Source organism: Gorilla gorilla, chromosome 20 (assembly GCF_029281585.2).
Source record: "Gorilla gorilla gorilla isolate KB3781 chromosome 20, NHGRI_mGorGor1-v2.1_pri, whole genome shotgun sequence".
NCBI lineage: Eukaryota > Metazoa > Chordata > Mammalia > Primates > Hominidae > Gorilla > Gorilla gorilla.
Genome location: NC_073244.2, coordinates 13199734 through 13447556, shown reverse-complemented (window position 1 = coordinate 13447556; position 247823 = coordinate 13199734). Strand labels below are relative to the sequence as shown.

At 51.7% G+C, this 247823-nt stretch overlaps 7 protein-coding genes across 32 annotated transcripts; 1 reads left to right on the top strand and 6 right to left on the bottom strand.

Moving 5' to 3' along the window:
- Window positions 1-21947: 21947 nt before the first annotated feature.
- On the bottom strand, window positions 21948-49553 carry PNPLA6 (patatin like domain 6, lysophospholipase). 18 transcript variants are annotated; one of them, XM_019015964.4, is made up of 36 exons: window positions 49399-49469; window positions 49192-49259; window positions 48737-48889; window positions 48061-48129; window positions 47618-47705; window positions 47365-47447; window positions 47092-47189; window positions 43601-43741; window positions 43351-43510; window positions 42949-43029; window positions 42608-42736; window positions 42225-42305; window positions 41975-42137; window positions 41592-41675; window positions 40987-41096; window positions 40729-40896; window positions 40573-40650; window positions 33570-33775; window positions 33253-33384; window positions 33042-33165; window positions 32576-32689; window positions 32241-32316; window positions 29675-29818; window positions 29418-29481; window positions 28967-29135; window positions 28615-28797; window positions 28323-28441; window positions 27927-28083; window positions 27135-27251; window positions 26980-27049; window positions 26420-26536; window positions 24551-24852; window positions 22947-23063; window positions 22601-22697; window positions 22395-22504; window positions 21948-22224 (listed from the first exon to the last, which is right to left on the bottom strand). In XM_019015964.4, the coding sequence occupies exons 4-36, from the start codon at window positions 48085-48087 to the stop codon at window positions 22150-22152; spliced, it is 3984 nt and encodes a 1327-aa protein (XP_018871509.1). In that variant the 5' UTR covers window positions 48088-48129; window positions 48737-48889; window positions 49192-49259; window positions 49399-49469; the 3' UTR covers window positions 21948-22149. The 18 variants fall into 18 exon arrangements, with proteins under 18 accessions (XP_018871509.1, XP_055227444.1, XP_055227442.1 ...); XM_055371469.2 differs by having other exon boundaries at window positions 29675-29815; XM_055371467.2 differs by having other exon boundaries at window positions 29675-29815; window positions 48737-49259; window positions 49399-49553.
- Window positions 49554-49647: 94 nt separating this feature from the next.
- Window positions 49648-61414, bottom strand: MCOLN1 (mucolipin TRP cation channel 1). The gene is made up of 14 exons (XM_055371477.2): window positions 60853-61414; window positions 58473-58678; window positions 57032-57199; window positions 56730-56895; window positions 56033-56141; window positions 55701-55797; window positions 55404-55503; window positions 54958-55064; window positions 54691-54840; window positions 54460-54561; window positions 53950-54072; window positions 53150-53365; window positions 49985-50115; window positions 49648-49879 (listed from the first exon to the last, which is right to left on the bottom strand). The coding sequence occupies exons 1-14, from the start codon at window positions 60881-60883 to the stop codon at window positions 49843-49845; spliced, it is 1743 nt and encodes a 580-aa protein (XP_055227452.1). The 5' UTR covers window positions 60884-61414; the 3' UTR covers window positions 49648-49842.
- Window positions 61415-62609: 1195 nt separating this feature from the next.
- On the bottom strand, window positions 62610-67551 carry ZNF358 (zinc finger protein 358). The gene is made up of 2 exons (XM_031004209.3): window positions 67374-67551; window positions 62610-64430 (listed from the first exon to the last, which is right to left on the bottom strand). The coding sequence occupies exon 2, from the start codon at window positions 64390-64392 to the stop codon at window positions 62686-62688; it is 1707 nt and encodes a 568-aa protein (XP_030860069.3). The 5' UTR covers window positions 64393-64430; window positions 67374-67551; the 3' UTR covers window positions 62610-62685.
- A 7607-nt stretch (window positions 67552-75158) lies between these two features.
- SAXO5 (stabilizer of axonemal microtubules 5) lies at window positions 75159-83016 on the bottom strand. Of its 2 annotated transcripts, XM_019015681.3 has the most exons (8): window positions 82302-83016; window positions 79439-79542; window positions 79252-79352; window positions 78218-78330; window positions 78028-78137; window positions 77489-77690; window positions 76501-76586; window positions 75159-75403 (listed from the first exon to the last, which is right to left on the bottom strand). In XM_019015681.3, exons 1-8 carry the CDS (start codon window positions 82933-82935, stop codon window positions 75179-75181), a joined length of 1575 nt encoding a protein of 524 aa, XP_018871226.1. In that variant the 5' UTR covers window positions 82936-83016; the 3' UTR covers window positions 75159-75178. The 2 variants fall into 2 exon arrangements, with proteins under 2 accessions (XP_018871226.1, XP_063556982.1); XM_063700912.1 differs by lacking the exons at window positions 75159-75403; window positions 76501-76586 and adding an exon at window positions 76594-76692.
- Window positions 83017-89964: 6948 nt separating this feature from the next.
- On the top strand, window positions 89965-106861 carry PEX11G (peroxisomal biogenesis factor 11 gamma). Of its 3 annotated transcripts, XM_019015687.4 has the most exons (6): window positions 89965-92760; window positions 94226-94390; window positions 97718-97906; window positions 101530-101708; window positions 105364-105426; window positions 106300-106861. In XM_019015687.4, exons 3-6 carry the CDS (start codon window positions 97868-97870, stop codon window positions 106532-106534), a joined length of 516 nt encoding a protein of 171 aa, XP_018871232.1. In that variant the 5' UTR covers window positions 89965-92760; window positions 94226-94390; window positions 97718-97867; the 3' UTR covers window positions 106535-106861. The 3 variants fall into 3 exon arrangements, with proteins under 3 accessions (XP_018871232.1, XP_004059919.1, XP_018871233.1); XM_004059871.3 differs by lacking the exons at window positions 89965-92760; window positions 94226-94390 and adding an exon at window positions 94702-94786; XM_019015688.3 differs by lacking the exons at window positions 89965-92760; window positions 94226-94390 and adding an exon at window positions 95138-95992.
- A 4410-nt stretch (window positions 106862-111271) lies between these two features.
- ARHGEF18 (Rho/Rac guanine nucleotide exchange factor 18) lies at window positions 111272-208256 on the bottom strand. 6 transcript variants are annotated; one of them, XM_019015678.4, is made up of 21 exons: window positions 208072-208256; window positions 162443-162581; window positions 161158-161270; window positions 160871-161011; window positions 158498-158748; window positions 155791-155916; window positions 132575-132692; window positions 130130-130378; window positions 127380-127456; window positions 125090-125268; window positions 123787-123878; window positions 121444-121626; window positions 119840-119977; window positions 119105-119235; window positions 116810-116866; window positions 116666-116713; window positions 116100-116570; window positions 114700-115006; window positions 113802-113927; window positions 113459-113648; window positions 111272-113232 (listed from the first exon to the last, which is right to left on the bottom strand). In XM_019015678.4, the coding sequence occupies exons 2-20, from the start codon at window positions 162508-162510 to the stop codon at window positions 113476-113478; spliced, it is 3048 nt and encodes a 1015-aa protein (XP_018871223.1). In that variant the 5' UTR covers window positions 162511-162581; window positions 208072-208256; the 3' UTR covers window positions 111272-113232; window positions 113459-113475. The 6 variants fall into 6 exon arrangements, with proteins under 6 accessions (XP_018871223.1, XP_063556980.1, XP_063556981.1 ...); XM_063700910.1 differs by having other exon boundaries at window positions 162443-162736; window positions 208072-208210; XM_063700911.1 differs by having other exon boundaries at window positions 111272-113648.
- Window positions 208257-219884: 11628 nt separating this feature from the next.
- Window positions 219885-247229, bottom strand: LOC109024058 (rho guanine nucleotide exchange factor 18-like). Its single transcript, XM_063701869.1, has 12 exons — window positions 247145-247229; window positions 246907-247046; window positions 246016-246247; window positions 239977-240101; window positions 230087-230346; window positions 227351-227501; window positions 226470-226584; window positions 224787-224844; window positions 224076-224120; window positions 222252-222329; window positions 220376-220478; window positions 219885-220208 (listed from the first exon to the last, which is right to left on the bottom strand). The coding sequence occupies exons 1-12, from the start codon at window positions 247227-247229 to the stop codon at window positions 219885-219887; spliced, it is 1716 nt and encodes a 571-aa protein (XP_063557939.1).
- Between the last annotated feature and the right edge of the window lie 594 nt (window positions 247230-247823).

Sequence of the window (247823 nt, the reverse complement as noted above, 5' to 3'; positions counted from 1 at the left end):
CACCTGAGGTCAGGAGTTTGAAACCAGCCTGGGCAACATGGTGAAACCCTGTCTCTACTAAAAATACAAAAATTAGCCAGGCATGGTGGTGCAAGCTATTCCAGAGATTGAGGCAGGAGAATCGCTTGAACCTGGGAGGCGGAGGTTGCAGTGAGCCAAGATTATGCCACAGCACTCCAGCCTGGGCGGCAGAGTGAGACTCCGTCTCAAAAAACATAAATAAAAATAAAGATTCTGAAAGCTTTTTTTTTCTGGACTCTCTCATCTAAATGGGAAATCAACAGCTTGGGGACCAGCTGCAGGCTGCAGCTCACACTTCAGGTAGTACCAGTACAGGGTTTCTTGATCACGGCACTATTGAGATGTAGAATATTTGGATAACTCTTTGCTGTGGGGACCATCCTGTGCATTGCATGAAGTTTAGCAGCACCCTTGGTCTCTACCTACCAGATGCCAGTAGCAGGCCCCTCCAGTTGTGACAACCCAAAATGTCTCCAGACATTGCCAAATGTCCCCCAGCAGGAGGAATCATTGTCCCCTTAAAAACCATGAACAGGCTGGGCCCAGTGGCTTACTCCTGTAATCCCAGCCCCTTGGGGGGCCGAGGCAGGCGGATCACTTGAGGTCAAGAGTTCGAGACCAGCCTGGCCAACATGGTGAAACCCCATCTCTACCAAGAATATAGAAAAAAGTAAGCCGGGCATGGTGGTGCACACCTGTAATCCCAGTTACTCAGGAGGCTGAGGCAGGAGAATCGCTTGAACCCGGGAGGCGGAGGCTGCAGCGAGCTGTGATCGTGCCACTACATTGCAGCCTGGGTGACAGAGCAAGACTCTGTCTCAAAAAAAAAAGAAAGAAAAGAAAGAAAACTGCATACATACGGATGACAAAATCAAACCTGAAAGCTTGGTCCAGAAAAACCCATGCACATCTGTGAGCTTCAGGTTGCCCTTAGGGGACCCGGTGTTGCCAAGACAATTTCAGGTAGACCACAGAGGCTTCAGTAACGAGGTCAGCCCCAGGGTGTGGCTTTGGGGCCGGAGAGCACGCACGGGTGCAGAATGTGTTGGGAGATGGAATTGGCAGGGCTTGCTGGTGGATGGGAACAGGCGGCCAGGAGAGGGAGGGCGGAGTCTTGGAAGATGCCCAGATCTCTGCCTTTCGCAAGCAGGTAGATGGTGGTGCTGCATGCTGAGATGGGGACAGGAGATGAGGGGCCAGGCTGGGTGGGGAGGATGAGTTTCGTCTTGGACAGGTTGAGTTTCACATCCCGGAGGGCCACCAAGGAGGCCAGAAATTTGTCATCTTTACCACGTGATGATGAGAGCGGGCCCAGGCGCCTCCACCAATACACAAGATCCCCCAAAGGAGTGAGAGGAGTGAGCTATGATCACACCACCGCGTTCCAGCCTGGGTGACACAGCAAGACCCTATCGCTCTTTGAAACAAAAAACAAAAAAGGCCGGCGCGGTGGCTCATATGTGTAATCCCAGGACTTTGGGAGGCCAAGGCGGGTGGATCACTTGAGGCCTGGAGTTCAAGACCACCCTGGCCAACATGGTAAAACCCCATCTCTATTAAAAATACAAAAAATACAAAAAAATACAGGCGGGCGCCTGTAGTCCCAGCTACTCGGGAAGCTGAGGCAGGAGAATGGCGTGAATCGGGGAGGTGGAGCTTGCAGTGAGCAGAGATCGCGCCACTGCACTCCAGCCTGGGCGACAGAGCGAGACTCCGCCTCAAAAACAAAAACAAACAAAAATTAGCTGGGCGTGGTGGCGCTTACCTGTAATCTCAGCTACTCAGGAGGCTGAGGCACGAGAATCACTTGAACCTGGGAGGTGGAAGTTGCAGTGAGCCAAGATCATGTCACTGCACTCCAGCCTGGGTGACAGAGCAAGACTCCTTCTCGAAAAAAAAAAAAAAAGCTCTGAAGCTGTGAAACGACATCAAAGAAACTTAGGTGCATATGGCTAAGTGAAAAACACAGTCTGAAAGGGCCACTTCGTGTGTACTTCTCCAACTCCACGACATTCTGGAAAAGGCAAAACTATGAAGATAGTAAAACCTCAGTGGTTACTAAGGGTTAAGAGGGAGGACAGATGAGTAGGTGGAACGCAGAGGATGTTTAGGGCAACGAAACTACTCTGTATGACACTATAATGGTGGGCCGGGCGCAGTGGCTCACGCCTGTAATCCCAGCACTTTGGGAGACCAAGGTGGGCGGATCACCTGAGGTCAGGAGCTTGAGACCAGCCTGCCCAACATGGTGAAATCCCATCTCTACTAAAAATACAAAAAATTAGCCCAGCATGGTGGCGCGCGCCAGTAATCCCAGCTACTTGGAAGGCTGAGGCAGGAGAATCGCTTGAACCCAGGAGGTGGAGGTTGCAGTGAGCTGAGATTTCGCCATTCCACTCCAGCCTGGGTGACAGAGCGAGACTCTGTGTCAAAATAAATAAAATAAAATAAAATATAGATAATCTCCACAAATACATACTCAAATATTTACAAAGGTACCCAGTAATACCCACGGAATTGCATGCATTAACACGAACATCTGCGCACGTGCACACACACATAAATACATTCATGAATATGCTCACTACTGATGTAGGTCAAGGGAGAGACATTATTTCAAGTGTGCTCTCCGTCATTTATATGTCCTTGATAGGAAGAAACTTCCCTTCCCTCCCTCTGGTAGGAGGAGGTGTTTGGGCAGACAGAAGTGAGAAAGTGACTTTGGTAGATTAAAAAAAAAAAAAAAAGACCAAGGTGATTGAGAGTGGGGGAGATGTGCAGAAATAAGGGGGCTCCAGCTGCTCTTTTCTTTTCTTTTTGAGACAGGGTTTCTGTTTCCCAGGCTGGAGTGCAGTGGCACGATCATAGCTCACTGCAGCCTCGACCTTACAAGCTCAAGCGATCCTCCCACCTTAGCCTCCCAAGTTGCTGAGACCACAGGTGGGTGCCACCATGCCCGGCTAAGTTGTTTTTTAAAGATAGGATCTCGGCCGGGTGCGGTGGCTCAAGCCTGTAATCCCAGCACTTTGGGAGGCCGGGGCGGGCACATCACGAGGTCAGGAGATCAAGACCATCCAGGCTAACATGGTGAAACCCCGTCTCTACTAAAAATACAAAAAATTAGCCGGGCATGGTGGCAGGCACCTGTAGTCCCAGCTACTCAGGAGGCTGAGGCAGGAAAATCGCTTGAATCTGGGAGGCAGAGTTTGCAGTGAGCTGAGATTGTGCCACTGCACTCCAGCCTGGGTGACAGAGCGAGACTCTGTCTCAAAAAAAAAAAAAAAAAAAAGATGGGGTCTCATTATGTTGTCCAGGCTGGTCTCAAACTCCTGGGCTCAAGCTAGCAGTCTGCCATGGCCTCCCAAAATGCTGGCATTACAGGCATGAGCCACCATGCCCAGCTGGAAGCTTTTTTGATATTGGTGAAGCCAACAGGAGCCCAACACAAATGAATGTCTGTATCATCCTCTGAAACTGTGGTATCTTCTTGTCCTTATCAACCATGCAGATACACAGGAAAAAGCAAATCACATACAAACTTTGGGGTTTCACGATACCTCCGTGTACCAAGACTACACGGCGCAGGAGTTTCTGGGCTCTGCAGATCCGGACCCTCCAAGTCATGGTCAAGACTAGGAATACAAGGCTGGGTGTGGTGGCTCACACCTGTAATCCCAGCACTTTGGGAGGCCAAGGCGGGTGGATCACTTGAGGCCAGGAGTTCAAGACTGGCCTGGCCAACATGGTGAGATCCTGTCTCTACTAAAATACAAACATTAGCTGGGCATAGTGGTGCATGCCTGTAATCCCAGCTACTCAGGAGGCTGAGACAGGAAAATCACTTGAACCTGGGAGGTGGAGGTTGCAGTGAGGCAAGATCATGCCATTGCACCCGAGCCTGGGAGACAGAGTGAGACCCTGTCTCGAAAAAATAAAATAAAATAAAATAAAATACAAAAAAGTGGTACACACCTATAATCCCAGCTACTCAGGAGGCTGAGGCAGGAGACTCGCTTGAACCCAGGAGGCAGAGGTTGCAGTGAGCCGAGATTGTGCCATTGCACTCCAGCCTGGGGGACAGAGCAAGACTCTGACTCAAAACAAACCAACAAACATAGACTGGGAATACAGGTGTGCCAGTGATATAAATGAAGCTCCATGGAATGTGAGACATGGGTTGAGGATGTGGCCCTGGGAGGGGATGGAGGAGAAAGAGGAGGCTCTGAGCCTCCAGGGAGGGAGGAAATCAAACTAACAAGGGAACAAAGGCTTTGGGAAGGTGGGAGTAGTCTCCAGTGTCCTGGACTGGCCTGGAGGCTGTGTGAGATAAGAAGTGGGTGGTTGCATTGGATCTCGGGACACGGCGTCCTATAGTGACCTCGGGGAAGACGGTCTCAGCGGTATGTGTGTGGGAAGGCAGGAAAGAGGGTGTCCGATGAAGAAGTCAGTGAGAGGAGTCAGTGAGGGGGTTTCACCTAAAGCCTCCCCTCCTAAACCTCTCTGCATCATCACCCACCATCCACTCTTTTTTTTTAATTGTTTTATTTTTTGAGACAGAATCTTGCTCTGTCATCTAGGCTGGAGTGCAGTGGTGCGATCTCGGCTCACTACAACCTCTGCCTCCTGGATTCAAGTGATTCTCGTGCCTCAGTCTCCAAAGTAGCTGCGATTACAGACACCCGCCACCACGCCCAGCTAATTTTTGTATTTTTAGTAGCGATAGGGTTTCACCATGTTGGCCAGGCTGGTCTCAAACTCCTGACCTCTGATGATCCACTTGCCTCAGCCTCCCAAAGTGCTGAGATTACAGGTGTGAGCCACCGCACCTGGTGGCCACATCACTCCTTTTGAGGTAGGAGGCAGGACTGGACTCCCCAGATGGGGCTAAGAGCCTGGACCAGACTGAAGGCTAGCTGAAACAGCCTGGGCACAGTGGCTCATGCCTGTAATCCCCGCACTTTGGGAGGCTGAGGCTGGTGGATCCCCTGAGGCCAGGAGTTCAAAACCAGCCTCGCCAAGATGAGGTAACTCCACCTCTACTGAAAATATGAAAATTAGCTGGGCGTGGTGGTGGGCACCTGTAATCCCAGCTACTTGGGAGGCTGAGGCAGGAGAATATTGAACCTGGGAGGCAGAGGTTGCAGTGAGCCAAGATCACACCACTGCACTCCAGCCTGGGCAGCAGAGTGAGCCTCCGTCCCCCCAAAAGCAAACAAACAAAAAACACTAGCTGAAACGGGGAACAGGTGAAAGCACCTCTCCCTAAGACACGCCCTCCAGTGTGCCATGTCAGTTTACCATTGCCATAGCAACACGCAGAACTTACCACCCGTTTCCATGGCAGTCACTCAGAAGTTACCACCCTTTTCTAGAAATTTCTGCATAATCTGCCCCTTCATTTGCATGCAATTAAAAGTAGGTATAAGTCTCACTGCAGCACTGCCTCTCAGCTGCTATTCTGGGCTCCCTGCCTATGGGGCAGCCCTGCTCTGCCAGGAGCAGAACCTCTGCTGCTGCTGTCACTTCAGTAAAACTTACACCACCAGCTCACCCTTGAATTCTTTCCTCGGTGAAGCCAAGAACCCTCCCGGGCTAAGCGCAAACTTTGGGGCCTGCCTATCCAGCATCCCTTTCCTCTCTCCTCTCCCAAGCGGTTCTCTCCTGCACTCCCACCCTTCCTCCTTCGGTGTCCTCTTTTTTGTTGGTTTTTTGTCTTGTTTTGTTGAGTCAGAGTTTTCCTCAGTCACCCAGGCTGGAGTACAGTGGCACGATCTCGGCTCACTGCAACCTCTGCCTCCCAGGTTCAAGCCATTCTCCTGCCTCTGCCTCCCAAGTAGCTGGGACTACAAGTGTTAGCCACTACCATGCCCGGGTAACTTAATTTTTTTAATTTTTTTAGTAAAAATAGGGTTTCACCATGTTGGCCAGGCTGGTATGAAACTCCTGGCTTCAAGTGATCCACCCACCTTGGCCTCCCAAACTGCTGGAGTTACAGGCGTGAGCCACCACACCTGGCCTATTGGCCTGCCTTTCTTTTCTTTTCTTTCTTTCTTTCTTTCCTTCTTTCTTTCTCTTTCTTCCTTCCTTCCTTCCTTTCTTCCCTTCCCTTCCCTTCTCCTTCCTTCCCCTTCCTTCCTTCCTTCCTTCCTTCCTTCTTTCTTTCTCCTCTCTTTTTTTCCTTCTTTCCTTCTTTCTTTCTGACAGAGTCTCACTCTGTCACCCAGGCTGGAGTGCAGTGGCGTGATCTCAGCTCACTGAAACCTCCACCTCCCGGGTTTAAGCGATTCTCCTGCCTTAGCCTCCCAAGTAGCTGGGATTATAGGCACCCACCACCATGCCCAGCTAATTCTTGTATTTTTAGTAGAGATGGGGTTTCACCACGTTGGCCACCATGTTGGCCAGGCTGGTCTCGAACTCCCGACCTCAGGTGATCCACCCGCCTCGGCCTCCCAAAGTGCTGGGATTACAGGCGTGAGCCACTGCGCCCAGCCAGTGTCCTCATTTTCTGTTTCTTGTCCACCTCCTATCTTTCCCCCAAACACTATCCCTGTTGTGGAATTATAGACTATTCCAGAAGAACAGAGCCTTAAACATCTGCTAGTTCAAACCTTTCCCCGGCGCTCACAAAATTCAGCCTATCCTTGATTCTTTCCGTGAACAGGGAGCTCATTATTGAGAAAAGCCGTATTTTCTAGCTCTGTTGACCACACAGTTATTCCTTTAGCAGAATCATGCCTACAGTAAGTACTCAATTGATGTTTGTGGAATCTGTTTCCTGGCCCTTCTGGTACTTTCTAAGCCCCCATCACCCTGACTTACCTTTCAGTATGCTCTCCTCACTTCTCAACTTCTCTACTAAGTTATGTATCCTAAGGCTGGGTGCAGTGGCTTATGCCTGTAATCCCAGCACTTTGGGAGGCCAAAGCGGGAGGATCGCTTGAGCCCAGGAATTGGAGACCAACCTGGGCAACAAAGGGAGACCCACATCTCTACAAAAGATTTAAAAAATTAGCAGGGTGTGGTGGAGCACCTCTGTAGCTACTTAGGAGGCTGAGGCAGGAGGATGTTTTGAGCCCAAGAGTTTGAGGCTCCAGTGAGCCGTGATCACTCCACTGCACACCAGCCTGGAAAACAGAGTCAGACCTTGTCTATATATATATCCTAGATGTAAACATCATTTTCAAGGTGTGAAGTGACTTGCAGTCATCACAGAGTTTATTATTTTATTACTTATTTTATTTTATTTCATTTTGAGACAGAGTCTCGCTGTGTCACCCAGGCTGGAGTGCAGTGGTGCAATCTTGGCTCACCGCAACCTCTGCTTCCCAGGTTCAAGCAATTCTCCTGGCTGAGCCTCCCAAGTAGCTGGGATTACAGGTGCCCACTGCCATGCCCGGCTAATTTTTTTTTTTGAGACGGAGTTTCGCTCTTGTTGCCCAGGCTGGAGTGCAATGGCGCAATCTTGGCTCACTGCAACCTCCGCCTCCCGGGTTCAGGCTATTCTCGTGCCTCAGCCTCCCGAGTACCTGAGATTACAGGCATGCAACACCACGCCTGACTACTTTTGTATTTTTAGTAGGGACGGGCTTTCTCCATGTTGGTCAGGCTGGTCTCGAACTCCTAACCTCAACTGATCTACCCACCTCGGCCTCCCAACGTGCTGGGATTACAAGTGTGAGTTACTGCGCCTGGCCTGGCCATATATATATATTTCTATAAACTTATTTATAATAAATATATTAACATATATTTATTAATGTATTTGTTAAATATATATTAACAAATATATAAATATATATATATTAATAAATCACCAGGCAACTAATGTGAACAAATCTGTCCCTTAGGGGCAGAAACTTACCACAGGGAGGGACTTCGTGTGGTGGATTGTAGAAGTAATAATTCCCGGTTTGTTCACATCTGCTCGTATCCACGCCCTTGCGGAGTCCCCTCCCACGCTGACTCAGGGTTTGGCCATATGACTTATTTTGGCCAATGGGACAATAGAAAATGTGAGAGAAGCAGAGGCTTGAAAAGCATTTGCACACTGAGGTAAAAGAGGGGATATCACTACAGTCCCTATGGACATTAAAAGGATAATAAGGAAATTTTATGAACAACTCATTGTTCATAACAACTCATTTTATGAACAACTCATTGAAAACAAATTTATGGCAATAAATTTGACAATTTACCTGACATAGAACAAGTTCCTCAAAATGCAAAACCACTATGCCTTTATTTTATTTTGAGATGGAGTCTTGCTCTTGTCACCCAGGCTGGAGTGCAATGGCACAACCTTGGCTCACTGCAAACCTCCACCTCCCTGGTTCAAGCGATTCTCCTGCCTCAGCCTCCTGAGTAGGTGGGATTGCAGGCACCTGCCACCATGCCCGGAAAGAAAAGTACAGACCAATATTCTTCAGGAACATCGATACAATCCATCACAAAATATTAGCAAATTGAGTCCAGGAGTATATAAAAAGGAAAACATGTCCTGATCAAGTGGAATTTGTCCGAGGGATACAAGGTGGGTTCGGCATTTGAAAACCAATCAATGGGACTGGGCAAGGTGGCTCAGAGAGAGACTCTGTTTAAAAAAAAAAAAAGTGGCTGGGCGTGATGGCTCATGCCTGTAATCCCAGCACTTTAGGAGGCTGAGGCAGGTGGATCACCTGAGGTCAGGAGTTCGAGACCAGCCTGGCCAACATGGTGAAACCCCGTCTCAACTAAAAATAAAAAAATTAGCCGCGTGTGGTGGCAGGCACCTGTAATCCCAGCTACTCGGGGGACCAAGGCAGGAGAATCGCTTGAACCCGGGAGGCGGAGGTTTCAGTGAGCTGAGATCGCGCCATTGCACTCCAGCCTGGGGGACAAGAGGGAGACCTTGTCTCAAAAAAATAAATAAAATAAAATAAAATCAATCAATGGAATTGCCAAATTAAGAGATTAAACAAAGAAATACATGAAACACGGCTAATATCATACTTAATAGTAAGACTCAATGTTTTATCCTAAGATTGGAAACAAGGTAAGGATGTCCAGTTTTTTTTTGTTTTTTTTTTTTTTGAGATGGAGTCTCACTCTGTCGCCATGCTGGAGTGCAGTGGTGCAATCTCAGCTCACTGCAACCTCCACCTCCCAGGTTCAAGCAATTCCCCTGCCTCAGCCTCCTGAGTAGCTGGGATTACAGGCGCGTGCCACCATGCCTGGCTTTTTTTTTTTTTTTTTTTTTTTTGTATTTTAGTTGAGACAGGGTTTCACCATGTTGGCCAGGATGATCTCGATCTCCTGACCTCGTGATCTGCCCACCTCGGCCTCCCAAAGTGCTGGGATTACAGGCAAGAGCCACCGCGCCCAGCCTGGTTTTTGTTTTGTTTTGTTTTTTGAGACAGGGTGTTGTTGCTTTGTCCCTCAGGCTGGAGTGCAGTGGCACGATCTCATCTCACTGCAGCCTCTGCCTTCCAGGTTCAAACGATTCTCCCAACTCAGCCTGCCAAGTAGCTGGGATTACAGGCACATGCCACCACACCCAGCTAATTTTTGTATTTTTAGTAGAGACGGGGTTCCACATTGTTGGCCAGGCTGGTCTCGATCTCCTGACCTCAGGTGATCCGCCCACCTTGGCCTCCCAAAGTGCTGAGATTACAGGCGTGAGCCACCATGCCTGGCCAAGGATGTCTGTTCTTAATACCTCTATTCAGTATTGTATTGGAAGTCCCAGACAGTGCAATAAGGTAGGAAATGAAATAAAAAGCACACAGACTTGGAAAGAAGATAAAGATGATAGCGAACATATATGAAAAGAAAGAAAAATAAAACATCATCTACACAAAAAATCAGAATGAATGTACAAAAAACCTACTAGATCCAGTAAGTGATTTAGCAAAGTTGTAGAATACAAGGTCTATATATAAAACTAAACTGTATTTCTACACGATAACAATGAATAATTGGAAATTGAAAAATTTAAAAATCAATATCTTTTTTTTTTTTTTGAGATGGAGTTTGGCTCTTGTTGACCAGGCTGGAGTTCAGTGGCGCCATCTCAGCTTATCACAACCTCCACCTCCTGGGTTCAAGCGATTCTCCTGCCTCAGCCTCCTGAGTAAAGGGGATTACAGGCATGCGCCACCATGCCCGTCTAATTTTTGTATTTTTAGTACAGACAGGGTTTCTCCATGTTGGCCAGGCTGGTCCCGAACTCCCAACCTCAGGTGATCCACCCACCTCGGCCTCCCAAAGGGCTAGGATTATAGGCGTGAGTCACCACGCCTGGCCTTTTTTTTTTTTTTTTTTTTTTTAGGACTAAGTCTCACTCTGTTGCCCCCGGCTGGAGTGCAGTGGCGTGATCTCAGCTCACTGCAACCGCTGCCTCCCGAGTTCAAGTGATTCTCCTGCCTCAGCATTCCTGAGTAGCTGGAATTACAGGCACCTGCCACCGCTCCTGGCTAATTTTTGAATTTTTAGTAGAGACGGGGTTTCACTATGTTGGCCAGGCTGGTCTCGAACTCCTGACCTCGTGATCTGCTGGTTTCAGCCTCCCAAAGTGCTGGGATTAGAGACATGAGCTGCTGTGCCCAGCTGTGACTCCGTCTTTATAAAAAAAAAATTAAAAATGAGCTAGGCATGGTGTCGCATGCCTCTAGTCCCACCTACTTGGGAGGCAGAGGTGGGAGGATCGATTGAGCCTAGGAGGTGGAGACTGCACTGAGCTATGATCATGCCTGTGCACTCCCTCCCAGCTGGGCGACAGAGAGAGACCCTGTCTCTAAAAAAAAACAAGAAACAAACAAAAGAACGGGGACTTGAACGTGCACAGAGTGGCAAGTTCTGCCACTTGCCAGCTAGATGGCCTCTCCCAGACTGTTTTACCATCTTTGTATTCTACCTGATTTCAGTCCCTGACACAAAAGGTTGCTTTGTAATGTAAAGAAAACTAAGCAGGACTGGGGCAGTGGCTTGTCAGTAATCCCAGCGCTTTGAGAGACTGAGGCCAGAGAATCGTCCAGTTTAAGACCAGCCTGGGCACCATAGTGAGAGCCCAACTCTGAAATGAACCAAACACAGAAATTAGAGATAACATAAGGATATCCTCACAGATGCACGTGAAGATTCGTACATATTCATCCCCTGGCCGGGCGCAGTGGCTCATGCCTGTAATCCCAGCACTTTGGGAGGCCGAGGCGGGTGGATCACCTGAGGTTGGGAGTTCGAGCCAGCCTGGCCAACATGGAGAAACCCTGTCTCTACTAAAAATACAAAATTTACCAGGCGTGGTGGCGCATGCCTGTAATCCCAGCTACTCAGGAGGCTGAGGCAGGAGAATTGCTTGAACCCGGGAGATGGAGGTTGCAGTGAGCTGAGATCGTGCCATTACACTCCAGCAATAAGAGCGAAACTCCATCTCAAAAAAAAAAAAAAAAAAAGATATTCATCCCGGTTTCATTCATAACACTGAAATGTCAGAAACAACCATGATCACAGGATTAAGTTACTTGATAAATATAACCATAACCCCCCCGCCTCAAAACAGTGGCTGGTATACAATAAGTGTTCAATAAACATGAACAATGCTTGATATTCTGCCTAATTGATGTGACAAATATTTCCTCCCAGACTGTTGCTCTGCCTGTCTTCTGTTGTGTTTTATTTTCTGTTTTGTTTTTGTTATTGTTTTTTGAGACAGAGTCTTGCTCTGTCGCCCAGGCTGGAGTGCAGTAGTGTGATCTCGACTCACTGCAACCTCCACCTCCCGGGTTCAAGCGATTCTCCTGCCTCAGCCTCCCAAGTAGCTGGGACTAATTTTTGTATTTTTAGTAGAGACGGGGTTTTGCCATGTTGACCAGGTTGGTCTTGAACTCCTGACCTCAGGTAATCCGCCTGCCTCGGCCTCCCAGAGTGCTGGGATTACAGGAGTGAGCCACCATGCCTGGCTTTCTGTCATTTTAAAGAAATATTTAGGCCAGGTGCGATGGCTCAAGCCCGTGATCCCAACACTCTGGGAGGTGGAGGTGGGCCAGCCACTTGAGCCCAGGAGTTCAACACCAGCCTGGGCAGAATAGTGAGACCCTGTCTCTACTTTTGTAAAATAAAAAATAATAAAATTTAAAAAGAGCCAGGCAAGGTGGCTCATGCCCGTAATTCCAGCACTTCGAAAGGCCAAGGCAGGCAGATTGCTTGAGCCAAGGAGTTTGAGACCAGCCTGGGCAACACAGGGAGACCTCACCTCTACTAAAAATAAAAAAATTAGCTAGGCATGGTGGTACATGCCCTGTAGTCCCAGCTACTTGGGAGGCTGAGGTGGGAGGATCACTTGAGCCCGGGAGGCAGAGGCTGCAGTGAGCTGAGACAGTGCCACTGCACTACAGCCTGGGTGATGGGATGAGACCCTGTCTCGAAAATAAATAAATAAATAAATAAATAAATAAATAAATAAATAAAACAAAAAGAAATATTTAACAATTTCAAAACAGGATCATTTCTGGGGGCTTTAAAAATTATCAAAATAAATTTAAAAATTATCACAATAATGCAATCTCATTGTTAAAGTGTCAAACAGTAGAAAAGTAAAAATATTGAAATTCTCCCCTTTAAATTCCCACCCTGATATTTCTTCCCAAGGAACTATCCTCCCAGGGCATCCCATGCATGTACAAACCTGTGTGTCATTGACGGTCTTGGACATAAATGTGATCATACTGTACACAATGTTCTATGACTCTTTTTATCCATGGAGCAGAGTACCTAGGAATTTTTTTTATGTCAATAGCTATAAGTCTGTTTCATTCTTGTTAATGGCTTCAGAGCATTCCCATAAGGTACTGTGCCCTAATTTATTAAACTATACCTCTATTGTCAGTCACTGAGACTGTTTTCCAGTTTTCACTTTTATAAGCAACGGCATCATTGCAGAAAAATGCTGTGATGAACACACATCTTTAGACACATACATTTATAGAGGATTGATTGTTGGATGAAACCCGGCTAGGTCAAAAGTTATGCGCTTTACATTTGTTGTTTATTGAGAGGCCAAGGCGGGCGGATCACAAGGTCAGGAGATCGAGACCATCCTGGTTAACATAGTGAAACCCCGTCTCTACTCAAAATACAAAAAATTAGCCGGGCGTGGCGGCGGGCGCCTGTAGTCCCAGCTACTTGGGAGGCTGAGGCAGGAGAAGGGCATGAACCCAGGAGGCGGAGCTTGCAGTGAGCCGAGATCACGCCACTGCACTCCAGCCTGGGCGACAGAGCGAGACTCCGTCTCAAAAAAAAAAAAAATTTTGTTGCATGATGACAGTCAAATTCCCTTCCCCCTAAAATCTCCATAATTGACAGTTTCCCAGCCTAACACTGTGAAGATGTTTCTTATTCACCCAACTTTCAGTGTGACTGGATGTGTTAATATTTTTAGCATTTGCCAAATTAAGAAGTGAAAACTGGCCGGGCTTGGTGGCTCACACCTGTAATCCCAGCACTTTGGGAAGCTGAGGCAGGAGGATCGCTGGAGCCCAGGAGTTCGAGGCCAGCCTGGGCAACAAAGTGAGACCCCCCACCCCCCGCCCCGCCGCCTCCGCCATCTCACTTTGAAAAAATAAAACAAATTAGTCAGGTGTGGTGACAGGGGCCTGTAGTCTCAGCTACTGGGGAGGCTGAGGTGGGAGGATTGCTTGAGCCCAGGAGGTCGAGGCTGCTGTGAGATATGATTGCCCAATAGCACTCCAGCCTGGGCAACAGAGCGGTTCCCATTCTCAAAAACAGCAACAACACCAACAAAAACACCAAAAAGATAAAAAAGGAAATAATAATACTACCTATATCAAAGGGCTAAAAATTAAGTTATTTGATAAATACAAACCCCCCCAAACAATGGCTGGTATATATAATAGTAAGTGTTCAATAAACATGAACAAAGCTCAATCATCTGCCTAATTTATGTGACAAATATTTCCTTCCAGGCTATTGGCTTTGTTTGTCTTCTGTCTTTGTTAAGCATGTTTTCATGTCATCAAACGTGCTCATCTTTTCTTTCAAGGCACTGACTTGCAATAAAAGCAAATCTAGGACATTTAAATTGATTGCAGAATTAAAAACTGACTCTGGGCCGGGCACTGGGGCTCACGCCTGTAATCCCATTGCTTTGGGAGGCCAAGGTGGGCAGATCACCTGAGGTCAGGAGTTCAAGACCAGCTGGCCAACATGGTGAAACCCCATCTCTACTAAAAATACAAAAATTAGCTGGGCATGGTGGCTTATGCCTGTAATCCCAGCTACTCAGGAGACTGAGACAGGAGAATCGCTTGAACCCAGGAGGCGGAGGTTGCAGTGAGCCGAGATCAAACCACTGCACACCAGCCTGGGCGACAGAGTGAGACTTCGTCTCAAAAAACAAAACAGAACAAAACAAAACAAAAGGAAGGAAATTGGGAAAAAAGAAGAGAGTATTAGCAGTGTTCACATCCAGGCGGTGGAACTCCTGTGACCTTTTCTTTTTTTACACTCTGCTTTCCATGAACATATATTTCCAAATGAACACATATTACCTTTATGTTTGTGTTGCATTTGTTTTATAAATTTGTTCTAAGCACACAAGTAATAATTTGTTTGTGGGTCTGTTTGTTTGAGATGGAGTCTCGCTCTGTTGCCCAGGCTGGAGTGCAGTGGTGTGATCTCAGATCACTGCAACCTCCACCTCCTGGGTTCAAGCGATTCTCCTGCCTCAGCCTCCCGAGTAGCTGGGATTACCGGCGCCCACGACCATGCCCGGCTAAATTTTTTGTATTTTTAGTAGATACGGGGTTTCATCTTCTTGTCCAGGCTGGTCTCGAACTCCTGACCTCAAGTGATCCACCTGCCTCAGCCTCCCAAAGTGCTGGGATTACAGGCATGAGCCACTGCACCTGGCTGAAGCACACAGGTAATGATTTTATAATGAGAACAGTACTCCCTCCCCTCCCCTCCTTTCCAATAAATGTTAATTCTAAAGGGCAAAAAAAAAAAAAAAAAAAAAAAAAAGCAGTAAGTCAGCCCACAGCTACTCGGTGCTTAATCCTCCCCTAGTCAGCAAAGCTCCACCCCGGAGCCAGACGCCTGAACGCCATAGCAGGACCGCCCCCTGGTGGCAGAAAAGTAAGAATCTGGTCCAGGTAGGTGTGTGCGTCAGTTTCCTCCTGCAAGGAGCTCTGTTTTGTTTTATCTTAGTTATATTTTATTTTATTTTATTTTATTATTAATTTTTTTGAGATGGTGTCCTGCTCTGCCGCCCAGGCTGGAGCGCAGTGGCACGATCTTAGCTCACTGCAACCTCTGCCTCCTGGGTTCAAGCGATTCTCCTGCCTCAGCCTCCCGAGTAGCTGGGATTACAGGCGTGCGTCTCCATGCCCGGCTAATTTTTGTATTTTTAGTAGAGATGGGGTTTCACCATGTTGGCCAGGCTGGTCTCGAACTCCTGACCTCAGGTGATCCCACCCGCCTTGGCCTCCCAAAGTGCTGGGATTACAGGCGTGAGCCACCGTGCCCGGCCTATTTTATTTTATTATTAATGTATTATTCTTTATTAGAGATGGCGGGGGGGTCTCACTATGTTACCCAGGCTGGTTTCGAACTCCTGACGTCAAGCGATCCTCCCACTTTGGCCTCCCAAAGTGCTGGGATTACAGGTGTTAGCCACCGCACCCAGCCTGTTTCCTTTTATTTAGATCACAGGTCGGGCATGGTGGCTCACGCCTGTAATCCCAGCAGTTTGGGAGGCCAAAGTGGGAGGACCGTCTGAGGTCGGGAGTTCAAGACCAGCTTCACCAACATGTAGAAACCCTGTCTCTACTAAAAATACAAAATTAGCCAAGTGTGGTGGCACATGCCTGCAATCCCCGCTACTCGGGAGGCTGAGGCAGGAGAATCGCTTTAACTCCGGAGGCAGAGGTTGCGGTGAGCTGAGACGGAGGTTGCGGTGAGCTGAGATCATGCCATTGCACTCAAGCCTGGGCAACAAGAACAAAACTCCATCTCAAAAAAATAAAAATAAAAATAAATTACAAAGCAACCCATTGGGACTAAAATTAGGCAGAATACACAGGTGACAAATTTGAGAATGGGGGAAGGGAAGCCCAAGGTCAGCTGGCTAGCAATGGGCAGAACCTGCCAATCTGTGCAAATCAAGGACCCTGATTTTTCTTTCCTTTCTGGCAATAAAGAAGGAAAGGAAAATTCCCTGTTTTTTGCTTTTTTTGTTTTTATTTTTGTTTCAGAGATAGGGTCTTGCTCTGTCACCCAGGCTGGAGTGTAGTGGTGTGATAATAGATCACTGCAGCCTCAAACTCCTGGGCTCAAGCGATCCTCCTGCCTTAGCCTCCCAAAGTGCTGGGATTACAGGTGTGAGCTGCCATGCCCAGCCTCTTATTTTTTTTAATTTGTTTATTTATTTTTTGAGATAGAGGCTTATTCTGTCACCCAGGCTGGAGCGTAGTGGCATGATCTCGGCTCATTGTAATCTCTGCCTTCCAGGTTCAAGCAATTCTCGTGCCTCAGCCTTGCAAGAAGCTGGGATTACAGGTGCACACCACCACACCCAGCTATTTTTCGTATTTTTAGTAGAGAAGGGGTTTCACCATGTTGGCCAGGCTGGTCTCCAACTCCTGGCCTCAAGTGACCTACCTGCCTTGGCCTCCAAAAGTACTGAGATTACAGGCATGAGCCACTGTGCCTGGCCTAAACTTATTATTAATATTATTTTTATAAAAGGTTTTACTCTGTTGCCCAGGCTGGAGTGCAGTGGTGCAATTATAGCTCACTGCAGACTCTAATTCCTGGGCTCAAGCGATCTTCTAACTTCAGCTTCCCAAGTAGCTGGGACTACAGAAGCCCACCATCACACTCAGCTACTTTTAATATTTTTCATAGAGTCAGAGTCTCGCTATGTCACCCAGGCTGGTCTTGAACCCCTGGCCTCAAGCGATCCTCCTGCTTTGGCCTCCCAAAGTGTTGGGATTACAAGTATGAGCCACTGCACTGGGCCTGGGTGGCCAAAAGATGTCCTACAGCCTGACCAGGTTGGTTCTCCCCTGTCCAACCTCTACATGGCTATTTCCAGACACTGGGCAACAAACACACCAAGAGGCTGGGTGTGGTGGCTCATGCCTGTAATCCCAGCATTTTGGGAGGCCAAGGCAGCCAGATTTCTTGAGGTCAGGAGTTCAAGATCAGCTTGGCCAACATGGCAAAACCCCATCTCTACAAAGAATTAAAAAGAAAATTAGCTGGGCATGGTGGCATGCACCTATAATCTCAGCTATTCAGGAGGCTGAGGTGGGAGAATCACTTGAGCCCAGGAGGTGGAAGTTGCAGTAAGGCGAGATCACACCACTGCACTCCAGCCTGGGTGACAGAGAGAGACTCTGTCAAAGAAAGAAAGAAAAAGGAGAGAGGGAGAGGGAAAGGGAGAGGGGGAGAGAGAGAGAGACAGAGACAGAGAGAGACAGAGAGAGAGAGAGAGAGAGAACAAGAAAACACTCTTGTGAATTTGACTTTATCAGTCTCTTGGGTCCACACCTCGTGGCCAGCTCCTGTGGATTGCAGGACAGGGCCCCTGACCCTGAACCCAGGTCCTCACTGTAACCTCAAAATTTCTTGGCACTAGCTGAGTCTCAAGCTCTGGAACCAGAGAGGGGTAGCCTAGAGAGTCCAGGAAGGTCCAGTTGAGGCTCAGTTCCAACTCTGTTATTCAATAGTTTGTTTTTTGTTTTTATTTTAATTTTTTGAGACAGGGTCTCCCCCTATTGCCCAGGCTGGAGTGCAGTGGCATGATCATGGCTCACTGCAGCCTAGACCTCCCTTGGCTCAAGTGATCCTCCTACCTCAGCCTCCCTAGGATCTGGGATTTCAGGCTCACACCACCATGCCTGGCTAATTTTTTGTATTTCTGATAGAGATGGGGTTTTGCCATGTTGCCCAGGCTGATGTCGAACTACTGAGCTCAAGGAATCTGCCCGCCTCGGCCTCTCAAAGTGCTTGGATTACAGGCGTGAGCTACTGCAGCCCAGCCTGTTGATCATTAGTGATGATCACCAAATATTTCCAATGCTCTCTCTTCTGGGCACATGGTAGGGCTGTTTTTTCCTGGCCACTTACAGTTGGGTGGGACCATATGACTTTTTCTGGCCAATGAGCAGTGAGATAAAAGTATTGCATCATTTCTGGACCAGAGTATTTAATGATGGGTATGAGGCCTTCCAGAGATGTCTTTCCTCAGTCACAGTGACCCAAAACATTCCAGATAATGACTACTTTTGTTTTAGAGACAGTCTCACTCTGTCGTCCAGGCTGGAGTGCAGTGGTGAAATCATAGCTCACTGCAGCCTCGAATTCTTGGGCTCAAGTGATTCTCCTGCTTTGACCTCGCAAATAGCTGAGACTACAGGTGCATGCCACTATGCTCAGCTGATTTTAAAAAGTTTTTTAGAGATGAGGTCTTGCTATGTTTCCCAGGCTGGTCTCAAACTCCTGGGCTCAAGCAATCCTCCTGCCTCAGCCTCCCAAGTAGCTGGGACTATAGGCGTGAGCCACTGCACCCAGCTCAGAAATTACTTTTGTATTGTTTTTGCCCCCCAAGACTTTGGTGTTATTTGTTACAGCGGCATAACCTGACTTGTCCTGACTGATCCATTACACCATCCACATCATGGCAGCTGAGTCTAGCCAAGGGCTTCTATGTTAATTTGCTAGGATTCACTGTCACAAAGTTCCACAGATGGGATGACTTCAGCAACAAAAACATATTGTCGGCTGGGTGAGGTGGCTCATGCCTGTAATCCCAGCACTTTGGGAGGCTGAGGCAGTTGGATTGCTTGAGCCCAAGAGTTCAAGACCAGCCTGGGCAATACGGCAAAACCTTGTCTCTATCAAAAATACAAAAATTAAGCCAGGTGTGGTGGCATGTGTCTGTGGTCCCAACTACTGGGGAGGCTGAGGTGGGAGGATGGTTTAAGTCTGGGAGTGGTTGCAGTGAGCTGAGATGGCACCACTGCACTCCAGGGTGGGCAACAGAGCCAGACCCTATCTCAAAACAAAACAAAACGAGAGAGAAAGAGAGAGAGTGGGAGTTATCTCAGGGATCTTTGCTTCGTCTTTGGAGCTTGATGTCATTCAACATTTACTGAGCACCTACCATGAGCCAGGTGCTGTTCTATGCAAGGTTCTTCCAGTGATGGAATTTATATTTAAGTGTGTCTTGCAGAGACAGATGAGAAACAAGTAAGCAAGTGAGGCCTGATGTGATGGCTCATGCCTGTAATCCCAGCACTTTGGGTGGCCAAGGCAGAAGGATCAATTGAACCCTGGAATTTGAGAACAGCCTGGACAACCGAGCGAGACCCTTGTCTCTACCAAAAATTTTTTTAAAAAATTAGCCAGGTGTGGTGGTGCTTGCCTGTAGTCCCAGCTACTTGGCAGGCTGAGGTGGGAGCATCACTTGAGCCTGGGAGGTTGAAGCTGCAGTGAGCTATGACTTCACTACTGCACTCCAGCCTAGGCAACAGAGTGAGATCCTGTCTCTAAAAAAAAAAAAGTTAATTAAAAACTTTAGGCCGGGTGTGGTGGCTCACACCTGTAATCCCAGCACTTTGGGAGGCTGAGGCAGGCAGATTACCTGAGGTCAGGAGTTAGAGACCAACCTGGCCAACATGGTGAAACCCCGTCTCTATTAAAAATACAAAAATTAGCCAGGTGTGGTGGCGGGTGCCTGTAATCTCAGCTACTTGGGAGGCTGAGGCAGGAGAATAGCTTGAACCTGGGAGGCAGAGGTTGCAGTGAGCCGAGATGACACCACTGCACTCCAGCCTGGGCAACAGAGTGAAACTCTGTCTCAAAAACAAACAAACAAACAAACAAAACAACAACACCAACAACACTTTATACCTGTAATCCCATCACTTTGGGAGGCCAAGACAGGTAGATCGCTTGAGCCCAGAAGTTTGAGACCAGCCTGGACAATATGGTGAGACCCCCCATATCTACAAAAACAAAACAAAACAAAAAAAAAACTAGCTGCATGTGGTGACTCGCGCCTGTAGTCCCAGTTACTCGGGAGGTTGAGGTGGGAGGCTCACTTGAGCTCAGGAGGTCAAAGCTGCAGTGAGCCGTGATCACACCACCGCACTCCAGCCTGGGTGACAGAGTGGGATCTTGTCTCAAAATAATAATAATAATAATAATAATAATAATAATAATAATAATAATAATAATAATAACAACAATAATAATAGTAATAATAAACAACGAAAACAATAAAAACAAGTGAAGCAACTGTGACTAATGAAGTGCTTTAAAGGCAAGCAGACAGGGGCCAACGGGAACAGGGAAGTTACTGTACACAGTCCGAAGAGGTGACAATTGAGGACAGGCTTAATCAGCTACACAGGGAGTAAAAAGCCCAATTCTGTGCTTTGAGCCAGGAATCGATGGAGAATTTGAGGAATAGAATGAAGGCTGGTACAACTGGAGCCTCGTGAGCCAGGATGGAAGGGGAGCCAGTTAAGATACAGACACCAGTAGGTGCCAAACTATGGACTGAACTTTTCCCTAAATGTCCCCCTCCACCCTCAAAACTCAGAGATCTGGAGGGCGCAGGGATATCGGCGGGGGTGGGGGGGCTTGGAGGGAAAGACACAGAGGGGGCGTCAGTAGCACCTCGGACAGCACCATCCCTGTCCATGGTGCTGACAGCTCGAGGCACTGACAGTCGGTGGGAATTTAAAATGGTGCAGCCGCTATGGAAAAGCTTGGCATTTCTTCAATTCAACACAGAATCTCCATGTAACCCAACAATTCCACTCCCGGGCATCTAGCCAAGGAAGTTGAAAGCAGAGATCCAGATAGTTGTACACCGGTGTTCACAGCAGCATGACTCACCATAGCCAAAAGGTGGAAGCAACTCAAGCGTCCAACAGATGAACCGATAAACACCATGTGGTCCATCCACACAATGGAATATTATTCAGTCATGAAAAAGATAAACCGTTCTGGCCGGTCAAGGAGGCTCATGCCTGTAATCCCAACACTTTGGGAGGCCAAGGCGGGCAGATCACTTCAGGTCAGAAGTTTGAGACCAGCCTGGGCAACGCGATGAAACGCTGTCTCGACTAAAAATACAAAAATTAAGGCCAGGTGTGGTGGCACATGCCTGTATTCCCAGCACTTTGGAAGGCTGAGGCAGGTGGATGGCTTGAGGCCAGGAGTTTGAGACCAGCCTGGCCAACATGGTGAAACCCCTTCTCTACAAAAAATACAAAAATTAGCCAGGCATAGTAGTGCTCGCCTGTGGCCCCAGCTACTTGTAAGGCTGAGGCATGAGAATCACTTGAATCCAAGAGCTGGAGGCTGCAATAAGCTGAGATCGCATCACCGCACTCCAGCCTAGGTGACAGAGAGAGACACTGTCTCAAAAATTAAAACAAAAAACAAAACAAAACCAAAAAACCCCCCCACAAAATTTAGCTGGGTGTGGTGGCGGGCGCCTGTAATCCCAGCTACTCAGGAGGCTGAGGCAGGAGAATCACTTGAACCCGGGAGGTGGAGGTCGCAGTGAGCAGAGACCATGCCACTGCACTCCAGCCTGGGTGACAGAGTGAGACTCCATCTCAAAAAAAAAAAAAAAAACCAGAAAGAAATTGAGGGGTGCCATATCAGGCCCCCAAGAGCACCTGTGAGCCCGGGAGGGTGGCACGGAATGTCTGGCCCTGTGGTCTGGAGTCAGCACTGGCTTCTGAGGAGCCAGAGAAGGGGCAGAGTGGGGACAAGCACCTAGTGAGGCTCCGTGTGGATTCTAGAAAGGCATTCCCTGTGGGGGGCAAGCACCAGGTGGTGTCAGACCCCAGCCCCAGCCATCCTGAGCACAGAAGGTGGGTCCCCAGTCCGAAAACGACAGGAAGCCATTTCCAAGAGGCGAGTTTATTGGGTGAGGGGCTGGTCAAGTCATCAGTGCAACACTGCATCCCCGCTCAGGGCAGGTCAGTCCAGTGTGTGGGCCCCGGGGGTCACAGGCACAGCAGCAGGAGGGGGAGTGAGCTACCCCCACGGGGCCACCCCCAGCCCAGTCCAGGGGTGGGAGGGAGGGGGTGACCCCTGTCGAGGTCCTCAGGCATCTGTGGCTGAGCCGGGCGGCTCCTGGGGCAGACAGCGTCGTTGCCGGAGAATCGACTTCTCCTCCTCCTGCGAGGGAAGGTCACACACACGTCACCCAGCACGGGACACTGATGCGTCACATGTCAGCCAGCACCCAGCACACACAGGATCTCAAATACACCCCCCGCTCCCCTGCCCGACACTGTACTCATGACCCTCTGGGGGATGTGAGGTGACCCTGGGCCACCCACTCTCACCATCTCGGAGGCAGTGCTGGGGCTTGCGCCCTCGGGGGACCCCCCTTCATCCCTCGAGCAGTCGGGTCCGGCGTCCTCCTCATACTCTGTCAGACAATCTGACTCCTCTCCTGGAATCGGGGAGCAGGGCACGGGTGAGGGGATTGGGGCTGGCCTGCCATCTCCAGCCACTCCCCTCCCTCTTGGGGGTCCCCTGGGCCCCTCACCGTCAGCACAGCCATCAGAGACATAGCTCGTGGGGGGCTCAATCCGGGACACAATCTCTGCCAAGTCAGTGAAGCCAGAGCTTGGGAAGGCAAGCACCTGTGGGGTGACACTGGTGAGGCTCTTAGGGGGGGCCCACAGAGTCTTGGGGCCCCTGGGGGGCCCAGTGGTGCATTGGGGGCTCAGAGGAGATCCTAGGGTGGGAACTCTCTGAAGTCAGCAGAGGTCTGAGAGCTCAGCAAAACCCAGGGATATGTGGGGTCATCTGAGGTTTTGGGGAGACTTTAAGGGGGCTTGGGTTCTGTAATCAGTGGAGTCAGAGTGGCCCTGGGGGCATCACAAGCTTACGTCTGCACGGCGGCTCTCATTAAGGTCTGTAGACCGCCGGTCTGTGAGCATTTTCTCAATGACGTTGCCACGGCTCCAGCCTCCAAACACCGCCTTCCCGTACTGGTAGCCCACATCCTGTGGGAAGTGAGGGGCTGGGTCCATGTCTGCAACCCTGCTTTGCTTGTCCCTACTCTGTCTGCCCATTCTCTGGCCCCTCAAAAGCCTGATTCTCTGGGGGAGTTGCATTTGAGACTAAACCTATTTCAGAGTCAGCTGCACATAGCACACTGGCCTACACATCCCCTGTCCTGCCCTTGACAGACATTACCAATCAATCTCTCCATGTTCTTTCCCACACAGCCCCATGCAGGGTGCTGGGTAGCAAATAACACAAGGTGGTGATGTGTGAGCTTATTTTGAAGTCTGCAAACAGGCAGTACATCTGTGGATGTCGCCATCTCCCAAGCCCACAGCAAACATCTTGAATTTCTCATGGCATGCTATCCCAGTGAGCCCACAAGGGACATCACACATCTCTTCTCAGACTCAGGGCTTCTGGGCTGCAGCTACTGATCAATTTCTTTCTTTTTTAAAAAATTTTTATTATTTTTATCTTTAATTTTTAAAATTAATATTATTTTTTGAGACAGAGTCTCACTCTGTCACCCAGGCTGGAGTGCAGTGGCACAATCTTGGCTCACTGCAACCACTGCCTCCTAGGTTCAAGCGATTTCTCCTGCTGCAGCCTCTCAAGTAGCTGGGACTATAGGCATGTGCCACCACACCCAGCTAATTTTTGTATATTTAGTAGAGATGAGGTTTCACCATGTTGACCAGGCTGGTCTTGAACTCCTGACTTCAAGTGATCTGCCCACCTCGGCCTCCCAAAATGCTGGGATTAAATGCATGAGCCACCATGCCTGGCCCTTTCTTTTTCTTAGAGACAGAGTTTTGCTCTGTCACCCAGGCTGGAGTGCAGTGACGCAATCATAGCTCACTGCAGCTTCAAACTCCTGGGCTCAAGCGGTCCTCCCACCTCAGCCCCCTAAGTAGCTGGGGTGACAGGCATGCACAACCACATCCAGCTAATTTTTTATTTTTAATCTTTGTAGAGATGGGGTTTTGCTATGTTGCCCAGGCTGGTCTTGAACTCCTGGTTTCAAGCAATCCTCCCACCTCAGCTTCCCAAGGTGCTGGGATTACAGGCATGAGCCACCATGCCTGGCCCCCTGATCAATTTCAATTGGCTTGGGCTATGGCACATTTTTCAGGGTCAGTGGCACATAACACACGCACTGCTACCTCCCTCTCCTGGAACTGTGGCAGACATTTCTACTTCATCACTATTCTCATTCCCACCAATGCAGAAATGGCACTAGAAATCACTATACAGTGCACTTCCAGGGTGCAGCTGGCCTATAAGGAGAAAGTTCTTACACAGCACATGCACAGCCACACCCCTACTACATCCCCTGCAGACATCACCAATCGATCACTGATCTGTTTTCCAGAGATTCCAGATGGGATTCCTGGATTCCTCCCCCTCATACCACTATGGGCTTTAAGTAGCAAAGCTTAGCCGGACCACCTATGCAGGCACCATGCCACTCCTGCCCACTCACATAGATCTGGTCGAACTTCCCAAAGTCCATGGTCTTGAAGCAGTCGATGGGCGGGCGCAGGTACTCGCAGTAGGAGCTGGACTTGACAACCTCTAGCTGCCGCACGCAGGACACGTAGGCCAGGCGGGACTGGATTTCAGCCATGTCTGGAACCTTTACCTTGTCTGCCCAGGGATTCAGCCGCTTCCACAGCAGCCACCAGCCGGACAGGCTGTCCCCGTAGGTGCTGAGGTCCGTCTCATCCTGGCTCCCCACGTCAATGGCGATGACCGTTTTGGCACCCATGCTGCGGGCGATGTCCGCTGTGGGGCCAGGGGGGTCAGCGGGCTGCTCCCCTTGGGGGCCCAGGGCAGAGATGTTCAACCCAGTCCCACAGATGCCATCATGCAAATGATCACGAAAAAAAAAAAAAAAGAGAGAATACCCACACGTGCAAACACCATGCTGTCATGCACAGGCATGCAAATGATGCAACTGAAGTTGAGGAGGGGGGTCAGGTGTTGGGAGGTTTTGTTTTATTTTCTGAGACAGAGTCTCACTCTGTCGCCCAGGCTGGAATGCAATGGCGCGATCTGCGCTCAATGCAACCTCCACCTCCCGGGTTCAAGCAACTCTCTTGCCTTAGCCTCTCGAGTAGCTGGGATTAGAGGCATACACCACCACGCCCAGCTAATTTTTGTATTTTTAGTAGAAACCAGGTTTCACCATGTTGGCCAGTGTGGCCTCGAATTCCTGACCTTAAGTGATCCACCCGCCTCAGCCTCCCAAAGTGCTGGGATTACAGGCATGAGCCACTGTGCCCGGCTCAATAAAGCTTTATTTATACAATCAAACAGAGGGCAGGACTCAGCCTGTGGGCCATAGTTTGCCCACCCCTGGCCTACAAGATTGTGAGCATGCGTGCAGCTAGCGTACATGTCTGTTCGTATATGCACACTTCTGGGGTGTGAGATTTTAAGTTGTGTACCTGCCCACTTCTCACCTGCACCCATAAAGGTGGTAGGCATGGCTTAACTCGGTCAGAGGTGCCGCATCCTATCTATGTGTGTGCACATACCTGCATGTTTGAGGGAACGTGCAGGACAAACGGGACAGACTGGCATGCATTGGCAAATGCCCTATTTCACTGACACACGTGTTCATCTGTGCACATGTGCCTGTGTGTACACGTGTGTGTAAGCCCTACCTGCCCCTGAGAGAAAGCATGTGCGTATATAGCTGGTGTGCACACGAGTGTTGCATTCCACCTGCATGTCCCCTGATGTGTGTGTGGACGTGTGCACCTGTCCCTCTTGTGTGTACATCCACTTGTGCTTAACACAGCACGCCAGCAGGTAGATGTAGATTTCTTTCTTTCTTTTTTTTTTTTTGAGACTGAGTCTTGCTCTGTCGCGCAGGCTGGAGTGCAGTAGCATGACCTCAGCTCACTGCAACCTCCACCTCCCAGGTTCAAGTGATTTATCTGCCTCAGCCTCCTGAGTAGCTGGGATTACAGGCACACCCCACCAGCCCGGTTAATTTTTTGTATTTTTAGTAGAGACGGGGTTTCACCATGTTGGCCAGGCGGGTCTCAAACTCCTGACCTCAGGTGATCCGCCCACCTCAGGCCTCCCAAAGTGCTGGGATTCCAGGCTGAGCCACCGCGCCTGGCCAGAATGTAGATCTCAACTGCACATGTCGCTGTCCACAGGCACATTCATGCATCATTTTGTGCAAGTGACCGTATGTGTGCGCATGTGTGTCTGCACCCCTGCATGGGCAGCTTGGGCATGTGTCCCGTCATTGAGCCTGTCTGTGTGTGCCCATGTGTGTGCGTGTGTGTGGTGCGGGAGGTGCTTGCGTGTGCGGGTGGTGCGGGCAGCCACTTGCCTGGCAGATTGTTGATGTAGCCGCCATCCATGAGTAGGTGCCCGTCCTTGGGGTCGCACAGCGGGGGCAGGTAGCCCGACAGCGTCATGCTGGCGCGCACATACCGCCACAGGGAGCCTGCGCGGTGGGACACACAGACACAAACACGCACAGACACGCTCAGACACGCCGGAGGCCCAGTCAGCCCGGCGGGCTCGCTGACCTGGGACGTTGTTAACGTAGCACCCATCCACCAGCAGGTGCCCGTCCTTGGGGTCGCACAGTGGGGGCAGGTAGGGGCAGTAGGAGGCGCTGGCCCGGACGTAACGCCACACACAGCCTGTGGGGATGGCGTGAGGGGGGTAAGGCGTCCGACGAGTCTCCCTGCTCCCCTCCCCCAAGGACGGACGTACCTGGGGTCTCCGGGGCATTAGTGGGTGGCGGTTAGTGGTCGGCGATCGGGCCAGGGTGGACGGTCACTCATGTTAACAACGTCCCAGAAGCTCAGCGGCCCTCCCGGAAGCATCCCCCCAACCCCACGTGGTGTCAGCGGTTGCTGCAGGCTGGGCAGGGACACCCACCATCTTTGTGGACTCGCATGGCTGAGGCGGTGATATCTGTGGTCACGTTGAAGTAAGGCAGCCACAGGTCCTGCGGGGACAGGGATCGAGGTGGGGGAGGAGCAGGGGGCTCCTCCGGGGAGGGGTAGGCAGGGCAGGGGATGAGGTGGGCCTACCTCAATCTGCTTATCCTGGAAGACCCGATGGATGCTGCGGTTAAAGGCAGACCCAGTGAACATGGAGGTGACTGGGTACGTGAGGTCCAACACAGGTTCCAGCACCGAAGTCATGCTCTAGGGACAAGGGGGCCAGACAGGGTCAAATAGGAGTTACATGGGGTCACAGATAAGGTTCATCAATAGGGGGTGAGCAAGCAGCACTTAGGGGCCAGGTGCAGCGGCTCACACTGGTAATCCCAGCACTTTGGAGGCCAAGGCGGGCAGATCACTTGAGGCCAGGAGTTCAAAAGCAGCCTAGCCAACATGGTGAAACCCCATCTCTACTAAAATACAAAAAAATTGGCCGGGCTGGTGGGGCGTGCCTGTAATCCCAGCTACTCAGGAGGCTGAGGCGGATAAATCACTTGAACCTGGGAGGTGGAGGTTGCAGTGAGCCGAGATTGTGCCACTCCAGCCTGGGCGACAGAGCAAGACTCAGTCTCAAAAAAAAAAAAAAAAAGGAGCACTTAGGGATGATGCGGTCACCCAAGGCCATTCACAAGGTGGTCACCAAGGGCCCTGGGTGCTCTCGTTGGGGGTTATGGGTTAAGGTCAGTAGACAGGAGGTCCCAAAGTGGTAACCCAGAGTCCTAGAAGCATATCTATAAAAGTCCGGACAGCTGGGGATCACAGATTCAATCAGGAAGGGTCACCCTGACCCCGGAGGCTCCCCCGTGGGATCAGGTTAGGTTGGAGCCACGGGTTTTATGGCACTCCTGGGGTGCAGCAATCCCTCCTCGCAACACACACCTTGGCCCACTCCCGGGCCCGCTGCTTCGTGCGGCTGGCGCTGCGCTCCTCCGCGTACAGCGCTCCGATGAAAGAGCCAATGGACGTGCCGCCCACCAGGTCCACGGGGACCCCCGCCTCCTCTAATGCCTTTAGTACTCCGATGTGCGAGCAGCCCCTGCCGGGAAAATGGGCCCCAGTGACCCGCTAGGCCCCACCTGCAGGAACTTCCCTGCCCCTACCTCCTCCCACCTCCCGCACTGCTAAGGAACAAAGGACCCGCCCCTACCCACGGGGTCTCTCCCGGAGAGGAAGCTCCACCCTCGAACACCCAGGCCCCGCCCCCACGGTTTCTCCCAGGAAGCTCCACCCTCGGACATCCAGGCCCCGCCCCCAGAGAGCAAGCCCCGCCCTCACCTGGCCCCGCCCCCGCCTAGCACAAGGGCAATGGTGTTCCCTGTGAGCACCCTCGCCAAGCGGGAGAAGTCGCTGTGCCGGTCCGCGCGCCTGGAGAAAACCTTCTCGTAGAGCTCATGCTGGGATGGGGGAGATAGCCGCGACCCAGGAGCATGAGGGCGGGGTCCGGCGGATCCCCCAGGGGTACCCTGACCTTCGAGCCTGTCCTCAGCCCTCCCAGGCCCCGCCCCAGTCTCCCAAGCCACGCCCACCAGCCACGCCCCTAGAGGGTGGCGGCCGGCCCGCTCCTCACCAGCTTGGCAGGGCTGCGGCGCGAAAAGAGGCGGCGCGGACAGCGCAGGTGCAGGTGCCCCGAGCACCAGCTGCGCATATTTAGCCACTCCACGGTGCGCGTGGGGCCCGCGCCCTCCTCTCGGTGGAGCAGGACTAGCTGCTTAAGGGCGCGCACAGCCGTGTTCTCCAGCATCTGCTCCAGCTGCGGAATACGGACGGCGGAGGTCACCAGCCGCCCCACCACCACCTGGCCACACCTGGGTCCCTGATCGCCTACCCCCATGGCGAGGGTGCACGTGGCCTGGTGCAGGCACGGGAGGGCAAAGGACGGGGCCCGAGGTGGGTGAGATCATGGGGCACGGGCTTCCGACCTGGCCGAGGGTAGGCTCCTGGTCCCCCAGGCCCACAATGAGGATGCAGTCGGCCTGTCGCAGGCAGCGCACGGTCCAGGGCGTCAGCGAGGCGTCCGTCTGGTAGAGTACGATACGGTGTGCATCCTCCTGCTGGGCCAGCCACCCTGACAGCCGGAACTCTTGGATGCTAGGGTGGGAAGGGGGCAGCGTCATCCTGGGGTTGACCTGGGGTCAGTGTGCTCCCCGAGACCACATAGCTCCGTTGCTGGGAGAAACTTAGACACCCAAACCCCCACCATGGAAGTCCGTGCTCCGGTGGGCAGATTCACACCACTGTGAATCTCCCCATTGACCTATGGGTAGGACGCAGGCTCCGTGGTTGGAAGCCGAGAACTTGAACTCAGGTCTGAAAGAATTTGAGGCTCCAGGCCCACCCACCACCCTCCCCACTCCCTTCTGCAACACACACCTATCCAGTGCGGAGGCCCCCAGGCGTGCCCGGATGATGTCACTGTTAAGGAGTAGCGTCGGACCTAGGGGTAGGTGGGGAAGGGAGGCTGGGAACCATGGTCCACAGGGCTGGGGCCTAACTCAGAAAAGAATACCCATTACCCCGCCCCTGTGGCCCTGTTCCCCTGCACCCCCCAAATGACCTACCCTAACATCTCTCACTCACTGATGTCCCACCTACCGCCAGCCCCCACCCATGACCCTCACCCCACTGACCGATGGCCTGCAGGGCGTGCTGCAGCTCCAGCGTGAAGGCCACCATGGGGACCTCAGCACACACAGGCAGGATTGCCACAGTTGCCAGGTTGCTGGCTGGGTTGGTGAGTTCCGAGTGTGGGGGCACACCCAGCCCAGAGCCTGCTAAGAACCCAATGGATGAGATTTGTGGTGCGAACCTGTGTCCAGAGAGATGAACCCTCCTCCTCCTCTTCTTCCTCTTCCTCCTTATCTGAAATTCCTGCTCCTGTGCTCCCAGACTGCAGCCCCCAGTTGCCCAAAGTCTTGACTCTACCATGCTGAAAGCCATGGCTCTGGTCCCGGACCCTCAGCCTCAACTACTATTCCCTCTTTTGTTAAAACCTGGCCATCTACCCTCCACTTTGGGCCCTGATCACCTCAGTGGGATCCATTACACAACTCTACAACCATTCAGATTCACTGTGCTTGGGAGATCAATTGGCCAGTGCCCCTGCCCCATTCTGGCCTTGGTTCCTCTGTCTAATGGGGGACCTGAACATAAAACGAGGCAGAAATAAAGCTATTTTTAGCCTAGCCAACATGGAGAAACACTGCTCTACTAAAAATACACAACAATTAGCCAGGCATGGTGGCATACACCTGTAATCCCAGCTACTTGGGAGGCTGAGGCAGGAGAATCACTTGAACCCGGGAGGCAGAGGTTGCAGTGAGCCGAAATCGTGCCACTGCACTCCAGCCTGGGCTACAGAGTGAGACCCTGTCTTAAAAAGAAAATAAAAGAAAAGACAAAGACAAGAAAAGAAAAGCTACTTTTGACCCAGCTGTTGCTTCCCAGTTTCTCCACTAACAGCCTAGACCAGCTGTCAACTCCCATATCTTGCCTAGACCTCTTGTTGCCTCCTTACTGGTGGAATCCTTCCTCCCCAATCTAATAACAATCTAAATAAGCTCAAGTGCCTGTCCACAGCCCCTAGCCCCTATGTGACTTACCCCCCAACCCCCACCACCTCTCCCCTTGATTGCTTTCCTCCTCAGTGCTTCAAAACCACCAGCCTCCTGTGCAGCACCCCTGGTTTCTCTTTCATGTCTGGCCCCATCTTAGTTGTCAAGTCTCAGCTCACTGTCCTTAGAAAAGCCTCTTTCTCCCTCCCTTCCTCCCTCCCTCTGTCAGCCACACGCCATCACGACCCTCTTTTGTCTTCTAGATATTGTATTCTCCATCTGTAATTTTTTTCCTTCTTTTTCTTTTCTTTTTTTTTTTTTTGAGATGGAGTTTTGCTCTGGTTGCCCAGGCTGGAGTGCAATGGTGTAGGCTCGGCTCACTGCAACCTCTGCCTCCCCGGTTCAAGCGATTCTCCTGCCTCAGCCGTCCAAGTAGCTGGGATTACACGCACCCACCACCACACCCGACTAATTTTTGTACTTTTAGTAGAGATGAGTTTCACCACGTTGGCCAGGCTGGTCTCGAACCCCTGACCTCAAATGATTCACCTGCCTCGGCCTCACAAAGTGCTGAGATTACAGGCGTGAGCCACCGCCCCAGGCGTCTGTAATTTCTTAATGATGTCTTTTCTGCCACTACCGCCCTGCCCCCGCCTTGGGGGATCTAGGGCTCAGGGCCAATTGGGTAGAGCCCCTGGAGGGAAAAGGGGTATCTAGGTTGCTGGGCTGGCCCAGAATCTGGCCGCCACAATGTAGAAACTCAGGCCCGCATTTCAGCAGGCCTCCAACCCCACCGCACGCCCCATTGTGTTCTAGCTCACTGAAGCCACAGGCTGAAACAGGGGGCTACCTCTCCCAGCATGCTGTAACTTCAGAAGGCAAGGTGCCCAGAGTCCTAAACAACAATCCACAGACTATTTTCCATCATGGTATGGGGAGTTTTGTTTGTTTGCTGTTTTATTTTTTCTGAAACAGGCTCTAGCTCTGTCGTCCCGGCTGGAGTACAGTGGCACGATCACGGCTCACTGCAGCCTCGACCTCCGGGCTCAAGCAATCAATCCTCCCGCCTCAGCCTCCCGAGTGGCTGAGACTACAGGCATGTGTCACCAAGCCCAGCTAATGTTTGAAATTTTTGTAGAGACGGGGGTCCTACTATATTGCCCAGGCTGGTTTCAAACTCAATCTCCTGGGCTCAAGCGATCCTCCTGCCTCAGCCTCCCAAAGTGCTGAGATTACAGGCATGAGCCACCATGCCCGGCCCTGACATCATATTCTGATCTAGGACTCCCTTTCTCTCAACGTCCAGGCCGTGGACTTCCCCAGCAAGCCCTGACTCCCGGGCAGACTACGCCAACTCCACCGCCTAAGACTCCCTCCCCGGCACCACTGATTTACTTTCGAGCCCATTAACTAGCACGCCGGGGGGTCGAGGACTTCGTTTCCCAGCATGCTCAGGAACACGAACTCCATTCCCCAGAATGCTCTGCACCTCGGTCCTACTTAGGGTTTGAAACCCTCAGACGCACGATTTCTTCGCGGAACTTCATTTCCCAGCATCCCTCAGGAAAGAAAGCTTCCCTCCCAGCATGCTCTGGACGCCGGACTACATCTCCCAGCACGCTCTGGGCCGGCCGGCTCTCACCTGGGAAGGGTCCTTGCAGCTGCTGCAAATTCCCTAGAATTTTCTGGCTCAGTAGGTGGATAAGGCGTGTCACGACCTGGGGGCGTTGGAGGCCGGCATTTCAGTGAGACCTGGGAAGCGGCTGTCCAGGTCCCACCTCTCCCTCCTATGCCGGGGCTCCTGGGTGCCCGTTACCTGGGTCCCACCCCCGAGAGCCCCCCGCCCTCACTCTCTGGCTTCGGCCCCTCCCTCGACCCCGCCCCTCTGGAAGCCCCGCCCACACACTAGGCCCGGCCCCCAGCCCCACCCCTGGGGTCCCGCCTCCGCCTCTCTGCCCCGCCCACAACAGGCCGCACCTGCGGGTACCGGCGTTTGATGTGACCCAAGGTGCCCTCGGGAAGCTTGGCCAGCTCCGTGTCGCGCACCGCGTGCACCGTCGTGGCTCGCGGCTGCCGGGTCAGTGCCTCCACCTGGGGGGCCGCGTGCATGATTGGGGCTGCTTGGGTGGGGAATGAGGAGGCCGAAGATGGGTGGAAAGGGGGCTGTACTGCCCCATCTAGGGCTCCCCTGCAATGGGGGTGTAGGGAAGCAAGCCTCGCTCGCTACCCATTAGAGCTCTGGGGAGAGGGAGAGGGCAGGGATCCACGACAGGCGGAATCCCCTTTTCCGACGAAATGAGGTCTGGGCGGGGAGTGGACTGGGTGACATCAGAGGTCAGGAGCTGCATTCACCACTCCCTGGATTACCCGGGATGATGTGTGTGCGTTGTCGAGGGACTGGCCTGGAAAAGGCCAGAGGTCAGTGGGTGGGGGTCGCGCTCACCACGCCGATGAGGTCGCCGCGGCCGTACTCGCCCACCAGCTCCTTCTTGCCACTGCCTCGCTGGATCACGCTACGCAGCCGCCCATTGAGCACGATGTAAGTGCAGTCGGAGCGGTCGCCCTGCCTGAGTGGGCGTGGAGGTCAGCAAGGTCTGACCACCCCCAGGTCCCCACCCCTAGGCCGGGCCTGAGCAGCGCGGTGGGAGCTGCACCTGTACAGCGCGCGTCCCGCCTCCACTGCAGTCCAGTCGATGGCGAAGTCCATCTGGCGCACGAAGGGCGACATCCTGGCTGCCACCGTGTGCGCCGCACTCAGCACCACACTGGGTTGTGCGCGCATGATCCTGCAGGAACAGACTTGGGATGAAAGAGGAAGGCCCCAACACCGTCCTACACCGGCGCTGGGAGGCCAGATCTGGGGGCTCCCTTCTGCTCTTCCAGGAGTGAGGTTGAGGGATGGGGTTCTGGCCACTCCCACGGGTTGGGGTCCTCCGAGTGCCACCCACACTCCAACTTCGGGCTGTCATACTCATAGAAGTCGGACTTGGAAATCCGCAGGAAGGTGCAGTCGCGTTGGGCTCGCAGTGTGAAGATGAGAGGTTCGCCAGTGAGCACCGCCAGCTGCCCCACCAGTTCCCCGGGCTGCGCTACGAACAGGCACACGTCCTCCGCCTTGTCGATCATGCGCTGGTACACGTGCAGGCAGCCCCAGAGCACGAAGTGCAGGCTCACGTCCTGTGCGGGCAGGGGATGTGATGAACACAGAACCCGGACAGCGTGGACCCCAGCTCAGGTCAACATGCCCCCACAAGAAAAAATTAAAGAAGAAAGGAAGGGTTAAGAAAAATATGAAGGCGCAGGGCGCGGTGGCTCACGGCTGTAATCCCAGCGCTTTGGGAGGCCAGGCAGGGGGGATCACTTGAGGCCAGGAGTTCGGCACCAGCCTGGCCAACGTGGCGAAACCTGTCTCTACTAAAATAAAAAAATTAGTTGGGCGTCGTGGCACATGTCTGTAATTCCAGCTACTCAGGAAGCTGAGGCAAGAGAATTGCCTGAACCTGGAAGGCTGAGATTGCAGTGAGCTGAGATCATGCCATTGCACTCCAGCCTGGGCGACAGAGTGAGACACTGTCTTAAAAAAAAAAAAAAAGAAGAAGAAGAAGAAGGCCAGGCGCTGTGGCTCACGCCTGTAATCCCAGAACTTTGGGAGGCCGAGGCAGGTGGATCAAGAGGTCAGGAGATCGAGACCATCCTGGCTAATACGGTGAAACCCCGTCTCTACTGAAAATACAAAAAACTAGAAGGGCGCGGTGGCGGGTGCCTGTAGTCCCAGCTACTTGGGAGGCTGAGGCAGGAGAATGGCGTGAACCCGGGAGGCGGAGCTTGCAGTGAGCCGAGATCACGCCACTGCACTCCAGCGTGGGCGACAGAGCGAGACTCTGTCTCAAAAAAAAAAAAAAGAAAAAAGAAAAACATGAAGGAGAGAATAAAGACTTTGGATATAAGCACCATCTCTATATAAATATAAATACATATAAAAATATTTTTTAGCCGGGCGCGGTGGCTCACGCCTGTAATCCCAACACTTTGGGAGGCCTGAGGCAGGCGGATCACGAGGTCAGGAGATTGAGACCATCCTGGATAACACGGTGAAACCACGTCTCTACTAAAAGTACAAAAAATCAGCCGGGCGTGGTGGCGGGCGCCTGTAGTCCCAGCTACTTGGGAGTCTGAGGCAGGAGAATGGCGTGAACCCGGGAGGAGGAGCTTGCAGTGGGCCGAGATCGCGCCACTACACTCCAGCCTGGGCGACTGAGCGAGACTCCGTCTCAAAAAAAAAAAAAAAAAAGAAAAATTTTTTTACATAGATTATATATAGATAAGCAGCATCTCTCTCTCTATATATATATGTGTGTGTATATATATATGTTCCATATACCCAGGATTCAACCAACCTTGGATCTAAAATATTCAGGAAAAAAAAATTACACCTGCGCAGACCATTTACAGACTATTTTCCCCATTATTCCCTAAATAATACAGTATAATGACTATTTACATAGCATTTACATTGTATTAGGTATTATAAGTAATCTCGAGATGATTTAAAGCAAGCTTGTCCACCCTGCTGCCCACGGGCTGCATGTGGCCCAGGATGGCTTCGAATTTGGCCCAACACAAATTCATAAACTTTGTTAAAACATTATGAGATTTTTTTTTTTTTTTGCGATTTTTTTTTCTTTTAGCTCATCAGCTATCTTTAGTGGGTTTTTTTGGTTTGTTGGTTTTGAGACGGTGTCTTGCTCTGTCGCCCAGGCTGGAGTGCAGTGGTACAAACTCGGCTCACTGCAACCTCTGCCTCCAGAGTTCAAGTGATTCTCCTGCCTCAGCCTCCCAAGTAGCTGAGATTAAAGGTGCCTGCCACACGCCCGGCTAATTTTTGTATTTTTAGTAGAGACGGGGTTTCACCATGTTGGCCAGGCTGGTCTTGAACTCCTGACCTCAGTGATCCAACCGCCTCAGCCTCTCAAAGTGCTGGGATTACAGGTGTGTGCCACTATGCCCAGCTATAACTGTTAGTGTATTTTATGTGTGGCCCAAGACAATTCTTCCAATGTGGCCCAGGGAAGCCAAAAGATTGGACACCCCTGATTTAAAGTATACTGAAGGGGCTGGGTGTGGTGGCCCACAATTGTAATCCCAGAACTTTGAGAGGCCTAGGTGTGAAGATCGCTTGAGCCCAGGAGTTCGAGACCAGCGTGGGCAACATAGTGAAACCCTGTCTCTACAAAAAAAAAAAAAAAAATTTTTTTTAAATTAGCCAGGCATGGTAGCATGTGTCTATAGTCCTGGCTACTCTGGAGGCTGAGGCAGGAGGATTGCTTGAGCCTAGATGTTTGAGGTTGCAGTGAGCTATGATAGCGTCACTACACTCCAGCCTAGGCTACGGTGCAAGACCCCGTCTCTAAAATAAATTAAAAGCCAAGTGCGGTGGCTCACGCCTGCAATCCCAGAAGTTTGGGAGGCCAAGGCAGAAGGATCGCTTGATAGTTTCAGCCCAGGAGTTGGAGACCAGCCTGGGCAACATAGTGAGACCCCCGTCTCTAAAAAAAATAAGAGTAAAATGGGCAAAAGATCTGAATAAAAACTTCTCCAAAGAAGATATACAAATGGCCAATAGGCACATAAAAAGCTGTTCAACGTCAAGTCATTAGAGAAATGCAAAGCAAAACCACAATGAGATACTACACTTCACACCCACAAAGATGGCTAGAATTACAAAGGGTTAGAGAGAATGTAGAGAGACTGGAATTCACATACACTGCCAGTGGAAATGTAAAGTGGTGCCGCTGCTTTGGAAAACAGTCTAGCAAAGAAACAAACAAACAAACAAACACACAGTGCTTAAAAAAATTAAAAATAGAGGCTGGCCATGGTGGCTCACATCTGTAATCCCAGCCCTTTGGGAAGCTGAGGCGGATGGATCACTTGAGGTCAGGAGTTCAAGACCAGCCTGACCAATATGGTGAAACCGTGTTTCTACTAAAAATACAAAAATTAGCTGGGCGTGGCAGCATGTGCCTATAATCCCAGCTACTTGGGAGGCTGAGACAGGATAATTGCTTGAACCTAGGAGGCAGAGGTTGCAGTGAGCTGAGATCGCGCCACTGCACTCCAGCCTGGGCGACATAGCGAAGACTCCCTCTTAAAAAAAAAAAAAAAAATTGAATTGGCTTATAACCCAGCAATTCAACTCCTAGGTATATACCCAAGAGAAATGAAAACATATGTCCAAGCACTTTGGGAGGCCAAGGTGGGAGGATCACTTGAGCCCAGGAGTTTAAGACCAGCCTGGGAAACATAGTGAGACCCCACCTTTAAAAAGATAAATAAAATATATGTCTACACAGAAGCCCTTACATAAGGCCGGGTGCAGTGGCTCATGCCTGTAATTCCAGCACTTTAGGAGGGTGAGGCAGGCGTATCATCTCAGGTCAGGAGTTCAAGACCATCCTGGCCAACATGGCGAAACCCTGTCTCTACTACCAATACAAAAATTAGATGGGCATGGCCAGGTGCAGTGGCTTATGCCTGCCTCAGCTTCCCGTGTAGCTGGGACTACAGGCATACGCCACCACGCCTGGCTAATTTTTTTTGTTTGTTTTTTGTAGAGACTGGGTTTTGCCATGTTCCCCAGGCTGGTCTCGAACTCCTGGACTCAAGAGATCCTCCCGCCGCGGCCTTCCAAAGTGCTGGGATTACAGGCGTGAGCCACTGTGCCCAGCCTAAAGTATATACTTTAAATGGGTAAATTGTATAGTACATGAATTATAGCTCAATAAAACCATTACACCCCCCCCGAAAATATTGTTTCACTTGAGGCCCACTGACTTCCTTTTTTATTTTTTAGAGATCAACCTATTTCTTCCCACCACACAACATTTGCACAAGCTCTTCTTTCTGCCTAGAATGACCTTTCCTCCCACCTGCACCCAGTTTGTTCCTCCCCCTCCTTCCTTCTTAGGTCATGCCCTTAAGAGGTGCCACCTTGTCTGAGCCAGACTTTGTAGTGCCAAGATCATCTCCTTTGTGACACTAAGCACTTAGGATTTTACAAGAATTTGTGTAATCCTTTGAGTCATGTCTCTCAGAATACGGTGGGCTGCCCAAGGGCAGGGACCACTAAGGGTTTTCCCTGCCCACTTTTTTTTTTTTTTTTTTGAGACAGGGTCTCACTCTGTTGCACAGGCTGGAGTGCAGGGGTGCGATCTCAGCTCACTGCAACCTGTCTCCTGGGTTCAAGTGATTCTCCTGCCTCAGGCTCCCGAGTAGCTGGGACTACAGGCGCCCGCCATCGTGCCTGACTAATTTTTGAATTTTTAGTAGAGATGGGGTTTCACCATGTTGGCCAGGATGGTCTCGAACTCCTGACCTCAGGTGATCCTCTCACCTCGGCCTCCCAAGGTGCTGGGATTACAGGCGTGAGCCACCACACCCGGCCCTTTTCCTGCCTCTTGTCCAGCCAGCAGCACACAGTTCGAGATGGGGCAAATGCTGGGTAAACACGTTTCTTTCTTCTTTGGGTAGCCTGACCAGCTAGAAACCTTCCTGTTCCATCCCTTTATAAATAAGGAACTGAAACTGCCCAGAAATGGAGAGATTCCTTCTTTATCCACCACACCAACCTGTCTGGTACCCAGTGAAGCTCCACCTGCCAAAACACTGCAGGGACCCCTGGGTGAGGCACAGTCCCAGGAGATATAAACACATGCTGGAACCTTCTAAGACAGAATTTCCAGACTGTGGCCAGGTGCCGTGGATCACGCCTGTAATCCCATCACTTTGGGAGGCTGAGGCGAGTGGATCACTTGAGGCCAGGAGTTTGAGACCAGCCTGGCCGACATGGTGAAACCCCATCTCTACTGAAACTACAAAAATTAGCCAGGCGTGGTGGCACGTGACTGTAGTCCCAGCTTCGAGGGAGGCTGAGGTGGGAGAATCACTTGAATCCGGGAGGCAGAGGTTGCAGTGAGCCAAGATCGCACCGCTGCGCTCTAGCCTGGGCGACAGAGCAAGACTCCGTCTCAAAAAAAAAAAAAAAAAAGGTTTCAAGGAGAAGCACAGGAGAGCACCAGGTCCCTAACAAAAGTCCTGCCAACACAGAGAAGCTCTGAGGGGCTGCAGACCAGTGTGGTACACTGACAGGCCAGGGCTGGGTTGTGGCCAGCAGTCTCCCAGATAAGCAGGGCCCAGGGGCCCCCAAAGAAGCCACAAGGTAACCTTACTTCCTCAGCTATTCTAAGAACAGCTGGCAAAAGCCTTGACTTCCTCTCCAGAAAAGAGCCCATCCCTGCCATGGGTGGTTCAAGGGGACAGCAGAGTCACTGGGTCAAGTGACACAGCAACACCCCAGCCGGCTAACAGTGGGACCACAGCTCCCACCCCACCCCAACCCTGCCCCAGGCTTCTCTCCCCCAAGCCTGGGGCAGAGCTGGGGTCCCAGTGCCTATGACAGCTCACTGTCACCTCAAGCCCCCGCTCCCTATAAGCTGCTGCTAAACCCCCTCCCTGACCGCTTGTCACTCTTGCAAACCCCACACTGTGGATAATGGACTGTATGGTTCCGGCCTGCTGCTCTGTACATTTGAGCATCCCTGATCTCTACCCATCAGGTGTCAGGAACAGCACCCTGTGAAATCCTAACAATCAAAAATGTCTCAGTAGGCTGGGCACAGTGGTTCATGCCTGTAATCCCAGCTCTTTGGGAGGCCGAGGCAGGCGGATCACCTGAGGTCAGGAGTTTGAGACCAGGCTGGCCAACATGGCAAAACCCCATCTCTACTAAAAATATAAAAATTAGCCAGGCGTGGTGGCACAACCCTGTAATCCCAGCTACTCGGGAGGCTGAGGCAGGAGAATTGCTTGAACCCAGGAGGCGGAGGTTGCAGTGAGCTGAGATTGTGCCACTGCACTCCAGCCTGGGTGACAACAGCAAGACTCTGTCTCAAAACAAAACAAAAAAAAGGCCGGGCACGGTGCCTCACGCCTGTAATCCCAGCACTTTGGAAGGCCGAGGCAGGCGGATCATGAGGTCAGGAGATCGAGACCACCCTGGCTAACACAGTGAAACCCCCTCTCTAGTAAAAATACAAAAAATTAGCCGGGCATGGTGGCGGGCGCCTGTAGTCCCAGCTACTCGGGAGGCTGAGGCAGGAGAATGGCGTGAACCCAGGAGGCAGAGCTTGCAGTGAGCGGAGATCGTGCCACTGCAGCACTCCAGCCTGGGTGACAGAGCGAGACTCCGTCTCAAAAAGAAAAAGTCTTACTGGGGTTCTGCGAACTAGGCATCTCTTCTTTATTACCTCATTCCACTGATGAGGAAGCAGAGAACTTTCTAGATCATTTGCCACACTCTGGGGGCAGAGTGTGGGTTTCAACTTTCCTCTTCTTCCTCCTCCTCCTCCTACCGAGGCCTCCTGACTTTCAGCTGGTAGTCGGGTCACTAACCCTTGATGGGCCTCAGTTTCCCCATATGGACAGTGGACAGAATGGTGGGATACATTTTCCTACACATCCTGGGTGCCGCCACAAGGCCCTGAAACCCCGCCCCAGGGCTGGTTCATGGCCTTCCGGGGCCAGATGGCGATTTGTAGCCATTTATTGAGCCCCTATCCTGGCAGCGGTCAGCACGAGAAGCAGACATGTTAGTGAATACTGCAGGATCAGAAGTTCAGAAAACAGAATTACAGGAAGAGCCAGGGCAGGCAGGAGAGATCTAGGAGTTGGGGTCCTAGGGCAAAAGGTTCAGGGGTCACAGGTGAAGGGTTGACAGGTCCAGAGGACATAGGGTGGGGTTAGGGGGTGGGGGTCACAGGACCCAAGGGTTAGAGGTTGGAAATGATAGGATGAGAGAGGTCTGCTTCTATGGGAGAAGGTGCTGGTCTTACAGTCAAAGGGCAGGGATCAGAGGTCACAGAAGTCATAGGGAATGATCTCAGGTGGCATGGTTACAGGTCAGGGGTCAGCCTCACCTGGTCTCCCTGGCGGGCAATGATGGTGCCGGCTTTGGCGTGGTGCAGCAAGACTCGGCTGTTCAGGAGGGAGGGGTCCTGGGGAGGTAGGGGGGTTGAGATGGGCGCAGCCAGGCCTCCCTTGCGCCCTGTGCCCAGCTCCCCTCGGCTGCCCACCTCAATCCGCATCAGCTTGGCCAGCTCCTGCTTTGCTGCCTCGAAGATGCTGCTGGTCTGGCGGCCCTGGTAGGGCCCGAAAGGGCAGCCACCAGTGGCCGACTCATCCTCACAGTAGCTGTATTCACAGGCACCTGCCGGCTGCTCACGAGGCTCCTGAGTGGGGGTCTGAGTGGGGCAGGCTTGTGACCTTCTGATGCTCCCTCCCAGCCACCTTCCCCTGCGGGCTCCACCACCGGCCAGGGTCCCAGGCCTTACCCGAGCGGGGGCTGCCAGGGACCCCCCGGAGGCCTCTTCCTGCAGGGACACGGAGATCCGGCCACGCTCATAGGCCATGTCGAAGTCGGAGCGGGGGCCACCCTGCAAGCCTGCAGGCGGGCAGGGGGGCAACAAAAACCATAAAGATGAGAGTAAGATTTTTAAAAAATGAGCCAGGTGTAGTGGTGCAGGCCTGTAGTTCCAGCTATTTGGGAGGCTGGGGCTGGAGGATCACTTGAGCATAGGAGTTCAAGGCTGCAGTGAGCTATGACGGCACCACTGCACTCTAGCCTGGGAGACAGGTCTCGAAAGAAAAGAAAAAGATGAGAGTAACCACAGTTGCAGTCTGAGACCAATGGATACCAATGTGCCATGGGCCACTGCTGTAGCAGACATGACTAATCAACGCCTGCACTCTCCCTCTGAATCCTTCTCAACACAGGTGGGAGAAGCACTACCTCAATGAGTATCTACAAAACAGTGCCTGGGGAAGTACTGGCAGTGTTCCCATTTCGCAGATTAAAACAATCAAGACAGGCAGGCGGTGGACCTGGATTCAAACCTGGAAGCTCCATGGCCCTCCCCGCAGACCCAGTGCTCCAAACCTGAGATGTCCCCTGGCATGGAGACGCAGCGGCTCAGCAGAGGGGCCGAGGGGGTTTCCAGGGATGTGGGCTTCACAGGGTCCCCTGGGGGAGACACATGTTCAGGCTCCTGCCCCTCAGAGCCACTAGGAGGATTAGCAGGTTGGGAGATAAGGAGATGCTGGGGACTGATGAACTAGTTAAAGCAGTTCCAATGGGCCCCTGGGGACGAGGCCAGAGCTTCCTCGGTACCAGATAGGAGTCAGACCTGGGTACCCTGCTATGGAGTCCCTGTGGGGCTGGACAAGGTCAGGTTGACTCTATGCAGAACTGAAAAAGGGGCTGGGGGCTGAGACGGGGCTTCCTGGGAGATTGGGCTCGGCTGGCCTCGGGTCCCTGGGTACCTGTAGGTCCAGGCAGCGGGGCCCCGGTGGGATCGGGTGGCCGGCCTGGGGTCTCCCTGGGCTCGTCTGTAGCTGAGGTGCTGACCATTCTCTTGGAACCCCGCACAGGGCTGGTGCGAGTTGGGAGGCCGGGGCTGGGGAACAGACGCAGGGGCTGGATCTCCTGGGGGCAGAGAACAGCTTGTGGCCTGTCCTGGGAGAGAGACCTCGCCCCCATCCCCCCTGTGCTCGCTCCCCGCCACCCACTCACGTGGCTGAAGAGCTCATTGGTCAGACCCAGGTAGTTGTGCAGTGCCAGGAAGGTGACTCGCTGCAGCCGCACCATGATGATCTGCAGGGCTCGAGGGGCGTGGCCATAAGATGGGGCGGGGTAAGGGGCAGGGCCAGATGGTGGGCCGGGCTAGTTCGCAGCGTAAGGGGTCGGGCGGGAACCAGGGAGAGACCCACAATCTGGGGAAATGGGGCGAGGCAGCTAAGGGAGGAGTCCGCGGCTGCGGACGTCTGGCTGCTCCAGGCCGATAACCACAGCTCCAGCAGCTGCTGGCTGCTGGGCCTCGGTCCCTTGGAGCCTGGAATGGGTGGGGGCCAGGGTGGGGTCCCTCAGGGGGTGACAGGAGGCGAAGGCCCACTGACCTGCACGACCCGCACCAAGCTCTCCGGGTACTTGGTGAAGACCGCGGAGAATGCTTCCACCGGCAGGCGCAGCACCGTGGAGTCCCGGGCCGCCCGGGCAGACACGGTCCGCTGGGGATGCTGGTGACCCTGGGGGAGGGGAGGGCGTGAAGAGAGACAAGGGCAGAGGCTGTGAGTCCCCCTCGCTACTCCCCTAATCCTTCCTGGCGCCAGTCCCGTGAGGGGCCATCGGCAGCATAAGGGATGAATCAGAGATTGGGGACCCAGTGATTTCCTTCAACCTAGTCCCTTGGGTGGGACCTTGCACCCCAGCCCCCCTGCCTCAGAAACTGGTCACTCACGGTGATGACATCCAGGATGCTGAGAAGGCTGTTGACGCTGTCCCCAGGAACCACTTCCTTCACCACACACTCCTTCCCGTCCTGAGACACAGGAGACCGTGGACCCTCAGTGGCCTCGCCCTGGTGACTGGCATGTCGCCCCCTCACCCATCCCAATGATCACTGACACTTCTCATCCCTTCTCAGGGGAACCCACCAACCCTTCCAACGAGCAGGCATCTCCCATCGTTCAATACTTGTAACTACTGAGCAACTACGCAGACCACCCCAAATGTCCTTGGTCTCCCGTTCCCCTGACTCCCGATGACGCATCTCCAAAGACCACCAGCTCTACAGACCAATGCCTGCTGCCCATCCCCACCACCCATCCTCCTGCAGCAGCCCCTGGGGAGGCCCACTCACAGGCCCTGGCAGACAGAGCTCCAGCAGCCCGTCCTGCACCACGTAGATGCTGGCATCTGGCTGGCCCGGCCGGAAGACGTAGTCACCCTGGCCCAGCCGCTGGAAGACCATGTGGCGGCACAGCTCCAGGAAGAGTGGCTTCTCGAAGTGGCCCAGCACCCTGTTGGACAGGCGGTGGGCGACAGAGGCTGGAGGTCAGGGTGGCCCCACGTCTGCAGCCCTCCACCCCCACCTGCACCCCAACACTGACCGGACATTCTTGAGCATATAAAGCACTTCGGAGGGCAGATGGGAGTTAGCCAGGTCGCCCTCGGTCAGGTCAGCTTCTAGCACTGCGGGTGGGGGCTCCTTCCGCTGCAGTGTGGGCGTCTCTTTCTGGATGCGCAGGATCCTGGTGGGAGGGGAGGGGTGCCGGGGGTGAGGGGGGCACGGAGAAGGCTCAGGCAAACCTAAGACCCCCACATACCCCTTTCCCCAGGGCTCATGTACAGCAAACTCTGGCCCGCTGGCCAAATCAGGCCAGCCACCTTTTTTTTTTTTTTTTTTTGAGACGGAGTTTTGCTCTTGTTTCCCAGGCTGGAGTGCAATGGTGCGATCTCGGCTCACTGCAACCCCCACCTCCTGGGTTCAAGCGATTCTCCTGCCTCAGCCTCCCTAGTAGCTGGGATTACAGGCATGTGCCACCACGCCCAGCTAATTTTGCATTTTTAGTAGAGACGGGGTTTCTCCATGTTGGTCAGGCTGGTCTCGAACTCCTGACCTCAGGTGATCCGCCCGACTCGGCCTCCCAAAGGCTGGGATTACAGGTATGAGCCACTGTGCCCTGCCTCAGGAGTCTCGCTCTTTTACCCAGGCTGGAGTGCAGTGGCGAAATCTCGGCCCACTGCAACCTCCACCTCCCAGGCTGAAGCGATTCTCCTGCCTCAGCCTCCCAAGTAGTTGGGACTACAGGTGGGTGCCACCACGCCCAGCTAATTTTTTGTGTTTTTAGTAGAGATGAGGTTTCCCCATGTTGGCCAGGCTGGTCTCAAACTCCTGAACTCAAGTGATCCTCCTGCCTCAGCCTCCCAAAGTGCTAGGATTACAGGCGTGAGCCACTGCACCCGGCTGGCCACATTTATTTTTGTAAATAAAGTTTTATTGGTACAAAGCCACATTCATGTATTTGCATATCATTATGGCTGCTCCCATGCAGCAGAGTTGAAGAGTTGCAATGGGGACCATATGTGGCCAGCAAAGCCTGAAACATTTACTATCTGGCCCTTTATGGAAAAACCCTATGACCCCAGACCTAAAGTTCTCTGAGATGGCCCCTCCACTAGGCATAGGCCCCTGAGCTGAACCCTTTAGGAAGGCAGACCCCTGACATAGCTTCCAAGATAAGGGTAGGCCCAGAAATGGTACCTGTGTTTATCATGGGGGTCCTGAAACGGTCCTTCCAGTAGTCACAGAGTAGATTCCTGAGATAGTCCCCTTAACGTGAGTATGCCTTTGACATAGCTTCCAATATATGAGAAGACCACAGATACAGCCTCTCTGCTCTACGTAAACATTCCTGAGATACACCTTCCTCCCAGTCTCAGAGAACCTTGAGACAGCTCCTCTGGCAGCCACAGAGGTCCCTGAAGTAGCCCTCATTATAAGTGGAGAATCCAGAGATAGCCCCTCTGCTAATCGTGGACCTGGGAGAGCCCTTCCCCACAAGTCACAGTGATTGCTGAGAAAGACCCTCCGCTGGCAAAAGATCCCTGAGATAGACCTTGGAGGATGGGACCCTGAGTTAAACTCAGTGAAATCAAGAAATTCAGATATAATTCCTTTTTTGGCTGGGCGTGGTGGCTCATGCCTGTAATACCAGCACTTTGGGAGGCCAAGGCGGGAGGATTGCTTGAGGCCAGGAGTTCAAGACTAGCCCAGGCAACACAGTGAGACTCCCATCTCTACAAAAAAATTTAAAAATTAGCCAGGCATGGTGGTGCATGCCCATGGTCTCAGCTACTTAAGAGGCTTAGGCAGGAGAGATCTCTTGAGCCCAGGAGGTAAAGGCTGCAGTGAGCTGTGATTGTGCCACTGCACTCTAGCCTCAACAACAAAGTGTGATCCTGTCTCCAAAATAATAATAATAATTATAATTGTTATTATTACTCCTTTTTTGATCAGGGAGATCTTGGGCTAACTCTTCCCTAGGTCACAGAAAGCTCAGACAGCCCTCTGACAATCATGAAGATATCAGGGTAGTCCCTTAAGAGTGTGCAAACACTACAGACAGCTCCTGTGATATGGAGAAACCTGAGGTATAGACCCTCAACTGATCATGGGGAACTTTGAGATAGTCCTTCTACTCAACTCACAGAAAGCCCTGCCATTGGCCGGGCTCAGTCGCTCATGCCTGTAATCCCAGCACTTTAGGAGGCCGAGGCAGACGGATCACAAGGTCAAGAGATCGAGACCATCCTGGCCAACATGGTGAAACCCCGTCTCTACTAAAAATGCAAAAATTAGCTGGGCATGGTGGTGTGAGCCTGTAGTCCCAGCTACTCGGGAGGCTGAGGCAGGAGAATCTTTTGAACCGAGGAGGTGGAGGTTGCAGCGAGCCGAGATCGTGCCAGTGCACTCTAGCCTAGCGACAGAGCAAGACTCCATCTCAAAAACAAACAAACAAACAAAAAAGAAAGGCCTGCTATTGCAGGACTATTGATCATGGAGAGCCCTGCCCTGGTGTGAAGAAACCCTTGAGGCAGACCTCCAGGTAGACTCCATGATGCACGGGGATCCCAGAGCCAGCACCCAACTTGCAAAGAGAGTTGGAGAGCCTTTCTTGCAGACCTTGCTGCCAACAGGGATCTCTGATGCATCCTTCCTATATTTCTAGTGCAAGAAAATTCATAAGATAGCCCCTAGGGAACAGAAACTCCTGAGACAGCCTCCTTAGTGTGGGAAGAACTCCAAGGTCCATAACATAGGAAAGATGCCTTCTGATGTACAGAGATGCCTGAGATAACCCCTGGAGAAGAGAGGCTGGAGGCTGGAGATAGCCCTTTTAGGAGATCATAGAAACACAATTACCTCAGTGAGGTACCCTGGAAGAAAACCACTCATGTGAGGAGACTCATGAAATAACCTACATGGAGACCCCTGACGTAGACCCCCCCACTAAATATATGGCAAGACCTCTGAGATATTGACTTGGGAACAAATAGCTCAGATACTCCAGTGGAAGGAGAAGGTCACTGAGGTAGCCCTCAGGGAGGAGATACCCTAGAGACAGCATGTCTGGTGTGGAAGAGCTCTGAGAGGAGAGTCCAGAGATGTGTCTCTGAAACAGGAAGACTTTCTTCTTCTTTTTTTTTTTTTTTTTTTGAGACAGAGTCTCACTCTATTGCCCAGGCTGGAGTGCAGTGGCATGATCTCAGCTCACTGCAACCTCCACCTCCCAGATTCAAGTGATTCTCCTGTCTCATCCTTCTGAGTAGCTGGGATTACAGGCCCATGCCACCACGCCCAGCTAATTTTTGTATTTTTAGTACAGATGAGGTTTTGCCATGTTGGCCAGGCTGGTCTCAAACTCCTGACCTCAGGTGATCTGCCCGCCTCAGTCTCCCAAAGTGCTGGGAATTACAGGCATGAGCCACAGCGCCCAGCCAATATGGGAAGACTTGCACAACACTTTGGTGTAGGTTGATTACTCAAAAGGCCCCTGAGATAACCCCTAATACCAGGTCACACCCAGCACAGCCTTACTTCTTGGCAATGTTGAGCATCTTCAGTTTCTTCTTCATGCGTGGCCGCGAAGTGGTGGAGACAGAGGTATCCACGAGGGAGGATGTGGATTGTGACACCTGGGAGAATGAAGGCGGAGATGGGTCAATTGCTAATTCAGACCTTGGAGAAGAGGCAGACGGATCCAGGGGGTCTCCATCAAGGAAGAAGCGGTGGCGGACACTAAGAAGTGTAAATAGGGAAGGGGCGCGGCCTCTGTGTGGTCAGGGCGGACCCCAGGGGTCCCGGACTCACCTTCCGCATAATCTTCCGGCCATAGAAGAGCACTTTGTCCCTCTTCCGGAACCGATACCGGGGGCCATCCGGGGCTGGGGTTTCTGGGGATAGGTGGGGACAGGGGCACTCCGAGCTCTGTGCAGACTCCACCCTGCCAGAGCTGGGGTACCGCGAACAGACGCCAGCAAATCCCCATCTCTGCCGCCTCGGGACCCGGGCATTTGGGCCCCCCACCATACAGCCTCCCAAGAGGGGCCCCTCGGGTGCTCACTTGGCACTCGCAGCCTCCGCACCACCAGGAGGATGAGCACGGCCGTGACCACCACCGCCACTCCGGCCCCGATCATCACGCCCAGCACCTGAGGGACGAACGGCACTGGCTGCGCACCGCAAATCCGTCCCGCCGAGTCTTCCCCGGGCGCCAGGACGTCCTGGAAACCATCCCTCTCCGCCACCTTCGCCCCCGAGGAGTTCGTAGCCAGCCCGTGACTCGATGTCCCCATCTGCAGAATGGGCCAGTGCTGCTCCCTCCCCGGGGGCGCGACTCTTCCCTGAGGCCCGGCGGCCTGCAGTGCATGCCGGGAAACGTAGTTCCGCCCGAGCGGACGCAGCGTGTTATCGCCAGACCACGTAATGCGCGCTGAGCACGCCGGGAGTTGTAGTCCTCGTGGCGCCCCATGCCGGCACCTATCCGGTCCCCGCCCCACCCCTTACCATTCCAGTTTGCAGCGGAGCCTCCATCGGTTGATTCCAGCTGGACGGCTGATCTGGTAGCCCGGAGTCCTGGGAAATCAAGGAGTCGAAGGAACCCGTGCAAGTCGTCAATCTGGGCCCACCTCTCCCCTGCCTCAAGCCCTGCCCCCAGCTCAAGCCCCGCCCTCTGGGGTGGCGGGGGAAGCGTCTCCAGCTGCCAGGGGCGCGGCTAGAGGGGCGCTGCGGGACTAAGGGATGGAGCAAACCGACCTCCCGGCCCTGGCCAGGAGGTGAGGCGGGTCCCCGGCTTCCTGCTCCCTTCGCCTACGCGTAGGGCCTACCAGACGCCCAGCCTGTCCAACCCCACCCCGGGGCCAAAGGCCGACCTGGCACCCACTGTCAGCAGCCTGCAGGCAGGTCCCCACAGGGCACGGTCCCCTGCACCTGGTGACTTCCTCCCGGGTCACTGCCCTCTGCGGGGTTGATCAAGCCTGACCACCCCACCCCCCAGGCCGCACCCCCTACTCCGTCGAAGACTGGATGCCCCACCCCAGGAAAACGGGCCCGCAAACCGTGGGGTCCGGGAGTGGGCACCTAGATACTCGGCTCCCGACCCAAGCCTGCCCCGGGGAAGACCCAGGAGCTGGGAGGCACGGGAGTACTGCCGGGGCATCCGCGGAAGGCGTCTGATACCCACGTTTCAGAAGAGTCCTGGGATGCTTGGGGTGGCGTGGGCTTGCAAGGCGCTGCTGGTTTTTGCCGGGGATTTACTATCACGTAGTAGTGAAGTTATGGGGGCTGTGTGGTACAGAGCATCACTGGGACTCCGGGACCGATGGTGGCGCCATTGCTGGGAGGCGTAACCAGAGACGCTGGGATTAGTGGGTGGGGATGCGGGGTCACTGGAAAGTTACTGAGATTCTGAGGATTACAATACTACTGCTGGGAAAACCAGGAGGTGGGTGGGCACATTCCTGGGGTGCTTATGAGAGCGGGCCTGGGGAGGGCGTCCGGGCTCCTTGGAAGATACTGACAGATGCTGGAATATTACTGGAATTTTTCTGCGAAGCTGAGGATGTTTCTGACATCGCTAGAGTATTAATGGAAATTCGGGAGCCGGGAGATAGGATCCCGGAGACTGCGAGTCGTTACTTGGAAAATTCCTGGGTGGCCGGTCCTCTTCCACCTCAGGGCACAGCTGGCTACCGGTGTGGAAACACCTGCCGAGACGTGGGGGGTATGGGAACATCAGAAAGTCTAGAGTTAACAGGAATCGGAGGACAGATCGTGGGAAAGCGGAGGCTCGCTAACGACCCTCGAAGGGACACCCCTGCGAGGCTAACGGAAACCCAGACTCACCCAGGGGCCGCAGCCGGGGTCCACTCCGCGCCAACACCGCTAGCGTTCCGCCCGGCTCCGCAGGCGCGGCCCCTTTAAATTATTCACTCCTAGTCGCACCGCAGTCCCTCCCGACCCTCCCACCCCCGCTCCCCGCGCCATGCTTGGAAGGCCGACTGAGGCCGCCATGCTGAGTGTGGCCGCGCCTTAAAGGGCCTCACACCGCTTAACGCAAGGACTGCTCCTCGCGCTAAAAATGAAAACGACACATTTATTTTCCCTTTTATTCAACACCCTCCCCACCCTGTCTCCCCGCCCCCAAGGGTCCGACACGAAAGGTCCAGGCCCTCCTCGGGCGCGACAGGGAGCCGATCCTTAAAAGCAAACCCTAAAAATAAATAAGCGGGGTCGGGGACGGGGGTCTCTGCAGTCCAGGGCCTACGGTCCAACGGCAGTCAGGTCGAATCAATTCACCAGCAGCGAATGCTCCTCCGAGGGGTCCCTGGAGGAAGGAAGCAGGGAAGAGGGGCGTCAGTTTTCTCTGGCTCGCTCCCCTTTCCCCATTCCCTAACCTCCAATCTGAATGTGCCAGACCCGGGACTCGAACCTTCCGCAGCAGCAGAGAAGGCTGCAGGCCGAGCCGCTCCCGCGGCGGAACTTGCCGGAGGTGGGGCTGTCCTGGCACTGTGCGATATAGGCCTGCAGCTCGCTCTCCTCTGCGCCTGCGCCGCCGGGATGCTGGGGAGAGAAGCCGGGAGGCTCAGCCTGAAAGTGGCTCCCAACCTCCAAGGCCCTTGAAGTCCGCCCTCCCCTCCAGCCATATGTGCATCGCTTCCCACCTCCGGGCCTTTGCACTTGCTGGGCCTGCTCCACCCGTTGTTCCATAGTTTGCTTGCACAGAGGGACCTACCCTGACCCCTGAACGTGGATACAAGCTGTGTCTTTGCCAGTCTGTGTCTTTGCCTTCTGCTGTAGGTCCAGCACCTACAGACCTAGAGCCAGGGCTGACATGACCTCGATGCTCAGAAACCATCTATTGAGTGAGCTGGATGCACGCTGAGCACAGCAGTGGGAGCAGGGCCTGAGTCTGCCCACCTGAGTGGATGCATGTGTGTGATGTCTACGTGCTAAGGCAAGACAGGAAGTAGTTCCAAGGGCCTGAGTCAATGTGTCTGTGGGACAGCTGAATCCATGCATGGGGAAAAGGGGGTGTACCCATCTGCCGGTGACATTGGATGTGGCAGAGTCCCAGCCAAGGCTTCCTTCCTCTCACTCGGCCTCATGGAGGGGCCATCTTTTCTCCAAGTTTTTTCAGGCTACTAGACCTTTGTTTTAACTATTCCTTCCCCTCGGTGCACTGCCCCTGGGCTCCCATCTCTTCAGTCTAGAGGCGATGGAAGTATTCAATATCTATGCTGTCTAATATGGCAGCCACCAGCCACACTGGCTTTTGAGCACTGGATACAGGATGGTGCAAGTCAGGGGCTAAATTTGCAATTGTACTTCATTTGAATTAAAATTTTTAAAAAATTGTTGTTTTGTCTTTGAAGCAGAGTCTCGTTCTGTCGCCCACGTTGGAGTGCAGTGGCTTGATCTCGGCTCACTGCAACCTCTACTTCCCAGGTTCAAGCAATTCTACTGCCTCAGCCTCCGGAGTAGCTGGGATTACAGGTGCCTGCGACCACGTCCGGCTAATTTTTTGTATTTTTAGTAGAGATGGGGTTTTGCCATGTTGGCCAGGCTGGTCTCGAACTCCTAACCTCAGGTGATCCACCCCCCCCCCACCCCGGGCCGCCCACCGGCCTCCCAAAGGGCTGGGATTACAGGTGTGAGTCACCGTGCCCAGCCGGAATTAAAATCAAAATTTAAATAGCTGCATAGGGCTAGAGACTAGGGATGGATAGAACATTCTAGAAGCTCTCCTGGATCTACTGTCACACCAATCTAAAGCAGGGGTCCCTCTGCAACCTTCCACTCTTCCTTCATACCTGTTACAAGTAGGTCATTGGTCATGGGATGTCTGTTCCTGTGCCATCCTTGCCCACAGGCCTTGGACGGATCATGCACACCTGATTTTCCTCCATGCCCAGAACCCAGCACAGATCTTGGCCCTTAGATATATCTGCTGAAAGAATCCTATCTACCTGCCACTTCCGCATCCTGCTGTGTCCCCTGACCCTTGCAGCTTGCAGGGAAACTACTGTTCCCAGCCACCCTACTAAACTGAGGACAGAGGGGTTAGGAGCATGGCTTCTGGAATCAGACAGCCCTGGGTTGAGCCCAGTTTTACTGCTCAGAAGCTAACCTGGGCCGGGAACAGTGGCTCACGCCCGTAATCCCAGCACTTTGGGAGGCTGAGGTGGGCGGATCACAAGGTCACGAGTTTGAGACCAGCCTGGTCAACATGGTGAAACCCCATCTCTACTAAAAATACAAAAATTAGCCAGGCATGGTGGCGTGTGCCTATAATCCCAGCTACTCAGGAGGCTGAGGCAGGAGAATCGCTTGAACCCGGGAGGCAGAGGTTGCAGTGAGCTGAGATTGCACCACTGCACTCCAGCCTGGGTGACACAGCGAGACTCCGTCTCAAAAAATAAATAAATAAATAAAGAAGCTAACCTTGGGCAGGGTCAGAGGGAGTCGGGGGCATGTCTGGGGGCTGGGGTCAGGGTGGGGTTTTTAGGGGTCCGCCATAGGAATGGGGCCAGCTGAGGGTCACCATGTTAATGGCAACGTCCCAGGGTCAGTGACAAGGTCATTGAAACTGTATGACTTAGCTGGGTTCAGTGGCTCATGCCTGTAATCCCAGCACCTTGGGAGGCCAAGGCGGGTGGATCACCTGAGGTCGGGAGTTCGAGACCAGCCTGGCCAACGTGGTGAAACCCCATCTCTAGTAAAAATACAAAAATTAGCCAGGTGTGGTGGCACGTGCAAGTAATCCCAGCTACTCAGGAGGCTGAGGCACAAGAATCGCTTCAACTCAGAAGGTGGAGGTTGCAGTGAGCCGAGATCATGCCATTGCACTCCAGCCTGGGCCACAGGGTAAGATTCCATTTCAAAAAATAATAATAATAATAGGCTGGGTGTGGTGGCTTACGCCTGTAATCCCAGCACTTTGGGAGGCCAAAGTGGGAGGATCACTTGACCTCAGGAGTTTGAAACCAGCCTGGGTAACACAGTGAGACCCTTATCTCTAATAAAATAAAGAATAATACTTTAATAATAAAATAAAATAGGCCGGGCGTGGTGGCTCACGCCTGTAATCCCAGCACTTTGGGAGGCCAAGGCAGTAGATCTCCTGAGGTCAGGAGTTTGAGACCAGCCTGACCAATGCGGTGAAATGCCATCTCTACTAAAAATACAAAAATTAGCTGGACGTGGTGGCGTGTGCCTGTAGTCCCAGCTACTCAGGAGGCTGAGACAGAATTGCTTGAACCCGGGAGGTGGAGGTTGCGGTGAGTCAAGATCGCACCACTGCACTCCACCCTGGGTGACAGAGCAAGACTCCATCTCAAATAAACAAATAAATAAATAAACTCTATGACTCGGTTGCCCTGTTGGCAAAGACCGACTCAGGCCCCCTCCTGGCCCAAACCCACCTTGACATCCCCCTGCGCCCCCCAATTCCGAACCACCCTCTTTTTGGTTTCAGAGTCTCCCATATTCTCTCCTGGGGTCTTCTCTGTTCACCCTGCGGTGTCCCCAAGACCCCCTCATGGCAGACTCCAGGGCACCCAGAGCCCGAGCTCGGGGCTGGGTGCATGCGGCTGACCTTGATGGTGTCGTAGGCGCCCGTGATGAGCGCGATGAAGAGGCTGAGCACCATGTAGATGAAGAGGCTGATGAAGGAGTACAGGTAGAGCTGGGAGAAGAGCCACACCAGGCTGCTGCGGCCCTGCTGCGCCTGCATGGCGGCGAACGTCACGAACATGTCGTCCCCGTTGATGAGCGAGAACAGGCACTCAGACACCATGGAGAGCGAGCGGAACTGCCAGAGGGGCGGCGGGGTCAGAGGGAGCCAAGGCATGGCCAGGAACCGGGGGCTGGGGTCAGGCTGGGGTCCCATGTAAATGGCTAGGAGCTGGCGGCTGGGGTCAGGCTGGGGTCCCACATGAATGGCCGGGTCCTGGGCTGGGGTCACCATGTGAATGGTCGGGTTCCAGGCTGGGGCCCCTGTGAATGGCCGGGTCCCAGGCTGGGGTCCCACATGAATGGCCGGGACCCAGGCTGGGGTCCCACGTGAATGGCCGGGTCCCAGGCTGGGGTCACTATGTGAATGGTCAGGTCCCAGGCTGGGGTCCCATGTGAATGGCCGGGACCACGGGTCAGTGACAGGGTCACAGGGCCGACCTAGGGTCTGGGTAGATAGAGCAGGAGGGGAGTAATCCAGGTCGAAATAGGGTCATCAACAACTGTGACAACAATAACGGCACAGGGTCAGTGTCAGGGTCACCAGGGACCACAGGGGACAGTGGACAGACTCCCAGCAGTCACCAAGGGGTCACCTGGGGGTCACAGTGTCAATGACAAGGTCACAGGGTCAATGTCAGGGACATCAGGGGTTAGATGTACCTTCACATGATAGGGCCCCAGCACGATCCAGCCACAGAAGCAGTAGCCCAGGTAGATGACAGCCACGCAGCAGCAGAAGCGCATGACGCTGGGCAGGGCCACCCGCAGTGTGGCGATGAGGATCTGGGTTGGGGCAGAGGGAGCCTCGTTGAGGGTGTGGCCACAACTCAGGTCAGCTGTGGGCACCCAGATGGGGGTGGGAGGGGCGGGGCCTTGCCGAGGGCACAGCCGGTGTGGCCATGGGAGCCAGTGGGTGCCTAGAGGGGGCGTGGCCATGTCTGAGGGGGTCCGAGGGCAACGCACGACTAGACTCAGCTGGGAGGGCACAAAGGAGCAGGCTCCCGGGGCCCCGCGCAGGTGCAGTGACAGATGTATCTGGTGTGGGCAGGTAGGAGGAGGAGGCTTGCAAGGGGCCGTTGGCCGGGGCTGGTGAGGGCTGAGTGTGTAGGGATTTATTTGGAGGGTGTGGAGTAACCATGCGGAAGGCCCAGCCGCGTGCGCAAAACTCACATTGTAGTTGTGGAAGAAGGTCAGGTAGCGGATCACGCCCACCCACACCAGCAGCGTCGAGGTGCCCAGGAGGATGCTGCAGACGTCGTAGCTCGCCAAGTTCTGCGGGTGGGAGCTGCGTCAACCTATCTGGCCCAGCCCTTCCTTTGGGGGCCTGGGGGAGGATATGGCACCGGATAGGCACTGACAGCAGGGATGGGACCTGGGGCCCAGGGTGTTGGCAGGACGCACCTTGGCCTCGATGCCGATCTTCATGATGGTGCCCGAGATGGTGAGCACATCGCTGGTGACGAGCAGGATGTACCAGCCATTGACAAATTCCAGCCGCTCCCACAGGCTGATGACCCGTCCCCGCTGCCGCCACATGAACCCCACAAACTCCTGCAGAAGGCAGGCGGGGTGAGGGCCTGACCAGGCACAGGACCCTCAAAGCCCTGGCTTTTATCGCCCCAGGGCCAGGCGGGGAGGACACCGGCAAACATGACGCAGAAGCCTCACGTTCTGCAGCAGGAAGCCTCGAAGGAGTGAGCGGGCGCAGAGGAGGAAGGACAGGGAGCAGGTGAGGATGACCACCACGTCAAACAGGAGCCGGAAGCTGTTGTCTCCTGCGAGGAGGGCAGAGCGGGTAGGGCCAAGGATGGCATAGAGCCTTGAGAGGCTAGCGTTGGTGCCAGGCCAGGGTGGAGACCTAGGGGGCTGCACGGCTGGTTTTGGTTGGTCAGTGGGCTCAGGGCTTGCTTGGGGTGAGTCAAGAACCCCGGTCAGTGCTGGTCTGGGGCTTGGGGGATCTCAGCACAGGACGGGGTCCCTGGTCTGTGCTGATCTGAGGCTCAGCGGATTCCTGGGGAGGTCACGGCCCTTAGGCAGCGCTGATCTGGGGCTTGGGGAATCCCAGGACAGGCCAGGGCCCCTGGTCAGCGCTGGTCTGGGGCTCAGGGGCTCACCGTGCCGGAAGACACTGGGGTGCTTACACTCCTGGATGCGGGCCTGGGTCTCCAGGCTGATGGGGATCCGCCCACTGTGTGCTTTGTTGTCAAACGTGATCTGTGGGGGCCAGTTGGGGGCAGAGTAAACCTTGGCAGCCCCAAGCCCCAAGGTCCACATGACAGGTGGCCTGACAGACCCCGGGCTCCCTCCCTCATCACCCGCACGCTTGCCCTTGGCCAGTGCTCCCAAGACACTCCCTGACCAGGTCCCTGCCCTGGAACTCAGGAGCCCTGTGGGTTCCCGGGGGGCCTCACCAGGATGCTGAAGGTATAGCAGTCCGGGATCTCATTATTGATGAGGCTCTGGAGGTTAATGGTCTTCAGCCGGAAGTGGATGGTGACATTGACCAGCCTAGGCAGGAGGCTCGGGTGAGGGTCAGGGGCGTCTTCGGGTCCCTTCCGGCCCCAAGTGCCAGCGTCCCCTGCCACGTGCTGACTCTGCAGCTGGCAGGGGAAGTGCTCACCCAGCAGGCACCAGTGCGGGCGGGGGGGCCCTGTCCCCACCTTAGGGAAGTAGTTGCTGGGGTGAGAGTGCCTAGTGTGCTGCCTCCCCCACCCTGGGCCCCCCTCGAGTGAGCAGGCAGTACTTGTGGAATTTGAGCGTGAGGTTCTTATAACTGGAGCTGCTTTCCAAGAGGGTGAGATCGTCGCTGGGGGGCGGAGAGGGCCGCTCGGGGGGATCCACCTGGATGCAGTCTAAGGACAGGGAGTCAGGGAAGGGCCTCAGGGGGCCGGGGAGGCCAGGCTGGTCTCCCCAGAGTCCCCAGTGGCCATCTTCCCTGTGCTTCCCCAGGGTTGGGTCATTCCTACAGGCCTGGCACTCTGTGGGCCTGCGGATGTTTTACTGAATGAGCCATATTAAAATATAACATCTGGTGCTTTCTACGTGGCAAGAGTCACACTCATACTTGTTTTTTTTTTTTTTCTTTTTTTTTTTTTGAGACAGGGTCTCACTCTGTCACCCAGGGTGGAGTGCAGCGGCGTGGTCATAGCTTACTGCAGCCTCAACCTCCCGGACTCAAGCCATCCTCCTGCCTCAGCCTCCTGAGTAGCTGGGACCACAGGGGCACGCCACCACGCCCAGCTAATTTGTTTGTGCGTAGAGACAAGGTCTTCCTACGTGGCCCAGGCTGGTCTCAAACTTCTGGCCTCAAGCAATCCTCCCTCCTCAGCCTCCCAAAATGCTGGTACTATAGGCGTGAGCCACTGTGCCCAGCCACAGCTGTTGATTTTAATCCCAGCAGCTCAGGCTCCCAACAGCGAAGCCTCGTCCTGCCCACTCACCAGTAACCACCATCGGATCAATGTCAAATGTGTCATTGGCCGGGTCCACGTGGCCTCGGTGGTAGTACCGCTGGCAGAGAGCAAGCCCTGAGCCATTGGTCCAAGGGTCACCCCCACCACGGACATACGCATACCGGCCCAGTGACACGTCAGGCAACGCCAGGTACTGTGGGCAGAGAAGGGGAGGGCCTGTGAGTCCGGCCCGCTCTCTGCAGCCCACCCACCTGCACCTGCCCGCCCACCAGCACCTGCCCGCCCAACTGCACCTGCCCGCCCAACTGCACCTGCCCGCCCACCAGCACCTGGTCCACAGCATGGAAGATGGCCTGGTACAGCTGCTCCCGCGTGTAGGCTGCGAAGGTGTCATCCGCTCCGTCCGAGTAGCCCAGCAGGAAGAGGTGTCGGAAGGCGATGGTGTTCTCTTCCCGGAATGTCACAGCCAGCTGATTACTGAGCCCAAACAGGATGAGCTGGGGAGAGGGTAGTAGAGGTTGGCATGGCTAGGATGGGGGTTGGGGTGTATCTCCCTCAGGGCCCAAGCCCTGGAAGAGGACAGGGAGGGCCCTGCAGATGTCCACTGGGGTGGGGCAGGGCCCTGCTAACTTGGGCCACAAACACGGATTTCACTTGTGCATTTCTTTGCTTTAATTTCACCCCACCTCCTGGCGTAAGCTCCATGCCACGCCCACCACTGTGTCCTCCCCCATACAACACAAGGTGGGGACTCATCTATCTCACTGCAGGGACTAATGTTCATTAAATGTTTACTGGATGTCCGATTCTGTGTTAAACCCAAACTTTCAGGGTAAGTACCATGACTGGGTCCCTTTTCTTTTCTTTTTTGTTTGAGACAGAGTCTCACTCTGTTGCCCAAGTTGGAGTGCCATGGTATGATCTCAGCTCACTACAACCTCCACCTCCTGGGTTCAAGCAATTCTCCTGTCTCAGCCTCCTGAGTAGCTGAGTTACAGGCACCTGCCACCACACCCAGCTAATTTTTGTATTTTTAGTAGAGACGGGGTTTTGCAATGTTGGCCAGGCTGGTCTCAAACTCCTGGCCTCAAATGATCCACCCAACTCAGCCTCCCAAAGTGCTGGCATTACAGGCTGGAGCCACCATGCCTGGACAATTGGGTCCCTTTTCAGAGGGAAAATTAGAGGCATGGTGACATGCTAAAGTCAGCCCAAAACATGAAGTAAGTACTTAGGGCAGTGGCTGGGTCTGATTCATCTTGGGGTTCCCAGAGCCCAGCACAGGGTCTGGCATAGGGGAGGGAGAGCTAACTGTGCAGCCATTGGGTCAACATGGTGTCAGACTGCCTGGGTTCAAATCCCAGCTCCCAATGTTCTATTGCTGTGTGACTTTGGGCAAGTCTCCTAACCTCTCAGAGCCTCAGAGTCAGCTTTTTTTTTTTTTTTTTTTTTTTGAGACAGTCTTGCTCTGTTGCCCAGGCTGGAGTGCAGTGGCATGATTTCAGCTCACGGCAACCTCTGCCTCCCAATTCAAGCGATTCTCCTGCCTTAGCCTCCCAAGTAGCTGGGATTACAGGCACCCGCACGGCTAATTTTTTTGTATTTTTAGTAGAGATGGGGTTTCACCATGCTGGCCAGACTGGTCTTGAACTCCCAGCCTCAAGGGATCCATCGGCCTCGGCCTCCCAAAGTGCTGCTTTAAGACTCTCTTCAAGGAGCACAGCAGCCACAGGTGGCCTTCGGCTGGGGCCCCTGCTTGGCTGGCCTCACCTGCACCGTGACCACCAGGATCTTGACCACTTGCAGCATCAGCTTGCAGGGCTTGCGGCCCTTGGCTCGAAACTTGTCGCAGGGACTCATGAAAAAGTATTTGAGACGACGGCGAAGGTCTTCCTCTTCTGGGGGTGTCGGAGGGGCTGGCGAAGGCCCCGCCTGGGTCCCATACCTGGGGTTGGGGGTCAGAAGCCGCTCGGTCTCTGTGGGAACAGGAGAGGGCACTGGGGTGAGGCCTGGGCAACTCCCCTTTTCCCCTTTCTCCAACCAGGAAGGCAGCACACGCCCTATCTTCATGTCCCCATGCTCCTGCCAAGGAAGAGCTCTGAGAGGTCCAAAGAAAACAGGAAAATGTGACATTGTAGGTATCTATGCACCCGTCCTGCTCAGAGGTTATGAGTTCGGGTTCGGGAGGTGCAGGGCCTGGGCTGATTCCTGCCCCTCCTGCTCACCAGCTCTCTGAGCCTCAGTTTCCTCATCTGCAAAATGGGGCAATAATATGTCTCATGGGAACGCTAAGGACTGGATGTTTATGAAGGATTGATCACAGGGGCTGGTCCATGGTGAATGTCAGAACATTTCATCAATGTTCCCGTTATTGATCTGTGGGGAGAGAATGAACTGCTCCCACTGGCTTTTCACTGGGCGTTCAAGGCTGCTGGGCTCATCCCAACTCCAGCTTCCAGACATGAGCATAGAACTCAGCCTGTATTCTAGGTTTGTCTGAACAAATACCCAAAAGATGACCTCTGGGTTCATTATAACCTGGCCCATCAGCTGACACTCTCAGAAGCCAAGGACCTGGAGAAGAGGTAATTGACAATATAAGTAATCATAATGGAACACATTCGCTAAAGACTCATTTTATCTCCCTGAAAAGCACCAGCTCCTGGAAATCATGCAGCCCTAGCATCAAATCCCAGACCTGCCACTTTACAGTAGGTTGACTCCAGGTACCTCCCTGAGCCTCCATCTCCTCATCTGAAGAGTGGAAATTTTGAAAAGGCTACCCCTTGGCTGGGCTCAGTGGCTCATGCCTGTTATCCCAACGGCTTTGGGAGGCCAAGGTGGGAGGATCCAGCCTAGGTAATACAGCGAGACCTCCCTGTCTACAAAAAAAACCATTTTTTTTAAATACTCAGGTGTGACGGCTCATGCCTGTAGTTAGTAGCTGGGACCCCATCTACCCGGGAGGCTGAGTTGGGAGGATCACTTGAGCCCAGGAGTTCGATGTTACAATGAGCTAGGATTATGCCACTGCACTACAGCCTGGGCAACAAAAAAAAGTTTATTAAAAAAAAAAAGTCCACCCTCTCCCTGAGCCTTGAGGTTGAGATCCCGAAGCTGCTCTGAGAATTCAGTGAGACACAGCAGATAAAGACCTCTTCAGCAAACACAAGCTGTTCTAATCACTGTTTATTTTTTTCCAGCCTAATGGTTAGATCTAAGCTTTCAGCAACTGCTGGAGTCAAAACCAGTCACAGTAGCCCAGAACTGTCCCTGTCACACCCCCATGGGGATGTGCTTTCTAGGGCCTGGCCCCGTGTTGCTTTCTAGGGCCTGGCCCCCTGCCTAGCAAAGCAGTCAGGATAAATGTGTGCACTGTCAGAACCTCCCTTGCAGAGAGGGACAAGTTCCCGGCCCCTCCCTTTGCAATGAGATGCTGCTGTGGCTGTTTACGACAAAGCCAGAGGGCAGGGCCCGCTTACAGAGCTGAGATTACAGCTAACCCACCCCAGACCCTACTAGCTGGGACACCGGGACATCTATCAGGTAGGGGTCCCCAGCTAGCTCCAGAAGGGGAAGCTAACACAAGGGGTCTTCCTCCAGCCTCCCCGAGGAGGGGTGGCATCAGAATTGGCTGGAAGCCCGAATTTAAGAAGGCTGCGCTTCCAGCGGTTTGGAAAGCTAAAACTCAGTTAATCGCCTGGGGGCAATCCCTCCAGCTCTCCAGGCTTGAGCTTAGGGAAGCTGAGCATTTGTCCCCTGGAATCAGGAGGGGAAGCCTGGGAGTCTCACGTGCGGGTTGGAGAAGCTGGTGCCCGCTGTCTGAGTTCCAGACGAAGTTGAGCAATCGGAACCTAGGCTCCCAGTGGGAATCCCAGGAACCTCGCCGCCCCAAAAGGAGAAGCTGGCGGCACGGCGCGATCCCTGCCTGAGTTTGGGAACCCAGCAGAGCCTGGGTTCAGGAGGAAGAATTGGAGAGGCTGGTGCCCACCCGCCGCCCAAGTTCTAGGAGCCGTCTGCCCATTTCTCCACCGTGAAAAGTCAGCGCTGGAGCTTAGAAAAAAAGAGACTAGGAGCTCCGCTGCCCCAGGTCGGAGAAACAGTCCGCCCGCCTGAGTTCGGGGCCCCACGGTGCCGCCCGCGCCCTCACCTGAGCCGCGCGGACCCGCCGGGGCTGTCATGCTGGGGCGGGAGCGCGGGACGCAGGCGCGTACGGCGGGGCAGCCTGGGTCCGATCGCCCGCCGCTGTCACTGCGACCTCGCTCCCTCGCCGCGCGGCTTCAAACCCTCCGGCATCAGCTGATCTGTGCCTCGGTCACGTGACCCGGCAGCCCAGAGCCCCTCACGTGACCGCCTCTGGTCCCGCCCCCTGCGCCACGACAACCCCTGCCGGAACAGCGCGCATGCGTGCCTCTGCCGGCGTCCTCAGGGTCGAAGGCAGTCGCGAGGTCCTAGCGCCGACGCGCTCTGGGTGGCGGGGGATGGGCTGACTCTGAGTTTGCCAACGACGAGCTCTGCCCTGGCTCCCGGCCATGCCCCGAATCCGGTGCCAGGCTCGTGACTTCCATGTCCAGAGCTTGACCCCTTATCCTCCTTGGTGCCTGGTGATGACCCTGCCTACTATCTCAACGCTTTCCTCTTTCTCCCAGAAACTCCTTTTACCCTTCTCCTGCGCATCTTCAGCAAACACGATTTCCTAATTATGTATCAAATAGAACCACTTATCCCCACCCCATGGCCCCCAGCCCAGAGTCTTCCAACATTCCTGGCCTGGATCTTTGCAGCAACCTCCTCCCCGATCTCAGCCTCCCTCCACTCCACTCTCTACCCAGCAGCCACAAGCATCTTCAAAGAATAATTCCTATCCTTCCTGCGAGAACCTGCCCTCGGCTTCCCATTGCTCTGTAATTACAGGCAGAGTCCCCACTCTCGTCCATCAGGGCCCTCTGATTTGGCTCCTACCTCCATCCAAAGCTCATCTTTCTATAGCCCCAGAGCCTTTGCATACTTTTGCCCTGGAGCGTAATGGTTAAGAATTTGGACCCTGGAGGGCAATTGGGATTTAAATCTAGGCACTGACAAATGCCACTTCTACATCTTCCAGAGTCCCTTCAACTCCAAGCTGACCGCAGTGGGCGGTGGCATGCACCGACAATCCCAGCTACTCAGGAGGCTAAGGTGGGAGGATCGCTTGAGCCCAGGAGGTCGAGGCTGCAGTGAGCTATGATCACACCACTGCACTCCAGCCTGGGCAACAGAGCAAGACTGTCTAAAAAAAAAAAAAAAAAACATGTGCCTCAATTTTCTCATTTGCAAAATGGGGATATTCAAAGTCATCTACCTACTGGGGCTGTTGAGAGGATTAAATGAGAGAATGCAAAAACTATCGCATAAGGCTGGGCAAACAGTACTGATTATTAAATTAGTGATTATTGGGATTACAAAATCCTTCATTGAGAAAGCTGCCTGCCATTTATATCAGAAGTCTTGTGATGCTTCTCCTAGAATGTACTATACCCTGTAATTATTTTTTAAGTATTCTGAATTTAGTATCTGTGAGCTCCATGCAGGTCGAGGCCATATTTATCTTGTTCCCTGCTGAGACCCCAGCAATCCAGAGATGTTTGTTGATTGCATAAATGAGCAACTTTTTTTGTCCACTTGTGTACCTACTGTGTGGGCTTTGAAGAGCAAGGGGTAAGTGAGAGGAACAGAGAGTGGTGACTAGTAGGATGGACCAGGATGAGACACTGTGGGTTAAGCTGGAAAGTCTAGCTGATGGGCCCAAGAAGGAAGCCAGGACACTGGAGCTCCAGATTGTGACTGGCCCTGGCCACACTGTCCCATCTCCGGAGCAAGGGGCTGTGCTCAGAAAGAAAGCACAAAAGGCAAGCCACGACACAGAGCCCGGAGGCAGTGGGAGGATTTTACTGACTGCACAACACACAACTTCCCCAGGCCCCCGAGGATGCCGGCGTCTCCTTCAGCCATCAGGCCCCAGCAGTGCCCCTTGCTCCTGTACCCACTCTGGACTCTCGCCGGTAGGGAGGGCTGCGCTGACAGTGCCACAAGTGGGAGAACAGGGGTCAGGGCAGGACACAGGGTTGGGATCAGGGCTGGGCACAGGATCAGGGTCTGGGCTGGGCACAGGATCAAGGTCTGGGCTGGGCACAAGGTCGGGACCAGCGTCGTGCCCAGCCTTCGGGTCAGAAGATTCCACAGGAGTAGGGCTGGGGGTGGATCTGGAGCCGGGGAGGGGTTTGGAGCTGGGATCCGGCAGAGTGCCCGGCCCAGAGCCAGGGTCAGGGTTGCGGCCACAGCTGGTGCCAGGGCTGAGGCCCAAGCCAGAGCCGAGCACAGAAACAGCATCAGGACCCAGGAGGGAGACCTGCCCCGGCCTCATCATAGATGCAGGGCTTAGGCCAGGCCCGAGGCCCAGGCCGGCGGCCGCTGCTGCAGCTGCAGCGGCCGCGGCAGCTGCAGCAGCGGCTGCACCCTCATGCACCCGTTTGTGCTTGGTGAGGCTGGAGGCCTGGCCGAAGGCCTTCCCGCAGAGCTGACAGCGATAGGGACGCTCGCCCGAATGCACGTGCAGGTGCTGGAGCAGCGCTGAGCTCTGCCCGAAGGCTTTGGAGCAGTGCGGGCAGGCGTAGGGCCGCTCGCCCGTGTGGATGCGCAGGTGGTGTTGCAAGTTGGAGCTCTGCCCGAAGGCTTTGCCGCAGTGGGGGCAGCGGTAGGGGCGCTCGGCCGTGTGTGTGCGCTGGTGCTGCAGCAGCGCCGAGCTCTGCCCGAAGGCCTTGCCGCACTGCGGACACGGGTAGGGCCGCTCGCCCGTGTGCGTGCGCAGGTGTTTCAGCAGCGCAGAGCCCTGGCCGAAGCCCTTGGCGCACACCGGGCACTTGTGGGGCCGCGGGCCGCCGTGCGTGCGCAGGTGCTGTGCCAGGAGCGAGCCGTGCCCGAAGGCCTTGCCACACACCGGGCAGTGGTGCGGCTTCTCCCCGCTGTGGCTGCTGCGATGTTTCAGCAGCGTGGAGCGCCAGCCGAAGGCCTTGCCGCAGGCCGCGCACTGGTACGGCCGCGCCCCAGTGTGGATGCCACGGTGCTGCGCCAGGGTGGCACCGTGGCTGAAGGACTTCCCGCAGTCGGGGCAGCGGTACGGCTTCTCGCCGCTGTGCGTGCGGCGATGCTGGCTCAGCCCGGAGCTGCGGCGGAAGGCTCGCCCGCAATCCGGGCAGGAGAAGGGCCGGGGCGGGCTGGCGGGGGCGGGGAGCACCGCGGGGCTGGTGGCCAAGACCTGGGGGGTGGCAGTGAGGCCAGAGGAGATGGGGTCCACGTTTGGATCGCCGGGGCTGAGGGTGTCGCTGTTAGGATCGAGAATCAGGGGTACGGGGCCAATCACATCTGGATCGAGGTCGAAACTCGAAGACATGGGGTCGGGATCTTGGGGTTCCGAGCCCGGAGCTTCGGCGTCGGGGTCCAGATCCTCCGAGACGGGCTCCAGATCTTCATAGCTGGGGTCCACGTCTTCCGGGACAGTGTTGAGGTCTTCAGGATCAGGCTCTGGGTCTTCAGAAACCGGGTCCAGATCTTCAGGATTGGGGTCTAGGTCCTCGGAGTCAGAGTCGAGCTCTTCATAAACGGGTCTCAGGCCTTTGTGGCCTGGGTTCCTGACCAGGACTGAGCGCCGCATTTCAGGCGTGGATGTGCCGGCAGCTTCTGGGGCAAGACCTGCAAGGGCAAGGATAGAGGGTAGAGGGTAGGTGGGTTCTGTGGGAGCGGGGGTGTCTTTTGGAGTCTGGTTAGGGATGAGAGAGGGGAACCGATTGTGCCGCCAGAACCCACTTTTTTTTTTTTTTTGAGATGGTCTCGTTCTGTTGCCAAGGCTGGAGTGCAAAGGTACCATCTCGGTTCACTGCAACCTCCGCCTCCCAGGTTCAAACAACTCTCCTGCCTCAGCCTCCTGAGTAGCTGGGATTACAGGTGTCCACCACCATGCCTGGCTAATTTTTGTATTTTTAGTAGAGATGGGATTTCAGCATGTTAGACAGGCTGGTCTCAAACTCCTGACCTCAGGTGATCTGCATGCCTCAGCCTCCTAAAGTGCTGGGATTACAGGCGTGAGCCACCGCGCCAGCCCCACTTGTTTATTTTTATTTTTTTGAGATGGGGTCTCACTCTGTCACCCAGGCTAGAGTGCAGTGATATGATCATAGCTCACTGCAGACTGGAACTCCCGGGCTCAAGCGATCCTCCCACCTCGGCCTCCCAAGTAGCTGGAATTACAGATGCACCATCACACTCAGCTAACTTCAATTCTTTCTTTCTTTCTTTTTCTTTCTTTCTTTCTTTTCTTCTTTCTTTCTTTCTCTTTTCTTTCTTTTTCTTTCTTTCCTTTCCTTCTTTCTTTTCCTTCCTTCCTTCTCTCTCTTCTTCCTTCTTTCCTTCCTTTCTTCCTTCCTTCCTTTCTCTCTCCCTCTGTCTCTCTTTTTTGAGATGGGGTGTCGCTATGTTGCCCAGGCTGGTCTCAAACTCCTGGACTCAAGCAAACCTCTGGCCTTGGCCTCAGAAAGTGCTGGGATTACAGGCATGAGCCACTGTGCCTGGCCAAACCCCACTCACTTCTGAGCATACACGTGGATCTTTCCCTTGTCTCTGACTGCAAGGAGATTTCTGACTTACCCCAGCCAGGGCAGGGAGTTGAGGGACCCAGGTGGGACATGGTAGGACCCTCCCCTCTCAGCCCCAAACCTGGACGGAGGTCATGAGACCCAGCACTAGAGGTTTCTAGTCCCCAATTCCATGGCTCTGCCCCTCTCTCCAACCTGGGCTCCTCTTGTGGGAAGCTGGGGTCCTGTGGAGGAGACAGTCCTAGCTTCCTACCCCCTTGCTGGGCGTCCCCACATGGGGAACAGTGTGGGTGTCAGCGTTCCTGTGCTCCTGAGTACATGGCCTGAATTCTTGTCCCATACTTGGGGGCGGCAGATTAATTTAGGGGGCGAGTTCTGGTAGGGAGGCCCCCCTCCAGCAGCAGCATTCTGAGCTCTAGAACCCATGTCTGGGGGATAAGAATATGGAACAAATAACATCAGGTATCCCTCCCGTCACTGGGGAAAGACAAGACTCTGGCTTGCCCTCTGGGGAAAAGAAAACCTGAATTCCAGAGCTCACAGCTCCAGGTGGGAGTCAGTGTCAAATCCTCTCTCTTAGACAGATCGGAAATGCCCTTTCCTACAGCCAGATAGTGAGCATGGTAGAGTGATATTTGGGACCCCTCCTGGTGAGAAGGGATGGGCAGGGAGACTCATGAACCCCATAGGCAGGAGGGTGGGGACAGTTGTTAGTATACCTGTTTATTTATGTTTGAGATGGGGTCTTGGTATGTTGCCCAGGCTGGACTCAAACTCCTGGGCTCAAATGATCCTCCCACCTCAGCCTCCCAAAGTATGGTGATTACAGGCATGAGCCACCATGCCCGGCCAGTATACCTGTTTTCCCTATTGGCTAGAAGGTCCTGCATTTTAACTTCTAGCTGGAGGATAGGCAAAAATAATACCTGGGGACCCTCTGAAGTTAATGGGGGAACGCCTGAGTCATCTCCTCCCATGGCTGGGACATGGCGGGTAGTGTCAGCACACTTGTGGCCCTTCCTGCAGGAAGGATCCTGAACTGAATTGCCACCTTGTGGCTAGGGGCAGACTGGGAGGTAGAGGAACAAAAGCTGGAACCACTTCTGGGGAGCAATGGGAGCCCAGGATGACCTGCCGGGAGGATGCCTTGAGCTCCCCACCCCATGGCTGGGTGTTGAGGTGTCAACAATGAATGATCTGCTCCTGGGAGAAGCTGTGGGGGGACCTGTGGCTCCCCTTCTGGGGAAAGGAATATGCTGAGCCACAACCCCATAGCTGGGAGTGTGCAGGCAAACAGAGCCGAGTTCCTGGACGGGGGTCCTCAACCCAGACCCCATAGTTGGAGAGTGGGGGAAACAAAACCTGGGACCCTTCCTGCATGAGGGGCAGAGGAACCCTTAGATCGCCTCCAGGGGAAGGGGCCCCCTGAATTCCCATCTCTTAACTGGAAGGTGGGAGGAGAAATCACTTAAGTCTTTCCTGAGTTCCCAGGGGTGAGGGCAGGTGGACCCCTGGATCACCTCCAGGGGAAGGAGCTTCCAGAACTACAGACCCCAAGACTGGAGGGGCAAGGGAACAATCGCTGGGACCCTTCCTAGGGTCCTGGGGGAAGAGGGAACCCCTAGGTCCCCCTTTTGAGGACAGGGCCTCCTGAACTCCAGACCCCAGGCGGGAGGTGGGAACAATACCTCGAATCAGGAGGGGAGGGGGTCCTGGATCGCCTCCTAGGGAGGGGGCGTCCTGAGCTCCAGACCCCAGAGCTGGCGGGCGCCCCCCACCCCGCCCGATTGAAGGCTCCCAACCTCCTGGCCCTTTCCCCCCGGGCCCCAGCGGCGGGATGGGCGCGCTAGGCCGGGGCTGGCCGCAGAGTCCCCTCCCCATCGCTCCCGCGACCCCCGCTCGCCTGGGCCAGGGCCGGCGGCGCGCAGGGCGGGGGACGATTAGAGGTCGCCCCGGGCTGCGCCCCGCGCCTGGAGCTCCCCCGCCCGCCCGCCCCCCACCCAGCCCCCCGCCCCGGCCCCAGCCCGCTCGCAGGGACACTCACCCGGCGCCCCTCGCCCCTGCCCGGCCCGCCGCGCCCGCGCCGGCCGCCGGCTCCCCCCGGGCCCGCAGGAAGCCCCCCGCCCGCCAGCCCCGCCGGCGGCCCCCTCGGCCCAGCGGCCCCGCCAGGCGCTCCCGGGGAGCGAGAGGGGCCGGCCGAGGGCCGCAGCGGGAGCTGCTGGGACTTGTAGTTCGCCCGCGCCCGCCGCGGCCGTCGCCATCGCTGCCCCCGCCCCCCGGGCAGGCCTTTGTCCCCGGCCAGGCCACCCCGACCGCGCGGCCGCGCCTTTGTCTGCACCGTGCCCCGCCCGCACGCAGCCCTGGCCCCATCCCTAGTCTCCTCCTGGGCCTGTCTCAGCCCCTCTGTGGCCCTGGCCCTATCTCTTTCTCTCCATCCCTGTCCCTCTCTCTGTCTCTCTCCGTCCCTATCTCTCTATCTCTGTTCATTCTGTCTGTCTCTGTCCCTGTCTTCCCATCTCTGTTCCTTTCTCTGTGTCTCTGTCCCCATCTCTTTCTCTGTGTTCCAATCTCTTTGCCTCTGTTGCTTTCTCTGCCTCTATCTCTCTCTGTGTCTGTCTCTCTCTGTCTCTGCCTCCTGCCCATGTCTCTGACTCTATCTTTGTTCGTAAAACTCTACACATGTTGTTCTTGGAGACTTGCAGTGCACATAGGCACAGCCAAGCCTCTCAGCTCTGCAATCTAAAAACATGTCTATTTTTGCTTAACCTGGCCTTCCTCCAATTTTTCCTTTTTGCATGGTGAAACCCGTCACCCTTTCTGGGTAACACCCGCCAAGGCACAGATTTGGGATATTCCTCCTCTAGTGTTTTCAGCCTCCTACCCAGATGGTGGGTCACCGCTGTCCCTGGAGGCCTCCAAGTGCTAGATGTGAGTGATGGTTTCCGGAGAACCTTACGCCGGACCGGGAAGGGCTCGGGGCAAACTTTCCTTGGAGACACAGATCCCCGCTGCCAGCCAGGAGAGAGAGTGGAAATCAGCTCCTGATGGCTGGGCCGCGATGTTCTCCACTAAATATAAACAGTGGTCACAGAATATAAACAATGATGGGGCAAGGCCACTCTGTGACCATGTCTGAACCAAGATAGAGACGTGGGCCCTGTGCAACCACAAAAATGAGTTCTCATCCCCCTCTCCAAGTGAACATAAATGACTGCCACTTCTTACCGACGACGATTCCAACCCAACTGCCATCCTCCCACCTCTGAGATAAAAATCACTGAAATACCTAGTCAGCAAAGCGCTCCCAGGTTCCCGACAATACCACCCTAGTAATTCTCTGTAAAACCACCCAGTATAGGCTGGGTGCGGTAGCTCATGCCTGTAATCCCAGCACTTTGGGAGGCCAAGGCGGGTGGATCTTGAGGTCAGGAGTTTGAGACCAGCCTGGCCAGCATGGTGAAATCCTGTCTCTACTAAAAATACAAAGATTAGCCGGGCGTGGTGGCAGGCACCTGTAATCCCAGCTACTTGGGAGGCTGAGGCAGGAGAATTGCTTGAACCCAGAAGGTGGAGGTTGCAGTGAGCCGAGATTGCACCACTGCACTCCAGCCTGGGCAACAGAGCGAGACTCCATCTCAAAAACAAACAAAACAAAAAACCCAAACCACCAAGTACAAGCCCAAATTCTATAAGATACTCCTCTGTCCCCATGTCCTCCTTATAGAGACACCCTATGGTTCCTTCTTCCTTCCTGAACCTTCTAGATGTGTGTTGGACTCAGCCTGAGACCTGCTTTCCATCTTTCCGCAGAGCCCACAGCAGATCTGAGAGATTGGAGATAACTTCAATTGGATTATGCCCCTGGTTCCTTATCCTGACACTTCCTGGATGATCCCATTACAAATACATGTGATGACATCTGTTGTTTCTTTGGCTCAGAATCTAACAGTACTTTCTTTTCCTTTGTGGGGTCCCCTCCACTACTCCAGATGCACATGTGTCTAATACCCCTTCCCAGTTCCATGTGATCTGGACTCTAATCAAAGGGCCGCTATCCCCTGGCCACAATAATTAGGTATCGGTTGAGAAGGTGACATTGGAGGTTCTCACTCTACTTCTGGGGTTATGAGCCACAGCGGGCTCATTCTGCCTGCAGCCACTTTCCCCAGTTGTTCAAAAGAACGGTCTGCAGACTGAGGCCAATATGCACCAAGATGTACAAGTAAGAGTCAGAGAGATAGCTCTGGCTATATTTGTTGAGCTCCTGGATATAGCCGTACCTGAAGCCACAGAACTCATTCTTTCCTGTACCACAAACTAACAAATGTTCTGGGTGTTTGAGCTAGTTTTAGTGGATGTCTGTTCTTTGCATCCGTGACAGTCTTGACTAATTTAGGAATTATTACCTGGAAAGGAAAGAGTAATAAAAAAAAATCTTAAAAAAAAAAAACCTTAAAATGTGGAACCAACTAAAGAAAGATGGGATAGAGAGCCAGGGTTGCCACATACATGGACTATAAATTGAATAGGGCACCTTAGGTTATGCAATGCACAACCTGTCTAGATGTATACGGGGCTTTGTAAAAGAGCTTTCCCCCAGAAAACTAGAGTTAGGTGGAAGAAAACCAGTGGATTAAATTGTTGCCTGGCCAGGCGTGGTGGCTGACACTTGTAATCCCAGCACTTTGGGAGGCTGAGATGGGAAGATCACTGAGGTCAGGAGTTTGAGACCATCCTGGCCAACATGGTGAAACCCCATTTCTACTAAAAATACAAAAAGTAGCCGGGCATGGTGGTGGGCACCTGTAATCCTAGCCACTTGGGAGGCTGAGGCAGGAGAATCACTTGAACCCGGGAGGTGGAGATTGCAGTGAGCCGAGATCGTGCCACACTATACTCCAGCCCGGGCGACAGAGCGAGACTCCATCTCAAAAATAAATGAATAATAAATAAATAAATAGTTACCAATTTTTTTCACGGAACTCTAACCATGTGTCTCCTAAGGACCAGAATATTGGAATATGGGGAAGCTTTCTTTCTCTTTTAGAGACAGGGTCTCATTGTGTCACCCAGGCTGGAGTGCAGTGGCACAATCATAGCTCACTGCAGCCTTGAACTCCTGGGTTCAAGCCAACCTCCCACCTCAACCTCTTGAGTAGCTGGGACTACAGACGAGTACCTGGGGACTCAGCCTCCTGAGTAGGTGGGACTGCAGCCACCATGCCTGGCTATTATTACTATTTTATTTTGTAGAGATGGAACCTCACTATGTTGCCCTGGCTGGTCTCAAACTCCTGACTTCAGCGATCCTCCCAACTTGCTGGGACTACAGGTGTGAGCTACCATGCCTGGCCTGGGGCAGCTTTCATGCAATCTTCAGCAAAGTCTTGCAAGAAAGACACAAGTTTCTGGAATGTGTTTCTTCTCAAAGCAGTGAATCATCTGCTTCATCTTGTGAGATCGTCAGAGCTGAATTTTCCGCCCCAGGCTAAAAGACGAGGCAGATGATGAGGTAGAAGATAAGACTGGGATGATGGGAGGACATCTGACACCCTAAACTACTCCCAAACGCTGAACATTCCTTGTCTGCAAAGCTGACAATCACTCTCACTGGGAAGAGCCTATTAGCTGAGCTAATCCACCCTCCAGATTGCAACCTGAGGCAGGACACAGATTTGTCCTTAGGAGACACAGTCAATTAAGGTCGGGCTCCAGCGCCGTGATCCTGGCTGGTTTTGGGGAGTTAAATAACCTAGGGGTGGGTTCCTGAGCTGGGCAAACCAATCACCATATTGTTTTCCTCTGGGCACAGTGATTGGTCCACAACTCGGTGAGTGATTCAAATGGGCCAATCAGCCTGCTCCTTAAATCCCAATATGGGGCCCGGTGCGGTGGCTCATGCTTGTAATCCCGGCACTTTGGGAGGCTGAGGCGGGCGGATCACTTGAGGTCAGGAGTTCAAGACCAGCCTGGCCAACATGGTGAAATCCCTTCTGTAATAAAAAATACAAAAATTAGCCGGGCATGGTGGTGCACACCTGTAGTCCCAGCTACTTGGGAGGCTGATGCAGGAGAATTGCTTGAACCCAGGAGGCGGAGGTTGCAGTGAGCCGAGATTGCATCACTGCACTCCAGCTTGGGTGACAGATGTCTCAAAACAAAAACCAAAATTCAATAGAGGGAGCGTGGTGGAAAGACCCCGCCCTTCTCTGGGGGGATCTAATCATAATGATTGGAAAATACTACCAGCATCTTCCTTTGCTGTTGCTTGGAGGGACACAGGACTGAGAGATGGCCAGGGGGACAGAGTCCTGATGCAAAATGCCTGATATTAGACCCAATTCCAGACTCAGACCTTCTTGTTTCTGTGTGTGCGTGTGTGTGTGTGTGTGTGTGTGTGTGTGTGTTATTGTTGAGACAGGAACTTGCTTAGTTGCCAAGGCTGGAGTGGAATGATAATAGCTCACTGCAGACTCAATCTTCTTGGCTCAAACAATCCTCCCACCTCAGCCTCCCAAGTAGCTGAGATTACAGGTGCACACCACCATGCCCAGCTAATTTTCTAAATTATTTTTAGTGGAGATGAGATCTCGCTATGTTGCCCAGGCTGGTCTTGAACTTCTGAGTTCAAGTGATCTTCCCGCCCCAGCCTCCCAAAGTGTTGGGAGTGCAGGCATGAGCCACCACGTCTGGCCTGTCTTTTTCTAAATCAATAAAATTCCTTTTTTTCCTTGAGCCAGATGGAGCTTGGTTTCTGTCACTTGCAACAAAATGACATAAGACATTAACACATTTAGTCACCGTTCATTGAGCTGCAGCCAAGTGCCAGGCCCTCTTCTGAGCATGGTACATGCACCTTTTATTTAATTCCTGTAACCACTCTATGAAACAGGAACTATTGGCATTCCCATTTTACAGATAAGGAAAGTGAGGGTCAGGGTGTATTTTTGCCTAAGGACAGAAAGGCAGGTCTGAATTCTGCTGCTGGGTGATGCTTACCACTGAGAAAGTTGTTTTCCTTTAAAAATTAATCTTGGTGGCTGGGCACGGTGGCTCATGCCTGTAATCCCAGCACTTTGGGAGGCCAAGGCGGGCAGATCACGAGGTCAGGAGTTCAAGACCAGCCGAGCAACATGGTGAAACTCCGTCTCTACTAAAAATACAAAGATTAGCCAGGCGCAGTGGTGGGCACCTGTAATCCCAGTTATTTGGGAGGCTGAGGCAGGAGAATTGCTTGAACCCAGGAGGCGGAGGTTGCAGTGAGCTGAGATTGCACCATTGCTTTCCAGGCTGGGTGACAAGAGCAAGACTCTGTTTCGAAAAAAAAAAAAAATCTTGGTTTCTCACATTCAATTCTATATTTTTTGTCTTAATCCCTAGGCTTTTGGGGGAAGGAAGGGAGTGAGTGGAATATAGGAGGGTTAGTCATAAAATACATCCAGAATAATCCTGATGTAGTGTCTTTCCCCAAGGATTAAACATTTCCAGTACAGTTTCTGTTCTTCCCTGGCAAGCCATCCTAGGGCTGGCCATTTTCATTGTTAGAAAATACTCCAAGTTGTGCTGAATTCCAGCTCTTTTTTAATTGCTATGGACTGTTTTCATCTAATGCCTAAGGCTGTTTTAAACCATTCCTGGGATGAGGCAGGAAGATAATCCTGCAGCTACAGCTACTTGGAACTTAAGACCAAATAAACATTCTGAGCTTCCCAGAAGGCAAGGCAAAAAGGGAAAGCCTTTCTGTTCTAGTAGTGTGGTCACTAGGCAGACCAGCTTCATCAGAAGAGGATAAGCTTATCGAAGTGGTTTCCAACCAGGGCAATTCTCTCCCATCTGGAAGGTATATGGCAATATTTGGGACATTTTGTTACAAATGGGAGGGAGAGGTTCTACTGGCATTTAGTGGGTAGAGGACAAGGATGGCACTAAATATCCTACAATGCACAGGAGAGCCTCCAATAAAGAATGATCTGATCTAAGACACCCATAAATGACAAGCCCTGGTTTATCCTGAAGTAACTCAGAAGGGCATGATGCCAAATATCTTTAGAGGACATATTCACAGCTGGCAGATTCTTGCATGGTCGATGTGGATACCATGTGTGGCCAAGAGGGTCATCTTGTCCCTACAGGATGCAAAGCTGGATTCCCTCCTGCCTTTCCTGCAGAAATGACAACCTGGCCTAGAGGAACTGATGCCAACCAGGAAAGGGCTCCTGGGCAGGGTCGAGATTGGCTCAACCTTATGGTTCATTGGATTGGGGTCCTTGGTCTTTGGAGGTTTGATTCTTGGTTCAGGAAAGCCATGTTCACTCCTTGAGACTGGATGTTCAACAGCCCACAGAGGCAGGCCCCGGCATGGTCACTAAAGCCTACCTTACCCGAGACAGACCTTACCCCAGACAGACCTTTCTCCTCACCCTTAAAGGTCAGGCGCTGTCCAAGGTACTGGTCCTTGCTAAGCCCTGTCACTCACTTGCTGCAGAGCCCCATCACATCCTCCTCCTTTTGACCCTTTACATTTTGTCCCTGGCTGAACACTTACCCCCTTGGACCTCATAATATCTTGATGGCTTTTGTCAATTTGCCCCTGGACTCTGCTCTGACCTGGGGACCAGTTGCCCAGACAACCAGTGCCCCATTCGGTCTCTAGTCTCTGTCCATGATGGAAAAAACTGCTGGGTTATTCTCAGCTGTGTCCATTCTTCCATGTCCTCTATGGGCCACATCCAGTGTCCCCACCATTGAAAGCTTTTTCCCCACACCCTGGCCTTCCCCACACCCTGGCCTTCCCCACTTTCATCCTCAGAAGGGAAGCTTCCCCTCCACGACCCCAGCCCCATGCACTGAAAAGTGTGTACATTTCTCATGTATAACAGTCTCATGGGAGAATTGCTACTTATCCCCATTTCATAGATGAGCAAATTGAGGCTCATAGGGGTTAAGTGACTTGCCCAAACTACCATCCAGGACGTGGAGGAGTCCGGGTTTGGACTATGCCCGTCCAGCACCCCCGCCCTTCCCCGGCCCCAGGGATCTGTGTTCTGAAGTACACACGCCAGTATCTCTGTTCAGCACTATAACTTTATTCTTTTTTTGAGACAGAGTTTTTGCTCTGTTGCCCTGATTGGAGTGCAGTGGTGCAATCATATAGCTCACTGCAGCATTAAATTTCTGGGCTTAAGTGATCCTCCCACCTCAGCCTCCTGAGTAACTTGGACTACAAGCACGTACCACTATGCCTGGCTTTCTAAAATTTTTATTTATTTATTTATTTATTATTTATTTTTTAAGACGTAGTCTCACTCTGCTGCCCAGGCTGGAGCTCAGTGGTGTGATCTCGGCTCACTGCAACCTCCGCCTCCCAGGTTCAAGTGATTCCCGTGCTTCAGCCTCCCGAGTAGCTAGGATTACAGACATGTGCCACCACGTCTGGCTAATTTTTGTATTTTAGTAGAGATAGGGTTTCACCATGTCGGCCAGGTTGGTCTCGAACTCCTGATCTCAGGTGATCCGCTCTCCTCGGCCTCCCAAAGTGCTGGGATTACAGGTGTGAGCCACTGCACCTGGCCGATTATCTTTTTTTTTTGTAGAAACAGGATCTCCCTATGTTGCCCAGGCTGATCTCAAACTCCTGGGCTCAAGCAATCCTCCCATCTCAGCCTCCCAAAGTGCTGGGGTTACAGGTGTGAGCCACCGCGCCCAGCCTTGACTCCATACTCTTCATGGCAACGCAGCAACAATGGAGTCATCCTTTCCCGTGCAGTCCCTTCCTCCAGCCCCCACCCACCCAGCATCCTCTGGACGGGCTGACTGATGGGAAGGAGTGGAATGTTGCCAAGATGGCATTTATTGCTGACTGGGGCACGGGTACATAGGGGGCTGGGGGACAAGAGGGTCTATCTTCTCCCTGCAGCCGCGCTGGTGAGGCGTGCCCAGGGGCACGAAGCCCTCCTGAGGATTTTTCAGTCTCAGGGCTGCTGGGCCCTGGTACTTGAAAGGAAACTCGTCCTTGTATTGTGTTGAGAAGAAGCGCAGTCCACCCAGAGGGGGCTCCATGTGGCTGTACTTGCACTGTGGAGACAGGGTGGACAGCCTGGCAGGGCAGCCTGGGAGGTGGCCGATCCACCCTGTCCACCCCAGGATCTCCAGGCCTGATGAGTCAGGGGGCGGGGCCAGGCAGGGCCGGCTAGCTGGTCGGGGCGGAGCCAGTGTCTGACCAAGGAGGATGGTTAAGACTGAGTAAGAAAGGATAGGGAAAGGGGCGAGGCTATGGCCAGAAGGGTGGAGTTATGCAGGGGCGGGGCTTGGCCACGAAGGGGCGGGGCTTGGCCACGAAGGGGCGGGGCTTGGCCACGAAGGGGCGGGATTGTCCAGGGGCGGAGTCGGGGTTCTGGTCAATTTGGGGTGGGATTTAGCCCTTCAGAAGGTAAAGCCTGGGGTAAGGTGGGGCCGCCAAGGGACAGAGCCAGAGCATCAAAGGCTGGGGAGGTTGAACCCTGGGGACAGGTGGGCAAAAACGGCCCCAGGCTGGGCTGAATGAGGAGCTGGATAAGAGGATGGAGAGAAACCAGGGGTGTCCCTGGAAGGACTCCAGGGCTGGGGTTATCCTGGGTGGCTCTGAATTAACCCTCGTCTTGGGTATAACAGTGGTGGTGGTGCAAAGATGCCCCTGAGCTGATCTTGACACGACCCTGGGGGGTGAGCTAGAGATGACCTCTATTTTTTTTTCCCTTTTTTTGAGGCAGAGTCTTGCTCTGTTGCCCAGCCCAGAGTGCAATGGTGCGATCTTGGCTCACTGAAACCTCTGCCTCCCTGGTTCAAGCAATTCTGTCTCAGCCTCCCCAGTAGCTGTGATTACAGGCATGCGCCACCATGCCTGGCTAATTTTTGTATTTTCAGTAGAGTCGGGGTTTCACCATGTTGGCCAGGCTGGTCTCGAACTCCTGACTTCAGGTGATCCGCCTGCTTCGGCCTCCCAAAGCGCTGGGATTACAGGCGTGAACCACTGCACCCAGCCAAGCTAGGGATGATCTTGAGGCTGAAGGGATATTAAGATGCCCCCAAGCCTGGGTGATCACTAACTCTGAGACAGCATAGTCGTCCTGAGATAACTCTACACCAATGTGGGGGTTGCCTAATGATGGGTGGCTCCCCTCCGCCTCCCTTACCCGCTGTAGCATCTCTTCAGTCATCGCGGCCGGAGCTGCTCTGTGTGGCTTCAGCATCTTCTGGTTCATGGTTAAAAAATCGAATTCTGGAGATTCAGGTTGGGGAGGCTGAGTGAGGGCTGTGGGCCGAGGCGGGGCTGAGGGTGTGGTGAAGTTCAAGGGAAGGGTTCAAGAGCCAAGCCCAGGCCAGCGCTGAAGTTGACCAGGGGAGAAAAACGGATTAGGAGAGGGGGGAGGGAGGAGCCAAAGAAGGATGGAGGAGCCAGAGGAAGGGGGAGGAGCTGGGAAAGAGGGAGGAGCTGGGAAAGAGGTAGGCGCTGGGGAAGAGGTAGGAGGTGGGGGAGGAGGGAGGAGCCAGGGGAGGAGGGAGGAGCTGGAGAAGAGGGAGGAACTGGGGAACTGGGAAAGAGGGAGGAGCTGGGACAAAGGAAGGAGCCGGAGGAGGGGGGAGGAGCCAGAGAAAGGGGGAGGAGCTTGGGAAGAGGGAGGAGCTGGAGGAGGACGGAGGAGCTAGGGGAGGAACCCAGAGCTAGGGCATAGGGCTAAGAAGGTCAGGGGCGGGGCCAGGCCAGATGAATCTGTGGGCAGGGCCAGGCAGGGCAGGCTAGCGGGTCAGGGGCGGAGCCAGAGTCTGACAATGGAAGAGGAGTTAAGACTGGATAAGAGAGGATGGAGAAGGGGCAGGGCCGTGTCCAGAAGGATGGAGTTATGAAGGGGAGAGGCATGGCCATGAAGGGGCGGGATTATCCAGGAGCACAGTTGGTGTTCTGGTCAATTGGGGGTGGGATTTAGCCTTTCAGGGGATGAAGCCACGGGGAGGGGAGGGCTGGTTAGGGGCGGGGCCAGAGCAGTGGCAGAGGCGAGGCTTCCAGGGCTGGGCTTCCCGGGACGGGGCTCCATGGGGCGGGGCTCCATGGGGGCGGGGCTTTCGGGGGTGGGGCTTCCCGGGGCGGGGCTCCATGGGGCGGGGCTTTCCGGGAGCGCTCACCGCCCGTGCCCCGCGGCAGGTTGCTCTGCTGCAAGTGGAGGTTGGGCGCTTTCTGCACCTGCCTCCACTCTGAGGGGCAGTAGTCCGAGCCCATGGTGGTCTTGAAGAAGCGTTTGAATAGCTTTGGCTCCCCTAGGGTCACATGACTCTGCAATTTCTCATGAGGCACGTGGCGGCTGGGTGGCTGGGTCGGGGGTGGCGGCTGTAGGACCACATGGCATTTGAAAGCTCCGGCGTCCGAGAGGTCACCAGGCCCGGGGGGGAGGGAGGAGGTGGGCTCTGTGTGACCTTGGACAGCTCCCTCACCCCTTCTGGGCCCCACTTGGTAGCACTGGGAGTTGGTACTCTTATCTCATTTTACAGAAGGAGCCACCGAGGAGGATCGGAGTGGTTAAGTGACTCGCCCTAGTTCACTCAAGTACATCCAGGAGATTCCTGCATACATATCAAGCTCACTCCCACTTTGGGACTTCTGCACCTGCTATTTGCTCTGTCTGGGAAGCCCTTTTCCCTGCCACCTTTTCGCTCTTCCTGCTCACCTGGCCGTAGAAGTACTGCATGAAGGTGTCCAGACTGCTGGGGCCGGGGCACCAATTTCCTTTCAGGATGTGCGACTCCGGAGTCTGATCGTGGTGAAGAACAAAAGGCTCTGCCAGAAGCGGAATAGGTGCAGAGCTGCCCTGGGAGGCTGCGGTGGGAGGTGGGACGGGGCGGGCCTCAGGCTCTCACCTGGCTCCCTGGCATAGAAGTGCTCGGCCTTGGTGGTCCTGTCGCGGAAGAGGCCGTCACCAGGACGGATATTTACACAGTGGATGTGGGCTGCGGCCTGGGCCTTGTCATACCTGTACGTAGTGTATTATTCCATCAAGAATAAGGTAAAGTGGGCTGGGCATGGTGGCCCACCCCTGTAATCTCAGCACTTTGGGAAGCTGAGGTGGGTGGATCACCTGAGGTCAGGCTTTTGAGAACAGCCTGGCAAAAATGGTGAAACCCCATCTCTACTAAAAATACAAAATTAGCTGGGCATGGTGGCACATGCCTGTAATTCCAGCTACTCGGTAGGCTGAGGCAGGAGAATTGCTTGAACCTGGGAGGCGGAGGTTGCAGTGAGCTGAGATTGTGCCACTGCACTCAAGCCTGGGCAACAGAGCGAGACTACGTCTCAAAAAAAAAAAAAAAAAAGAAGAAGAAGAAGAAGCTAAAGTGGATCCATCTGGGGCCTTGCAACCCCCAGAAAGAGGGAGGGGAGCAGGGTTTCCTAATGACCAAGCTGCGGGGCTCTGATAATGAGAGATCTGGCACAATAGTGCACCTTGGCTACCAGTGACAGAGACCTCAGAGGAGAGTATGGGCCCTAAAGCCCTAAGGGGCAAATACCACATGCTACTGAAAGCCAATTGTCCCATCTGGGTGGGAAGGCAGTGCCCCCTCATCCCCCACTTTTTTTTTTTTTTTTTTTTTTTTTTTTTGAGATGGAGTCTTGCTCTGTGGAACAGGCTGGAGTGCAGTGGTGCAATCTTGGCTCACTGCAGCCTCCGCCTCCCGGGTTCAGGCGATTCTCCTGCCTCAGCCTCCGGAGTAACTGGGATTACAGGCGCCCACCACCACACCCGGCTAATTGTTGTATTTTTAGTAGAGACAGGGTTTCACCATATTGGCCAGGCTGGTCTCGAGCTCCTGACCTCATGATCTGCCTGCCTCAGCCTCCCAAAGTGCTGGGATTACAGGCATGAGCCACCATGCCCGCAGCGGCCCCTTTATACCTATCTTCAGGCAGACCCTGGGGCCTGTAGGCCTGTTTCTGCTCCGAACACGTTGATCCATAGCTGATCTTGCAGTCTCCCAGCTCCACTCTGGAGGAGGCCTGTGGGCAGACAGGGATAGGAAGGCCCAAACCACCCAGTCCCCAATTCTGCCCCCACCTGCAGCCCCAACACAGCCTCAATTTACCCTCTTACACATCAAGGCAGGTGGGCCTGGCAGGGCCTGGAACTGTCTTTGGTAGGAAGTCCCATCTTGTCTCGTGTAGTCCCACTTGAGGGTGTTGGGGCCCCCTTAGGGTAGGCAAGGGGGGTGGGGGGAGAGAGAGAGAGAGAGAGAGAGAGAGAGAGAGAGAGAGAGAGAGAGAGAGAGAGGTTGAGATTCCCTGCCATCTCAAGCCCTCTGGAAGGAATTCTATTTCTTGCCTGGGAAGGGGAGCTGGGCCATTCTGAACAGTGTAGACTGAGAGCTGTCTGGCAAACACCAAAAGATAAAAATAAAAATAAAATAAATTATACTAAAAGCCAGGTGCAATGGCCCATGCCTGTAATCCCAGCTATTCAGGTGGCTGAAGTGCGAAGATGGGCTTGAGCCCATCTTGAGCTGGAGACCAGCCTGGGCAACATAGTAAGACCCTCATCTCTAAAAAATAATGATAAATTTAAAAATACAGCCAGGTGTGGTGGCTCATGCCTGTAATCCCAGCACTTTGAGAGGCCAAGGCAGGTGGATCACCTGAGGTCAGGAGTTCAAGACCAGCCTGATCAATACGGTGAAACCCCATCCCTACCAAAAATATAAAAATTAGCCGGGTGTGTTGGCATGTGCCTGTAGTCCCAGCTACTCAGGAGACTGAGACAGGAGAATAATTTGAACTTGGGAGGTGGAGGTTGCAGTGAGCCGAGATCATGCCACTGCACTCCAGCCTGGGCCACAGAGTGAGATTCTGTCTCAAAAACACACAAACACAATAAAACAAAAAAAACCCAATAATATCTACCAAGGACTATATTGAGCCACGCATAGGTTAAGTGCATTGCATCTTCTTCCAGGACTGAGTATCTCTCTCTCCGTCTCTCTTTTATTTTGGAGATGGAGTCTCGCTCTGTGGCCCATGCTGGAGTGCAGTGGCACAATCTTGACTCACTGCAACCTGCTCCTCCCAGGTTCAAGTGATTCTCCTGCCTCAGCCTCCCAAGTAGCTAGCTGGGATTACAGGAACGCACCACCAGGTCAGGCTGAATTTTGTATTTTTAGTAGAGATGGGGTTTCCCCACATTGGCCAGGCTGGTCTCCAACTCCTGGCCGCAAGTGATCCGCCTGCCTCAGCCTCCCAAAGTGCTGGGATCACAGGCATGAGCCATTGCACCCGGCCACACCTTCTTCTTGGACCTGGTATCATTTCTCTTATGTTACAGCCTCCTTGAGGCTCAGAGAGGTTAAGCAACTTGCCAGAAATCACAGAAACTAGGAATCACAACTAAATGTCAAATCAGGGTTTGACAATCCCTGAGCCCATCTTAGGGGCCTCTGACCAGTAATGTTCACCCAAAGGGTCCCTGGAGTCACAGAATTGGAAAATTACACGAATGCTGGCTACTCTTTGTTAAGTGCTCTCTGCACCAGACACACCATACACATTCAGCTTTACCAGCTCCTGTGCATTGGGCCCTGTGATTGCACCCATTTTGTAGATGGGGAAACTGAGGCTTGGAGAGGTTAACTCCCTCAGACTCACACAGCTACTAAGGTGGTAAGGCTGGGGGGGTGTGGGGAGGAGGGTGTACAGCTGGGGAACTTAGCTGATTTGTCTGACCCCAAACTGGCATTCATGACTTCTGCCAACCACGTACCACTCTGGACAGATTCAGAGGATATGTCCACCCTCCTGATGCTGAAACTGATGCTCAAGGTGGTTCCAGGGTTTCTGAGGCTTGGTGTAACTGACATTTGGGGCTGGCTGGGAGGATACTTGGCAGCATCTCTGGCTTCTACCCGCTGTCTGCTGGTAGCACCTCTGCCCATCTTTTTAAATTTTTATTTTGTAAGGGCTGGGCTCAGTGGTTCATGCCTATAATCCCAGCACTTTGGGAGGTCGAGGCAGATGGATTGCTTGAGCCCAGGAGTTCAAGACCCGCCAGGGCAACATAGTAAGGCTTCATCTCTACAAATAAGTACAAAAAATTAGCTGGGCCTGGTGACATGCGTGTCTGCAGTCCCAGCTGCCTGGGAGGCTGAGGTGGGAGGATCACTTGAGCTGGGCAGATTTAGTCTGTGTGAGCCGAGATCATGCCACTGCACTCCAGCCTGGGTGACAGAGAGAGACACTTTCTCAAAAAAATATATATACATATATATATAATTAAAAAATAAAATTTTTATTTTGTAGAGATGGGTCTCGCTATGTTGCCCAGGCTGGTCTCCAATTCTGGCCTCAAGAGATCCTCCTGCCTAGGCCTCCCAACGCACTGGGATTACAGGCGTGAGCCACCGCGGGTGGCCTCGCCACCCCCCAAGTCTTCCTCCCTCCCTCCCTTCCTCTGTCTTGTTTTCCTTCCTTCCTTCTCCTTCCTTCCTTCCTTCCTCTCTCTCTTTCTTCTTTCTCTTCTTCCTTTCTTTCTTTCCTTTTTTTGAGACGGAGCCTTGCTCTGTCTCCCAGGTTGGAATGCGGCGGCACAATCTCAGCTCACCACAACCTCTGCCCCCTGGGTTCAAGCGATTCTCCTGCCTCAGCCTCTCAAGTAGCTGGGATTACAGGCACCCTTCACCGCGCCCTACTAATTTTTGTATTTTAGTAGAGACGGGGTTCTCCATATTGGCCAGGCTGGTCTCGAACTCTTGACCTCAAGCGATCCCCCCGCCTCCAACTCCCAAAGTGCTGAGGTTACAGCCTTGAGCCACCGCGCCCGGCCACCCCCCAAGTCCTGACCACCAAAAGCGTTTCCAGACATTGCCAAATGTTCCCTGGGGGAAGGGGAATGAAGAGCCCTTGCCCCTGTTTGAGAACCACAAGGTGAAGCAAATCGCCCACTCAGCCCGGGCGCGCGCTCACCGAGGTGGCAACTGGGCGCGCGAGGCTGCGGGCGCGCGTCGTGGGGTGGAAAGAGCGCCTGGTGCGTGGTGGGCGGGATGCGCAACTTGTCGCGGTCGCCAGGAGGCAGGGAGTCGCGGTCGAAGATGAGGCGCGCGCCGCGGATCCGCTCTCGGGTGCGCGCCGGCAGCTCGGGCCAGCCGTAGGCGGCGTGCGCGTTGGAGAGGCCGATCCCGGCGTGCGCGTCCTCGTGCAGGTGCAGGTTGCTGGCCTGCATGGCGAGCGTGCGTTCCCGCGCCTGCGCTTGCAGCAGCTCCCACGGCGGCGTGGATGGCGGCGGGAACGCGCGGTGCGCCTCCGACACGCGCTCTTCCCGGTCCCAGCGCGGGTCCATTGGGAAAAGCAGCGCGGGCGGCGGCTGCAGGCTCGGCGGCTCCCGGGTGGCAGCCGGGTAGGCAAAGTCCCGGTGCGACGTGGTGCGCGTGGTGCCCTCGTGCAGCCGCAGGTCAGGCCCCAGCGAGAAGTGCGAGGCCTTGAGGAAGTCCAGCCGGGACATCGGGCACGGGCGCGGGCACGGCAGGAGGGCGCCTGTGGCCATCGCGGGACACCAGCCACCTGCGAGAGGGTGGAGATGAGGGACTGAGCAAGTGCCCATTGGGGCACTTGCCTTTGACTCCTGCTTTTGACTCCTTTCTGCTGCCTTTGACTCCTTTCTGTTCGCCAAGCACTGAGCTGGAGGCTGGGGACATCACGGGAAACTGGTACAGCTTCTGTGCCTTTCCCCGGCGAGAGCAGAGACAGAAATAATCATGGCCGTGCGCGGAGGCTCACGCTTGTAATCTCAGCACTTTGGGAGGCCGAGGCCGGAGGATCACCTGAGGTCAGGAGTTCGAGACCAGCCTGGCCAACGTGGTGAAACCCTGTCTCTACTAAAAATAACTAAAAAAAAAAAAAAAAAAAAAAAAAAAATTAGCCTGGAGTGGTGGTGGGCGCCCATAGTCCCAGCTACTCGGGAGGCTGAGGCAGGAGAATCGCTTGAACCTGGGAGGCAGAGGTTGCAGTGAGCCGAGATTGTGCCATTGCACTCCAGCCTGGACGACAGAGCGAGACTCCATCTCAAAACATAAAAAAAAATCTTTCATGTGGTGCCTACTGTAGGCCTGGCACACAGTAGGCACCACATAAATGATTTCTGTCCCTACTCTAGGCCTGGAGGCCAGCAGGGGTGGGGAACTAACATTAGGTCACAAAATAGACCTAGATCCCTGCCTTTGTGGAATTGATAATGGGGCGGGAGATGACAGACAATAATAAAAAATATAACAACAAAAATTGAAGAGTAGGTTAGAAGGTAATAGCTGGGTACTGTGACTCATACCTGTATCCAGGCACAGTGAGAGGTCAGAGCAAGAGGACTGCTTGAGCCCGGGAGTTCAAGACCAGCCTGGGCAATATAGTGGGACCCCGTCTCCACACACACACACACACACACACACACACACACACACACACAAAATTAGACAAGTGTGGTGGGCTCAACCTCTTGGGCTCAAGCGGTCCTCTCACCTCAGTCTTCTGAGCATCTGGGACTATAGGTGTGCACCACCATGCATGGCTAATTCTTTCTATTTTTTTTTAGAGACAGGGGTCTGGCTATGTTGCTCAGGCCGGTCTCAAACTCCTGGGCTCAAGCAATCCTTCTGCCTCAGCCTCCCAAAGTGCTGGGATTACAGGCGTTAGCCACCGTGCCTGGCCAAGGGTAGGTTTTAACCACTGCTTCACAAAAGACATTGAGGCTCGGGGAGGTGGTCATATGCTTGAGATTTGAACCCAGGGCGACTCTGATTCTAGAACTTGGAGAATTAACCACTGCATTCTACTGTATGTCTGATACGAGAACCCCGTCTTCTCACCCAGTCAGTTATCAAGGCCACGGTTTTCTCCTTCTTCCCCTCTGGGGGACCCATTTTTGTTCCTCTGCCTAACTCCAGCCCTGCACCCCAGCCACTGGCCATCTCTGTTTCTGCCACACTTTTTCTCCCTTCTCTCCCCCTCCCCCTCCCCTCTCCCCTCTGCTCCCTTCCCTTCCTTCTCTCTCTTTCTTTCTTTCCTTTTCTTTTTGAGACAGAGTCTCACTCTGTCCCCCAGGCTGGAGTACAGTGGCACGATCTCAGCTCACTGCAACCTCCACCTCCTGGATTCAACTGACTCTCCTGCCTCAGCCTCCCAAGTAGCTGGGATAACAGGTACCTGCTACCACGCCCGTCTAAGTTTTGTATTTTTGGTAGAGACGGGGTTTCACCACATTGGTCAGGCTGGTCTCGAACTCCTGACCTCATGTGATCTGTCTGCCTTGGCCTCCCAAAGTGCTGGGATGACAGGTGTGAGCCACTGTGCCCGGCCTGCCACGCACTTTCTTACTGGTTTTCCCCTGCTCTGCAGTTGTCCTAGGTCCTGCCTATTCTCAATCTCTTCCTGTCTTCACACTTTCTGAGAGTTAGCTCTCTCCTCTGACCTTCAGCTTCAGACTCCAAGCCTCCCCTGACCCTCCGCCTCTGCTCAGTCACCTGGGACTTTCTTGCCTTTGCTTAGATCACAAGTGGCTCCCATGCTCTCCTCTCTGTCTCCCTTGGAGACCAGCATTCCAAGTTCTCAGGCTCACCTCTTGCAGGAAGACCTCCCAGATCACTTCAACCCACAAAACCTGCTTACCTCTACCTATTTAGAAAACATGGATCAGATGGGTGCAGTGGCTCAGGCCTGTAATCCCAGCACTTTGGGAGGCCGAGGTGGGCGGATCTCCTGAGGTCGGAGTTCAAGGCCAGCCTGACCAACATGGAGAAACTCCATCTCTACTAAAAATACAAAATTAGTCAGGCGTGGTGGCGCATGCCTGTAATCCCAGCTACTCCAGAGGCTGAGGCAGGAGAATAGCTTGAACCCAGGAGGCAGAAGTCGTGGTGAGCCGAGATTGCGCCATTGCACTCCAGCCTGGGCAACAAGAGCGAAACTCTGTCTCAAAAAAAAAAAAAAAAAGAAAAAAATACAAAAATTAGCTGGGCATGGCGGTATGCGCCTGTCATCCCAGCTACTCAGAAGGCTGAGGCGGGAGAACCGCTTGAACCTGGGTGGCAGAGGTTGCAGTGATCCGAGACCACGCCGCTGCACTCCAGCCTGGGTGACAGAGCGAAACCCCATCACAAAAATAGAAAGAAAACATGGATGAAGGGTGTGTGTGTGTGTATGTGTGTGTGTGTGTGTGTGTGTGTGTGTGTGTGTGTTTTAATGAAACCACAGTTTTTCAGTGTGTAAGTTTGTTGCTTTTTTTTTTTTTCTCAGCTCACTGCAACCTCTTCCTCCTGGATTCAAGCGATTCTCCCACCTCAGCCTCCAGAGTAGCTGGGACTATAGGTGTCCGCCACCACGCCCGGCCAATTTTTGTATTTTTAGTAGAGACGGGGTTTCGCCATGTTGGCCAACCTGGTCTCGAACTCCTAGCCTCAGGTGATCCACCCACCTCGGCCTCCCAAAATGCTGGGATTACAGGCATGAGCCACCACGCCTGGCTGAGTTTGCTGCTTTTTGAATCATTTGCCCCCTGCAATAGTTGAGAGCTGAGTATGACCTCCAAAATCGGTCATCAGAGACTACTAGCCAGGTAATCTTGGAATAAGTCATTAAGCCCCCATGAGCCTCAGTTTTCACCTCCGTACATCAGGGACAAGGACAGTGTACCTACCTCAAGGGATGGCGTGTGAATCAGTGAGTTTTAGAAAATGGACTTAGCTACAGACTAGATCTTTGGGTCTCCCTCTGTCCCTGGTCTCTCAGAGGACCCTCATGTTCCTTCCCAGGCTGCATCCAAGGGTGGTCCAGCCCTGCCCATTGTGACCCCAAGAGCTTCCTTTGTGTAATGATACTGTCACAGTGACCACTCAGCACCTCTAGGGGCAGCCAGGAGGAAAATTACCAGGCAGACTTGGTGCGAATACTGCCTCCTTAGAGCTCCAGGAACCCAGGCAAGTAATTGACTTTTTGGAGCCTCTGGGGTTTTGTTCGGTTGGTTTTGTTTTTGAGGTAAGCTCTCGCTATGTTGCCCAGGCTGGACTTGAACTCCTGGGCTCAAGCGATCCTCTCGCCTCAGCCTCCCAAGTAGGTGGGTCCACAGGTGTGTGCCACCGTGCCTGGCTAGGACTTAGGTTTTGTCATCTGCAAAAGGGGACTAATGATGGTAGCCAGTTCAGAAAGCAGTGTCAGTATTGAGGATTTGATGAAATAGGCTGCTGGTGTCCATTATTATTATCATCCTCTAAAGTTTTTCTGTCGCTCTACCTTCTACACACCCCACACAGAATGGACCCACTTCCCTGAATCACTGCACCTCTTGATATTATTCTAGGGCTCACAGATCTCCCTTTAAAGGGGCCGGTCACCACTCCTTCCCCAGCCAAAGACCACCAGGAATGTACCTGTGATTGAACACATTCAAGCTTATTATTCATCAGAGAGAGAGAGAGAAAGAGAGAGGGAGAGAGAGCTCATACATGTCATAGGGCTCTATGGGGGTCTCAGTAGGGAGGTGTTAGAAAGAACTTTTTTCCTTATTTATTTATTTATTTATTTATTTATTTATTTATTTATTTGAGATGGAGTTTCGCTCTTGTTGCCCAGGCTGGAGTGCAGTGGCACGATCTCAGCTCACCGCAACCTCCGCCTCCCGGGTTCAAGTGATTCTCCTGCCTCAGGCTCCCGAGTAGCTGGGATTATAGGCATGTGCCACCACGCCCGGCTAATTTTGTATTTTTAGTAGAGATGGGGTTTTTTCCATGTTGGTCAGGCTGGTTTCGAATTGCCGACCTCAGGTGATCCGCTCGCCTCGGTCTCCCGAAGTGCTGGGATTATAGGTGTGAGCCACCGCGCCCGGCCAGAAAGCACTTATTATGGGATTTGCAATTCTGCTCGGTGTTTTGGGGGCACAGCTTAAGGAAGTAGGGGATTTGGGTGGGATGAATTTATTGGTTGGAAATTTTACTTTCTTTTTTGAGATGAACAGATAAAAACAAATAAAAACAACACACAGGTGAGGCATGGTGGCTCACATTTGTAATCTCAGCCTCCCAAAGTACCGTCCAGAAAAGGGCTGTTGTGGCTTGGTGTGGTGGCTCACACCTGTAATCCCAGCACTTTGGGAGGCCAAGGTGGGTGGATCACTTGAGGTCAGGAGTTTGAGACCAGCCTGGCGAACACGGTGAAACCCTGTCTCTACTGAAAATACAAAAATTAGCCAGGCATGGTGGCTCACGCCTGTAATCCCCACTACTCAGGAGGCTGAGGCAGGCGGATCTCCTTTGGTCAGGAGTTCGAGGCCAGCCTGGCCAACATGGTGAAACCCTGTCTCTACTAAAAATATAAAAAATAGCTGGGTGTGGTGGCGGGCACCTGTATTCCCAGCTACTCAGGAGGCTGAGGCAGGAGAATTGCTTGAACCCAGGAGGCGGAGGTTGCAGTGAGCCGAGATCACGCCATTGCACTCCAGCCTGGGCGACAAGAGCAAAACTCTGTCTCAAAGAAAAAAAAAAAACTAGCTGGGCATGGTGGCGAGCACCTGTAATCCCAGCTACTCAGGAGGCTGAGGCAGGAGAATCGCTTGAACCCAGGTGGTGGAGCTTGCAGTGAACTGAGATCGTGCCACTGCACTCCAGCTTGGGCCACAGAGCAAAACTCTGTCTCAAAAAAAAAAAAAACAGAAGCAAGGGAGGCTGGGTGCAGTGGCTCAGGCCTGTAATCCCATCACTTTGAGAGGCTGAATCGGGAGGACTGCTTGAGCCCAGGTGTTTGAGACCAGCCTGGGCAACACAGTGAGACCCTATCTCTATAAAAAATTAAAAAGCCAGATGCGGTGGCACGTGCCTATAGTCCCAGCTACTTGGGAGGCTAAGGTGGGAGGATTTCTTGAACCCAGGACATTGAGGTTGCAGTGAGGGTGCAGTGAGCTATGATTCCGCCACTGCACTCCAGCCTGGGCGACAGAGTGAGACTCTGTCTCGGAAAGAACACAAAACAAAAGAGCAGCTAGGGAGAGAAGTAACTATTATTCAGCATCTTAATCATCTGTATGAAGAAGTCAGAAGGAAGGAAGGAAGGAGAGAGGGAGGGAAGGAAGGAAGGAAGGAAGGGAGGGAGGGAGGGATGGATTTGGGATCTGCAGTTCTGTTAGGTGTTTTGGGGGCACGGTTTTGTTTTTTGTGCAAATCCTGCCTCCTTAGAGCTCCAGGGAAGCTGGGAGCTGGAAGGAAGGAAGGAAGGAAGGACGAAGGGAAGGAAGGCGGGAGGGAGGGAGGGAAAGGAAGGAAGAAGGAAAGGAGGAAGGAAGGAGGGAAGGAGGGAGGGAGAGAAGGAGGCAAGGAAGCAGGGAGGGAGGGAAAGGAAGGAAGAAGGAAAGAAGGAAGGAGGGAAGGAGGGAGGGAGGGGAAGGAGGGAAGGAAGGAAGGAAAGAAAGAAAGAAAGAAGTCAGAAGACTAAAGCTGTGCTTGGTAAGGAGCAGCCGTTGCTGGTATTAGCTAGTAGCAGAGGAGGGCCAGTTACTCTGATAGTGTGGGCAGTGTTCGTGTTTTGCCTGTGTTCAGACATGATTACGGAGCAGGCTTGTTTTGTCTTGCTCTGCTGCTGTCACAGAGTGGCCTTGTCTGATGTCGGCGTCATGTGAGATTGTTTATGTCCAGCAGGAGGACACCAGGGCCCTGCTTTGACTGCCAGGCCAGCTCCTGGCAACACCAAGGCCAGCTGTGAACACCAGGCCAGCTCCTGTGTCTTTTTCAAAGGTCGAGCTCAGACCTAGCCAGATGGGGGACGCTGGGAGGGCTGGGCTGTGTCTGCAAAGCTCACTGCTGTATCTCTGTTGCCTAGAGCAGGACCCGGCACACAGGAAGCATTCCGGCAAATGCATTGCGCTGTTCCAAGGCTGTTGGGCCTGAGAGGAGGGATCTGCTTATTCATGCAGCAGCGGGCTTTGCAGCCAGTGGCCTCTTTCCTCTGCATGTCTGGACCTTGGCTTTGGATTTTTTTTTTTTTTTTTTTTTTACTTTTTTAGAGATGGGTCTTGCTGACACCCAGGCTGGAGTGCAGTGGCGTGATCTCGGTTCACTGCAACCTCCACCTCCTGGATTCAATTGATTCTCGTGCCTCAGCCTCCTGAGTAGCTGGGACCACAGGCACAGGCCACTGCAGCTGGCTTGGCTTGAATTTTTCTGCTGTGAAAACAGTGACCCCGTGGCTGGGCGCAGTGGCTCATGCCTGTAATCCCAGCACTTTAGGAGGCTGATATGGGAGGATTCCCCAAGGTCAGGAGTTCGAGACCAGCCTGGCCAACAGGGCGAAACCCCATCTCTACTAAAAATACAAAAATTAGCTGGGCGTGGTGGTGGGTGCCTGTAATCCCAGCTACTTGGGAGGCTGAGGCAGGAGAATCGCTTGAACCCAGAAGCAGAGGTTGCAGTGAGCTAAGATCATACCACTGTATTCCAGCCTGGGTGACAGAGCGAGACTCTGACTCAAAAAAAAAAAAAAAAGAGTGACCCCCCCCACTGGGGGAGAGGGGAGTGCACAAAGACCCATGAACCCAAGTCTTTTTTTTTTTTTTGAGACGGGGTTTCACCATATTGGCCAGGCTGGTCTCCAACTCCTGACCTCAAGTGATCCACCTGCCTTGGCCTCCCAAAGTACTGGGATTACAGGTGTGAGTCACTGAGCTCAGCTAGTGGACCCAAGTCTTAACAGGAGCTGGATGTGGAAGTTAAAGAGTCTCTTGGGGCCAGGTGTGGTGGCACACACCTGTAATCCCAGTGCTACGGGAGGCTGAGGATGGAGGATCACTTGAACCCAGGAGTTCAATGCAGCAGTGGTGCTATGATCACGCCACTGCACTCCAGCCTGGGCAACAGAGCGAGACCCTGTCTCAAAAACAAACAAGAAGAAAAAAAAAAGAGGCTGGGCATGGTGGCTCATGCCTGTAATCCCAGCAGTTTGGGAGGCCGAAGTGGGTGGATCACTTGAGCCCAGGAGTTTGAGACCAGCCTGGCCAACATGGTGAGACCCTATTTCTATTAAAAACTCCAAAAATTAGTGGGGGCGTGGTGGCAGGTGCCTGTAATCCCAGCTGGTTGGGAGGCTGAGGCAGGAGAATTGCTTGAACCCGGGAGGTGGAGATGGCAGTGAGCCGAAATCACGCCACTGCACTCCAGCCTGGGCAACAGAGTGAGACTCTGTTTAAAAAAAAAAGAAAGAGAGACAGACAGAGAGGAAGAAAATCACAGGAGTGGACAAGGTCTTTCTTGTGCCCCCTTGTGTTCCATGCTCCCTTGGAGCACAAGAAGAGACCTTTGGACAGGGCAGTGAAATTTACAAAACAGATTCTCTGTTTTCTGCCAGGCTGTGTGGATATAGCCGTGAACAAGACAGGTCACCAGCAGGTAACATGGGTAGGAAGTGTCCAGGAGGGTGTGATCGGGTGGGTCCCGTGAGAGGATGACATTCGAGTAAAGGAAGTTAGGGAAAGAGGGAGCCACGTTGGTATCTGGCTCAAGAACATTTCTGCAGAGGAAACAGAACATGCAAAGTTCCTGAGGCAGGAATCTGCTGTAACTTTAAACAACAGGAGGAAAGCAATGCAGGAGAAGAGTAACAAGAGTTGAAATCAAGAGGAAATATTCTGTGAAAGAAAACTGGTTAACATCAAGGCCAGACGCGGTGACTCACGCCTATAATCCCAGCACTTTGGGAGGCCGAGGTGGGCAGATCTCTTGAGATCAGGAGTTCGAGACCAGCCTGGCCAACATGGCGAAACCCCGTCTCTACTAAAAGTATAAAATTAGCCGGGCACAGTGGTGGGTGTGCTGTAATCCCAGCTATTTGGGAGGCTGAGGCATGAGAATCGCTTGAACCTGGGAGGTGGAGGTTGCAGTGAGCTGAGATCGCCACTGCACTCCAGCCTGGGCAATAGAGTGAGACTCCGTCTCAAAAAAAAAAATTCAAACAAACAAACAGACTGGTAACATCATTAGTCATCAGGAAAAGGCAAAACAAAACCACAATGGGCTAGCACGTCACACCTACTACGATGGCTATCATAATCAAAAAAGGATGTTGCAAGGAAGTGGCGAAATTGGAACCTTTGTGTAATGCCGGTGGGGATGGAAAATGGTACTGTTACTGTGGGAAACAGTTGGGCAATTACTCAAAAAGTTCAACATAGAGTTACAAAATGACCCAGCAATGACCCACTTCTAGGTATAGACCCAAAGGAATGGAATCCAGGGACTCCAACTACATATTCACAAATGTTTATAGCTGTACTTATTCACTATCGCTAAAAGGCAGAAACAGCCCAAATGACCATCAGCTGATACGTGGATAAACAAAATGTGGTCCATCCATATGGCGCAATGCTATATAGCTGCAAGTGGAATGCACTTCTGATACATGCTGCAACTTAGATGAACCTCAACACCCTTATGCTCAGCTGCACGCAGTGGCTCACACCTGTAATCCCAGCACTTTTGGAGGCCAAGGCAGGAGGATCCCTTGAGTCCAGGAGGTCGAAACCAGCCTGGTGAACATAGCGAGACCCCATCTCTGCAAAAGAAAATTTTAAAAAATTGGCCATATGTGGTGGCGTGCACCTGTAGTCCCAGGCAATGTGGAGGCTGAGGCAGGAGGATCTCTCAAGCCCAGGAGTTCAAGGCTGCAGTGAGCTATGATCGCACCACTGCACTCCAGCCTGGTGACAGAGCAAGACCCTGTCTCAAAAACAAAAAGCAAAAACCAAAACAACCTATTATGCTTGGTGGAAGAGGCCAACACAAATGGTCACATATTGTATGATTCCATTTGTATGAAATATCAAGGAGGTCGGGCATGGTGGCTCATGCCTGTAATCCCAGCACTTTGGGAGGTCGAGGCAGATCCCTTGAGGTCAAGAGTTCAAGACCAGCCTGGCCAACATGGTAAAATCCATCTCTACTACAAATACAAAAATTAGCCGGGTGTGGTGGTGCGCACCTGTACTCTCAGCCACTTGGGAGGCCGAGGCAGGAGAATTGCTTGAACTTGGGAGGCAGAGGCTGCTGTGAGCTGAGATCATGCCACTGCACTCCAGTCTGGGTGACAGAGTGAGACTCTGTCTCAAAAAAAAAAAAAAAAATCAAGAAGTGGTAAAAATATAGAGAGACAGCAGAGAATGCAGATTAGTGGTTGCCAGGGGCTGGGAGGAGGGAGGAATTGAGTGATTGCTTTATGGGAACAGGGTGTAGGGGAGGAAACATACTTTTTCCTTTATTCTTAGTTCTTAGCTGTGATGGATCCTTGCAATGAAAGAATTAAGAAGGGCGGGTGGAGTGGTTCACGCCTGTAATTCCAGCACTTTGGAAGGTCGACGTGGGACGATTGCTTAAGCCCAGGGCTCAAGGCCAGCCTGGGTAAGATGGTAAGACTCCATTTCTACAAAAAATAAAAAATAAAAAGAAATTAGCCAATTGTGGTGGTAGGCACCTGTGGTCCCACCTACTCAGGATGCTGAGGTGGCAGGATCGCTTGATCCCAGGAGTTCAAGGCTGCAGTGAGTTAAGATCGTGCCGCTGCACTCTACCCCTTTTTTGTGGGTAGTTGGTCAAGCTACCATGGGGCAGAATGTAGCAAGCTCTGGGCATCATCCTGGGTCCTCAGGCCCAGAGAGCACACATGTGCTTCACATCTACAAATTTGGTTCCTCCCAGAGCGAGGCCCTGTCTCAAAAAAAAAAAAAAAAAAAAAAAAAGAGGCCAGGCGCGGTGGCTCACGCCTGTAATCCTAGCACTTTGGGAGGCAGAGACGGGCGGATCACGAGGTCAGGAGATCAAGACCATCCTGGCTAACACGGTGAAACCCCGTCTCTACTAAAAATACAAAAAAAAAAAAAAAAAAAAAAAAATACCCAGGCGTGGTGGCGGGTGCCTGTAGTAGTCCCAGCTACTCGGGAGGCTGAGGCAGGAGAATGGCGTGAACCCGCAAGGCGCAGCTTGCAGTGAGCCGAGATAGTGCCACTGCACTCCAGCCTGGGCGACAGAGCGAGGCTCCGTCTAAAAAAAGAAAAAGAATTAACAAGGGAAAAACAAATTTATTAACATGTGTACCTTATGTGTACCTGGGAGATGCCAAGAGAAATGAGGTGGCTTATATAACTCCTGCTTATATAGCACCTTCAACATACAGCAGCAAATTTTTGGACAAGTGACAAGACGAAGGAAAAGGACATTGAGGCCGGGTGCGGTGGCTCACGCTTGTAATCCCAGCACTTTGGGAGGCCGAGGCGGGCGGATCACTTGAGGCCAGGAATTTGAGAACAGCCTGGCCAACGTGGTGAAACCCCGACTCTACCAAAAATACAAAAATTAGCCCGGCACGGTGGTGCACAGCTGTGATCCCAGATACTTGGGAAGCTGAGGCACGAGAATCGCTTGAACCAGGGAAGCGGAGGACGCAGTGAGCAGAGATGGCGCTACTGCACTCTAGCTTTGGTGACAGAGCAAGACTCCGTCTCAAAAAAAAAAAAAAGAAAGAAAGAAAAAAAAAAGACGTCTCCAGACAAGAGTCTAAACGTGTCCCTGGTGATCAACCTTTGTCCTTCCTGGTAGAGAGGGGAGGAGGGCACCTTTGTACCTTTAGGTCCTGTTTTGAGGCAAATCAGGGAAGAACAGAGAGCTTTTCCGGTATCAGCTTCATTGATCTCAGCTCAAAATAATCCTACACCAAGGTCGCATATTTCAGAGGGGCATATGCTGGTATCCTACGGGGGTCTCTCTTGGGGGTGATAAAAATACCCCGAAACTAGCAAGGGGTGATGGTTGTCCAACATGTGCATGTACTAAATGTCACTGAATTGTGCATTTTTATTTTTTATTTATGTATTCGAGAACAATTCTTAACGTCCAAAGATAACGTCTTTCCTTAACGTCGAAAGATGCCTTGTTGTGATATTACAGCAGTCATTCCTGCTCACTACGGGCAAGCAGACAGTGCAGAAAAGGTGAAGCACAAAAACTAAAAAGGAAAATCTCTCCTTGAACCACTGCGAACAGGTTGGTGGTTTTGCTTGGAATATTTTTGGAGCGTGTGGGTAGTTGGTTAAACTTAGAAATATATTTTTTTGTGTGTGGGTAGTTGGCCAAACCGCCGTGGGGCAGAATGCAGCAAACTCCGAGGATCATCCAGGGTCTGCAGGCCTGGAGAGCACACACGTGTCGGCCCCACCTCTGCAAACTCTGTCCCTCCCCTACAGCGGACAAAAAGCCGGTCAGGGGACAAAGGCCTGCGGCCGCGCCTGCGCGCAAGCCTTTGGGGCGCTCCCGGTACCCCGGCCTGGCCCCGCCCCCTGGCGCGGCGCGCCGGCGTCGCGGTGACGTCACGGAGTTGCCATGGCGTCGCTGAGCGGCCTGGCGTCGGCGCTGGAGTCGTACAGGGGCCGGGACCGCCTGGTGAGGCAGGGGCGGACCGGGGCCGGAGGTCCTAGAGTTTGGCCCAAGCTCAGAGACTGGGAAACAGGCCAGAGAGGGGACGGGGTCGCCCAGGATACTCCGTCGCAGAGGCCCCGTCCGAGCTAGGCTCAAATGCGGTGCCCTAGCAGTGGACATTTATGTATTTATTTATTTTGGCTGGAGTGCAGTGGTGCGATCTCTGCTCACTGCAGCCTCCGCTTCCCGGGTTCAAGCGATTCTCCTGCCTCAGCACCCCCGAGTAGCTGGGACTACAGGCGCCCGCCACCACTCCCTGCTATTTTTTTGTATTTTTAGTAGAGACGGAGTTTCATCGTGTTAGCCAGGATGGTCTCGATCTCCTGGCCTCAAGCGATCCACCTGCCTCGGCCTCCCAACGTGCTGGGATTACAGGCGTGAGCCACCGCGTCTGGCCAGCGTTGGACATTTAGATCGTTTCTGCCAACCCAACCTGTCTGGACATTGACACACTGGCCAGATTCCCGTGTTTGGACGTTTTGGATCCGACCAGGCCACTGAAGTTGTCCTGAACAATCTCGTGTTGGGATTTGGGATGTTGCAGGGCTCCCCTGTGGCTGGACATTCACTTCCAACCAGATTCCCTATAGTTGGGCATTTAGGTTGTTTCAGCCAACCTAGACCAAAGAACACGCCATGGCCTGGGCCCTGCCATGTCTAAGCAGCGATGGGTTCCAACAAAACCCCAGTTGGTCATTTAGATCATCTCTGCCAACCCAGCCTGGCTGGACGTTTACATACCAAACGGATTCCCATGTTTGGACATTTAGGATCTGACCAGGCCACTGTAGTTGGTCCCTGGATTGTCCCAAACAATCTCGTGGGGATTTAGGATATTGCAAGACTCTCCCTATGGCTGGACAGTTTTTAGTTCCAATCAAGTCCCATATGGTTGAACATTTAGGTTATGCCATCCATGCCCCTGAGTCTGGACTCTTAGCTTGTCCCCACCAGTCTCTTATAGGTAGACATTTAGGTTGTACCAGGCGGTGTACTGGTGGCTAGGCATTTAGATTCCATTCAAATATCTTATGATTGGGGGGGTGGGTTAACAAATCTCCCCCGAGTTGAACATTCGGATTGCAGTGTTTTGCCATTATAATGGGGCTGGAAAGGAATTACAAGTAAAAATAAACAAAACAACAGGAACAAGCAATTTCTGAAAAGCAGGTAAAATAAAGATATAAGGGAGGCCAGGCGTGGTGGCTCACGCCTGTAATCCTAGCACTTTGGGAGGCTGAGCTGGGTGGATTGTCTGAGCTCAGGAGTTTGAGACCAGCCTGGGCAACGTGATGAAACCTCGTCTCTACCAAAATACAAAAATTAGCCGTGTGTGGTGGTGCGTGCCTGTAGTCCCAGCTACTTGGGAGGCTGAGGCGGGAGAATTGCTTGAACCTGGGAGGCAGAGGTTGCAGTGAGCTCACACCTTTGCACTCGAGCCTGGGGAGCAGAGCGAGACTCTGTCTCCAAAAGAAAAAAGATATAAGAGTAGTGAAGATGACCTATTTCACAAGGCTCCACATCACCTACTGAGTAGGTTCTTTCTCTCTAAAGTAATTCTACCAAATTATCCTGTTGTTCACTGGGTTGAGGCCTGATCACCTGCGCCCACCATTCAGCACATCCAAAGGCTTTGGTCCAGGCAGGTAGATGTAAATATACACTTTAGCCATGGCTTCCTGCCACCTGGGAAAAGAAGGACCTGGGAGGTGGGAAGTAAGGAGCTTTGTTTTCTTTGTTCCTGTCACATCTGTTCCCAAAGGCTGTGCCCTTCAGTTACATCAATGATGTCATGTTTCTTCATTTGTCCCACCTCCAAGTATGTTTTTAAACTTTCAGCTTTTTTTTTTTCTTTTTCTTTTTTTTTTTTTTTAGACAGAGTCTCGCCCTGTTGCCCAGGCTGGAGTGTAGTAGCACGATTACAGCTCACTACAGTCTGGAACTCCTGGGCTCAAGTGATCCTCCAGCATCAGCCTCCCAAGTAACCACCATGCCCTGTTAACTTAAAAAAAATTTTGGTAGCCAGGCGCGGTGGCTTACACCTGTAATCCCAGCATTTAGGGAGGCTGAGGCGAGTGGATCATGAGGTCAGGAGATCAAGACCAACCTGGCTAAAATGGTGAAACCCTGTCTCTACTAAAAATACAAAAAATTAGGTGGGCTTGGTGGCGGGTGCCTGTAGTCCCAGCTACTCGGGAGGCTGAGGCAGGAGAATGGCGTGAACCCGGGAGGTGGAGCTTGCAGTGAGCCGAGATCGCGCCACTGCACTCCAGCCTAGGTGACAGAGCAAGACTCCATCTCAAAAAAAAAAAAAAAAAATTTTGGTAGAGGCAGGGTCTTGCTATGTTGCCCAGGCTGGTCTCAAACTTCTGGTCTGAAGGCATCCTCTCACCTTGGTTTCTCAAAGTGCTGGGGTTACAGGTGTGAGCCACTGTGCCCCACCTAAACGTTCAGCTTTTACTGTCACTTTGTAGATTTAGAATCTTCCAAACCCTTGGGTCAGGCATGGTGGCTCATGCCTGTAATCCCAGCACTTTGGGAGGCTAAGGCAGGTGGATCACTGAGGTTATGAGTTTGAGACCAGCCTAGCCAACCTGGTGAAACCCTGTCTCTACAAAAAATATAAAAATTAGCGGGGTGTGGTGGTGGGCGCCTGTAATCCCAGCTACTGGGGAGGCTGAGGCACAAGAATTGCTTGAACATGGGAGATGGAGGCTGCGGTGAGCCGAGATCGTGCCACTGCACTCCAGTCTGGATGACAGAGTGAGACTCTTTCAAAAAAAAAAAGAATCTTCCACACTCTCAATCTAGCGGGGCCCGGGGCCAGGTATGGGGGGATGCAGCTCAGTTCTGCAGAACAGGAGGGCCACACTGACTGCTTCTGGTTTCCCACAGATCCGAGTGCTGGGGTACTGCTGCCAGCTGGTTGGTGGAGTTCTGGTTGAACAGTGTCCTGCCAGGTCCGAAGTGGGGACGCGTCTGTTGGTGGTGTCCACCCAACTCAGCCACTGCAGGACCATCTTGCGACTCTTTGATGACCTGGCCATGTTTGTCTACACTAAGCAATATGGCCTGGGGGCACAGGTAACAGGGTTTGTGGGGCTCTAGGGAGTTGGGTGCGGACCTGAGTGGACATTTTTAAAAAAATTTTTTGGCCCCTCACGGTGGCTCATGCTTGTAATCCCAGCACTTTGTGAGGCCAAGGCGGGCGGATCATGAGGTCAGGAGTTCGAGACCAGCCAGGCCAACATGGTAAAACCCTGTCTCGGCTGGGTGCAGTGGCTCATGCCTGTAATCCCAGCACTTTGGGAGGCTGAGGCGGGCGGATCACGAGGTCAGGAGATCGAGACCGTCCTGGCTAACACAGTGAAACCCCATCTCTACTAAAAATGCAAAAAATTAGCCAGGTGTGGTTGCAGGCGCCTGCAGTCCCAGCTACTCAGGAGGCTGAGGCAGGAGAATGGCCTGAACCCGGGAGGTGGAGCTTGCAGTGAGCCGAGATCGCACCACTGCACTCCAGCCTGGGCGACAGAGCGAGACTCCGTCTAAAAAAAAAAACCCTGTCTCTACTGATAATACAAAAATTAGCTGGGCATGGTGGCGCGTGCCTGTAGTTCCAGCTACTTGGGAGGCTGAGGCAGGAATGTCACTTGACCCTGGGAGGCGGGGAGGTTGCCATGAGCCGAGAATTGTGCCACTGCACTGGCAGCCTGGGCAATGGAGCGAGACTCCATCTCAAATAAAACAAAAAAAAATTTTTTTTATAGACAGGGTCTTGCTTTGTCATACAGGCTGGAGTGCAGTGGAGTGATCATAGCTCACTGCAGCCTTGAACTCCTAGGCTCAAGTGGTCCTCCCGCCTTAGCCTCCCTGAGTGCTGGGATGACAGGCGTGAGCCACCATGAGCGTTTTATAGTCTTGTCCCAAAGTGCTCCCTGCGTGGGTAGTTTATTACTTTTAAAAATTTCACTTTCTTCTTTGAGAGGATCAGATGTTCTCATTTTGATTTAAATTTTTAAAAATAGCAAACGTTCACACATTCCAAAGGAGGATATAATTTTAAAAAACCTCCCTCCTTCCTGATCTTCGAGGCCTCCAATTTTTCCCCAGAGAGGCAGCCACTGTGGTCAGCTTCTTTTTTTTTTTTTTGAGACAAGGTCTCACTCTGTCACTCAGGCTGGAGTGCAGTGGCGTGATCTCGGCTCACTGCAACCTCTACCTCCGGGATTCAAATGATTTTTCTGCCTCAGCCCCTCACGTAGCTAGGATTACAGGCACCCCCCACCAAGCCTGGCTAATTTTTGTATTTTTAGTAGAGACGGGGTTTTGTCATGTTGGCCAGGCTAGTCTCGAACTCCTGACCTCAAGTGATCCACCTGCCTCAGCCCAAACTGCTGGGATTACAGGTGTGCGCCACCGTGCCCGGCCGTGTGGTCAGCTTCTTGTGTCTCCTTTGTGAGATTTCCTGTACTCGCATAGGCAAATACATATGGTTTACATAAACAGTGCTTTTTTCACTTAACAGTACAGCTTTGGCATCATTTCTTTATCTTTCTTTTTTTTGGAGACAGAGTCTTACTCTGTCACTCAGCCTGGAGTACAGTGGCGTCATCATGGCTCACTGCAGCCTTGACTTCCCGGGCTGAGGTGATCCTCCTACCTCAGCCTCCAGAATAGCTGGGACTACAGGTGCACCACCACACCTGGTTAATTTTTTGTATCTTTTGTAGAGACAGGGTTTTGCCATGTTACCCAGGCTGGCCTTGAACTCCTGGGCTCAAGTGATCCACCTGCCCCGCCTCCCAAAGTGCTAGGATGACAGGCGTGAGCCACCGCGCCTGGCCACAGATCATTTCTTATCAGTCTAGAAAGAGCTGCGTTCTCAGGACCACATAGTGCTCTGCTACGCAGCTTCGGATTTATTTAATCGACCTCTGGTTGACGCACAGGGCAATGATTTCTAAGGTTTTGCTATTGCGACAGTGCTGCAGAGAGTAGCCTTGTCCCACAGGCGTCCCACAGGCGTGCCAGCCTATCTAGAGAGCCATCTTGCCCCCCACGGGATGATCTCAGAGGCTGCGTGGGCCAGCCTCTCAGCGTCATGCCCCTCCCTGGGCTGCCCTGTCTGTTCTCTCTGTCCTCCCAGGGATCACCTCTCTGAGCCACTTGCTACTCAGATGCTCCCCGCCCCGAAATCCCAACCCCACCGTGTTCAGCACCACGTGTCCTTGGCCTGATCATCCTATATCATGAGTGTTGCTGTGGGCCGCCTTCCTGTTTTGACACCTATAGCATCCTCCTCCTCCGTGTCTGATTAGGACAACGCTCTGGTGCATCCCTGAGACCCCTCCTTTCTCTATGCCCTCTGTGGAAGAGCCCTCAGGCAAGGGGTGGAGGCCCTTGCACCTCGAGTGTCCCTTGGCCAGAACAAGAGCCCCGTTTGTTGGGTTCCCGGTTTATATGTCTGCGTTCCTCCCTGCCCTGGTGAGCCTCTGCCCCTCCCCAGAGTCTAGCCTGGAGCCTGCCGCTTCTCAGGAAATCCGGGCGGAATGAGCACATTGGGGCGGGGTCCGCCATCCTCAGGGAGGTGGGCAATGTGCCAGGACGCGCCAGGCAGATGAGGGAAGCTGGAGTGAGGTTCAGACCCCGGAGGGAGGTAGGATCATGACTGGCCAGAAAGAAGGAGAGCAGCACCTGGAATCAGCGGTGGGGGCGGGAAGGAGCTTCCTGGGAAGTCAGAGAGGAGGGGAAGGGTGTGGCAGGTAACAAGGAGGATAAAGGTAGAGGGGGCGGGGCTCCGATGGGGCGGGGTCACGATGGGCGGGGTCCCAAGGGGGGTGGGGTCCAAAGGGGGCGGGTCCCCGGTTGGCTGCGGGGCTCCAGTCCCAGAAACCAGGCTTCAGCGCTGGTTTCTACAGCCTCAACTGGTCCTTCGTCGCTGGCTCTAGGCGGTGTGATTAAGAACTTGGGGCAGAGGGTATGGGCACTGTGCAGGACCGAGAGCCCGCGTGTGCATTGCAATTCGAGGGCCTGGAGGACCATCCCTGCCGGAACTGGGGGTCAGCGGCTTTCCCTGAGAGCCTCAGCGTGGCCGTCTGTAACTTGCTCGGGGTTGAGGGGGTGGCCATGAGCCTTGCTGCACTGTGCCTGGCGCGTGGTCAGCAGTGGGCGTGCGGTGGCCCAAGGGTTGGCACACCATCTCAGCCTGGTCAGGGTTCCCTGCGGGCCACCTCATGCTCCCTGCATAGAGTCTGGCAACAGAGGTCCTCGCCTGTGCAGGAACTGGAAGCCTTTGGGAAGGAAGGCTCTGACACAGGGCTCCCAACTTGGCCTGGGAATCCCCTGGGAATGTGAAAATTCCCTGTGAAAATTCCCGGTACTGGGGCCTGCCCCAGGCTGAGTGAGGCAGAATCCTCACGGCTGGCATTGGGCATGGGGTTTTTGAAGCTCCGCAGAGGATTGCACTGCACAGCTGCGTTGAGAGCCTCCCTCCAAGGGGCACTGAGCACCGTGCTGCCGAGACACGGAAATCAGGCCTGTGCGGGGACCCCAGCCCCAGAGCCTTTCTCCCGCAGGGCCTGCCGGGCCTGGACACGGCCCAGGGACTGGGGTCAGGAAATAGCTCTCTGCCACCTGGCATGGCTACGGTGCTAAAATGGGCAGTGGGTAAGTCTGACCCTAGGCCCCCTCTGCTCCTGGTCCTGCAGGAGGAGGACGCCTTTGTCCGCTGGGTCTCCGTCCTAGGGAACCTGGCCGACCAGCTCTACTACCCCTGTGAGCACGTCGCCTGGGCAGCTGATGCCCGGGTCCTCCACGTGGACTCTTCTCGGTGGTGGACGCTGAGTACAACCTTGTGGGCCCTCTCTCTGCTCCTGGGGGTTGCCAGGTAAGTGGCATGGGCCAGAAGGGAGCACCCAAGGTCCCTGGGCGGTGCCTCCTTAGCAAAGTGGCAGCGGCCCCAGCAACAGCACAGGCTTCAGACTGAGGTGGGTCTTTGCCTCTTAGAGTCTTCCTTGGAGGTTTTGTTGTTTCTTCCTTTTGTGGGTGTATTTGTTTAGAATAACTGTCGGAACAAATTAGCACAACTCTGTAGTGGTGGGCAACAGAAACTTCTTATCTTAGGATTCTGAAGGCTGAAAGTCAGAACACTCCCTGGGCTAGTGTCAGCAGGCGCTGATGCCTTCTGGAGGTCCCAGGGGGAGGTCCGTTTCCTTGGATTTTCCAGCTTCTGGAGGCCACCCACATTCCTTGGCTCATGGCCCCTTCCTTCATCTTCCAAGCATGACCTCTGCTTTCAGGGTCACACCTCCTTCCCTGACCCTCATCCTCCTTCCTCCCTCCTATAAGGACCCCTGTGATGACATGGGGACCACCTGGATGATCCAGGGTAATACCCCATCTCAAGATCCTTAGCTTAGGTTGGGCGTGGTGGCTCATGCCTGTAATCCCAGCACTTTGGGAGGCCAAGGCAGGTGGATCACTTGAGCCCAGGAGTTCTAGACCAGCCTGGCCAACATGGTGAAACCCTGTCTCTACTGAAAATACAAAAAATTAGCTGGGCTTGGTGGTGCACACTTGTAATCCCAGCTACTTGGGAGGCTGAGGCAGGAGGATTGCTTGAATTTGGGGAGGTGGAGGTTGCAGTGAGCCGAGATCACACCCCTGCACTCCAGCCTGGCGACAGAGCAAGATTCCGTGTCAAAAAAAGAAAAAATCCTTAGCTTAATCCCATCGGCAAAGTCTCCTTTGCCTTGGAGGTGAACATGTTGACAGGTTCAGGACATGGACATTTTAGGAGGGGCCATGACTCTGCTGACCACACTCAGAAAGAAGAAGTAACTCCAGGGCCTGTGAGAAGCAGCCAGCGGAGTGGCCTTTACCCGGGTCCCTGAGTCTTGCTGGCGTTGCTGTCAGCCGACACCCCAGAGAAAACAGTCAGCAGTTTCCTGACTAGCTCTGTGCCTCCAAAAAACCATATAGTTTCTAGAACTTTCCAGTAATGGTTTCCTCCCAAACATTTTCCTCTTTGCAAATGTGCTGAGTCAGAATCCCCTGCCCCTGAAAACACCAGCAGGAGCTGGGCCCCCTGGTCTCCATGTTTCAGTGGCCGTGAAGGGCTCTTAGATCGCTGGGGTGAGGTGCAGCTGCCCCCAGCCTCGGGGCAGGCTGTGTCCTTTTTCTGGGGGAAGCTTTGCTTGTCCCTGGTCGAGGCTCTGACTCTCAGTAGTTCTTGTTTTCCCCCCGACACAGATGTCCTAATTACATGCTTACCGTAGACAACCTGGAAAATAGATAAACCTCAGAGTAGAAGATTCGAATTACCCACAATCCAACCCAGAGACTCCCACTGTTCAAGCTTTGGTGGTTCTTTTCCAGCCTTTGACCTAATACCCTGCCTGTGCATTTTGGCTGTCTCAAAAGGGTCATGTTTCATGGCCATGGCCCCTGGAGGCAGTGGTGTCTGTGGTGCTGGCCTTCCCTGTGTGCTGGGAGACCCAGGGGAGGGTGCCTGGGCCCAGCCTGGATGTTCCTGGGGCTCCGGTCAGAGGGGGGCCTTGGCTCACAGCCTCTCTTCCTCCACCTTCCCCTGGGTGCCTCGTGACCTCTGGTTTGTATTTTAGGGGCAGCCTTGGTTCCTTTCTTTTTTGCTTAAATAAATTTTTTTTTTTGAGACAGGCTGAAAAGCAGTGGCTCAATCTTGACCCACTGCAACCTCCGCCCCTTGGGCTCAAACAATGCTCCCACCTCAGCCTTCTGAGTGGCTGGGACCACAGGCTGTGCCACCATATCTGGCTAATTTTTGTAATGTTTTTTCTGTAGAGACACGGTTTTGCCATGTTGCCCAGACTGGTCTCCAACTCCTGGGCTCAGGTGATCCACTTGCCTTGGCCTCCCTAAGTGCTGGGATTATAGGCGTGAGTCACCACGCCCGGCCCAGACTTAATTTTTTTAGAGCAGTTTTAGGCTCATGGCAAAATTGAGCATAACGTTCAGAGAGCTCCCATATACCCACACACACAGCCTCCCCGACTACTGGCAGCATCCGCATGGTGCATTTGTTACAACTGATGCCCCTCCATGGATCCGTCATCACCCCAAGTGAGTAGCTCACGTTAGGGTTCACGCTAGGTTTTGGGCATCCGATAGGTTTGGACACTGACACGTGTCCCCCCTTGCAGAATCAAATGGAACTGTTTCACGGCCATCAAAGTCCTGTGTGCCCCGCCTGCTGCGGCATTCTTGTTTCGGGCATGTGGTTTTTCATCATTTCTCTGGGTTTGTGGTGAGCAGGGGGAGTGGGTGGAGAGCATTCCATGTGTGCTCATCACGACCAGACATCTGCCCTAAGGCCCAGGGCTGCCGGAGCATCAGTCAGGAGGTTGCTAAATGGAGATGCCTGGGTCCGGCGCCCAGGGCTTCTGATTCTTTTCTTGAGACACAGTCTTCCTCTGTCGCCCAGGCTGGAGTGCAGTGGTGCGATCTTGGCTCACTGCAACCTCCACCTCCCGGGGTCAAGTGATTCTCCTGCCTCAGCCTCCCGAGTAGCTGGGATTACAGGCGCCTGCCACCACCCCCAGCTAATTTTTGTATTTTTAGTAGAGACAGGGGTTCACCATGTTGGCCGGGCTAGTCTTGAACTCCTGACCTCAGGTGATCCACCTGCCTTGGCCTCCCAAAGTGCTGGGATTACAGGTGTGAGCCACCGCGCTTGGCCTAGAGCTTCTGATTCTGTGGGTCTGGGGAGCCCAGGAATCAGTGTTTTGCCCTAGCCCCCCAGGAGGCTCCCACCTGCTGTGCCACTGGCGCTATCCTGCATCCTGCACCCTGGGTACCCAGTGGCCAGAGGAGTTGTGACCAGGCCCTGCCCATTCTGTCACAGTCACAACCCGGCACACCCCACGGCCGAGGCTGGAGAGTGCAGGTGCCTGGTGGACCGGCCCGGGTGGGTGCCATGCACGGCTGCAGAGCCTGCTGGGAGCACAGAGGCTGCCCACTGGGTAGCCCCTTCCTCAGCCTGCAGATGCCAGCCCTGGGGGCCCAAGGGATCATCCAGACAGGTCCAGCCAATGTCCAGGGTGTGTGTGCAGGGGGTGCTGGCATGGCACTGATTTGGACCTTTCCACACAGAGCAGGCAAGGCAGCCGAGGCCCGGAGGGGAAACGGCGTCCCCACGCTTTTCCAACTGCAGGCCTCTTGGCATCCTTTTCTGTCTAGGACTCCCTGCCAGGCTGTGAACACCTCACGGGGCTTGATGTTCCTTTGAGCACTTGCCAGTGGTTTGCAGAGGCTGGGCCAGGCCCTGGATGGCCACGTCAGAAGTGCAGGACGATGTCCCGGGTGGGACGGGGCCGTGTTAGAGATGAGTCCCTGAGAGCTTGAGGCACAGCCAGGAGGGTGTGGGACTGTGGGGGGCAGGGAGAGGGCAGGCCGCTTATCCGAGATGCAGCACCTGTCCCAGACTGTATGTCCGGGGCCAGCGTTGTGGAGCTAACCCTCCTGCTCCCCCCCGGGGCATCCTCCCTCGGGCTCTGGTGCCGCAGGTCCCTGTGGATGCTGCTGAAACTGAGACAGAGGCTGCGGAGCCCCACGGCGCCCTTCACCAGGTAGGAGCCCGTGATCACCCAGCAGGGAGGCCCACTCCCTCCAGCAGGCGTGGGATCCCGGCTCACAGCCACCCCTGTGCAGGCCCGTGCTGGGGGTCTGTTGTGCTCAGGTCATGGGGGTGTCATCACAGCCTCTGGTGGGTGGCAGTACCTTTTACAGATGGAGAAACTGAGGCTTGCTTGAGCGGGGACTCCAGGGCTGAGCCTTCATGGCTGCGCCCCCAGCAGGAATGATCAATTTCCCGAAGGCCATTGCCATTGTTACTGTTGCTTTTTCTTTTTGTTTTTTGAGACAGGGTCTTGCTCTGTTGCCCAGGCTGGAGCGCAGTGGTGCCATCTCGGCTCACGGCAGCCTCCGCCTCCCGGGCTCAACTGATCCTCCTGTTTCAGCTTCCCGAGTAGCTGGGACTACAGGCACAGGCCAGCACGCCTGGCTAATTTTGTTATTTATTTTTTGGTGGAGATGGGGTCTCGCCATATTGGCCAGGCTTATCGTCACTGTGTCATCCTGATAAAGAAAGGCCGGGCAGGCACAGGCCACGCTCATGGGGTTCCCCCTTCCCTCCACACCTCCCAAAGTGCATTTGTGCTTTCTGTTTTTCACAAGGAATCCCCATCTCTGGGTGTTCAGGACGAGGAGTGAGGTGTGGATTTGAGGACTTGGACCCGGGTCCCTGCCCTGTTCGTGCTTGGGTCGGGGGGGTGATGGGGACTCAGTCTCTGTGGATGGTCAGGGAGGCCACCTCAGTCCTGCCAGCTCCTCCCACTCACAGGCAGGGGCTCAGGGCTGCCAGGCCACACAGGGCATTCAGGGGCTTGGGAAGGGCAGGCAGGTGTGAGCGTGAGTGTAAGTGGCCCCTCTCTGCCCCACAGCCCACTGCCCCGGGGCAAGCGGAGGGCCATGGAGGCGCAGATGCGGTCGGAGGCGCTGTCACTTCTCAGCAACCTGGCCGACCTGGCCAACGCCGTGCACTGGCTGCCCCGGGGCGTGCTGTGGGCCGGCCGCTTCCCGCCGTGGCTAGTGGGCCTCATGGGCACCATCTCCTCGATCCTCAGCATGTACCAGGCGGCCTGGGCCGGCGGCCAGGCCGAGGCCACTACCCCCTGACACTGCCGGAAGAGCACAGGGACACAGCCAGAGCCCACGGAGGGCCCTTCCCGCAAAGCAGAAGCCGCCAGGGCAGGGGCCAGGGCTCTCATGGAGCTGCCTGTGGTGAAACCCATGGGCAGGGTGGGTGGAGGGACTGATGCGAGGTGCCCCAGGCCTCAGCCTGGAGCTCCTGAGCCGTGACAGTTTTCAAGGGCCGTGCAGGGCTTCAGCAGCACCTCCTGCCTGCCAGCTGGCGTCTTGTATCCAAATCAAGATGAGGAAGAGGGGGCCTGTCGTGCCTTGAGAAAGCTGGAACGGGAATCAATTAAACATTGTGGTGCTGGCGCCTGGCTCAGGGGTGAAGGTTATTACACTGGTGGCTCCTGGCCCCTTACCCTCCGCAGGACGGACCCAAAGTTGGAAACCACACTACCCCAGCCCACCTTCAGGAATGCTCTCAGCCCGGTGGGTCTTCTCCATCTTTGAGCAAGCGTTGCCCACGGACCCCAAGTGGCCTCCAGCCATTGAGGGCTGTTCTCTACTCCCCAGAGTCCTGGGCACACAGGCCAGAGGTGCCACCTCTCGTCAGGCCACCCGAGGGCGTGGCCTCATGCCACTGTGCTGCCGACGCAGGGCCACTGTGAGCATTTTAAGGGCTCCAGGCTGAGACTGGGCAACACACACTGGCATCGCTGAAGACACTTGGGGCTCCCACCTCAGCCAGTGTGTGGTGGGATGGGATGAGGGCACTGCTTAGTCTGCTGGCTGAGAACGACCCTTCAGAGTCCGAGCACATGTGGCCTCTGGCAGACATTGTTGCACAGCCTGGCCCAGGAACACACAACAGCCAGTGTGTGTGTGCCCTTGGGCCTCATGTGATATCAATTGCACTGCCTTGATTTTTATCTTTTTGACCCAGGATCTCTGTCACCCAGGCTGGAGTGCAGTGGTACGATCATAGCCTCACCGCAGCCTCGAACTCCTGGACTCAAGGGATCCTCCTACCTCAGCCTCCCGAATAGCAGGAACTACAGGCGTTTATCACCAAATCCAGCTAATTTTTAAACTTTTTGTAGAGACAGCGTCTCACCACATTGCCCAGGCTGGTCTTGAACTCCTGGCTTCAAGTGAGCTGCCTGCCTCGGCCTCCCAGAGTACATTTGTGATTTGTTTTGTTTTTTACAAGGAAGATACCAGGTGGCTCTGAGCAGCTGGGAGGCCGGGGACTGCTCAGGATCACACGGGTGCGGGAGAACCCATCTGTGGGGGCTCCTTCTGCCCAGGACTCACGAGTGGGCCAGGCTTGGTGGGTTTCCCCCTTCTTTCCCATGTCGGGGGTGCAGGCCTGTCCTGGCCCTCAGCAGAGGCCTCCTTCCCAGCCCCTAGCAGCACCTGCATGATTAGGGCATCTCATTGTCTACCTGGAGACCCAACTACTTACCAGCTCATACCTGTGGGGCCCTTGGAGCAGCGCCTCTGTGTGGGGAAGCCACATGACCACCTGGTCACAGGTGCCAGGAGGAAAAGCAAGCCACCTTCAGGGATACCGCCTGGGCTGGGAAGGCCTTGGACACTGACCATGTGGAGCCCAGGTACAAAGCAGACAGGTTGGATGCTTCCAGAAAGGGAGGCCGCTCTCCCACTCTCTCAGCTGGTCACAGTGGTTGTGTGTGTGTGTGTGTGTGTGTTTAAACAGTTTTATTGAAATATAATTCACATATAAAATTTATCCACAGAAGGGGGACAGTTCAGTGGCTTTTAGTACATTCACAGTCGTGCAAGCAGAGCCACAATCAACCTTAGAACATTCCATCACCCCAGAGAGAAACCTCACACCCCTCAGCTGTTACCCACCCGCAGCCCCCAGGCTTGGTGACCACTACTTTGTCCCTGGGTTGCCCATTCTGGTCCAGTGGTTCTCAACCTTTTAGGGGCTGGGAACAGACCCCTTTGTGAACCTTAAAGACTACGGGCCCTCTTTTTTGAGACAGAGTCACTCTGTTGCCCAGGCTGGAGTGCAGTGGCGCGATCTCGGCTCACTGCAACCTCCGCCTCTTGGGTTCAAGCAATTCTCTGCCTCAGCCTCCCGAGTAGCTGGGACTACAGGCACGCCCAAGCATGCCTGGCTAATTTTGTATTTTTAGTAGAAACGGGGTTTCACCATGTTGCCCAGGCTGGTCTTGAACTCCTGTGCTCAAGTGATTCACCCACTTCGGCCTCCCAAAGTGCTGGGATTACAGGCGTGGGCCACCGTGCCCAGCCACTACAGGCCCTCTTTGCAGAACATCTCATTTTAGGGTGCCTCCAAGCCACCCAGGGCCCATAAGGAGTGCTGAGGAAGGCTGGGGGCATCCCAGTGGAGGGGTCAGCTAGGCAGAGGTCAGAGGACAGCTGGGGTTGGGGTGGAGCAAATCAGAGGGTGCGGGGGGAGACACACACACACACACACACGAGACACACACACACACACACACACAGAAACTCCAATGCCCACCATCAGGAGAATAGCTACTGGCCAGTTTTATGTTGTGTGCATTTGACCACAATGAAGAAAAAAATAGACCAGGCGCGGTGGCTCACGCCTGTAATCCCAGCACTTTGGGAGGCCGAGACAGGCAGATCACCTGAGGTCAGGAGTTCAAGACGAGCCTGGTCAACATGGTGAAACCCCATCTCTACAAAAATGCAAAAATTAGCCGGGCATGATGGTGGGCGCCTGTAATCCCAGCTACTCGGGAGGCTGAGGCAGGACAATCACTTGAACCCGGGAGGCGGCGGTTGCAGTGAGTCAAGATAGCGTGCCACTGCACTCCAGCCTGGGTGACAGAGCAAGACTCCATGTCAAAAAAATAAATAAAAATGTAATAAATTAATTACATCCTTTTGTTTTTTTCTTTTTTTTTTGAGACGAAGTCTCACTGTTGTCCCCCAGGCTGGAGTGCAATGGTGCAATCTCGGCTCACTGCAACCTCCACCTCCGGGTTCAACCGATTCTCTTGCCTCAGCCCCCAGAGTAGCTGGAATTACAGGCGTTTGCCACCACGCCCGGCTGATTTTTGTGTTTTTAGTAGAGATGGGGTTTCAACATGTTGGCTAGGCTGGTCTCAAACTCCTGACCTCAGGTGATCCGCCTGCCTCGGCCTCCCAAAGTGCTGGGATTACAGGCGTGAGCCACCGTGCCCAGCCCTTTTTCTTTTTTTTTAAATTTCATTTCTTTTTTCTATCCCCCAAATTTCCTTTTTTTTTTTTTTTAAGCTCTTAGAGACAGGGTCTCACCATGTTGCCCAGGCTGGAGTGCAGTGGCACGATCACAGCTCACTGCAACTTTGAACCCCTAGGCTTAAGCAATCCTCCTGCCTTGGCCTCCTGTGTAGCTGGCATTACAGGTGCACGCCACCATACCTGGCTAATTTTTTTTTTTTTTTTTTGAGATGGAGTCTCGCTCTATTGCCTAGGCTGAGTGCAGTGGCGCAATCTCGGCTCACCGCAAGCTCCGCCTCCTGGGTTCACGCCATTCTCCTGCTTCAGCCTCCCAAGTAGCTGGGACTACAGGCGCCCGCCACCACACCCAGCTAATTTTTGTATTTTTAGTTGAGACGGGGTTTCACCTTGTTAGCCAGGATGGTCTCGATCTCCTGACCTTGTGATCTGCCCACCTTGGCTTCCCAAAGTGCTGGGATTACAGGCATGAGCCACCGCGCCCGGCCAACCTGGCTAATTTTTTAATTTTTTTGTGAAGGGGTTTCACTATGTTGCCCAGGCTGGTCTTGAACTCCTGGGCTCAAGCGATCCTCCTGCCTCAGCCCCCGCCTCCCCAAAATGCTGGGATTACAGGGATGAGCCACTGTGCCCGGCCCTCCTTTTACTTTTTTAATATGGCTACTACAAATGAAAAATTCCACACGTGGCCTGCGTCATCTTCCTGGTGGACAGTGCTGCCTGAGAGTTCCCTTTTTGCGCTTCCTAGTGACCTAGTGATCGACTTTACACCTAGTCCCCTCGTGATGGGAAACCCTCTGTTGAAACAGCAGGGTCCTCGCCTCAGTGGACTGGGACTCAGACCAGGTGGAAATGATGATTTCACACTCACGGCCAAGCTGCCTCTCACCCCAGATGGAGGAAGTGAAAGTTACAGCCTTTGCGGTTATTTTGGATTAAAAGCAAAAAGATTTTTCTGGAGGCGCCACAAAAGCCTGAAGTGTACCCGGTGGGCAGGACCCTCCACAGGCACCTCCACGCCCCACTCCTGCCCTGTGCCCGTAATCCCAGCACTTTGGGAGGCTGAGGCGGGCAGATCACTTGAGGTCAGGAGTTCGAGACCAGCCTCGCCAACATGGTGAAACCCCGTGTCTACTAAAAAAATACAAAAATTAGCTGGGCGTGGTGGTGGACACCTGTAATCCCAGCTACACAGGAGGCTGAGGCAGGAGAAGTGCCTGAACCCGGGAGGCAGAGGTTGCAGTGAGCTGAGATCCTGCCACTGGTCTCCGGCCGGGGCGACAGAGCAAGACTCTGTCTCAAACAAACAAACCAAAAAAACAGAAACAAAAACAAAAACAAAAAACCCCAACAACTCCTGGGGACTGGACCTGAAGGGGTCTTCAGAGCGTTAAGCAGGACACGGAGAGCAGGGGGGTGAGCTGAGGGGCAGGAGCCATGGGGAGCCCCCACCAGAACCTGCTACTCCTGCAGCAACGTTTGGGCAGAAGAAATTCCTCAAACAAAACCTCCAAGAACGTGCACGCCAGTCACCGCTCATCTCGGACACGTTTATTGCTAGAATCAGGTCTTAAGTTCTAAAGCGGGTCAGAACTACCCCGCGGTGAGGAAATGTTGTAATCATTGTAAAAATAATTAGCAGGCGACTAAGATCATGACCACAACTGACAAAGACGTGTGCAGATCCCACGAAAATACGGACATATGCTCGACTGTCAACTTTACAAATAAAATCGGGCTCCAACCCAGGAGTGGCCGAGGGGCACTGGCGAGGGAAGGGCTGTCGGCGCTGCCGCCCGATGCCTAGCACGACTGAGACCCCTCTGCCACATGGCGGGGACGCGGGGTTCCCACCGCGTGGCCGAGCAGAAATTCCTTGAACTTCTCCCCCATCCAAGGAATTGTGGCATCTTGGAGGGCTGGACCGGCACACGCCGGCTCAGGAGGGTGCCAGGGTCTGGGAATGTTCTCGTCACAACAGAACAGGAACGTACAGTCAGCTTTTGTAAAGTGCTCCGATACTCAGTACAAAAATACAAAACACTGATGATCAACATGGCACACATGGGACCTGACGGGGGCGGACAGCGTCGCTGATGGCCAGGGACCGGGCTGGGCAGAGTTGAGGTCGTCGGAGGGGCCAGGAGCCTGGGGACACCTGGCCACTCACTGTGTTCTCAGGACCTTGTCACCGATGGGCTGTATGGCTGTGGGGCTCTGGTTCCCGGTTGGCACCAGCTCCTGCCCCGCCCCCAGCTCCTGCCCCGCCCCCTCCTGAGCCCACAGCACCCAGTGGGCGCCTCTGCCCAGGGGAGCACTTCCTGATGGAGTTTCCCCTCCCCTGTGCCCGTCTGTCCCCGAGTGGCGGGAATGTCCCCGTTCACTGTATTCAGCGTCACAGGATTGCCTCTGCCAGCGCAGTGGGAGAAGGGCTGAATCCCCCCGGGATCTGCGGTTCCCAGGACCCTGGGTTCGGGAGAAGGACTTGGCCCTGGCAGGGGCTCACGTGTACCCCACTGGGAACAGGGACGATCAGCCAGGACCCAGTCCTGCCACCAATGCTTGGGTGCAGAACAAGGCTTGACATGGGCCCTTTCTCCACCGGAGCCGGATCATGGATGGATCTCGCCACCCTGGGATGTCCCAGCACCTTTGATGCTGCCCGACACCTCCGTCCTCCACCCCTCCAGGGGACGGACCGGGAGCTGCAACAACTCACTACAAGCGAGGGGCCCGCCCAGCGGCCACTTGTCCACTTGCTGCAACGTCTCTAGGTGCTTCCTCTGCATGCCCTGGGACATGGCGCTCTCGACAGTCTGTGATGTGCCAGCCCCACCTGGAAGGTGGGACGCCAGCCCTGGGAGCTCATTTCCCGGGGGCTGAGGACCCTGTGCCCAGGGTGTGTACCCGCCCTGGCTGAAGCTAGAGGCCCGCTCCCCCAGACAGGCTGAGCGTGTGAACAGCAACGGTTGCCCTTGGGAAGCAGAGTTTGGGAAACAGCTGGTTTCAAAACCAATGCCAAGTAAAAAGGGGCAAAGGTCAGCCCCTTTCACGATGGGCTTCCAAACCCACAGAACCTGACTGGAGGGCCACTGATGTTCCCTCAGTGGGCCCTGCCCCGTGGCCCTCTCTGCCCATGCCCCCGTGCCTGGCTCATTCCCTGGCCCTGAGGTTCGTGGTGAACCTGCGTGGGGCTCTGTTTGGGAAGTGGATTCTGCCTGATTCTGGGGACAGATGCTGCCGATGCCACCTGGCCCCTCCTGGTGCCCTAACCCTTGGCTCCACTGTCACGCGGCGGCTGTGGAGCGTGGCCCTGGCCGGCAGCTCCTTCTCAAAGCAAGGTCTGTCCTGTCCTCAGCTCCGTGCAGAGCCGGCACCGTTCCTCACTGCCTCGGAAAAACAGCTCGGAGTTGATCTCCCCGCCACCCGGATGGGGTGCTATGATTTCAGACAGCTCCCTGGTTTAGTTCTGGCTCAACTTTCCATTAAAAACTTTCCTTTTTGAAAAAAAAAAAAAAAAAAGAGATTCAGAAAGTGACCCCGGCACCACCGCTAACCCTACAGAAACAGCTGCGAGGCCCAGAGCGCCGACAGGCTGGCCCCTGCCAGGCGGTCATCGGTGGTTTGCTAGGGAAGAGGAGGGGACAGCTGGGTGGGCATGGTGACCCCATGGGGGTCCCCAGAGAGCAGGAAGGGTGGGCAGGGCAGGGAGGGGCCTTGCACCTTGAGTCACGGCCCTTTTAGAAGAAGATGACGTCTTCTTTGCTGGCGTCCTCCTTGGCGCTGAGTGGTGTGGCCGGCAGTGGCGAGGGAGCTGGGGGCCCGGGCAGGAGGGCTGTGCCCCCGGCCTTGAGAGAGAAGCCCTCGGAGGGGCTGTCAGCTGGTGGTGGGCTCGGGGCGGGGAAGCCAGGGTCTGGAACAGAGACAGGGTTCAGACTGAGCAGTCGCCGGGTGGTGCCGCAGCTGCCAAGTGGTGCCGCAACTGCCAAGTGGTGCCGCAGCTGCCAAGTGGTGCCGCAGCACCGCTGCCCTGGGACTGGGCTCATGTCAGGGGGTGGGGGCTCACCTGGTGGGGGCGCAGGGCTGTGTCTGCCGGGCAGGATAGGGCTCAGCGAGCGGCGGTTCCGTGAGGTGCTCTCATCTTTCCCCATGAGCTTGTTGAGCAGCAGCTGCTGCTTCAGGTCGAAGGACGCTGGAAGAGAGAAGGTATTTGAGCCAGCTCCAGGCTGGCCAGCTGTCCCCACCCACCAGGGCAGCCTCCGAGAGCAGAGGGGCCTGGCCACCCCCACCTGACACTTCCCACGGGCAGCCTGGATCCCGTGACCTGAGCTGCTCAGATGCTAAGCCCCAGATTCAGGGAGAACGGCCCCAACCTCCCTGCGGAAGGACCTGCAGAGTCACCCGGCATCTGGAGAGGAGGCTGAGCCTCCTGTGGAAATAGCACACGCCCTAGTGACCACGGGACACACCCTTAATCTTCAGAGAACATCCCAGAACATCCCTGGTTGTCCCCCAGGGAGGTGTCCCCCAGAGGAGCTCCTGGGCATCCTCCATGGAAACACTGGGGCTGCTCTGGGCTCCGTGTCCCACTCTGTGGAACGGCTCTGTGGAACCAGGACAATGAGCAGAGGCGCCTGCACCTGTCCCTGTCCCGGCTGTGCTGATCCCATGTGGCCAGGGATCTCTGCCTTCTTGCCCGTGTCCCTTTCTAAGGCTCCTGGTCCCCATCCCACTATTTTGAGGGTTGAGGTGGGGAAGACGCAGGGTGGATCATCTCAGTTTTGGGCCTGGAGACCAAACACGGCCCTGTGTGGGGTGGCCTCAGCCACGATGCCAGCTGTGCCTTCTGGTTTTCCTCTCCAGAGGATGGCACAGGTGTCCCGAATTTCCTGGCTCCCAGCGAGCCGCTAGAGCCTGACCAGTTGCACCTTCCAGGCCCAGGCGAAGGGGCGGGGCCGGCTCACCTGAGCTCTCCCAGCGCTGAGAGCCCCTGCTCTTGCCGCCCTTGTCCTTGCCACCCTTGGTGGAGGCCGCCAGCTTGGTGGGGATCTGCTGCTGCACGGCCGCCTGCCTCTGGAACTGGTTGGTGGCGCTGAGCAGCTGGATGGGCACATCGCTCTTGGCCAGCCGGCTCTCGGTGGGGGCGCTGTCCCGGCGAGCCACCTCGGGGCGCTCTGCGTACTCTGGCCCCACGCCGGATGGCAGCATGCTCACCCGAGGGCCCTCCAGCCCTTCCCCGTTGAAGCTGGGAGGGTGGCTTGGGGGCTGGGCCTGAGGGGGACAACAGCAGATACATCCAATGTGAGGTTCCTGCTGTGCGGCCTCTGGAGAGCCTCCGAGGGTCGTGCACAGGAGACCCTCAACCTCTCCTGTTCTGGACAGAGCCAGGTGCAGCCTGAAGGAGCTGCTGGTCATTGCCCGTCCCCAACCCCTGCTAAATGTGCAGACTTGTGGTGACACTCAGTGGCACCCATACTGTCACACACTCATATACAAACATCACACATCCGTGTCCACATCTGTTCACAGAACCCATGGTTTATAGATTTGTTTTCAGAGACACGGTCTTGCTCTGTCACCCAGGCTAGAGTGCAGTGGCACAATCATAGCTCTTGAGCCTCTTAGGCTCAAATGATCCCCCTGCCTCAGCCTCCCAAGTAGTTGGGATTACAGGTATGTGCCACCACACCCTGCTAATTTTTGTATTTTTTTTTTTAGAGATGAGGTCTCACTACGTGGCCCAGGCTGGTCTCAAATACCTAGCCTCAAGCAATCCTCCGGCCTCAGCCTCCCGAGTAGCTAGGGTGCACACCATGGCACCCAGTTTCATTTTTTTTTTTTTTTTTGAGACTGGGTCTCACTCTGTTGCCCAGGCTGGAGTGCAGTGGCGTGATCACGGCTCATGGCAGCCTCATTCTCCCGGGCTCAAGTGATCCTCCCACCTCAGCATTCCAAGTAGCGGGGACCACAGGTGCATGCCACCATGCCTAGCTCATTTTTGTATTTTTTTTTGTAGAGATGGAGTTTCGCCATGTTACCCAGGCTGGCCTGGAACTCCTGCGCTCAAGCAATCCGCCTGCCTCCACCACCCAAAGTGCTGGGATTACAGGAGTGCATTTTTTTTAAAGAAGTTTCTAACATTTATGGAATGTTTTGAGCAACAGCGTTCTGTTAAGCATTTAGCCAGCTCTGAGAAAGGTTCTGCACTGCGGCATGAGCTGTTAATGCAAGGGTATCTTGTGCCGTTTGCTCTTACACTCCTGCACGCATGCACCCGCGAACCTTGTCACCTGCATGCACTCGTGCAAATGCACGTGCAAACCGGTCACCCCCAACCTGCGCACACTGGCTGCTGCGTGCTCACCTCGGCCAGTGTGTCGGGCGGCAGCGCGCCTGGCGCGGTGTTCTGCTTCTTGAGGCGGCGCAGCAGCTCCAGGCGCTCCCGCTCGCGCTCCACGGCACGCTGGGCCTCGCGCAGCCGCTCCAGGTCGTGCTGGTAGGCCTGGCGCTGGCGCTCCAGCTCGGCCCGCTCCTGCTCCAGCCGCTCGCGTAGCTGCCGCGCCTCGCCCTCGCGCTCCTGCAGCCGCGCGCCCGCACGCTCCAGCTCCTGGTGCTGCCGCTGGCGCTCGCGCTCCCAGCGCTGCTGCTCCTGCCGCAGCTGGCTCTGCAGCTTCTCCAGGGCCGCGCGCTCCTCCCGCTGCTTCTCGAAGTTGCGTTGCCGCTCCTGCTCCAGCAGCAGGTTCCCACGCGTCGACTGCAGCCGGAACTGCTTCTCCCGCTCCTGGATGGCAGCCCGCTGCGTCTCCACATAGCTGTCCTGGTGGGCGATTACCGCCTGCGGAGGGCCAGGGCCAGGCGAGTGAGAGCCGCACCTGCGCCCCTGCCAACCAGGAAAGGGCACGCGTGGCCGGCCCCACCCCGCCCCTGTACCTGAAGGTTCAGGAGCAGCTGGGACAGTGTCTGGATCCGCTGGACAAGCTGCGGAGAGGAGAGGGAGATTGATGCTAGTTATCGGGCTGAGGCCACACGCGCGTGCACAAGGCCCTGGGGAGATGGAGACCCGCGGGCGCCTACCTCCGACTCCAGAACGGTGGGCAGACGGGGATCGGATTCCGTGCCTGGCGCCTCCACCTGGGAAGAGGACACCGTCAAACCAGAGAGAGCGGCTCAAGACCCATCCGACTAGACTCAAGCCTGCTTCTTCTTCTTCATCTTCTTTTTTTTTTTTTTTTTAACTTTTTTTTTTTTCTGAGACGGAATTCTGCTCTTGTTGCCCAAGCTGGAGTGCAGTGGCGCGATCTCGGCTCACTGCACCCTCCAGCTCCCGGGTTCAAGCAATTCTCCTGCCTCAACCTCCCGAGTAATTGGGATTACAGGCTCGAGCCTCCATGCCTGGCTAATTTTGTGTATTTTTAGTAGAAACGGAGTTTCACCATGTTGGCCAGGCTGGTCTCAAACTCCTGACCTCAGGTGATCCGCCCGCCTCGGCCTCCCAAAGTGCTGGGATTACTGGCATGAACCACCATGCCTGGCTTCTTTTTTTTTTTTTTTTTTGAGACAGGCGTTGCTCTAGAGTGTAGTGGCCTGATCCTCCCACCTCGGCCTCCTGAGTAGCTGGGACTACAGGTGTGCACCACCAGGATGAGCTATTTTTAATTTTTTTTTTTTTGAGATGGAGTTTTGCTCGTTGCCCAGGCTGGAGTGCAATGGCAATATCTCAGCTCACTGAAACCACCACCTTCCTGGTTCAAGTGATTCTCCTGCCTCAGCCTCCCAAATAGCTGGGATTACTCGAATGTGCCACCACGCCTGGCTAATTTTGTATATTTGGTAGAGGCGGGGTTTCACCATGTTGGTCAGGTTGGTCTCGAATTCCTGACCTCAGGTGATCCACCTGCCTTGGCTTCCCAAAGTGCTGGGATTACAGGCGTGAGCCACCACACCCAGCAGCTATTTTTAACTTTTTTGAAACAAAGTCTTGCTTGGTCGCCCAGGCTAGAGTGCAGTGGTGCAATCTCGGCTCACTGCAACCTCCACCTCCTAGGTTCAAGCGATTCTCCCACCTTAGCCTCCTGAGTAGCTGGGATTACAGGTATCCACCACCACGTCCAGCTAATTTTTATATTTTTAGTAGAGACAGGGTTTCACCATGTTGGCCAGGCTGGTCTCAAACCCTGGACTCAAGTGATCACCCGAGTCGGCCTCCTGAAGTGCTGGGATTACAGGCATGAGCCACCGCACCCAGCCAAAGGATCAGCTATTTTAAAAATATTTTGTCGACATGTGGTCTTGCTATGTTGCCCAGGCTGGTCTCAAACTCATGGCCTCAAGTGATCCTCCCAAGGCCAGGTATGGCAGCCTTGCCTGTCATCCCAACACTTTGGGAGGCCAAGGCAGGAGGATTGCTTGAGCCCAGGAGTTGGAAACCAGCCTGGGCAACATAGTGAGACCCTGTATCTACCAAACATTTAAAAAATTAGTCAGGTGTGGGGGCGTGCACCTGTAGTCTCAGCTACTTGGGAGGCTGAGGTGGGAGGATTGCTTGAGCCTAGGAGTTAAGAGGCTGTGTGAGCTGTGATCACGCTACTGCCCTCAAGCCTGGGTGACAGAGACCTTGTCTCCAAAAAAAAAAAAAAAAAAAAAAAAAAAAAAGTGATCCTCCCACCTCGGTCTCCCAAAACACTGGGATTATGGGTGTGAGGCACTGTACCTGGCCCCTGCTTATTATTGAAAATACATCCCTTAGTGTGGATAACAGGAAGGACCCAGGACCGGGTCATGACTGGCAACAAAGGCCCTGCTGGTCATCTGACTTGTACAAATCTGGGTGTTTGGAAAACGAGGGGCTGGGGCCTCCTGGGAGGTAGAGTGGGCTTGGCTATGAGGCCTGCGTGCCAGCTCTGGCCACAGGGGCAAGTCCAAGCCTCAGAGCTGATCAGAGGCAGCTGGCCTTGGCCTCTGACCCCTAACCTGGGCAGGGCCGAGTAGGCACCTGGCCTTCTGATTCAAAGCCAAAGGAACAGCTGGGGAGATCTGGCATCTGGTAGGCACCACCACACCTGCCCCGGCTGAAAGCTGGTGGTCCCTGTAGGGGGTTCCTCGCCTGTTGATGAAGCCATGGTGAGTGCCCTGAGCCTGTCCCCTCCCCAGCCTTCCTCTTGGGGACCTCTTTGCTTTTCCTGGGAGGCTGCAGGAAGAAATCACCTGCCAGTGCGTTAATCTGGGCTGAGATACTGTTATTCACCACAAAACAAACAATGCTTGTCGATGCTAATAAGACTAAAACTGGACAACCCCAGCAGAAGCTGCTCACACACATGAATCCTTATGACGACTCAGACTGTACCGAGCAAATGGATATCCACGTACCACCTGCGGCGATTCCTCAGAGCTCCCAGGAATGTCACTGTCACTGAGCTTCAAGTCCGGGCTGTTTAGGGGGCCTCGCCAGTCTCGGGGCCTGGGGTCAGTGCTGCTGACTTTCTTCTTGAAACTGCCATCTGAGAACCCCAAGCCAGGGGCGTGAGGATGCTGCCATCCCGTGGGGAAGGGGAAGCTTCCCAGTCCACCCCCAGCCCCTGCCCAGGTAGGAAACCCAGGCTGGGCCCGAATGGTGGCGTCTGCAGCACAGACGCCTGCTGGAGAGGGGCAGGCTGGTCTGGGTGCTGCTGTCACAACACAACCAACGATGTCTGGAGGGTTTCAGAAGGTTCCAGAAAATCGGCTGGGCGTGGTGGCTCACACCTGCAATCCCAGCACTTTGGGAGGCTGAGGCGGGCGGATCACCTGAAGTCAGGAGTTCGAGACCAGCCTGGCCAACATGGTGAAACCCCATTTCTACTAAAAATACAAAAAGTAGCCGGGCATGGTGGCGTGTGCTTATAGTCCCAGCTACTTGGTAGGCTGAGGCGGGAGAATCACTTGAACCCAGGAGGCAGAGGTTGCAGAGAGCTGAGATTGCGCCACTGCATTCCAGCCTGGGTGACAGAGCAAGACTCTGTCTCAACAACAACAAAAAAGAAAGTTCTAGGAAACCCCATACAAGTTAATGTGCATCCTGAGGGGCGGCCCTGGAGGCAGGAGGGGAGACGGCCCCGCTCTTACTCTTGGTGGGGCTGTTTGTGCAGTCGTAGCCCGCGAAGGTCTCAGCCCTCCTGGGTGGGCCTGTGGAGCTGCCTCCATCTTCCGCCTGGCCGTTGGCGCTGCCCAGCCGCCTGCAGATCAGGCTCTGGATGCCCTCGACTGTGGAAGGAAGGGGACAGGAGGCACGGGTTGCCCTGCGCAAGTGTGCTGGGGGAATACGGAGTGCTGGGGCAGCGAGACCGGGGTGGACTCACTGGGGTGGTGATTGCCTGCCCCCGTCTGCCGTGGGATTTCAGCCCCACTGTCCCTGTGCACACCCTTACTTCAGGTATGGCCACCAGGACAGGCCAATCTGCGTCTAAGTGAGAGGACAGGGCTGTGGGGCAGCCATGGGGAGGGCGGGTACAGGCTCCTGCAGCTCCTTCCACCAGGCCGCCCTGGGCCAGGGGCTGGTGAATGCTGGATGTGGCCCTGCCCAGGGCCAGCAGGAAACACTTGGTGTGTTATATGACAATGACCATACAGTGATTGTGTGAGAATGGCCATATGGGAGAGTGACTTTGTGGGGAAGGGCTGTCTACACAAAGCCCTCTAGGACCAACAGGCTGTGGCCAGGCACAGAGGTGGGGACGAGAACATTCCAGGCCAAGGTGCGGGATATGAGAGTGTCCCCAGGGGGCCAAGAACAATGGCCGCTGGAGCTGGGTGGAAGGATGTCAGTGGGCCTGGAGGGAGAAAGACTGACCCCCGTCTCTGCCTTCTTATTCTGCGGAAAGGCTCTGGAAGGCAGGGGCTGAGTCGGCTTCCCTCACTGTTGAAAGAGCAGATTGAGGCAGGGCGCGGTGGCTGATGCCTATAATCCCAGCACCTTGGGAGGCAGAGGAGGGTGGATCATCTGAGGTCAGGAGTTCGAGACCAGCCTGGCCAACATGGTGAAACCCCATCTCTACTAAAAATACAAAAATTAGCCGGGCGTGGTGGTGGGTGCCTGTAATCCCAGCTACCCAGGAGGCTGAGGCAGAATTACTTAAACCCAGGAGGTGGAGGTTGCAGTGAGCCGAGATCACGCCACTGCACTCCAGCCTGGGTGACAAAGCGAGACTCTATCTCAAAAAAAAAAAAGAAAAAAGAAAAAAAGAAAGAGCAGACTGGGCGCTGACTGCCTGCCCAAGCGGCCAGCCCAGGGGCCTGGCGGCTGTGTTAGAGCTGTGCGTGGGGACCCACTGAGGGAGTGTGCGTGTGTTTTTCTGGGGATATCACCAGGACCCACCTCCCAGGAAGAAGAGGAACCTCTGGTGGGTAGGGAACCAGTCTCGGTCAACTTCAGATCCTCCCCACGGCCCAGCTTAGAGCCTCTGCATGCAGGGAGCATCAGAGCGGTTGTTGAAGAGGGAGAAAGTGCTTTATGTCTGCAAGGAGGGGCTTGGCCCAGATTATGTCTAAGGCCCTTCTGGTTCTCACAGGCACCAGGGGGCGGTCAGTGCTGCTCCTGGGCCCCCCCAGATAGAAGCCTGTCCTGGACAGGGTGCCGTGTCGGCCACAATGAGCCGTGAGCCTGGCCTGGGGTTCCCTGAGGAGCCCACCCAGGCAAGACTGCACCCTTGAGGTGTGGGCAGCCAACTTACTCTCGCTCATGGCCGACTTGAGAATTAGCTCCCCCTGCAGGGTCTCGGATGGGTCCCCTCCACGGAATAGGCCTCGGGGCTGGGGCAGGTCTGCGAGGCCGCCCATCTCGGCCATCTCCAGGTAGATCTGCTGTTTCTCTAGGAGGCTCTGTGCGATCAGCTGGTCTTTCATGCTCAACCGCTCTGCAGAGTGGTGGTGGAGGTGGCAGTTAGCCGGGTCGGCCTTCCCTGGAATCGTCTGAGCCCCAGGGACTGGCCTAAGGATGAGGACCCCCGCTGGCCCTGCCCTGAGGTAGGCTGCCCCCTTGTGTCCTGCATTCCTGGGAGGTAGGGGAGGGCATGGCCTTGTCCTCTGATTATTTTCCCCCTTGTTATAAAAATCAGGTTAGCTGTGGTGGCTCAGGCCTGCGATCCCAGTACTTAGGGAGGCCAAGGTAGGAGGACTCTTGCGGCCTGGAGTTCGAGACCAGCCTGGACAACATAATGAGACTCTGTCTCTACAAATAAAAAATTAGCTGGTTGTGGTGGTGCATGCCTGGGAAATGAGGCAGGAGGATCACTTGAGCCCAGGAGTTCAAGGCTGCAGTGAGCTATGACTGCACTACTGTACTCCAGCCTGGCCAACAAAGCAAGATCCTGTCTCTAAAAGAAATAAAATAAAATCAAACACAGTAGGGTGTGAGTGAGGACTGTATCAGGCCCATTTATTAGTCTGGGACCAACTCAGAGCCTTAGAAAACTGAATTTTCCGTCCTCCCTTTCTTTCTTTCCTTCCTTCTTCTTTTGAGAAGGAGTCTCGCTCTGTCGCCCAGGCTGGAGTGCAGTGGCACAATCTCGGCTCACTGCAACCTCCACCTCCCGGGTTCAAGCGATTCTCCTGCCTCAGCCTCCCGAGTAGCTGGGACTATAGGCACGCACCACCATGCCTGGCTAATTTTTTGTATTTTTAGTAGAAACAGGGTTTTGCCATCTTGGCCAGGCTGGTCTCAAACTCCTGATCTCAAATGATCCACCTGCTTTGGTCTCCCAAAGTGCTGGGATTACAGGCATGAGCCACCGCACCCAGCCTAATTTTTAAATTTTTTGTAGAGACAGGGTTTCGCCATGTTGTCCAGGCTGGTCTCAAACTCCTGGCTTCCAGTGATCCATCTGCCTCAGCCTCCCAAAGTGCAGGGATTACAGGCATGAGCCACCATACCAGGCCACTTATTGTTTTAGTATTATCCAATTTAGAAATGAATAATACAGGGCCAGGAGCAGTGGCTCACGCCTGTAATCCCAGCACTTTTGGAGGCCGAGGCAGGCAGATCACGAGGTCAAGAGATTGAGACCATCCTGGCCAACATGGTGAAACCCCATCTCTACTAAAAACACAAAAATTAGTGGGGCGTGGTGGCGGGTGCCTATAGTCCCAGCTACTCGGGAGGCTGAGGGAGGAGAATCTCTTGGACCTGATAGGCAGAGCTTGCAGTAAGCTGAGATCACGCCACTGCACTCCAGCCTGGTGACAGAGCGAGGCTCCGTTTAAAAAAAAAAAAAGATAAAATAAAAAAAAATACAGACAGTGAAAGGGAAGAAGGGAGCTTGCTGCAGGCTACAGGGTACCAGGAATTCTTCCTGACACAGTGCTCACTGAACGCGGATGAACCTTAACATCACACCCAGTGAGAGAAGCCAGACCCAAAAGGCCGCGCGGTGTGTGACTCCATTTATGTGGAATGTCCAGGACAGGCCAATCCACAGGGACAGGAAGTAGATTCCTGTTGCCAGGGTTGGGGCGTGGGGTGGGGAGTGACTGTTAAGGGGGACGGGGCTTCTTTCTGGGGTGGTGGGATGTTCTAAAGTTAACATGATTCTGGCTGCATAATTGGAAATGCACTGAAATGCCACTGAACCCCACGCTTGGGAGGGTGAGTGGTGTGGTGTGTGAATTACATCTCAATAGTGTAATTAAACAGGGAGGAGGAAGCTCTGGAAGGAGGCTGTGGGGACCCTGTGCTATTCCTTCGTATGGGACTGGGATACCCTGTTGAGCTCCTGGCTGCACGAGGATGGGGTGGTGGCGGCGTGTGTGGCTGTGCGGTCGGCTCTGGAAGGGGCTCAGGGCCCCTGGGCTCTCCTCCCTCCCTCTCCCACATACCCCCGAAGGGCTAAGTGACCTCTGGAGATCGCTATGTCATGGCACAGCCCCGTTCTAATGCTTCACAGAGCTGCAGGACATGGCACAGCCCACGGGAAAACGCCAGGTCACCTGGGGGGCAGTTCACCCTCTGTGGCCAGTCCTGATGGAGGGCCCAGGGCTCACCACACAAGGGGTGTGCCAACACGCTGTCTCCCCCTCACCTTGAAAGTCCCGGAGTCTCGTGGTGCGGGCCTCGACCACCTTCCTTTCCTCTTCGGGCAGGCTGAAGGGCCCCTCCTCCTCGTCAGGGCAGCTGCAGGGAGAGGAGTCGGGTGGGTAACTGCTTCCCAGGCAGGCCGGCCTCCGGCACAGACGCTGGTTCTGCAGAACCAGCCGCCACGACCGTCTCTGACTTTGGGAGTGATTTAGCTTGTTCGTGGTGCAGGAGGACGAGGAGGGGAAGAGAGAGAGCCACTGACATTCATCCCGCCCCAAAGCGCCAAGGCATAACCAGGAAGAGGCTTTACATGCCTGCCTATGACTTAGAGGAGGAGTCCAGGGGACAGCGGGCTTGCAGAGGACCTGCCAGGTGCAGGTGGGTGGCTGCAAGCCCCGTAGAGCTACAGCTACTGTGGATGGGGGAATCTGAACCAGATTAAGGCACCAGGAAGCCTCCGGGAATCAAGAGAGGGAGTGGACAGGCATGGTGGCTCACGCCTGTAATCCCAACACTTTGGGAGGCCAAGACAGGAGGATGGCTTGAGGCCAGGAGTTCAAGACCAGCCTGGGCAACACAGTGAGGCCCCATCTCTACAAAAATAAAAAATCTAGCTGGGTGTGGTGGTGTATGCCTGTAGTTCCAGCTACTTGGGAGGCCGAGGGGGTAGAATGGCTTGAGCCCAGGAGTTTGGGTTGCAGTAAGCTATGATTGTGCCAGCGCACTCCAGCCTGGGTGATAGAGCAAGAGCCCAACTCTAAAAAACAAAACAAAACAAAACAAAATAGGCTGGGCGCAGTGGCTCACGCCTGTAATCCCAGCTACTCGGGGAGGCTGAGGCAGGAGAATCGCTTGAACCTGGGAGGCGGAGGCTGCAGTGAGCCGAGATTGCATCACTGCACTCCAGCCTGGGCAACAGAGCAAGACTCTGTCTCAAAAAAATAAAAAATAAAGAGAGGGAGGGGAAGCCAGGTGGTTCTGGGCCCTGAGGGGTACGCGGCCCAAGGAGGAAGGACAAGATGCCATGCCCTGCTCCAACAAATCTGGCCCTAGAATGCAGAGAGCCCGCCATGGCAGGTGCAGTGGCCCACGCATGCAGAAAGGCCCAGGTTACAGCTGCCTTTCTGGGCCCGTTGGCCTCAACGTCCAACAGGTTGAGTCATCAGAAGGAGCTGGAATGGCGTCATGGGTCCCAAGCTGGGATGAGGGAGTTCAAGGTCACAGCGGATGGCCAACCGTCGAAGCCAAGGGTGGACCAATCAGCGGAAGGAACACAGTGGGTGGGGAGACCCCCAGGCCCTCCTCACCTCTCCACAGCCCTTTGGATGTGGGCCATCCAGGCGTTCCTGTCCTCTTTGGAGCTCGTGTAGATTTCATACATCTCCGGCCCTTGCAAGGAGGCGCTGATCAGAAACATCGCTTTCTCCTCGTTGGCCACTTCCCTCACGATGAGCTTTTGTAACGAGATGACGGGTGGCTTTGAGTCCTGCATGGGTAGAGGGCATTGGGGAGGTCACCCTTTACCCCACCACACCCAAACAGCAGGGAGGTCAAGGGCCTGGTGAGGGGAACTAAGAGTGGGGGTCACGCTCCTCATTTCTTTTCAAACAATTCAAAGCGGAAATATTTTGCTATCTGGGGGAAAAAAGATACTATTGCAATGAAATCCTAGAAACATTTTTTTTTTTTTTTTTTTTAACTATCTTGGAGGCCAGGTCTTGCTCTGTCACCCAGGCTGTAGTGCAGTGGTGCAATCATTGTTCCCTGCAGCCTTGACCTCCCGGGCTCAAGTGATCCTCCCACCTCAGCCTCCTGAGTAGCTGGGATTACAGGCACGTGCCGCCAGGCCCAGCTAATTTTTGTATTTTTTGTAGAGATGGGATCTCACTATGTTGTCCAGGCTGGTCTTGAACTCCTAGGCTCAAGTGATCCTCCTATCTCGGCCTCCCAAAGTGCTGAGATGACAGGAGTGAGCCATCTTGCCCCTTAGTATCCCGATAATGTGTCAATTTCATCAGCTTAAAATTTTTTTTTAAATAGTCAGCAATGCACATACACACGAGAAAGCTCAAAAGATACAACAGTATGTAGTATATAACAACAAATAAACCCATCTCTGTCTTGTGCCTCAGGCCACCCAGAGCCACCAGTATTTCTAGTCTGTCACGCATCCTTCGAGAGACAATGCTTCCACAGACCAGCAAAATGCACATTTTAACTGGCTAGAGTGGGCTACACTGTGTTCCCCACAAATTCATATGAAGTCCTGACCCCTAGAACCTCAGAATGTGGCTGTCTTTGGAGATGGGGCCTTTAAAGAGGTGATTAAGGTGCGGGTGTGGTGGCTCACTCCTGTAATCCCAGCACTTTGGGAGGCTGAGAGGCAGGCAGATCACTTAAGGTCAGGAGTTCAAGACCAGCCTGGCCAACATGGTGAAACCCCGTCTCTACTAAAAATACAAAAAGTAGCCAGGTGTGGCAGCAGGTGCCTGTAATCCCAGCTACTCAGGAGGCTGAGGCAGAAGAATCACTTGAACTCAGGAGGTGGAGGTTGCAGTGAGTCGAGATTGTGTCATTGCACCCTCCAGCCTGGGCGACAGAGCGAGACTCTGTCTCAAAAAAAACAAAAAAAAAAAAAAAAAAGAGAGATGATTATGGCAAAATGAGATCATATGGGTGGGCCCAAATCCAATCTGACTGGCATCCTTCTAACAAGAGGAGATTAGCACAGAGGCACACACAGAGGGATGGCCACTCGAGGACACAGAGAACAGATGAGCAGATGGCTGTCTACAAGCCAAGGGGCCTCAGAAGAAACCAACCCTGCTGATACCTTCATCTTGGACTTTCAGCCTGCAGAAACGTGAGACAATAAATTTATGTGGTCTAAACCACCCAGTCCATGGTACTTTGTTTACAGCAGCCTCAGCAAACAAATACACTGGTTAAGAACACACCAGCAGCTGGGCACGGTGGCGCACGACTGTAATTCCATCACTTTGGGAGGCCAAGGCAGGAGAATCACTTGAGGTTAAGAGATGGAGACCAGCCTGGCCAACATGGTGAAACCCCGTCTCTACTAAAAATACAAAAAATTAGCCAGGCGTGGTGGCGGGCGCCTGTAATCCCAGCTATGTGGGCCTGGAAAACTCACAGGTGCCCCTTCCATGGGCAGTTTCAGCCAACCTCCCAACAAGGTCACAGCAAGCAGGGCCCTTCGTCTGTTTTTTGTTTGTTTGTTTGTTTTGTTTTTTTGTTTTGAGATAGAGTCTCGCTCTGTTGCCCAGGCTGGAGAGCAGTGGCGCAGTCTTGCTGGAGAGCAGTGGCACAATCTCAGCTCACTGCAACCTTCGCCTCCTGGGTTCAGGTGATTATCCTGCCTCAGCCTCCTGAGTAGCTGGGACTACAGACATGGGCCACCATGCCCGGCTAATTTTTGTATTTTTAGTAGAGGTGAGGTTTCACCATGTTGGCCAGGCTGGACTTCAACTCTTGAGCTCAAGTGATCCGCCTACCTCGGCCTCCCAAAGTGCTGGGATTATAGACGTGAGCCACAGCACCCAGCCGACCCTTCGTCTGAAGAGACAGGATACATACCACAGAAGCAAAGACATATTTCTGATCTTTTTCTTGTAGCAGCAAAAGTACGTCGGTCAGCAGGATGGCCAGGACATCTGGGAAAACAGCATGGAAGGATGCATCTTAAAGGTCCCATAGCCAGGAGGTCTTGCTGGCCACCCCCACGGATGCCACTTCCCAGGAAGGTGTAAGCAGCGTGATGCTTCTGCCTGGGCCTAGAAGTTTCCTTTCTGCCTTGCCTGCACCCCCCATCACCTTTCCAGGTCTCAATCTTCAGCACCAACCAGCAGCCGGAGCCTCCTCTAAGTCCCTTCCGTGTCCAGAGCTCAAACCAGGGCTCCCGCCCATGTCAGGCCACTGTGCCCGGCAGTTCTCTTTGCTGTAACAACACCTGCTGGGTCTGACCTTTGAGAATCTGATATGGTTCGGCTGCGTCCCCACCCACATCTCATCTTGAATTCCCACGTGCTGTAAGAGGGACCTGGTGGGAGATAATTGAATCATGGGGGCAGATCTTTTCCATGCCGTTCTCGTGATAGTGAATGAGTCTCACAAGATCTGACAGTTTTATAAGGGGGAGTTTCCCTGCACAAGCTCCCTCTCTCTTTGTCTGCTGCCATCCATGTAAGACTTGACTTGCTCCTCCTGCCTTTTGCCATGATTGTGAGGCCTTCCCCCACAGGTGGAACTGTTTAAGTCCATTAAACCTCTTTCTTTGGTAAGTTGCCCAGTCTCAGGTATGTCTTTATCAGCAGCATGAACACGGACTAATACAACATCTCTCCCTCTGATGTCTCAGATGTGAACGGAGCTCTCTGTTCTCCCTGCTCCTGGGTCACCAGGACCCGAGCCACTGCAGCAATGCAGGCCAGGGGTGGTCTCAGTCCCCTCGTGCCCCTCAGTCCCCCTCGGTGCCTTGTCCCTGTATGAACCTCTCGTGCTGTAAGGCTTCCTGCACATAGATGCAAATCCTGAGCTGCGTTTCAAGGGCAACGCCACTTTTGGGGAGCTGCTTCCAACACCCCTGTCTAAGTCAGATACGCTTTTGCTAATTCTCTCACACTGCAGCCTGCTGGCTTCCTTAAAGCATCTGCTGGACTTCTAACTAGTTTTTCCGTTTGTTGGCTTGTTTCTCTCTTTCAGCCCTAGTGACTGATGCCTTAAAAGGCTAGGTGCCAGGTCTTGCCCAGTGGGGTGTATTCCTACCATCCAACTCAGCGCCTGGCAGGCAGAAGGCGCTAAACCTGTCGGCGAAATACACGCCTACTCAAATGATGAGTGGGCAAGTGCTGTCATTCGGCCACCTCAATGACTCCCTCAAGATCCTTAAAGATGCTGATGTGAATAGATAGCTTGGGATGTTTCCAGAGGCTCCAAAAATGAACAGGAAACCCAGGGATGAATCCTGAGCACTCTCTGGTCTGAACTGCAACATGGGTCTTGAAAGTAGGGCTCGGAGCACACCCTGGGCAGCGAGTGGGATGCTTGGGGATGCTGATCAGCAGTCCTGGGGGTATTCTCTATCCACATGGGGGCCTCTCAGTGGCTGGGCCCATGGCAGGCAGGCTGGCCCATGACTGCCCAGATGGGCAGCTGAGCATGTTTGGAATTCTGGGCCCAAACCTGGGGTGTCTCGATGTGTCACCAATGCCCTGGGTTTCCATTGGGAAGTCAACAACTCAGCATGCCCTCCTGGTGTGTACTGCACCCTTCCAAAGACCAGACGAGGAGGACGGTGATACAACCATCTCTTTTATGCTACACCCCAGCTGCCTTGCTCATCCTGACTGAGCTCATAACCTCCCTTCAGCCATGAAGTAGCCAGACTTCAGTGGCTCTGTGTCAGTTGACACCCACCAAACCAAACCAAGATGGTGCCCACTGATCCAAGAGGGCACCCACTGATCTGAGAGGATGCCACCACTCCCAAGACCATGCCACCAGTCTGAGATGGCACCCACCAATCAAAATGGTGGCCACTGATCCAAGAGGGAGCCCACTGATCAAGATGATGCCACCATTCCAAGATGGTGCTCATTGATCCAAGATGGTACTCACTGATCCAGGATGATGTCACTATTTCCAAGACTATGCCACTGATCCAAGAGGCACCCAGTGATCTAAGATGGTGCCATCATTCCTAAGACTGTGCCACCAATCCAAGATGGCACCCACCAACCCAAATTGTGGCCACTGATTCAAGAGGGAACCCACCAAGATGGTGCCACTGATCCAAGATGGTACTACCATTCCCAAGACCATGCCACCAATCCAAGATGGCACCCACCACTCCAAGAGGGTGCCCACAACTCCCAAGATGGTGCCATTGATCCAAGATGGCACCCACCAATCCAATACGGTGCCACCACTCCAAGATGGTGCTGCTAATCCAATATGGCACCCACCAATCCAAGATGATGCCCACTGATCCAAAATGGCACCCATCACTCTAAGAGGGCACCCACAACTCCCAAGATGGTGCTACCAACCCAAGATAGCACCCACCAATCCAATATAATGCCACCAATCCAACATGGCACCCACCAATAAAAAATGGGAACCAACACTCCAAAATGGTACCCACTGATACAGGATAGTGCCACCAATCAAGATAGTACCCACCAATCCAAGATGGTGACCACCTCTCCAAGATGGCACCCACTGATACAAGATGGTGCCACTAATCTAAGACAGTGCCCACCACTCCAAGACAGTGCCCACTGATCCAAGATGGCACCCACTAGAGGTGGGCAGGGGCAGGCCTTTACCTTTCAAGCGCCCTGATGTGGTCTTCCAGCATAGCATGCCCTCCAGGTGGAGCTGCCGCTGAAGCATGTCTTCCTTGCGGAAGGTGAGCCCATTCTTGAGTTTGCTGGAGGACTTCAGGTCCATCTTCCCTGCGATCTCCCTGAGGCGCTGGCCCTTCTCACACTCACTGACCTTGGCATCCACTTGTGAGATGATATCTTTGATGAGGTTCAAGGCCTGGGTCAGGTCTTTATAGTCCTCAGTGCCAGCTGCCACACATAGCAGAGTTAGCGTCTTTCTTTTCCACTTTAACACAACAGAAGTGGACACACTCACTATGTATGGACATGTGGGATCTATGAGGTGTGTGGACACACTATGTATGGGCGTGTGGGATCTATGAGGTGTGTTCTCCAAGGCCACCACTCAGAAGACCCTCAAGATCACTTCCCAACTGTAATCTCCTGAGATGCAAATAGTTCTCCAAAATAAATGCAACACGTCAGAGTTTAGTTTTTTTTTGCGGGGGGGTGGGTGGTAGGGTGGATGGAGTCTGGCTCTGTCACCCAGGCTAGAGTACAATGGCACAATCTCAGCTCACTGCAACCTGTCTCCCAGGTTCAAGCGATTCTCCTGCCTCAGTCTCCCAAGTAGCTGGGATTACAAGCATCCGCCACCATGCCCAGCTATTTTTTTTGGTATTTTTAGTAGAGACGGGGTTTCACTATGTTGGCCAGGCTGGTCTCAAACTCCTGACTTCAAGTGATCCGCCTGCCTCAGCCTCCCAAAGTGCTGGGATTACAGGCATAAGCCACTGTGCCTGGCCCAGAGCTGAATTTTTACCTAGGTAGAGCGTCTATCGAATGCAGAAGCTAAGGTACAATTCAAGTGGCAAAACTGCCATGACTAACTCTGCCATCTACTGCTTGGTAAACAAACTCTCCTCTGTCCCAATCCCTTCATAAAAGACTCCCAGCTGGGCATGGTGGCTCACGCCTGTAATCCCAGCACTCTGGGAGGCTGAGGCGGGCAGATCACCTGAGGTTGGGAGTTCAAGACCAGCCTGACCAACATGAAGAAACCTCGTCTCTACTAAAAATATAACAATTAGCCAGGCGTGGTGGCACATGCCTGTAATCCCAGCTACTCGGGAGGCTGAGGCAGGAGAATCACTTGAACCCAGGAGGCAGAGGTTGCGGTGAGCCAAGATCATGCCACTGTACTCTAGCCTGGGCAATAAGAGTGAAACTCCATCTTACAATAAATAAATAAATTAATTAATTAATTAGATTCCTTCCACCTCCTGTTGTGACTGGGATCTGGCTCTTCCCACTCCAAGGATGTGGCTTTTATAGTGGGGAAATTTGTTCATCCTCTCACGGCCTGAATTCACTGGTGAAGCGAGAGCTGTGGTCAGCATGGCCCTGGCTCCCAGAACTCCCGGCTGGACTGCCCGCCCTTCTCTGCCTCCCTGGCTCCAGACACAACCCTTGCTCAGTCCTGGTCATGTGACACAGAGGCCATCTCTGGGTCTGTTTGAACCACCAGGGCACCGTCTCCATCCATTCATCCTTTCCACAGACACTGACACTGAGGGCCTGCGGTGGCCCACCCTGTGCTAGGGGCTGGGGGAAACAGTTGGCAAATGAGACCTGGCTCCTGCTTTCATGGTGCTGACCACCCCATCTTTCTTGTATCAAAAGCCCCAGGCCAGGCTGGGCGTGGCATGGTGGCTCACGCCTATAATCCCAGCACTTTGGGAGGCCAACGTGGGTGGATCATTTGCGGCCAGGAGTTTAAGACCAGCCTGATCAACATGGTGAATCCCCATCTCTACTACAAATATCAAAGTTAGCTAGGTGTGGTGGTGGGCGCCTGTAGTCCTAGCTACTTGGGAGTCTGAGGCAGGAGAATCGCTTGAACCTGGGAAGTGGAGGTTGCAGTGAGCCGAGATTGTGCCACTGTACTCCAGCCTGAGGGACACAGCGAGACTGTCTCAAAACAAAACAAAACAAAAAAACCCAGGCCAGATGTGATGGCTCATGCCTGTAATCCCAGCACTTTGGAGAGACCGAGGCGGGAGGATCACTTGAACCCAGGAGTTCCAGACCAGCCTGGGTAACACAGCGAGACCCCAACTCTAAAAAAAAAAAATTAAAAAAAATTAACTGTGTGCAGTGGCATATGCCTGTAGTCCCAGGTGCTTGGGAGGCTGAGGTAGAAGGACCACTTGAGCCCCAGAGTTGGAGGCTGCAGTGAGCTATGATTTTACCACTACACTCCAGCCTGGGCAACAGAGTGAGACTCTGTCTCTTAAAAAAAAAAAAAAAACGGAATCCCAGCACCCAGCAAAGTGGATTTCAAAGGGAATTTATCCAGTTTGCTGCTCAAATAGGGAGTGGGTACACGGAGAGAGCCCTGTGCTGCAGCAGCACGGGCGGGCAGGGGAGTGGGAGAAGGCCTACCTTCCGTGTTCTGGATGATGCGCTCCACCAGCACTGGGTATTTGGTTATGCGCTGTGTAACCAGGAGAATGCACTCCTGCACGCCAAGCCGCCGCACGATGGAGAAGTTACCAATTTTCTAGGAAACAGAAAGCAAGATCCTGTATTAACATCTCAGAAACGGACGGCAAGATCCTGTATTAACATCTCAGAAACGGACAGCAAGATCCCGTATTACCATCTCGGAAACGGACAGCAAGATCCCGTATTACCATCTCGGAAACGGACAGCAAGATCCCGCATTAACATCTCGGAAAGGGACAGCAAGATCCCGCATTAACATCTCGGAAACGGACAGGAAGATCCCGCATTAACATCTCGGAGACGGGCAGCAAGATCCCGCATTAACATCTCGGAGACGGGCAGCAAGATCCCGCATTAACACCTCGGAGACGGGCAGCGAGATCCCGCATTAACACCTCGGAGACGGGCAGCGAGATCCCGCATTAACACCTCGGAGACGGGCAGCGAGATCCCGCGTTAACATCTCGGAGACGGGCAGCGAGATCCCGCGTTAACATCTCGGAGACGGGCAGCGAGATCCCGCGTTAACATCTCGGACACGGGCAGCGAGATCCCGCGTTAACATCTCGGAGACGGGCAGCCAGATCCCGTGTTAACATCTCGGAGACGGGCAGCAAGATCCCGCGTTAACATCTCGGAGACGGAAAGCAAGATCCCGCATTAACATCTCGGAAATGGACAGCAAGATCCCGTATTAACATCTTGGAAATGGAAACGGAAAGCAAGATCCCGTATTAATGTCTCAGAAATAGAAAGCAAGATCCACATTAACATCTCGGAAATGGAAACACAAAGCAAGATCCTGTATTAACATCTCGGAAATGGACAGCAAGATCCCATATTAACATCTGAGAAACGGAAACGGAAAGCAAGATCCCGTATTAACATCTCGGAAACGGACAGCAAGATCCCGTATTAACATCTCAGAAACGGACAGCAAGATCCTGCATTAACATCTCGGAAATGGACAGCAAGATCCCGTATTAACATCTTGGAAATGGAAACGGAAAGCAAGATCCTGTATTAACATCTCGGAAATGGACAGCAAGATCCCGCATTAACATCTCGGAAACGGAAAGCAAGATTCCGCGGTAACATCTCGGAAACGGAAAGCAAGATCCCGCAGTAACATCTCGGAAACGGAAAGCAAGATCCTGCGTTAACATCTCGGAAACGGAAAGCAAGATCCCGTGTTAACATCTCGGAAACAGACAGGAAGACCACGTATTAACATCTCGGAAACGGACAGCAAGATCCCGTATCAACATCTCGGAAACGGACAGCAAGATCCCCATTAACATCTCGGAAATGGACAGCAAGATCCCGCATTAACATCTCGGAAACGGACAGCAAGATCCCACATTAACATCTCGGAAATGGACAGCAAGATCCCGTATTAACATCTCGGAAACAGAAAGCAAGATCCACATTAACATCTCGGAAACGGAAAGCAAGATCTCGCATTAACATCTCAGAAACGGAAAGCAAGATCCCGTATTAACATAACAGAAATGGACAGCAAGATCCCACATTAACATCGCGGAAACAGAAAGCAAGATCCTGTATTAACATCTCGGAAACGGAGAGCAAGATCCACATTAACATCTCGGAAACGGACAGAAAGATCCCACATTAACATCTCGGAAACGGACAGCAAGATCCCGCATTAACATCTCGGAAACGGAAAGCAAGATCCCGTATTAACATCTCAGAAACGGAAAGCAACATCCCGTATTAACGTCTCGGAAACGGAGAGCAAGATCCACATTAACATCTCAGAAATGGACAGCAAAATCCCGTATTAACATCTCGGAAACGGAAAGCAAGATCCACATTAACATCTCGGAAACGGAAAGCAAGATCCCGTGTTAACATCTCGGAAACGGACAGTAAGATCCCATATTAACATCTCGGAAACGGACAGCAAGATCCCGTGTTAACATCTCGGAAACGGACAGCAAGATCCCGTATTAACATCTCGGAAACGGACAGCAAGATACACATTAACATCTCGGAAATGGACAGCAAGATCTCACATTAACATTGCGGAAACGGAAAGCAAGATCCCGTATTAAAATCTCGGAAACGGAGAGCAAGATCCACATTAACATCTCGGAAATGGACAGAAAGATCCCGTATTAACATCTCGGAAACAGAAAGCAAGATCCCGTATTAACATATCGGAAATGTACAGCAAGATCCCGCATTAACATCTCGGAAACGGAAAGCAAGATCCCGTGTTAACACCTCGGAAATGGACATGAAGATCCCGTATTAACATCTCGGAAACGGAAAGCAAGATCCCATATTAACATCTCGGAAATGGACAGCAAGATCCCACATTAACATTGCGGAAACGGAAAGCAAGATCTCGTATTAACATATCGGAAATGGACAGCAAGATCCCGCATTAACATCTCGGAAACGGAAAGCAAGATCCCGTATTAACATCTCGGAAATGGACAGCAAGATCCCGTATTAACATCTCGGAAACGGAAAGCAAGATCCCGTATTAACATCTCGGAAACGGAAAGCAAGATCCACATTAACATCTCGGAAATGGAAACAGAAAGCAAGATCCTGTATTAACATCTCGGAAATGGACAGCAAGATCCCGTATTAACATCTCGGAAACGGAAACGGAAAGCAAGATCCCACATTAACATCTTGGAAACGGACAGCAAGATCCCGTATTAACATCTCAGAAACAGACAGCAAGATCCCACATTAACATCTCGGAAATGGACAGCAAGATCCCGTATTAACATCTTGGAAATGGAAATGGAAAGCAAGATCCCATATTAATGTCTCGGAAACAGAAAGCAAGATCCACATTCACACCTCGGAAATGGAAACAGAAAGCAAGATCCTGTATTAACATCTCGGAAATGGACAGCAAGATCCCGTATTAACATCTCGGAAACGGAGAGCAAGATCCACATTAACATCTCGGAAACGGACAGCAAGATCCCACATTAACATTGCGGAAACAGAAAGCAAGATCCCGTATTAACATATCGGAAATGGACAGCAAGATCCCGCATTAACATCTCGGAAACGGAAAGCAAGATTCCGCGGTAACATCTCGGAAACGGAAAGCAAGATCCCGCATTAACATCTCGGAAAAGGAAAGCAAGATCCTGCGTTAACATCCCGGAAACGGAAAGCAAGATCCCGTGTTAACATCTCGGAAACGGACAGGAAGACCACGTATTAACATCTCGGAAACGGACAGCAAGATCCCGTATCAACATCTCGGAAACGGACAGCAAGATCCACATTAACATCTCGGAAATGGACAGCAAGATCCCGCATTAACATCTCGGAAACGGATAGCAAGATCCCGTATTAACATCTCGGAAATGGACAGCAAGATCCCGAATTAACATCTCGGAAACGGAAAGCAAGATCCACATTAACATCTCGGAAACAGAAAGCCAGATCCCGCATTAACATCTCGGAAACGGAATGCAAGATCCACATTAACATCTCAGAAATGGACAGCAAAATCCCACATTAACATCTCGGAAACGGACAGCAAGATCCTGTATTAACATCTCGGAAATGGACAGCAAGATCCCACATTAACATTGCGGAAACGGAAAGCAAGATCTCGTATTAACATATCGGAAATGGACAGCAAGATCCCGCATTAACATCTCGGAAACGGAAAGCAAGATCCCGTATTAACATCTCGGAAATGGACAGCAAGATCCCGTATTAACATCTCGGAAACGGAAAGCAAGATCCCGTATTAACATCTCGGAAACGGAAAGCAAGATCCACATTAACATCTCGGAAATGGAAACAGAAAGCAAGATCCTGTATTAACATCTCGGAAATGGACAGCAAGATCCCGTATTAACATCTCGGAAACGGAAACGGAAAGCAAGATCCCACATTAACATCTTGGAAAAGGACAGCAAGATCCCGTATTAACATCTCAGAAACAGACAGCAAGATCCCACATTAACATCTCGGAAATGGACAGCAAGATCCCGTATTAACATCTTGGAAATGGAAATGGAAATGGAAAGGAAGATCCCATATTAATGTCTCGGAAACAGAAAGCAAGATCCACATTCACACCTCGGAAATGGAAACAGAAAGCAAGACCCTGTATTAACATCTCCGAAATGGACAGCAAGATCCCGTATTAACATCTCGGAAACGGAGAGCAAGATCCACATTAACATCTCGGAAACGGACAGTAAGATCCCACATTAACATTGCGGAAACAGAAAGCAACATCCCATATTAACATATCGGAAATGGACAGCAAGATCCCGCATTAACATCTCGGAAACGGAAAGCAAGATCCTGCGTTAACATCCCGGAAACAGAAAGCAAGATCCCGTGTTAACATCTCGGAAACGGACAGGAAGACCACGTATTAACATCTCGGAAACGGACAGCAAGATCCCGTATCAACATCTCGGAAACGGACAGCAAGATCCACATTAACATCTCGGAAATGGACAGCAAGATCCCGCATTAACATCTCGGAAACGGATAGCAAGATCCCGTATTAACATCTCGGAAACGGAAAGCAAGATCCACATTAACATCTCGGAAACAGAAAGCCAGATCCCGCATTAACATCTCGGAAACGGACAGCAAGATCCCACATTAACATTGCGGAAACAGAAAGCAAGATCCCGTATTAACATATCGGAAATGGACAGCAAGATCCCGCATTAACATCTCAGAAACGGAAAGCAAGATCCCGTATTAACATAACAGAAATGGACAGCAAGATCCCACATTAACATCGCGGAAACAGAAAGCAAGATCCTGTATTAACATCTCGGAAACGGAGAGCAAGATCCACATTAACATCTCGGAAACGGACAGAAAGATCCCACATTAACATCTCGGAAACGGACAGCAAGATCCCGCATTAACATCTCGGAAACGGAAAGCAAGATCCCGTATTAACATCTCAGAAACGGAAAGCAACATCCCGTATTAACGTCTCGGAAACGGAGAGCAAGATCCACATTAACATCTCGGAAATGGACAGCAAGGTCCCGCGTTAACATCTCAGAAACGGAAAGCAAGATCCCGCGTTAACATCTCGGAAACGGAAAGCAAGATCCCGCGTTAACATCTCGGAAACAGAAAGCAAGATCCCGTGTTAACATCTCGGAAACGGAAAGCAAGATCCCGTGTTTACATCTCGGAAACGGACAGTAAGATCCCGTGTTAACATCTCGGAAACGGACAGCAAGATCCCGTGTTAACATCTCGGAAACGGACAGTAAGATCCCGTATTAACATCTCGGAAATGGACAGCAAGATCCCGTATTAACATCTCGGAAACGGACAGCAAGATCCACATTAACATCTCGGAAATGGACGGCAAGATCTCACATTAACATTGTGGAAACGGAAAGCAAGATCCCATATTAACATCTTGGAAATGGACAGCAAGATCCACATTAACATCTCGGAAATGGACAGAATGATCCCGTATTAACATCTCGGAAACAGAAAGCAAGATCCCGTATTAACATATCGGAAATGTACAGCAAGATCCCGCATTAACATCTCGGAAACGGAAAGCAAGATCCCGTGTTAACACCTCGGAAATGGACATGAAGATCCCGTATTAACACCTTGGAAACGGAAAGCAAGATCCCGTATTAACATCTCGGAAATGGACAGCAACATCCCACATTAACATTGAGGAAACGGAAAGCAAGATCTCGTATTAACATATCGGAAATGGACAGCAAGATCCCTCATTAACATCTCGGAAACGGAAAGCAAGATCCCGCATTAACATCTCAGAAACGGAGAGCAAGATCCACATTAACATCTCGGAAACGGACAGAAAGATCCCACGTTAACATCTCGGAAACGGACAGCAAGACCCCACATTAACATCTCGGAAACGGAAAGCAAGATCCCGCATTAACATCTCGGAAATGGACAGCAACATCCCACATTAACATTGCGGAAACGGAAAGCAAGATCTCGTATTAACATATCAGAAATGGACAGCAAGATCCCACATTAACATCGCGGAAACAGAAAGCAAGATCCTGTATTAACATCTCGGAAACGGAGAGCAAGATCCACATTAACATCTCGGAAACGGACAGAAAGATCCCACGTTAACATCTCGGAAACGGACAGCAAGACCCCACATTAACATCTCGGAAACAGAAAGCAAGATCCCGCATTAACATCTCAGAAACGGAAAGCAAGATCCCGTATTAACGTCTCGGAAACAGAGAGCAAGATCCACATTAACATCTCGGAAATGGACAGAAAGATCCTGTATTAACATCTCGGAAATAGAAAGCAAGATCCCGTATTAACATCTCAGAAATGGACAGCAAAATCCCGTATTAACATCTCGGAAACGGAAAGCAAGATCCACATTAACATCTCGGAAACGGAAAGCAAGATCCCGCGTTAACATCTCGGAAACGGAAAGCAAGATTCCGCATTATCTCGGAAACGGAAAGCAAGATCCCGTATTAACATATCGGAAATGGACAGCAAGATCCCGAATTAACATCTCGGAAATGGAAAGCAAGGTCCCGCGTTAACATCTCGGAAACGGAAAGCAAGATCCCGCGTTAACATCTCGGAAACGGAAAGCAAGATCCCGTGTTAACATCTCGGAAATGGACAGTAAGATCCCATATTAACATCTCGGAAACGGACAGCAAGATCCCGTATTAACATCTCGGAAACGGACAGCAAGATCCCGTATTAACATCTCGGAAATGGACAGCAACATCCCACATTAACATTGCGGAAACGGAAAGCAAGATCTCGTATTAACATATCAGAAATGGACAGCAAGATCCCACATTAACATCGCGGAAACAGAAAGCAAGATCCTGTATTAACATCTCGGAAACGGAGAGCAAGATCCACATTAACATCTCGGAAACGGACAGAAAGATCCCACGTTAACATCTCGGAAACGGACAGCAAGACCCCACATTAACATCTCGGAAACGGAAAGCAAGATCCCGCATTAACATCTCAGAAACGGAAAGCAAGATCCCGTATTAACGTCTCGGAAACAGAGAGCAAGATCCACATTAACATCTCGGAAATGGACAGAAAGATCCTGTATTAACATCTCGGAAATAGAAAGCAAGATCCCGTATTAACATCTCAGAAATGGACAGCAAAATCCCGTATTAACATCTCGGAAACGGAAAGCAAGATCCACATTAACATCTCGGAAACGGAAAGCAAGATCCCGCGTTAACATCTCGGAAACGGAAAGCAAGATTCCGCATTATCTCGGAAACGGAAAGCAAGATCCCGTATTAACATATCGGAAATGGACAGCAAGATCCCGAATTAACATCTCGGAAATGGAAAGCAAGGTCCCGCGTTAACATCTCGGAAACGGAAAGCAAGATCCCGCGTTAACATCTCGGAAACAGAAAGCAAGATCCCGTGTTAACATCTCGGAAACGGAAAGCAAGATCCCATGTTAACATCTCGGAAATGGACAGTAAGATCCCATATTAACATCTCGGAAACGGACAGCAAGATCCCGTGTTAACATCTCGGAAACGGACAGTAAGATCCCGTATTAACATCTCGGAAACGGACAGCAAGATCCCGTATTAACATCTCGGAAACGGACAGCAAGATCCACATTAACATCTCGGAAATGGACAGCAAGATCTCACATTAACATTGCGGAAACGGAAAGCAAGATCCCGTATTAACATCTCGGAAACGGAGAGCAAGATCCACATTAACATCTCGGAAATGGACAGAAAGATCCCGTATTAACATCTCGGAAACAGAAAGCAAGATCCCGTATTAACATATCGGAAATGTACAGCAAGATCCCGCATTAACATCTCGGAAACGGAAAGCAAGATCCACATTAACATCTCGGAAATGGAAACAGAAAGCAAGATCCTGTATTAACATCTCGGAAACGGACAGCAAGATCCCGCGTTAACATCTCGGAAACAGAAAGCAAGATCCCGTGTTAACATCTCGGAAACGGAAAGCAAGATCCCGTGTTAACATCTCGGAAATGGACAGTAAGATCCCATATTAACATCTCGGAAACGGACAGCAAGATCCCGTGTTAACATCTCGGAAACGGACAGTAAGATCCCGTATTAACATCTCGGAAACGGACAGCAAGATCCCGTATTAACATCTCGGAAATGGACAGCAACATCCCACATTAACATTGCGGAAACGGAAAGCAAGATCTCGTATTAACATATCAGAAACGGACAGCAAGATCCCACATTAACATCGCGGAAACAGAAAGCAAGATCCTGTATTAACATCTCGGAAACGGAGAGCAAGATCCACATTAACATCTCGGAAACGGACAGAAAGATCCCACGTTAACATCTCGGAAACGGACAGCAAGACCCCACATTAACATCTCGGAAACAGAAAGCAAGATCCCGCATTAACATCTCAGAAACGGAAAGCAAGATCCCGTATTAACGTCTCGGAAACAGAGAGCAAGATCCACATTAACATCTCGGAAATGGACAGAAAGATCCCGTATTAACATCTCGGAAACAGAAAGCAAGATCCCGTATTAACATATCGGAAATGTACAGCAAGATCCCGCATTAACATCTCGGAAACGGAAAGCAAGATCCACATTAACATCTCGGTAATGGAAACAGAAAGCAAGATCCTGTATTAACATCTCGGAAATGGACAGCAAGATCCCGTATTAACATCTCGGAAACGGAAACGGAAAGCAAGATCCCACATTAACATCTTGGAAATGGACAGCAAGATCCCGTATTAACATCTCAGAAACAGACAGCAAGATCCCACATTAACATCTCGGAAATGGACAGCAAGATCCCGTATTAACATCTTGGAAATGGAAATGGAAAGCAAGATCCCATATTAATGTCTCAGAAACAGAAAGCAAGATCCACATTCACACCTCGGAAATGGAAATAGAAAGCAAGATCCTGTATTAACATCTCGGAAATGGACAGCAAGATCCCGTATTAACACCTCGGAAACGGAGAACAAGATCCACATTAACATCTCGGAAACGGACAGCAAGATCCCACATTAACATTGCGGAAACAGAAAGCAAGATCCCGTGTTAACACCTCGGAAATGGACATGAAGATCCCGTATTAACATCTTGGAAACAGAAAGCAAGATCCCATATTAACATCTCGGAAATGGACAGCAACATCCCACATTAACATTGCGGAAACGGAAAGCAAGATCCCGTATTAACATATCGGAAATGGACAGCAAGATCCCTCATTAACATCTCGGAAACGGAAAGCAAGATCCCATATTAACATCTCGGAAATGGAAAGCAAGATCCCGTATTAACATCTCGGAAACGGAAAGCAAGATCCCGTATTAACATCTCAGAAACGGAAAGCAAGATCCACATTAACATCTCGGAAATGGAAACAGAAAGCAAGATCCTGTATTAACATCTCGGAAATGGACAGCAAGATCCCGTATTAACATCTCGGAAACGGAAACGGAAAGCAAGATCCCACATTAACATCTTGGAAACGGACAGCAAGATCCCGTATTAACATCTCAGAAACAGACAGCAAGATCCCACATTAACATCTCGGAAATGGACAGCAAGATCCCGTATTAACATCTTGGAAATGGAAATGGAAAGCAAGATCCCATATTAATGTCTCGGAAACAGAAAGCAAGATCCACATTCACACCTCGGAAATGGAAACAGAAAGCAAGATCCTGTATTAACATCTCGGAAATGGACAGCAAGATCCCGTATTAACATCTCGGAAACGGACAGCAAGATCCCACATTAACATTGCGGAAACAGAAAGCAAGATCCCGTATTAACATATCGGAAATGGACAGCAAGATCCCGCATTAACATCTCGGAAACGGAAAGCAAGATTCCGCGGTAACATCTCGGAAACGGAAAGCAAGATCCCGCAGTAACATCTCGGAAACGGAAAGCAAGATCCTGCGTTAACATCTCGGAAACGGAAAGCAAGATCCCGTGTTAACATCTCAGAAACGGACAGGAAGACCACGTATTAACATCTCGGAAACGGACAGCAAGATCCCGCATTAACATCTCGGAAACGGACAGCAAGATCCCACATTAACATCTCGGAAATGGACAGCAAGATCCCGTATTAACATCTCGGAAACAGAAAGCAAGATCCACATTAACATCTCGGAAACGGAAAGCAAGATCTCGCATTAACATCTCAGAAACGGAAAGCAAGATCCCGTATTAACATAACAGAAATGGACAGCAAGATCCCACATTAACATCGCGGAAACAGAAAGCAAGATCCTGTATTAACATCTCGGAAACGGAGAGCAAGATCCACATTAACATCTCGGAAACGGACAGAAAGATCCCACATTAACATCTCGGAAACGGACAGCAAGATCCCGCATTAACATCTCGGAAACGGAAAGCAAGATCCCGTATTAACATCTCAGAAACGGAAAGCAAGATCCCGTATTAACGTCTCGGAAACGGAGAGCAAGATCCACATTAACATCTCAGAAATGGACAGCAAAATCCCGTATTAACATCTCGGAAACGGAAAGCAAGATCCACATTAACATCTCGGAAACGGAAAGCAAGATCCCGCGTTAACATCTCGGAAACGGAAAGCAAGATTCCACGTTAACATCTCGGAAACGGAAAGCAAGATCCCGTATTAACATATCGGAAATGGACAGCAAGATCCCGCATTAACATCTCGGAAACAGAAAGCAAGATCCCGTGTTAACATCTCGGAAACGGAAAGCAAGATCCCGTGTTAACATCTCGGAAATGGACAGTAAGATCCCATATTAACATCTCGGAAACGGACAGCAAGATCCCGTATTAACATCTCGGAAACAGACAGCAAGATCCCGTATTAACATCTCGGAAATGGACAGCAACATCCCACATTAACATTGCGGAAACGGAAAGCAAGATCTCGTATTAACATATCAGAAATGGACAGCAAGATCCCACATTAACATCGCGGAAACAGAAAGCAAGATCCTGTATTAACATCTCGGAAACGGAGAGCAAGATCCACATTAACATCTCGGAAACGGACAGAAAGATCCCACGTTAACATCTCGGAAACGGACAGCAAGACCCCACATTAACATCTCGGAAACGGAAAGCAAGATCCCGCATTAACATCTCAGAAACGGAAAGCAAGATCCCGTATTAACGTCTCGGAAACAGAGAGCAAGATCCACATTAACATCTCGGAAATGGACAGAAAGATCCTGTATTAACATCTCGGAAATAGAAAGCAAGATCCCGTATTAACATCTCAGAAATGGACAGCAAAATCCCGTATTAACATCTCGGAAACGGAAAGCAAGATCCACATTAACATCTCGGAAACGGAAAGCAAGATCCCGCGTTAACATCTCGGAAACGGAAAGCAAGATTCCGCATTATCTCGGAAACGGAAAGCAAGATCCCGTATTAACATATCGGAAATGGACAGCAAGATCCCGAATTAACATCTCGGAAATGGAAAGCAAGGTCCCGCGTTAACATCTCGGAAACGGAAAGCAAGATCCCGCGTTAACATCTCGGAAACAGAAAGCAAGATCCCGTGTTAACATCTCGGAAACGGAAAGCAAGATCCCGTGTTAACATCTCGGAAATGGACAGTAAGATCCCATATTAACATCTCGGAAACGGACAGCAAGATCCCGTGTTAACATCTCGGAAACGGACAGTAAGATCCCGTATTAACATCTCGGAAACGGACAGCAAGATCCCGTATTAACATCTCGGAAACGGACAGCAAGATCCACATTAACATCTCGGAAATGGACAGCAAGATCTCACATTAACATTGCGGAAACGGAAAGCAAGATCCCGTATTAACATCTCGGAAACGGAGAGCAAGATCCACATTAACATCTCGGAAATGGACAGAAAGATCCCGTATTAACATCTCGGAAACAGAAAGCAAGATCCCGTATTAACATATCGGAAATGTACAGCAAGATCCCGCATTAACATCTCGGAAACGGAAAGCAAGATCCACATTAACATCTCGGAAATGGAAACAGAAAGCAAGATCCTGTATTAACATCTCGGAAACGGACAGCAAGATCCCGCGTTAACATCTCGGAAACAGAAAGCAAGATCCCGTGTTAACATCTCGGAAACGGAAAGCAAGATCCCGTGTTAACATCTCGGAAATGGACAGTAAGATCCCATATTAACATCTCGGAAACGGACAGCAAGATCCCGTGTTAACATCTCGGAAACGGACAGTAAGATCCCGTATTAACATCTCGGAAACGGACAGCAAGATCCCGTATTAACATCTCGGAAATGGACAGCAACATCCCACGTTAACATTGCGGAAACGGAAAGCAAGATCTCGTATTAACATATCAGAAACGGACAGCAAGATCCCACATTAACATCGCGGAAACAGAAAGCAAGATCCTGTATTAACATCTCGGAAACGGAGAGCAAGATCCACATTAACATCTCGGAAACGGACAGAAAGATCCCACGTTAACATCTCGGAAACGGACAGCAAGACCCCACATTAACATCTCGGAAACAGAAAGCAAGATCCCGCATTAACATCTCAGAAACGGAAAGCAAGATCCCGTATTAACGTCTCGGAAACAGAGAGCAAGATCCACATTAACATCTCGGAAATGGACAGAAAGATCCCGTATTAACATCTCGGAAACAGAAAGCAAGATCCCGTATTAACATATCGGAAATGTACAGCAAGATCCCGCATTAACATCTCGGAAACGGAAAGCAAGATCCACATTAACATCTCGGTAATGGAAACAGAAAGCAAGATCCTGTATTAACATCTCGGAAATGGACAGCAAGATCCCGTATTAACATCTCGGAAACGGAAACGGAAAGCAAGATCCCACATTAACATCTTGGAAACGGACAGCAAGATCCCGTATTAACATCTCAGAAACAGACAGCAAGATCCCACATTAACATCTCGGAAATGGACAGCAAGATCCCGTATTAACATCTTGGAAATGGAAATGGAAAGCAAGATCCCATATTAATGTCTCGGAAACAGAAAGCAAGATCCACATTCACACCTCGGAAATGGAAACAGAAAGCAAGATCCTGTATTAACATCTCGGAAATGGACAGCAAGATCCCGTATTAACATCTCGGAAACGGAAACGGAAAGCAAGATCCCACATTAACATCTTGGAAATGGACAGCAAGATCCCGTATTAACATCTCAGAAACAGACAGCAAGATCCCACATTAACATCTCGGAAATGGACAGCAAGATCCCGTATTAACATCTTGGAAATGGAAATGGAAAGCAAGATCCTGCGTTAACATCTCAGAAACAGAAAGCAAGATCCACATTCACACCTCGGAAATGGAAATAGAAAGCAAGATCCTGTATTAACATCTCGGAAATGGACAGCAAGATCCCGTATTAACACCTCGGAAACGGAGAACAAGATCCACATTAACATCTCGGAAACGGACAGCAAGATCCCACATTAACATTGCGGAAACAGAAAGCAAGATCCCGTGTTAACACCTCGGAAATGGACATGAAGATCCCGTATTAACATCTTGGAAACGGAAAGCAAGATCCCATATTAACATCTCGGAAATGGACAGCAACATCCCACATTAACATTGCGGAAACGGAAAGCAAGATCCCGTATTAACATATCGGAAATGGACAGCAAGATCCCTCATTAACATCTCGGAAACGGAAAGCAAGATCCCATATTAACATCTCGGAAACGGAAAGCAAGATCCCGTATTAACATCTCGGAAACGGAAAGCAAGATCCTGTATTAACATCTCGGAAACGGAAAGCAAGATCCACATTAACATCTCGGAAATGGAAACAGAAAGCAAGATCCTGTATTAACATCTCGGAAATGGACAGCAAGATCCCGTATTAACATCTCGGAAACGGAAACGGAAAGCAAGATCCCACATTAACATCTTGGAAACGGACAGCAAGATCCCGTATTAACATCTCAGAAACAGACAGCAAGATCCCACATTAACATCTCGGAAATGGACAGCAAGATCCCGTATTAACATCTTGGAAATGGAAATGGAAAGCAAGATCCCATATTAATGTCTCGGAAACAGAAAGCAAGATCCACATTCACACCTCGGAAATGGAAACAGAAAGCAAGATCCTGTATTAACATCTCGGAAATGGACAGCAAGATCCCGTATTAACATCTCGGAAACGGAAACGGAAAGCAAGATCCCACATTAACATCTTGGAAATGGACAGCAAGATCCCGTATTAACATCTCAGAAACAGACAGCAAGATCCCACATTAACATCTCGGAAATGGACAGCAAGATCCCGTATTAACATCTTGGAAATGGAAATGGAAAGCAAGATCCCATATTAATGTCTCAGAAACAGAAAGCAAGATCCACATTCACACCTCGGAAATGGAAATAGAAAGCAAGATCCTGTATTAACATCTCGGAAATGGACAGCAAGATCCCGTATTAACACCTCGGAAACGGAGAACAAGATCCACATTAACATCTCGGAAACGGACAGCAAGATCCCACATTAACATTGCGGAAACAGAAAGCAAGATCCCGTGTTAACAGATCGGAAATGGACATGAAGATCCCGTATTAACATCTTGGAAACAGAAAGCAAGATCCCATATTAACATCTCGGAAATGGACAGCAACATCCCACATTAACATTGCGGAAACGGAAAGCAAGATCCCGTATTAACATATCGGAAATGGACAGCAAGATCCCTCATTAACATCTCGGAAACGGAAAGCAAGATCCCATATTAACATCTCGGAAATGTACAGCAAGATCCCGTATTAACATCTCGGAAACGGAAAGCAAGATCCCGTATTAACATCTCAGAAACGGAAAGCAAGATCCACATTAACATCTCGGAAATGGAAACAGAAAGCAAGATCCTGTATTAACATCTCGGAAATGGACAGCAAGATCCCGTATTAACATCTCGGAAACGGAAACGGAAAGCAAGATCCCACATTAACATCTTGGAAACGGACAGCAAGATCCCGTATTAACATCTCAGAAACAGACAGCAAGATCCCACATTAACATCTCGGAAATGGACAGCAAGATCCCGTATTAACATCTTGGAAATGGAAATGGAAAGCAAGATCCCATATTAATGTCTCGGAAACAGAAAGCAAGATCCACATTCACACCTCGGAAATGGAAACAGAAAGCAAGATCCTGTATTAACATCTCGGAAATGGACAGCAAGATCCCGTATTAACATCTCGGAAACGGACAGCAAGATCCCACATTAACATTGCGGAAACAGAAAGCAAGATCCCGTATTAACATATCGGAAATGGACAGCAAGATCCCGCATTAACATCTCGGAAACGGAAAGCAAGATTCCGCGGTAACATCTCGGAAACGGAAAGCAAGATCCCGCAGTAACATCTCGGAAACGGAAAGCAAGATCCTGCGTTAACATCTCGGAAACGGAAAGCAAGATCCCGTGTTAACATCTCGGAAACGGACAGGAAGACCACGTATTAACATCTCGGAAACGGACAGCAAGATCCCGCATTAACATCTCGGAAACGGACAGCAAGATCCCACATTAACATCTCGGAAATGGACAGCAAGATCCCGTATTAACATCTCGGAAACAGAAAGCAAGATCCACATTAACATCTCGGAAACGGAAAGCAAGATCTCGCATTAACATCTCAGAAACGGAAAGCAAGATCCCGTATTAACATAACAGAAATGGACAGCAAGATCCCACATTAACATCGCGGAAACAGAAAGCAAGATCCTGTATTAACATCTCGGAAACGGAGAGCAAGATCCACATTAACATCTCGGAAACGGACAGAAAGATCCCACATTAACATCTCGGAAACGGACAGCAAGATCCCGCATTAACATCTCGGAAACGGAAAGCAAGATCCCGTATTACCATCTCAGAAACGGAAAGCAAGATCCCGTATTAACGTCTCGGAAACGGAGAGCAAGATCCACATTAACATCTCAGAAATGGACAGCAAAATCCCGTATTAACATCTCGGAAACGGAAAGCAAGATCCACATTAACATCTCGGAAACGGAAAGCAAGATCCCGCGTTAACATCTCGGAAACGGAAAGCAAGATTCCACGTTAACATCTCGGAAACGGAAAGCAAGATCCCGTATTAACATATCGGAAATGGACAGCAAGATCCCGCATTAACATCTCGGAAATGGACAGCAAGGTCCCGCGTTAACATCTCGGAAACGGAAAGCAAGATCCCGCGTTAACATCTCGGAAACGGAAAGCAAGATCCCGCGTTAACATCTCGGAAACAGAAAGCAAGATCCCGTGTTAACATCTCGGAAACGGAAAGCAAGATCCCGTGTTTACATCTCGGAAACGGACAGTAAGATCCCATGTTAACATCTCGGAAACGGACAGCAAGATCCCGTGTTAACATCTCGGAAACGGACAGTAAGATCCCGTATTAACATCTCGGAAATGGACAGCAAGATCCCGTATTAACATCTCGGAAACGGACAGCAAGATCCACATTAACATCTCGGAAATGGACGGCAAGATCTCACATTAACATTGCGGAAACGGAAAGCAAGATCCCATATTAACATCTCGGAAATGGACAGCAAGATCCACATTAACATCTCGGAAATGGACAGAAAGATCCCGTATTAACATCTCGGAAACAGAAAGCAAGATCCCGTATTAACATATCGGAAATGTACAGCAAGATCCCGCATTAACATCTCGGAAACGGAAAGCAAGATCCCGTGTTAACACCTCGGAAATGGACATGAAGATCCCGTATTAACACCTTGGAAACGGAAAGCAAGATCCCGTATTAACATCTCGGAAATGGACAGCAAGATCCCGTATTAACATCTCGGAAACGGAAACGGAAAGCAAGATCCCACATTAACATCTTGGAAACGGACAGCAAGATCCCGTATTAACATCTCAGAAACAGACAGCAAGATCCCACATTAACATCTCGGAAATGGACAGCAAGATCCCGTATTAACATCTTGGAAATGGAAATGGAAAGCAAGATCCCATATTAATGTCTCGGAAACAGAAAGCAAGATCCACATTCACACCTCGGAAATGGAAACAGAAAGCAAGATCCTGTATTAACATCTCGGAAATGGACAGCAAGATCCCGTATTAACATCTCGGAAACGGACAGCAAGATCCCACATTAACATTGCGGAAACAGAAAGCAAGATCCCGTATTAACATATCGGAAATGGACAGCAAGATCCCGCATTAACATCTCGGAAACGGAAAGCAAGATTCCGCGGTAACATCTCGGAAACGGAAAGCAAGATCCCGCATTAACATCTCGGAAACGGAAAGCAAGATCCCGCATTAACATCTCGGAAACGGAAAGCAAGATCCTGCGTTAACATCCCGGAAACGGAAAGCAAGATCCCGTGTTAACATCTCGGAAACGGACAGGAAGACCACATATTAACATCTCGGAAACGGACAGCAAGATCCCGTATCAACATCTCGGAAACGGAAAGCAAGATCCTGCGTTAACATCTCGGAAACGGAAAGCAAGATCCCGTGTTAACATCTCGGAAACGGACAGGAAGACCACGTATTAACATCTCGGAAACGGACAGCAAGATCCCGTATCAACATCTCGGAAACGGACAGCAAGATCCCGTATTAACATCTCGGAAATGGACAGCAAGATCCCGAATTAACATCTCGGAAACGGAAAGCAAGATCCACATTAACATCTCGGAAACAGAAAGCCAGATCCCGCATTAACATCTCGGAAACGGAATGCAAGATCCACATTAACATCTCAGAAACGGACAGCAAAATCCCACATTAACATCTCGGAAACGGAAAGCAAGATCCCGTATTAACATCTCGGAAACGGAAAGCAAGATCCCGTATTAACATCTCGGAAACGGAAAGCAAGATCCTGTATTAACATCTCGGAAATGGAAAGCAAGATCCCACATTAACATCTCGGAAACGGAAAGGAAGATCCCACATTAACATCTCGGAAATGGACAGCAAGATCCCGTATTAACATCTCGGAAACGGACAGCAAGATCCAGATTAACATCTCGGAAACGGACAGAAAGATCCCACATTAACATCTCGGAAACGGACAGCAAGATCCCGCATTAACATCTCGGAAACGGAAAGCAAGATCCCGCATTAACATCTCAGAAACGGAAAGCAAGATCCCATATTAACGCCTCGGAAACAGAGAGCAAGATCCACATTAACATCTCGGAAATGGACAGAAAGATCCTGTATTAACATCTCGGAAATAGAAAGCAAGATCCCGTATTAACATCTCGGAAATGGACAGCAAGATCCCGTATTAACATCTCGGAAACGGAAAGCAAGATCCACATTAACATCTCGGAAACGGAAAGCAAGATCCCGCGTTAACATCTCGGAAACGGAAAGCAAGATCCCGCGTTAACATCTCGGAAACGGAAAGCAAGATCCCGTGTTAACATCTCAGAAACGGACAGTAAGATCCCATATTAACATCTCGGAAACGGACAGCAAGATCCCGTGTTAACATCTCGGAAACGGACAGTAAGATCCCGTATTAACATCTTGGAAACGGACAGCAAGATCCCGTATTAACATCTCGGAAACGGACAGCAAGATCCACATTAACATCTCGGAAATGGACAGCAAGATCTCACATTAACATTGCGGAAACGGAAAGCAAGATCCCGTATTAACATCTCGGAAACGGAGAGCAAGATCCACATTAACATCTCGGAAATGGACAGAAAGATCCCGTATTAACATCTCGGAAACAGAAAGCAAGATCCCGTATTAACATATCGGAAATGTACAGCAAGATCCCGCATTAACATCTCGGAAACGGAAAGCAAGATCCCGTGTTAACACCTCGGAAATGGACATGAAGATCCCGTATTAACATCTTGGAAACGGACAGCAAGATCCCGTATTAACATCTCGGAAACGGACAGCAAGATCCACATTAACATCTCGGAAATGGACAGCAAGATCCCACATTAACATTGCGGAAACGGAAAGCAAGATCCCGCATTAACATATCGGAAATGGACAGCAATATCCCGCATTAACATCTCGGAAACAGACAGCAAGATCCCGCATTAACATCTCGGAAACGGACAGCAAGATCCCATATTAACATCTCGGAAACGGACAGCAAGATCCCATATTAACATCTCGGAAACAGAAAGCAAGATCCACATTAACATCTCAGAAACGGAAAGCAAGATCCCGCATTAACAGCTCTGAAACGGAAAGCAAGATCCCGCATTAACATCTCGGAAACGGAAAGCAAGATCCACATTAACATCTCGGAAATGGAAACAGAAAGCAAGATCCTGTATTAACATCTCGGAAATGGACAGCAAGATCCCGTATTAACATCTCGGAAACGGAAACGGAAAGCAAGATCCCACATTAACATCTTGGAAACGGACAGCAAGATCCCGTATTAACATCTCAGAAACAGACAGCAAGATCCCACATTAACATCTCGGAAATGGACAGCAAGATCCCGTATTAACATCTTGGAAATGGAAATGGAAAGCAAGATCCCATATTAATGTCTCGGAAACAGAAAGCAAGATCCACATTCACACCTCGGAAATGGAAACAGAAAGCAAGATCCTGTATTAACATCTCGGAAATGGACAGCAAGATCCCATATTAACATCTCGGAAACGGAAACGGAAAGCAAGATCCCGCATTAACATCTTGGAAACGGACAGCAAGATCCTGTATTAACATCTCGGAAATGGACAGCAAGATCCCACATTAACATTGCGGAAACGGACAGCAAGATCCCGTATTAACATATCGGAAATGGACAGCAAGATCCTGCATTAACATCTCGGAAACGGAAAGCAAGATCCCGTATTAACATCTCGGAAACGGAAAGCAAGATCCCGCATTAACATCTTGGAAATGGACAGCAAGATCCTGTATTAACATCTTGGAAATGGAAACGGAAAGCAAGATCCTGTATTAACATCTCGGAAATGGACAGCAAGAGCCTGTATTAACATCTCAGAAACAGAAAGCGAGATCCCGCATTAACAGCTCGGAAATGGACAGCAAGATCCCGCATTAACATCTCGGAAACAGACAGCAAGATCCCGCATTAACATCTCGGAAACGGACAGCAAGATCCTGCATTAACATCTCGGTTTCTGCCCAATTTGTCAACAATCGGCTGCCAAGGCTGGGGGCTCCTTCCTTTCTCAGCTCACCAGGACCTTTCCTTTGCCACTTTGGAGGAGACAGACACCAGATACCTGAAAGCAGGGATCACCTGCTGTATACACAAAGGCCACCAAAGGACAGATGTGGTGGTTCATGCCTGTAATCTCAGCACTTTGGGAGGCCAAGGCGGGAGGAACGCTTGAGACCAGGAGTTTGAGACCAGCCTGGGCAACACAGCAAGACCCCATCTCTACAAAAAATTAAAATATTAGCTGGGCATGGTGGCACACTCCTGTAGTCCCAGCTATTCAGGAAGCAGAGACAGGAGGTTTTGCTTGAGCCCAGGAGTTTGAGGCTGCAGTGAGCCATGATTCTTCCATTGCACTCCAGCCTGGGCGACAGAGCAAGACCCTGACTCTAAAAAAATAAAAGAAATGAGAACCAGCCAGGGGGTTGTTATGGAAATCATCTGTCAAGCTGTCCACACACACAATGTACACATGAACACACACCCCCTAACCCATGACTGCTGGAACCCTCCAGAACTAGAGCAGGCCTGTGCCTTTTGAATGGGTCCCTGGGTGTGATCTCAGGTCACTGCAACCTCCGCCTCCCGAGTTTAAGCGATTCTCCTGTCTCAGCCTCCGAGTAGCTGGGATTACAGGTGTGCGCCACCACACCTGGCTAATTTTTGTAGTTTTAGTAGAGATGAGGTTTCGCCATATTCCCCAGACTGGTCTCAAACTCCTGGGCTCAAGTGATCCGCCCGCCTTGGCCTCCCCAAAAGTGCTGGGATTCCAAGCATGAGCCACCACGCCCAGCCTGGGTGCTTTCTGATGCTCACCTCTGGCTAAGAACCATAAGGGGTCACCTGACACTCTCTCGGGAGCATAGCACATTTTCTGCTTGTTTGCTCCCGCTGCTCTTGTATGCATTTGAGGGATGCCAGCACTTGCAGAGAGCCACTGAAGAGGCCCGGAGCCGCTGTGGGATTTGCAAGAGTCCATGGACGGAGGTTTCATTGGAATCCCCCTCCTGGCTTTGAGGAACTGCGGCTCCAAAACGATCCTCTCCCTTTCCTACCTACCTATAATGCAATGAAGTTTAAACGCATGTCACTCCTAACTTTGGACCACTGGGTGTAGAATGCCACTGCAGAACCAAGTCCTGGCCAGGCCACAGGTGATGCAGCTCTTGTGGAATCAGCAGTGTTAGGGCCTCTAAAGAGGTGAATGTTGATAGAACCAACTAGCCATCATCCAAGTGTGGTTTCTAGGACGTGGGAGGTGGGGTCTCCCTTGACTTGGCTGACTCCGGCTGGGCTTCGAGCACCTACCCACGCTCACACAAAGGAGGCAGGAAGATCATTCTACATGCTCCGGGGGCGAACATGGACCAGCAAGGGGACAAAAGTTTGGAGTAACCCTCCTTTTTTTTTTGTATTTTTTTGAGACGGAGTTTCGCTCTTGTTGCCCAGGCTGGAGTGCAGTGGTGCGATCTCAGCTCACTGCACGCTCCGCCTCCCGGGTTCACAACATTCTTCTGCCTCAGCCTCCCGAGTAGCTGGGACTACAGGCGCCCACCACCACGCCTGGCTAATTTTTTGTACTTTTAGTGGAGACCAGGTTTCACCATGTTAGCCAGGATGGTCTCGATCTCCTGACCTCGTGATCCACCTGCCTTGGCCTCCCAAAATGCTGGGATTACAGGCATGAGCCACTGTGCCCAGCCCACGCCTGGCTAATTTTTTGTATTTTTAGTAAAGATGGGGTTTCGCCATGTTGGGCAGGCTGGTATTGAACTCCTGACCTCAGATGATCTGCCCACCTTGGCCTCCCAAAGTTACAGGGATTACAGGTGTGAGCCACTGTGCCCATCTGGAGTAACCCTCCTTAAGACAGACGGCATCCCCAAGGCAAGACAGGCCGGCTCTGGAGGCCCAGTTCCTGGGGCAGGGCAGCCCGTTCAAACCACCCTTTGTGTCATCTAAACAGTGATGACACAAAGTGATGGTCAGCAGGTCCCATGCTGAGCTGCAGGGGTCTCTCAGGGGCCACCGTGGCCTAGTAAGGAACAAAGTCTAGATATGCTTTCTTTGATTGATTTTGTTAATACGTGTGTGTGTATATATATATGTATCTTATATAATAGAGATGGGATCTTGCTATGTTGCCCAGGCTGCTCTTAAACTCCTGAGCTCAACTGATTTTCCCTCCTTAGCGGCTGGAGTAGCTGGGGTTACAGGTGTGCACCACCATGCCTGGCTAATTTTTAAATTTTTCGTAGAGACAGGATCTTGCTATGTTGCCCAGGCTGGTCTCGAACTCCTGGCCTCAAGTGATCCTCCTGCCTTGGCCTCTCGAAGTGCTGGATTTACAGCGTGAGGCATTGCATCTGGCCCGCTTTATTTTACATCTCAGGATTCTATGTAAGATTTCACTGACGTGTTCTGAATGGGGTTGTAGTTAAAACCCAAACCAAACCTTGAAAATCACTGCTACATAACAGATGCCTTTTAATTCCCAAGTCTCAAGACTCTACAATTCTGTGGAAAAACCCCACAGTGAAGAATATAAGTTTTTTTTTTGTTTTTTGTTATTTTGTTTTTGTTTTTTTGAGACAGAGTCTTGCTCTGTCGCCAGGCTGGAGTGCAGTGGCAGTGGCATGATCTCAGCTCACTGCAACCTTCGCTTCCTGGGTTCAAGCAATTCCTCTGCCTCAGCCTCCCAAGTAGCTGGGATTACAGGTGCGTGCCACCATGCCCGGCTAATTTTTTGTATTTTAATAGAGACGGGGTTTCACCATGTTGGCCAGGACGGTCTCGATCTCCTGACCTCGTGATCCGCCCGCCTCAGACTCCCAAAGTGCTGGGATTACAGGCGTGAGCCACTGCGCCCGGCCAGAATATAAGTTTTTGATTAAAAAAAAAAATTTGTTTTTACCTTGATCAAGTTTTGAAATTTCTTGTTTTGCTGAAGCAGCAACTTGTAATGACTAACAGCTTCATTGTGGCCACTACAAAACACACCGTACTTTTCTTTCATTCTCTCCCCATTTTCACCTGAAAACTGATAAACAAAAGGATGGAAATGTTAATTAAACACGAAAACTGCCAAACTGTATTTTCATCTAATTCGTCCGAGTCTGCTAAAATAAATATTAGATTTATTTGCAATTCCATTTTCTTTCTTTCTTTCTTTCTTTTTTTTTGAGACAGCATCTTGCTCTGTGGTTCAGGCTAAAGTGCAATGGCGCGATCTTGGCTCACTGCAACCTCTGTCTCCCGGGATCAAGCGATGCTCCTGCTGTAGTCTCCCAAGTAGCTGGGATTACAGGTGCCGCCACCACGCCTGGCTAATTTTTTTTAGACAGAGTCTCACTCTGTTGCCCAGGCTGGAGTGCAGTGGCGTGATCTTGGCTCACCGCAACCTCCACCTCCCGGGGTCAAGCGATTCTCCTGCCTCAGCCTCCTGAGTAGCTGAGATTACAGGTGCATGCCACCATGCCCGGCTAATTTTTGTATTTTTAGTAGAGACCAGGTTTCACCATGTTGGTCAGGCTGGTCTTGAACTCTTGACCTCTTGATCCACCCACCTCATCTTCCCAAAGTGCTGGGATTATAGGCGTGAGCCACCGCGCCTGGCCAGCCAAAGTATATTTTCATCTAATTTGTCTGACTCTGCTAAAATAAATATTAGATTTATTTGCAATTCCATTTTCTTTTTCTTTTTTAGAGACAGCATCTTGCTCTGTGGCTCAGGCTGGAGTGCAGTGGTGTGATCTTGGCTCACTGCAACCTCTGCCTTCCGGGTCTGAGTGATTCTCCTGCCACAGCCTCCTGAGTAGCTGGGATTACAGGTGCCGCCACCACACCTGGCTAACCTGACCATGTTGGTCAGGCTGGCCTTGAACTCATAACCTCAAGTGATCCACCCCGCCTCAGCCTCCCAAAGTGTTGGGGTTACAGGTGTGAGCCACAGCGCCTGGCTGCAGTTCCATTTTCTAATATGTCCTCAGACAGAGAAATGCTTCAGTTTGGGGTGTCTAATCGCAAGGTGTCACAAAGGTGAAATAAAAAAACCTTCTGCTTCGGCGCTTTCCTGCATCACAGATGCTGTAAAACTTCCTGAGAGCCGAGAAAAAAAGTAAATTTCAGCCAAAGGACGTTAGAAACAAAAAGCAGGCCAGGCGCAGTGGCTCACACACATAATCCCAGCAGCTTGGGAGACTGAGGCAGGCGGATCACCTGAGGTCAAGAGTTCAAGACCAGCCTGGCCAACATGGTGAAACCCTGTCTCTACTAAAAATACAAAAAAAATTAGCCGGGTGTGGTGGCAGGCGCCTTAATCCCAGCTACTCAGGAGGCTGAGGCATGAGAATTGCTTGAACCTGGGAGGTGCAGGTTGCAGTGAGCCGACATTGCACCACTGCACTCCAGCCTGGGCGACAGAGTGAGACTTCGTCTCAAAAAAAGAAACATAAAAAGCAAAAGGAGTGTTCTTCTAATTAGTTGGCCCAGGATGCTTCGAGCAAATAGTTTGAGGTTACATGAGGGGCACAGCTCCCCTGGGTAAATCTTGGCCTAGAGTGATCATTTGGGGTTAATACCACTACCACGGTTGGTGCTGGTTCACAGGTATGCTTTCCCCCGCCCCCGAGATGGGGTCTTGCTCTGCTGCCCAGGCTGGAGGGCAGTGGCATGATCATAGCTCATTGCAGCCTTGACCTCCCAAGCTCAAGTGATCCTCCCACCTCAGCCTCCTGAGTAGCTGGGACTACAGCTATACACCACCACAGCTGGCTAATTTATTTTCATGTTTTGTAGATATGGGGTCTTGCTATGTTGCCCAGGTTGGTCTGGAACTCCTGGACTCAAGCAATTCACCTGCTTGGCCTCCCAAAGTGCTGGGATTACAGGTGTGGGCCACTGCACTCAGTCAACAGGTAAGCTTTGAACGGTTGAAAGCATAAGTGACTTGAACCAAAAAACAAAAACCAACCAACCAAACAAGAGCACAGAAGAATGTAACATTGAATAGTGTTCCGCCAGGGACACTGGCTAATTTAGGTCTCTGTGTTTCTAGAATATGAACTGCAGGCATCGCTGTAAGGGGCCCAGAACTGTGTGTCCTCAGGGGCCACTCTCGTTTTATTACTGAAAGGAAAAGGCTGGCACAATGGCTCATGCCTGTGATCCCTGCACTTTGGGATGCCGAGGCAGGGGGATTGCTTAAGCCAGGAATTTGAGACTAGCCTGGGCAACAAAGCAAGACCCCATCTCTTCAAAAAATAAAAAGTTAGCCAGGCATGGTGTTCCCTGGAGTCCCAGCTACGTGGAAGGCTGAGGCAGGAGGATCACTTGAGCTCAGGAGTTCAAGACCAGCCTGGGCCATAGAGTGAGACCTCATCTCTACAAAAAATAAAATTTAGCCGGGTATGGTGGCGCATAGCTGTAGTCCCAGCTACTTGGGAGGCTGAGGTGGGAGGATCACCTGAGCCTGAGAGGTTGAGGCTGCACTGAGCTGTGACTGCACCACTGCACTCCAGCCTGGGAGACACAGCAAGACCCTATCTCAGAAAAAAAGAAGAAAGGAACAGAGACAAGGCAGAGGCTTTGAAGACTGTTGAGATGAACACGGCTGCACCCACCTGCTGAACCAGGAGGTCGCCGATTTTCTGCATGACATAATTCCGGTCACTGCCCTCCTCCAGGGACTCCTGGCGGCGCTCCTTGAGCCGAGCGAGGAAGTGGCTGTGCGTCTCCAGCAGGTCGTCAGCGCATGGGAAGAGGCGGCCAATGGCCTTGCTGCTGAACTGCAGCTCTTCCTGCAGGGCCCTGGAGTACACCTTCAGCATGATCTTGAGCGTCCGCACGTGGTGCACCTCCGTCTGCATCAGCTCTGCAGAGACACAGACGGCAGGACTTAGCCATGCTGGCTCCACGGCCCCGCTGGGCAGTCGTGGGTGCTGCCTGCCCTTCACGTGCTGAACTGGCTTCTGAGAGTTCTCTGCCTAAGACCTTGTGCCTTTGGGATCTTTCTTACTTCCAGGGTGTCCAGGGTTTAGAATGCTGCCGGGGGTCCCAGCCTGAAGGAGCAGGGGAAGGAGAGAACCCTGGGCCTCCCCATCACAGGAGGGTTTTGCGCCCAGTGTCAACCCAACGGACGACATTTTAAGTCCGTGTTTTTTTTTTTTTTTTCTTTGAGATGGAGTCTTGCTCTGTTGCCCAGGCTGGAGTGCAGTGGCAAAATCTCAGCTCACTGCAACCTCCGCCTCCCGGGTTCAAGCGATTCTCCTGCCTCAGCCTCCCGAGTAGCTGGGATTACAGGTGCACACCACCACGCCTGGCTATCAAGTCTGTTTTAGGAAGAAGAGTGTTCTGAGGAACACTCCTGTGGCTGTTAAAACTCATCCATCACATCTGTGTGTGTCCCTGACCAGACCTAGACTGCAATGAACAAGATGTTTGCGTCCCCCAAAATTCGTATGTCAAAATTTGAACCCCAAAGGTGATAGTATCAGGAGGTACAGCCCTTGGAAGGTGATGAGGTCCTAAGGGGAGAGAACCTCATGGTGGGACTGGTGCCCTTAGGAAAAGGACCTGAGGGTCAAGGGTGGTGGCTCACGTCTGTAATCCCAGCACTCTGGGAGGCCAAGGTGAGTAGATCACGTGAGGTCAGGAGTTCGAGACTAGCCTGGCCAACACAGCGAAACCCTGTCTCTACCAAAAAATAAAAAAATGAGCCGGGCATGGCCGGGCATGGTGGCTGACGCCTGTAATCCTAGCATTTTGGGAGGCCAAGGTGGGCGGATCATGAGGTCAGGAGTCGGACTAGCCTGACCAACATGGTGAAACACTGCCTCTGCTAAAAATACAAAAATTAGCTGGGCGTGGCAGTGGGCGCCTGTAATCCCAGCTATTCGGGAGGCTGAGGCAGGAGAATTGCTTGAACCCGGGAGGTGGAGGTGAGCCGAGATGGAACCACTGCACTCCAGCCTGGGCGACAGAGCGAGACTCCATCTCAAAAAAAAAAAAAAAAATTAGCTGGGCATGGTGGCAGGCACTGTCATCTCAGCTACTCGGGAGGCTGAGGCAGGACAATCGCTTGAACCTGGGAGGTGGAGGTTGCAGGGAGCTGAGACGGCATCACTGCATCCAGCCTGGGTGACAGAGTAAGACCCTGTCTCAAAAAAAGAAAAAAGAGGACCTGAGAAAGACCATGAAGACCTTGTGAGGACACAGCCAGATGCTACCATCAGGAAGCCAGGAAATGGGGCCTCCATGGACACTAAGTCTGCCACCGCCTTGATCTTAGATGTCCCAGCCTCTAGAACTGTAAGCAATAAACTTCTGTGGCTTCTAAGCCACCCTGTGTATGGTGTTCTATGAGAGCTGCCTATATAGGCTAAGACAGCCACCAACAAGGGAAGAAGAAGCCAGACCTGGGCATTCAGCCAGACATGTCCACAGGGGCGTATTATAACAAAATCCTCTCCGACAGTCTCTTTCCTGGCATGGGAGGCAGGGCTGCACCAAGGGAGGAGAGAGAAAGACAGAGAAAGACAGAGAGAGGCCAGGCACCGTGGCTCACACCTATAATCCCAATACTTTGGGAGGCCCAGGCGGGCGGGTCACTTGAGCTCAGGAGATTGAGACCAGCCTAGGCAACATGGTGAGACCCCCATCTCTACAGAAACTAAAAAAATTTGCCAGGTGTAGTGGCCCATGCCCGTGGTCCCAGCTACTAGGGAGGCTGAGGTGGGAGGATTGCTTGAGCCCAGGTCGAGGCTGCAGTGAGCTCTGATTGTCCCACTGTACTCCAGCCTGGGCAATAGAGAGAGACTGTGTCTCAAAAAAGAAAAAAAAGAAAGAAAGAAAGAGAGAAAGAGAACAAAAGAGAGAAGGAAAGAGAGAAAGAAAGAAAGAAAAAGATAACGAAGGAAGGAAGGGAGGGAGGAAGGGAGGGAGCAGAGAAGAGAGTGGAGGGCCGGTGTGATGGCACAGGGCTGTGGACTCCTCACCATAAAGGACATCTTGTCTTTTCACCACCTCCCTCTTTTGCTTCTTGGCGTAGGCTGCATCCACGGCGAGGCTCCAGGACTCAGCTTCAAACTCGTGGCCATCTGACTCAATCTCACTCCTCAGCGAGGCGGTGTAGGGATCTGAGGGAAGAGCGAGGTGTGGCTGCTGGGGGCCCAGAGTCACGCCACCCCAATTCCCTCCCGTAGACATGCTGACACGAGCCCCAGCTCTTCCCAGGAGAGACAGGAACTGTGTGGCAGCCGCGAGAGAGCGGAGATGACCATACCTTCTACAAAAATGGACTCGGTGTTTGGAGATGTAAGGGACAGAGAGTCATCAGCTGTCTGCTTAAATTTTAAAAATGCAGAATCGGCTTCATCCATCTCTCCTGTGATTGGTCTGAGTGCAAACAATAAAAACAATTGTTTTAGGAAAGTGAGTTAAACACACACGACCTCATGCAACAAAGGCACATCGGTGACTCCATCCGATTCGATACTCTCTGAGAACTCTCCACATTTTCACAGAAGCCTCAACTTTGTCTACAGATCATTTTTAAAAATTGGGAGATTTGCCAGGTGCAGTGTCTCACGCCTGTAATCCCAGACTTTGGGAGGCCAAAGCCAGGAGGATCACCTGAGGTCAGGAGTTCGAGACCAGCTCGCCCAACATGGCAAAATCCTGTCTCTGCTAAAAATACAAAAATTAGCCGGGTGTGGTGGCAGGTGCCTGTAATCCCAGCTACTTGGGAGGTTGAGGCAGGGGAATCACTTGAATCTGGGAGGTGGAGGTTGCAGTGAGCTGAGATTGTGCCACTGAACTCCAGCCTGGGCGACAGAGACTCTGTCTAAAGAAAAAAAAAAAAAAGTGGTGGGGGGCGGGGGGTGGGGAAGATTATCTGTCAATGTCACATCAGGATTTCTTCCATAGTAACTTCCTTTAATGTTTAGTTACGTTCTAACGGGGTGTGGATTGCAGCTTCCTTGACAGACCACTGGAGCCCACTTGGGGCCCCTGGGATCCTGTCTACCAGGAGTTAAGTGGAAATGGTTTCATGGTCAAGGTGGGAGGGCAGTCCTTACTCAGAGGAAAATGATAATTTACTCCCTTTCCCACGAACTCATGGAATAGTCACCACAAACATATCAGCTTCTAGCATCACTTTCTACCCGGACACCGCTGCAGGCATTATCAAGGGAACCACTTTGAAGTCCTATAAAACAAGGTAAGGCACAGATAATGGGACGCCGCCTCCACACACACCCAGCAGGACTTTGAGCATCGCCTTGAGTAAGTCAGGAGCCCGGCCTAAGGAGCGAGTCCAAGGATCCCTCGAGGGCACTAAGCAAACTGGCTCCACCAGGGGCCGAATACACCCCGGGACACATCGTTTTTGCAAAAAAGGCGTGGATCCTGGAAGCAAGAATTAATGGGAATTTCTCTGCTTAGCACGGGGGCTGCCGTGTGGATTCACACAGATCTAAGTCGGGGTCTCTCTCCGAAGAGGCTGTCAACAGCTCCCCGGGGAATGCCACCACCCACCCGAGGGCACAGAGGGGACCCTGGCTTACCCGAGTTGCGTCCCAGGGCCAGCCGGGCTCGGTGTTGGCTGGGGACCCCCTTTCTGAGAGACCGTCATACCGACATTCCTGGACAGGGCCGGGCTGCCATCGGACAGGAGGGTGCCCCGGGGGTGCTCCTTGAGCGAGGCTGTGACAGAGGCAAGGACAGAGTTGGTGCTGAGAAAGTGGGTCGGGTAGCGGAGGTCCCCGGCGCGGAAGCCCCGCTCCGACTGCGGCCGCAGCACAGACAGGATCTTGGAGGTCAGCAGCTCGTTATCCAAGAAGACGTTCTCGCTCCATTTCCTGGGGAAAGAGCCGTAAAAAGACAGCTCGGGGCGGCCGGGGAGCGCGCTGTGCCTGTCCCCGCTTTTGGAGTGCGCATTCCCCATGTTCGCGCCCGGGGCTCCGGGACCCGGCGCGGCGCCAGGCTGGGCTGCGCCGTTTTTATGCCTCGGTGGGATCCTTCTAGAAAACAGAGCTGCGTCTTCCCTTGCTGTATTGGCTGAAGCAGCGGGTCTGGAGGGCAGGATATTGGTCCCCACTGTGACCATTTACTGTGGAAATTGCAGTATTTGCTGCTTTGATAGAATAAAACAGAAAAAAACAACAACCCCTCCAGGCTCTCCCTTGGTCTTTGCAGGGTGTAAAAAGCAAGTGAGCTGTTTGAGTTTGCTGTAAATAGTCTAAGATCATGAAACGGTGAGCCTGGCGTGCTTCATGCCAAAACCTCACACATGATGATAATTAATCTAGATCAGATGTTAGGGTGACTCTAAGACCCAGAGATGGCAGGGCATGGTGTTTAGCCGCCCCTGCTCATCAGCACTCGAACAGAATTCTACCATCGAAGTGGACGCGAGGCTCCGATTCTGTTCCGTACGGTGATTATAAACCAACCCAACATCAACAGGGGCTGCAAACCGCTGTCTACACCCATCTGTTCATTAATTTAAGGGTTCAGATCATAGGATACATGTGCCCGCTGACAAGCTCACCTACTCATGGAAAGATGCAACTTTTTAAATTAATTATTATTATTTTTAGAGATAGTCTCACTCTAGCTCAGGCTGGAGTGCAGTGGCCGACCATAGCTCACTGCAGCCTTAAACTCCTAGGTTCAAGCAATCCTTCTGCCTCAGTCTCCTGAGTAGCTGGGACTACAGGTGTGCTGTATAATTTAAAAATATTTTCTTGTAGAGAGATGGGGGGGGGGGGTCTCACTATGTTGCTCAGGCTGGTCTTGAACTCCTGACTTCAAGCGGTCCTCCTGCTTTGGGCCTCCCAAGATGCAACACTTAATAAAGCTCAACTATGGCCGGGTGCGGTGGCTCACGCCTGTAATCTCAGCACTTTGGGAGGCCGAGGTGGGTGGATCACAAGGTCAGGAGTTCAAGACCAGCCTGGCCAGGAAACCCCCGTCTCTACTTTAAAAAAAAAAAAAAATACAAAAATTAGAAGGGCGTGGTGGCGGATGCCTGTAATCTCAGCTACTCGGGAGGCTGAGGCACGGAATCGCTTGAACCTGGGAGTCGGAGGTTGCAGTGAGCGGAGATCGCGCCACTGCACTCCAGCCTGGGCGACAGAGTGAGACTCCACCTCAAAAATAAACAAATAATAAATAAAGCTCAACTATCATCATTAGGTTCAGTTTTCCCCTCCTATTTGACAAGCATAGTTGAGATGGGCTACTTGGCTAGTTTACTCTTACATTTTATAAAATTGTATCTTAAAGCTTTGCCCAGGTAAGGATAAGGAGCAGCATTAAAAAGAAATCTGGCGGCTGGACACGGTGGCTCATGCCTGTAATCCCAGCACTTTGGGAGGCCAAGGTGGGTGGATCACCTGAGATCGGGAGTTCGAGACCAGCCTAGCCAACATGGAGAAACCCCATCTCTACTAAAAATACAAAATTAGCCGGGCGTGGTGGCACATGCCTGTAAAACCAGCTACTAGGGAGGCTGAGGCAGGAGAATCGCTTGAACCCGGGAGGTGGAGGTTGCGGTGAGCCGAGACCGCGCCATTGCACTCCAGCCTGGGCAACAAGAGCGAAACTCTGTCTCAAAAATAAAAAAAAAAGAAATCTGGGCCAGGCATGGTGGCTCACGCCTGTAATCCTAGCACTTTGGGAAGGATCGCTTGAGGCCAGGAATTCAAAACCAGCCTGGGAAACATAGCAAGACCCCGTCTCTACACAAAATAAAAAAATAGCTGAGCACAAGTGGCGCACGCCTGTAGTCTCAGCTACTTGGGAGGCTGAGGCAGTAGGATTGCTTGAGCCCAGGAGTTCAAGGCTGCAGTGAGCTATGATTATGCCACTGCACTCCAGCCTGGGTGACAGAGCGGGACTTTCTCGAAAAGAAGAGGAGAAGGGAGGGGAGGGGAGGGGAGGGGAGAGGAGAGGAGCTTAGAGAAGAGAAATAGAAATCTGATTCGTCAGATCAGGTGCAGTGGCTCATGCCTGTAATCCCAGCACTTTGGAAGGCCGACGCGGGTGGATCGCCTGAGGTCAGGATTTTGAGACTAGCCTGGCCAACATGACGAAACCCCATCTCTACTAAAAATACAAAATTAGCTGGGCATGGTGGCGGGCACCTGTAATCCCAGCTACTCGGGAGGCTGAGGCAGGAGAATCGCTTGAACCCGGGAGGCAGAGGTTGCCGTGAGCTGACATCATGCCACCGCACTCCAGCCTGAACAACAAAGTGAGACTCCATCTCACAAAAAAAAAAAAAACAAAAAAAAAGAAAAAAAAAAAAAGAAATCTGACCTGTCCCGTGGCCTCCTGGCTCCTAGGTCCCGACACACCATTGACTTGTCTATGTTACAGGAAGAGAGCAGCTAGAAGTCTGTTTCTTGGGAACACGGAGTTATAAACCATGGGGTGGGCAGAGCCTGCCCTAGGGAAAACGTACTCGCAGCAGCTCTCCTGGGAGAGGATTCAGCATTCTCTGAGCAACTTTTTTTTTTTTTTTTCTTTGAGACGGATTTCCGCTTTTGTTGCCCAGGCTGGAGTGCAACGGCGTGATCTCCGCTCACCGCAACCTCTGCCTCCCAGGTTCAAGCGATTCTCCTGCCTCAGCCTCCCGAGTAGCTGGGATTACAGGCATGTGCCACCACACCCAGCTAATTTTGTATTTTTAGTAGAGACGGAGTTTCTCCATGTTGGTCAGGCTGGTCTCGAACTCCCAACTTCAGGTGATCCACCCGCCTCGGCCTCCCAAAGTGCTGGGATTACAGGCTTGAGCCACCGTAGCCGGCCCCTGAGCAACTTTTAACCTAGCTGTAAATTGAAGGTGATTGTTAGCATGCGGGTGGGTGTGTGTTAGAGATTTTCTGGCAGAGGAGTCAAGAATTCTTGCCAATTAAGACATCAGCCACTAAGCTGTGTAACAGCACATTGCACATATACTCAGTAGCTGTTCATTCTTTCCACAGCCCAGCACAGCAAAGATGACATTTGTTCAGTGGCCAGAAACATTCTGACATCATAATACATGACTAACAATTACTATTGTTATAGGAGACAAAGCAGTTGAAGATGTCACTCACAAAGCAACACCTAGTAAAAAAAACAGGAATCCTAAACCAAAGGCGACACGGTCCAGGACAGGCATTTCTTGCCATTTCTGTACAACACTCAACTCTACCCAGGCGATTATGACCTAAACGTACAAATATGGCGCAAATCCCGAGATGTATCCTTTGCCCAGCAGCATCCTGGCATGGCTGACAGATGGTTGCTTGTGGACTGAGGTCTTGACTGAAATCAGATTAATTCTGCTCTAATACAATAGTCCATAGAAGAAAAAGTCACTAAAAATAGCATCTGGCTGGGTGTTGTGGCTCACACCTGTAATCCCAGCACTTTGGGAGGCCGAGCGGGGTGGATCATTTGAGGTCAGGAGTTCAAGACCAGCCTGGCCAACATGGGGAAAACCTGTCTCTAATAAAAATACAAAAATTAGCTTGGCAGTGGTGGTGCACACCTGTAATCACAGCTACTCAGAAGGCTGAGGCAGGAGAATTGCTTGAGCCTGGGAGGCAGAGGTGTGGTAAGCCGAGATCATGCCACTGCACTCCAGCCTGGGCAGCAGAGTGAGATCCTGTCTTGAAAAAAACTAAAACCAAAAAAACCAAACAAAAAAAAACAGCATGTAAGCAATGCCAATTCCCAAAATCAAGTTGATGGCAAAAAAAAAAAAAAAAAAGAAGAAATGCTGATTCCAAAGAATTTTAATAAACTATTGGTAATGCTAAATCTATGGGAATATATGTAAACCGTCCTTTGATGATTTAGAAGACACTGAAGTTTTCACATGTTGGGGTCATGACCAGGGACAGCAGGTTAGAGACCAGCCTGGGCAACACAGTGAGATCTCATCTCTTAAAAAACAACAACAAAAAATTAGGCAGGCATGTTGGTGTGTGCCAGTAGTCCCAGCTACCTGGGAGGCTGAGGTGGGAAAATTGCTTGAGCCCTGGGGTTCAGGGCTGTGGTGAGCTATGACTGCCCCACTGCACTCCAGCCTGGGTGACAGAGCAAGACTCTGAAAAAGAATGAAATGAAATAGAATAAGAGGTGGACAGTCATAAATTGAGTCTTCCTGGAACACGTGCGGCCACTGAAATAGCTGATGGGTCAAGACATGAGTCAGTGACCCTGCCACAGACCTGCTGTATTGATTATGTCCTTTTATTCCGTATTTGTGATGCTCTGACATCTTGGGGCTTTGCTGACCATGGATGCACAGCCCCTCCCAGGGCTGGCCAGTTTCTAGAGACAGTAAAGGGTCTGCACCCAGTGCAGAGCTCAGACCCCCAGTTGCCTCCTTTATGGGGCTCTCACACTCCTGGCCACGGTCCCACTGCCCTCATCACCTCGGGGCCCTGTCCTGAGCCTGCTCACCCTGCCTGGCCCATTTGTTCCCCGGGAAACCACAATGAAGACTCCTGTCCATATTTTCCCCTCTGTCCCTCAACTGACCCTGGTGCTTCCCTGTGTGGCCCCTGTGTGGTGTGCCCTGCCTCCTGCTTCCAGAGGACTGTGAATATAAACTTCTTCCTTCCTGACGGTCATTTCTGGGTCTGTGAGTCTCACCATACCGGGTTAAGACAAATCCTGGGTACCCTAAAACACCAGCTGCCCAGAGGCCAGAAGTCTGCTTGCCAGGGATGGGAGAGCCTCAGATCTTCTGACGCCCTTTTTTTTTTTTTTTTTTTTTTTTGAGATGGAGTCTCGCTCTGTCACTCAGGCTGGAAAACAGTGAGGGTGATCTCGGCTCACTGCAACCTCCACCTCCCAGGTTCAAGTCATTCTCCTGCCTCAGCCTCCCGAGTAGCTGGGATTACAGGTGCCTGCCACCACGCCCAGCTAATTTTTGTATTTTTAGTAGAGACGGGGTTTTGCCACATTGGCTAAGCTGGTCTCAAACTCTTGACCGCAGGTGATCCGCCCGCCTTGGCCTCCCAAAGTGCTGGGATTACAGGCGTGAGCCACTGCGCCTGGCCTATGGTGTTTATTTTTCGGGTTCTAAGATCCATTGCAGTGACTCTGAATATACTAAAAGCCCCTGGGTTGTACTCTTAAATGGGTGCATTGTATGGTCTGTGAATTACGTCTCAATAAACCTGCTCAACCAACAAACTCACACCTGTGATGGACAGGCTTCTTTCTGTGGGAGGAGAGCAAGACATCTGATTTGCAGTTCAACATACAGTGGGAATTAGTCGCTCTGCTCTTGGCTCCGAGAGAGACAGGGATACATATTTATCTCCTGCTATGGTTTTTCCTACAGCAGACGGCCATGGTGCTTGGGGTTCAGCTTGTGCTGTCCAGCACTTTCTGTGCAGCTGCAAAAGCTGCTCAGAGTCTAATTAGCGCCTCCTGCCCACTGCTGAGAGGTGCGATCGATTAGCGAGCACCTGGCCCGCTATGGCCACTGTATGCCGCAGAGCTCTTTCTGCAAGGGGACCTGGAGGATGGATGGAAAGAGGTGAACGGTGAAAATCAAAACAGTTCTGACCTGAGGGGGAAAAAAATATACCCTATTCTCAGCAACAAACACAGACAGTGGCCGATCCTCAGGGTGATTTTTAAAAGTTGGTTTTGTCTTGGTTTCGTGAATTCAAGAGTAGTCCCTGGCCAGGCACAGTGGCTCACACCTCTAATCCCAGCACTTTGGGAGGCTGAGGTGGGAGGATTGCTTGAGGCTAGGTGTTCGAGACCAGCCTGGGCAACATAGACCCTGTCTCTATAAATTTTTTGTTTTTTTAAAAAACACTAAAACAAGAGCAATCTCTGAGCAAGTTAGATGACAAAGCTTTCGTAACAGGTGTCAGGATCCCACCTGCATTACTTTACTGGGACAAAAGACTCCATACTTTTTTTTTCTTCTTTCTTTTTTTTTTTTTTTTTATGAGACAGATCTCACTCTGTCGCCCAGGTTGGAGTGCAGTGGCGTGATGTCAGTTCACTGCAACCTCCGCCTCCCAGGTTCAAGTGATTCTCCTGCCTCAGCCCCCCGAGTAGCTGGAATTACAGGTGCTCGCCACCATGCCTGGCTATTTTTATATTTTTAGTAGAGATAGGGTTTCTCCACGTTGGCCAAGCTGGTCTCAAACTCCTGGCCTCAAGTGATTCGCCTGCCTCAGCCTTCCAAAGTGTTGGGATTACAGGCCTGAGCCACCGCACCCAGCCTAAGACCCCAGACTCTTTCTAGTGCCGCTGTGCTTCCTTTGTGACTCAGTCTCTCATAAATCCTGTAAGCCATAGGCTTTGTCCTCTGACAGCCAAGCACACTCCTTATTAAGTCTTACAGGAACAGGACTCACCAAAAATTACATGAAAACGGCTGAGTAGTTACTAGCCTGTTCAAAGTGATGTTCAAGAAAACCTGATACACTTTTTTTTTCTTTTTTTTTTTTTTTTGGAGACGGAGTCTCGCTCTGTCACCCAGGCTGGAATGCAGTGGCACGATCTTGGCTCACTGCAACCTCCGCCTCCCTGCAGTGGTGCAATCTTGGCTCACTGCAACCCCGCCTCCTGGGTTCAAGCGATTCTCCTGCCTCAGCCTCCCGAGTAGCTGGGACTACGGGTGTGTCCAACCACACCCAGCTAATTTTTGTATTTTTAGTAGAGATGGGGTTTCACTATGTTGGCCAGGCTGGTCTCAAACTCCTGACCTCAGGTGATCCACCTGCCTTGGCCTCCCAAAGTGCTGGGATTACAGGTGTGAGCCACCACGCCCGGCCTGCCTTCTTTTTTTTTTTAAAGAGAGACACAGTCTCACTCCATCATCTAGGCTAGAGTGCAGTGGCATGATCACAGCTCACTGAAGCCCCCAGTTCCTGGGCTCAAGGGATCCTCCAGCCTCAGCCTCCTGAGTAGCTAGGATTACAGGTGTGTGATACCATGCCCAGCTAATTTAAAATTTTTCTGTAGCAACGGGGGTCTCATTATGTCGCCCAGGCTGGTCTTGAATACCTAGCCTCAAGTGATCCTCCCGCTTCGGCTTCCCAAAATGCTGGGATTATAGGCATGGGCCAGTGTACCCGGACCTGATATGACATATTAAGTGACTGTCTTAATTGGTTTCAAACTGTCTTTTATAAATAATCTAGAGGCACACTGACTTCCAGAAATGCCAGCTTGTAAGCAAGAATTGCCTATCTTAAATTGCAGATTCCTATATAGCCTCTCACTTGTAAAGGGACCCCAAACATCTTTTGAAGGCAGCTGGGCCCTGGTCCATAAGTCTCCAGTTTTCTGCAAAGGACTATTCAAGAAACAAACGGGGCTGGGAGTGGTGGCTCAAGTCTGTAATCTGAGTACTTTGGGAGGCTGAGGCAGGAGGATCCCTTGAGCCCAGCAGGTCGAGACTGCAGTGAGCTATGATGGCACCACTGTATTCCAGCCTGGGCGACGTAGTGAGACCCTGTCTCTGAAAAAAACAAAAACAAAAAGAAAGAAACAAGTGAACCAGACAAGCACCTCGGTTTCAAGGCCTGGTCTCAGAAATAATGACTCCTTTTCTCACATTTAGGGAGGTTTTCCATCCCCACCCATCCTTCTGTTCTTTGTTTCAGCCAAGACTTTTCCTTTAGGCTGAGAGTGCAACCTGGCTCTAGAGAGTTCTAGCAAGCACTGGCTTACTGGTGAGTGTTCGAGAGACAATTAAAGAAAATCTGATGCCAGATGAAGTTTTCAGTTCACAGTTCCTGCCTTTTCGGCCACCTGGGAATAGACTAAATCGATGAGAAGATGACTTCATTGATTTCTCTTTCTTGCCTCATTTTGATGTTACACAAGCAAGACAGTATTAAAAAGAATAAAAAGGTAGGAGGAAGAAAAAAACCCCTTCATCCCACACCTCAGGGGACAAAGAAAAATTAAAAAAGACATCTTGCAGCTTAGAAGGTAAGTATGACTCAGAATATTCTTCCCAAACCTGGTACTATCCAAAAACAAAAAAAAAAACGAAAAGCCTCCTACCCCAAACTACACGTCAAACCCCCAAAATACCATTAAAAAAAAATGTGGTAATTCGTAGCAACAGGTACTATTTATTGAGTGCTTCTTGCATTCCAGGCTGTGTCCTGAGGACTTAGTATTTCTTTTTTTTGAGCTGGAGTTTCGCTCTTGTAGCCCAGGCTGGAGCACAATGGTGCGATCTCGGCTCACTGCAACCTCCGCCTCCTGGGTTCAAGCGATTCTTCTGCCTCAGCCTCCCGAGTAGCTGGGATTACAGGCATGCGCCACCACGCCCGCTAATTTTGTATTTTTAGTAGAGACGGGGTTTCGCCATGTTGGTCAGGCTGGTCTCAAACTCCCGACCTCAGGTGATCCACCCACCTTGGACTCCCAAAGTGCTGGGATTAAAGGCGTGAGCCACTGAGCCCGGCCTTTTTTTTTTTTTTTTTTGAGATGGAGTCTCACTCTGTCGTCCAGGCTGGAGTGCAGTGGCACGATCTTGACTCACTGCAACCTCCGCCTCCCAAGCGATTCCCCTGCCTCAACCTCCTGAGTAGCTGGGATTATGGCCGCCCACATCCATGCCCAGCTAATTTTTATATTTTTAGTAGAGACGGGGTTTTACCATGTTGGCCAGGCTGGTTTCGAATGCCTGACCTCAAGTGATCCACCCACCTCGGCCTCTCAAAGTGCCAGGATTACAGGGGTGAGCCACCGTGCCTGGCCTCACTTAATATTTCTTAAGTCCTGCAGTCCTCACAATGACTCAAATGTAGGTACTACTGTTATTTTATCTTTTTATGTTTTGAAACAGGGTCTCACTCTGTCGCCCTGGCTATAGTACACAGGCACGATCATGGCTCACTGCAGCCTCAACCTCCTTGTCTCGAGTGATCCTCCCACCTCAGCCTCCCGAGTAGCTGGGACCATAGGTGTGTGCTATCACACCTGGCTAATTTAGAGATGGGATCTGGCTATGTTGCAAAGGCTGGTCTCGAACTCCTGGACTAAAGTGATGCTTTTGCCTTGGCCTCCCAAAGTGCTGGAGTTCATTTTTGTTATGAAGTATAACATTTAGGTTGAGGATGGCTGGTATATTTATTTATTGTCTATGGATGTGGGCATTATTGTTCTATTTTATTTATTTATTTATTTGAAGAGAGGGTCTCGCTCTGTCACCCAGGCTGGAGTATAGTGGCACAGACATAGCTTACTGCAGTTACGAATTCCTGGGCTCAAGCAGTCCTCTGGCCTCAGCTTCCCAAGTGGCTGGGACTATAGGCGCATACCACCATGCCCAGCTAATGTTTTAGATATTTTTGTAGAGACAGGGTCTCCCTATGTTACCAAGGCTGATCTCGAACTCCAGGCTTTAGCCGTCCTCCCACCTCAGCCTCCCACAGTGCTGGGATTACAGGCAACACCATGCCTGGCCTGTGTTAATTTTGGGAGCTGTGTATTTGGGTACAGTGGCTCATGCCTGTAATTCCAGCACTTTGCGGGGCTGAGGCGGGAGGATCACTTAAGGTCAAGAGTTTGAGGCCAGCCTGGCCAACATGGTGAGACTTCATCTCTCAAAAAAAAAAAAAAAAATTAGCCAGGCATGGTAGTGTATGCCTGTAGTCCTGAGTACTCGGGAGGCTGAGGCAGAAGGATCGCTTGAGCCTGGGACCTTGAGGCTGCAGTAAGCCATGATCATGCCACTGCACTCCAGCCTGGGTCACAGAGCCGGCCTTCATTTCTTTTAAAGAAAAATAAAAAATGACAGGGAAGTATCTCAAAAGTTAAATCCACCAAGTGCAATGTGGGAGCCTGAGCTGGATTCTGGAGCAGAAAAATAGGTGAAATTTGGATAAAGCCTGGGAGTTTAGTCACCAGTTATTAATGTGTGGGGAAACTGGGTGTGGGTACCATGAATATTCTCTTTTCTATCTATGCAATTTTTCTGTAAACTGAAAATTATTCCCAAGCAATAGTTTCCTTAAAAAAAAAAAAGTATATTGAGGCACAAGTCAATTAAAAAAAAAAAAAAGTACTTCCAGGATGCACTGAGGCTTGTTAAACACAGCAGAGATTTTGCTAAGGCATATGCACGGGAGCGCTCTGATTTAAGAAAGAACCAGAACTCACTGGCCAGGAGACAGCACCCTCTCCGTGGCATGCATGCCACTGCCCTCTGGGCCCCTCCTGTGGGATCTTCTAGAGCCTCCTCTTATGGGTGTGGGCCCTCCCTCTGTGCCAGGGACATGAGCCCCAGCTTGGGGCGTCTGTCGGATGATGACTTCTCTTGCGCCCTGAAATCCAATCGGCCACAGTTCTGCCTTCTGCCTGTTTATTTTTATTTATTTATTTATTTATTTTTGAGACGGAGTCTCACTCTGTTGCCCAGGCTGGAGTGCAGTGGTGTGACCTCAGCTCACTGCAGCCTCCGCCTCCCGGGTTCAAGCAATTCTCCCGCCTAAGCCTCCCGAGTAGCTGGGATTACAGGTGCCTGCCACCACACCTAGGTAATTTTGGTATTTTTAGTAGAGATGAGGTTTCATCACGTTGGCCAAGCTGGTCTCAAAAGCCTGACCTCAAGTGATCTGCCTGCCTTGGCCTCCCAAAGTGCTGGGATTACAGGCATGAGCCGCCACACCTGGCCTTCTGTTTAACGGGCTTTGGGGCTGCCCACTGGTCACTTAGCCCAGGCTGAGATCGCCGTGGGTGGCTGCCCATCCAGACTCACCCATTCTCATCCCGCCCCATCTACAGGGTCCAGACCCTCTCTGGCCTCACCTCTTGCCACATTTTGTACCCTACACCCCAACTACGCTGACATGTCATACCAGGGAGCCTCAGAGCCCCCGGCCCCTCGACTCAAGGCGTCTCCCTTATCTGGCCAGCTGTGGGGCCGGGTCAGAGTCCTTCTGCATGGCGCGCCCCTGCCCTCGGGCCCGTGGCCTAGGCCTGCGGGCTTCCTTTACAGCTCACCACACTCCCGACTTCATTGCACAGCCTCGCTGCACCTTGACCTCCCTGGGAGCAAGGGTCAGGTGCTGTTCATCTCCAGGCACTGGTGTCACATCAGATCTACGTGCTCAGCCCATTGCGGCACGAGCACACAGCCATACAGGCTACCACGGCCCTGTGGCAAAGGATGCAGTCGGGCAGGGCGGGGGGCACAGTTAGGAGAGAGATCAGGGAGGGCACCCAAAGGTGCGACCTGCAGGGGCCCAGGGTAATCTCCTTCTCGGCCATTTTACTTTCGTTTTTTCGACAGTTTCACTCTGTTGCCCAGGCTGGAGAGCAGTGGCATGGTCATAGCTCGCTGCAGCCTCCAACTCCTGGGCTCAAGTGATCCTCCTGCCTCAGCCTCCTGAACCATTAAAGACAACAGCGACCTTCAGGGCCATTATCTTTGGTGGGATTTTAAGTTCCACTTAAAAAAAAAAAATCTCTTTGGAAGGCCAAGGTGGGAAGATCAATGGAGGCCAGGAGTTCGAGGCTACAGTGAGCTATGATCGCACCACTGCACTCCAGCTTGAGAGAGAAGTGAGAGTCCATTTCAGAAGAAAGAAAATCTCCATGCAACAGGCCGTGGGCTCACCAGGTTCTGCTGGAAGGTGAAGGAAGGCCATAGCCAGGAAGCAAGTGGGCGCCTGGCCCGACAGATGGGAACACAAACTACCTCGCAAAGCCAAGGGTTACTCACCCAAGAAAATTGAGTTAAAAACTGCCTGAAAAAATGCATTTTAAGCACTGCTATTTCTTAAGTGGAATTGTATGACTCTTCGACTTAGCTACCACCCACCCCCATTCAGTTTCACATAAACATGAAAATCCTTACACATTCTCAACATGACCGCAGGAATTAACTATTGAGCTACTACTTTCTGGTTTTATCATCTTATTCTTCTTACTGTTTATTTAAGTTCTGTACATGTTTGCCCAGAGATTTGACTCTGTTACACACTCTTATTCCTTTAAAAGAGAGGTGATTTTCATTTTTTTCTCTCCCTCTTTTTCTTTTTTCTTTTTTGAGACAGAGTCTCACTCTGTCATCCAGGCTGGAGTGCAGTGGCACGATCTTGGCTCACTGCAGACTGCCTCCCAGATTCGAGCAATTCTTGTGCTTCAGCCTTCCAAGTAGCTGGGATTACAGGTGTGTGCCAACACACCTGGCTAATTTTTGTATTTTTAGTAGAGACAGGGTTTCACCATGTTTCTCAGGCTGGTGTTGAACTCCTGAGCTCAAGCAATCTGCCTGCCTCAGCTTCCCAAAGTGCTGGGGTTACAGGCGTGAGCCACCGCGCCCGGCCTTCTTTTTTTTTTTTTAGAGACAGGGTCTCCCTCTGTCATCCAGGTTGGAGTGCAGTGGCATGATCATAGCTCACTGCAGCCTTGACCTCCTGGGCTCCAGTGATCCTCCCACCTCAACCTCCCAAGTAGCTGGAACTACAGGCAGACACTCCCACACTCGGCTGATTTTTGTATTTTCTGTAGAGACAGGGTCTTGCTATGTTGCCCAGGCAGATCTTGAACTCCTTCCTGCGCTCAGGCAATCCTCCTACCTCGGCCTCCCAAAGTGCTGGGATTACAGGCGAGAGCCACCATGCCTGGCCAAGACAGCCCTTTTTTTTCTGGACAATGCCTGGACACATGAAGCCCACAGACATCCCCCCTCCAGGGTACTGGGTAGACACACTTGCCATTGGGCCCACCTTGCAAAAGTGAGGCAGCTGGGGCAACATTTGACCTCAGTGAGACTCATTTCTTCACTGGGGGCTCTCCAGGAGCCTGTGGTGAATTGGGCCCCAAAACATCCTGTGTGCGGCTTTCCTGGCAGGTTCTGTGACAGCAAAAAGGCCAGATGGAACCACATTCTTGCCTGCAGTGGGGGTTCTGGGTTTTCTCCACCTCGAGCTTATGAGAGGGAAAAAGGAGGCCGGGGTCACCTCTAACCCCAAAGTGCCTGACCTGGGCTCCTCCACCCCAAGAATTCAAACTTAACTTTCTCTGAGATTCAGAAGGCTCTGTAGAACCTTTCAACACGGCAAGGTGACCTATGATTTTAGAATATTTGACAGTATAACTAAGAACTCAAGAGTCCACAGTGAGAAACCGCATTCTCCATGGAAACCAATCGAAGCCGCTTTTCCTCCTGGGACCAGTCTCGTCCTAAAAGTAAGGGATGCTTCACAGTACAAAACACACTTGCTGCTAGCTGGAAATATCCACATCCTAAGGCCTTTATCCTGGTGGAAGCGTTCCATTCTGAGCAAACGTTCTCTCAGCCACGGCAGCGGCATTTCTGTGACATAGGAAAATACTACGTGATTTTGCATAAGGGGAAAACTGAGGTGGAGGTGGGAAAGGCAGGCTAGATTCTGGTGCCCAAATCACTAGATGTCGATTAGGTGTCTGGTGTACTACATAAGAGTAAATTCTCATCATTCTTTGGTGCTTTTTTTCTTTCTTTTTTTTTTTTTTGAGACAGAGTCTCACTTTGTCGCCCAGGCTGGAGTGTGGTGGTGCAATCTCAGCTCACTGCAACCTCTGCCTCCCAGGTTCAAGCAATTATCCTGCCTCAGCCTCCTGAGTAGCCGGGACGACAGGCACGTTCCACCCCGCCCGGCTAATTTTTGTATTTTCAGTAGAGACAGGTTTCATCATGTTGGCCAGGCTGGTCTCAAACTCCTGACCTCAGGTGATCCACCCGCCTCAGACTCCCAAAGTGTTGGGATTACAGGCATAAGCCACCGCGCCCAGGTTATTCTTTGCTGCTTTTTTTCTTTTTTGAGACAGGGTCTTGCTCTGTTGACCAGGCTAGAGTGCAGTGGTGCAGTCATGGCTCACCGCAGTCTCCAACTGCTAGGCTCTAGCCATCCTCCTGCCTCAGCCTCCCAAGTAGCTGGGACTATAGGCATGTGCCACCAAGCCCGGCTAATTTCCTATTTTCTTATTTTATTTTATTTTTGAGACAGGGTCTCACTCTGTTGCCCAGGCTGGAGTGCAGTGGTGCATTCATAGGTCACTGTAGCCTCGAACTCCTGAGTTCAAACAATCCTCCTGCCTCAGCCTCCTGAGTAGCTGGGACTACGGGCACACACCAACATGCCTGGCTAATTTTTATGTTTTTTGTAGAGACAGGGTGTTGCTATGTTGCCTAGGCTGGTCTTGAACTCCTAACCTCAAGCGATTCTCCTGCCTTGGTCTCCCAAAGTGCTGAGATTACAGGCATGAGCCACTGTGCCCGGCCTCTTATAATTCTTAATAAGCTTTTTTTTTTTTTTGAGACGGAGTCTCACTCTGTCACCCAGGCTGGAGTGCAGTGGCGCTATCTCAGCTCACTGCAACGTCCGCCTCCCAGGTTCAAGCAATTCTCCTGCCTCAGTCTCCTGAGTAGCTGGGATTACAGGCGCCTGCCACCATGCCTGGCTAATTTTTGTATATTTAGTAGAGACGGGGTGTCACCATGTTGGCCAGGCTGGTCTCGAACTCCTGACCTCGTGATCTGCCCGCCTCACCCTCTCAAATTGCTGGGATTACAGGCGTGAACCACTGTGCCGGGCCCATTCTTAATAAGCTTTAACTTCAAAAGTTTGTTTTTTTTTTGTGGGGAAGTAGGGGGAGACCCCCACCTTTTTTCCATTGATATAGAAGGCATTTCTCTAAATGTGTGAGACCAAGCCAGAGCCCTGCTCTTGTTTAATGAAGATAAGAACTAAGGTAAACTGCTATAGGTGAGTCACCTTAGGGGCATTAGAAAAAAAAAGGGCGGAACAAAGTGGAACATTCTTGGGCATAAAACCAGTTGGCTGCATGTCATGGTCTTAAAAAAGTACAAATGTGGTACAAACTCTTCATCTGCAAAGATTCCTGGCTGATAAGAAATGGCTCTCGAGAAATACTGATAAGCGCTCATGAAGAAATATCACCTATAGCACTGTTACCTGAATTTGAGCCTTTTTTTTTTTTTTCTTTTTCCCCGAGACGTAGTCTCACTCTGTCACCAGGCTGGAGTGCAGTGGCGCGATCTCGGCTCACTGCAACCTCTGCCTCCCGGGTTCCAGCGATTCTCCTGCCTCAGCCACCCAAGTAGCTGGGATTACAGGCACCTGCCACCATGCCTGGCAAATTTTTGTATTTTTAGTAGAGATGAGGTTTCACCATGTTGGCCAGGATGGTCCCGATCTCCTGACCTCGTGATCCGCCCGCCTCGGCCTCCCAAAGTGCTGGGATTACAGGCGTGAGCCACCGCGCCCAGTCTAAATTTGAGCCTTCTTAATGAATAGTACAAGAGTGAACTAAAATTTAAAATTAAATTAAAATCGACCAGCACTCTTACCATCACTTACAAATGTCTCTGTGCCCCCATCTTTATTGACACGGGTGTACATGTTCAGTTATAGTTGCAGGGAACACACAAGTATTTCACGTTGCTATAGACTTTGTAAGTATCGCTTTAATTGTTTCCCTGCTGTTAGACATTCAAGGCATTCCAATTTCATACAAGAGCCTCCGTGAGACGAGATTTTGGACGCAAAGGTTACAAATCCTTTCTGATTTTTAGACTTGCATTACCAAATTGCTTTTCCCAAGGACCTTGCTAATAAGTGTAACCTTGCAAGAAAATCTAGCTCAAGAAAGAAACTCCAGCCTGGGGTGGTGGCTCATGCTTGTAATCCCAGCACTTTGGGAGGCTGAGACAGGTGGATCACCTGAGGTCAGGAGTTCGAGACCAGCCTGACCAACATGGAGAAACCCTGTCTCTACTAAATATACAAAATTAGCCGGGCGTGGTGGTGGGTGCCTGTAATCCCAGCTACTCGGGAGGCTGAGGCAGGAGAATCGCTTGAACCCAGGAGGTGGAGGTTGCGGTCAGCCGAGATCACGCCATTGCACTCCAGCCTGGGCAAAAATAGCAAAACTCCATCTCAGAAATAAATAAATAAGCAAATAACATAAAAACCTCAAAGTGGAGGGCCACCATTTTTGATGCCACCCCAAATCAACAGTGTGTCAGTTTTCACATGGCTTGCTTCTATCAGATCCACTTCTGGGTTCACTTCTACTAGAGCCACTAGAACACACAGCTCGCTTCTATCAATACTAGATCCACTTCCTCTGTTTCCTTTCCCAAGTGTAGGGGTGCGGGCTGTAGAATTAGGGGTATCTTGATACATGACATTTCTCTTCCAAAACACAGGCTTTGGCATCAGGTGGAACACGGGTTTGAATCTTATTCTGCCACGTGCTTTTTTTTTTTTTGAGATAGAGTCTCTCGCTCTGTCACCCAGGCTAGAGTGCAGTGGCGCGATCTCGGCTCATTGCAACCTCTGCCTCCCGGGTTGGTTCAAGTGATTCTCGTGCCTCAGCCTCCCGAGTAGCTGGGATTACGGCTATGCATTACCACGCCCGGCTAATTTTTTCTACTTGTAGTAGAGAAGGAGTTTCACTATGTTGGCCAGGCTGGTCTCAAACTCCTGGCCTCAAGTGATCCGCTCGCCTCGGCCTCCCAAAGTGCTGCCATGTGCTTTCACTACCTTTTTGATCATGGCCAATTAATGACTGGGCTCCCCTGAGATTGTTTAGTCATCTGTGCAGAAGTAATAAATGACATCCACCTCACAGGACTGTTGGGACAATTCAAGGGGGAAATAAACCTCAAGAATCTGAGAACAGAGCAAGGGGTCAACTGTTAGCTCCCTCACGCCCAACCCGAATACTTAAACAGCTAACTGAAGATAGATGGGACAATATTCTCCTGAACGCAGACCGGACCGTGCAAATGGGCTCAGTAATAATCCATGAAACCCTAGCACAATGGAACGAGGAGGAACTGGGGCTTAGTTCCTCCCAGCTATTAATCCCTGCACTGTCCAGACAGTCACTGATGACCCATGAGCCATGTTTCCAAAAAAAAATTATTTACACATCTGTTTAGAAAAGTTAAAACAGCCTGGTGGGGTGGCTTATGACTGTAATCCAAGCACTTTGGGAGGCCAAGATGGGCGGATTACTTGAGATCAGGAGTTTGAGATCAGCCTGGCCAACATGGTGAAACCCCATCTCTGCTACAAATACAAAAACTAGCTGGGTGTGGTGGTGTGTGCCTGTAATCCCAGCTTCTTGGGAGGCTGAGGCAGGAGAATTGCTTGAACCTGGGAGGTGGAGACTGCAGTGAGCCGAGATCCTGCCACTGCACTCCAGTCTGGGTGACAGAGTGAGACTCCATCTCAAAAAAAAAAAAAAAAGAAAAGTTAGAACACATTTTGTTGTGGGACTGATGATGCGGTGTTTGAGAGAAGATCTCCAGTCCAGAGGAGCCCAGGTGATCCAGGAGTTGGTGTGTTAGCAAAGGATGATGGGATCGCCAATAGTGGGAGCTGGGGTGGCCTGAGAAGGAAGGTGAGTCATTTTGCCTGGAGGCAGGAGATCATGGGATCCTTTGCACTGGGTTTTGAGGGATGAATAGGAGGTCATTAGAAGAAAGAAGGATGAGGGAAAGTCATTCCAGGATAGGACAGTGGGCAAGGGCAGAGCCATTAACAGGGGGAATGATGGCATATTGTGGGGAAGGTGGTTACAGGACAGAAGGCTGGGCGGGGCGGGGGGGCATGGGCGGGAGCTGGGCAGACAGGCAGTGCTAGAAGAGTGTGGCCAGAGATGAAGATTAAAAGGCAGGCTGGGCGGGGCATGTGTGGTGTTTTACATGCTGCCCTACGACACTCTTCCAGAATAGGAGCCAGGGGAAGGTTTTAGGCAGGGAGAGGCATGATTAGACCTGCATTACAGAGGTAACCAGTGATAGGAGAGGCAAATGATTAGATGGGGACAGAGAGATGACAGAGGCAGGGAACCAGTTTGGCAGCCTGAGTGCAAGGTGACAAAGCCCTTAAGGAAGGCAGAGGGTGAAAAGTTGGGACAGGAGGTCAGAGGCAGAACCAGCAGGGCTTGGTGCCCGGGTAAACACGGGCGCGGATGGAGGAGGCCAGGATGACGAAGATGTCTGGTTTGGGCCACCGAGGTGGGACCTGGAAGAAGGAAGGGAGGAGGGGACAGAGGTGGGAAAAAGAACAGCTCTCCCAGCAGACATGGTCAGTCTGAAATGCCACCCAGGACCCTCTGCTCAGAAGTCCTGAAGGCTGTTGAGACGTGCGTGGAGTCAGGGCCATCACCAAGGCTGGGGACACCTATTTCTTTATTTTTGAGGTGGAGTGTCACTCTGTTGCCCAGTCTGGAGTGCAGTGGCACCATCTCAGCTCACTGCAGCGTCTGCCTCCTGGGTTCAAGTGATCCTCCTGTCCCAGCCTCCCAAGTAGCTGGGATTACAGGCGTGCACCACCATGCCTGGCTAATTTTTGTATTTTTAGTAGAGACGGGTTTTCACCATGTTTGGCCAGCCTGGTCTTGAACTCCTGACCTCAGGTAATCTGCCTGCCTTGGCCTCCCAAAGTGCTGGGATTACAGGTGTGAGCCACTGCAACCGGCCAAAGCTGGGGATATCTATTTGGGAGCAGTCCATGTGCAGAAACAGAAAAGAGGCGGGTACAGTTGTCCGGCATATGGGAAAAGTCGGCCCTCTCAATCTGTGGGTTTTCATCCTGAGAACACTGTATTTTTGGTCTGCTTTGGTTGCAGAAGCAGAACCTGTGGCTGCAGAGGGCCGACTGTATTGACTGAAAAAAGTCTGTGTGTAACTGGACTCACGCAGCTGAAACCCGTGCTGTTCAAGGGCCGACTGTAGTCAAAGACATAATCATGAGGAACGGCATTTGGAGGCTGAAGTGGGCAGATCGCTTGAGCCCAGGAGTTTGAGACCAGCCTGGACAACACAGTGGGACCACATCCCTACAAAAAATACAAAAATTAGCTGAGTGTGGTGTCACACGCCTGTAGATCCAGCTACTCAGGAGGCTGAGGTGGAAGGACCACTTGAGCCCGGAAGGTGGAGGCGGCAGTGAGCCATCACTGCACCACTGCCCTCCAGCCTGGGCGACAGAGCAAGACTGTTTCAAAACAAAAACAAAAAAACAAAAAACAGTTTTGAACAGAGCTGTCCGTCATCCATCCCAGGTGAACCAGCACAGCAGACAGAGTCTTAAGACTCTTAGGTTTGACAGGCTCACCCCATAACGTCTCCTCTCCACGACGGGTGTGACTCAGGGCAGGACCACCTGCCCTCTGCAGCCGTCTGCCTGCAAACTGTGCTTACCCAGAGCCATTACTGTTTGTTCCAGGGCTGTGTGCGCCATCGCTGCCTGCCATCAAAGTTATGCACTTGAGCGACAAAGTGCCACCTAAACTCATAACTCATGAACCCATGGGTGCAAAAGAGTTGAGTGTTTCTACGAAACAGAGTCAAATGCTTTGGAAAAACTGAAAAGCAAGTCACTTAAAAACAAGCAAAACAGGGGCTCACGCCTGGAATCCCAGCACTTTGGGAGGCCGAGGTGGGCAGATCACCTGAGGCTGGGAGTTCAAGACCAGCCTGGGCAACGTGATGAAACCACGTCTCTACTAGAAATATAAAAATCAGCTGAATGTGATGGCACACGCCTGTAGTCCCAGCTACTCAGGAGGCTGAGGCACGGGAATTGCTTGAACTGGTAGGTGGAGGTTGCAGATTGTGCCACTGCACTCCAGCCGGGGCAACAGAGCAAGATCCTGTCTCAAAATAATAATAATTGCTCAGCTGGCCATGGTGGCATACACCTGTAGCCCCAGTCCCACCTGTACTTAGGAGGCTGCAGCAGGAGGATCACTTGAGCCCAGGAGTTCAAGACCAGCCTGGACAATACAGCAAGACCCAATCTCTAAAATATATAGAGAGAGCTGGCCTTTTTTGATTAGTTGCCAATCTCTGAGAGCTCAGCTGGCCTGAGGCTGTTGTCAGGGCTTAGTGTGAGTGTGGGGGCTGAGTGTGGGTGCACCTGGGGTGCAGGGGCCGAGTGTGGGTGTGCAGGCCGAGTGTGGGCGCACCTGGGGTATGAGGGCCGAGTGTGAGTACACCTGGGGTACAGAGGCCGAGTGTGGGTATATCTGGGGTACAGAGCCCAAGTGTGGGTGCACCTGGGGTGCACCCTCCAGGCAGCTTCCTATGGTGGAGGGTGTGTATTCAAAACACAGACGCAGAAGAGGTAAGGGCCACCTGCATGGGCTCGGGGTTCAGAAGTCTGTCCTGGGGAAAAGTGCCCTGCCCGACACCTTCCCGAGTGACTGCAACACGCCCTACGCAACTCAGTGCTCGAGACGGCAGGTCTGGAGTGTGTGGAGAATCCTCCGTGAGGTTCAGGCTAGGTTGGCCCGATGGAGAAAAGGAAACCCTTCAAGAGAAAAGGGTTTTGAGGGAGGGTGGGTTTCAGGGCAAGACTAGGGTGGTGCCTGTCCTGCAGCAGGCAAGGGTAGGGAGAGAGGGGTCCTTCTGAGACAGGCTGGAGGCCGGGAGTTCCCTTCACAGTGGGATGGGTTGCCCAGGCTGTGGTGAAGGAGCTGCAGGTGCACCTGGGGTGTGGGGACTAAGTGTGGGTACATCTGGGTTGTAGGGGCTGAGTGTGGGTGCATCTGGGGTGCAGGGGGCAAGTGTGGGTGCATCTGGGGTGCGGGGGCCAAGTGTGGGCACAGCCAGGTGCAGGGGCCGAGTGTGGGCACACGTGGGGTGTGGAGGCCGAGTGTGGGCGCACCTGGGGTGCGGAGGCCGAGTGTGGGTACATCGGGGTACAGAGGCCGAGTGTGGGTATATCAGGGTACAGAGGCCGTGTGGGTACATCTGGGGTACAGAGGCCGAGGGTGGGTACATCTGGGGTACAGAGGCCGAGTGTGGGTACATCTGGGGTACAGAGGCCGAGTGTGGGTACATCTGGGGTACAGAGGCCGAGGGTGGGTACATCTGGGGTACAGAGGCCGAGGGTGGGTACATCTGGGGTACAGAGGCCGAGTGTGGGTACATCTGGGGTACAGAGGCCGAGTGTGGGTACATCGGGTTACAGAGGCCGAGTGTGGGTACATCGGGGTACAGAGGCCGAGGGTGGGTACATCTGGGGTACAGAGGCCGAGTGTGGGTACATCTGGGGTACAGAGGCCAAGTGTGGGTACATCTGGGGTACAGAGGCCGAGTGTGGGTACATCTGGGGTACAGAGGCCGAGTATGGGTACATCTGGGGTATGGGGGCCGAGTGCGGGTGCACCTGGGGTGAGGGGCTGCTGGGGGCTGGAGAGCAGACACACCTGCAATGCAGAAATGAAGGGAGAGGCCCTTCCATTCCCTGGTGCTTACTGAACAGGCGCCAGGTGGACTAGCAGATGTCTGAAAGGAAAGACTCTCCAGGAAACAAGTATTTGTGGAAACTCAAAAGAGCCGTCAATGAGTGCCACCTTCACCTCCTCTCCTCCCTCTCTCCCCCTTGAATCCACACCAACGACTCCATCAGCCACATGTGCCGGGGCAGAGAGGGCAGGTGTGCTAGGAACAGACATTGCAGCCACGCTGCCCGGGCTCAAACCCCCACCTCCGAGATCCAGAGCCAGGGACCTAACTGCACCCTGCCTCCATTTTCCCCATGGGCACAGTGGCTCACACCTGTAATCCCAGCACTTTGGGAGGCTGAGGTGGCACGAAGGTGACAGAGTGGCCACCTGTCACTGACAGAGTGGGAGGAATGCTTGAGCCCAGGAGTTTGAGACCAGTCTGGGTAACATTGCAAAACCCCATTTCTACAAAAAGTAAAAAATTAGTCAAGCATGGTGCACGCCTGTGCTCCCAGTTACTTGGGGGGCTGAGGCAGGAGGATCGCTTGCGCCCAGGAGTTCTAGGCTGCAGTGAGCTGTGATTGTGCGACTGCACTCCAGCTGGGGTGACAGTGAGATCCTGCCTTAAAACAAAACAAAACAAAACAAAACAAAAAAACCCCACAAACACAAAAAACCAGTAATGCCCTCTCTGGGGGTTGGCTGTGATAGAGAACATTCTGGAATGCTGTCTGACACAAAGCAAATACTTTCCTTGACTATTTGTACTACAGTTCACTTCCTCTGTAGCTGCTGGAATGATTCAACTAACAACCAAGTCAGGCATGTCCCTCCTCTGCTCAAAGCCCTGCCATGGCTCCCACCTTCCCCAGGAACCTGTCTTCACTGTGACCTGCAAGAGCGGTCAGCAAACTATGGCCCCAGGGCCAAATCCAGCACCTCCTTTGGTAGAGCAAAAATATGCACCAGAGACCTTATGCTGCCCACAAAGCCCAAGGCATGTACCATCTGGTCTCTTACAGAGAGTCCAGGACCTCTGGCCCCTTACAGAGAGTCCAGGACCTCTGGCCCCTTACAGAGAGTCCAGGACCTCTGGCCCCACCCAGGCCATCTCCTCACCAGCTACCACCAGCCTTCACTCTCCCACTCTCCTGGGCCACCTGGCTCCACCCACCCCGGCCTCCTCCAAACATGTCACCATCCCACTGGGCCCCTGTGGCTGCTGCTCCTTCTGCCTGTCCCCATCTTCTTTTTCATTTTATTTTTATTGAGACCAAGTCTCCCTCTGTCATGCAGGCTGGAGTACAATGGTGCGATCTCAGCTCACTATAACTTCTGCCTCCTGGTTTCAGGTGATTCTCATGCCTCAGTCTCCCAAGTAGCTGGGATTACAGGCACGCGCCACTCATCTGGCTGATTTTTGTATTTTTAGTAGAGATGGGGTTTTGCCATGTTGGCCAGGCTGCTCTCCAACTCCTCACTTCAAGTGATCTGCCCGCCTTGGTCTCCCAAAGTGCTAGGATTACAGGTGTGAGCCACTGTGCTGGGCCAACTTTTATTTTTAAATGTATAATTTTGAAATAGAGACAGGGTCTTGCTATGCTGCCCAGGCTGGTCTTGAACTCCTGGCCTCAAGCAGTCCTCCTCCCTCTGCCTCCCAAAGTGCTAGAATTACAGGTGGTAAGCCATCTTGTCTGACCTGCCCACCTTCTCAGTGAAGCCCCAGAGGCCACCTTGTTTAAAATATCATCCAGGCCAGGTGTAGTGGTTCACACCTGTAATCCCAGCACTTTGGGTGGCTGAGGCGGGCAGATCACTTGAGGTTAGGAGTTCGAGACCAGCCTGACCAACATAGTGAAACCCTGTCTCTACCACAAATACAAAAATTACACAGGTGTGGTGGTGTGTGCCTGTAATCCCAGCTACTTGGGAGGCTGAGGCAGGAGAATCGCTTGAACCTGGGAGGCAAAGGCTGCAGTGAGCCGAGATGGTGCCACTGCACTCCAGTCTGGGCAACAGTGAGACTCCATCTCAAAAAACAACAACAACAACAACAAAAACAGCCGGGCATGGTGGCTCACGCCTGTAATCCCAACACTTTGGGAGGCTGAGGCGAGCGGATCATGAGGTCAGGAGATCGAGACCATCCTGGCTAACACAGTGAAACCCCGTCTCCACTTAAAAATACAAAAAATTAGCTGGGTGTGGTGGCGGGCACCTGTAGTCCCAGCTACTCGGGAGGCTGAGGCAGGAGAATGGCGCGAACCCGGGAGGCAGAGTTTGCAGTGAGCCAAGATCGTGCCACTGCACTCCAGCCTTGGTGGCAGAGCAAGACTCTGTCTCAAAAAAAAAACAAAAACAACCCAAATAAAATATCATCCACCCCAAAACACACACACACACAGGAATTTTCTCCATGAGGCACATCACTGCCTCCTTGCACTCAGGGGCACTTGCTGGCACTGCAGCACTACGTCTGAAGGTCATTTTATTTTCTAAAAATTTATTATTATATTGTTATTTTAGAGATGAGGTCTCTGTTGCCCAGGCTGGAGTGCAGTGGCGTGATCGTAGCTCACTGCAGCCTCGAACTCCTGGGCTCAAGGAATCAAGGGATCCTCCTGCCTCAGCCTCCCAAGTAGCTGAGACCACAGGTGTGTGACACCATGCCTGGCTAATTAAAAAAAAATTTTTTTTAGAGATAGGGTCTTGCTATGTTGCCCAGGCTGGCTGGTCTCAAACTCCTGGGCTCAACTAATCATCCTGCCTAGGCCTCCCAGTGTGCTGAGATTATAGGCATGAGCCTCCTCGCCCAGCTAGTGGTCATTTTCAACATTAACATCACCAACAAGAAGCACACCAATGCGAAAACCGTGGTACTCCATAGACCTTCGACAGGGCATGTGTTTACAGCGTGAGAGGCTGAATGAGAAGGTGGGGTGTCGCCTCGCTCAGCCTCAGCTGGGAACCTGTGTGGGAACTCCACGTTTTCTCCACTCTGCACCAATATGAATGGATTCATGTTGCGGTTACAGAGAAATTTTAGCAAGCGGGTGAAAATTAAACAAAGAATTACCATCCGATCCAGCAATTCTACTCCTGGGTATATCTTCAAAAGAGTAAACACTGACTCTGCAAATCCCAAGGCTCAACTGTAGTTTTGTTTATTTAGAAGGGAAACTCCAGGAGCTGCGGGTCTCTCTGGTCATGGCTGGCACGAGGCCTGTCACGTGGTGGGTGGGTGCTTAACAAATACGCGCTTCAGGGAGGGAGGGAGAGAGAGGACGTCTGGGAGGGACCTGGTCTGGACCGGTCAGAGAAAGGAAAGGGCAGGGTGGAGGGAATGTCTTATTCCAGGAGGTTCTGCCGTGGGCCTTGGGGGCCCTTGGAGAGTCACTTTGTCATTGAACCTGAAGCCACGGAAAGGTTTATGTGGAGGATTGGATGAGCTCTGCTTCTAGAAACGATGGCTGCAGCGTGGGGAGCAGGGCACACTGGAAGGGGTTGCTGGTGGACGCAGGGGGACCTGGACCTTGAGGGCAGGGTGGAGTGGCAGAGAGGGGTGGTGCAGGGGCCATGAAGTGGGGGGCAGAGTGGCGAGCTCGGCAGCAGGCAGCCGCTGGCACAGGGGTGTGGCGCTCAGGAGGGCGCTCTAAGCAAGGGATGGAAATTTGGGCCTAAGGTGCTACCTGAAGCCCGGGAGAACCCAGGAGTGCCCAGGAGCAGGGTTAGGGAGGTGGTTTAATGGAGCTGCCTGGAGATTCAATGGGATAAGGGATGGAACTAAGGTCCTTGGGTCCAGCTTTGTTGAAAGCGGTCTTGGGAGCAGAATAGCTGAATGGCATGAGTGGTTTTTATTTTGGGGGAGGGGAGAACACAGTTGTATCATAATCACTGGCTCAAACTAGTATTATTTTATTTATTTATTTACTTATTTATTTTGAGATGGAATTTTACTCTGTGGCCCAGGCTGGAGTGCAGTGGCATGATCTCGGGTCACTGTAACCTCTGCTTTCTGGGTTCAAATGATCCTCTTGCCTCAGCCACCTGAGTAGCTGGGATTACAGGCACCTGCCCCCACACCCGGCTAATTTTTGTATTTTTATTGTTTTTGTTTTTTTCTTTTTTTTGAGAGAGAGAGTCTCGCAGTCGCCAGGCTGGAGTGCAATGGCGCGATCTCAGCACACTGCAACCTCCACCTCCCGGGTTCAAGCAATTCTCCTGCCTCAGCCTCCAGAGTAGCTGGAATCACAGGCACACACCACCATGCCCAGCTAATTTTTGTATTTTTAGTAGAGACGGGGTTTCACCATCTTGGCCAGGATGGTCTCAATCTCTTGACCTTGTGATCCGCCTGCCTCAGCTTCCCAAAGTGCTGGAATTATAGGCGTGAACCACCGTGCCCAGCCTAATTTTTGTATTTTTAGTAGAGATGGGGTTCACCATGTTGGCTAGGCTGGTCTCGAACTCCTGACCCAGGTGATCCGCCCGCTTTGGCCTCCCAAAGTGCTGGGATTACAGGCATCAGCCACCACGCCTGGCCCTCAAACTAGTATTGTTATGACTTTTTAAAAAAACGATCAACTGAAACCCCGAAGTTGTTTCCTCACAAGCTGTCAAGAGGTTCTATTTCCCCATCCTGTACTTATATGGTTGCTTATCTAGACCAACGATTCTCTACCAGGGGTGATTCTTGCTCCCAGGGTCATTTGGCAGAGTCTGGAGACATTTTTGGTTGCTATGGGAGTGAGGGGGAAGAGGGGTGCTCCTGGCATCTGGTGGGTGGAGGCCAGGGATGCTGCTCAGCACCCTGCAGTGCCCAGGTCGGTCCCATTCCAAAGAATGATCCGGCCCCAAATGCCTACAGTATCTAGGCTGGGAAACCCTGATTTAGACCCACGCGCAGGAATCTAAGCATCCCAGTACTCACTCTGTCACCTGGTGATTAAAGCCACCCCTATAGCTGTCTGTCATCTCCAGCTTTGATAAGTAAGCTTTCTACATCTTTATCTTCCCAAATTACAAGTTAAATGACTGACCGAGACACAGCAGAGGACAGAACCGTGGGTGGCTTCCTACTAAGTTAACATCAGCCCATTAATTAACAGCTTTGTGAACTTCCATCCACCGATGAGCATGGCTAAAAGATGATTACCTCACGACCATCTTGTTTGTTTGTTTATTTTTTGGAGACAGTCTCGGCTGGAGTATAGTGGTGTAATCATAGCTCACTGCAGCCCCAAACTCCTGGGGCTTAAGTAATCCTTCTCCCTATCTCCCAAGTAGCTGGAACTACAAGTGCACACCACCACGGCTAATTAAAAAAGATTTTTTTGCCGGGCGCAGTGGCTCACGCCTGTAATCCCAGCACTTTGGGAAGCTGAGGCGGGCGGATCACGAGGTCAGGAGATCGAGACCATCCTGGTCAACACAGTGAAACCCCGTGTCTACTAAAAATGCAAAAAATTAGCCGGGCATGGTGGCGGGCGCCTGTAGTCCCAGCTACTTGGGAGGCTGAGGCAGGAGAATGGCATGAACCCAGGAGGTGGAGCTTGCAGTGAGCCGAGATCGTGCCACTGCACTCCAGCCTGGGCAACACAGCAAGACTCTGTCTCAAAAAAAAAAAGAAAAAAAAAAAAGCTTTTTGTTTTTTGTGTTTTTTTTGGTAGAGACAGGGTCTTGCCATGTTGCCCAGGCTGGTTTTGAACTCCTGGGCTCAATCGATCCTCCTGCCTTGGCCTCCCACAGTGTTGGGATTGCAGGCATGAGCCACCATACCCAGCCCATAACTATCTTAATATCTCTGCGTGCTTCTGATCCTGCCCTCAAAAATATGGTGTGGGACGTGGTTAGATGCTTTCTATTTCCATGTGTTTGATCCTGATTCGCTGGCTGAAATGCCAAAGGTCACGGGAAACTGTGACTTGCTTTCCAGTTCTTGCAAGATCCTATAGTGTCAGATGCAACTAGTAAGGGGACTCCTCCAACTCAACAATAAAAAACAAATACTCCCATTCACAAATGGGCAAAGGATGTAAACAGACATGTCTCCAAAGAAGAGATGCAAATGACCAGTCAGCACATGAAAAGACGCTCAACATCAGTAGTCACCAGGGAAACGCAAAGCAAAACTGCCCACTTCACACCCACTAAGATGGTATAATTTATTTTATTTCCTTTTTTTTTTTTTTTTTTGAGACAGAGTCTTGCTCTGTCACCCAGGCTCCAGTGCAGTGGCTCGATCTCAGTTCACTGCAACCTCCACCTCCTGGGTTCAAGTGATTCTCCTGCCTCAGCCTCTTGAGTAGCTGGGATTACAGGCGCCTGCCACCACACCCGGCTACTTTATGTATTTTTAGTAAAGACGGGGTTTTGCCATGTTGGCCAGGCTGGTCTGGAACTCCTGACCTCAGGTGATCCGCCCACCTTGGTCTCCCAAAGTGCTGGGATTACAGGCTGAGCCACTGTTCCTGGCCTAAAATGGTATAATTTAAAAAACAGAAAATTACGTGTCTCGGTGAGAAGGCAGCGAAACCAGGACCCTCATACACTGCTGGTAGGAAGGTAAAATGGGGCAGCTGCTATGGAAGACAGCTTGGTGGTTCCTAAAAAAGTCTAGCATAGGCTGGGTGCGGTAGCTCACGCCTGTAATCCCAGCACTTTGGGAGGCCGAGGAGGCCGGAATACGAAGTCAGGAGTTCGAGACCAGCCTGACCAACACTAAAAATACAAAAATTAGCCGGGTGTGGTGGCGCGCCCCTGTAATCCCAGCTACTTGGAAGGCTGAGGCAGGAGAATCGCTTGAACCCGGGAGGCAGAGGTTGCAGTGAGCCAAGATCACGCCATTGCACTGCAGCCTGCGTGACAGAGCGAGACTCCATCTCAAAAAAAAAAAAGAAAAGAAACCAAACAAAAAAACACAAAACGTGGAAATAAGTGTGCATGTATAGATGAATGGATAAACAAAACGTGACATACACACACACTGTAATATTATTCGGCCTTAAGAAGGAAGTTCTGACACACAGATGGACCTTGAGGACACTATGCTCAGTGAAATAAGCCAGTCACAAAAGAATACATCGTATGTGACTCCACTTCTAGGAGGTCCCTAGAGTTGTCAGATTCATAGAGACAGGAAGTAGAATGGTGGGTGCCAAGGGCTGGGGAGGCAGATGGAGAGTGAGTGTTTTATGATGACAGAGTTGCAGCTTGGGAAGAGAAGAAAGTTCTAGAGATGGATGGTGGTGATGGTGGCATCAGCAATGTGAATGTGTTTAATGCCACCAACCTGTGCACTTAAAAAATGATTTTTTTAAAAAAAGATGCCACTTGGCTGGGCGCGGTGGCTGACACCTGTCATCCCAGCACTTTGGGAGGCCAAGGCGGGCAGACCACTTGAGGTCAGGAGTTCAAGACCAGCCTGGCCAACATGGTGAAAGTCTACTAAAAATACAAAACTTAGCTGGACATGGTGGTGTGCACCTGTAATCCCATCTACTTGGGAGGCTGAGGCAGGAGAACTGCTTGAACCTGGGAGGTGGAGGTTGCAGTGAGCTGAGATCACACCACTGCCCTCCAGCCTGGGCAACAGGGCAAGACTCTGTCAAGAAAAGAAATAGAAAAGAAAAGGGAAGGGGAGGGGAGCGGAGGGAAAGGGAAAGGGGAAGGGGAAGGGAAGGGGAAGAGGTAGAGGAAAGGAACAGGAAGGAAAGAGAGAAGCTTGGTGTGCAACTTCATTTTTAACATATCTGACAAAAGAAAGTGCCTAAGGCCAGGTCTCATGTGGAGAGGCCCTGCGCTGCCCAGGCTTGTTCTGAGATCCTCTGCTTCCTTTTGTGCAAATTTCACACTATTTTCTGGTATCAGGATGGAGGGACCTTCAATATCACCTATAGATATTGCAGATGCTGAAAAAGCATCTGCCTTGTGAGTATTTCTCTTGACACTGGGTACAGGCCAGATGCTGAAGTATAAGAGGTCCCAGCAAAACTATTCCACCCTCTGAGGCCTTCTCAGGAAGGGCAGTGCGTGGCATCTTTTAAACAATTATGTTAATTCTATTGACTGGGCAGAAATCAAAATGACAAGGGTGAAAAACCTTTTTTTTTTTTTTTTTGAGATGGAGTCTCAAGCTGCCGCCCAGGCTGGAGTGCAATAGCACAATCTCAGATCACTGCAACCTCTGCTTCTCAGGTTCAAGCGATTCTCGTGCCTCAGCCTCCCAAGTAACTGGGATTATAGGTGCATGCCACCACACCCAGCTAATTTTTGTATTTTTAGTAGAGATGGGGTTTTACCGTGTTGGCCAGGCTGGTCTTGAACTCCTGACCTCAGATGATTTGCCGGCCTCAGCCTCCCAAAGTGCTGGGATTACAGGCGTGAACCACATTTTGATGAAAAGAAGACTGATTCTGAAAAGATTAATTCAGGTCTAGTTACATAGCTGAAATCTTCCAGAAAGCTGGAAGATTTATATACATATGTGTGTGTGTATGTATGTGTGTATATATACACACACACATATATATGCATATGTGTGTGTATATACACATATATACACGTACGTGTGTATATACACATATATACACGTACGTGTGTATATACACATATATACACGTACGTGTGTATATACACATATATACACGTACGTGTGTATATACACATATATACACGTACGTGTGTATATACACATATATACACGTACGTGTGTATATACACATATATACATACATATGTGTATATATATACATATATACGCGTATATATCTGTATATATATATATATATATATATATATTTCAAGCCAACAATTTTAATGTGGGAAATAAACAGCAAATAAATGTCAGCAGAGGTGACTCTAAGAAGGACAGAGGAAACCAAACACCTGAGAGAGGCCGGGGGTTTCTCTTTCAGCAGATCAAAAGCAATCAGTCACAGGCGGAAGGCAGGGCAGAAAAACAGGTGTGCAGAATGCCAGAAAAAAACCTGTTTGCCTTCAATGGGTGGGGAAACTATTCAAGGGCACTGCATTTCTGGAAAAAGGGAACTGAAATGATGTCAGGGCTGGTGAACCTTAGAAAAACCCTTCACAGGCCGGGCATGATGGCTCACGCCTGTAATCCCAGCACTTTGGGAGGCGGAGGCGGGTAGATCACGAGGTCAGGAGTTCAAGACCAGCCTGGCCAACATGGTAAAACCCCATCTCTGCTAAAAAAAAAATACAAAAAAATTAGCCGGGTGTGGTGGCAGGCACCTGTAATCCCAGCTACTTGGGAGGCTGAGGCAGGAGAATCGCTTGAACTTGGAGGGCGGAGGCTGCAGTAAGTAAGCTGAGGTCGCACCACTGCACTCCAGCCTAGGCAACAGAGTGAGACTCCATCTCAAAAGAAAAAAGAAAGAAAGAAAGAAAGAAAAACCCCTCACAGGCCAGGCACGATGGCTCACGCCTGTAATCCCAACACTCTGGGAGGCCGAGGTGGGCCTTGGCTCAAGTGTGAGTTCAGGTGTTTGAGACCAGCCTGGCCAACATGGTGAAACCCCACGTTTACTAAAAAATACAAAAATACAAAAATTAGCTGGAGGTGGTGGCAGGCGCCTGTAATCCCAGCTACTTGGGAGGCCGAGGCAGGAGAATAGCTTGAACTCAGGAGGTGGAGGTTACAGTGAGCCAAGATTGTACCACTGCACTCCAGCTTGGATGATAGAGTGGCCTCCATCTCAAAAAAAAAAAAAAGACTCTTCATTAGTTTCCAATCTAATCCAAACTCTCGCAGAGGCCAACCTTTCCACAGCATGGACTGGGACTGCCATTAAGTCTTTTTTTTTTTTTTTTTTTTTTTTTAAGAAACAGGGTCGGCCGGACGCGGTGGATCACGAGGTCAGGAGATCAAGACCATCCTGGCTAACACGGTGAAACCCCATCTCTACTAAAAATACAAAAAATTAGCCGGGCGAGGTGGTGGGCGCCTGTAGTCCCAGCTACTTGGGAGGCTGAGGTAGGAGAATGGCATGAACCCAGGAGGTGGAGCTTGCAGTGAGCCGAGAACGCGCCACTGCACTCTAGCCTGGGCGACAGAGCGAGACTCCAACTCAAAAAAAAAAACAAAAAACGGGGTCTTGCTCTTGCCCAGGCTGGAATGCAGTGGTGCAATCACGGCTCACTGCAGTCTCGAACTCCTGGACTCAAGCGATCTTCCTGCCTCAGCCTCCCAAGTAGCTGGGACTATAGGTGCACACTACCTACCTGTAGTCACCACGCATGGCTAAGTTTATATATTTCTTTTTGTAGAGATGGGGTCTCACTATGTTGCCCAAGCTGGTCTTGAACTCTTGGGTTCAAGTGATGCTCCCGCCTTAGCCTCCCAAAGTGTGAGATTACAGGCATGAGCCACTGCACTCAGCCGGTCTTGTTGTTTTAATCTGGGGGGACTCAAACTCTATGTTGAACACCCCCAGGCTTGCAAATACCACAACAGATCATTACTCCCTTAGAAAACACACTGCAGGATAAAGAGGGGCCCCTCCGGGAGCTGCTGCTCATGGATGGGCCCAGATTGTGAAGAGGCCAACCTGGGACACAGCTGCTGAGCTCATGAGACAGGTGAGGGCCTCCTGTTCCCTAACCCGCATCCCTCGCCAAATTTACAGTCAGGCCATTGTGGCCCTAGAAACAGAACTGTAAAAATGATGAGTCTACTGTAGGGGCTGGTGAACCCCTACTGTCTGTGGGCTGGCCACCTGTTTTTGTAAATAAAGTTTTATCAGAACACGGCCACACCCACTTGTTTCTCTGTTGTCTGTGGCTTCTTTTGAGTTGAGTGGCTGTGACAGAGGCTATGTGGCCTGCAAAGCCTGAAATATTTATTATCTGGCTCTTTCTCTTTTTTTTGAAACAGGGTCTCACTTTGTCATCCAGGCTGGAGGCTGTGGTGCGATTTCGGCTCACTGCAACTTCAACCTCCCGAGTTCAAGCAATTCTCCTGTCTCACCCCCCAAGTAGCTGGGATTATAGGCATAAGCCACAATGCCTGGATAATTTTTGTATTTTTAGTAGAGATGGGGTTTCACCATGTTACCCAGGCTGGTCTCCAACTCCTGGGATCAAGTGATCTGCCCACCTCTGCCTCCTGAAGTGCTGAGATTACAGGCGTGAGCCACTGCACCCAGCCTACTACCTCTTTTTTTTTTTTTTTTTTTTGAGACGGAGTCTCGCTCTGTCGCCCAGGCTGGAGTGCAGTGGCGCGGTCTCGGCTCACTGCAAGCTCCGCCTCCTGGGTTCACGCCATTCTCCTGCCTCAGCCTCCCGAGTAACTGGGACTACAGGTGCGGCCACCACGCCCAGCTAATATTTTTGTATTTTCAGTAGAAACGGGGTTTCACCGTTTTAGCCAAGATGGTCTTAATCTCCTGACCTCGTGATCCGCCCGTCTCGGCCTCTACCTAGCTCTTAACAGAAAAAATTTGCTGGCCCCTGGCCTACTATATCTAATTGGTTTGTTCCGGAAGGGAGAGCCTATTTCCAAGAATTCAAATGCAACCAGCTGGGCTCATGCAGTCTGGGAACTCCCAATGCTCTATCCCTGATGTGCAGAAGGAACCGGAATAAAAGGAGTGGCAAAGTGGATTCGCTGTGCAAAGTCATTACTGAATTCCAGACGCTTGAAATTGCCCATTCTGGGAGCAAACAGGCCACAAACAAGTAGCAAAGAGGTTGGTTTCTTTTTTTTTTTTTGAGACTCAGTCTCACTCTGTCACCCAGGCTGGGGTACAGTGGCTCAATCTCGGCTCGCTTCAACCCCCACCTCTTGGGTTCCAGTGATTCTCCTGCCTCAGCCTCCTGAGTAGCTGGGATTACAGGCGCCCGCCACCACACCCGGCTAATTTTTGCATTTTTAGTAGAGACGGGGTTTTCACCATGTTGGCCAGGCTGGTCTCGAACTCCTGACCTCAGGTGATCCACCCACCTTGGCCTCCCAGAGTGTTGTTGGGATTACCAGCGTGAGCCACCATGCCTGGCCAGTGGTTGGTTTCTGAGCATCTCAAGTTCCCTACCATCCTGAGTATGATGGCTATAACTTTTTTTTTTTTTTTTTTGAGACGGAGTCTTGCCTTGTCGCCCAGGCTGGAGTGCAGTGGCACGATCTCCGCTCACTGCAAGCTCTGCTTCCCGGGTTCACGCCATTCTCCTGCCTCAGCCTCCCAAGTAGCTGGGACTACAGGCGACCGCCACCACGCCCGGCTAATTTTTGTTTTTTGTTTTTTTTTTTTCAGTAGAGACGGGGTTTCACCGTGTTAGCCAGGATGGTCTCAATCTCCTGACCTCATGATCCGCCCGCCTCAGCCTCCCAAAGTGCTGGGATTACAGGCGTGAGCCACTGTGCCAGGTGGCTATAACTATTAATATAAGTCAGCAACCAGCTCCTACGCTAGGAAAATTCCAGAACCTTGCAAAGACCTTCATTAGCATTCCTTTTAGAACTGCAACAGTGTGAGCTTGAATATATTTTAACATATCCTGTGTCTCAAGGTCAGCTCGTAAGCTAGGTGCAGGGGAAGGCAGCTGGTACAGCTTTGTTTTTTGCCCTCTCTGAATCTATAACACTTTTGTGTTTGATGAAGGTGGTATTTGAATGCAGGGGAAGGAAAAGATTATATGGAGTATAGGCACGTGGCCAGACATTTGACAGACTGTAATATCAGATTCCTACTCATATGTTTTGGCAAATTATATTCACAGAGAATTCAGATTTAGAAGCTTTTCAAAAAGAATCTGGAGGCCAGGTGTGGTGGCTCACGCTTGTAATCCCAGCACTTTGGGAGGCCGAGGTGGGTGGATCACCTGAGATCAGGGGTTTGAGACCAGCCTGGCCAACATGGTGAAACCCCGTCTCTACTAAAAATACAAAAATTAGCCAAGCGTGATGGCACGTGCCTGTAATCCCAGCTACCTGGAAGGCTGAGGCAGGAGAATCGCTTGAACCCAAGCGGATGGTGGAGGTTGCAGTGAGCTGAGATAGTGCCAATGCACTCCAGCCTAGGTGACAGAGAGAGACTCCGTCTCAATAACAACAACTACAAAAAGAATCTGGTGTTCTCCTGAAGACCTCCTCTTTCCTCTCTGCAATTAACTGGTTCTAAAGAGTGAGACCTTCTACATTTACTTCAACTTCAAAATACTGGAAAATCACTGTGTTGTAAAGAGCCTAAGAAATGAGTACCAATAGCTTGTAAACTCGTTCTAGGCTGGGAATGGTGGCTCCCACCTGGAATCCCAGTGTTTTGGGAGGTTGAGGCAGGAGGATCCCTTGAGCCCAAGAGTTTAAGACCAGCCTGGGCAATATGGTGAAACCCCATCTCTACAAAATAGCATTACAAAAACCAACAATTAGCCAGGTGTGGTGGTGCATGCCTGTGGTCCCAGCTACTCAGGAGGCTGAGGCGGGAGGATTGCTTGAGCCTGGCAGGTAGAGGTTGCAGTGAGCTATGATCGCACCACTGCACTCCAGCCTGGGCAACAGAGCAAGACCCTGTTTCAAAAACAAAAACTAAAACAAAACAAATTTGTTGTTTACAAATCGCTAGAAATAGGAGGTTCCTGAAGTGGGCTGAACAGTGTCCCACCAAAATTCATGTCCACTGAGAACCCTGGAATATGGACTTCTTTGGAAAGAGAGCCTGGGGAAGAGGTCATTAGTTAAGGATCTCGCGATGAAATTTCGATTTAGGGTGGGCCCTAGAGCCTATGACTGGTGTCTGTGTAGAGAAAGGAGAGGGAGATTTAGAGACACAGATACAGAGGGGAAACACACACACAGGTGAAGGCCACGTGACCACGGACGGTGTGGAATGACGTGGCTACAAGCCGAGGAATCCCTGGGGCCACCTTTTAGAAGTTGGAAGAGGTCGCTGGGCGCGGTGGCTCACGCCTGTAATCCCAGCACTTTGGGAGGCCGAGGCGGGCGGATTGCCTGAGGTCAGGAGTTTGAGACCAGCCTGACTGACATGGTGAAATCTCGTCTCTACTAAAGTACAAAAAATAAGCTGGGCATAGTGGCAGGCACCTATAATCCCAGTTACTGGGGAGGCTGAGGCAGGAGAATCTCTTAAACTCAGTACACAGAGGTTGCAGTGAGCCAAGATCATGCCATTACACTCCAGCCTGGGTGAGTGAGACTCCATCTCAAAAAAATAAAAATAAAAATAAAGCACCCGAGTCTGTCGCACACAATAAAGGTGAGTTCGGTTTGGTAACACTTTGCATCCTATTATTGTACGTGTGCCCATTGGATCACGGTATAGAATGTTCTGTTTTTGGTCAAAACAAAATGCACCCATCTGAAGGAGCTACAAGAGAGTCCCAGAGGCCCCTGTCTTCAGGCCCAACCATCAGGCGAACGAACCTTCCAGACCAACAGAAAGCTATCCTCATGCTAAAATACTCCAGGACTGGGATGTTCAGGTCGGATTAGCTCCACGATCTATCTAAAAGGCCTTTTAATAGAGACATGGCAAAACCCCGTCTCTACTAAAAACACAAAAATTAGCCGGGTGTGGTGGTGGGCGCATGTAATCCCAGTTACTGGGGAGGCTGAGGCAGGAGAATCACTTGAACCCGGGAGACGGAGATTGCAGTGAGCCGAGATTAAGCCACTGCCCTCCAGCCTGGCTGACAGAGCGAGACTCCATCTCAAAAAAAAAAAAAAAAAGAGAGAGATCCTCCTGCCTCAGCCTCGCAGAGCAGGTTTGCTTTGGGTTTCTACCTAACTGTGTTTCTCCTTTTTGTGACTTGACAACTGTTATCCAGATCAGTCGGTATTTACAGGACAACAGAGAACGCAGCCCAAGAAGCTCCTCGAGCATCTAACTGGCTCCCTGGAGCCAGGACAGGGAAGGGATCAACAATGAACACACAAGGTCAGGTCAACTCAGTGAAACGGCCCGAGGGCAGCCCGTACCTGCCTCTGGCAAGGTGCTCCTTACTATTCCTTCACATTTCTTCTTACAGATTACAAATAACTAGGCCAGGTGCAGTGGCTCACACCTATAATCCCAGCACTCTGTGAGGCTGAGGCAGGAGGATCTCTTTTTTTTTTTGAGATGGAGTCTCGCTCTGTCGCCCAGGCTGACGTGCACTGGCTCAATCTCGGCTGACTACAACCTCCGCCGCCTCCCGGGTTCAAGCGATTCTCCTGCTTCAGCCTCATCAGTAGCTGGGATTACAGGCACCAACCACCACGCCTGGCTAATTTTTGTATTTTTAGTAGAGATGAGGTTTTGCCATGTTGGCCAGGCAGGTCTTGAATTCCCAACCTCAGGTGATCTGCCTGCCTTGGCCTCCCAAAGTGCTGGGATTACAGGTGTGAGTCATTGAGCCCAGCAGGAGGATCTCTTGAGCCCAGGAGTTCAAGACCAGCCTGGGCAACACGGCAAGGCTTCATCTCTACAAAAAATAAAAAATTAGCTGGGCACGGTGGCACACACCTGTAGTGCCAGCTACTTAGGAGGACAAAGCGGGAGGATTGCTTGCGCCCAGGAGGTCAAGGCTTCAGTGAGCTGTGATTCCTCTATCTTGGGCAACAGAGCAAGACCGTCTCAAAAAAAAAAAAAGAAAGAAAAAGCTAAGTTTAGGCAACAACGTAAATGAACCTTGTAATCGTTATGCTAAGTAAAAGAAGTCACATTAATACATCAAGTATACTGTAAGATTCCACTGATATGAAAAGTCTAGAATAGACAGATCTAGAGACAGAAAGTAGGGTCGTGGCCGCTGGGGGCTGGGAGGGTGGGGGAATGGGCAGTGAAAGCTATGGGTGTGAGCTTTTCTTGTGGGTGATGACAATGTTCTGAAATTATAGTAGTGACAGCTGCACCACTCTGTGAACATAGTAAAAATCACTGATTTGGCCGGGTGTGGTGGGCTCACGCCTGTAATCCCACCACTTTGGGAGGCCAAGGCGGGCGGACTGCTTGAGGTCAGGAGGCCTGCACCTGTAGCCCCAGCTACTTGGGAGGCTGAGGCAAGATAATCAGTTGAACCCAGGAGGCGGAGGTTACAGTGAGCCGAGATCGCGCCACTGTACTCTAGCCTGGGTGACAGAGTGAGACTCTGTCTTAGAAAAGACAAAACAAACACATTGAATTGTACACTGTAAAAGGGTGAGTTCTGTGGTATGTGAATCACATTATCCCAATTTTAAATTTGCTATAATATAATATAAATTGTGATCATATAATTATCTTGGCCAGCAGCAGCTGGTCAAGAGGGCTTTCTGGGTCACGCCTGGGCTATACCTGCTCCGAGGCTCTCACCTTGTCACATTGGATGGCACAGACACACTTTGTAACCTTCTCCTACGTGCTCCTACATGGCAGGGACCAGCACATGGGCACACTGACATCTCCTGGGCATTAGGCAATCTATTAACCTAGCCCCACACCACTTATGGGGCAAGCTGGTCCCCTTTCCTTTAGGGTTCTCTTAGCTTTACCCCCCAGTCCTCCTGCCACTCAGTCTCAAACCATTCCTTAAAATTCTGTCCCATTGCCACTGTGCTTCCAGTTCTTATTCCATCTCTTCCTCTCTTTGTAACTGCTTTATTGAGATAGAATTATCATACCACACAACTCACCCTTTGACAGCATCCAATTCAATGGTTCTTAGTATGTTCACAGAGTTCTGCATCTGTCATCACAATCTATTTTATGTATTTATTTATTTTATTTTTTGAGACAGAGTCTCGCTCAGTTGCCCAGGCTGAAGTGCAGTGGCAGGATCTCAGCTCACTGCAACCTCCGTCTCTGGGGTTCAGGCAATTCTCATGCCTCAGCCTCCCGAGGAGCTGGGTCTACAGGCACGCGCCACCACACCTGGCTAATTTTTGTATTTTTAGTAGAGATTGGGCTTCACCATGTTGGCCAGGCTGGTCTCGAACTCCTGACGTTGTGATCTGCCCGTCTTGGCCTCCCAAAGTGCTGGGATTACAGGCATGAGCCACTGCGCCCAGCCTACAGTCAATTTTAGAATGCCTTCATCACCTCAAAAAGAAACCCCATTACCTTGGCCATCACTCCCCACTCCACTACCCCCAGCCTGTGGCAACCACTAATCCACTTTCTGTCCTTGTGGATTTGCCTGTTGTATACATTTCATATAAATGGAATCCTACAGCAGGTGGCCTTTGGGGACTGGCTTCTTTCACTGAGCAAGTTTTTTCCAGGTTCATCTGTGTATCAGAACTTCTTTTTCACGGCCAAGTAATATTCCACAGTATGGCGGGACCACATTTTATGTATCCATTCCTCAGCTGATGAACATTTAGGTTGTCTCTGCTTTCTGGCTACTTGGAATAATGCTACTATGAACATTCCTCTGCAAGTTTTTGTGTAGACCTACGTTTTCATTTGCCTTAGGAATCTACAGAGGAACAGAATTGCTGGGTCCTACATTAACTCAAGGTTTAAGCTTTTGAGGAACTGCCTGTTTCCTAAGGCAGCTACACCAACCTATATTCCCACCAGCAGTGTATGAGGGTTCCAATTTTTCCATCTTCCCATCTCTCTTAGGGATGGGCACAATGGCTCATGCCTATAATCCCAGCACTTTGGGAAGCCAAGGCAGGCAGATTGCTTGAGTTCAGGAGTTCAAGACCAGCCTGGGCAACATGGTAAGACCCCTGTCTCTCCAAAAAATAAAAAAAAAATTAGCCAGGCGTGATGGCATGTGCCTGTGGTTCCAGCTATTTGGGAGGCTGAGGTGGGAGGATCACTTGAGCCCAGGAGGTTGAGGCTGCAGTGGGCTATGATTGTGACACTGCACTCCAGCCTTGGGGACAGGGCAAGACCCTGACTCAAAACCAAAACAAACAAAACCTCATTGGTTAGGAGCCCCCAAGTGGACATCACAAAGGGTCACACGGACCCACCACTGGCCACCACACCCCGGCATTGTCAGCGCTACAGAGCTGATCCCTTGCTGCCTCCAGCGCCCAGGGATGCTGAAATCCTTTGCTCTACATTCTACCTGGTCCGTCACTATCCATTTCACCCCTGTAAGGGAACTAATGAGTCTGGTAATCCCCATTGTGGATAACTTCCCAACTTACTATTGTTTCTAAATTCAATTTTGCTCTTCAAATGAAACGTCAGCAAATTAGAGGTATCCATACACAGAGTGTAACTGGGATGTCCCTGTATGCAAGATGATGCTAGATTCCTGCCAAGTAATCTGACATGGTCCTCCCCTCCTTCCATCCCACACTGCAATGAGAGAGCACCTGCTCAGGACTCCCTCTTTTCATTTATAAATATTTATTTATTTATTTAGAGATAGGGTCTTGCTCTGTTGCCAAGGCTAGAGTGCAGTGGTGTGATCACAGCTCTCTGCAGCCTTGACCTCCCAGGCTCAAGCAATCCTTCCATCTCAGCCTCCCAAGTAGCTGGGGCCAGAGGTGTGAGCCATCACACCTGGCCAATTTTTCAATTTTTTGTAGAGATAGGATTCTTGCTATGCTATCCAGGCTGGTCTTGAACTCCTGGCCTCAAGTAGTCCTCCTGCCTCAGCCTTCCAAAGTACTGGGATTACAGGTGTGAACTGCTGTGCCCGGCCAATTTTTGTTTTCATTTTTGAGCTGAGACTTTCTCCAGACCAACTCCCTCTTTTCACTTTCTCTCCTCCTGAAACCCACCCATAAGAATGATGAACTGAGCCAGGTATGGTGGCCGATGCTTGTAGTCCCAGCTACTCAGGAGGCTAAGGCAGGAGAACACTTTAACCCAGGAGTTTGCATTTAGCCTGGACAACACAGCAAGACCCTAACTGTTTTTTTAAAAAAATAATAAGATGTCCTGGAATTAAATACTGATGACTGTTGCTTAACTCTGTGAATATACTAAAACACACCAAATGGTACACTTTTAAAAGGTGAATTTTATGCTGTGCTAATTATATTTCAATAAAGCTGCTGTATTAAAAAAGTGACGTGAATTAAAAATGTAACCATCCACCATCCACAATGTGTTAAACGTGTACTGTTAGTGAAACCTTTAGAATATATATTTTTTCAACATATGACCATAAATCAGTGTATGAAGCCATGCATGGTGACTCACATCTATAATACCAACATTTTGGGAGACGAAGGTAGGAGGATCGCTTGAGCCCATGAGTTTGAGACCAGCCTGGGCAACCCTATCTCTAACACACACACAAAAATACAAAAATTAATTGGGCGCGGTGGTACGCACCTATAGTCCTAGCTCCTTGGGAGGCTGAAGTGGGAGGATTGCTTGAGCCTAGGAGGTCGAGGCTGTAGTGAGCTGTGATCGCACCACTGCTCTCCAGCCCAGGTGATAAGAGCGAAACTCTGTCTCAAAAAAAAAAAAAAAAAAAAAGGCCAGGCGTGGTGGCTCACGCCTGTAATCCCAGCACTTTGGGAGGCCGAAGTGGGCGGATCATGAGGTCAGGAAATCGAGACCATCCTGGCTAACATGGTGAAACCCCATCTCTACTAAAAATACAAAAAATTAGTCAGGCGTGGTGGCAGGCACCTGTAGTCCCAGCTACTCGGTAGGCTGAGGCAGGAGAATGGCGTGAACCTGGAGATGGAGCTTGCAGTGGGCCAAGATCACGTCACTGCACTCCAGCCTGGGGGACAGAGCAAAACTCTGTCTCAAAAAAAAAAAAAAAAAAAAAAAAAAAAAAGAAGGAAAAAAAACATTAGTGTATCCACTGCTTTGAACATATTGAACATAATCAGACTAGAACTCTATACTCAGTTGAAACTATGAATCTATCTCTGACAAAAGCAGAGAAGAAAGCGAACTTAATTTAGTTCACATACAACTTAATTTGCATCACAAAAATGAGAACAACTGCTGTCACCGAATGCTCTCGGAGGACATTATTTTACCCAGTTTCCCTCCCTCACCCAGTCAGCCACAATCCTCCCCCAAAAAAATTCCTCCAGGCAGCTGCGGGGCTTCCACTGGTGCTGTTTTGCACCTAGAGAGAGAGTTTTCAAAACACAGTAGTAGTTCTTGACCATCTCAGGGGGAAAGTAAAGTTTACCTAACAAATAACAAAGAAACAGCGATTGGCTGGACTTCATATAAGGTCTCTGGGCTTTTAAATGATTTTCAGGAGGTGGCAGCAAAAATGTTTTGTAAGTCATAGAGTTTGAAGAGATGGAAACATGACCCAGGATGAGTGAGAATGAGGGAGATCTTGACACACGATCTGAACTATGTTAAACATGTGCTAGGTAAACACCCAGGGAGGCACAGCCAGTCACCACGGCCCTGGCCCACAAAGGGCAATGGCCTTGAAGCCGTAATTGCTACTGTGTGACAAGAATGAAAATTATACTACAGCTATGCCAGAAACAATGTATGTGCTACTTCCCCTTTCAAAGTGGGGACATTCTCAAGTCGATTTAAGCAAGAAAGAGAGAAAGAACCAAAGAATCTCTTTTCTTTCTTTTTTTTTTTTTTTTTTTTGAGACAGAGTCTAGCTCTGTTGCCCAGACTGGAGTGCAATGGCGTGATCTCGGCTCACTGTAACCTCTGCCTTCCAGGTTCAAGCGATTCTCCTGCCTCAGCCTCCCAAGTAGCTGGGATTACAGGCGCAGGCCACCACGCCCAGCTAATTTTTGTATTTCTTAGTAGAGATGGGGTTTCACCCTGTTGGCCAGGCTGGTCTCAAACTCCTGGCCTCTCTGCCCACCTCGACCTCCCAAGGTGTTGGGATTACAGGTGTGAGCCATGGTGCCCGGTCTCTTTTCTGCTTCTCTAAGGTATGCCATTTAAAAATGAAATATGACCGGGCGTGGTGGCTCATGCCTGTAATCTCAGCTGTCTTGGAGGCCAAGGAGGGGATATTACCTGAGGTCAGGAGTTCGACATCAGCCTGGCCAACATGGCGAAACCCCGCCTCTACTAAAAATACAAAAAATTAGCTGGGCGTGGTGGCACACACCTGTAATCCCAGCTACTTGGGAGGCTGAGGCAAAATTGCTCAAACTTGGGAGGCGGAGGTTGTAGTGAGCCAAGATCACACCACTGCACTCCAGCCTGGGCGCCAGAGCGAGACCGTCTCAAAAAAAAAAAAAGAAAAAAGAAAAAGGAAACACACTTTGAAGTATATATACACAATGGCATGGTTAAATCTAGCTTAGTAACAAATGTAGCACTTCACATAGCTCTCATTTTTGTGGTGAAAGTAATTAACATCCACTCCTCTTGCATTTTTCAAGAATATGTCATGTTGCACATGATAAATACATACACTGTTATCTGTCAGTTAAAAAAACAAAAACAAAAACCATAGGCTGTGGCAGCTCACGCCTGTAATCCTAGCACTTTGGGAGGCCGCGGTGGGAGGATCACCTGACTCCAGGACTTCAAGACCAGCCTGGGCAACATAGCGAGACCCCACAAAAAAAAATTTTTTTTTTTTCTTGAGATGGAGTCTTGTTCTGTTGCCCAGGCTGGAGTGCAGTGGCACGATCTCGGCTCACTGCAACCTCCACCTCCTGGGTTCACGCCATTCTCCTGCCTCAGCCTCCTGACTAGCTGGGACTACAGGCAAACGCCAACATGCCCAGCTAATTTCTTGTATTTTTAGTAGAGACGGGGTTTCACCGTGTTAGCCAGGATGGTCTCAATCTCCTGACCTCGTGATCTGCCCCCGGGGCCTCCCAAAGTGCTGGGATTACAGGTGTGAGCCACCGCACCCGGCCCAAAAAAATTTTAAAAACTAGCCAGACGTGGAAGCGCGTGCCTGTAGTCCCAGCTACTTGGGAGTTTGTGGCAGGAGGATTATTTGAGCCCAGGAGTTCGAGGCTGTAGTGAGCTATGATTGTGCTATTGCACTCCAGTCTGGGCAACAGAGTGAGACCCTGTCTCTAAAAAGAAAAAAAAAAATTTTAAGTAAAATCACATACTAATTTCAGAAGAAAACAAAAACGAAATAAGCTATATAAACCAAAACAAAGTAACGTTTACAAAAACGAAATGTATTATGCCTGCCAGCTGTTTGCTCTTTTTTGCTCTAGAACAAACACATCTTCATTTTTTTTTTTTTTTTTCGCAAAAAGGCTTGCTGACTTACAGAAATAGGAAACTACTGATAAAGCGTAAACCCTGACTCGGTCCAAACAACATCCGAGATGCTCAAATTTTCCAAACTCTTTATAATTTGGAATGTTAACCCAAACATCCAAGCCTGGGAGCATTCGCATATGCAAAGGATGTATAATACTGATGGAAAGTTTGCCATATGCCAGACACTTCTGTGATGCACCTTACACAGATTACTTCATAGAAACCCCAACCAACCCTTATTCCCATTTTAAAGATGGGAAGACGGAAACTTAGTGAAGTTACGCGGCTAACAGGTGGTGGAACTGGGACCAGAACCCAGCTCGGATCTGACCTCAAGCCTGTGCTCCTGACACTTCTTTTTTTTTTTTTTTTAGACAGTCTTGCTCTGTCGCCAGGCTGGAGTGCAGTGGCCCGATCACGGCTCACTGCAACTTCTGCCTCCCGAGTTCAAGTGATTCCCCTGCCTCAGCCTCCAGAGTAGCTGGGACTACAGACGCCCGCTACCATGCCCGGCTAATTTTTGTATTTTAGTAGAGATGGGGTTTCACCATGTTGGCCAGGATGGTCTCGATCTCCTGACCTCGTGATCCACCCATCTTGGCCTCCCAAAGTGCTGGGATTACAGGCTTGAGCCACCGCGCCCAGCCTCTCCTGACACTTCTTACAGCTGGAGGATTAATCATTCACTCAGACACCTGCAAAACTCATCCCTTGGCCACTGGGCTGTCTATACTGTCCTGAACTCTCTCTCTGGTCAATGGGAAGAGAATGGGGCCCTTCAAAGCTACTGGCTGGAGCTTCATCTCCGCGAAAACAAGGCAAAGGGGAAAAGGTGTGTTGGCCGCTTCGCTTCCGTGGTAAAACTTTAAGAATGTTTTTTAATCCTGTGGTCCAGGCTTTAATCTCAACAGAGCAAGAGATAAGGGGCAGATAGCTACAGCAAAACACTCAAGTGCTAGTCGAATTAACGCAGGAACAGAAAACCAAATACCGCTCTTTCCCACTTGTAAGTGGAGCTAAACCTTGGGTACTCATGGACACAAAGAAGACAACAGAAACTGGGCTCTACAAGAGCGGGGAGGGAAGGAAGAGGTCAAGGGTTGAAACTAACTATTGGGTACTATGCTCAGTACCTGGGTGACGAGATCAGTCACACCCTAAACCTCAGCATCACGCAATATATCCAGGTAACAAACCTGTACATGTACCCCCTCAATCTAAAATAAAAGTTGGAATTTAAAAACGTAAAACAAAACGAAACATACAAGGACCAGGGGAAAGCTTCTCGTTCCCGTCCGCAATGAAAGCACCAACTGAGTTCTTATACAAGAAACTAAACCCCATGGCACAGATAGTTCTCACGATTTTGCACCCAAACGCTCCCTGCCAGGGAGGGCTGTCTGCTCCGGGGTGTGAGGGTTCTCCCGGGAGCCCTGAAATACGACGGTGCTGGGTATTGTGGTGGGTTCCATTCCATCCCTGGTCCTGCCCCGGGCCCTCCTGACCGAGGAGCAGAGGCTGGGGCCCGAGTGACCCCTCCTCTCCTCTCCTGGAGGAGAGTAAGCCGCAGCACCCCAGGACTGGCTGGGGCTCGGACGGAGCCGGCGGGCATCGTCTGCACCTCTGCACCCTGCAATCGCCGCCTAGAGCCTCCATGCATTGAAGGAGCAGCCTGCACCCCAGCACCCGTTCGCTTGCCTGGAGAAGTCCCCCAGGAGCCGGCAGGAGGCCCGAGGCAGCCCCGGGGGTCCCGCGCCCCAGGCCACCCCCTGAAGAGACCGAGGGCCCCCTCCTGAGCCCCGTTTTCCTCGGGACCGCCCCGCCGCCGTCCTCACCTCGGCCCGATCGCGCGCAGGCCGCTCTCCGCCAGCTCCTCTGCCGCTCTCCGCCAGCTCCTCCGCCACTCTCGCAGCCGCCTCCGACGCCTCCGCCCGGCCTCCCCGAATCCACAGTAGCTAGCAGCTGGGAGCCGGAAGCGGGAAGCCGCGCGAGGAGAGCAGCGCATGCGCGATCCCGCCTCGGAGGCGGGGCAGAGGGCGTGACCCGGAAGGAGGCGTGCCCTCGAGGGCGGGGCGCTCCCGGGGACCTGGGGCTGCTGCTCCCCGAGCCGCGGGGAGGAGGCGTCGGCTCGGCCTTGAGAGAGGCGCGGGCACCGAAGTGGGAGGGTGCTCGCGGCGAGGGTGAGGGCGACTTTTGAGGGGCGGGTCAGCGGGGTTGGGGGGCTTTTTGAAGGAGATCAATGCGAGCTTGGCTGTCAGTAGGGCCGGGGGCTCTGAGGGGACAGCTGGGTTGCGGGGATCCGGAGGGAGAGCAGCAGGGTTAGGTGGGCGTTTTGTGGCGTTAATGGAAGCCTGGGTGATTAGCGGGGCTGGGGAGGGAGTCCTGAGGAGGACAGCGGTTTGGAGAATCTCAAGGGGGGTACAGCACAGTTAGGGGGACCCTGAGGGAGGACAGCGGGGTTGGGGGACCCCAAGGGAGGACAGCGGGGTTGGGGGGACCCCGAGGGAGGACAGCAGAGTTGGGGGACCCCGAGGGAGGATAGCGGGGTTAAGGGGACCCCAAGGGAGGACAGTGGAGCTGGGGGTGTTTTGGAAGAATCAACGGATGCCTGGAGGGGTTGTCAGTGGGCTCCTACGGGCTCGTTAGGATTGGAGGTACCTAAGGGGGGCACTCCCAGTGGTGGGGAGTCTTAGCGGGGAGAGTCCAAGAAATGGAGAGGGCAGGGTCTGTCACCTGAGAAAAAAGAAGCAGCATCAGGGAGTGGTGGGGGGATCACTTCAGCCCAGGAGTTCAGGACCGCCAGTCTGGGCAACATAGCAAGACCCCATCTCTACAAAACATTTTTTAAAATGAGCAGGGCATGGAGGCGCCTGCCTGTGGTCCCAACTCCTCCAGAGGCTGAGGTGGGAGGATGACTTGAGCCTGGGAGGTCCAGGCTGCAGTGAGCTATGATCGTGCCTCCAGAGGCTGAGGTGGGAGGATGACTTGAGCCTGGGAGGTCCAGGCTGCAGTGAGCTATGATCATGCCACTGCACTCCAGCCTGGGCAACAGAGCAAGACTCTGTCTCAAAATAACAACAACAAAAAAGAGGCAGCATAGACTTCAGAAAGGCGGGTCTGGGAAAAATGAATCATATACCTCTCCAGTGGTCTCAGACACCCCAACATACATACCATCAGATCCCCTAAACACAGGCACCCAGGCAGGTGCCATTGGATACCCAAAACAGGCTTCTAGGTAACCCCCAAATATGTCAGACACTCCACATAGGTCCAGCAGATACTCCCAAACACATACTAGATAACCCCAATACAGATGCTGTCAGATACCCTCAAACAGGTGCTCAGAGTCTGAAACACATACCATACCCTCCCCCATCCACTTCCACACAGGTGCTATTTGGCAGATGTGGATAGGCCAGATGCTTCCCCCAGCACCAGCAACCTCTCAATTGCCATCAGACACCCCAGTCTTGAGGTTGCCTGTCTAATCCAAGTCCTGCCACAGGGGAGGCAGTTGAACAGTAACCAGGAGTCGAGCAGAACAGCTCTCACCAAGGCTGGCTGGTCAGCCAGGCCCAGAAGATCTCCCCATGGCCAGGCAAGACGGCTCATGCCTATAATCCTAACACTCTGGGAGTCCGAGGAGGGAGGATCACTTGAGTCCAGGAGCTTTGAGATCAGCCTGGGAAACCTCGCATGACCCAGTCTCTATTTTAGAAAAAAAGATTTCCCCAAACCCAATCACTTCAAAACATGCACAATATGTTGTTGAGAGTCCCCAGTTCAGAAGCTGGAGGGTCGCGTCCCCACATGGACTAGCCTTCAGTTCAAGTCCAACCTTCATGGTCCAGAGGAAGGGAGCATGTTCAGGGAATTGGATGTCCCAGAAATGCAAGACGTAATTCACCAGGCACCCTACTGCAGCTGAGGTCAGAAACTCTAACACGGGAGTTTATGAGGGCTCAATGGATGGGCAGCTGTTCCTTCTCTGAGTAGCTGTGGCTTATGGACTTAGGGGCATGAACCTTATTTTTTTCCCTTTTTTTTTTTTTGAGACAGGATCTCACTCTGTCACTTAGGCTGGAAGTGCAGTGGCACAATCATAGCTCATTGCAGCTTCCATCTCCTGGGCTCAAGTTGTCCTCCCACCTCAGCCTCCCAAGTAGCTGGGGCCACAGGCACGCACCACCACGTCTGGCTAATTTTTTTGTAGAGACAGAGTTTCGCCATGTTACCTAGGTTGGTCTCGAACTCCTGAGCTCAAGTGATCTGCCCGCCTGGGCCTCCTATGATGCCGGGATTGTAGGCGTGAGCCATCATGCCCGGCCTTTGAACCTTATTTCTTTCTTTCTCTTTTTCTTTTTTTTTTTTTTCTTTCTTGAGACAGAGTCTCACTCTGTCACCCAGGCTGCAGTGTGGTGGCACCGTCCAGGCTCACTGCAGCCTCCACCTCCTGGGTTCAAGTGATCCTCCTGCCTCAGCCTCCCGAGTGCTGGAATTACAGGTATGCACCACCAAGCCTGGCTAATTTTTGTGTTTTTTTTGTTTTTTTTTTCAGTAGAGTCAGGGTTTCACCATGTTGGCCAGACTGGTCTTGAACTCCTGACCTCAAGTGATCCTCCCACCCCGGCCTCCCAAAGTGCTGGGATTACAGGCGTGAGCCACTGGGTCTGGCCATCAGCCTTATTTCTATAGCTATCTTGGTTATAGGAAACTTCAGGTGGACACAGCCCTCCCCTAAACATAGAAACCAACTTTCTCAGAGACAACTAGGAAGGAGAAACATCTCCCATCTTTCTTTTATCCATCCAACCATTCTGCATTTATGAGTCTTTTTTTTTTTTTTTGAGACGGAGTCTCACTCTGTTGCCCAGGCTGGAGTGCAGTGGTGCCATCTTGGCTCACTGCAAACTCCACCTCCCAGATTGAAGCAACTCTCCTGCCTCAGCCTCCCGAGTAGCTGGGATTGCAGGCACCCGCCACTACATCTGGCTAATTTTTGTATTTTTTATAGAGATGGGGTTTTACCATGTTGGCCAGGCTGATCTTGAACTCCTGACCTTAGGTGATCTGCCTGCCTCAGCCTCCCAAAGTGCTGGGATTACAGGCGTGAGCCACCACACCTGGCCTCATTTATGAGTCTTTAGCATGGACCAGGGGCTCTAAGAGCTAAGGAGATGCAAGGAGCTTAGGCCCAGAGCAGGGTTTTCTCAGCTTGGCACTTTCGACAATTAGGGCTGGATAATTCTCGGTGGTGGTGGCAGGGGTGGTCTCCTATGCACTGGAGGGTGTTGAGCAGCATCCCTGGTCTCTACCTCCTAGATGCCAGTGGCTCCCCTGGTCCTGAAAAAAATGCCTCTAGATGTTTCCTTGGCTGAGAGCAACTGGCCTAAGAGACATTCAGACACTTATCCAGCCTAATTCCAACTTCCTGGAGGAAGTGGGCCTGGGCTTTGTCTTAAAAGGATGAGTAAGAGTTAGGTAGGAGAGGGAGTTCCAGGAACAGCGCTGGATGAGCAAGGCACAGCGTATGTGTATGATGTGTATGAACAGCCATGAGACTTCAGGGTGGCTGGGCCGTGGAGTCCGGAGAACCTGAGTAGTAGGAGAGAAGCGTGGAGGGATAGGTGGGGTCGAATTATAAATAACCTCAAAGGTCAAGGCCAGGAACAGGACTGTCTGGCGTGGTGTCTGTTCTCTGAAAAGCATCCCAACTTTATCGTGGAGACCCACCTTCTCTAATTACCTGGAGTGTGACTCATTCTCTGTTCTGTTTGTTTAACTTACTGTGAGGCTGTTTCCTCCGTGGGACAGACTGTCACGTCTGACTTTGAATACCTTTAAAAGCAGGTAGGCCTGTGGGGAGTTATACCTTGGGAGGACCTTTCTTAGCCTGCTGGGAATGAGACATGGGTGTTTTGGCCCCTGCATGCCTCCTGACACAGATGGGGAGGGGTTTGTGGTCAGAGAACAGGGTTAGGGTCTGTGATTTATTTTTTTATTTTTATTTTATTTATTTATTTTTTTGAGACAGAGTCTCACTCTGTCAACGGGCTGGAGTGCAGTGGTGTGATCTCAGCTCACTGCAACCTCTGCTTCCCGGGTTCAAGTGATTCTCCTGCCTCAGTCTCCCAAGTAGCTGGGACTACAGGCAGGCGCCACCACACCCAGCTAATTTTTGTATTTTTAGTAGAGACGGTGTTTCACCATGTTGGCCAGGATGGTCTCCATCTCTTGACCTCGTGATCTTCCCTCCTCAGCCTCCCAAAGTGCTAGGATTACAGGCGTAAGCCACCACACCTGGCTTGGTCTGTGATTTATTATTATTTTTATTTGTTTTTGCAGCTTTGCAGAGGCAAGCGTCTATGATTTAAATGCTAGCTTTGCCTCTTACTGGCTGAAAGACTTTAAATGACAATAACAAAAAATGAAGAGGATGATGATGATACAAGATACCATTGCTCGTGTGTACCGGACATCATGCTAAGTGAGTGCTACCCACATCATTTTTCTTTCTTTTCTTTCTTTTCTTTTTTCTTTCTTTTTTTTGATACAGAGTCTCGCTCTGTCGCCCAGGCTGAAGTGCAGTGGTGCAATCTTGCCTCACTGCAACCTCCACCTCTTGGGTTCAAGGGATCCTCCCACCTCAGCCTCCTGAGTAACTGCGATTACAGTCATGTGCCACCATGCCCCGCTAATTGTTTTGTGTTTTTAATGGAGATGGGGGTCTCACCATGTTGGCCAGGCTGGTCTCAAACTCCTGACCTCAAGTGATCTTCCCACCTTGGTCTCCCAAAGTGCTGGGATTACAGGCGTAAGCCACCACGCCCAGCCTTTACCCACATTATTTCTTTTTTCTTTTTAGGAACAGGGTCTTGCTCTGTGGCACAGGCTAGAGGGCAGTGGCAAATCATAGCTAACTGTAGCTTTGAACACCTGGGCTCAAGCAATGTTGCCACCTCAGCCTCCCGAGTAGCTAGGATTATAGGCGAGTGCCACCACACCTGGCTAACTTTTAAACATTTTTTTTTGTAGAGACGAGGGTCTCACTATATTGCCCAGACTCCTGAACTCAAGGGATCCTCCTGCCTCAGCCTCCCAAAGCGCTGAGATTACAGGCATGAGCTTCCGCGCCCGGCCCCACATCATTTCTTTCACACAAACTCAAATCTTTCTTGACCTCAAAGGGTTGTCCTGCAAATCAAAATCAAATGATGTCCCCAGGAGAAAGAGCTTAATTCCCACCACCCTGAGAGTGGGCTGGATGTCACAACTCGTGGGCGGATCGCTTGAGGCCAGGAGTTCGAGACCAGCCTGGCCAACACGGCGAAACCCCATCTCTACTAAAAATACAAAAGATTAGCCAGGCATGGTGGCATACGCCTGTAATCCCAGCTACTCAGGAGGCTGAGACAGGAGAGTAGCTTGAACCCAGGAGGTGGAGGTTGCAGTGAGCCAAGATTGTGCCACTGCACTCCAGCCTGGGTGACACAGCAAGACTCCATCTCAAAAAAAAAAATAAGTAAATAAGAAAGAAAGGAAGGGAGGAAGGAAGAAGGAAGGAAGGAAGGAAGAAAATGTAGGGTGGATGCAGTGGCTCACACCTGTAATCCCAGCACTTTGGGAGGCTGAGGTGGGTGGATCGCTTGAGCCCAGGAGTTCAAGACCAACTTGGGCAACGTGACAAAACCCTGTTTCTACAAAAAAAAAAAAAAAAAAATTATCCTGGTATGATGGCATGCACTTCTAGTCCCAGCTACTTGGGAGGCTAGGGTGGGAGGATTGCTTGAGCCCGGGAGGCAGAGGTTGTAGTGAACCAAGATCATGCCACTGCACCCCAGCCTGGGCAACAGAGCAAGACTCTGTCTCAAAAAAAAAAAAAATTAGCTTGGTGTGGTGCTACAAGACTGTAGTCCCTGCTACTCGGGAGGCTGAAGTGGGAGGATCTCTTGAGCCCAAGAAGTCGAGGCTGCAGTAAGCTGTGATCGTGCCACTGCACTCCAGCCTGGGCAACAGAGTGAGACTCTGTCTCAAAAAAATTAAAAATAACATGAGGAGAAGCTGGGGAGGAGGGCTTAAAGGGACTCTCTCTGCTTTCTTTGTACTTTCCTGTAAATATAAAATTAAAAGTATTTTTTTAAAAATCAAAGGGCAGGCCAGGCACGGTGGCTCATGCCTGTAATCCTAGCATTTTGGAAGGCTGAGGGGGGTGGATCACCTGAGGTCAGGAGTTTGAGACCAGCCTGGCCAACATGGTGAAACCCCATCTCTACTAAAAATACAAAAATTAGCCAGGCGTGGTGGCGCATGCCTATAATCCCAGCTACTCAGGAGGCTGAGGCAGGAGAATGGCTTGAACCTGGGAGGCGGAGGTTGCAGTGAGCTGGGATGGTGCCAACTGCTCTCCAGCCTGGGTGACAGAGCAAAACTCCATCTGAAAATAAATAAATAAAAATAAAAATAAAAGGGCATCATATGCCAATGGATTGGTGATCGGGGGCTCAGGCTGTGAGTTCAAACCCTGACTTGAGCAAAAACTTAACTTCTTTGGGCCTCAGTTTCCTCATCTGTGAAAGAGAGAAAATGCTAGTGTCTACAGAGTTACAAAGCTGAATGACAAAATCGGTTTAGAGCACTTACAGACCGGGCTCGGTAGTTCATACCAGTAATCCCAGCACTTTGGGAGGCATAGGTGGGAGGATCACCTGAGGCCAGGAGTTCGAGACCAGCCTGGACAACATAGCAAGACCCTGTCTCTATTTTTAAAAAATCTAAATAAAAACAAAATAAAGCACTACAGTGTTTGGGATAGTGTAAGTGCTCCATATGGTAATGCTAACCATTGTTATTATTTGTGCAAAGTTTTCTGTGATTATAAAGTGACATTCAGGAAATTAGACGCTGTTGGAACTCTCATTGCTCAAGGTCATTTTTTTGTAAGGGGTTTATTGATTTGCAGGACATGATAAGCCACTCGCCTTGCTTGCTACCAGATAACCTCGTTCAGGGGTTGGCAAACTTGCTTTGTAATGCTGCAAACTCAACTCTGCCAACCAAAAATGTAGCTTGAGCCAGAGCCTCCCAGCACTTTGGGAGGCTGAGGTGGGTGTATCACTTGAGGTCAGGAGTTTGAGACCAGCCTGGCCAACATGGTGAAACCCTGTCTCTACTAAAAAAAATTAGCCAGGCATGGTGGCAGGTACCTGTAATCCCAGCCACTCGGGAGGCTGAGGCGTGAGAATCGCTTGAACCTGGGAGGCGGAGGCTCCAGTGAGCCGATATCATGCCACTGCACTCCGGCGTGGGCGACAGAGCGAGATTCTGTCTCAGAACAAAACAAAAAACAAAGATGTAGCTTGGGAACAACCGAAGGTGATACATAAATGAACAGGCGAGCTGTCCTGCCACAAAACCTTATTTGCAAACTGTAAAATGCAAATTTCATAGAATGGTTGTGTGTCACCAAATATTTGTTTTCAACCATTTACAAATGTAAAAAACCCACCCCATTCTTAGCTTTCAGCATATACAAACAAACAAAAAAACTCAAAAAACAAAAAACAGCGCTGGGTGCAGTGGCTCACGCCTATAATCCCAGCACTTTGGGAGACCGAGACGGGCAGATCACGAGGTCAGGAGATCGAGATTATCCTGGTTAACACTGTGAAACCCCGTCTCTACTAAAAATACAAAAAATTAGCCGGGCGTGGTGGCGGGCACCTGTAGTCCCAGCTACTTGGAAGGCTGAGGTAGGAGAATGGCATGAACCAGGAAGGCAGAGCTTGCAGTGAGCCGAGATCGCGCCACTGTACTCCAGCCTGGGCAACAGAGTGAGACTCCATCTCAAAACAAACAAACAAACAACAACAACAACAAAAACAGGTGATGGACTGCAGTTTGCCAGTCCCTGGCTTAGAAAATTGTTGCCGAACTTTTCCAAGGTTGCATGTTCTGTTTGGAGATCTGATGAAAACCCTAGCTGCTCTGCTCCTCCAGAAAAATGCAGGGACACAGCAGATGTGGCATACAACTTCAGGGGGACTGAAAGCTCATAAGGAGGTGCTGGACGCTGTCCCACCCAAATCCCCAGCTGGAAGGCAGGAATTGTCTTTGCAGCGCCCAGAGTGGAGAAGGGATCCGAAGCAGCAATGGGAACTTCCGGGCTCACACAGGGGCCACTGAAGCCTGTCTGCCCTGAGAAGAGTCTAGGTGGAGGTGGGATTTGCAGACAGCAAGCTCAGCTATCGAGTGACAAGTGACAGTGTCCTCTGAGCAATGGCTCAGATCAGGGCAGGCATGCACATTTGTGTGACCTGCAACAGGTTCCGACAGACCTCTTCTACCTCCACTTCAAGCACACTGGCCTTTCTGCTTCCCGCGGCACATTCCTGCCCTGGGACCTTTCCACCTACAACCTGGAATACTCTTCCCTACCTATCCACAGGGCCCTTTTCCCACCTCCTCCACATCTGGATTCCAATGTCACCAATTCGGAGAGGCTATCCCTGGACACTTGAGGGACAGCCGTGGTCCTCACCTGGTGGTGACTGCATTCCTAACCTGCCACTAGAGGACACGTGGCAACTTGGTCATCATAGCTAGAGGTGCTCCTGCCACCAAGTGGGTGAAGACGATGGATGCTTTTCAACCTCCTCCCAGGCACAGGGCGGCCCCACACCACAGCCCCAAATGTCAGTAGTGCTGAAGTTGACAAACTCTGTAATCACTCTGTCTCCTTTTCTAACTTCATGTTTTTCCTTTGTCTTTTTTTTTTTTTTTTTTGCAACATAGCAAGAGCCTGTCTCTACAAACAAACTAAGATGTTAAAAATTAGCAGGGTGTGCTTATATATGCATGTGGTCCCAGGTATTTGTGAGGCTGAGGTGGGAGGATTCCTTAAGCCGAGGATTTCAAGGCTGCAGTGAGTTATGATCACACCACTGCACTCCAGCCCCGGGGGTGGCGGGGAGGAGAGAGAGAGAGGGAGAGAGGGAGAGAGAGAGAGAGAGAGGGAGAGAGGGAGGGGGGGGAGAGAGAGAGGGAGAGGGGGAGAGAGAGAGAGAGAGGGAGAGAGGGAGAGAGAGAGGGAGAGGGGGAGAGAGAGAGAGAGAGGGAGAGAGGGAGAGAGAGAGGGAGAGAGAGAGAGAGAGGGAGAGAGAGAGAGAGAGAGAGAGAGAGGGAGAGAGAGAGAGAGAGAGATATCCTATCTCTAAAATAGAAATTTTGAAAAAGTTCCCAGGTGACAGGCCAGGCGCGGTGGCTCACACCTGTAATCCCAGCACTTTGGGAGGCCAAGGCAGGCAAATCACTTGAGGTCAGGAGTTTAAGACCAGCCTGGCCAACATGGTGAAACCCTGTTTCTACTAAAAATACAGAAATTAGCTGGGCGTGGTGGTGGGGCACCTGTAATCCCCGCTACTCGGGAGGCTGGGGCAGGAGAATCGCTTGAACCTGGGAGGTGAAAGTTGCAGTGAGCTATGATCGTGCCACTGCACTCCAGCCTGGGTGACAGAGTGGGACTCCGTCTCAAAATAATAATAATAATAATAATAATAATAATAATAATAATAATAATAATGAAGTTCCCAGATGACGGCGATGCTCTAAGTCAGTGGGCCACATGGACATACAAGACCTTGGGTGACCCCAAATCAGAGTTTAAAGACCTCAGGATTTTTCTGAGAAGCAAAGCAAAAGCAGGAACAGAAACAAATGGAGAATGATAAGGAACCAGCAATCACAGAAGGAAGTGCATGGTTCAGCTCAGCCTGGAGCTGTTCAAGGAAGGGCATCCGAGGGCAGGCTCCCAGCGCCTGCTCTGTGCAGTCTTGGTTCTAGACCTCTGGCTTTACTCTTCCAGCTTCCAACCTTCTATTTGCCCCTTGCATCTGATGCCTAAGATAGACTGAGCACAGCTCATCCCCTGCAGAAGAGAACAAGGTGCTAGGGAAAAGAGGGAGTCACCTGCTGTCCCAAATTAAGGACTTCAACACACTGACTTTGTTGGTGCACTGAAGATTTGGCAAATGCTGGGTGAGGTGGCTCACACCTATAATTCCAGCACTTTGGGAGGCTGAGGCGGGAGGATCGCTTGAGTCCAGGAGTTTGAAAGCAGCCTGGGCAATATAGTGAGACCTTGTCTCTACAAAAATAAGTTAATAAATTAGCTGAGCATGGTGGTGCACACCTGTAGACCCAGCTACTCGGGAGGAGGAGGTGGGAGGATTGCTTGAGCCCAGGAGAAAGAGACTACAGTATGCTGAGATCACACCATTGCACTCCGGCCTGGGCAACAGAGTGAGATCCTGTCGCAAAAAAAAAAAAAAAAAAAAAAAAAAAGATTTTGCAAAAATTCATGCCAGCCTCTGCTGAGGACAGCTCATGGGTCACAGAGCTGGATGGGGATTGCCTAACAGAGGGAGCTCAAAGAGGAACATCCTTGACACCACTAGCCACCAACAGCCACCCCCAGCCCCATGGCCAGCAATGGCACTGCAGAAAGAGAGGAAAATGAGAAAGAAGGAAAATTCCCATGCCTGAAGCAGGTAAAGCCAACAAATGCAAAACCTGCAAGGCAGGTTGCTCAGAGGCACTTGCCCCGGGGATGGAGATGTTCTCTCACTGCATGGTCTAAGCCCATCTAGGATCTGTTTGCCCATCTCATTCACCCATTGATTCCTGTCTGGAGGCAATTCTGCCCCCCAGGAGACTTTTGGCCATGTCTGGAGACATTTTTGGTTGTTGCAACTGGAGGCAGGAGGTGGTTACTACCAGCATTTAGAGGGTGAAGGCCAGGGATGCTACTAAATATCCTACAATGCACAGGATAGCCCCTTAGAACAAAGAATTACCTGGCCCCAAATGTTGACAGTGCTAAGGTCCAGAAACTGAACTAGCCTGAGTTCTGCCAGCCACAGACTGCAGTTTGGATTCTTGGTTACAAACGGCACACGCATCTTTTCTAACACGCAGTTGCCACCACCTCCTCCTCTTCGTTCCCTTCAACATGGAGCTTATTTGCAAAAAGACAAAGTTCTAAATCCCGGCAATGACCGGAGCCATCTCTTTCTGGGAGTCTCTTGAATCCAGTACTTTTTCTCGAGTAGAGACTCTTTCCCTCAAAACACAAAACCACCAAGTGCCCCAGGAAGCAGAAAACGACCTGCTATGGATAAAATTGTATGCCCCTCCCCTCCCCATCAAATTCATTTGTTGCAATCCTACTCCCCCACTTCTGTCCTTTAGGATGTGACCTTATTTGAAAATAGAGTCTTTGTGGATGTAAATAAGCTAAGCTGAGGCCACACTGGAGTGTGGTGGGCCCCTAATCCAATATGGCTGGTATCCTTATAGAAAGGGGAAACTGGGACACAGACAGGGCCATGTGAGGCTAAGGGATGAAGCCAGGAGAGATGCCTGGAATGGGTCATTTCCTGGCACCTTCATATGAAGCTTAGCCCTTGATCTCAGACTTTAAGCCTCCAGAACTGCAAGGGAATATATCTCTGATGGTTAAGCCACCTGGTGCGTGGTACTTTGTCATGACAGCCCTAGCAAACTCATACACGGCTCAAGTCCAGATGCTGCAGGAGGATTCCCACAATCGCAAAAGCTGAGACTTAAAGGGACTGTTGCCAGTCCCGAGTTAGCCCAAGGGTCCCTGCGCCCAGGGACCGATCCCTGGTTCTCTCCAGGGAGCCGCCGAGGAGAGGGCAAAACAGAACGAGGATGCACACATCAAAAGAGACCCCAGGAGTATGATTGAAAGGACGTGAAGAAGAGAAAGTGGCTGCCCTCCAGGAGGATGGATTGGGCCACCAGACTTACCTGAGCTCAAGAAGGGTTTGCCACACAGGGGGCAGCTGGAGGGGCTGGAGAAGGTCCCTTGCAACAGCTGGTGCCCATTGACACACTCCCGCCTCTCTCGTGCATCCTGGCCCTTGTCCTTTAGATGTGCTGGGCTCTTCCCCTGGATGGGACAGAGGTGGATCTCAGGATGCCTTCTGCAGGTGCTGGCCCTCTTATATACTGTGTACCCAGCCCACCACCAGCCCCAATCACAGGGCTCCCAGGCTAAGGGCAGCATGCCAAGCTGGGGAAGGCAGAGGAGGGCCCCCGTGGCTCAGCTCCCCTTACCTTCTCCTTCTGCCTGGTCACTCGACTGCGGAGGCAGCTCAGCCTGCGCTTCACACTGGTACTCTTGTCACTCTTCTCGTTCTTGCCAGCACCGTCCTCGCTCCTGGGGACGAGAGGGAAGGTCCACTAGAGGGGGCCAGGGGCCATTCTGAGGCAGCCCTGTGGGTTGCTTCAGGAATCCACCTGCAACCTGTCTCCCTGTGGCCTCCTGGTCCTGCCTTACCCCTTCCCTGGCCCTTGACTTCCTCCTTCCCTGTCTTACTTATTCACTCAGCAAACATGAATGAATGTTTGCAAGAGCTTTGGGGACTGGGTTTACAGAGGGAAATGCAATGTGATCTCAGGTTTGAGGTCCCTCAATGCCTGGGCTGGGAATTTCAGCTCTGTTCACTTGTGATTTCTCCCTCTAATTCACGCCCCCCACCCCCACCCGGTATCTAATTGGCCTTTATTTATTTATTTAGTTAGTTTTTTTTTTTTTTTTTTTTTTTTTGAGACAGAGTCTCACTCTGTCACCCAGGCTGGAGTGCAGTGGTGCAATCTCGGCTCACTGCAGCCTCTGCTTCAGGTTCAAGCGATTCTCATGCCTTAGCCTCCCGAGTAGCTGGGACCACAGGTGTGTGCCACTGAGCCCAGCTAATTGTTTTGTATTTTTAGTAGAGGCGGGGTTTCACCATGTTGGCCAGGCTCAGGTGATCCGTCTGCTTCAGCTTCCCAAAATGCTGTGATTACAGGCATGAGCCACCAGGCCCGGCCCTAATTGGTCTTTAAATCCTGCTCATTCTTCTGTCTCCTCCCCCACCCCAAACTCCATCCCCAGGTCACTGGCATGGTTTCCTGGATTTCAGGCACACCCTCATTTAATAAATATTAGGTCAGTGACATATAAGGCAGACATGATTCCTGCTCTGGTAGGATCTATTTCCTGGGCGGAGATGCCATTCCTCCAGTCTGTGCCCCCAGATCCCAGTCCGAGTGGCTTCTGGCACTTTGTAAATATCCATAAATGTTTCTTGAATGAATGAGTGAGTGAGAGAGGGAGGGAGGAAAGGAGGGAGAGAGAGGGATTCAGGGACCTCCAGCCCTGTCTGTGGTCCTCATCCTGTCCCCATCCTATCACCAGAACTGATAATGCTCGAAGGCCCCACTGCTCTTTTTATTTTTATTTATTTATTTATTTATTTATTTATTTTGAGACAGAGTTTCACTCTGTTGCCCAGGCTGGAGTGCAAGGGCGTGATCTTGGCTCACTGCAACCTCCGCCTCCTGGGTTCAAGTGATTCTCCTGCCTCAGCCTCCTGAGTAGCTGGGATTACAGGCACCCGCCACCACATCCGGCTAATTTTTGTATTTTTAGTAGAGATTGGGTTTCACCATGTTGGCCAGGCTGGTCTTGAACTCCTGACCTCAGATGATCCACCCTCCTCGGCCTCCCAAAGTGCTGGGATTATAGGCGTGAGCCACCGCACCCAAGCCCCACTGCTGTTTCGGATGAAGTCTGAGCTCCTTCGTGTAGCTGAGGTGGTCTGGTCTCTGCTGATTTCTCCCACCTTCCCTCCTCCCAGCCCCACTCCAATGTCATTCCCTAAGCCTTCTAGTTTCTTTTTCTTTCCTTCATCCTCATCTGCACGTATTGGCAAACTCCTACTCTTCCGTCAGAACCCTGCTTACATCGTCACCTCCTCCAGGAAGTCTTCCTCTGTCCTCTCAGGGTATATGGGAGCCTCACCCCTCCCTTTCCTGCCAGCTCCCACCATTGCCCTGATGGGGGCTCCAGCTCCTGCCCCCAGCATGGGGGATCTGGCCCAAAGGACCATCTGTAAACACTTGTTCGAATCCAAGGCTGCCCTCCCCAGAAGCAGATCTGTGTACTTACTCCGACAGGAATTCAAACCAGGTCAGGTTCGAGTGGGCTCCTCCGGGGCTGGCTGACATGCAAGCCCTCTGCCGGGCCCTGCAGGATCAGAGGGGACAGATACCTGGGTCGGCAGCCTCTTCTCCCACTCACCTACCCCAGTGCTACCGAGTACAGGCATGCACCAGGTACCCCATCTAAGAGCCCACCCGTCCTTGACACTCTGGGCTTGTATATGAGACATTATGACAGGTTTTCCAGCAGAGGGCAGTAATGTGTCTTGGCTGAACAAAATCAGTGTAGCAGGAAGATTTTTTTTTCTTTTTTAATAGAGATGGGGTCTCCCTCTGTTGCCCAGGCTGGAGTGCAGTGGTACAATCACAGCTCACTGCAGCCTCGACCTCCGGGGCTTGAGCAATCCTCCCGCCTCAGTCTCCTGAGTAGCTGGGACTATAGTCATGTGCCACCATGCCTGGCTAATTTTTAATTTTTTTTTTAACCAAGTACTTAAATCTTACACAATTTTTTTTTTTGAGATGGAGTCTCGCTCTGTCACCCAGGCTGGAGTGTGGTGGTGCGATCTCGGCTCACTGCAAGCTCCGCCTCCTGGGTTCACGCCATTCTCCTGCCTCAGCCTCCTGAGTAGCTGGGACTACAGGCGCCCGCCACCACGCCCAGCTAATTTTTTGTATTTTTTAGTAGAGACGGGGTTTCACCATGTTAGTCAGGATGGTCTCAATCTCCTGACCTCGTGATCCGCCCGCCTTGGCCTCCCAAAGTGCTGGGATTACAGGTGTGAGCCACTGCGCCCAGCCCACAATTTTTTTTTTTTTAAACAGGGTTTTGCTCTGTTGCTCAGGCTGGTGTGCAGTGGCATAATCATGGCTCATGGCAGCCTTCACTGCCTGGACTCAGCCATTCTCCTGCGTCAACACCCCCACATCCCCCAGAGTAGCTGGGGACTACAGGTATGTGCCACCACGCCCAGCTAATCAAAAAAAAAAAAAATTATACAGACAGAGTCTCACTCTGTTGCCCAGGCTGGTCTCAAACTCCTGGGCTCAAACAATCCTCCCACCTCAGCCTCCCAAATTGCTGGGATCATAGGCATGAGCCACCTTGCCCAGCAAATTTTTAAATGTTTTTTGTAGAGACAGGGTCTCACTATCTTTCCCAAGCTGGTCTCAAACTCCTGGCCTCCAAATGATCCTCTCACCTTGGCCTCCCAAAGTGTTGGGATTACAGTGGTATGAGCCACCACATCCAGCTACAGGAAGATTTTGTAACAGATGGCAATGTCTTAGGCAGGAGGCACCTTCACCTGTTTGCTCCAAGGAACCCCTATGCCAGTGGCAGCCTGCTTCTCTCCAACTCTTGTCTTCTGTCCTCCTCCCTCCTCTTCTGCCCCATTTTTCTTCCCTTGAACCCAGCCTTGTCTTTTTTCTATTTTTTTGAGACAGAGTTTCACTGTGTCGCCCAGGCTGGAGTACAATGGTGCAGTCTCAGCTCACTGCAACCTCCAACTCCTGGGTTCAATCAATTCTCCTGCCTCAGCCTCCCGAGTAGCTGGGATTACAGGTGCGTGCCACCACGCCTGGATAATTTTTGTATTTTGAGTAGAGACAAGGTTTCGCCATGTTGGCCAGGCTGGTCTCGAACTCCTGACCTCAGGTGATCCGCCCGCCTCAGCCTCCCAAAGTGCTGGGATTACAGGCGTGAGCCACTGTACCCAGCCCTCACCCAGTCTTCTCTACCCCTGTTTCCCACACCTGTGCACACCCCTGCATGCTTCCTGCTTTTGTCTCCCACTTTGCTCCCCTCAAGCCTGTCCCGATTCCCACTTACCCATGGTACTGTCGAAGTTCTTGAAGCACCTGCTGGACAATCAGCCTGTGGGGGTGGAGGTGGGATTAGAACAGCCCATGGTAGCTCCAGGTTACAGACACTCTCCCCTAGACAAGCTGGGGTTGCCCAAGCAGGCCTCAGGTCCTGATGCAGACCCTACTCAAAGCCACAGTCAGCCAGGCACAGTGGCTCACGCCTGTAATCCCAGTACTTTGGGAGGCCGAGGCGGGTGGATCACCTGAGGTCAGGGGTTCAAGACCAGCCTGGCCCAACATGGTGAAACCCCGTCTCTACTAGAAATACAAAAATTAGCCGGGCGTGGTGGCGGGCGCCTGTAGTCCCAGTTACTCTGGAGGCTGAGGCAGGAGAATCAGTTGAACCCAGGGGGCAGAGGCTGCAGTGAGCTGAGATCACCCCACTGTACTCCAGCCTGGGTGACAGAGTGAGACCCTATCTCACACACACACACAAAAAAGCCACAATTGTCTCCCAAGGCTACATTTAGAACCTTTCTGAGGGGCCTGGGTCCCTCCTGCCAGGAGAAGGATGGTGGCAGAAAGAAGATGAGGTTATGGGGGGACTAGTGGGATGGTGTCTGGCCCTGGTCACTTATGGCCAGCAACACTGCACCCTGGCAGCCCTCCTCCCGCAGCCCTGACTTTGTGGCCTGTTCCCTGGGGGTCCCTCCCCCACCACGAGGCAGAAACTCACACGTGATCTGGTTCCACATGGTCTTTTTCCATGCACTCCAGCACTGGAGGTTCCAGGCCTGGAAGAAGCCCCCCATCCCAGGAAGCACAGTTGTCAGGAGCTCTGGGACAGGACCAGCCCAGCAGAGCCCTCCCGGATGCCACCCTGGGCCCCTGCAGAACTGGAGGCCATGCAGACAGGGCCTGTACTCTCAGGCAACAGAGACGAGAAGAGGACAGAGAGCCAGGGACCAACGCAGGTGTCCTCAGTGTCTCGTGAGTGCTTACAACCTACTAGATGCTTTACGTGTGTGAGATCAGCAGACTCTCCAAGTGGCCTGAAGGAGATACGCTTATTGTCCCCCCTCCCCTTTTTTTCCTTAGACACAGTCTCGCTCTGTCACCCTGGCTGGAGTGCAATGGCTCAATCTCAGCTCACTGTAACCTCCGCCTCCTGGGTTCAAGCAAGTCTCCTGTCTCAGCCTCCCGAGTAGCTGGGATTACAGGCACACACCACCATGCCCGACTAATTCTTGCGTTTTTATATTTTTAGTAGAGACGGGGTTTCACCATGTTGGCCAAGGTGGTCTCGAAATCTAGACCTCAGGTGATCCACCTGCCTCGGCCTCCCAAAGTGCTAGGATTACAGGCGTGAGCCACCGCACCAGGCCTTTTTTTTTTTTTTTTTTGAGATGGTTTCACTCTGTCATCCAGAGTGGAGTGCAGTCCTGCCATCAGAACTCACTGCAGCCTTGACCTCCTGGGTTTAAGCGATCCTCCCATCTCAGCCTCCAAAGTAGCTGGGACTACAGGTGCACACCGTCATGCCTGGCTAATTGTTTTTTGTATTTTTAGTAGAGACAAGGTTTCGCCATGTTGCCCAGGCTGGCCTCGAACTCCTGGGCTCAAGTTATTCACCTGCCTCAGCCTCCCAAAGTGCTGGGATTCCAGGTGTGAGCTGCTGCACCTCTTCTAATAAAGAAAGCCACAGAGGCTCAGAGACTTGTTATGTGTTTAGACTCCAGGTTTGTCTGATGCCAGAGAGGTGCAAGATCTCAGGATAAAAATTCAGAGATAAAGAAATAGTCAGAATGCCGGGCACGGTGGTTCGTGCCTGTAATCTCAGAACTTTGGGAGGTTGAGGCGGGCCGATCACTGGAGGCCAGGACTTTGAGACCAGCCTGGCCAACATGGCGAAACCCTGTGTCTACTAAAAATACAAAAATTAGCCGGGCATGGTAGCGGGTGCTTGTAGTCCCAGCTACTTGGGAGGCTGAGGCAGGAGAAGGGCATGAACCCGGGAGGCGGAGCTTGCAGTGAACTGAGATTGCACCACTGCACTGCAGCCTGGGCGACAGAGCAAGACTCTATCTCAAAAGAAAAAAAGAGTCATAGAGAGAAGAGAGAATCTTGGGGACAAGCTCATTGCAATGGGGCAATCTCACACTGGCTCAAGAGCTGCAGGGAGAGGAGGAGGGACAGATGCTGGAGGTCCCTTCCCCTCTCTGGCTTCCACCAGCATTCTGCTCAGTCCCTGCCCAGGGGACCCTAAGCCAGCTCCCTTCCCTTCCCTGGGGCCCATCTGGAGCCCCATCAAGGGGACCCTCCAGGATGAAGGATGAAACCCCAACAGGGTTTCACCATGTTGGCCAGGCTCCTCTTTCCCTGACTTGGTTTGAATGAAGGAGACTCCCAGGCTGGCTACCTTGAACAGGTGGAGTGGGCACTTCCAAACCCGGAGAGATTTCTGGAGAGCGGATCTCATAGAAGGACACAGGAACGGACCTTGACCTCCCTCTTTTCTTGGGGCTGTCACATTCCTGCAGGGGATTAAACATCTCGCTAAGCTGGGAAGGCAGCCTGGACTGCAGGCAGGTTCCCTGGATTGAGGGGCCCAACCCACAGCCAGGGCCACCTCCACAGAAATGGGGTGACACACTCATCCAAGCCTCAGCCTCCAGCCACTCCCCCCGGCCATAAGACATGGGTTCAGCCACCCCCTCCCCAGCCACAGGGCTGTAGTCCTGGCCGAGGAGCCTCCAGCTCTGAGCTGGAGCCCCAGGTATCAGAGCCACAGGTTCCAACAATGGCCAGGAAATTCCCCCAGGGTCCTTTGTGATCACAGCCAAAGATGTCTCAGCCACTAGCCACAGCTCCAAGCATGCATTCCTCAGGTGTGAGCTGGGATCTCAGGTCAGACACAAATTCTCCTTAGCTGCATACCCCAACCACAGACACAGCTGCCTTCTGGCGGCAGGGCTACACTCCAGGCAAAGATCCTCCAAGGCTGGCTGAAACTGCAAGATAAGACATCTCCCATCCCCTTGTCTCCAGCCCTTAGGTTGGAGTCATGGCCATGCATGGCCTGCCCCAGATGCTTACCCAGGGAAATCCCTTCAGGCCTAGGCTGGAATCCTAGGACCCAGAGACAACAGAGGCATGGGCCACACCACAGATAAGCAGCCTCCACCCCGCCATGGTGGGTAAGCGCCACCAGCCCTGGCAAGTCTCTCCTTCCAACCTATAGCACTGGTTTCTAGACCCAAAAGTGTGCTATTGTCAGGGGTGGCTGCAGGTTATACCCACCTTGCCTGAGCTCTCTGCGGGGGTCCCGCCCCCAGAGAGACACCCTTGAGTCCAGGTCTTCAGCCCTCCTCCTGGCAGGTTCAAAGCAAGGCTGGCCAGTGTTCGGGGGAGACAGGGTTCCTCATCCACAGTTGAGGCATCGAGGCTGAGCCTAGTGGAGAAGACAGGGTACTGGGGCTTCAGCAGGTCTTGCCCACCTGGCTGCTGCCGCAGGCATCCAGGGGGGCTTGAAAGAACATGCAATGGGGCCCTTCCAGGACAGGGAAGGGTGCGCAGGCCACAGAAAGGGGTCCAGACCTCCCAATATGAGAGGAGTCGGTGACAAGGGGGAGAGGACAAAGAAAGCCAGCCTGGTTAGATTTGTTGGAGCTACATTTGCATCTCAGATCATTTTTGCACAGACTGGTTTTCTCTTTCTTTTCTTCCTTCCTTTCTTCCTTCCTTCCTTTTCTTTCTTCCTTTTCTTTCTTTCTTTCTTTTTCTTTCTTTCTTTTCTTTTTTTTTTTTTTGAGACAGAGTCTCACTCTGTCATCCAGGCTAGAGTGCAGTGGCACGATCTCGGCTCACTGCAACCTCCGCCTCCCGCCTCCCGCCTCCCTCCTCCCGCCTCCCGCCTCCCGGGTTCAAGCGATTCTCCTCCCTCAGCCTCCCAAGTAGCTGGGATTACACGCACGTGCCACCATGCCCAGCTAATTTTTGTATTTTTAGTAGAGACAGGGTTTCATCACGTTAGTCTGGCTGATCTCGAACTCCTGACCTCAAGGGATCCGCCCGACTCTGCCTCCCAAAGTGCTGGGATTACAGGCGTGAGCCACTGCACCTGGCCTGAATTTCTATGTGGGATGACTTGGAAGGGGTTGAGGGACACGGGTTAGGGGTGGCTAGAGCACCCCCCGCCTCCACTATTTGGTGCTGCCACTGTGGGGTGCATGGTGTCTCACACATTTCCGTTTTGATCATAACTGCATGGGTGGCTTCATGCATATGCATGCAAGCAGTATGCAGATCACGTTTAGGCTTATATGCGTGGGTCTGATGGGTGCTGAGCATGGCAGTACTCTCAGCAGGTGTGCAAATTTAGGTTTTTGTGTGCTTGCAGTGTGCGCATGCAGTTGATTTTTTTTTCTTCCTTTTTTTTTGAGACAGAGTCTTGCTCTGTCGCCCAAGCTGGAGTGCAGTGGCATAATCTTGGCTCACTGCAACCTCCGTCTCCCGGGTTCAAGTGATTCTTGGGCCTCAGCCTACTGAGTAGCTGGGACTACAGGTGTGCACTACCACACCTGGCTAATTTTTGTATTTTTAGTAGACAGGGGTTTTTGCCATGTTGACCATGGCTGGTCTTGAACTCCTGACCTCAGGTGATTCACCCGCCTTGGCCTCCCAAAGTGCTGGGATTACAGGTGTGAGCCACCGCGCCCAGCCTCACGTGCAGTTTTCAGTTTGGGCTTGTGCTTGCATGCTCGGTCACTTGTACAGGCTCTATGTTCATGCATGTGCAAGTTAGAAGAGGGTTTTTTAGGCTGCCTCTGATGGTGCAGACGCCCCTCATGGCCCTAGAGCAGGGATCCCCAACTCCTGGGCCACAGACTGGCACTAGTCTGTGACCTTTTAGAATCCAGGCTGCAAAGCAGAAGGTGAGCGCAGGCATGTGAGCGAAGCTTCATCTGTATTTACAGCCACACCCCATTGCTCACATGACTGCCTGAGCTCCGCCTCCTGTCATATGAGTGGCAGCATTAGATTATCAAAGGAGCAGGGGCCCGGCATGGTGACTTATGCCTGTCATGTCAGTACTTGGGAGGCCAAGGCGGGAGGATCTCCTGAGGTCAGGAGTTTGAGACTAGTCTGGCCAACATGGTAAAACTCCGTCTCTACTAAAAATACAAAAAACTAGCCAGGTGTGGTGGTGTGAGCCTGTAGCCTGGGCAACAGAGTGAGATTCTGTCTCAAAAAAAAAAAAAAAATTCTCATAGGAGCGGGAACTGTATTGTGAACGGCACATGCGAGGGATCTAGGTTGCACACTCCTTATGAGAATCTAGGCTGGGTGCGGTGGCTCACACCTGTAATCCCAGCACTTTGGGAGGCCAAGGCAGGCAGGTCATGAAGTCAGGAGTTCGAGACCAGCCTGACCAACATGGTGAAACCCTGTCTCTACTAAAAATACAAACATTAGCCGGGTGTGGTGGTGCGTGCCTGTAATCCCAGCTACTCGGGAGGCTGAGGCAGGAGAATCGCTTGAACCCAGGAGGCGGAGATTGCAGTGAGCCGAGATCACACGACTGCACTCCAGCCTGGGCAATGGAGTGAGACTCCATCTCAAAAAACAAACAAACAAACAAACAAAAAAACAAGAGAATCTAGTGCCTGATGATCTGTCACTGTCTCCCATCACCCCCAGAATGGACTGTCTAGTGCAGGAAAACAAGCTCGGGGCTCCCACTGATTCTACATGATGATGAATTGTATAATTATTTCATTATGTATTACAATGTAATAATAATATAAATAAAGTGCACAATAAATGGAATGTGCTTGAATTGTCCAGAAAGTATCCCCTGTCCCCCTGGGTCCATGGAAAAATTGTCTTCCATGAAACTGGTCCCTGGTACCAAAAAGGTTGGGGACCACGGCAGGTGCAAGGGGTGGCTTGTCTTAGGAGCTGGCTCTGGCCTTCTGGACCTCTGCCCTGTCCCAGGGGTGCATTGTGGGAAGCAGGCAGCAGTGGGGAACTGACCTCCGCCAGCTCTCTGAGCAGCTCCGCGACCTTTCCCAGCTGCGCCGCCTTGACAGGTCTTGGGACCCTGCCAAGCTGGAGAAAAGAGAATCCCTTCCTGGTTCTTCACCGGTGGGGCGGCTGTCTGGGGTCTCCCCAGGCTGGCTGTGGGAAGGGGCCCCAAGGCCCAGGTCCTGCAGATACTCGCTGCCCTGAAGGGCCCCCAAATCCAGGCTGAGGTCCTCCATACTCTCGCTGAGCCGCCTGGGAAAATCATCCTCCTGTAGGTTGGGAAGGTGAGGAGGGAGAAGAAGACATTGAACAAGGGGCAGCAGAACCTGGGGTCTCTTGACCACAAGGTCCCTGCTCCCAACATCCAGACCCTGCCTGTCCCCCACCTGTCCCTCCTGGGCTCAGCGCCCTTCTCACAGCAGGTGGGATGGAATGGGAGGGAGTAGTCGCCCAGTCCCCTGTCTAACCTGGACCTTCAAGAGCCCACCCACACAAAAGGACCAGAAGTCTGGTCTTCCATGCCAGATTCCCCTGCTTCTAGCCTTGGCAAAGCACTTCTTGTCACTGAGTTTCCATCTGATTATCTCTCTTTTTTTTTTCTTTTTGGTACAGTTTCTGCTCCTGTTCCTATTTCTTTTTCCTTCCCTTCTTTTGTCCTTCACTCCCCTCTTCTCCTCCCAGTCATTCTATTTGTCATTCTGTCCAGCCAGGGCACCTGCCTTTTCTTCTTGCAAAACCTCCTCTCCCACCCGGCCCATCCTGAATCTGTCTGGTGAACTCCTATGCAACCGTCAAAACCCAGCTTGGGCATGCCCTCCAGGTTGCCTTCCTGACTCCTCAAGGTTGGTAAAGTGCCCTTCATCTGGGCTGTCAGGATCTGCAGGACAGGAATTGTCCTTTTCCAGGCATTTGTTAGGACTGTCTGCACACAGGGTTTGGTGGGTAGGTGGGCGAGTGGGCTTCCCCCATGGCTCCATGCGAGGCCAGTGCTGAGATGTGGCTGCAGGCATCCATGTGATCTCAGGCAGCCCTTGGTGGATGCTCTCAATTTGTCAGCTGCGGATCTTTGCCGGCAGGAGGCAAGGGGCCAGTGTCCACACCTGTCTTGGGATGAGGAAGGAGGAGCTACGCAGGGTTTGCCCTTTACCCAGAACTCACCCATGTTGATGTCTTTATAGATTTGGCTCCTCCCTTCTTTTTATTCCAGTGAAATACACATCACATAACATTTATCATCGTAACCTTTTTTTTTTTTTTTGAGATGGAGTCTTGCTCTGTCGCCCAGGCTGGAGTGCAGTGGTACAATGTCAGCTCACTGCAACCTCCACCTCCCGGATTCAAGTGATTCTTCTGCCTCAGCCTCCTGAGTAGCTGGGATTACAGGCACCCGCCATTATGTCCGGCTAATTTTTGTACTTTTAGTGGAGATGGCGTTTCACAATGTTGGCTGGGCTGGTCTCGAACTCCTGACCACAGGCAATTTGACTGCCTTGGCCTCCCAAAGTGCTGGGACTACAGACATGTGCCACCACTCCTGGTGAATTTTTATATATTTTTTATTAGAGACGGGGTTTCACGATGTTGGCCAGGATGGTCTTAAACTCCTAGCTTCAAGTGATCCTCCTACCTCAGCCTCCCAAAGTGTTGGGATTACAGGCATGAGCCACTGTACCCGGGCCCACATCTTAACCATTTTTCAGTGTCCAGTTCAGTATCATTAAGCACATTCCCATTGCTGTGCAACCATCACCTCCATCTATCTCCAGAACTTTCTCATCTTCCCAAACTAAAATTCTCTTCCCATGAAACACAGCCTCCTCATTCCCCTCCCCAGCCCCTGGCACCCACCTTTCTACTTTCTGTCTCCATGAATCTGACCAGGCCTGGCTTGGTGGCTCATGCCTTGGAATCCCAGCAATCTGGGAGGATCGCTTGAGCCCAGGAGTTTGAGACCCGCCTGGACAACATAACAAGACCCTATCTCTACAAAAAAATTTAAAAGTGAGCTGGGCATGGTGGGAGGCTCCTGTAGTCCCAGCTACTTGGGAGGCTGAGGTGGGAGGATCACTTGAACCTGGGAGGTCAAAGCTGAAGTGAGCTGTGATCGTGCTGTCACACTCCAGCCTGGGTGACAAAGCAAGACCGTGTCTCCAAAGAAGGAAAGAAAGAAAAAAAAAAGCGGGGTGTGGTAAATCTATGAACCCGACGAGTCCAGAGACCTCCTATGAGTGGAATCAGACAGTATTTATCCTTTTGTGTCTGGTTTATTTCACCGAGCATAACGTCCTCATGGTTCCTCCACGTTGCAGCATGTGTCAGAATTTCCTTCCTTTTTAAGGTTGAATTGTATTCCATTGTGTGGATGGATCACATTGCATTTATTCATCCATCCATCAGCGGACACCTGGGCCCTTTCCATCTGTTGGCTCTTGTGAATAATGCTGCTATCAACATCAGTGTGCAAATATCTGTGAGTCCTTGCTCTCAGTTCTTCTGGGAAGATACCCAGAAGTGGAATTGCTGGATCATATGGTAATTTTATTTTTACATTTATTATTTATTTATTTATTTATTTATTATTTTTTGAGATGGAGTCTCACTCTGTTGCCCAGGCTGGAGTGCAATGGTGCAATCTCAGCTCACTGCAAGCTCCACCTCCCGGGTTCACGCCATTCTCCTGCCTCAGCCTCCCGAGTAGCTGGGACTACAGGCGCCCGCCACTACGCCCGGCTAATTTTTTTGTATTTTTAGTAGAGACGGAGTTTCCCTGCGTTAGCCAGGATGGTCTCGATCTCCTGACCTCGTGATCCACCTGCTTTGGCCTCCCAAAGTGCTGGGATTACAGGCGTGAGCCACCGCGCCTGGCCCCTATTTTTTATTTTTTGAGACAGAGTCTTGCTCTGTCACCCAGGCTGGAGTGCAGTGGCACCATCTCAGCTCACTGCAACCTCTGCCTCCTGGGTTCAAGTGATTCTCGTGCCTCACCCTCCTGAGTAGTTGGGATTACAGGTGTGCACCACCATGCCCGGCTGATTTTTCTATTTTCAGTAGAGACACGTTTTCATCATGTTGCCGAGGCTGGTCTCAAATTCCTGATTTCAGATGATCCTCCCCTGCTCAGCCTCCGAAAGTGCTGGGGTTACAAGCGTGAGCCACTGCGCCCAAACTAATTTATTTTATTTTTTGAGACGGCATCTCGCTCTGTCTCCTGGGCTGGAGTGCAGTGGCACAATTGCATGGCAATTTTAGGTTTAACTTTCTTTCTTTTTTAAAATTGTTTTGAGATGGAGTCTCACTCTGTCGCCCAGGCTGGAGTGCAATGGCATCATATCAGCTCACTGCAACCTCTGCGTCCTGGGTTCAAACAATTCTCCTGCCTCAGCCTCCCAAGTAGCTGGAATTACAGGCGCCTGCCACAATGCCCGGCTAATTTTTGTATTTTTAGTAGAGACAGAGTTTCACCATCTTGGCCAGGCTGCTCTTGAACTCCTGACCTCATGATTCACCTGCCTCGGCCTCCCAAAGGGCTGGGATTACAGGCATGAGCCACCGTGCCCAGCCAATTTTAGGTTTAACTTTCCTTTCTTTCTTTCCTTTTTTTTTTTTTTTTTCCTGAGACGGAGTTTCACTCTTGTTGCCTAGGCTGGAGTGCAATGGCGCGATCTCGGCTCACTGCAACCTCTGCCTCCTGGGTTCAAGCGATTCTCCTGCCTCAGCCTCCCGAGTAGCTGGGATTACAGGCATGTGCCACCACGCCCAGCTAATTTCGTATTTTTAGTAGAGATAGGTTTTCTCCATGTTGCCCAGGCTGGTCTCGAACCCCCGAACTCAGATGATCCACCCGCCTCGGCCTCCCAAAGTGCTGGGATTACAGGTGTGAGTCACTGCACCCACCTAATTTTGTATTTTTAGTAGAGACACGGTTTCACCATCTTGGCCAGGCTGCTCTTGAACTCCTGACCTCATGATTCACCCGCCTCGGCCTCCCAAAGTGCTGGGATTACGGGCATGAGCCGCCGCGCCTGGTCAATTTTAGGTTTAACTTCCTAAGGACTCACTCTGCTGTTTCCACAGCCTGCCTTCTTGAATCTCTCCTTTGTGGCCACCGTCCTCATTTCCCTCCCTCCTCCCTGCTGACTCCTCCTCTGCGTCCTCTTCCTCCCTCTGCCTTTTGATCACCAGGGTCCCTCTTTTTCAGTCTCTTTCTAAAGAGCCACAGCTCTAGCTCTGGCTGGCCCTCATGTGACTTGGGCAGCAGCCTCCTTTCAAATTCCCACTTACCCCCCAAATGGCTCCATTCCTACCCCCAGTGCCTGGACAACCTCCTACTGTCTTTTCTGTCGCGGCCTCCAAAGCTTTTTTTGTGTCTCTGGTTTTCATCCTCCTGTAAATATAAACACGTCAGGACAGCCTCTTGGCCTGGCTGAGCCTCCCTCTTTCTCCTGCATCTGGCCTCCCTCAGAGGAGGCAGAGGTGGGAGCCAGGCCAGAGATGGGGGTGGAGCTGGGAAGTGGGGAGCCAGGCAGTACAGGCTGTTCCAGCTCCCACTGGTAGGTACATTGAGGGAGGGAGAGAGGGGGTGTCTCATCTTTTATTTTGGAGCTTGCACCTTTGTTCTGACATATCTTGGGCAAGAAAAGATGAGAGCCAGCCCAGTGGGGGTCTTTCCAGGTATCTAAGTAAGCATCGTACGCTGCCCTGCTGGCCCTGACACCCCAGAGAGGATGCTATAAATCCAGGCTCCTGTTCCCTAGACCTGGGGGAGCCTTGGGGGATGGGATCCCCCATCAAATCCAGAGGCAAAACAGCCCAGGGTTCCCCACTCTTCAGAAAGGCTCACCACATACAGTTTTTCATAGTACATGAATACATGCTTATTTTTAAAATGTAAATAGTTATTGATCTTGTTGTCTGTTGGAAAAACATAACACACCAAAGCATAATGTGTCCCTGGTCCCATTTTGTCATGTAAAAAAGTGGCTTGATTTCAAACAAAATGGCAAGTAAATCACAGAGCAGATAGTCTTTTTTTCTCCTTCCTTCCTTCCTTCCTTCCTTTCTCTTTCTTTCTTTCCTTTCTTCCTTCTTTCCAGGTCTGCACTACCATGCCCAGCTTTTATATATATATATATATTTTTTTTTATTTTATTTTTTGAGATGGAGTTTCGCTCTTGTTGCCTAGGCTGGAGTGCAATGGTGCGATCTTGGTTCACTGCAACCTCTGCCTCCTGGGTTCAAGTGATTCTCCTGCCTCAGTCTCCCGAGTAGCTGGGATTACAGGTATCCACCACCACGCCTGGCTAATTTTTTTATTTTTAGTAGAGACGGGTTTTACCATGTTGGCCAGACTGGTCTCGAACTCCTGACCTCAGGTGATCTGCCTGCCTCAGCCTCCCAAAGTGCTGGGATTACAGGCGTGAGTCACCACGCCCAGCCCCAGCTAGTATTTTTTTATTTTTTGTAGAGACAGAGTCTTGTTATGTTGCCCAGGCTGGTCTTGAAATCCTGGGCTAAAGTGACCCTCCCACCTCGGCCTCCCAAAGTGCTGGAATTATAGACATGAGCCACCGTGCCTCACAGGGCAGATGGTTTTCAAATGGGTAGAAAGACCTCATTGGGTAGAAAGACCTCAGTCAAGGTTTGCATACTGCTATGGTAACTGTTGTTAGCTTAGCATGACCTCGATCAAGTACCTAAAGCTCTCTGAGCCTCAGTTTTTTCCATCTCTAAAATGGGCATATTGCCACCTACTTGTAGGATTGTGTTGTGCAGGTGAAATGAGATGCTTGGGCAATGCAAACCTCGGCGGATGGAATAATATATTGCTGTTTTTGAATTTCAGGAGTCAGGGGGCCAGGGCCGTGGCTCACACCTGTAATCCCAGTGCTTTGGGAGGTTAAAGTAGGAGGATCAGTTGAGACTAGGGGTTTGAGACCAGCCCGGGCAGCATAGCGAAATCCCATCTTTAAAAAAAAAAAAACTAGCCGGATGTGGTGGCGTGCACCTGTAGTCCCAGCTACTCTGGAAACTGAGGTGGGAGGGTTGCTTGAGTTCAGGAGGCAGAGGTTGCAGTGAGCTATGATCACACCACTGCACTCCAACCTGGGTGACAGAGAAGACCCCGTCTCTACAAATAAATAATTAAATTACATAAAATAAATAAATTTCAGGAGTCAGGACCCTTCCTCTGAGCAAGCCTCTGACAACCCCAAATAGAATCACACAGTCTCCCCCATCCTCATGGAGCTAATTGGAGAAGATAGACGATTAAGCCAAACCGTTATAGTCAAGAATGATAGAAGGTTCCAACCAGCAGGCTGGGGAAGATCTGAGGGGGAACAGATTACACTCTCCAAAGAGTATCAGGGAGGGCTTCCTAGAGGAAATGGCAGCAAGTGAAGGTCTGAGGACTGAGTAGGAGCTGGCTAGGCAGATACTGCAGGTAAGCACATTACAGGCAGTGAAAGAACAGGACATCCAGAAGTCTGCAGGCTGGAGAGCTCTTGGCGCCTTTAAGCAAATGGCAAATGTTCCTATGGCTGAGGTGTGGACAGTTGGGGAACACGAGTCTGGTTGGCCAAAGCATGGATTTAATCTGGAAGTTTCCAATAGTGGTGGTAGGGAGGGCAGTGATTGGCTTTCAGAAAGATTATTCAGCTTGCTGGCTGGGCGCGGTGGCTCACGCCTGTAATCCCAGCACTTCAGGAGGCCTGAGGCGGGTGGATCACATGAGTCCAGGAGTTTGAGAACAGCCTGGCCAACATGGCAAAACCCCATCTCTTCTAAAAATACAAAAATTAGCTGGACGTGGTGGTGGGTACCTTTAATCTCAGCTACTCAGGAGGCTGAGGCATAAGAATCTCTTGAACCCGGGAGGCAGAGGTTGCAGTGAGCTGAGATTGTGCCACTGCACTCCAGCCTGGGTGATGGAGTGAGACCCTGTCTCAAAAAAAAATACATATATGTTCAGCTTGCAGAGCAGAGATGGGCTTGGATGGGGCCAAGATGCAGGCAGGTGGCCCAGCCAGGACACCCGTGCAGATTACCTGGGGGAGCCATGACGGGGACCACCACCAGGGAAGGGGAAGGAGGGTGCAATGCACAGAAATGGAGGGTCCTTGGGGTTCAAAATTCACAGGACTTGGTGCCTGATGGGAGAGGAAGGGACAAGGAAGGTGCCCTGGTCTCCAGCTCTGATGACCAAGTCGATGATGAGAATAGAGACTCAGGAAGAGGGGGCAGATTTGCCAGCGGGTGGGGGCACAGCCTTGCTGCCTACTCACAGGCCTGCCTGCTTCCCCAGAGCCCACCGTTACCCCATTGCCATGTTACCCGTCCAACTGCCTGCATCCCATGGTTCTCTTTCAAAGAGGTCCAGATCCCAGGGAGGGCGCAGGGCTAAACTCCAGTCCTGGTTCTGTGATCCTTTACCCGGGACCTTCCATGACATCTGGACTAATTCCTTCACTGCTTGCATCTCAGTGTCTTTTTTCCTCATTCTGTCACCGAGGCTGGAGTGCAATGGTGTGATCTTGGCTCACTGCAATCCCCACCTCCTGGGTTCAAGCGATTCTCTTGCCCCGGTCTCCCGAGTAGTTGGGACTACAGGTGCACGCCTCCATGCCCAGCTAATTTTTGTATTTTTAGTAGAGACGGGGTTTCACCCCGTTGCTCAGGCTGGCCTGTGCTGGGCATGTTGCCCAGACTGGTCTCAAACTCCTGACCTCAAGTGATCTGCCCGCCTTGGCCTCCCAAAGTGCTGTGATTACAGGCACGAGCCACCGTGCCCAGCCCCTCAGTGTCCTCTTCCATAAAATGACAAGCCTGGGTACATGGAATGCCCTTTATGGCTTAACCGTAACAGATCCTCCTTCCTTAGTGTAGCGGATGTTGTGGAAAACCACTCAGATCCCCCGAGGCTGTGGGAGAAGGAACTGTCAGTTCTCAGCCCCCTTCCTGGGCAGCCCATCAGCAATGGTTGATTGACAAGGGGATATAAAAGCTTGCCCATTTCAGCCCAACTCCGTCTGAGTCTGCTTCCTGGAGACCCAACACACACCACCTGACTGTCTTGGTCCCTGGTGGAGCTGGAGCTGAACTATATGTTTATGAGACCTCTCCCTGGCCCCTGCCCTCTCAAGGATGCACCTCCCAGATGCCACATCTTCCACCCCAGGAGACCTTCCCTGAAGCAGCCTGGAGGCTGTCACCAAGACCTTTGCCACGACCTCAGTCCCAGCCACACACCATTAGGGCTTGATGTTAACTGTGCCCCAACTCCACCCAGGGACCTCAAGCTTTCAGGGTCTTTCTTTTGAGACTGGAGCCTGGGGGCTGGCCTACCCCACAGGCCCCTGACATAAGCGCTTAGAGAAAGTGTGATGAGAGCAGAGGGTATGGACGCAGGCTGCAGAGTCAGAATGGGCTTGAATCCCAACTCTGCCATGATGGGAACTTAGGCAAGTCAGTCTACCTTTCTAGGCTGTATTTGGTTTTAGTCAGCCTTCCTTCCTTCCTTCCTTCCTTCCTTCCTTCCTTCTTTCCTTTCCTTCCTTCCCTCCTTCCTTTCCTTCCTTCCCTCTCATCCTTCTTCTCATCTATCCATTCACCCATCCATTATCCATCCATCCTTCCTTCATTCTTTCATTTATCCATCCTCCTTCCTTCCATCAACCCATCCATCCATCTTCCTTCCTTCCACTCACCCTTCTTCTCATCCATCCATTCATCCATCCATTACCCATCCATCTTTCCTTCATTCTTTCATTTATCCATCCTCCTTCCTTTCATCCACCCATCTTCCTTCCTTCCTTCCTCTCACCCTTCTACTCATCCATCCTTTCACCCACCCATTATTTATCTATCCTTCCTTCATTCTTTTATTTATCCATCCTCCTTCCTTCCATCAACCCATCCATCCCCCTTCCTTCCTTTCTTCCTTTTTTCCTTCCTTTTCACTCACCCTTCTTCTCATCCATCCATTCACCCACCCATTATCCATCCATCCTTCCTTCATTCTTTCATTCATCCATCCTCCTTCCTTTCATCAATCTAGCCATCTTCCTTCCTTTCACCCATCCATCTTTCTTCCTTCCTTCCTTCCACTCACCTTTCTTCTCATCCATCCACTCACCCATCCATTATCCATCCATCCTTCCTTCATTCTTTCATTCATCCATCCTCTTTCCTTTCATCCATCCATCTTCCTTCCTTCCTTCTTTCGTTTTATTCATCAATCATTCATGTATCCATCCACCCACATTTCTCATCTTTCTTCCTTCCTTCCATTCACCCACCTTTCTACTCTTTCATTCATCAACCATCTCTCCTTCCTTCCTTTAATCCACCCACCCTTCTACGCATCCATCCATACTTCCTTCTTTCCTTCCTTCCTTCATCCATCCTTCCTTCCATCAGTCCATCTATCTATCCATCTAGCTTTCTTCTTTTTATTCACCCATCATCCATTTATCCATTCACCCACACTTCTACCCATCTTTCCTCCCTTCCTTCTAGTCATCCGTCATCCATTCATCCACCCAACCACCCTTCTATCATCCACGTATCCATCCATCCATCCGTCCATCCTTCTGCTCATCTTTCCTTGATTTCCTCTTTCCTTCCATCTATCCATCCATCTATCCAGACATCCACCCACCCATCCATCTATCCATCCATCCATTCATCCCTCCATTGCTCCTTTCCTCCCTCTTCTTATTTCAGAACAGATTCTGGTTTCCTCATAGGTAAAACAGGATAATAATGACTTTGCAAGTTTCGATGAGGATTCCCTGAGATAATGTACACAAAGTGCCTGGTAAAATGCAGGTGCTAAACAAAGTGTACTTGCTGCCACTGTCGTCATCAGCTCCTGCCCGTTTCAGCAGTCAGACACCTGCCTGATCATCCCCCATGGCAGAGAAGAAGTCTGAGTTCTCAGGTTTCCAGGATCCACTGCTGCTCTTGGTGGCTGAAGCCACAGCTCCAGAGTCAAAAGGCTGGACACATGACTTGGGCCCAGAGCCTGTGGAGAAAGGAGGGACAAGGTGTCAGGGATAAGCTGGGAGTGCTGAGGAAGCCAGGACCTGGATTCTGCATCTGTTGCTGGTCACCCTGGACCTCAGTTTTCTCATCTATAAAATGAGTTGGTGAGGGGAGGGGGAAGATGGTCTCAATGATTTTGAAGCCAACATACGTGTCACCTCTTCCCCATCCCAAGCCTATGGCAGACATTGCTAGTCAATCACGAGGCAATTTCCTTCTTAGCCATTTGCCCCCTCAGGATTCTTCCCAACACACCAGTTCCAACAGCCATCACCAGGTGATCCAAGTTGGCTTATGTATGAAATCAATTTGTTATGCCTGCTCTAGGAAAAAGCCCTCAGTTGATCAATGATGCTAATGGTCCCGTAGACCAAATGCAAGTACCCAATGCCCACATTGTTTTTCCTTCTCCTCCTCCTCTTCCTCCTCCTCCACCTCCTTCCTTCTTCTTCCTCCTTCTCCTTCTTCCTCTTCTTCTTCTCCTTCTTCCTTCTTCCTTTCTTCTTTCTTCCTTCTTCTTCCTTCTTCCTCTTCCTCTTGTCTTCTTCTTCCTCTTCTTCCTCTTCCTCTTCTCCTTCTCCTTCTTCTTCTTCTCCTTTCTTCTTCTTCTTCTTCCTCTTCCTCTTCTTGTCTTCTTCTTCCTCTCCTTCTCCTTCTCCTTCTTCTTCTTTCTTCTTCTTCTTCCTCTTCTTCTTCTTCGACAGAGTCTTGCTCTGTTGCCCCCAAGCTGGAGTGCAGTGGCGCGATCTTAGCTCACCACAACCTCCGCCTCCCGAGTTCAAGCCATTCTCCTGCCTCAGCCTCCTGAGTAGCTGGGATTACAGGTGCACACCACTGCACCTGGCTAACTTTGTGTGATTAGTAGAGTCGGGTTTTCACCATGTTGGCCAGGCTAGTCTAGAACTCCTGACCTCAGGTGATCCGCATGCCTCGGCCTCCCAAAGTGTAGGGATTACAGGTGTGAGCCACGGCGCCCAGCCAGTGCTTTATTTGTTTTAGGGCTGAATAATATTCAATTGCATGGAGATACCACATTTCGTGTATCCATTGATCTGTTGATGGACATTTGGGTCGTTTTCACCATTTGGTTATTTCAAACCATGCTGCCATGAACAATTGCATACGGATGTACGCAATTGCACGGATGTGTGTTTTCCATTGTCTTGGGTCGTTACCTAGGAAGGGAATTGCTGAAGTACATGCTAATCTATGCTTAGCTTTTTGAGGAACCGCTGTTATGCAATCTCTTTTTTGAGATAGAGCCTCGCTCTGTTGCCCAGGCTGGAGTGCAGTGGCGCCATCTTGGCTCACTGCAACCTCCACCTCCGGGATTTGAGTGATTCTCCTGCCTCAGCCTGTTGAGTAGCTGGGATTACACGTATGCACCACCACACCTGGCTAATTTTTTTTATTTTTAGTAGAGACGGGGGTCTTGCTATGTTGGCCAGGCTGGTCCGGAACTCCTGAGCTCAGGCAATCCCCCCGCCTTGGCCTCCCAAAGTGCTGGGATTACAGGCATGAGCCATTGCACCTGGCCTAAAACCATTGAATTGTATGCTTTAAATGGGTGAAGTATATGGTAGCTCAATAAAGCTGTTCCTAAAAAGTTTTTTGTTGGAGCCTCTTGCAGAGCTTTGGATGGGGCAGGTGCACATGGGGCCTGAAGCTTCAGTTTCCATTGCTTCAAGGTAAATTTGCCACCTGATGCCACCTGTATTCACAGATGAGTGGCTGGACAGTAACGGGCAATGCCAGGGTTTCCACCATCACTGCTTTCCAGGTTGCCCTCCCGGGCTGGTTGGAGGGACTCTGTTCAGCTGCTGTTGTTAAGCTTTGCATCTGTTCTCTTCCCCACCCAGAAGCAGAAGCAGCATATATGACTCACAGAAACGAAACAAGCAGGCTGTGAAGGAGGAGGAAAGCCAGATGTGGGGGAGGGTCCTGGAGGTTGGTGGGAGCTTGGGAGGGGAAAGGCAGTCCCATTCCTCAGCCAGCTCCCCTTGGGGCTGGAGGAGAGCCTGCAGGGTTGGCTTGCTTCACTGGACAGGATCCCTGTGGAGGCCTGAGGCCTCCTGTAGCCTGCACAACCTCATGCCCTGTATCTGTGAACCCTGAAGGTCTGGGATCCAAAGATCAAAGGTGAAAGGCCAGGGTTGGCCGGGCCCAGTGGCTCACACCTGTAATCCCAGCACTTTGGGAGGCCGAGGCAGGCGGATCACTTGAGGTGAGGAGTTTGAGACTAGCCTGACCAACATGGCGAAACCTAGTCTCTACTGAAAATACAAATATTAGCTGGGCATGGTGGCATGTGCTTATAATTCCAGCTACTAGGGAGGCTGACACATGAGAATCTCTTCAGCCAGGGAAGGGCAGGATGCAGTGAACTGAGATTGTGCCACTGCACTCCAGCCTGGGTGACAGAGTGAGACTCTGTCTCAAAGAAAAAAAAAAAAAAAAAAAAGGAAAAGAATGAAAAAAGAAAAGAAAGAAATTCCAGGGTTGTGTGATTGTGCATGTTTTGTTGTTGTTGTTGTTGTTGTTGTTGTTTTGTTCAAGAGAGTCTTGCTCTGTCACCCAGGCTGGAGTGGTTCGATCTGGGCTCACTGCAATCTCCACCTCCTGGGTACAAGCGATTCTCCTGTCTCAGACTTCTGAGTAGCTGGGACCACCGATGTGTACCACCACGTCCAGCTAATTTTTGCATTTTTAGTTGAAATGGGGTTTCACCATGTTGGCTAGGCTAGTCTCGAACTCCTGGTCTCATATGATCCTCCCACCTCGGCCTCCCAAAGTGCTGGGATTACAGGCATGAGCCACTGTGCCTGGCTGAGTTTTGTTTTTATAGGGAAGCTTCTGACCAAGGAACAGGTTGAGCTTGACCTGATGATGAACTCAACTGTGATCCTAGTTCCCAATGACTGACTCAACTCTGATCCTAGTTTTACAGATTGAACTCCAATCTTTGTGTCACAGACTGAGCCATGATCCTGGTGTCATATACTGAGCCTTGATCCTGATATCACAGACTGAACTTCATCTGGCTGTCATTGGTTGAGCATTCATTCTTGTATCATAGAATGAACCCCCCTCCTAGTGTCATAGACTAAGCCTTTATCCTGGTGTCATATATTGATCCCTGATCCTAGTGTCATAGGCTAAGCCCTAATCCTGGTGTCATAGTTTAGCTCTTATCCTGGTATCACAGACTGAGCCCCAATCCTGGTGTCATAGACTGAATCTTGATCTGGCTTCATAGACTGAGCTCCAATCCTGGTGTCATAGGCTGTGTCCTGATTCCAATATTATGAGCTAAGCCCTAATCCCAGTGTCATAGACTGAGCTCTGTCAATTACCAACCACAATTGCCCCAAACGATTGCCAATCACATTTGTCACTGACCCTCAGCTACCAGTCTCTCCCCTGTAGTCCATCTTCTGTCCTGGAGTTGGTGTGTCCTTTTGATATGACCCTCTGATGGTCACTCCCCTTCTACTGACCCCCACCCCTATAGACTCCAGTCCCCTTAGAATGACATTCAGAGCCCTCCTCAGCCTGTCCTCTTATCTCCCTGTCATACACATGTACACCCAACTCACCATTCTCCTGGTATCTCTGTGCTGTTCCTACCACTCTTCCTGCCTGGCAACTGAGGGCTCTGTCTCAGATCCTCTGCAGACAATTTTAGCCATAGGACTTTGGATTGCTCTGCCTAGCTCTTTATAGAAAAGGTTTGCTGATCCATGCTCTAGAGCATGAGGTCTGTGAGGGCAGTGACTATATCTGATCCACTTTTACATCCCCAAGCTCCAAGAGGTAAAATCTTGTATCAATCACTTTCTATATGTCTGGCTTAGTGCTAAGCCCATCATGTACTTTTCACTCTTCTATACTCACAGCAACTCTGAGTCCTCATTTTATAGAAAGGGAAACTGAGGTTTAGAGAGGTGCACTGACTTTACCAAGGCCATACCAATCTGGTATGAGGTAGAGCTGGGAGTCAAATTCAGGTATTTCTGAATTCAAAAAAGAGCTCCCAATCACCAGGCTATCCTGTGCTGTGTTGGGTTGGGCACAGAGTCAGTGCCCATATATTTGGATAAATGGGTAGATAAATGGATAGATGGCTGGATGGATGGATGGATGGATGGGTGAGTGGATGGTTGAATGGATGGGTGGATGTGTGGAAGGATGGATGGATGGATGAATGAGTGGATAGACAGATGGGTGAATGGTTGGATAGGTAGATGGATGGATAGGTGGATGGATGAATGGTTGGATAGGTAGATGGATGGATAGGTGGATGGATGAATGAGTAGATAATTGGATGTATGAGTGGATGGGTGGATGGATAGGTAGATGGATGAATGGACATTGAATGGATGGATGGTTGGATGGATGGAAGAGTGGATGGATGGATGGATGGATGAATAGATCGAAGAATGGGTGGACGGGTGGATGGATGGATGGATGGATGGATGGATGGAAGGATGGATGGTTGAAGAGTTGGCTGATTGGATGGATGGATGGATGGATGGATGGATGGATGGATGGATGGATGCATGGATGGATGCATGGAAGGATGGATGGTTGAAGAGTTGGCTGATTGGCTGGTTGGCTGGATAGATAGTTGGATGGCTGCATGGTTGCAGGGATGAATGGGTAGATAGTGGGATGAATAGGTTATATGGCAGTGTCCAGAGGCAGCGATGCATTACACTCAGGAGATGGCATTCTTAGGGGGTGAGGAAGCAGATATAGAAGGAAGAGGGACAGAATTGTGGCAGAAGAGCCACACAGGAAGGAAACCAAGGTGAGCAAGGCACAGACTGCACTCATCAGACATGCACCAATAGATTGAGGAATGAATGAAAAAGCATGAGCAGAATGGGTAATGGGGGCAGTTGATGGGGAAGGGGCACTGGGACCCTTCACTGAAGGTCTCAGTTCTCCTCTCTCAAGCCTTACTTGCCACCCCAAGTCCAATCCCACCCTTTCCCCAGGAAATTCCTATTAGGTGCCCAGACAGTCAATTCCAGAGCTTAAGAGGGTGAAAAAAAGGCCATTCTTCCCTGCTTTCCAAGGCTAATGACAGGAGACATGCTGTAAGGGAGTCACTCTCCCAGGGGAGCTAAGCCAGAGGAGAAATGAGGCCTCAGGGAAAGGGGCTCTGTTGGGGATGCACCCTGCTCCCCACCCCCATGCTTCTCTCCAAGGAGCTGTCCATCAGCCTGGATTCAGTCCCAGGCAGCCTCCTCCACTATCAGCCCCCGCAGCATCAGCCATAAAAGGGTTTAAGAGTCACTGTCAGTTCCCACAGCTCACTCCCCCACCTGCTAGCATATAAATCCCAGCCTCAACTGCCTGGGCAGGGAGACAGGGTGAGCTGAGCAGCCACAAGAGGGGCAGAACTTCTTAGGGACCTGGGTCACAGGCGGACACTTTGGTAATCCATGGCAGATACACTGATTCTTCAGGATCGCCATCCACCGTTGGATCTAAAACCCCTCCCCAGGCACTCCAGCTGCCCACATTGGCAGCTTTGTTCATCAGTCAGAACACATCAAAGTGGCCTCACACAGAATCGGCTTCAAACCCCGGTTCCTCCAGCATATACTTGCTGTGTGACCTTGAGCAAGTCGCTCAACCTCTCTGAGCCCAACTTCATGAGAGCTCAACAGCCACCAACAACTTCTATCCTGATGATTACTCTTCTATTGCATCCCAGTTCCCAGGCCATCCTCTCTCCCCAGCCCTTGGGTCCCCTGGCACTCCCATCTGCTCCCTGACCCCGGCACAGTGCCTGGTACACAATGAGCCTTCAAGGAGGGTCAGTGGAATGAATGAGCTAATGAATCTTCACATTGGCCCCCTCTTTCATGAAAACTCACTGCTACCTTGAACAAGTACGTGGCTCATGCAGGTGATGGTGGCTGTGACTAACAAGTCATGCAGACTAAGCGATGCGGCTGGCCTGACCAGGAGGCGCTCATATGGGCAGCGGGGAACCGGGGACAAGAAAACCCATGAGGCAATGAGTGCATGACCAGCTCTTATGATATTGTCCAGCACTCTCCTCTCATGCCCTGCGTACCAGGACATCATCTGGTCATCTTCAATGGCTAAACTCTTGAGCATTAAGAAGTGTCTCTTTGATGGCTGGGTGCGCTGGCTCACACCTATAATCCCAGCACTTTGGGAGGCTGAGGCAGGTGGATCACCTGCGGTCAGGAGTTCAAGACCAGCCTGGTCAACATGGTGAAACCCCGTCTCTACGAAAAATATATAAATTAGCCGGGTGTGGTGGGGGGCACCTGTAATTCCAGCTACCCGAAAGGCTGAGGCAGGAGAATCAATTGAAACCTGGAGGCGGAGTTTGCAGTAGTGAGCTGAGATCGCGCCACTGCACTCCAGCCTCAGCGACCGAATAAGACTCGGTCTCAGAAAAAAAAAAAAAAAAAAGAAAAAGTGTCTCTCTTTGCAACAACAGTTCACTCAGGCCTTTGATGACATAATAAAGGCTGTTATCAGTCCCCAGAGAGGTCACCTGAGGCCTGGGGACCCTGGGGGTTGAGAGAGAGGGCACCAGCCGATGTATGTATGTGTGTTGGAGGGAGGTGTATGCCCCAGAGCCTCTAATCCCCCCGTTTTTGTTTCTGCCCTGAGCCTCCTGTCCTGCAGCTGGGCCAGAAACCAACAGCATCTGGGACCCCCAGGAAATCGCTGGGCTGCCCCTAAGGAGTTCAGCGGCTGAGTTAAGAGGGCGGACTTTCTTTCTGCAAATTTACCGCCCGAGACAAATTCCTGGCCAAGTCGTGGGAGACATTTCCTCTGAAACAAGAGGGACCCCACAAGTCTGTGATAATTCCAGGGGGCCCTGGAGAATCAGGGGTCATGGAATCCAGGGCCGATGCCAGCGGAGTCTGTACTGCAGCCAAGAAAAAGCTCGAAGGGGGATGGCGGGCAGGCTGTCCTGGGATCCCCACCTGGGTGGATGGCTCCCGCTGGTCACTGCCAGCTGCTTACCTCTCTTGAAGGCCCACCGCTTCAGCCACAGCTTGGAGAAGGCCGGCCAGGAGTGGTTGAGCACCGAGTCAGCCATGGGGGCCATGCGTGCGTGTGAGAGCTTGAGTGTGAGCTGGGCTGGGAATCCCTGCCAGGATGAGGCTGCCAGTAAGAGAGGCGGAGACTGCCTCCAAGGTCTGCCAGATACATCAGCTGATAGAAGCCTGGGGCTTCAGCAGGGGGGCTGGGGTTTCCAGCTCAGGGGCCCAGGGACCCCTGGTTTGAGGAGAGAAGCCAAGCCCTTTAGCACCCTCTGTCCCTTAAACCCAGTCTTACAGGCCTCTTACCCTGGCTGGACAAGACAATCTTAGGGAAATACAAGTACAAACTGGGTCCCTCGGGGAGCCTGGGTGTGCATGGATGTCTGAGTGTTTGTGTGTGTGTGCATGCCATCGTCTTGGTGGGTTTGATGATGCATTTCCATGTTGTGTAGAGAGCACGTGCTTTTGGGTTTGTGATTCTGTGTTTCAGGGTGAGTTCTGAACATCAGCTTGTCAATGTGGGGGTGTATTTGATTATCTAGATAGTTTTAAAAGTGTCTCTGTGATTGTCTCTGTGTGTGTGTGTGGTGTGTGTGTGTGTGTGTGTGTGTGTGAGAAGCCCATTGGTATCCGTGAGGTCAGATTTACCTACATGACTC

Excerpts from the sequence above, each read along its gene's own strand:
- ARHGEF18 (XM_031004197.2), bottom strand. The coding sequence starts at position 162,822 with ATGGGGAATGCGCACTCCAAAAGCGGGGACAGGCACAGCGCGCTCCCC. Across the intron at positions 123,879-125,089 it reads ATCCAAAGGGCTGTGGAGAG|CTGCCCTGACGAGGAGGAGG; the intron begins GTGAGGAGGGCC and ends CTCTCCCTGCAG. Across the intron at positions 113,928-114,699 it reads TCAGCGCTGGGAGAGCTCAG|CGTCCTTCGACCTGAAGCAG; the intron begins GTGAGCCGGCCC and ends TCTCTCTTCCAG.
- ZNF358 (XM_031004209.3), bottom strand. The coding sequence starts at position 64,392 with ATGCGGCGCTCAGTCCTGGTCAGGAACCCAGGCCACAAAGGCCTGAGA.
- PEX11G (XM_004059871.3), top strand. The coding sequence starts at position 94,727 with ATGGCGTCGCTGAGCGGCCTGGCGTCGGCGCTGGAGTCGTACAGGGGC. Across the intron at positions 94,787-97,717 it reads ACAGGGGCCGGGACCGCCTG|ATCCGAGTGCTGGGGTACTG; the intron begins GTGAGGCAGGGG and ends GGTTTCCCACAG. Across the intron at positions 97,907-101,529 it reads AATATGGCCTGGGGGCACAG|GAGGAGGACGCCTTTGTCCG; the intron begins GTAACAGGGTTT and ends CTGGTCCTGCAG.
- LOC109024058 (XM_063701869.1), bottom strand. The coding sequence starts at position 247,229 with ATGGCCCCCATGGCTGACTCGGTGCTCAACCACTCCTGGCCGGCCTTC. Across the intron at positions 246,248-246,906 it reads CCAGGAATTTGTCTCGGGCG|AGTTTAGCCATTGAAGATGA; the intron begins GTAAATTTGCAG and ends TTAATGCTCAAG. Across the intron at positions 220,209-220,375 it reads TGACCAGGCAGAAGGAGAAG|GGGAAGAGCCCAGCACATCT; the intron begins GTAAGGGGAGCT and ends TGTCCCATCCAG.
- PNPLA6 (XM_019015960.2), bottom strand. The coding sequence starts at position 47,849 with ATGGGGACATCGAGTCACGGGCTGGCTACGAACTCCTCGGGGGCGAAG. Across the intron at positions 28,442-28,614 it reads GCCGCAGCCCTGCCAAGCTG|CATGAGCTCTACGAGAAGGT; the intron begins GTGAGGAGCGGG and ends CCCCCATCCCAG. Across the intron at positions 22,698-22,946 it reads ATGAGAGCCGCCGTGCAGAC|GTGCTTGCCTTCCCAAGCTC; the intron begins GTAAGCTTGTGA and ends GTCACCCCACAG.
- SAXO5 (XM_019015681.3), bottom strand. The coding sequence starts at position 82,935 with ATGGGCACTTGCTCAGTCCCTCATCTCCACCCTCTCGCAGGTGGCTGG. Across the intron at positions 78,331-79,251 it reads CAGGGTCTGCCTGAAGATAG|GTATGACAAGGCCCAGGCCG; the intron begins GTATAAAGGGGC and ends CACTACGTACAG. Across the intron at positions 78,138-78,217 it reads CTTCTATGCCAGGGAGCCAG|AGCCTTTTGTTCTTCACCAC; the intron begins GTGAGAGCCTGA and ends CGCTTCTGGCAG.
- MCOLN1 (XM_055371477.2), bottom strand. The coding sequence starts at position 60,883 with ATGACAGCCCCGGCGGGTCCGCGCGGCTCAG. Across the intron at positions 56,142-56,729 it reads TGATCCGATGGTGGTTACTG|ACTGCATCCAGGTGGATCCC; the intron begins GTGAGTGGGCAG and ends CCCTGTCCTTAG. Across the intron at positions 55,798-56,032 it reads CTCACGCTCAAATTCCACAA|GCTGGTCAATGTCACCATCC; the intron begins GTACTGCCTGCT and ends CCTCCTGCCTAG.